The sequence below is a fragment of the Argopecten irradians genome, chromosome 5 (genome assembly GCF_041381155.1).
Source record: "Argopecten irradians isolate NY chromosome 5, Ai_NY, whole genome shotgun sequence".
In the NCBI taxonomy this organism is placed as follows: Eukaryota; Metazoa; Mollusca; class Bivalvia; order Pectinida; family Pectinidae; genus Argopecten; species Argopecten irradians.
Genome location: NC_091138.1, coordinates 36628254 through 36845879, shown reverse-complemented (window position 1 = coordinate 36845879; position 217626 = coordinate 36628254). Strand labels below are relative to the sequence as shown.

The 217626-nt window shown below is 34.3% G+C and overlaps 9 protein-coding genes and 1 long non-coding RNA gene across 18 annotated transcripts; 6 read left to right on the top strand and 4 right to left on the bottom strand.

The window, feature by feature from the left end:
• Nucleotides 1-16186: 16186 nt before the first annotated feature.
• LOC138323704 (trithorax group protein osa-like) lies at nucleotides 16187-44568 on the top strand. Of its 6 annotated transcripts, none has more exons than XM_069268503.1 (11): nucleotides 16187-16378; nucleotides 27072-27220; nucleotides 29239-30910; nucleotides 32938-33110; nucleotides 34536-34877; nucleotides 36248-36331; nucleotides 38317-38390; nucleotides 39894-40082; nucleotides 40409-40540; nucleotides 41610-41795; nucleotides 42354-44568. In XM_069268503.1, the coding sequence occupies exons 1-11, from the start codon at nucleotides 16280-16282 to the stop codon at nucleotides 42500-42502; spliced, it is 3249 nt and encodes a 1082-aa protein (XP_069124604.1). In that variant the 5' UTR covers nucleotides 16187-16279; the 3' UTR covers nucleotides 42503-44568. The 6 variants fall into 6 exon arrangements, with proteins under 6 accessions (XP_069124604.1, XP_069124602.1, XP_069124599.1 ...); XM_069268501.1 differs by lacking the exon at nucleotides 16187-16378 and adding an exon at nucleotides 17265-17667; XM_069268498.1 differs by lacking the exon at nucleotides 16187-16378 and adding an exon at nucleotides 17270-17667 and having other exon boundaries at nucleotides 38317-38597.
• On the bottom strand, nucleotides 20818-29361 carry LOC138323706 (uncharacterized). The gene is made up of 2 exons (XR_011208586.1): nucleotides 29220-29361; nucleotides 20818-21876 (listed from the first exon to the last, which is right to left on the bottom strand). It is a non-coding gene; the product is annotated as an uncharacterized lncRNA (long non-coding RNA).
• A 24572-nt stretch (nucleotides 44569-69140) lies between the features above and the next one.
• LOC138323703 (choline O-acetyltransferase-like) lies at nucleotides 69141-147827 on the top strand. Its single transcript, XM_069268497.1, has 14 exons — nucleotides 69141-69651; nucleotides 118923-119276; nucleotides 126669-126863; nucleotides 131173-131291; nucleotides 133542-133595; nucleotides 135732-135912; nucleotides 138507-138681; nucleotides 139606-139918; nucleotides 140397-140528; nucleotides 140831-140953; nucleotides 142337-142475; nucleotides 143321-143383; nucleotides 143681-143818; nucleotides 144917-147827. The coding sequence occupies exons 2-14, from the start codon at nucleotides 119196-119198 to the stop codon at nucleotides 145283-145285; spliced, it is 2082 nt and encodes a 693-aa protein (XP_069124598.1). The 5' UTR covers nucleotides 69141-69651; nucleotides 118923-119195; the 3' UTR covers nucleotides 145286-147827.
• Nucleotides 88984-90603, top strand: LOC138324401 (vesicular acetylcholine transporter-like). Its single transcript, XM_069269467.1, has one exon. It carries the CDS (start codon nucleotides 88984-88986, stop codon nucleotides 90601-90603), a length of 1620 nt encoding a protein of 539 aa, XP_069125568.1.
• Nucleotides 147828-149657: 1830 nt separating the features above from the next.
• Nucleotides 149658-156764, bottom strand: LOC138323702 (uncharacterized). 2 transcript variants are annotated; one of them, XM_069268496.1, is made up of 6 exons: nucleotides 156544-156764; nucleotides 153531-153641; nucleotides 151700-151781; nucleotides 151203-151367; nucleotides 150305-150440; nucleotides 149658-149715 (listed from the first exon to the last, which is right to left on the bottom strand). In XM_069268496.1, exons 1-5 carry the CDS (start codon nucleotides 156688-156690, stop codon nucleotides 150352-150354), a joined length of 594 nt encoding a protein of 197 aa, XP_069124597.1. In that variant the 5' UTR covers nucleotides 156691-156764; the 3' UTR covers nucleotides 149658-149715; nucleotides 150305-150351. The 2 variants fall into 2 exon arrangements, with proteins under 2 accessions (XP_069124597.1, XP_069124596.1); XM_069268495.1 differs by having other exon boundaries at nucleotides 149658-150440; nucleotides 156544-156763.
• Nucleotides 156765-160335: 3571 nt separating this feature from the next.
• LOC138323699 (uncharacterized) lies at nucleotides 160336-175664 on the bottom strand. Its single transcript, XM_069268490.1, has 6 exons — nucleotides 175464-175664; nucleotides 167321-167431; nucleotides 166622-166700; nucleotides 163917-164081; nucleotides 161092-161183; nucleotides 160336-160394 (listed from the first exon to the last, which is right to left on the bottom strand). Exons 1-5 carry the CDS (start codon nucleotides 175608-175610, stop codon nucleotides 161092-161094), a joined length of 594 nt encoding a protein of 197 aa, XP_069124591.1. The 5' UTR covers nucleotides 175611-175664; the 3' UTR covers nucleotides 160336-160394.
• Nucleotides 175665-176671: 1007 nt separating this feature from the next.
• LOC138323701 (uncharacterized) lies at nucleotides 176672-178277 on the top strand. Its single transcript, XM_069268494.1, has 3 exons — nucleotides 176672-177409; nucleotides 177732-177810; nucleotides 178053-178277. Exons 1-3 carry the CDS (start codon nucleotides 177347-177349, stop codon nucleotides 178232-178234), a joined length of 324 nt encoding a protein of 107 aa, XP_069124595.1. The 5' UTR covers nucleotides 176672-177346; the 3' UTR covers nucleotides 178235-178277.
• A 1760-nt stretch (nucleotides 178278-180037) lies between these two features.
• LOC138323700 (uncharacterized) lies at nucleotides 180038-183628 on the top strand. The gene is made up of 5 exons (XM_069268491.1): nucleotides 180038-180180; nucleotides 182039-182117; nucleotides 182646-182810; nucleotides 183152-183246; nucleotides 183532-183628. Exons 1-5 carry the CDS (start codon nucleotides 180118-180120, stop codon nucleotides 183556-183558), a joined length of 429 nt encoding a protein of 142 aa, XP_069124592.1. The 5' UTR covers nucleotides 180038-180117; the 3' UTR covers nucleotides 183559-183628.
• Nucleotides 183629-189433: 5805 nt separating this feature from the next.
• LOC138323697 (uncharacterized) lies at nucleotides 189434-201058 on the bottom strand. Of its 3 annotated transcripts, none has more exons than XM_069268489.1 (7): nucleotides 200996-201058; nucleotides 195238-195330; nucleotides 194784-194875; nucleotides 194349-194413; nucleotides 191872-191961; nucleotides 191447-191577; nucleotides 189434-190730 (listed from the first exon to the last, which is right to left on the bottom strand). In XM_069268489.1, exons 1-7 carry the CDS (start codon nucleotides 201029-201031, stop codon nucleotides 190386-190388), a joined length of 852 nt encoding a protein of 283 aa, XP_069124590.1. In that variant the 5' UTR covers nucleotides 201032-201058; the 3' UTR covers nucleotides 189434-190385. The 3 variants fall into 3 exon arrangements, with proteins under 3 accessions (XP_069124590.1, XP_069124589.1, XP_069124588.1); XM_069268488.1 differs by lacking the exon at nucleotides 200996-201058 and adding an exon at nucleotides 200546-200776; XM_069268487.1 differs by lacking the exon at nucleotides 200996-201058 and adding an exon at nucleotides 200546-200773 and having other exon boundaries at nucleotides 195238-195471.
• Nucleotides 201059-204915: 3857 nt separating this feature from the next.
• LOC138323696 (autophagy protein 12-like) lies at nucleotides 204916-217376 on the top strand. The gene is given in 5 exon segments (XM_069268486.1): nucleotides 204916-205307; nucleotides 214179-214306; nucleotides 214308-214315; nucleotides 214953-215015; nucleotides 215965-217376. Coding segments are annotated over 5 exon segments (474 nt in total). The 5' UTR covers nucleotides 204916-205153; the 3' UTR covers nucleotides 216086-217376.
• The last annotated feature ends 250 nt before the right edge of the window (nucleotides 217377-217626 follow it).

Here is a 217626-nt window from a genome sequence, read left to right as displayed (position 1 = left end):
TCACAAAATGATTTTAATTTAACAGATTTTGGGGACAAAAAAAAGGACACAAACCCGTGATGATTAATGTACATGTACATATATATTCCATTTTCTTTCTTTCTTCTTTCTTTCTTTCTTTCTTTCTTTCTTTCTTTCTTTCTTTCTTTCTTTCTCTTTCTTTCTTTCTTTCTTTTCTTTCTTCTTTTCTTTCTTTCTTTCTTTCTTTCTTTCTTTTTCTTTTCTTTCTTTCTTTTTTCAGTCATAAGTTACTTACGTGCTGTTGCCTTTGTTTATGTACATGCACATACAATATTCATCCTTCATGTACCAGATCAGAATCAAATAAATGATCGATATAAGTAGATAAATGTATTCCGCGTTTTTGTTTTTTAATTGGGATTTTTTTTCAATAATTATTTTTAACAGTTTCTTAATTCTATCTACTAAACCGTTGGACAAATATTTACTTTTACGATGAATGATATTATATAATATATAATTTAATATAATGATAAACTAATTGTTGAGATCAGTAAATTTACATTTTTACATCGTGAAGTCTCTGGGCTAGTTCATTTTTAATTTATTGTCCCGCTCTATTGTTTGTATGTAAATAGAACGTTCCAGATTCATGCTACTGGTTAAAATTGGTCACTCGACTGACTCGTCCCAGTATCATTCTATGCAAAAATGCGTTCGTATGTGAGCGTGTCCATTTGTTTCTCCTTGCCACTATTGATGTAACTGTGAAGGACGGCATAGAGTCTCTTAACTCCTCTTCGATCTTAACACACGGCTTTCAAGCCTTTCATCACCTCGCGTGTCCCTTATTGTCTCACTTTGTATGTTTTTCCTGAACAGTGAACAACCGACCGTCCTCACCTCAATTGCCCCTTGCTATTGGGATTATCATTGACATTGGTTGGACGTAATTCTCTAGTCTGTAAAATGGTGCCTGGGGTCTTTTGAATTGGGAATTTTTAGCGTCTTTAAAAGTGAAAGTTTGGATCATATTAGTATGCTGTAACTTCATATTCTTCAAAGGAAATCATATGGATATGCTTCTTTTACCAAGTTTTGTCTTTTAATATTTGCTCATAAACTGTTTGAAATATTAAATTTAAAATATCGGTTGAAAAATTTGGCTACCAATTCGAGAAAATATGTCTTTCGTTACCTATGTGACCATAGCTGCAATATTGTAGCTCAAAAGACTTTTAGACAGAAAATGGTGTCGTCTTTATAAAGGTATAGTGGGCTGGGTACGTATATATTCGTTCTAAAGTGACCCTTACTGCTAGTGTCTCCTTGACAGTCGTGTAACCATAACTGTAGGTGTCTCATTGACGGTCTTGTGACCATAACTGTTGGTGTCTCCTTTGCAGTCGTGTGACCCTAAATGTTCGCGTCTCCATGACAGTCATGTGACCATAACTGTTGGTGTCTCCTTGACAGTCGTGTGACCCTAAATGTTGGCGTCTCGTTGACAGTCGTGTGACTCTTTCTCAGAAATTCTGTTGGCGTCTCCTTGACAGTCGTGTGACCCTTAATGTTGGTGTCTCCTTATAGATTCTTCCTGTTGGTGTCTCATTGACACTCTATTATCGTCATCTCCATGTGCCCCTGTTGTTGGTGTCTCCTTAGATTCCAACTGTTGGTATCTCATTAACACTCGACTGTCGTCCCCACATCTGAGCCTTCCGACCATTGCTATTTTAGTATCCCATTGATAACTTACACATCTTGTCTGCCTTTATCTCAGTAGTATATCATTTAAAGGAAGCAGCACAAAACTAGCATCGTACATGTATGTACTAATCATTAGCGTTAAACACTAGTAATAGACCTCCGAAATTATGACAGCGTAGGACGGTTAACAGGTACTGACCGCAGATCGGTTTTCTGTGGTACTCTGCATGGCTTTCAATCTGACACTCCCGAAACTGATTCTGGTTTCATTTATGATAAAAAATAAATGTGGGATCGCATCTATCGCCGTTTTTATTATTAAAAACAATATGCAACAAGATTTCTGCACTTATCAAAATGGTTAAATCTGAGGATGCTATAGCCTTATCTGTTGTCGTTAAAACAAACACGTTTCGTGCGGATAGAAAGAGTTCCTCCCCTTCCTTTTAACAGGAAGTTATGTATCATTACCTACTCGGAGTAATAGGTGTAAGAAGATATAGCCGGGAGTTATTACAGCTCTATCATTGACTAGCGTTTATATAGCTAGGGGAAAACTTTGACGAGATGTATCGAGATATGAATAAATTATTCAGAAAATGTGTCCACTCAAGACATTACTGAATGTGTACAGAGAGTCGATTACTTGTCTAATCCCAATAAACTGGAAAGATCCGAGCGTCGGTCTTTCGTCCTTATCGATTTTTCCTATCAGTCGAACTTGCTACTGTACTTCGATTCGTCATTCGAAATTTCAGGTTCGGTTTCGTTTGATTAAAGTTCTTTTAAAATCGTTCATTTTTTTCTCGAATGCAGAAATTGCTAAATAATGACATAAACCACATTACCATTGTTAAATGGCCGATTGACTTTTCAAAATTTTGTGTTAAAACATGTTAAAATGACTAAGTAAAATATTACAGAATTATAATGTTACTTAGGTCTACATAGTATTGGGTAATGATTACCTGTCCGGAAGGTGTCGCTTTACACACCCCCAGGGAGCACAGGTACCTAAGTGTATAGTATATCACAGGTACTTACAGGTAAGCATTTCTATATGCTTCACTAAAGTTAGATAATGCTGATTTTGTTCAATTGTAAAAAATGAGAGTATGTGGGGCGCTACATTGAACTTTACCGGGTATATATTTTAAAGCGTTAGCAGAGACCATTATTGTGAAAGTTTGCCGATCAGGTACATATGTATATGGGATATTAACCAAAGCCTTTAAGAAGTTTCAAGGGCATTGAACCCTATTTGAAGATAGATAACCTTTTTTGCGAGTCAATGGTTAACTTGAATATGTAGAATTTCGGATCTGGGACACGATCAAAACTGCTAAGGTAAGTCAAAAGTTATCAATTTCTGTATTTGTTACTTTTTAAACATATTTATCTTCATGTAGTTTTCCTTCCTAATAATGTAATATATCCTTGACAGAAATTCTTTTTTAACAGAGCAGTTTTGTACAAAATATTAGCCATTTGATAAATCTCCTATTGTATTATAAAGACATGTTTGCGACATTATAAATCAGTGTTTGGTCGAAGATCGCCCCGATATAGGTTTAACTTTTTAGAATAGATGGCTTTCTATCTGAACTCGCTTAAAATGTGTCCGTATAATTATGTAGTTTAGTTCATAAATAACAAAATCACTTCTTGACCATCTATAGCACAACGTGTAATAATCTTACAATATAGCTATTGTACTGACTATTAAAACTTGAGACGATGGTATCAATATCACAAAGGCTGGAGTCAAACGGGTACACGTGTGTCAGATCTACACCTGGAATAAAATTATAGTAACTTTGTCGGAATTATACAGTATCCTTGCAACTTTGTCCGGAATAGTAAGTAAACCTTAGTTTATTTCTGTAATTTGTCCGGAATCGTGAGTAAGCCTTAGTCTGTCCGTGTAACTTTGTCCGGAATCGTAAGTAAGCCTTAGTCTGTCCGTGTAACTTTGTCCGGAATCGTAAGTAAGCCTTAGTCTGTCCGTGTAACTTTGTCCGGAATCGCGAGTAAGCCTTAGTCTGTCCGTGTAACTTTGTCCGGAATCGTAAGTAAGCCTTAGTCTGTCCGTGTAACTTTGTCCGGAATCGCGAGTAAGCCTTAGTCTGTCCGTGTAACTTTGTCCGGAATCGCGAGTAAGCCTTAGTCTGTCCGTGTAACTTTGTCCGGAATCGTAAGTAAGCCTTAGTCTGTCCGTGTAACTTTGTCCGGAATCGTAAGTAAGCCTTAGTCTGTCCGTGTAACTTTGTCCGGAATCGTAAGTAAGCCTTAGTCTGTCCGTGTAACTTTGTCCGGAATCGTAAGTAAGCCTTAGTCTGTCCGTGTAACTTTGTCCGGAATCGCGAGTAAGCCTTAGTCTGTCCGTGTAACTTTGTCCGGAATCGTAAGTAAGCCTTAGTCTGTCCGTGTAACTTTGTCCGGAATCGTAAGTAAGCCTTAGTCTGTCCGTGTAACTTTGTCCGGAATCGTAAGTAAGCCTTAGTCTGTCCATGTAACTTTGTCCGGATTCGTAAGTAAGCCTTAGTCTGTCCGTGTAACTTTGTCCGGAGTCGCGAGTAAGCCTTAGTCTGTCCGTGTAACTTTGTCCGGAATCGTAAGTAAGCCTTAGTCTGTCCGTGTAACTTTGTCCGGAATCGTAAGTAAGCCTTAGTCTGTCCGTGTAACTTTGTCCGGAATCGCGAGTACGCCTTAGTCTGTCCGTGTAACTTTGTCCGGAATCGTAAGTAAGCCTTAGTCTGTCCGTGTAACTTTGTCCGGAATCGTAAGTAAGCCTTAGTCTGTCCGTGTAACTTTGTCCGGAATCGCGAGTACGCCTTAGTCTGTCCGTGTAACTTTGTCCGGAATCGTAAGTAAGCCTTAGTCTGTCCGTGTAACTTTGTCCGGAATCGTAAGTAAGCCTTAGTCTGTCCGTGTAACTTTGTCCGGAATCGTAAGTAAGCCTTAGTCTGTCCGTGTAACTTTGTCCGGAATCGCGAGTAAGCCTTAGTCTGTCCGTGTAACTTTGTCCGGAATCGTAAGTAAGCCTTAGTCTGTCCGTGTAACTTTGTCCGGAATCGTAAGTAAGCCTTAGTCTGTCCGTGTAACTTTGTCCGGAATCGCGAGTAAGCCTTAGTCTGTCCGTGTAACTTTGTCCGGAATCGTAAGTAAGCCTTAGTCTGTCCGTGTAACTTTGTCCGGAATCGCGAGTAAGCCTTAGTCTGTCCGTGTAACTTTGTCCGGAATCGTAAGTAAGCCTTAGTCTGTCCGTGTAACTTTGTCCGGAATCGCGAGTAAGCCTTAGTCTGTCCGTGTAACTTTGTCCGGAATCGCGAGTAAGCCTTAGTCTGTCCGTGTAACTTTGTCCGGAATCGTAAGTAAGCCTTAGTCTGTCCGTGTAACTTTGTCCGGAATCGCGAGTACGCCTTAGTCTGTCCGTGTAACTTTGTCCGGAATCGTAAGTAAGCCTTAGTCTGTCCGTGTAACTTTGTCCGGAATCGCGAGTAAGCCTTAGTCTGTCCGTGTAACTTTATCAGGAATCGTAAGTAAGCCTTAGTCTGTCCGTGTAACTTTGTCCGGAATCGTTAGTATACCTAAGTATATCCGTGTAACTTTTTTCGGAGTTGTAAGTAAGCCTCAGTCTATCCCTTAACTTTGTCCGGAGTTGTAACTAAGCCCCAGTCTATCCCTGTAACTTTGTTCGGAGTTGTAACTAAGCCTCAGACTTTCCCTTACTTTGTCCGGAGTTGTAAGTAAGTCTCAGACTTTCCCTTAACTTTGTCCGGAGTTGTAAGTAAGCCTCAGACTTTCCCTTAACTTTGTCCGGAGTTGTAAGTAAGCCTCAGACTTTCCCTTAACTTTGTCCGGAGTTGTAAGTAAGCCTCAGACTTTCCCATAACTTTGTCTGGAGTTGTAACTAAGCCCCAGTCTATCCCTGTGACTTTGTCCGGAGTTGTAACTAAGCCCCAGTCTATCCCTGTAACTTTGTCCGGAGTTGTAACTAAGCCCCAGTCTATCCCTGTAACTTTGTCCGGAGTTGTAAGTAAGCCCCAGTCTATCCCTGTAACTTTGTCCGGAGTTGTAACTAAGCCCCAGTCTATCCCTGTAACTTTGTTCGGAGTTGTAACTAAGCCTCAGACTTTCCCTTAACTTTGTCCGGAGTTGTAAGTAAGCCTCAGACTTTCCCTTAACTTTGTCCGGAGTTGTAACTAAGCCCCAGTCTATCCTTGTAACTTTGTCCGGAGTTGTCACTAAGCACCAGTCTATCCCTGTAACTTTGTCTGGAGTTGTAACTAAGCCTCAGTCTATCCCTGTAACTTTGTCTGGAGTTGTAACTAAGCCCCAGTCTATCACTGTAACTTTGTCTGGAGTTGTAAGTAAGAGTCAGACTTTCCCTTTACTTTGTTCGGAGTTGTAACTAAGCCCCAGTCTATCCCTGTAACTTTGTCCGGAGTTGTAAGTAAGCCTCAGACTTTCCCTTAACTTTGTCCGGAGTTGTAACTAAGCCCCAGTCTATCACTGTAACTTTGTCCGGAGTTGTAAGTAAGCCTCAGACTTTCCCTTAACTTTGTCCGGAGTTGTAATTACATTAAGCCCCAGTCTATCCCTGTAACTGATGTCCGTATCAACTTTTGATACAGGTATGTATACACATGTGACAGCTGATAAGGCTGATATAGATATTATATCGGTGGTATTGTAAGTGCAGACACATGTCCTCTTGTCATATATGTACACAACTTGTACATCAGATAATTGGGATGACAATCGTCTGTCCACTAAAAGCATACATTTTGCACCATTCAACGACCGACTAAATTCTATAGGATTTACTATACTTTGGGACAATACTCTTTCATGACCATATATATGGTATGTATTGCAATTTGCATTATGTTTATTTTACCTCTGAAGAACTTGTTAACATTTGTGTAATATTTTTGATACAGTTTTTATGCATTCTTATTTTGTTTTCTTGAGATTTGACAGGTTTATCTAAATGTGGAAGTCTCTGTTTTATTATATGGTATAAAGTTAAACGCGTTTGATGTTCAGTCAATAATCAGTTGTCAGAATCTGGTTTCTATTGATCTTAGAATACACATTTGACCTAGATTTTGATGTCGGGTGTCCCTGTGACCTAAATTTGTATGCCGAGTGTCACTGTGACCCAGATTTCCATGTAAGGTGTCCTTTTGGACCTAGATTTGTATGAAAGGTGTCGCTGTGACCTAGATTTGTTTGTAAAGTGTCGCTGTGGCCTAGATTTGTATGTCGGATGTCGTCAATGATACAGGGAACGCTTAATATTGAGGACCACCTGGACCTATCACCCACGTACTTTATCATGTGAGTCTTCATCATTTGAGTTCATTATATCAAGATTGAGTTTGGGTTATGCATTTTTGTCGGCATGCTATGTTGTTTTGGATGAATTTTCCTACATCAAGTTTGAATGCGATGTGGTTTTGAGTTTTGTTTGTACGATTACAGCGAACCGTGTTTGTATTGCTTTTCAAAACGATTGTATGTAGTGTTTGGTGAAATACACATATGTCTTTGGGTAATATTTTATTCTATATACGTTCTATAGGATTTGTACAATAGCTTTCAAAAGTGGGATACTTTTCATATAGATAATGATCCAGCTGGAATTTTACTTAAAATGTTTTGTGAAGGCTTGCACTATTTTGATAAAGATTGTTTACTCTGATTTTCTGTTGGAAATTGAATGTTCTGATTTTAACCTTGCTTCTTCCTGCCCACGAGTACATATGTCTGTGTCTCTACCTATAGTGACCTTAGATGACCAGTAAAGTCCAGTAGATGTTGTCCATCTTACTTATAACGATTTCCGTAACTCCCCGTCCTTGCCACGTGTGGCTTCTATTGACAGATCGGCCCAGATTATAGAATCCCTCCGTCAGTGTGTCAAACATCATGATGTCCTCGTACTATAAACATCACCTCACCACCTTATCTGGACCTAATGTCACATTATTGTCAACAAATGGTGTGTAACACACATGTCAATTCCCCAGCAAAGTTTCTAGTCGATCAATCAATAGGTGGGTCGATCAATCAGGACACCTCACAATTCCAATACGGAAACCTTCGTTGCAGACCCACACATGCCTTACTCAAGTCATAGGCCTTTGGCTCTATTGATATACAGTCACCTCTATATGTGTAATAATGTGTCGACAAACATAGAGCCAAAAGCCTGTGCTCAAGCAATGCGATATGTTATGTTAGAAATTCTGTGGTCTTGATCCATAGAAGTTCGGTAACTGAAGACGCTTTAGAAGCCGTGAACAAATGGCAATATACTCTTGTTCTGTTGATATGGAAGTTCTATTACGGAATAAAGTCATTTTATTTTCTTTGTCAAGCAATGTGCGCTCTGACCGAAAATTTATTTAAAAAATAAGTATTTTGTAACTAAACAATACACTTCCACACCCATGAAGAGGTTTCAATGTATAGATATCGTTCAGTTGCTATTGAAACTTCATCATGAAATGGTACGATGGATTGGTTTGATTTTCGTGACTGTTAAACATTTTACCTTCCTCGTAGAAAATGCCAATAGATGTCATTATTTTGATTTTTTTTTTTAATTTTCGAATGTACAAAATAATTTACAACAAATGTTTTATGTCAGTCGGCCACCTTGAAGACGCGCGTCAATTAATCCATCGATGTGTCTATCCCACGTGCCAATTATAGGATTATATTTGGCAGTTTGAGGTCCAAAATTTACAAAGAGAGATGAGTAAAACAGCTGATAAGTGTATACATGTATAATGATCACTAATGCTACCTTTATCTTGTTGATGCCCTGGTTTAATTGAGATAGGTGTCCAAACAAAGACAAACCCGGGATGAGTTGCAAGTTTTTATATTATTTCGCGTGTAATACGTGAATTTTTATGTTCCTCCAAATGCCGCAAAATTGACACCCTTGTAGCCGATGTCATATAAATTGACACCCTTGTAGTTGATATTTCATAGATATGATCTGATTTTGCAACGAATGTGTGACAATGTTTACATATCAGCGTGAACAAACGATACTTATCAAAGACGTAATGTATAGGTGTAATGTAAAGTGTAACGTAATGACAAGTTAACAGGTCATAAACCTGAATGTTGCTCTCTTTAATTGGCGCATTACGTTCAATTTGTCGCTGTTGGGTATCACGGTCTAGTCGTTAACGAGCGCCGTATAACTGAAGCGATGTGCGTCTGGTTTGGTGTGCCGTAACATTGTATGTATATCGTCAGGACTCAATAACAGGTCATTTGGATGCCTATATATTGTATATAGGTCATTTGAACTCCTAACGAATACTGTATAATTATATACAGATATACTGTAAAGCAGATAATTTTCGTTGTGACATAATTTCCAGTTTTTATACCTAAGGACGTTTTCATATAGATTTCATTTCGCGATCTAGACTTCTGGGGTCCTTTTAATTTACATGTATTTTACACAGTTTCGCGGCAATTGATTTACCAAATTTCTTATGATATAGCCCGCGAAATCCACGAAACTTAATCGCGCACGAAACTAAATTATTTTACAATATACTGGTCGTTATGTCCCTCTGTGGAATGGGAATACGTTTACATTTAGCTGAGTTGGGACATCATCCACTTCCTCAAAGAACACACTGAACATCCTTTCGGTGCTGTTTTCATTCTTCTTATGCCAGAAAGTACCGACGGGTTGACTTCTGAAGATGTAAATCCTTTGTAAAACTGCTAGATGTGATTCCAAATACCAAAGGCAGGACGTTTGTTTGAAATAAAAGAGAGGGAAAAACTATCGTGGCCAGACATTTGCATTAATTGGTTCTCTGCTTTCAACAATGGCAGATAAAACCAGATAAAACGGACATTTAAAGAAAAAGTTATCAACTTGTTTAGATCAAGGATTGATAAGTGATACTTAGATATTATTAGACATTGATTTTCAAATAACCCTATGTAATATAACCATAATCTTCTTTAGATGTATAAAATGATTTATTTTCATCATCACTTCCGAGCATCGATATCATGCACAACCTTTAATATTTCTTTATAATTCAGGTGTCCAAAGCCATTAGTGAAACTGCTATTGATATTTTTATGTACATATACTGTTATTCTTGCCAAACATTTCAAGAGTCTTAAGCTTACTAGCCCAGTAGTCTATATGAGTATTCACGCTGTGACTGGTTACTCCAATGGCTCCTGGTAATGTAGATAAGACAAATTCCTGGGTTCCTTCTCGGTTTTGCTGCATCAACGATTAAAATCTATCATTGGCATGTCATGGATGTGTTATTAGCGCCTCCGACTGATACCAATGTAGTGGAAGCATGCATGTGTGTAAATGTAGAATCACTTAAAACATGCAGGTTTGTTTCGGCGGCGAGCCGTACGGTAAACATGTTTGGGGCTTCGATAAAATTTATACCTTGATATTTGTTTACGAAATCATCTTGTTTATCACATGTTACAATTTGTAATATCTTTTTAAATATTAGAATTTTTCGGTATAAGATAGGTTCTTTTTAACTGATAAAATAAGATTTAACATCAGTAGAAATGACATATTTGTCAGGTATTTGCCGTAAAATTGCACATGTTTGATATGTTATAGGTGTACGTCAATAGTTAAAGTGTAAGCTGACGGACAGACAGGCAACAGCTGGTGAAGGTGTGAAACACAGGTAGGTTGAATATGACAATGGACAGGTAAGTTAGATGATACTGCACACACGATAAACTAAATCAGAATGAATCCTTCATCATACCTTCTTGATAACTCTTATAAACGCGGACCATTTAACGCCTTTGTTGTCCCCCATCAAGGAATCTTGAGAATGACGCTAAAAGGGTGGATCAGAAGACTAATGACAGCCTATCTATACTGTACCATAATAACGGGTCATCACGCATTCACTGAAGGAGCCAAACGCCAATTTCAAAACCTAATGAATTGGTGACATTTTGAACTTGTGTACCTACATAGGTATAGTGACATTATTACTAAATGGATGATAGCCTATCATTATCTCCGCCAGGTGTGGGACTGTATTGTTATGTCCGCCACAACTTTCTCAAGTTTGATTTATACAGATTTTCATTTTAGATAGTAGTACAAGTGATATGACACCTTGACCTCAAGGCGATATCTGGCTCGTTAGAGAATTCCTCTGGTACCTCAGACATAGTACTGTTAGTTCTACTAATTGCACATACATGTACTCTGCATGAAATTGATGGAGGAGTTTTGTCCCCTCCGAGGACCGTCTTAGTAAAACAAACCCCCTTGTGTAAATTTACAGACGTATTTCACAATTGTAGGTATCTATCATCAACATAAAAAATAAACATTATAAGCTAATGATTACCATTTAAACTCAACACTACAAACCAAGGGTTACAATTGAAACGCTTCGTTATACGTTATGTGTATGACGTCACAATTTCCAGGATCACCATTAAAACTTTACATTATAAACTTAGGGTAACCATTAGAACGTTACATTATAAACTATTAAAACGTTACATTATAAACTTAGGGTTATAATTAAAACGTTACATTATTAACCTAGGGTTATCATTAAAACGTTACATTATAAACTTAGGGTTATCAATTAAAACTTTACATTATAAACTTAGGGTTACCAATTAAAACGTTACATTATAAACTTAGGGTTACCAATTAAAACGTTACATTATAAACTTAGGGTTACCATTAAAACGTTACATTATAAACTTAGGGTTACCATTAAAACGTTACATTATAAACTTAGGGTTATCATTAAAACGTTACATTATAAACTTAGGGTTACCATTAAAACGTTACATTATAAACTTAGGGTTACCATTAAAACGTTACATTATAAACTTAGGGTTACCATTAAAACGTTATATAATTAACATAATAAACTTAGAGTTACCATTAAAACTTAACATTATAAACTTAGGGTTACCATTAAAACTTAACATTATAAAGTTAGGGTTACCATTAAAACGTTATATATTATAAACCTTGGGTTACCATTAAACTTAACATTATAAAGTTAGGGTTACCATTAAAACGTTATATATTATAAACCTTGGGTTACCATTAAACTTAACATTATAAAGTTAGGGTTACCATTAAAACGTTATATATTATAAACCTTGGGTTACCATTAAACTTAACATAATAAACTTAGGGTTACCATTAAAACGTTATATATTATAAACCATCCATCACCGCCAAAACTGCATAAAGGAACACACCATTCAATTTAACACTACTAAAAAGTATCACATGTTTATAAAAGTAACCTAATTAAAATACATCTTTGTATTAAGTTCTTTTTTTACAATTAAAACCTAATGCCCTGATAAAATAAACTTCAAGAAATCATGTCTAGACATACAGTATCTACCACATATTTTTGGAACGGTGGTTTTTGAAATTCCGTAAAACTAATTTACATCAGTCAAAAAGGATTTTGTATGTTCCTCACACATTGAAGGTGTTTATTTCACCGTGTAGCATGTCTAAGTTTAGAACAGAGAGTAAAGAACTTTGCTTCAGAGGTTAAAAATAGAATACTGATAACATTGACTGTGTTTATATTGGAAACATGATCATTTTACACGTCTGTGTTGGTAAACACATTATTATCTTCCTGTGTAAGAGAAATAATATGTGCTTGTAAGTAAAACGGAAGATTTTGATTTAGTTTGCTAGAGGTCAATGTAGGTTTTTATAACTAATTCGGGTGTTTTTTTACTTTGTTTTAGTTTGTTAGTTTTGAAAATAGACAATGCTAAAATAAACATAGCTATGGGAGTTAATAACTGAAATTACAAGGAACAAAAATGTTATAAATAGGACATACAAGAACAAAGAAGGTTTATCAATAAAATGTTAAAGATACCGTTTACAGGGGCAAAAATTCATCACTTAAGTTTGCATTGGGCAAGGTATGTTATTTAAAAGTTGGTTGGGTGTTGGATTATACTTTATGTCTCATTAACAGCTACAGTTATGGAGTTCGGGTGTTTCGGGAGGCTGCGGTATGTTCATGTTAGTGGAAACTCCTGCCCAAATTTACCAGGGAACATATTGGTTATCACCTCAGTTTAGATGGGACAAAATGGATAACAGGAACAAGGTACATTATCATTCCAGTGTACAAAGCATCCTATCCCTTAATTTCTGGACAATTTAGGTTATAGAAAAGCTAAAAGACGAAGTAACAGAATGTTTCGAACAAAATAGGACACCTGTTTGTCAATTTGTCATTTTTTAAAATTTAATTTTGTATATATGTAATAGACTCTATCAATTTATAGAATATTTTATGTTCATGTTCATGACATGACTCTTACATTGTACAAGTAATCACAGTTATCAACAAGTTGTAAACGCCATACCACACTTTCCATTATGAGATGTTAAGTTTCCATGATAGAGCCTCGTCGGAGTGCGTTTAATAATATGATTCACCAGTTATAATATTCTGTTAACAGTTTATATAGAAAGATATATGCACGTTTCCGAAATCTACAGTGCAATATGAAATGGTAGTGAGTGGTGCTGGGGAAGGTTGGAACACAGACCGGCTTGTTTAGCCCCGTGCTCCTAATGGCAAAGATCCCCATCTTGAAATTTCATTAATCTCGCGCGATTACATTCGTCTACACACAGAAGTACAGAGCTGCGCGTGCCCAGCTCCAGGAGGGGAAGTGTCTCGCTGACAGACATGTAGACGTAAAAACCATTCGTAGGGGTGGGAGGGTAGAGGAACTCCAGTAACACTTCCTCAGTCCCTGTAAACTTGTCGTTTTATGTTTACAATATGTTTATAGCACAGAGCCATTCCCGATATCTGCAAAAGACGTTATTTTGTATATGTGCTTTGATTTTTAATTAAGAAATAAGCTGTGATATTTATAGATATAACGCGTGGAACATCAAAAACAGTTGTAACCGAATTCCAATTTGCAAATTAATCTTCTTCCGTAATTTTTCTCCGTTTAAAGATGTTAATTTTGTTTAAGAAGAACGTATAAACATATAGGGAACAGTTCAATCATTTTCATTATTAATATGACATGGACAAGCATAAGATAGCGGAGGACCAGATGAGACGTGGTGCTCAGTGTCTTAAGTAGTATATTTCTGCGAGATAGCACTATGAAATAGGAAAGCGATTCCACTTTCGCAAGAGGACACTCTTCAAAAATAGCGCAGTTTTGCAAAGTAATTGCAAGCAAAAAGGTAGCCCGAGATGCTCTGTCCTGACACCAGACTTAGACATTATGACGGATAGCTATATATAGATGTTTGGTTTAGGGCCAGAGCGCACTACTACATGAAAATCAGGAATTCGCCAAAACCGTTTGGTATCGTGCCAGATCCACTCCAATTCAGACTGCTAACAATATATTACCGCCGAAAATCGCTACGTACCTTCGTCTTTTCAACAAATAACAATTTATAGCCATCAATTTTATCAACCATGCAAGTTCTATTGTGTTAAAACAGTAGATTTTTTTCTTTTCTTCGCCATTTTTATCATAGTGTGCTAATCACCCCTAATCTCGACAAATTGCTATATTTGGGTAGATAAATTATTTGTTGAAAAGACAAAGGTAAGTGGCGCTTCTCTGTGGTTAGTCTGAATGGGAGATGGCCCGATACCAACAGATGTCGGCGAATTCCACCTTTTCATGAAAAAGTGCGCTCTGGCCCTAAACCAGACATCTATCTATCATAATTTTTAGGTCTGGTGTCAGGGCCAAAGTATATCCGGGTAGCAAAATTGATATCTTTAAAGATGCTCCACCTACGACAAAAGGTTTTTTTTATTCACTATCAAAAACAGACGATTTAGTATTTTTCTTTAGTTGCAACGATGACTTACTTTACACCATTAACACCATTGAAAAGATTGAGCTTCTAATTTTACTTCAAGTTAAAAACATGAAAAATAATTGATTGCATCCCGAAAAAATTCTCTGGCACTATATCCTATATGGAATGCAGTACTGATCGCGCATGCACCAAAGGCAAAATAATAAAAAAAAATATTTTCTGTGTTAATTAGACATACATATACACGATTGAACACCAATTATTGTTTAAATAATTAATGACATTAATGCTCTGTCGGCGGTGGAGCATCTTTAAAGAACATTGGACCTCATACAATATTTAAGAAAACCAAAGCGATTCTTTATGCAGGACATAATCGTTACACCTTGATACGGTAGTCTGACAAAGTTTTGTTTTCATAGCCCAGAATAAGTTATCATAGCTATGAATCATAGAAAGAAAAGCTTGCTTATCGATTTCTTTATATATGATAATTTTGTCCTTTATAAAATGAATGCATTGTTTTATTTAATATTTGACGAGTTTAACTGCAGAAAAAGTCTTGTACACACATCAGCGGAAAATCATTTTCAATAGCAATGTTAGTACAAGGCTGCTTATATGACATGTGAAGAAAAATATATGGCGACATTGAATCAACTGCTTCACAGGTGATTCCACACTGGGGACTGAATAGAAAACAGATTACTTATCAGGTCACAAATCTCATGTTTAATCTTTAACAATAGTCATTCTGTGTGTAATCGAACTCTTCACAATGAAACAATGGAAACGTTTTTTCTCCTAAATAACACCGAAGATGATATTATCTTGATTAATGACATTTAGGGACTGTGTTTGCCTTAGGTATTATTCGACAAATTAGCTGTATTTGTACCGGTAAATAATAACTTCCTGTCTATAAGAGTTGCTATTGACGGATTTGCTACACACCATGTGGTGACTTGACCGGCCGTCCTACTACGCTGACCTCCCTAACACCATTATGACATACAGATGGGGGATAGGCAAGCAACATGAGGAAGTCATTGGTGTATGGTCTGGTAGCACATACATACATACAAACAGTCATATTTTAAAATTCAATCAAATTTATGTATATCATAAGGATTTTTTCTGAATCTTGAAAACATTCAAAATGATACGAATGATAGACCCTTGAAGCAGCTTCTCTTTCAGCCATTGGCCAATGAACGCTGTCAATAGTTAAATCATACCAACTTTAAATGAGACCATTTCATTATTGAAAATTATTATTGTACATCAGATGCTTCATAGTAATAGAATATATATGTATACATTATCATCCATGTATTTCATTAAAAAACATGTCCAAATGTGACGTTTGGTATCAGATGAAGAGAGGACGTTTCTATCTATATATGTGGGGTTATGTTTGGGTTTTAAGAAGTTCTATCTTGGCCTTATCTTAAGCATTTTGCACCAGGTGTAAAACTGTATGGCTGTTTATATACTTAAAACAGGGAAATGATAGAGTTCGACTCTCTCGTGTGCCTACATCTGCACGGCGATGTAAAGTAAGCAGCCGATAGGCCAACACATACGTTACCATGGCAACAAACTTATCTAACTTTAGCAACTGCTATTCATCTCCAAAACTTTTGGCGTTGGTTTCTCGATCATTTACCGGTGTGTCTCTGGTTTTCTAGTGTCCGGAGTCTCACCCACGGGTTTGACCAGGTCAGGATGGAGATCATATGGCTACAGCGACCCCGCCCGGATGTAAACTGGGGCTTCAGGATCGCGGGGGGCCGGGAGTTTGGACAACCCCTTTCGGTGCAGAAGGTTCGTAAATACATTGTCTCGTATCTTCTTCAAAACTTTAATGGCGTAAAATTTGGGTCGGCTGAGCTGTAATGTGTGAAGACAAGGTATAGATGTATATGCCAGGCCGTGGAACTAACGGTTTTAAATAGTGTCTGGGATCTGTTTAACTGTTGTAGCATATATTTCTAAATCTAGCGTTTTGTTGTATTGTGTGCTTAATGTAATTAGCATATCTGTCAATTCTAGAGTGATTTTAAATAAGCTTGATTCAATCCATTTTCTTTTCAAATAGAAAGAAAGTTTTGATAATAGTTAATTCATTGCTTGGGAAACCTTCATAGAAAATCCGCAATGAAATTTTAAAATATTTTTAAAAAGTTCGATTGTTACGTTTCACATCCATTTTCATTTGCAGAAACTTTTTTTTAATTATCTGACTCTTTTATGGTATACTGAAAAATGTGAAACTGGGTGAATATGGTTAGATATTGTCTTTTAAAATGGTAAATATAATCATTAATGTTTTTTTTTTTTTTTTTTTTTTTTTGTTTTTTTTTTTTTTTGTTCTGGCCCGTCTAGAAAGTTGCTTGATTCTTTGTTCTAGTAATTGTTAACTATTATTTGTTAGTGTACTAAAAATCTTTATTTGATCGACATATTCATGTACATATCCCTTTTTGTAACACACATACTGATAGATGGAGCAGAACTCGGTTTATGCGTTTCACAATATCCCATAGAATATGTATATACTGTAAGAGTAATTAATATACTAATCAAAACCATGATGATTGGTTCATTCCTGGCACGCGCCATCACGTTTCCTGAACTCAGAGACAATACACACATCTCTGTAACTTATTGTACATACAGTATGATATCGTGAAGCCGACTGTGCGACCCCTATTAGAAGAGTTCTCTCAATGGACCGTTAGTACTGGGAATATTGTTAGCTGTTAGAAACCGTACTAAATTACCGTGTAATTAACTTATCTAATTATGTGATTAATTATAACCGGTGCCCCCCTGAGTGGGCCCCCTTTTTAGTTTACCTAGAGATAAACACTGACTGGCACGTTTCATTGAGGGAGGGGATAAAGATACAGCACATGTCCCCTGGGAGGGGGCATGGCGGGGGAGTCTCACCACTCCTCATTATGTATACCGACTCGTTACGTCACGAGAAGGAGCAGTATCTAGACCCATGGTGTCTGTTTGGAGTCGTATTGTGGCCAGATGCCACTGGAAACCATGGGTGGTATACCTTCATCCTAGTGAAGCTTCTCAGGGCAGAACTTCAATCTATGGTAAAAAAAAATCCCTCAAGATTTTGGTTTTTTATTTACTTTAAATTTAATGTATGAATGTTTAGATATACAAGTAGGGCTATGCTCAATGTATCTTATTTTGAAAATAGGGGAGACATTCACCACTTTGAAACTTATGCATTTTTGATAAGTTTGCATTCATTGGGTTTTTTAATATAACTCAAACAACAGTTTTACCGTCATTATTTCTGACTATTAAATGGGCAGATTGAGTTATTTTAATGTTTAACAGCAGATGTAAGATATTTGCTTTAAACTTAATGTATGAATGTTTAGATATACAAGTAGGGCTATGCTCAATGTATCTTATTTTGAAAATAGGGGGGACATTCACCACTTTGAAACTTATGCATTTTTGATAAGTTTGCATTCATTGGGTTTTTTAATATAACTCAAACAACAGTTTTACCGTCATTATTTCTGACTATTAAATGGGCAGATTGAGTTATTTTAATGTTTAACAGCAGATGTAAGATATTTGCTTAACGTTCAAAATAATATATAAAATCATTGGTTTTAAATAATATATCTGCTAAATACAAATTAGTATTTGTATACATAGACGCTAGTAATCGAGGTCATATTTCAGCATTTCATAAACAACATGTAGGTCACCATTACTATTTATAGGGAAAAAACATTATTGTCGCTCTTGCGATTTTGCCATTTAATTTAGTCCAAAACATTATTGTCGCTCTTGCGATTTTGCCATTTAATTTAGTCCATGTCATTATTATAAGTTATAGTTACAGATAATCTGTTCATATTTCTAACGGATTTATTTCCCATTTGTTTTTATCAATTTCACATATTGCTCAAGTAACTGCTTAAAATTGTTTAAAACATACCATAAATAGGACCAAGGTACAATTGCTATTCCTTGTTATGACTACTTCAAGCGATATTCATTGGTGTGAAAGGAAGATCGCTGCCGCTCCGTGTTTGAGTCTTTGGGAAGGGTCGGTTTTATGATATCCCGGGGAGGGGGGAAGTTATAGAAGGAGGGAGTTAATGCCCTTAACAAACTGTAAAAATCGTGGAAAACGATTCAAAACATTATCAATGATCATGACCTTTCGCTGTATCAGCGCTGTGATCACAGACTCGGGGAATCTTTCTCAAGGAACTGAGACGGCTGACTCATAGACGTACTCAGTGTCAATACCGTACACACATAAACACTGATTTCTTCTCAAGATTCCCCTACCTTTATCCCCACCATAACAAACATTCGTCTGATCATATGTCACTTGATGTAAAGGGGGCTGTTGAAGCAGATTATCTATCATTTTGATTTTTCTGCTCTGGTAGGAATAGGACTTGAAGTGTATGGCCCTGGCAGTAGCAATGGTCTTTTTTATCACTCACTGTTTATTTACATATGTGACCCCTCTTTATTGAAGCAGATGTCATTTCTTCATCGTCCTGACACATTTAGACTCTATCAAACAATAAACTAATTTCAAAATTAAGAAAAAGAGAGGGAGGTTCATTGGTCTTTGATACTTTTTGGTGTTTATATTAAGGATATTTTTGTCTGGAGTTGAATATTCTAACATCTATTCTGAATTTATTTCCGTCTGAATTTTAAGATAGAAAAAATATATCGACATCGTTGATTCCTGTTAACTTACAAACCTCTGACTATTCGCCCCTACTGCTGATTACCTTTATCGACTGTCAGTGATAACGTTAAACAGATATCAGAAGTTAATGTAAAATAAATGGAGTGAAAGATTAGTTTCAATTCACTGAAATCTGACAAGGTTTGAATGCTATAAGTGCATCCAATGGTATACACAAAATATACAAATAATGAATCTGATCCATGACTCTGCACTTGTTCTACGAAGAAGCATTTGTTTGTTTAATCATTAACTCTCTTCTCCCCAATCCTTCCCCAGACCTACTCCCCTACCCCAACCACCGTGGGTCATATGAGGACGCCGGGAGAGTGGTAGGGGGTATATGTACGATTGTTTGTGTATCCATGTGTTTACATTACGTGCCAGTATTTGTTGGGTAATACTGCAGCACAACCAGATCTACATCTCTCAGAGACACGTGTAAAGTAGCCCGGCGATAACGCTAATCCGAATGACAGATGTATTGACCTGTATCCGTACTACCGGAAACATCATAGATAGGTGTTCCCTATCGACCTATCTTTACATAATGGCTACAGATATCAGGCCAACTGAGCATATTTTATGACACTGAGTGTTTTTATTTAATACGAATAGATCGTGATACCTTGACCTTGGACAGCAACAGCAATGTTCTGTCTAATCCTTACATTCCCAGGGACGCCTCGTTTGTCCGTTGACAATATACCTTTTTGACCGGATGGGAAGTGCTTGTTATGTGTCCTTCAGTGACGTACAAAATTGATACGTATAGCCATTGAAAAAGATTAAGAGTTCCACTAATACAAAGAGCCGCAACACGAACGAACATACTGTAGTCTCCCTAAACATACATGCGTTTTACACACACAACTCACGAGAGGCCGCCCTCAAATGACCCTGACTGTTAATAGGACGATAACCAAAACCAATCCATTGCACAGTTACAGTTGTCAATATGACGTCATTAAATGATATTTACATATATTTACATACAATGAAAACGTAATTTGGGCGCCCTTGACCTTGATGCCATATGTAAAACGTTAGACCAATAGTGATGTAAATGGCCGTTATTTCGACATTGGTTAGGCTCAAATAAAACGTTAAATTGGATTGGTCTGATCTGTAGCATCTGAACATCTTTTATTTATTAGATTCCAGCAGATGTGAGTTTTGTGAATGTGTAACAGAGTGCAGACCCTACTTCCGCTAGGTCAGCGGTATCTTAGTAACCATGTAAAAGTCAGTGTTGATGTAAACACGGCCAAACCAGTGGGCCGTCTGGTCTCTGTACTATCTCATCCTATACATTAAATCATATTTGTATGGATGTCAGATCCAAATACACATACTTCAGCATAAGATAACTAATATAGCGTTTCCTCTTTTGATATTCGTGTGTTGGAAACAATAAATAAAGTTTTTGATCAAAATTTAACAAACTATACATAAGTAAATGTGTATAGTAATAACTGTAAAACATATAACGATAAAGAACAGATTTGGCTCTTAAAATAAACTTTACATGTCATTTGCCATACGCTTTTCTTTCAGTGATGCTTGTTACCGTTTCCTAAAATAACTTTAAACATCACCAGCTGATATTTTTTTCTTATTTTAGATCTAAACAGTTTTTGACAGATACAAGGGTTACTTCCATCACGTCCATTACATCTGCATTATCCATCCACGCACACAAAAAGAATCGAACGCTATCTTTCTAGTTCACAATATTCAAGTAGTTTGTATGTCCCGAACATTACCACACGCCATTCACCTCTGAGTAGCGAGTTCGAATCCCATGTGACGCAGTTGCCAGGTATTGACCTCTGGTCGGTGATTTTTCTCTAAGCTCTCCAGCTTGCCTCCACCATCTAAACCTAGCACGTCTGAACATGCTAATTAATGTGACGGTAAATTAATTACAGTACTACACAACACACATACAAAATATAACTTCACCTTCTTCAGCATTTACTTTGACGTATGATGCATTGATAGATGATATCACAGTCGATTGGTCTTTGAGGTGTAATTCATTGGAATGTTGTTAAGAACTGAAGTTGTAAGAAAAAGAAAAGATGTTAAATGGCAATGGAATCCCCCTGACCTCGTCCTGATACCTATTTCCTGCTGCAATTACGTATCAAAAACTATGTCGATGATTCTTCACGACAAATCCAGAAATGTTTGTTTATGACACGTAAACGAACTCTTCACCACAAATATCAGTACTCAGCTAGTCTCAAATGTATAAATGTATGTTTATGCAGAGTATACGAAGGTTATAGGCCATACGAATACGTCTGTAAACAGTTTAAGCACAACATGGCGGCATCTTTTATATCTCCTTTCGGGAATGTTGATGTCTGTTGATATACTGTAGTACAAGGTGATTACATTTCTAGAATATGCTGTTTTGTTCGGTACTCCAGAGCAATAAAGAGAACTAGTTACAAGTCTGGTTGGAGAAATATTGATAGTCCTTTTAATTAGGGGGATGATTCCAATGTTAATTGACTTCTTAGCAGTAACACTTGCTCCTTTGTAGTGTTGAAAGCTGAAACAAAAAAACATATGTTATAATTTTTTACATGTTTAAAACATCACCAAATTTTGTAAAAATAATTCTTACTCTGACAAAAATAAAGTTAGGCGCATAATAGGCCAGGCCATGCATGCTCTCGCGATGGCATAAGTACTTTAGAGAACGTAAACCTGGACAACACATATTCATTGTATGCTGATATTCCGGGAACAAGTCTCTAATGAGTGGTCGGGAACGACTGGTACTGATTACTTAGGGGATAGTTACTTGTTAGCTGAGAAATTTTCTCTGTGGTAAACATTTAATAGTTAATGTACAGTACTGTGTCAAAAGTATTTGTAATTGTTATATTTTCCCTATATATTCTATATAATGAAAAAATTCCTTAATTCATCTATTGATGGAGTTTGACCAAATTTGGCATTCATTTTATATACAATATAGCAAATGTAATAATGTTATCGGTAATATCGGATGGTCAATATATTATATTGATATATTCTTTATTATTTACAATTATTCTTAAAGGCTGGCGATAAATTATGTATTTTTGTAGTCAAGCACACAAATTAATTTTAAAGAAAAAAGATTGTCGGTTATGCAATGGATTTAGAACCATGCAATTTTCCCACGTAACACTTCAAAGGCAATATATATTATTGATGGAAATACCATATTATGTCAGCACCGCGCAGATCAAACGGAAACGGATTCGATCATCATTTAGATTAACATTTTACACGAATATTAATTTCAATAATATGTGTTTATGTAGGTATATAAACACCTACAGAATGTAGTACTTATTTAACCTTTCCTTTGTTGGTTGTTTTCAAAGAAACCTTACAGTGCCCACTACTTTGGTTCGGTCTTGTTGGTAGCGGTTTTGGAATTAATACATACTCCTGAGTCAAAAACTGAGCCTTGCCACAAACCATGAACAAGGATTTATCCCGAAGATGAACGTTAGATAGCCTGATACGGGAGGGACGTCTTAAGCTATATCTATGTATAAAAACCAAAGGGCTATGGTAAAGCTCATCCCCAGATAAGCTGAGAAATCTGATAGGGTATAATATCCTCCTTTATTATTCTGTGTCTCTCAATCAAGCTCAGGACAAGCTGCTGAAGTAGAAGCAGATACTTTTAATAGAACAAGCTTACCCACCGGCCTTTCATTTTTTGTTAGCAGATTTGGAACTTTTCCTATCTGTTGAATTATATGTGTGGTGGATCTGCCTGTCCTATATGAAGACATTTTAGAAGGTCGGCAACACGTGCGTCAGCGCGGTAGATAAGTCTGCATCACAGGGAAGTCTAAGTTCTCGTAAATAAACGAGATCGACAACCACATACAACAGTCAGCCAGTCTATTCATGAAAGGTTATTTGGAAGGCATATACGATAAAACCACATTAAAAAAGCCGCAGTAGTTAGAGATAGAATCGCACCAATAATTAGTTATCAAACTTTCTCCAAACTTTGGTCTTATCTTTAAACTATATGATGCAGTACAAGCCGTATAATCAGCAGGTTGGATATATCTCACGATCCCTCAGGTTCTTTGAAGAGGAGTCGTTTACTTAAGCTTTTTAAGTGGTTTATAGAACGCTAAATTTGTGTTTCAAGTTACACGAAGATGTACTAATAAAATTATGTAATGTCGTTGTATAACGGCGCTGTTAACTTTTTGAAAGTGTTTATGCGCTCTTACAAATTTTCTAGATGTTTCAAGAGCAATTGAAACAAGTTCAAAAACATCAAGAGTCTAACCACAATAAATCATATTTCGATAATAAAACTTGCAGTATCTGATGGTAACATAATACAGATAAATTACAAAATTATCAGTTAAACTGATTTCTAAAGTCGATGTTCAAAAGAGACAGTTAATTTGTGTAAATCTGTTTCTTATAACATGTCTAGTCTAGCGATAAACCAACACCTGTCCAAGAGGGCGCTTCGCCCCATCAGATAATTGGGGATATGATGATAATTCTACTTATGCCCAACCACATTAAAACATATTTCCAACTTTTCATTCAAACCTGACCAACGGAGCAGCATTTTAATCAAACATGCTCTTCATTCACTGAATATTATCACTAGCGTACACCATCTTTCCTGAATATCCTTCTATTGATAACAGAAATTCGATCACTGTATAGAAACATATATCGTTGAAGGAAGATATTTTAGTTACTTTTCTGGACTAAAATCACATTATTATCTTTATAGGTTTGTAGACAAAGAAAGTAAATACCATTAAACGGTTTTTGATGTATATAACGGCGATTATTTGTGTGTAGTAACTGTAAGAAGTAATTATCAGTAATCCATCAGAGCCAGTCGTCCTGTACATATAAAATAGAGTAATTGTTTGTTAAGATTTATGGGATATACACAGATATATCGGGACACACGTGCAGTCCGTGGAAACTGAGTTGACTTTAAACGCTCTGAGCACAAGATAGCATTTCTCCAGTTACCATATTTTTGCAAATCGCGCGGATCAAAGTTCAATGAGATTGGCCTTACCAAACACAACATGACGTTCATGGCCGCTGGTGGAGTGCATAGTGTAGATAGTAAGCTGTTTGCAATTACGTTAGAAACAGATTGTAGCTCAGAAGTGGAACACTTCTACTAAATAAATGTACAAGTGTATATAATAAGAAGCCGAAATGTCATATGCTATCTCTAATTGAAAAGAAAATGAATAAATTCCATCTATAATTATTTCAAAATCATTCTCCATTTTTCGTTTCTTATTATGGTTACCATCCATTCGTTCATCCGAGTTACTTTCCTGATTAGCAAATCGCCGAGCACAGATTATGGATAATTTAAGTTGTTTTTCTGTTGTTTTGTTTGTTTGTTTGTTTTTACTGTATGTGATCAGACTATGCCTGGACCAACAGTAACTGAGTTTTGTTGTAAAAGTTGAATGGTATGATACATTAAGTTAACAAAATAATAATATCATATATAATCCTGGATACCTTTTATTACAAATAAGCTCATCAAACAAAGCATGAGCGGAAAGTCTGAAGAATAGAAAATGTATTCTAAATATGTTCAAACGTCAGAGAAAGGCATTCAAAAGGTTCCTTAACTAAAAACGAGATTTATGGAGCTAATGTCCCGTGCTTTGTATTGTTACATCAGTGATTAGTCAATGATATGGCAATGCTCATACATTGTCCAAAACCTATGATTTATCTCCCGAGTACTTCCAGCTTTAAAACTCTAGCTCGTCCTGAAATGACCTTCACTACTAAGAAGATGTAAAACCAAACCGAACACAGCTATAAACAATAACATTGGTAAGAGTAGTTGGTACACGCCGTCATAACAATCATAGAACAAAAAAAATATTTTTTGTTAAGTTATTGATATCGAAGTATAGTTATAATACATCCAGGTTTTTTTTCCTTTTCACACATGTAGATAAACAGACATGTAATAGTATAACAAACACAAACAGCTACCGACAGATCAAGTGTTGAACGACCTTGCTGAAAACTAATGCACTGTTATTTGTATGAGTCTATATCGAAGGAATTTCCCTTCACGATTGTGACGTCACCAGTGCGTGTGGGAGGGAAGTCCTGCTTCAGCAGCCATGTTACATACCTGTGATTTGATTCACCACATACCTTAAATACCTCACGGATTGTACACTGCTAACAATTCGGGTAATTGGGACGGGGGCTGTGTGTTATACAATATCACCAAATAAAACTTACTGGCGCAACAACTTTTGTTGAATTTTTTATCTGACATGTATGAATCAGTGAATACGTTTGATAATTGATACTAGAAGAGTTTACCATTCACTCCAAGGTGGTTTTAAACGATATTTGAATATATGTTTAGGTTATATTTTGTACGTATTCGTTTACCAACTTGAAAGTTTTGATAAAAATGTAGTTGTGATTTAAACTTCGCTTTCATATCATTATTAAAATGGGTTAATGTTTGTTTTAGAAGTAGACTGACCGAAGTGATTATATAAGTGACTGGAACTATACCGACCGAAGTAGCAGTTTAGTTTAGACTATAACATTAATATGTCGTTTACGAAAGCACACGGTATTAGGTTCATATCATTCCTTAGGCTAGTCTGTCCCTAGATCCGTACAATGTAATATGATTTGGCGATTATTTGAATATTAGTAAAAGATTAGTCACTCAACAATTACTTGACATTCTTGCATTATGTCATAGTGCAGATCTTGGAGATAAGTTACAATGTCAGGAAACAAAGTTAATCGTTATTAGCATGCATTCAGACCATTGAAATCTCATTATACTTTAAATCATTTCGAAAAGCAATAATTGTTTGAGTACAGATTCACAAGTAAGATGATTTGGCCTGTTCCTCGATACTACGTAATTATTAAGGCACGCGACAGTTTATGAATCGACGAACTTCAATGGCTCTTTTGATGTGTTTTAATGAATGGAAACTATCCTACTCATTATCTAGTTTATCATTTTACATATTTGATGTGTATCAGTTTCCGAGGTTGACCGGTTTCACAGCCCTGTATTTAAAGTTTTGAAGTACCATGTAAAGAACTTCCTGTGTCGGCGTGTGGTGTTCGTTCGGGACCTTGCTATTGTTTACTTAAAGGTATTATATATGAAGTTGACATTGTACTTTTGTGTCATCAGTTACACTGACTCATTCTTCAGGACTCCCGATTTATGAATGAATGCTAAATATACTTGCGGGTGGTAGAAAGAAGAAACGTATTGTTCTCATAACAATCAGTACTTGTGATGTCATTTAATCCCTCGTTAAACAGCAATTTAATAATAAAATTTGAGAGTTTAACTTAGCTTTGAATCATTCAGTTATTGTTACCCAACGAGGCGACACCATAAAACCATCAGGTCCTTTTAAAAGGCTGATTAGGTAAGCTTATAATTACCTTACTTCACGCTTCATTTTAGTACCTTATATGTCACTAGGAATTTTGTCGCATTTATAAGAATATTAATTTTACTCTACATCAAGAATAGTTTGAATATTTCAAGTTTGTTTTATTGCATTCTTTGCTTGTTGCCGGATTCCTTTTAGGAATTTTCAAATGATTTCAGATACCGACCTACCCTTCATACATGTGTGTAATGTCGTTGTGTTTAGGGCGTTGTAGTTGGTTAGCATTTTAAACTTTTTTGTTTTTATTTTGGTTAAGGTTAATCCTGGAAGTGTCTCCTGTCATAGTTTGTGTATCGGCGACGTCATTCTCAAGATTAACAACCGTGACGTCACGAATGTAACACATTCGGAGGGACAAACGCTCCTTCTCAACGCTGGAAATCTTCTACAACTCACAATCAAAAAGTAAGTGTAACTACGTATCTGTAGCGCTCAGTATAATGTAACGTAATGTTGACAGAGATGATTTAGGACTTTAAAGTCGATATACATGCATAGCCAAGTTTCACCAGTATTCCTTTACTTATTTTTCCCACAGGAAAGCAACATATTTCATACATTAAATAAACAACCTAAGTTAAGGAACTTTCCTTAACGTTTGTAAAGCCTTCCTGTGGGAAAAGTATTGTAACATAAAAAAAAATCCTTTAATCAATTAATTTTCGTGCCCATATTTTTCACTTAAAATCTGCTATTAAATGGTAATATCTCTTGATAGGACGCATGTGATTCATTATCAACGCAAATCCACATTAATATCTGTATTATGATGAATGGAAATCGTAATAACACTAGGTTGTAACTGTATGGACATCTGATTATGACTGACCCCAAATTTTGTTCTTTTAAGTGAATCATAATAGTATTACCAAAAACGACATTTAAAACGCTTTTAGTCCATGTTTGTTTTGTGGAGTTTTTTGTTTTTGTGTATTTTTTTGCTGCTTCTATCTTTAATAGTTAACTTCACAAACTGTATAACCGGATATTTTCGCGATTTCGCGGAACATATGATAATATAGTGAAATGGTCGCGAAAAGTTGATCCACGAAATAGTGAGGAATGGTTGAATAATTATATTCCCTTAAAGCCAGATCGCGATTACTTAATCCTGCTAAAACTTATTGTTCTCACTACTAAGGTCTGACGTGCGAATAATGGGATATATACGGTATTTCAGTTGTTTGTACATTATGTAGGCCTGTTATGATTGTAATTGCTTTTTCTTTCAACTAATGTTATCCGTGTTCCTATTTAACATTATTCTAAGGTTGCAATCATTCACATCGATAAGCAGATACGTAACTAGATCAGATGTGGTTAGGCCAGATTATCATATATAGAGAGATAAGGCTAGCATATGGAAGTTATATCAGTATCTGATTTATAAATAATTATTATATACATTTAATCGTTGTTTGGGGATGCAATGCAAAGACAGTTTTACAGAGTTGTTCAATGCTTATGGAAATTGACAGGACATTTGAAAGAATAACACATAATTATTGCAACATATTGGTGTGACACCACTGATGACAGTCAATAGACCGAAGATAAGGTATAAAAAGAACGCTTTTGGAGCTATCTTTGATTATTCATATGAAAACAATTGTAAGAAGCTAACATATTTTGAAAAAAAACTCACTCGCAAATATACTGTAAACCAACTCTCTTTCGCGTTTTGTATACTTTTTCGAATATCGAAATCACAGTAAATTTGTGAAAGTTTATCTTAGTGCCATTGAAATTTATTTTCAATTTTTTTTTATTTTGGGACGTCGATCTCCACGATTTCATTTTAAAACATATCGCAAAATTTGAACTCGCTAAAATACGCTTGTGTACAGTATCTTCTCCGCGCATTCCTAAAGCATTAACAGCTGTTAGAGTAAGGGGAGAAGGACAGTCTGTTAGTATGGCATTACACATGGTTTGATCATTTACATTAGGAGCAGATAGGATAGTGACGAAATACAGAGGCAAAACATCTGTTTATGATTTAGATGTATTCCTACCACTACTTTCACATTCCTTTATTTATTCATTACATGTTTGTGGGAAACCCCTCTATACTCTACTCGGTTGTAAATCATCCTAAGATGAACCATACTATTGATAGTACACGATAATTTCAGAATGTATAATTCAAATTATTCCACAACGAAAAAAACCTCACCAACTAATTTTCCACAAACAGAAAATTCCACAAACCGTCTTTAGTATAATAATGAGAAGCAAGTATGATAGTAATTATATTAGTATATTAGATGTAACAGGTAGAGAGAGAAAAGAATGACCAAACCGTAGCTATGTTATACAACATATATTAAACGTTTAAAGACACCTTGTATTACTTTTATTGTACCCAATGATGTTACCTGCCTTTTGTCACCTTTAGACTTACCTGTCACTCTATTTTGCAGGTGTAGAACCGTTGCTGCCAGCGCGCCGGTAAGTCCAACACACATGGCTAAGACTGCAGTGAGTTTTACAGCCCCTACTAGTCCCACCTCCTTCCGAAGTTTCTCACCTGCCTCTGAAAGTTTTTCAAATTACCGAAATTTCCTCACGGATGATGAAAGCCTTGACAACGCTAGGTACTTTACCTCTCTACCCAGGCATGCAAGCATTTCAGGTGTCAGTGGCCATGGCATGCACAGCACCCCAAGGGACCAACAGTTTGATCCCCATCAGTATGGGCGCAAAAACAGCGCTCCGTACGGCGTTGGGAGCTACACTATGCCTAAGCCTACACCATACCGACCAAGTGGGGGTAACATACCTACGTCACATAATAGAAGTGGAAGTGACAGTAGCGGGTACCAGACATCGTCATACGGACCGAGCCCCAACACATTTGATTCCCCCCTCTCTTCTGGCACCCAGCCAGCTAGCTCATCATCGTCTTCTTACAAACCATCTCCGGCATCCTATAGTTACGGGCCTGGGCCGGGGATAGCACCTCCATCGTATGAAAGTAGTATTGAAGACAGAAGGGGAGTTTCGTCAAGTTCACCGGCCTACCAACGACAGTATTCATCAGGGTCGTCCAACAAGGAAAGTGCTTACAATCAAAACGGGAACATGTATTCCCCGGGATATGAATCATCACCTATGTATACCCAAACTAATGATACTCCCACTCCTCCAAATAGGTCATACAGCAATTCTACTTCCTATTCACCTTTTCAAAGACAACCATCAAGAGAAGCTGCCAGACATAATACTTACGAACAATCAGTCGGCCAGGATTACCCATCATACCAGCAACAGCCAGCGGAGGTAACACAAAGTGGTGGTTACCATAGGCAACCATCGTCTGAATATCAAAGACAACCATCTTACAGTTCAGCGCCTCAAAGCCCTCTCTTGGATAGATGTTCCACTGGACCCCCTCGTAGGCAGGTATCCCAGAGTACAGGAATAACTGCAGATAATTCGACCCCTAGGGGGTTTCAGAGACAGGGGTCGTTCGGTAGTGACCGAGAAGTCGTGAGCTCGCCGGTGTCATTTCAAAGACAAACATCATCTGGATCGTTTCCAAAATCCCAAGTATACGCTGCTACTTTGTCTTCTTCATCACCTCCAACAAATAACCATGTGACAAATGAACAAACCGGAACTTCCGGTTCGACATCTTATGGAGAACCTACGTCACCATCTTCTGTGAAGTCAAGCGGTACAGGGATTAACAGCATCGAGGATATTCTGTCACCTTTTGAGAAATTTCCAAACTACTATAACGATTTTATTAACAGTACTAAGCCTGCCACAAGGCATAATGTAGATAGTGGAGTATCTTCAGATATTTCGGATCCGACAAGGAGTTACAAATCTCCACCACTGAACAATTCATCAGAACCCCCAAAGCAAAGCAACTCGGATATGTACGGCGTGCGATCACCACAACCATGGGAGGGAAACCCATATCAACCGCGACAACTGTATGGGGACCAAATGGGTCCCTCGCCTCCAGGAATACCACCACCTCCTCCCCCTCCTACGGGCCCGATTCCTCCCCCACCCCCTCCACCACCACCGGCTCCACCTCTCCCTGGGGAAGGATATGTTCCAACCAAACGACCAGCTTACAAGGTGAGGGTGCTTGCACTTTATATATTGTATTTAATTGAAGAATTTTACATATAATTTTAGGAATATGTAGATAGAATATCTTTTTTGTTCTTATTTGATTTTCAAACTGTCGTTTTTTAGGTTTTTGACTGAAAATAAATACTATGTCTAGGTTACATCAATATTTCATTTTTGATGGATAGTTATTGCTGATTTCATGATTAGAGAAGGCATATTTGTTATTGATTCCAAGGTTACGGAAAGCAATGGTGTCACTTGATTCATTGATCAAATTATACCCATGCCGATTTGAGTGTTAGTGATTGTTGTACTCATAATGGTCTTAGTTAGGTGTAGCATATTGTAGAGGGCAAGCTATATGCTTATTTTATTGTAGCTATACTTAAGTAAAATTCCATAGATAAGGATAACGCTAGATAATGCTATAACTAATTTCGTTCGTGTTAAGGATTGACTCTGCCGACTTTATCATGGTATGGGGTAGCTAACCTTATGATTATTGTCATGCCTGGGATAGACATATCTGTGGATAACTGATATTATAGTAAGAGTAGCTATACTATTATGCATTTAACGATAAGAAATAGTTATACTAAACCGAGTTTTCCTTCAGCTGATATAACCCATAGTGGGTGTTTATGTATATCATAAGTGATTGCGTGTTAAGAGGTAACTTTACTCTTAATTGATTTAATAATTAGGGGTAGCTAAACTTTAACCATAAACTTGGGACAGGGTAGCTATCATTGTTATCCCAGTTAGTAGTTAAAATAAATAGAACTGCATAGAATATGTTGGAACAGGCACGTGTAAACTTTAGAAATAGGCCGAGATATTCTTGGAGTGTAGCAGGTAAGGTATGTACAATGCATCTGCCTAGTGCAGACAAGATAGACTGTTGCCATGACGACCGGAATAATATACAGTCGGTCTCACCAGAGCGAATAATTAGCCAAGAGATTGGTACAGAAGCTGCCCCGTTCGTTTCTTCTTTACTCTTATGCTGTAAACATAATCAGTTTTCCATAAGAATCACAATGGTTTACAAAATAGATGGTAATATGTTTATAAGTTATTCTTATATGACTCTTGAGCTTATCTAACGCCCTTCCAAGGCCCCAACTCGCTTTTCATTCCTATTGATATGAAGTTTATTTTTAGACACATTGTATTTTCTTTATGGCTTCATAAGACTTTTATAATGTGGTAATTGAAACATAACTGCGGTTTACAATTTTCAAGGCGGAACAAGTCGACCTGAATGTGTCATGTGTGAAAAGAACCTAACAAACACAGACCTTTCCGTAATTCACACTGTAATAGTGTACTATTACACTGTAATAGTACACTGTAATAGTACTCTTACTATGAAATATATTACAATGACGAACTGATAATAACTGTATTATAACATGTGTGCCAAAACACTGATTTAGAAACACCTCTTAATGTGGTATATCTGACTAAATGGTCAATCAAAGCGAACAATGAGTCGGCGTTTGTTAGACTATAAAGACCTTTTATTTATGCTAACTTGTGCTTTGTTTTCCCTTCGTGTTTGAACTCATTAGTCATATATACTGTGTTTTCCCCGTCTACGCCTTGGTCGACCTAGCTCAATATAATTGTTTGATAAATATAATTAGCCTACGTAAATAGAACAAAAATGTGAATTATCAGTGGGTATATATTTTGTATCATGGCTAAGGGGAACCCCACCTCTTCGTCCGTACACATCGTTTATATATATATAGAAAACACCATAATTTCGAAAACTTATTCACTTTGATAAAGTTAAGTAGAAAACATTCTGAAGTGATTCTCAGCAGGGAAAACTTACATTATTTGCGACGGAAATGATCCGCTATCCATCAACACGAACTGTTGGCATTGTTACAACATAGCTTCTTCCCACTTGTATATTATGCACATTTCAACCTGATTTTCGGTTTGGCGTCTTATATAATATGTGTTTGTAAGCTCATCTAAAGTATTATTGCATATATTGGGCGTTGTGGATGTTTCAGTCACGGGACGAGCGTACTCCCGGGGACGGTAGTCCCGTGCCCCCCGGGATGGGACAAGAGAGAGGTGTGCCAGATGCAGTGCTCAGTCAAATGATGAAAAAGGACGGAAATGCCAAGCCGTTCGCCTATATAACAGGTGGCATTGATCTGAAGGAATTCAAAAACAAGAGAAAGTAAGCCAACATCGTTGTTCCTGTTAATCATAATACTGATAATGGTACTCAATCCATTAATCACTTTTTATTCTAAAATTATTTTAATGAAGATGCTCAACCCATTTATTATCTTTCTGTTAATGGTGTTTCTGATAAAGGTACTCAAGCCATTAATTATTATTTCTTTTAATTATAATAATGATCATAATGCTAAATCTATTGATTTTTAATTTTAGTAATTATAATTATCATAACGGTGCTTAATCCATTAATTACTATTTCAGTTCATTTAGTTATAATAACAATAATCTAGTAAAGATACTCACTGATGCTAACTCCATTTCATCCCCGTAGATTGTGCTTTTAACGAGAAATAACGAAATAACGGAATTAATAGTGAATTTCTAAAGTTAGTGCAATAAAATTAATGAAAGCGCATCTAGATATCACATATGGATGCAGAGTTAATGGAATTAGTTCAACTAGGTTTACTCGGTCTTGACAAAGGTGTTTTATTACTTTCGTAAATGTCAGAAAGGTAGATTAATAAATATTATAGGAGATATATGGCTTGTTTCTCCCCGGGATGGGTGTTACCTATTATCATACATAGTATGTACACTCAGGACCATCACATCTCTCTCTCGTAACACCGAGTGTTCCCACTCTGTGATTACATAACACACAGGCACTATAACAGCTATGAAATTAGGAACATATTTCTACCATAACACAGACAAATGTCAAACATAGTGCAATCTGGTGGTTCATTTACCCGATCATTTACGAGACTTAAAAGATTTACTGACTGCATTTTGATTTCATTGATATATAGAGAAGTTATATTTAGAAATAAGATATGTTATCCATTGCATGATATTGGCAATAGTTTCAGAATTAAAGGGAAAATAAAAAAAAAGTAAAATGTGAAAGCTTAAGAAACAAGTTAGTATCAGGTTTATTCAAAATCCATGTTATTCATATTTTCTCCGTGTTGATGATTTCGTCTGACAGGTCTTGGTATGTGATAATTTCCGTATACAACAATATATGTTTGCCAATTCTGTTAAATACAGAAATTCACAATTTAGTAACCTATATTTTGATTAGATGAAGATTGATAATCATTATGTAGTTATACTGCCGCCACATCGGAATACTAGCATTCCCCTGTAGGATACACTATAGGGCGTGTCCGGTTTAATTTCCTCCTTTGTTTATAGTCATGTGACTCGCATTTGGTCTAAATATTAACTTCAATAAGGCGAAGGACGCTTCCTCTGCCGGAACGACTGGTTTTGTTATGATGTTTTGCTTTTGTAAGTCTCTGCTGGTTCTAATATGATGTTTTTCTTTAATTAACCCCTAACAATCTATGTTTATATTTGCCATGTTTAGTAAGTAATACGAGTATACTACTTAAGCATGTTATACTTTTTGTAGCCGTCCTCCTCCACCTGTGATGCCGAAATCTTACCGTGGACCTAATCTAAACGAGGAGGAACCTCCACAGAATTACACGCCGCCCCAACCAATTAGGCCACAGCCACCACACCAGGCGCCTCCACAACAGTACCAGCCTCCCCCACCGCCTCCTCCGCCGGCCCAATACCAGTTTCAGCCCAAACCGCCCCAGTTTTCACCGTCACAATACCAACTAGCGCAGCAGTATCAACAACAAGAACAACAATATCAACAACAACAACCGCAGTATCAACAACAGAACAAAAATGGTTTCTCACCTATCAGGACCCCGCCTTCCCCTCCGGTTAGGGGTAGTTCTGGGTTAGTATATAAATATAATGTTTGATTTGGTGGCCTCGTATTGGAGAATGTGTTAAAGATAATGGTATTAAAGAAAACAACAACTAGATGTTCTTGTCAATCATATACATCCCTTCAGTATCTCTCGATAGTGATATCCTTGTGGAACAATCTGACATTAGCCCATCAGACACAGCCTGGTATCAGTCCGTCCTTTACAGCATGCCTCAACATATGTTCCTGAGGTGCTATGCCAATGTTGTGTGTACTGATGGCGTATCCCAACACAAGGTAGATCGCTAACTATATTTTCATTTGGCCTTGCTGATTTTTTATAAAGTTTTAGTACATTTGTATAATTGTGGAATCCTTATCATATACAGTATCATATTTTGCACATTTTTCTTATGCAATATTTAATTGATAATTTACATCAAATGTCCTAAATCTATAGAAAATACAGCTCATCTATTGACATTTCCCTTGTTTGAAAATGACGAGTAAGGTTACATTTGTACTGCTTTAGCATTAATTTTTCACGCTTTAAATTACAACATAGTAACATGTAACGAAGGCAAAATAAGTAAAGCTAGCTTTTCAGCTTTCATTTAAGGTGATATTTAGACATATTAGTTTTAAATCTAGAGTAGTGTTACACCAATTGACAGTTGCCACCCTATAGCAACCCCACTCTACTACAATGGCTTAGTGCGGATTCGTATCACTTCTTTATCACGCTTTATAAACAAAACAAACTATAGAAACTACTAAAAGATAAATAGACAATATTAGTAGAAACGTCAATAAATAAGCTATCCTATCTTAAGTTCAAGACATAGTATCGTTTAAAGACATCAATGATTATGTAACTTGTAAAATGATTTGGATGATTTCTGAGCTAGATTTTAGCTATTCGGTATCCATACCAAAAATAATCTCTGTATGTGGTATTTTGTAATTAAATATTTTTAATCAAACCTAATGGTTTAAGCTACAACTATTACTAATAAACTAGGACTACCGGGATTTGTTTTTCATTACTAATTATTGATATGTTGTAACAGTAACGGATTTGCAGTTTATATACTAACTTGACTTGCAGTTGGTTATTTCTTGATACTTCAAATATTTCATGTCTTTCGTATCTTCATTAATACATTATTGCATTCAACTCTGGTTTCAAAATGTTTGTCTTTGCTAACCAGTTTATTTTTTATATTGGAGTTCAACAAGGATGAACTTTACATCCTTAACTTTTAGTATAATTGACACAAATTTCTAAAATCCTATTTCATTGATGGTTTATTTCTGTTTTCTTTTTAACATGAAGCAGGACGTATGTGGATTTGTATAATGCTTATCCTTGACCTGCTGAGATTGTTTATTTTCAGCAATTATTACCGACCAATACCAAGCCCTGACATACCCCATAGAAATCTTTCTAACTTCATAATCCCGCCCAGAAAGACCATCCGGTGAGAACACGTGTATGTCCGTCCATTAGTGCTACCTTAATAGTCTGCATAAAGATAACGTCACGGCGGTGTGTGTAACGGACGGCCAGACGTACATGCGCAATGCATATCATAGCTTATGTCCCCATAATAACCCAAAGATGGCGTGACGTCACACTCTTAGTGTTATATAAAGCTAACTTATTATTTTCAGAATAATTTACGTAAAGCTAACATATGTTTTGCAGAATGATTTACGTAAAGCTAACCGATTATTTACAGAATTATTTACGTAAAGCAAGTTTTATATTTGCAGAGAATGGTTAACGTGAAACTAACATTTCATTTGCTGTGCGATTCAAGTAAAATTAGCGTTTAATTTTGTGCTCGACGTGTTATATCATCCAGAAATATTAGTTTTCAGTTATTTTAGTTTGCTACTAACACAACCATGCCTCGTCTTTCGCATGGTGATTACATCGATTTCATATTTAAAGTTCATGCCATCTCTTTATTTCTTGTGAAGGAAATTAACTGTTCAATTCGCCATAAATGATTCATCATTTTGTTTTAATTATTTAAGTACCATATTTCCCTTGCGCGCTGATTTCATTTTATTTTTTTAAACTCATTTACTAAAAACCAAAATGAATTTATTTATAAGTTGCTATTTTTCATTAATTTTGTATGAGAATTTGGTGCTAATGGAATTGCATTAAATAATATTTGCTGTCACCGAAATGTGAATACAGAGATTGATAAATAGATTGTGCGATTGCAATTATTTATAATTTGGATTAATTTCAAAATTAATTGTGCATGCGTTTAATTATCATAATTATGTCCGTATATTTTAAATACTTTTTTTGTGTTTGAAAATATAAGAGAAAGCGATTTCAAGAAAGCTTCAATGATTTTCATTATTACCCAATTTCGACATACTAGATATGTAAAGGTTTTGGCAAGATAGTAATAATGAGTATCAAGGACTGCAGCATGCTTTAAACCTAATCAAAGTACACGTTATGCCTTCATTTTTACATTCATTACACCATAAACCAACTTTCCTTTGCAACCACATAATTTCGGGATTTTTATTCCAAACGATTTCACCAAAAGTTCTTTTATATAGCTGGTTTCAAACTGAGTTATAATACATATGAATAAAATAGAGATACATTCTATATAGTTAGCTTTGATTGAGTAAATCGCTGAAATAAGTTGCACGCGAGAGAAAGTTGATTTATAGTAGCATTTTTTGTCATTTTGATGACTGCTCAGTTATATACTTCCTACACATAGCCGAGCGAGTCTGCACTATAGCCCCTATACATTTGATGTATTGTACGTACCAATGCACGTGTTTGTAATCACCAAGTGCGCGTGCTAGCTAGTCCATCACTTACATATGAGAGTAGAACTGTATTATCTCGATTCCAATAACATGCACATGCGTTCATCACGATTTATATTAAAACAAGCAAGCTATGTTATTTATGCTGGATTAATTGAACAGAGTATAGAATAGCTGTAGTTTTGTACCGCGATATAGTAGTGTATGTTATGATATTTTTTTCATTTCTAGATTTTGCTATAAATGTATGTTATGACGATACTTATTTATTATTTATTTGTTTTATCACAATTTTAAAAAGAAAAAAACCGATGTCAGCGCCAGCATCTTAAAGGAAAAACACAAGAACGATGTTTTGGACATTTCACATGAAAATATTCAGGACAAAAATGCTTGCGATTTGGTAGAAAGTTTAGGAATAAGGCACAGTTATATACTACTTTTGGAATATTTTTGAGCTAAGTGCGGTTCATTTGCATGTTGTTTAATTAAATGTGTTTATAATTAAAGAATCATTCAATGATCAAGCTGTCACCATTTTTTCTCTTCATCATCCATTCATATACCATCCATTCTATTCATGGGTGTTTTAACTTAATTTTGTGTAAGTTACCCGCGTGTGTTTAACATTTGTTTTAATGTATTTTTCCAGCACCTCAGAAAAACCCTTGAAGGACATAGAGAAATCCGCTGTTTACCAAATGATTCAAGAAAGCGAAAACGAAGGTAAGAATGAAACTCCAACAACACCAATATCACCGGCTTTATATGACTTAATACAACAGACCGATAGCCAACGGTATTCCCCGGAAGTTCCCGATTCGCCAGTTTCGCCGTCGTCAATGTTCCTAAATCGTCGGGCGCATGGATTGTCATTCCAAGTGTTGCAATGGATGACGGAGACGGATGAGGATGCGGAGCAGGAACAAGAGAGTATGAAATGTTACACAGTATATTCTCTGCTTTTCTCGACCCTTACACCAACCAGCAGGCGTATTTTACCTCTTGCCTCGCGTAACATCACGACCTTCCGCCCACAAGCCTGGTTACCCATACATAACGCCTATCTCTCTCTCTCCTCTCTCTCTGCTGGCAGTCATGGTGTGTCCTCATATCCGAGTGGTGTGCGCCTCAACGCCTGTCTTATTGGGAGATATAACATGTCGTCCGTTTTGTTAAAAATCAGTCTGCCATATTCCCCAACGTTAACTTAACTCTTCATTTATTTTATCATGCGTTACATATCAGTCTTCGCATTTTGGTGATTGACCATTTTGTTTATTCCTCCCAAGTGTATCCAAAGATACAGTTTCATTAAATATGTTTCTATGATCCCATCACTTCCAAAGCGAATTCAAAGTTGTTAGACAAAATAGCATATTGCACACACTGCTAATAGCAACGGTAAACAACCATATCATTGGTGTACCATTGGGAATTTAATGAAGAATTCTGATGACGTAATTCCAATGTATTCATTATCTTTTCATAAGCATAGTTGTTATTTCAGATTCTCTCTGAACCAGTGAAACAAATTACGTGCTAGAATATATATATGCATATCATCGGTTTGGATGTGACTATCTCCCAGTAACATCCCAAATGATTCCTTTATTCTGTACCACGCTTTCTGTGTGTGTGTATGTCATAACCTATGTAATATAATTTTCTACATAACGTAATGCTATTTAACGTCACGATATCATATAAAGCTCACACTGTGTTAATTGTATATTGTATACATTATATAACTTTATATTGTATATAACATCTATATACCCCAAACATGTTGTACATTTATCGTGTAATAATGCATCATATTTCTGAACTATCTATACTCGTAATCAATTAATTCAAAACTCAATGGAGGCTGATCAGCGGTATCGATAAAATATTGAAGATAGGTAGGATGTTTGTTGAAGAACAAAAATGTAAAATCATTTTAAGTACCTTAATGTCTTACCTGTTTATGCAATGAGAAATTTTGAGTTAATATTGTATTTTAAGAGATGATTGTGCAAGCGTCATACTGACATACAAAATATAGGTTACTGAAATGATTACAATTTAAAAAGGAAAATTTAAACAAATATGTTACAAATATGTTTTACTAGTTATTACATGTAGTTTGATTATGTGACAATGATGTTATGCTGTTATATAGCAATCTTGATGTTAAGAAAACATGATTTACTTTTACCGAAACTTATTAGACTTTACCATACACAGGTAAGCAGGCCCCAAGGCGTAGCAGCGGTATGAAGGACCCATCGTTACGTCACAACGCCGAGGATGACGAGATGAGGTTCAGTGGTCTGAGAAACAGAAAGAAGGATATCCCATCTAAAGCATTCAAATGTTTAAACAAGATGACGAGTAATAGTGATGATCCAGTTCCAAGGCCTGCTGTCAGTCAAGGTGCAAAGCTTCATATTGCATATTGAATAATTTTCAAGAATATTCAGGAATTATTTGCGATAAGAATTATTAAATATACATTGTGCATAAAATATGAAAACGTTATAATCAAAAGAGCGTTGCTTTGTGTTATCAAAGGGAGATAACACATCAGCCTATATGATAATTCTAGAAAGTTATACAATGTATTTTCAGGTTTTTCGTTTGTAAGTATATTAAAAAGTTATTATTTTCTGTGAATGTCTTATGTTCCTAATAAATGCATGGACATCAACTATGGTTTTTTTAAATAATTATTAATTGTTATGTTTCTTATGGTGTTGTAGAAGAACAGCAGGAGGAGCCCGTCGGAAGGTACGACCAAACATCGATTCGGTACACGGGAAAGCACATTCCGTCCCCTTCATTTCGTGTGCTTCAGAACTGGGCAGAAATCGACCCACTACCACCACAGAAAGGTAATACTCATTGCTTCTGTCGAATTTATGTTCAAGATTTCGTCTTTAATTTTCTATACAAATATAATTCCATACTCAATTTGCATCATACTCTTGGCTTGTCTTTAATTATCTTTATCTGTGTTACATACTGGATATGGAACTTTTTTCTGACTAAGCTTACATACACTAGTATTTGCTTTAATTCTATTTTGGATTGCACTATTTCTTGGCTCCAATTATGACTCGTTAAATATTCAATATTTAAAATATGTAATTGTATCATAGCTGAGCTTAAACCTGTATTCTCTTTATCTAGCTTGAATATTGGCTTCGAAATAGATAATGTCTTTATAATATTAAACTTCAGTTCCCATCCTTTACTACCTGTAATGTTTATTGTAGAAATTATATGTCGTTTATTTTAAAAGTAATATAGTTCGAACTTCTATAAATCAAGGAATAGATCCGTTCATTTGTTTGTTACTTTTCCAAGTAAAAGTGGATGTTAGTTTAATCCATTTGGTTGAATTGTGTGCCATCTGAAACTGAGAATTTTGATGCATTTAATGAGTACCACCAAATGTCAAATTCTAATGGAATCGAAAGTACACATTAGGCTCACGAAGAGTGCAAGCGAATTCGGACTAATCAATAGGAAATAGTGTGTTTAAAACCAGCCATTATTTCAGAGAGATTTCCATTTAGCTCCTATAAAAGTGAATGCAGTTTATATTCGGAGATTTGTTTATCATTATGAAGCGAGATCCACTTACAAGAACAATGTTAGCAATCTCACTTAACGAGATTTAAGAACTTAATTTATTTCTGAACAACGTTTTGTGATGTCTTTCACTTTTAAAATTGATCCAATTTTGCCTTCTTTGTCGAATGAATAAAACCTGATAATTAGAAATTTCTTTAAAAGAATGAAGAAACGTAAAATTGAATGTGAATTACTTTAGTGTTGAGGCGAAGAGTTCAATTGGAATTGTCCTGCATGACTTATCTGTACTGCGACAGTCTTGTTGAATCTCCCTGTGTATGCACACTGGCTTATTAGCCTTCCCTTTCTCATACCTCGCCCTAGCATCTCAACCCACTACCCAGTCTGATGATGACCTTGATGAATATGACGATGGCCTACCCGACACTCTTAGCGGTGACGAGCTGACCGACCGACGGTATATGGGTGGACATATTCCATCCCGTGCTTTTAAAGCTCTTCAGATGTCCATTGGAAAAGACGTCGATCATGCTCCTGCATCAAAGACTGGTATGACCTTCAACTGTGTCCCCTCTCAGTCCCGTTCTACGTGATGTCCTGCTATGCTTTTATCGTATATATACGCTTTTTATATATGCCTTTTGCATTTTCATATTACTGTTTGACCAGTGTCAATATAATGATATTGAACTGTAAATAGGATAACATAAATCGAAATTAAAACTGTACTATAAACGTACTAATTTCAGTACAGAATTCATGTTGAATAGGTCAGCACAGTTGTGAAATGACGAATCTGTATTCATTGCTATACTGACATTATATAGAAATGCCATTAGCGCAACAATGTTTTAACGCGAAATGCCACGCGCCTAAATAGTGTTCGATATTTGGTGTATTCAAACATCAAAACGGTATTTTTTATAATTATCATGTATCATTATCATTAAAGTTAGCTTTATACATATCTAAAATGTTATTATTTTGCCATCGTCATTATATTTGCCATTGTGATACTAATTCTCCTACAACAGAAATACGAAGGTTATCGGAGATTTGTCACCAATGGTCTTGGCCAATTATTTCACTTACCCGTGTATGTTACAGAGGAACCGGAGCCTCCAGCGGCACCCGTCCAATCTGCTCCACAAGCACCACCACAAGCGCCTCAGCAAGCGCCACGAAAGCTCATGATCACCACACAGAGCAGAGCAGTTCCGCCACCACCTGAGGATACTCCAAGTACCGATTTCTGATCGACCGGGAAGAGGCCGTAGACAGAGCGAGGGAAATCCTAGACTATATTCAATTTGGTGACGTTCACCACCAGATTTGGTGACGTTTATATTACCAACTTATCTGATCACTTTCACCAACAGACGTGGTGACGTTTACCACCAATGGCTATAAAGTATTTATTCCAAGAAGTGGTACACAGCAGGAAAGCATATGTATAGAATGTAAAGGAACGAATGGCTATTAAACTTACGTTGTAAATAAACTTCTTTCCATAGTGATCTTGTCTAGTGCTTTTAAAAAATGAAGTTAAAGGATTTATCTTCAATTATAACTTTTATCAACTCATGTAAATATATAATATTAATTAATGCTGAGTTGTAATTTTAAGTTATAAATCGAACGTTTGTGTACTAATATTTTCGTTATTGACCTGATATTTATCATCACTATATGGGTAATCTGTAGTTTATGAAATACATACTATGAGCTTTAATGCCTTTACAATGATATTTATTGTAGAACAAGCGCATTACATATACATGCATGCAGTTTAAATACTAGTATTTACAAATGTAAATATCATGACGTAGAATATTATTGTTTACATGAAAGTTCGTATTTAAAATACTGCGTTACTTTTATCTTATACTTAATTTGTAACAACCTTACCAGAATATGAAATGTGCAATTAATATATCCTTATGATGCACTATGCAACTTATATGTACGCTATAATTTGCAATAGATTTCAAAGCTTCAAATGTGCTAATCATTATCTTAATGTATGCCAAAGAAGTAATTGAAAATAATATATCTTTTGATATTTACATTGCTATTAAATGGTTAGTATCATGTATTTTTATCATGCCCTTTCATGAAATGTGTTCACATTTTCGTTATAAATGTCTTCCATATATATATTGCATACTTATCAAGAATGGTACGAATTTGTCCCCATGTATTTATTTGCATTAGGATAATTGTGCAGTCCCATGTCTTCAAACAACATAGCTTTAATGTAAGTGCGCATGCTCTGTATACCTGCAGTAAGATAAGCATGTATATAAATATTTTTTATTTTATTTAATTCACGTTCATCTTTTTCCACGATATTATTTTTGTCTGGATCTGTGCAATATCTTGAAAAAATATTTATTGCTATGTTTTATATATTATTTTATTACATTGATATTAGGAAATTTAATAAGATATTATTGACTTTGTTCATATGTGTTTGATTAGTGTAAAATGTAAATACGCACCTGACGGATCGTAGGTGATAGTGATTTCATTGTTAAACGTTATTATCTAGTATTAATTACACCACGTGATAACCTTGTTGACGGCCGATAGAGTGTGATATATACCTGTGTGTAGGTTTGACGATAAATGTGTTTATGGACTAGTTTAGCCTTCGTGTGTTCTGTAACAACATCTGCGTATAATATGAAATATTTTGAATCTCGTGAACAGTTATGTGCCTTACTGTACATTGATTACTATCAATTAAAAATTATCAAATAATGTATAAAATTATATGCTAATTGCTAAATATGGTAATATTGAACGTCAATTTGTCGTTCAAATTATGAACCGTCCAAACAAAGATATTTTATTAATCCAGACATTTTTCGCCTTTAATGGATTTTTATCAAGCGAAATCCTGTTATCAGCTGATTGCTACAAATTTCGTCACAACATATTTTAAGCATTAACTGCTGATTGAAATGTTAAAACTCAAAATTACCTAAATTAACGGTATTTGATAGAAATGAAACGACGTTGATGAAACATCAGCATTGTAAAAATATCGGGATATCAAATACAAACACCATCAGCAATAGAAGATTTTCGATATGATAACAAAGCATCATGAGAGATATAAAGTGATGCCCATTACAGTTATACACTGAGCGTTTTGTAAGACTTGACGAAGCGTTTGTTACATATTTACCTGTAAGTGTCCTTTGTACGTTTTACTAGAGTAGGGTTACTCCATACCTACCTGGAGATTGATTAGGACTGTTTTGTAGTGAAGGACATACTGCAACGTGCTTTCTTTGTAATAAAATATTTTAAAGAGTTTTCTCTCTATAGTTCTTTCCTTTTTATTTTAACTGTCATTGGAGACATCTGTCGGGGATAAGTAGCGGCAGGGGAATAGCAAGCTTTCGTTAAGGGTGTAGACTATATATTTCGAGGAATTTCATTTAAAGTTTATATTTCATATCTTGAAGGTGGGCCACATTTTACTTAAAAATGTTGTATTTTTCATCATGCACAGATAAAGCATGGTATATACCTATCGCTTAAATGTATGAAACCATGTGTAGGCGTACAGGTTTCTTATTCTTTTCTCAGAAATTATGGTTGAATTTGCATAAAATCTGGGTGTCTATTATTTGACGCATTACATTGTTTCAATAACGGTAACCATGGAAACATAATGGATGAAAATTTGGTTGCCATGACCTGAAATAAAAGGTAACGGTGGTTGTATATGTAGTTTGTCATTGGCTTACAGATCTCATTTTCTATTTGGTTAGAGAGTCTCTGTTATCGATAGTCATCTTTTGTTTGTTTCTCTTTATCAGTATTTTATTTTATGTTTGCTTATATATTTACTTAATTGATATGAAATGTCGTTTGAGTAGTGTCAAGACAGTGCGTCGCACAGACGGTCTGCTATCGGGAGGTGACGGGGTCGCTTTTTACATCAATCCAACTTACTTATGTATCGCTTCGTAGCCAGACAAATGCTATTTTGGAACATTATCCATGGCTCATTGCTGTCAAAGTCATCAATATCAGTGATTTACATGTGAACGCCTAACGGGGCCTATTGTTAAAAGGCTAGACCGAAGTTCTTAAAACTATCAATATTTATATTGTGTTTGTTAGGGGAGATTTAGATTATTTTCCCCGAAGTGTGTTATTTTTTCGTGGGGTATTATGAACTGTAATCATGATGTTGTGTCTGCTTATAGGGTTCGTGTTAGCCCTGGACAGTCATCCGTCCTTAACAGCCATTCTTGATTGTTTTGGGTTGCAATTTAACGCTAGATTGGCGAAATTAGTTAATGCCGTGGGCAAATATGTCCACTTACACTATCTTAGAGAAATAGAGTGGAAAGTCTGTCGTTTAAGATTTGGCTCTAGTGTCACCCTGGGTTAGGGAAGGTTGTTCTTACACAATGTTACAATGTCACAATATTAGTTTTCCGGTATCTGCAAGAATGATTGATAATACCATTGTCCTCATGACATGTTTCGTTGTTATAATAATTCCTATATGTATATTTCGGTTTTCATTGACACGCGGAAGAAATATAGTATTTTAAAACCAAATGTTTATACCTGTATTCTATCATGTACGATCATATTCTCAATCTAATTTATAACCGTGTCGATTAGCACATTTTCTTTCTATACTAGAGCAATTGTTGACTGTAACTACCCTTAATTCCTATAAGCAAATCGATTCAATTTTATTCAATTCAAATAGTTCATTTAAGGTTTTTGTTTTTTTTTGTTTTTTGTTTTTGTTAATTATATCCAATATGGAGAGTTTGTTTAGTATCTTAAACGTAAAGATTGACATCACAGTATTCACGTATGATTAAAAACTCTATTGCTGCCAAACAAATTTTCTTGTGTAGCGTTGTTTAAATAGTGGTTATAAGGTATTCTTATTGTCATGGCAGGTGTTTAAGTATGGAGAAAAAAGTTTTGAAGGAGGGGAGACAACTATACTCTGACACTTATGAAAAAGAAAGAACTAACACCAACACAAATAATCGATCATTAACCTAATCACAACCACAAGCTAGAAAAAGTAAATAACAAAACGTTTTTCTGTAATATTTGTCATTTCTCTTTGGCAATTTGGTATGGTTGTTTAATATCAATAATGTTATAACATTTGATCTCATCAATGGTGTCTGGTTATATTAAATGGTACATGTATCTTCGTGATGTCTAATCCGTGTTGTGGACGTGTTTACACGTGTTCTATAAGTCAATCACCTCGATGCCCAGAAGACCTCCATATTTGACATCAAGCATTTTACAGGACTTCTTGGTAATGTGTATCAATTTTTCAAAGTTCCGTAAAATTAGAATTGTGAATTTAAAAGGTTTCCAAGTAATGGATTCCAAGAAATATTTCACAAGATGTAATCAACAAAACATGAGAAACGGATGAATGTTGCATAATAAGGGCAAGAACATTGAGGTCGTTGGTGGTGCTGGTGGGGAATGGTGGTGATGGAGGAGACATTGGATATGATGGATAGGTAGTGGTGGTGGGTTGGTATTAGTGGTGATATCTTAGTGTTGGTGACGGTGGTGGCATCATGTAGTTTTGGTGGTGGTGTTGGTGTGGAATGTGGTAATGGTGGAGACATTAAATATGGTGGGTTGGTGGTGGTGGGTTGGTGGTGGTGGTGGAGACATTAAATATGGTGGGTTGGTGGTGGTGGTGATAAGGGTTGATGATATATCGGTAGTGGTGATGGTGGCGGGATTATAGTTATTTGGTAACGTTGTGTAAATTTAAATGAACCTTAGCTTGACAAAATGATTGCGTCACTTGAATATGACGTAAAGTTTACATGAAATACGTAAAAGATTCATATGCGAATGATTTTCTCGAGTGCGCCAAGAACACCCCCCCCCCCAAACTTAACACTAAAAAACCACTACAGAAAAATTATTAGAAGCGATACATTTACAAAGTAACACTTAAAACATTCAGGAACTTTTACATCCGAATTAAAACACTAAGTTATCAGCTCTTACCAGTGCACTATTATAAACAACACGGATATAATGTTTCCATCAAATAAAGGGGCATTTTATATGGTGATTCTATCAGAAGAAAGGTCGTTAATGTCATATTCCTGTGGACATGCATCACAATCAGCGCTCCACACTGGACGTAAGTTCATCAGGTCCAAACTAATCTATCACTTCCATACATCCACTGGCATTGCCCAACAATAACTATTTAATTTAGTCCAATCAATGCTTATGGGTAGGTGCCATTTTTCTCTCCAGGCGTGAAACGACATTTTTAATTATCATTAACAAACAAACCGACATGTATGTCTTTGGTAATTAATATTTCCTTTAATGTTGAAGGAAATATGAGCTGGCTTACTCTGCAACCTTCAATCGATCATTGTTCCCAGGTACAGCTACCTGGAAATGTCTTGTATAAAATCGAGATTCTAAGAATATGGAGTGTTTATTGATGGCCGATAAACATTTTACAATAGTTAATTAAACAAATTTTGGAATATTGTACTGGAAGTATCTATTTTGTTAACAAGATATTCCTTCAGTTGACATTGCATTGGCATATGGAAGCTGTGTCATACGCCTATCTGATATACAAATCACAAATTTTCATTATCGAGTGCAATAATCATCCTTTCTTTCGTATCAATAATCTTTAGTATATTTTATTGACTGGTGAATTCATTTTACATACCATTACACCTATTTCATAGCTAATATTGCTCACAAAGAAATTATCCAGTAAAACGTTTGCTCTACCTCAAGAACAAACCTGTACATCTACATTTGGTAGGTGGAATTGTTAGGAAAACTACAGAATCATTTCTGTAAACTAAGGCTGTCACCGCCACTTGACAGACATGGACGTTCATATAGCCAGATCCACGACCATTTACAGGCAATCTAGGGAGCCATGACATCACAGAGATTTACTGGCACTTGTAATGATCGAACTCGTCTTCAATTCATTAACACTCTCTAGTGTCGACCGGATTTTCTCGCGCGTGATTCCTGCCTCCAAATGGCTGTTTCACGTGCAGAGTATCATAGCTTGGTTGCCATTACGATATACTCAGTGATAGCGCTTAAATGTTCGAAAGTTAAACAGTTGAGGAAAAATAACGTTTTGAAAATATTACTTGGTATTATGACGAAAGCATGGTAAACCTTAAATTGTCCAAACGAAAATGTTTGTGGGACTTTGTGCAATGCCTTGACGAATGGTATTATACTATTTAACTTTGTCTGAAAATCCAGAACTCTCAACTCTATAAATTTATTAATTCATTGCATAAAATGCATAAAATAGCAATTTCGATCTAGTTGATAATCTTAATCTAGCGGGTTCCAGAACCAAACTCATGACTATGATAATGTAAGCACACTGATCTTTTGCGTATTCCGTGGCGATACTAAAGCGCGAAAACTAACCACAGTGGAAATATTTAAAACACACATAAAATAGCTTAATATTAATATTAAAATAAAATAAAGATTAAATCGTTGATTTTGTGATAAAAATTCGAAAAGAAATTGGTTTAAACTCAACAATAGTTTTACAACAATGACAAATTCACCATTTAATTAACTAATCAATTAATCATTTAATAATTCATTTACATTAATCCATCAGTCTTCTAAACTTCAAAATCCATTTTGAAATCTTGGATAGATCAATTGTAATCGGAAGTCAACTAGTACCTTAATGAAGCGAGTCTAACTTGCATTTTCACTCAACATATATTCAGAAAGTTATTTTAGAATTTTAGTTCCCAGATAATTATACCAATACAAATGTCTAAACATTTTTTTGACACAGATATGTGAAAAATGTATTCATGACTAATTTTAGCAAAGGAAAGGATTACCAGAATCATTAAAGACTGAAACATTTTGTGGTAAAAACCATAATAGAGAACTAAATGACGTGTTGGAAATTCTGACGACAAAGCATTGTAATCCATCAAGAAACAACGAAAATGTCCTTCTTGCAATTGAAAATTTTCAATCATAAAAGACGTAGTGCTATGTTTTCCATCATTCGTGAACGATATGAAGGATGGACAATATTAGTCGAGATATCTCACAAAAGAACTGAGTGTGTTAGGAGTTTAAAATGATCAGTCATAAATAGTTATCCTAGGAGAGTTTGGAATATCAGTAATTTAAGGATGTCAAACTCCTAACTCATAACGACCAGCTTGATATATGGAAAACATTCATACGAACGTAATTCAACTATAATTGTTCTTTGAGATTAAAATACATCCGCATGGATGCGCTATTCGCCGGATATCATATCAGGTTCGGTAAATTGCAATCTTTCTTCGCCCTACAAAACATTGATGTATCACTCCGCAGGCAGGTGTCAAGACTTGGATGCTCTGTTATGTTCCAAGATTTTTTGGACAAGCCCTATTAATCAAATTTCATTTGAACAAAACACATCTCGTGATATATCGATTATCCCCCTGGGAATTAAAGCATTTGAATATTGCCAATTCCCGAGTGAAAAATCGTTAAAACAAAATTTGCTGTTTAAGATACGCGATAGATCCTATATAAACCCATTTTCTCCTAGTCTTGCATCACCGATAAAGCGTTAATATGAAATCAGTAATATGCCGACTGCGGGTGATTTCCACAAAACATGCCGATAGGTTTACTGTTACGCCAGATAATTCTTATAATACCGTTTTGCTGTTTTCTCACTTTTTCTTCTCGGTTTAATGTCCATGGCACATTGCCTCTGGGACGGATCTGTTCGCAATGATTGTAATAGGTTAGCGTCTTCTGTTCCAGTCGATCGACGAAAATTATCGACAACAATTTTATTTCGACAAGACGGTATCGCATCCATCACGTGAGCGAGCATCTACGGGGCTTTCCATTTTTATCTGTGGTGGCCATTCTCGTTGTTTCCGTTATTAACTGGGGTTTATTTTTAGCGTTTATTTTATGTGTACACCTTCGCGCTAGCGTGATATGGTTAATGGTCTTACAATATAATATTAATAATCACGACTCTAAGATATAAATCTCGGAATCTGCGTACGTCAGACAGCCCTGCCATAGTGGCTAGGACAAACAAGTCTGATCAAAGCGCGCTTATGTGGTAAATCGTTTCTCGGTACGACAAAATTACGGATACAAACACACATAAACTTTAAAAATGACAAGATGCATAATTTAGGACTCATTTAGCTCAGAGCTAGAACATATATTGATTATGCTTTCTTGTTTTATCTTTGATTTATTGAAGACTCGATATGTATTAGATCCTTACAAACAAGCTCAAACAAGATAAAGGGCCTTTAAATGGAGTAAACACGGCATCGGTCGACTTAGATCGCCAGTAGCAAATAGATGATATTGGATAATTATTATGGTTTGTTTAAACACTAATTAATACTGTAAATATGTTTCAACGGAAATCGACATACGGAAAGTTTAAGTTAGCGTATTTATACAGTACGGTAATATTTCTTTTAATTTAATTTTAAGACACATTTGTACGAATTATAATTTCCTACAAATTAGTGAAGGAGAATAAAAACTGTTTATAAAGCGTTTTATCAATTTTATTGCTCAAGTGTTCTCTCGGTTTGTCAGATTTTGGATAAAATCACAGCTAGATCATTCTTTTTTCAAACTTACCACTGTCGAATTTATCAGTTAGTGTATCTGTAAACAGGATAACAAATGCCTTTACCTATTGGCAGTAACCCATAGTTAATCAATCATAAGGCCAGATACGTCACGCTAATTACCGGCTTTCTCAAAACAAGTCCTGATTTGTTTTCCTGTTTAGACAATACGTAACGAGTTCCGGTTCTCTATGTGGGCGCCATAATTGATTTCATTGATTAACGATACAATGCATACTTTAAATATTCTAGCTGGCTTGAAAATATGTGTGTTTTGAGTAGAGGATTATAGTATTTTAAAGTTCACATTTTCTCTGGTTGTCGTCCTGCAGCCGCTTTTCTAGTATTAATGGGCCACTTTCAATCAATTATGCAAAATGGAACCTTCTGGCCTTGCAATAGTTGTCTTAAACAAAGTAGATTTCTTCGTCATAAATAAAGCGGATAGCACATTGCATTACCTCGGAACGACACATTATATAGTACAAATGTAATGTAATCAATAAACATATCAATAGACATTAATGCTTAATATTTGTTCGGAAATGAGTATGACGATTTGATATCACTTTAAAAGTATTGCGGAGATAACTTCATATTTGGGGCATTACGGATATCAACATGATAATGTAATATCACATATAAAACATTTCGGATATTTTCATGAAGATTAGATTATTAAACTGATGCATACGGATATTAGCATACAGAACGTGATTTAACACATTTGAGTTATTGTGAATTTGCTTTTTAACGGATACTAGCATGGAAATAATACATAATATTTTATTATTTCGGATACTATCATGATATGATATCTTACATCAATACAACTTCATTGATATCACATACGAATGTTCATGAAAAAAATACCACGAGATGAAATTTACATTACTAATTTTATGCAAATTCTCAGAACACGAATATGAAATTATGCCAACGAAAAAGAATTTATTCAGGTAAAATGCATCCACATTTGTGTAGTAATATGTCAAGTAAATGCGTTCTATACGGGTATAATACCATGTATGTGGATACGGGTAAAGAAATACAATTGCTAGTCCTGATATCGATCCCAAGTTTAGAATGCCAGCTGTGATTTATTCCTCTGTGTGTTCCAACCCCTCTCTCAGCGTCAGCCTTTCTTCGAGTATCGCTCCATCTTTCCTAGTTAGCGATTTTAGGGAGTGCGTGAACGCGGGTTCGTGTAAATCACGAGGACAATGGATGCGGTGTCGCGCGTGATCCATCCCCATTCTAAAATCGGAGCGGCAGACGCCGATAAAAGCCTGGTTAACTCGTCAGCTTCCGGATTTTAGACGGAGAAAAGTTTGCTAAATCTTTCTTAATGAAAACAAAATATGTTGACTTTTAGCCTTTTTAGCTTTTATCAAAAGATGTTTTATGGACTGAAATACCTTATTTTCAGCTAAATGACGTATAAAGTAGAGTGTACAGATTAACTGGGAGGGGTTCGGTGTAACCAGACATTGAAATTGAATTTCCAGACATTTGCTCCGGGTACGCAGGCCTAAGAACCCTCCCCTGAATCGATAGCGCTTGTGCACGTGATACGCAGAATGAGAAGTTTTAAAGATTACAAATTGTGTTGTCGTATGGTGATGTGAAATTCCTGTCACGCAAACCTTGTTAATTAAAGCGACATGCAATATTTATTCGCAATAAACGGGTGATAGTCGAGAATCATAAAAGTCTCATTACAACACATTAAACCATGGCCTAGTCAACACCTTATGCATGATGGCATCGCGTGAAGGAAAATTAATTCCTATTACTTTAATTTAAGAAAATTATTGTAAAATTGTGACAATAAAACTTGTTAATAAAATTGTATGTCTATATGTATGCGGTTTTGTTGATTAAAAGATCGAGTGTAAACACGAAAAAGATTGGTGGAGAGACAAATAAAGTGATAACTATTGAATTATTTCAACAACACTCGCATTTTTTGTCCGAATAATAATTATTCATTTTGAGCTAATTTTATTTTCTTTAAGGGTTTCCATTTTTTACCAGTCGCGAAAAACCAGAATTACATATCTGTAAACAGCACAATACACTATAGGTCGGTCGCCATTTTGCTTCATAGAACTTTTAACTTTAAATCAAGCACATCTTTGTCACAGAAATTATTATCTTAACCAAGATTTTACCTCAAAGTTACTTTTAACAAGGCTACGCAAATCTGAATTATAGAAACATGATTTTAACCAGTCGCCATTTTCTTGAAGATTTTTGGGTACCTCTTTCACAAAATAAATGGCGTCTGTTTCACTAAATGCGTTCACCACACTAAGCTAGACAGACAAGTATTACATCCCCACAGACAACCTTATACATACGTACATAACGTTTCTCTCAGAAGACGATAGTTTTACCGGTCGCCATTTTCGAGTGCCCCTTTCACGACGAAACTTTTCTATTCTCATTTTCATTTCAATTCATTTATCCCATAATTCACTATCCTGCACCAATTCTTCTATTCATCTGTCCCACATCGGAGCAAGACCTTCTATTTCCTAGGTCGCTACGCTGCAGCAAGACCTCTATTTCCAATCTAAGCAAGCAATAACTCTAACACAAAACCTCTAATTGAAACCTAGAATCCAGTCTGCTGTCATTAATGCCGTATTTTCGGGAAAGTGGTTGCTAATTTGAAATTATTTATTCGGTAACTATGTTTAATGTTCTTTAACGTGGAGCCTATTCACATGCTGATTACGTTCTCCAATGACGAATTCTACTAGATCATGATGAGGTCACGTGACTTACCACTTCAAGGTCACAAGGTATCAAAACTTTAATGAAACGCGATAAACTATAATTTGGATTCAAGACTGAACCACCATTCGATTTCTAGCTAATTTGGTTTTAAAAGAAAACATTAGTTGTTTTCTGTTCTTCCAGAATAGCTACAACCTAGACTGACGATTCGTTTCCTTTCTTATCAAATTATTCCTAATCTGAATTTAGCAAAACAATATTTTACTGTTGATTTTGTATCCCATTACGTGTTTTCATGCAATGGTACTACGTACTACTAAAGGACTATGTGATGAAATGAAGTCAGAGCTACGGGAGAACATGATCTGATAGATAATGTTCTTGTTCTGTATCCTGGCAGTACGCTTCAATGAGATAGCAATATAATAAAGTCAAGAGTTCTACAATTGAAAAGAGACACAACAAAAAACATACAGCAGTCTCTCAAAGCGCGCACGCATCCATACACATAACACACCGAAAACACTGGAGGCAGTCCTTAAATGACCATGGCTGGACGTTATAGGCCTACATGTATAACCAACAAACCAACGACACTTGAAATACGCGGTCACTATTACCCTGAAGAAAATGACTAGGTATGATGAGGTAATAGACTAATATTTTGTTTAAAACCTCTCTAATCGACCACCATTGTATCTCGACCAGTTGTCTAATACGACCTCTTCATTTGAGTCCCAAATAATCAATTTATTCAAAACTAGAGCTATGGGTATATGAAAAATGCTTAATTCCCAAACCGTTTTCTCCAAAGTGATCTTTACAAACAGTTTTGACAGCAAAGGCAGTAATCTGAACCAATCAAACATCGATCTGAACCAATCAGTAACCGATATGAACCAATCAGTCACCGATCTGAAACAATCAGTCACCGATCTGAACAATCAGTCACCCATCTGAACCAATCAGTCACCGATATGAACCAATTAGTCACCCATCTGAACAATCACCGATCTCAACTAATCAGTCACCGATCTGAACCAATTAGTCACCAATCTGAACCAATCAGTCACCGATCTGAACCAATCAGTCACCGATCTGAACCAATCAGTCACCAATCTGAAACAAGGAGTCACCGATCTGAACAATCAGTCACCCATCTGAACCAATCAGTCACCCATCTGAACCAATCAGTCACCGATTTGAACCAATCAGTCACCCATCTGAACCAATCAGTCACCGATCTCAACCAATCAGTCACCAATCTCAACCAATCAGTCACCGATCTCAACTAATCAGTCACCCATCTGAACCAATTAGTCACCCATCTGAAACAATCGGTCACCGATCTGAACCAATCAGTCACGCTCTGAACCAATCAGTCACCGATTTAAACCAATTAGTCACCCATCTGAACCAATCAGTCACCGATCTCAACCAATCAGTCACCAATCTCAACCAATCAGTCACCGATCTCAACTAATCAGTCACCCATCTGAACCAATTAGTCACCGATCTGAAACAATCAGTCACCGATCTGAACCAATCAGTCACCGATATGAAACATTCAGTCACCCATCTTAACCATTCAGTCACCCATCTTAACCAATCAGTCACCCATCTGAACCAATCAGTCAACCATCTTAACCAATCAGTCACCGATCTGAAACAATCAGCCACCAATCTCAACCAATTCAGTCATCCATCTGAACCAATCAGTCACCGATCTGAACCAATCAGTCACCGATCTGAACCAATCAGTCACCAATCTGAAACAAGGAGTCACCGATCTGAACAATCAGTCACCCATCTGAACCAATCAGTCACCCATCTGAACCAATCAGTCACCGATTTGAACCAATCAGTCAACCATCTGAACCAATCAGTCACCGATCTCAACCAATCAGTCACCAATCTCAACCAATCAGTCACCGATCTCAACTAATCAGTCACCCATCTGAACCAATTAGTCACCCATCTGAAACAATCAGTCACCGATCTGAACCAATCAGTCACGCTCTGAACCAATCAGTCACCGATTTAAACCAATTAGTCACCCATCTGAACCAATCAGTCACCGATCTCAACCAATCAGTCACCAATCTCAACCAATCAGTCACCGATCTCAACTAATCAGTCACCCATCTGAACCAATTAGTCACCGATCTGAAACAATCAGTCACCGATCTGAACCAATCAGTCACCGATATGAAACATTCAGTCACCCATCTTAACCAATCAGTCACCCATCTGAACCAATCAGTCAACCATCTTAACCAATCAGTCACCGATCTGAAACAATCAGCCACCAATCTCAACCAATTCAGTCATCCATCTGAACCAATCAGTCACCGATCTGAACCAATCAGTCACAAATCTGAACCAAACAGTCACCGATCTGAACCAATCAGTCACCCATCTTAACCAATCAGTCACCGATCTGAACCAATCAGTCACCGATCTCAACCAATCAGTCACCAATCTCAACCAATCAGTCACCGATCTCAACTAATCAGTCACCCATCTGAACCAATTAGTCACCGATCTGAAACAATCAGTCACCGATCTGAACCAATCAGTCACCGATATGAAACATTCAGTCACCCATCTTAACCAATCAGTCACCCATCTTAACCAATCAGTCACCGATCTGAACCAATCAGTCAACCATCTTAACCAATCAGTCACCGATCTGAACCAATCAGCCACCAATCTGAACCAATCAGTCACCGATCTGAAACAATCAGTCACCGATCTGAACCAATCAGTCACCCATCTTAACCAATCAGTCACCGATCTGAACCAATCAGTCACCGATCTGAACCAATCAGTCACCAATCTGAACCAATCAGTCACCAAAACCTAGAGGTGGGTGACGAAAGCCAGAATGAAAAATGATTTAAATATCGGTCATATTAGTCTTTATAAAAGTACCAATAATGGTATGTTGTTGACAAAATAAGGGAATAGAAGATAGATACATGTTAAGTCCGAAACGAAAGCAAAACGAAACGAATTAATGACGGAATGCTCAAGCTATCACGATGTTTTCTAGAGTTTAAAGCATCAAAGTACCCCTGTCAAAAGGGTGTTGTTCTTGCGTAACGCTGTATCTTTTAACATCAGACCCTAGTAATAAAATACATTTTTTCATTTCCTCACGGAAATACTGTGCCATAGTTAAAATGTCATCTCAGCAATTTTTTTTCTTCGGACAAAAAACTAAATTAATTTTGTAAAGATCACTTGTTACCCGCTAGGAAATCACGGCGCTTTAAATGACACAAAGAATGTTAAATATTTGATAATTTCCTTTTTACTCTAACATTATAAACTGGTATCCCATACATACTCAAACCAAATACGTTTCTCAACAATTGTCAAATTTCAATCCTTCTTAAAGACATTAAACTACATTTACATTGAATCAAAATCGACATAAACAACAAGCATTTGCACATTTCCTATAACATGCAACTTTGATGTTTTCAGCATCATACTTTTGTAAGATAACCCTGTTAAATTGGCAAATCTCTAACCATTTCAAGGAGATACTAAATGAACATGCCGCAGTCTCCCGAACCCAGACATTACACAATTAACATACCACGGTCCCCTTAACCAAGGAGATACAAAATTAACATACCACGGCCCCCTTAACCAAAGAGATACAAAATTAACATACCACAGTCTTCCAAACACAGGCGATACAAAATTTAAAACATAGCACGGTCTCCTTAAACAAGGAGATATGAAATTAATATATCGCAGTCTCCTTAATCTAGGCGATACAAAATGAACATACCACGGTCGCCAAAAACCAAGGAGATACAAAATTAACATACCGCAGTCTCCCAAACCCAGGCAATACAAAATGAACATACCACGGTCTCCTTAACCAAGGAGATTTAAAATGAACATACCGTAGTCTCCCAAACCCAGGCGATACAAAATTAACATACCACGGTCTCCCAAACCAAGGACATACAAAATGAACATACTGCAGTTTCCCATACCTAGGCCATACCACAATCTCCCGAACCCAGGTGATACAAAATTTACATACCGCAGTCTCCCAAACCCAGGCGATACAAAATTAACATACCACGGTCTCCCAAACCAAGGACATACAAAATGAACATACTGCAGTTTCCCATACCTAGGCCATACCACAATCTTCCGAACCCAGGCGATACAAAATGAACATACCGCAGTCTCCCAAACCAAGGACATACAAAATGAACATACTGCAGTTTCCCATACCTAGGCCATACCACAATCTCCCGAACCCAGGTGATACAAAATGAACATACCGCAATTTCCCAGACCAAGGCGATACATAATGAACATACCACAGTCTCTCACACCAAGGAGATACAAAGTGATGATACCACAAACTCTTAAACCAAGGAGATTCAAAATAAATTCACACCACAATCTCTTAAACCGAGGAGATATAAAATGAACATACCACAGGCACCCAAACCAAGGAGATATAAAATGAACATACAACGTGATCATACTACAATCTTCTCAACCAAGGATATACAAAATTAACACACCACAGCTCTCCAACAATAACTCATCACATACGATAATTTATACGAAGACCAGAGCGTTTTGTAGAATGCTTAAAGCTTATCAAGAACCTAATTAAACATATTGTTAACATCTTTACTTTCTTGCCAGTTAGAAAACCGACAAGACACCGGCATCAGTTCGCTGAAGTTAATCTCACTAACTCACTCTCTCGGACTAGACTAAAACCAAGATTGGCAGTAAGGGCTGTTGAGTTGCCCTCGTCGTAGATCTGCCTAACCATTGAAAGCCGCCAGTCGCGGTGTCAACCTGCGGTCTGGAAGTGGCCACCCAGGGGAACGACTGCTCCATTAGCCGTGCCATTCAGGCTGTCAGAACTTTGAGAACATCCTACCCTTCGCTCTCCGACACGTCTTGTTCCGTTGTCTTACAAGTATAACAGGAATTCTTTCAAACCGGTAATCAATTACTAGGAGAGCAACGTGATCTGGTGACATGCGTGGATGCCGAGGTTACATGCTTTTAATCACTGACATCTTTCCTGTAAATTACAATTTTCAATGACAATCTGTAGCAAAGCTAATAATTGAAAATGAAATCCAAGAGTTGAGCTCTTAGAAATGGTAGTACGGACGAGAGAAGGCTATTAAGGATGATACGCTTCGGTAATAAAGAAGATTTCAACATGATGTATTATATTATAAATCTTTATGACATTTCAGCATTTCCGCTTCAATATACAATCTAATCTCCTTTATCCTGTATCAAGAAGTCGGTCGGGATGACACACTAATTTACGTTTATATAGCCGATATAAAAATATAAAACTGAAATTACTTCCTTTTCTGACATGGAAACTGTGTCATGGAATGCAGTACACATATGTGAACAAACTCATACTTGAGAAACAGGTATTACACACTAAAACACTAAACATGTTTCCACACATTCATGTTCATAAGCTAGTATATTGATAATCCTAGATAAAAGGTCAAAATAAATTCAAAGTAGAATCAAAAATCATTTCTATGGAATATATATTCAGCCACAATAAGGCTTTCTTCAGTCCAAAAAATCCGAAGTCCGAAATCAGTGATTTCTAGAATATGTTTTGTAAAAGGGCAATTTTGATTACTTAGATATTATATTCTAGCAAGGCGTCTGATGACAAATCTAGCCTGAAACATACAACACTTTTGATAAACACATTAAGAAGTATTTTTATCATTATCAATCATTGAAACATCGTCATTAACGAATTGATCTTATTGATTTTAACGGAACGTTATGACTGGATAAAAAACTCAAATAGAACGTTCGTATGACCTTTGAGATAACAGAAAATTAATTTCTTACACGACTTTTCCAAGACATTTCGCTGTGAAAGTCTTACCGTGAAATTTAATCATTACATATTGAATTGTCAATATCTGTCATTGTTGCTTTTTTCTCGAAATGTTTCGTAAAGTAGAGGGTCCAACAGATGTGCGTACCTGGGTACAGCTATTCTGATCAATGGAGCTGGCTAGCCTGGTTTTCTCTCCAGCAGGTACCGATATCTCGTTATCACATTAATACATGTTTATTATATTTGATCTGCTATAAAACAAAGAAGCTTATAGCCTACCTGACCTGGCCGTCAGAGAATTCCCCACCATCTGTCACAGATTGATCAACCAAAATTATAGGAACACAGTGGTTGCAATATTTAGGAATGCGACTAATTACTGTCTTTTTCCTCAGGGGCCAATGTGGCTAGCGCTGATGGTATTCCGATATTCTGCTTTTTTTTTCTCTTCGTTGGTCTTCTATTTCTGAGTTGCGGTACCGAGGGTCCTATGCTTCATACCGACGGTTCATCGGCGGTTTTTCTTTTTATGCTCCGGTGTTTTCCTTTCATCTTTTTGTTGTTGGTAGGATGCTAAATACCATAATGGGTTTTAGTATTATGGCAATAAAACACAAAGATTCAAAGATAATGAAAAATATAAAGTTATGTAATCCCATAAGTAGACAATTTTCTGACATATTTAAGTAAATCATCCAATATATAGCTTAGATATTGGTTTTTAAACGCGATCTTTTATATACTTATATATAAATGAACATTAATGTTTGGTGATGTTTTCTGAAACTAGAAATAGACCCTTAAAAATTGTGCTTGGTGCTTCAAAGTCGTATTTGAGTTACATATTTGCTTCATTTTTGACGCGGATCAGTATTTGTACTATGTTTATATAATCCTTTACCAAACATTAGAAACTGAATTTAACCCATTTCTAATATAAGCACAGAGGAAATTTCCATACAAGATAACGGCTGATGGCACTTTAATCGCCTATATCAATTTGAAATTTACATAACAGAATATAGTTTATACAACTTTCTGTACTGTCGAAGACGGACGCTTTTATTGACAAAATATACATTACTTTATACATATGTCGTGTCTCAGACACTGAAACAATGATAAAAAAGACTTACATACCAAAGAAATTACAAAGATCGATCAAAAAATTGGAAACGTATTTTTGTGTGCATTTCACGGGAACCACAATTCTAATCCATGGAATGTTTTTTCATAAAATGCTGTATTACTTTTAGACGTATATTATTCCCTTTACACCCAGGTCTCGTCCCCACGAGACCACAATTTAAGAGCGGCATAATTTTTGACCTTTAATTGAAGCCGATCCAAAAACAGATCGGTACACCAGAATGAAATGGTAACCACTGACAACCTACTCCGCATATCATCTAAATCATATCGTTCCATTTCCTCTGTGATATGAGGCAACGTTTTTGGACACGCACATTTTCAAACGCTGCATGGTATTGGTAATAATTGTTTCCAAACATATATTCGTATTGCAGAGTAGATTGTAGATAAGAAAACCAATGATATATGACAATAAAGTTCATTTTTCATATCGTGTACTCGTTTTTGACATTAACATTGGCCATGACTCCCAACTGCCATAGCTCATTTTAGCAGTCATTTTCAGCGAATGTCATACAGTATTCATAGCGCGTATTTGTATATATGAATATAACTCAATAGCTACTAAGATGTACTTATATTGGGTGATTTTAGTTGATAAAGATATCTTGTTTAAAGATACAAAAAAGTGTTTTTGTAGTTCCATCTGAATGATTGATGGACTGGTGTTACAATGGAAATTAATAGGCCACGATGAACACTTGTTTGTTATACCTCTATGCAATTAATATCTTGATTATAATTACGACATCTATATATTATTGACAGTTCGTAATATGGTAACTAGGTGGTATCGACTGGTGGATTGGACAGGTGTATCTTTACCCATTTTATACCTGTAATCAGTGGGCATCTGTATTCTACACTTTATCAAACAAACGAACACGGAAACGGATTATCTGCATCGTCATGTTCCCAGAGACAGGTGTGTAGGCTTTTTAAATTTGAATATTCTATTATTAAGGTATTGTTGCACTGTTATTTTTGCAGCTGTCACTTATGTCTTTTTGTAATAATGATTTGGATACTATTACGGACCTTTCTTTAAGAATGCAATCAACGTAGGATTCGATATATAGATATATGTATAATTGCTGGTAAATTCTGACTATTTGCATATATATTTGAGAAACTCGTTTTAATGATAAGCGTTAGAGTTACATTACACTGTGACCTTATCACCTTACATAATACATCTGTTACATCATGTTACATCTAGTACATTGAAGGATGGGTGACTCGGGTTGATATTACGATTCCTATTTTCAAAAATATTTTTCCGTCAATGAAAAAAAAGAAAGAAAACAGGATGATTTGAAATTTGTACATCATAATGTTTCATTTCAGCCATAAATAACACCGAAAGACTCATTTTTCAATAAACCAATTCAACAATATGAGCGTTTTCATAATTTGAAAACTTACATATATTTTGATGTAAACATGACAAATAAATCATAGAACCAAATCTAAGCCGAAGGGCAAACGCAACACTTCGGTCGTAATGTCCAATAAACACACATAAAAAAATCTACAAATTGTATGTTAAGATCTGTTATATCATTGTTTGCTAAGAAACGAGCCGTTTTCCCCATCAGCGAAAATGCTTTAATAAACGCATTTTTTTTACCGAATAGAGTGGACCGACAACTGCTGATATAGTTTTTTTTCTTTTGTGAATATCTCGATGATTACAGAAGGTAAATTTGACTTATCAAAGTTTATTTCTCAAAAACATAATTTATTAGTATATCATTAATCTGTAATAGCAATCTAACGAAAGGGGAAAATGTCCTGATTCTGTTCATAAATCTTCCTTTATAAATTAAATACTATTCTTCATATATTAGAAATTGAGGAGTATCCTAAAAATGTTGATAGAACTAAGACTAGATTATCTGCGACCGATTTCTCTAGAAACATCTAACTTCATTGTAACAATATGTATATCCTTACACGAGTCTATTGTGCTCACAGCATCTTGCTAAACCTCACATATCACTTTTAATGAATCTATATGTATAAACACGATGTCAGATTATTGTCTCTCCTAGCCAGATGAGATATGATGTCAGTATCTTTCCTTGGCGTTACTTTTGCTATATTCTTGTTATCGATTCTATGATCCTGTAATAGCGTCGTTATTTACAGCTGTGTATATTTTCATTATGTATCTCTCATGATTTGTGATCTAAATCAGGTCGTTATACCCAAAAATGAAAACGTATGGTTTTTAGTGGAGCTTGTTCCGCGTCTCCCTGGTGATAACATCACGTTATATCACAGCTGTATATGTAATGTTAGTGTGGTCATAGGGATTACGTAATAATGCCTTTATCTTGCCAAGCAGAAGCATTGGACTTCATTAATGAATTTGTAAATATCAGACTGTAGAATATTTGCTTTACCAAAGACTTGGTACGTTATACCATCACCCATCAGTTTGATGATTGCTATATGAACAGTAAGCAAACATCTAAGTCATAAAATCATTGATGGACTTTACCAAAATAGTGTTTTGTTTGTATGTATAACTATACTAACATTTCCCGTTGATATCTCCCTCATGGAGGTAATAATTCTTGTTTTATTCGATAATTGAATTGTTTTTGACAACAAATCCTATGTTATCTCAAATCAGGGTCAACATACCCCTCCAGGTAAATGAAGTCTATGTGGAATTATCCCAGTCCAAAATCATAATTGATGATACAGGTTTTATCTATTCACCATCAGGCCACAAGCCGAACATGTTCTCACTGTTTTTCAATGGTGTTCTGTAGTTTTATTTTCACCCTCCCTACTCATCCCGATTATATGGGGAGGATGTGACATGTCTCGGATTTACCTTGAATTTATGGCGTGTGACATGTACTTAGCACATGTCGCTTACACTTCCTTGATGCCTGGTCCTATATAGTTTGTATTAATTTCAAAGGAATTGCCAATACAGTGGACTCGCGATAATCCGGACGCCGATTTTCCCGAAAACTCTATTCGAACGGAAATGTACTGGTGATTAGTACTATAGAGTAATCTTTAGCATTACTATTGGATAAAACAATTAGGATATGGTTTTATTTGTCAATTAAAAAAGTCGAAATACACGATTCGACCAAGGGGTTTACACGGTTGATCAATGTGGCTAGAAATAAGACTTCAGTTTATATATAGGAATCAGAGGCACGGCAGACTCATATGTTAACGATTTTATTGTTAAACTGGTTTTTAACCTCCATATATCATATACAAGAAACAAGTCCATTGTATTGCATTTAAATTTGATATCTAACATGCAATTCAATATTATTCAAAGATGTTCAAAGTGGCATGGAAAGATGTATAGATATTATGGTTTCTGTAAAACATCTAAGGTCTTACAATGTGTTCATTTATACAAGAGCCTTTTGAAATATCTTATGCTAAATGGATACACAGTTTGGTGGTATTGCCATGGTTCCGTTTGTTTGTTTAACTAGATTAACGTCCTATTAACAGCCAGGGTCATGTAAGGACGGCCTCCCATGTTTGCAGTGGGAAGCGTTTATACAGTGCGAGGTGCGTGTTTTGGGAGACTGCGGTATATTCGTATCGTGTATTCTTGCTTAGTGGAATTCTTGCCCTTTTTAGTGGAATATCACAGAAGCATGCCACCGAAGACACCAGGCAACACACCCCACCCGGTCACATTATACTGACAACGGGCGAACCAGTCGTATCTCGATGTCGACTAGTAGCCGTCGTTAGATCTAAAGCCACGCGAGTAGAAACTTTTGCTACCCCGGCTTTCCACTGTCCTAAGCCCTTGATTGGCCATTGTCTTTAATAGAATGTATTGATACGTAAACAAAATGGAAAACAATACCATTTAATTAAGGTATTTTAAACAATAAACCTCAGAATAAGGAAATAACATCCACCATATGGCGAGTCAAACGTTAGATTATTCAATAACAGGAAAATTATATTCAATGTATTTTCATTAATATTGTATATATTTCATTTATATTCAATTATTCTATACTTCTATTTATATAGGTTTTAATTATATTTAATAGTTTCGCATTTATATTCAATTTATATACAATTATATTCTTTTTACAATAAAAATTATTATTTTTAAGAAAATATATGTAACATATACAACACAAACGAAAAAAAAAATATTATATATAAATTTTTGAGTATAAATGAAATTTGTTCAGTGGAAAAAAATAGAAATGAAAATGTATCGAATATAAATATTCAGCTATTGCATAATGCAACGTTTGACGTGTCATACCTTTACACCAAGATGTTACAATGCTACTTAGTATTTCTATTGGAGGATATAATTGACGTGGTATCATTTCAACACAGATTGTACTATACTTACCTTCAGTAGACTGAGGCGTGTGTATCTCCTAGTCCTAGTTCTATCATATATACTTACTCACTTCAATAGAATGAAGACTGTGCAAGTATGAAGTGTGCAAGCAAGGCATTGTACAGAATCATTTTGAAGGATGAAATACAAGCACAGTTGTAGGTTTCCCTAATCCCCTTTCCCTATAAAATTACGGAGAAGAGGGCAAAGTCTACGGCCTTTCCATGTGAGCACACTTTGGTTAAAGTGTATGCAATGGTTGTTTCTGAAAATTTAGGTCATTATACTCAAACATACATGTTTGTGTTGTCTTTAGATGGTTTGAAATGTAATTTTTTTTTGTTACAATTTACTTTAGAATCAATACGTGCTGCTGTTTTTTGTTTTGTCTTGTAACGTTTATTCTTTGTCTTCTGCACAAGAGACAAATGCTTGACTTCCTTATTTGGACTTGAACCAATCAACTTGACTTTGTCTGTGTTACTTAATTCAACATTTGACGATGTTTGTGCTGTTACGGACTTAATGGCATAATATGACAGCTTCCTAGATACGAATCCCTACAACAACAGATCTGACATAAAAATATTGTCTGGCAGGACTAAAGGCGTCTGTCAGCTCCACAACGGAGAAACACACAAACTGCATTTTGTTACATCTATATCACAGCTTTGTATATATTCGACGGTAAAAAATTACACATACCCATCAAGTGATGGAGTTCTTTCAAGTAGGGTCGTTTGGTTTTGAAAATAAATGGCCTAACATATTCTTTGTGTGATCATTTCCGTCCGTCAAATTGCTGGCGGCTCCACAAATAACACTGATAGATAGCACGGGTGTCGCTAATGGCGGAGAATGTTTCTGATTTTTAAAAGCTGCACACATGTGTAAAATGACGACACGTCATAGTTGATGTGGATACACTGCCTCAGAGGGCGATGCCTTTTTATGGCGTCATTGTTTGAGTCGGGTTGAGACAGAGAGTAATGGCGTTTCTACTGTACTCTTAACAATAGAATAAAACGAGGACAAACAAGCAATCTTCCTGTGGCAAACTTTGTTAATACTATTTGATGGTAAGTTGGTTACTTCATTGTACCATTGACTTGTTAGTTTGGTTGGTTTATTGGATGAATGGTCAACTGGACTTGTGGTTAATATGATGGATGGATGGATGGATGGATGGATGGATGGATGGATGGATGGATGGATGGATGGATGGATGGACCAATTAAGAATGAGATAAAGTTTGGTTGGCTTGTTGGATGAATGGTCAACTGGACTTGTGGTAAATATGATGGATGGATGGATTGATGGATGGACCAATTAAGAATGAGATAAAGTTTGGTTGGCTTGTTGGATGAATGGTCAACTGGACTTGTGGTAAATATGATGGATGGATGGATGGATTGATGGATGGACCAATTAAGAATGAGATAAAGTTTGGTTGGCTTGTTGGATGAATGGTCAACTGGACTTGTGGTTAATATGATGGATGGATGGATGGATGGATGGATGGATGGATGGACCAATTAAGATGGAGTTAATAGTAGGTTGGTATGTTCTTTAGTTGGAGTGTTGTCAGGATAGTTTCATGGACGATCATTTTGTTTGTTGGTTGAACAGCTGGCTGGTTGGTTGATTGGTTGATTTGTTGGTTGGTTGATTTGTCGGTTGGTTGGTTGGTTGGTTGATTTGTCGGTTGATTGGTTGGTTGGTTGGTTGGTTGGTTGATTTGTCGGTTGATTGGTTGGTTGGTTGGTTGGTTGGTTGATTTGTCGGTTGATTGGTTAGTTGGTTGATTTGTCGGTTGATTGGTTGGTTGGTTGGTTGGTTGATTTGTCGGTTGGTTGGTTGGTTGGTCGGTCGGTTGGTTGATTTGTCGGTTGATTGGTTGGTTGGTTGATTTGTCGGTTGGTTGGTTGGTTGGTTGGTTGGTTGATTTGTCGGTTGGTTGGTTGGTTGGTTGGTTGGTTGGTTGGTTGGTTGGTTGGTTGGTTGGTTGGTTGGTTGGTTGGTTGGTTGGTTGGTTTATTGGTTGGTTGGTTGGTTGTTTTGTCGGTTGGTTGGTTGGTTGTTTTGTCGGTTGGTTGGTTGGTTGGTTGGTTGGTTGGTTGGTTGGTTGGTTGGTTGGTTGGTTGGTTGGTTGGTTGGTTGGTTGGTTGGTTGGTTGGTTGGTTGGTTGGTTGGTTGGTTGGTTGGTTGGTTGGTTGGTTGGTTGGTTGGTTGGTTGGTCGGTTGGTTGGTTGGTTGGTTGGTTGGTTGGTTGGTTGAAAGGCTGGTTGATTGGTTGGTTGGTGGGTTGGTTGGTTGGATTTGGTTGATTTGTCGGTTGTTTGGATGAAGAGCTGGTTGGTTAGTTGGTTGGTAGATCGATTGGCTGAACACCTTACTTGTTTGTTGGTTAGTCGTTTGATTGATCGGTTGATTGGTTGGTAGGTACGTGCGAATACAAAGACTGAAAGCTCCCTAGAACGGATATTGACACAATAAGATGGCTATTATGGGATGTTAAATGTCGAATTTTATTGGACCAAATGTGACACCTACAGAAAACAGAACCCCAGACATGAAGGAATAAATATTAGATAAAATATTTGAATGTTAAGTTGGTTAATTATGCTTAGGGTCATTTAATGACGGCTCCCTGTATGCAATGTGTTGCGTTTGTGAATGTCTTGGGAGGCTGCGGTATCTGTTCGTGTTGTGTCTATCTGAAAGAGTGGGACTCTTTACGTAGTGCTAAATCATTGAAACATACCGCCAAAGACATCAAGTAGGAATATACTTAAATAGTAGCAAAGGAATTTACCCATACATCTGTGGTAAAATCACAACAAATACAATATGAGACAATATGTATTATCTAGGTCAAGAGTCAAATTTTACGAAGATGATATACGGCTAGTTTTCCAAAATACGAAGATGTTGTCATGGTATTTGGAGATAAGCTATAAGTTAACAAAATATATTAGAAACATATTGTTTAAAACTATAGAGATGAATATCGGTACCACTGACCTTCAGTTGATATTGTAACATAACAGTTTGGATCTATCCTAAGCAAAGCAATCATTCTCATTCTGGGTACATTCGTAAAACTGCCAAGAAAACGAGATAATTTGCGGCTTGAATCAATAGTATAAACGTAAGCGGTAGTTACCTGGCAGACATTGACGCGTACAAGGTACCTGATACACAGGCACCTTGTCAGACGTCGTAAAACAATAGTGACACGTACTGACGCATACAGACTAACTAAAACCACCGTTAAGACACGTGGACACTTACATGTGTCATGTATAACCACATTTTACACGTGCATGCTTACGGGTGTGGTATAAACCCACGATTACACACCTGAACTCGTGCATATACATGCAAGCATGCGAAGTCGTCTTACAAATGCTGTTCAATAAATGGTCTGGTATTAGTTATAACATTATAACAATATATTTTGTTTTGTCTGATTACACATATACATAAATTGTGTACCAATAATATGGAAGTGTGTCTCTTGATATAATATGGTTTCCTGAGCCACCATGGGATTTCATCTTTGACATTAATATCTTTGGGCGTATGGCGGTGAACATGAGCTCTGGTTGTGTGTTAAGTACAACATGTATGCTCCTATATTGCGAACCCCAAGAAAATCCTCCAAAGTTTTTTTCCCTGTGACTTCTTGGTACTCTGAAATGTCAGATTACGTACAGATGCCGATACAAGCTCCAGAAACTAAGATATTTCATAATGGCGTGTCTGACAACCATAGACCGGTACCTAAAAGTCGACTGTTATTGATAATCGTACCATCATTGGCCGTTCGCCGATACAGTTGATATCATGATAATAGGAAAAACATATGTAGCCGTTCAATTCTACTTTTCATAGTGCAAAACAAACTTCTTTATCTTCTGTTTTAAGTCAAACGACAAGATTTTGTTGTACATTTTTATCCTGGGCTTTTTTATACGGGTTGTGTTTTTGTTGTTATTTTTTAACATGTGAGTGATCGTATGATTTTTGTTTTTCTGTTTGTTTGTTCATACTGATTTACATGTGGACATTGAGCACTTCAAAAACGGAATCCTCTTACTGACAAAATTTATTTTTTAAAATGTTCAGTATTGACATTCTCGTTTATCTGTCCTAAGAACACTCATATGCTATCAAGGAAACCAAAGAAAACTCGCCTGGAGAGTTTAACTCATGACTCCATCACCTCTAGTGATGTAAACTCGACTCCATCATTAAGAGTATTGGCATGAGATGTGGAAGCGGAGCGCGGCACGCTTCGTTGGCTGCCACATTTGACGGAGCCGCGTAGTAAGGGTAAAGCAGCGAGTCAGGACACCGGATCAACATTGATCTTAAGGGTTCGTGGACAAAACGGATATTGATTTCAGTAACGGACAACCGGCATAAACTTGTCACGTGACTGCAATTAACAGTCTTTTAAATAACAAGACGAAACATACATTTAAATGCCTTTAATCGCCTTGATCAGACTTGGAGATATATGAAGAGCAAGACCAAAAAAGCACAGGTGACATCTAAATTAAGGTAAGATATCCAATTTATTGTTAACCGTATCTTAAAATAGTTGCAATGCAAAACGGGACGAAAACGCCCGAAGAGATTCCTAGAAGTTTATTAAGAATTGGTTTTACTGATTATAATCACATGACTTAAGGTCATATATAAATATTTATGCATTTAGGACAACTTCTGATTTTAGTTTTAGCTCGACCAGTGTTTAGACTTGACAATTGATGAACATTGCGGCATGAGTCCGCCATTCGGCGACAGAGCGCTAAAGCCGTAATTATTTGATAATTACTCCGTAACTAGGCTGATATGATGTATTGAGATGAGTGCATTCGCAATCACATTGTATTTAATGTTAAATCCCTTTTGAGAACAGACATTTTAACCACGTCTTAAGATTTGTTGCTAATGACATAAGAGCACTTTTAATAACATTTGCTGATTGCGTTCATGTGATAAAAGTTGATAAGAGAATCGAGGTTATATATTAAAATAAGAAAATCACACATTTTCTTCAATCAATGAAAATGTAAAAGGAACGAAAGCACTGATTAGGTATTTCTGTCATGACAATTCGCTTGTCAATAATTAGTAAGAAATATTAAGTTGACAATCACATAGAAAATTATGTTATCTTTTTTAAAAAGTGAAATAGTTTCCTAAAACCGAATATTGAGTACATTTACTAACCTGGTAGTTCTGCGCGTTTTGGAATCTTTAACAGAAAACAACAGGAGGTTGATGTCAAATTAATTTAATTGGCAGCTCGAACGTGACTGTTATGGTTTGCGAAAAAAATGAACGTCTTCCGAAATGAGTTTGAAGTGCGTTGAAACATGTGGATAAAATGCCAAAATTGCGTTTTCGTTACAAATTTCTTAGCTGAAAATTAGATTATCAGTGTCTTGTATATAGTCCAAATAGCTGAATATGGCAGAGATATGTATGATAAACTCGTCCTGCTACCATGACAAATGGCTTGTCTATTTCGATTTTTCTCCTCTTTTCTATAATGTTATCGCTTGTTGTGATGTCGTTTTTGATAAGGTGGTAGAACAATTATAACCCAAGTTTCCTGTCCGGGTTTGGCGGTGACAAGTTAAATACAAATCGATTACTTATAAGCGTGTGTCTATTGATCGAGGAAAGATTTAATTTATAGTTTTATGGATGAATAAGATTACTCAACATTGTTTTTTTAGAGGAGAATAAAGTCTGACCGTATTTAATGTGTGTCAATTGAAGCAGTGCATGCGAAACAATCATGGAACTGTCTCTCACGCGCAGGAATTCCTGCTATACCAGTTACCGAGATATCTAACATTATTCATGTAACGTTAAGGAAATACAGAAGCACGCGCGTAATGTTAAGAGGAAAAAAAGCACGTGAGCTGTATCCTTATCTGCTACGTACATGTATCTGTCAGTACATAATCACGTGACTAAACTAATGTTCTTGGAAATCACGTTCTCAAAATAGTCAAACATATCGCATCGCTTCGTTGATGATGCGCGTATGAGAGATTGGAACGTCTAATTTCTGAAGAGGACAAGGAAATACGCAGCCTCCGGATTCAGACCTAAATAGTTTATTGTAGCGACGCCGGATTTGTGATACGGTGAATGAGTAAATTGGTCGCGGCTCATTTCTTACCGAGGTGAGGGCATTTTTTTCTTCATTTGTCTTAAAGATATTCAAATAAGATTTTCTATAATTATACAGCAATTCTAGTCAGTACGCCTGTGCGGTCAGACGAGAAAATTACATTTCATTTATTTATTTATTATATTCCAGTAAAACGCAGTGACAAATATGGCGAAAACATCACATTCAAAATAAGTTCGATGCACTAAAATCTTGATAATATAATTTTTTTATAAAAAATAAAGCTAGCGCGGTACTGTGAAAAAGCTTTAATTTTGTAATATTAAATGCCCTGATTCTTCACTGAAACTTACAAGAATAATGTAGACCTCTATGTATAGATATGGGCTACACTTACGATGCCTAGCTTATGACGATTTCATTTGTTATATGATTTTTGATACCGAATGGAAGAATTACAAAGCAAAAACTAAAATCATATCATAGTTGTAATTAACATGCACATTGTGTTGTAACAGTATGTACTACGACTTATCTTTATATACAAACACCAACGGAAAAATAGATTAAGACTGCATGGCATTTTATTAAAGCAGACTAAAAATGTTCATCTATTTTTCTCGTGTTATATGCTAAAACAACTGGGGTTGGGGGAGAAAATCCAAACCAATGAAATGTGTTTAAACATCAATATGCTGACAATTTTATCTTGTGCTAAATATATCAACACATGTTTGTAAACAATAGCCCCTGACTATTGTAGGACTCCCAAGGGTTTTCACTCGTCACATTATACGCTCTCCGGCGCACCAGACTAACGGTAGGCTAATTTGGATAATCTAGTTATCTCCCCGGAGCAGGTGTCAGGGGACGGGTCCAGTTAGGGCCGTATTCCGATTGTCAGGCGACAATATTGATAATTGTATCATTACAGCGAAGGCGGGGTTTAATCAGATCCTTCTAAATCTCTATTCTGTAAAATAGAATTAGCTGTAAAAAATGAAATAGGCAAACATCAACTTTATTCGTCAAATGATAAAATAAACTTGAAAATTATTTTTGACATTGAATTGATATAACTTTTCCGTATCTCAACATGATGTGTTTTGTATGAAATTGAAATTGCAGATAAAATTATATCTAAGTAGTACATTGTTGGGATGTAAAGATACACCGAGAAATGAAAATGAAATTATTTCCGTACTTTTTAATTATATTAAATATATGGATTGGTATTCATAGAACCATTGATGATACCTCTATAGTAACAATCAAATCTTAAGTCATAGCCACATGCAACTCAAGTATGATGCTAATATATATATCAGTATTTTTTCTGGATCTTTTAAAAACATTGACTCTATTTAAAAACATTGCATTCCATTTCGTCCAAAAGGAACTTTTCATTTTTACTTATAATTGATTCCTTTAGACAAAATAAAAACTTAATCTAGATCGGTATAAAATATCAAACCAAAACATCGGAAATCTTGACAATATACATATAATATCCGGAACTCTATTTTGATCTACACTTACATACGCCCTGTGATAGTATAACATTTAATTAAATATCAGTTCAGATAACATTATGCCTTTTCATTTGCCGGGGATGGTCAAACTCTTAATGTGTTCCCGGACGAGTTACACACACCATACTTATAACATCTGGTAGCACGTATATATCAATGTAAGTCCTATTTATTGACGTAGTTATCCGGAATATCGAGAACATCATATTTGGCTGATTTGGATGTTATCTTTGCCCTCTTGGGATGTTTGAGAAGAAACATGCCTTGCCGGGTACAGGCGTACATTGCCCTCCATATTTATTCGCTCTATTTAATATATCTATATAGGATACTCGTGTTTTATCTCATATTTTGCTTATGGTTCTCACATTTTGAGAAAAACAAATATTTTCTGTGTAGGTTAATTAAAAACATATTTCATATGACCCATCAATATTTGTAGAAAGCAAACATATCATGAAATATAATATTCTTTTCATTTTGAATAGACATATGTACATAATGACCATGTAATTGATTGTCTTTTCAAATGCATTAACCCAATTAGATTGTGTGACTCGCGGTAGCGATGATATCTATTAATTCATACACAGACGGAGCAAATACACATTTTTTTCATTCATTGTTTCTATATCGAACGCTTCTTTTAATTATAGCGAGATCATCGAGCATTTCCTTTGCACATAAAAAGTCTATGTATTCACGAGTGTGTAACAGCTGGCAAAATACCACAAGTTCCCAGAAAACCCACCGGGGATATTAGAGTGTTTGTTTGCTTTCTACTCCAAATGTTTTCAGTATTTGCAAATGAAATTAATGTTTAATATCTGTCAAAATACACAGAGTTGTTTTAAATAAATGTTTTCAAATCCAAAAATAGATGTTGGGTAACCAGACATTTTCTGAATGAATGATGTCATTGAAGTGTGTCAATATTAGAGTAATTAGGCGGGTTCGATTTGTCAAAACCAAGGACATTTTTGACACTGTTGGTTATAATATGGCACGTGAATACAAACACAATGGGAATTCGCTAGTTCTTAACATCCAAATGATTTAAATTATCTTGTTGGAATATTTTAGAACAAAATATTTTGAATACGATTCACTGGAGTTTTCAAAATATGGTGTTCTTACTCTGTTAAATACTATGTTTCAATGGCTCCAGATAACGATATCTATTCGTTAAGAATTTTGAAAATATTTAAGGATTAACTTGAATAGATTTTTTATGTTATGGAGATATAACACAAAAATCTGAGTGTACTCTAAATGAACCGCGAAGCGGTTTATGATGAGAGTACACTCAGATTTTTGTGTTATATCTCCATAACATAAAGAATCTATTCAAATTAATCCTTATAATTCAATTTACTAAAGATAATCTCTTCAACATTTAAAATTCATTTTGGGACTCTTTTGTCTATGAAATTATTACGCCGTCATCTCAGCCAATCAGAAGCGACGTTACAAACGGCGACGCCATTTTTTCCTTTATGGGCTGATAAAGTAAATTTTTAAGCCAATGAAAATGCTCGTAACAAGCAAAATTGAATTATTATTTAGTGAAAAATAAATATGAGAAAAATAAAGTAAAATAAAATAAAAAAAAAATAAAAAAAAAAAGAGAAAAAAAACACGCTCGTCTATTGTTTCAACAAATAATGCTGTTTAAATAAGTATGAATATTGAGTCTAGTCTGTAAATCAGTAAAGTATATCACTTGCAGCTGTATCGAAAGAGTTGAAATCCTATCCCCACTACGATGTCAGGTATTTTTACCAGATTTTAATTACGGCGGACATGTTAATTGTATTATGATATGTATCCACATGGCGACATGTCATAGATATGACCTAGATTTTGGTGGTGACACCTGGTGCTATGCTATTCTCCTCATATTCTTTCCTGACACAAATATATTATTTTTCCTATTACAATATTGCAATTCAATATGGCTTTGTTATTGAGTTGGAATTAATTATCTTTATTTTTTCTGCGTTTTAATGTTTTCATAGTTCATATTTCATTACACGGAGATACTTATGGAATAGATTTAGTTCAAGGACATTACTGTTTTACAGGGGTAATACAGATATATTTTTGACCACGAAAAACAGTATTTTACCAGGAGAGTAATTTACTGGAGATTGGATAAAATACAATATAAAATACAATAATATTATACAGCAATCTTCATAACGTAATATGCATCTAAACAATCATTTTTTTCTGTCTAAGTGTTTTTTTTAATATTTCCAATATATACATATTGATGAAACATAGATGTTACTGTTGGTTGTTTTTGTCAAGTATTGATATTACAATATGATATTTTTTTTCCTTTGGATGAGAATGGTATCTACGAATCCTACGACACTCCATCATTTCTGCGTGACTGACCGCTGATCGATGTTTTCCGTTCTGATCTCATATCAGCCATATTATTTACTTGTTACAGGACGGACCGAGACAAACCTATCTGCCCAATGGACTGATTTTTGATTAAATCCAAATATAGTTTGCCAAGAAAATGAAAAGGTGCATTCGCTTCAAATGTCTAGAATTTACGAATCGGATACATGTAAGGCTACGCTCTGAGACAGCGTGACTGAACGCATCGAAGTTATTTAGATACAAACCCCCTCCCTCTTCCTTCTGTATTTCTTGTCCTGAGAATTTTAATTAGTGGCGATATGTACACAAGAAGGAGATCGATCTGATCAATATAAACCATTGTTATACTTTCCATTGTAGTATTGTTACAATGATTGATAAGCTTTATAACGATCTGTATTCCCTTTTATCAATACAATTATACTTATAAGGACAAGACGTCATATGTCAGAATGGGATTAATCATGGAAAATTGGAAAGTGTTTTTAAAAGCAACACTTAATTTTCTTGAAGTATTGTCAGAAATATATATCCTTTTATTGATTTTTATGTCAATTTTTTTTTATCTTACCTTTCAATAGACCTGTCTACTCGACCAGAAGTAATATATCAAGTTCAAATTACTAATTACTGCGTATACTGCTTTATTCTGTATGTAATACATTTTTATTACTGGATTGATTTGTTTAATGTCCTGGTAACAGCTAAGGGTCATGAACTTGCCAGATTCAGATGATGGAGGAAAACCGGGATATCCGGAGAGAAACCGCAGTCATAGGTAGATGCCCCACATATGGATTGTATTGTGTATTTGAGAAAGAAAACATGTGGTCAGATATTCTCATTTTGTACCCTTTTGCTTTTGGGGTTCGACGCTCTTACGTGTGGTGATTTGTTAGGGACAGGTCTTAGGTCTGTGTTTTTTCTCATGGAACTCCTATATACAACTATATACTAAATTTTGGTTACATATTTAAGGCTCATATATGTCACAGACATGTGAAATACACCAATTTTAACTATAGTTGTGAAAATTCCAAATAGAATTTGCAATATAGAATCATATGTTAAGGATACACCGTGTAGTTTATTGGTGTCTTCTCTGTGTACAACAAGGAGTGTTTCTAGGGTAGATATGCTAGCGTTAGAGGATCTTAAAACGATTACAGATGATTAGAGCAAGTTACGAAAGGAGTATCTGTTGTTTCAACATTGCCTCTGCTAACTAAACCAAATTATCTAATCCTATAAAAAAAATTACTACAGTGGATAAGATGACTAAACGGAAAACGATCTTCATATTCGCTAATTAGTGGTGCTTTCTTGTCTTGTCATCCTAACCTGTATCTATATAATTATTATCCTTTATTCTCATAAACCCAATACTCACGCTCAACGATTCGGCCCGACATTCTGAAGGAAATGTCAGTTTTAATTGGAATTCATTGCTATAGATTTATAGCGCCAGGATATGAATCGATGAAGAATAAAAATTAAGTTTTAGTCTACAATTCTGCACTTTGAAGCTCACATGACATCAGTGCCTTTAGAATTTATGGGCTATTTTAGCCTATCTCTATGATTACCCAGCATGCACTGCTCTGACACGTTACTTCCGCTACACCTGATTGCTCTTCTCTGAAAGATTAATCTGGTATACGTAATGTATTACTGATTGAGTGACACGTTGTGTTATTAGCATTCGTCACATAATCTATAGGGATCCAATGTACTTCAATATTAATGATAAATCATTTACTGTATATTTAGCCGTATTGTAAATTGATCATGTTGTGTCTTTTGGTAATCATAATTATCCTAGTGTTATCATAAAAACAATCGTTTTGGGGTTATTTTTAACTTGTTTATTCCATTTATATAATTCATGATATATGTCACGTTTTTGTGCTGTCAATATTAAAATATGAAAAATGATTTGGGAATTATTCAATATCATTGTTCAGTGACATCGAATAATAATTAAAATACTGCACTAATGTTAAAGATATATTTCCAAGATTTGCATAGAAAATTGAGCAATTGGTTGACTTATTAGTCTTTACGTCCTATCAACAGCTAAGCTTATGTAAGGTCGGCCTTCCGTTAATACAGTGTGGTGCGTGTGTGTTTGTCTGTTTTGGGAGACTTTTATATTGTGTGTGTGTATGTTTCACTATAGAAAACCCATCTCATAAACTCCATTGTAGTTGACTATGGAGTTAATGTTTAGGGTTTGAAAACAAAACATGATAAACAACAGTCACTCTATTACCCATGAGTATGAACTAATGATTTATACTTGTATCCAATTATCGACACCATCAGAACTGTTGTCTATTGACTAACATTCCTACGCAGTAATTAATCAAACCATTGTCCAGGGCATCTAAAAATCAAGGTTCAAGGCATAGCTCAAACAAGTTCAATATACTGTCCCCATCGACATTAAGGGATAATCACGCAGAGAGAGAAACTCCATAACAAAATGTAGGATTGGCTCAAGAAACTGGCTCATTGGTAACCAGTAAGAATGAAAGAAATATAACCTTCGTTATAATGCACGCTGAAATATGAAAGTGCTTTGTTTAGATGTAATAACTTTGATCAACTATCGCTTACTTCCATCTGATACCCAGAACGTATTTGATTGGTTAACAAGTACACTACGAACCTATATCATGGTCAATCTATCTTAGGAGAGTTTGCTGGCTAGGATAAAGTTCAATCCGTAATATAACCAATGCTCTAGATTTATGTTCTGAACATATGGCCGATTCCCACGATCAGTTTCAAATATTCAGAATGTTCTAGTTAACCTGGACGGATGGCGTTTTATTAGTCTATAAGCATTGTTTATAGTTTTACTTCATTTTTACACATGTATTACGACATAAATCTATAGTCCTCATAACTCATAATTTTACCTCATTTATACGGAGTATTTTTTTATTCATAATAGCAGCCTTAAATGATCATTTATTTGAACATTCGCCCATCCAAGGCAGAATTTGGGTTATGTCAACTCACTGGGTTTACCGGTATGGTTCATCAAGGTAGCACTATATGGTCAGTATACACAAGTCGACAAACAAACAATTTTCAATCTTCTATAGAAAATGTGCAATAATGAAACAATTTTTTCGCAATGCGCAACTCGTATACTTTAGCATTAAACAAGTATACTGACAATACAAATAACAATAACATGTGTCGAATGCTGGGGAGGTCAGGATTTGCTGAGTTTTTTTTTAAAATAATTTTTCTTTTCAATCAATTTCCACAAAAAGTTCGTGATTTCTAATTTCACTAAAACACCAAACAAATTCTGTCCTCACCATCAGACGTCATTGTGTGCTTAGAGAAGCAGACTATGTGATACAATATTACGTCTGGTTTAAAATAAGAGATTATTATGCATCCTCACATTCAAATCTTCAATCGAACTGAAGTGATTCTGTCTTTTGGCATATACTGTCTACCAAGGAAAATTGCATGTGATGAATGTGTAACTAGTGGTCACTGAATGTCAGACCTGGTAAACGGAAATGATAAAGGAAACAATTGCATGTACAGCAAAGCTCCTATATCTCTCAATTTACTATTTATTGATAGATGAATCCCAGTAGATACTGTTTTGAGACCTTTATTTCACTAGTATACTGGCGATGGTAGGCTCAAACTGATTCACATTCTTCATGTATTAATGTGTATACACAGAATCACATCGTCAATATTGTCATGGCATAAAAACGCGAATAGAAAGCATCGTCCGAAAAAAACCTTACGCATTTTGACATGTCTTCAATAGCTATCTTATCTATAAGGGTTTCTGAATGTGAACTAGATTTGTATTTCAGAATAAAACATCATTTGTATTTTTGAATGTGACCTAGATTTGTATTTCTGAATGTGACCTGGTTTGTATTTTTGATTGTGACCTAGATTTGTATTTCTGAATGTGACCTAGATTTGCATTTCTGAATGTGACCTGGTTTGTATTTTTGAAAGTGACCTAGATTTGTATTTCTGAATGTGACCTAGATTTGTATTTTTAACATGGTCTAGATTTGAATTTCTGAATGTTATCTAAATTTGTATTTCGACTTAGATTTGTATTTCTGGATATGACTTAGATTTGCATTTCTGGATACGACCTAAATTTGTATTTCTGATGTCGATAAAGCAGCGACGCTCACTCTTTATGAACATCTGTGTCAATTCCTCTTATTCATTTTGGCGTGTCTCTGTAAAATGTTTTATTTACATTTGTCCTTAGTTTTGAGATTCCGTCGAAGTCGTGTTGTGATGTCAATATAACTAGTTTACATTTTCCTAAGTAACAACAGTAATATGAACTATGTTTGGTGACTTATAGTAATTTCCTGAATGGTTTGTGACAGCAAATATATACCAACATATGTAATTCACCATAATGCAAGTAATTATATTGCAAAACCTCCATAACTATTTCCTAAAAAGTCATTACAATTAATGGTATATCAGTTACGAGATTGGATAACTTTTGTTAGATTCACATATGCATCATCATATTAGCTTAGTAATTTGATATCATAACAAATGAAAGGTTAGTAATCTTTATAGTATAATGATCCCAATTTGTATTACAAAACTCTCGTGAAATGATAATTAATTATACAGATACGTACATGCACGTGCGCTCGAGCAGGTGGGCATGCTTAAGGCCAAGACTTGACCTTTAATGACGCGAAGTCTAGAGTAACGAGACATATATTGATCCCGAGGGGAATTTGATTGCTTCCAATATTTTCCTCTAAATTAGACAACTTTAGACCGATACATACCGCCTAATAGCCACGCGTGGTTACACCTACAAGTCGTCCTAAATATAATTGTGTCGTGCATAATGACCGGCATGAGCGCGAGCGGGGCGCAAATGGCCAATTTGAACCAAGTTGACGAAGCCTGCTCTGGCTCTCGAGCCGGAAATCGCGACACCGCACAGTGTTTGTGTGTGATAACTGTTCATTAAACGGATATATTGACAAGCAAGTACCTCTCACTAAGAGAGCCCATTGACTGTAACAAGACTAGAATATAGTCGCATGTACAGGCCCGCACTGCTGGACCCGTCCACTTGGTGTCACGCCTTATCAAATGCTTGTCAACCCGCAGCAATAGTCATACTTCAGCTGTAATGCTATTTTTTCATTTATAAAAATGATGATGTCCAGTAGTTGTTATCAACATGTCCAGCAGAAATTACTGACCGCTGTTATGGTGTTTTCTAAGATATAAATATCAATAATAAATTATAGAGACCAACAGCCATTATTACGTCTATTATTATATTGTATATGCCAAATGCTTTGAATACGGCGTAGCTACATAGGTAAGGTTCGTTGCGGTTTTTCGAACACTTGGAGTGTTTCTCTTAGACTTTTCTAACATAAAACAGTAATATATACAGAACCTTCTGGTGTACTTTTTGCTGTCGATAAACTGGATTATAGGGTAATCCGTGAACACTAAAACGGTCTTTACGGCTCTTGACATACTTGATTGACATAAAAACCGGATAAAGTTGCTAAGAGTTTGGTCCGAGATTTTAGGCAGTACCATTGAACGGATTGTGAAAAAGACTTACAGATAATGCCAGCGGCCAAAATGAACTCGAGAAGAAGGGTGATATTGGTAGAATATCAAACACACGGAACACCAGATCAAAGGGATTCGATAACAGTGGATATTGAAATATGGAAGAATCATGATAGCAAATAAAAGACATCTTTATTAATTTCAAGCTTTTCGGTGGAGATAAAAACTAACTGATTATCATTTGTTTAAGTTGTGGCGTCATAAGATGATAAAAAGTTCAGAAAAGGAAAGCTGCGCACGCTTTGTCCGAAGACATCATTTTGTCTGTCGCAATGTTGAATTTGTGGAATTGAATCGAACTAACTGCGACACGACACTATGCATTATATTTATAGATGCAAGCTTATGGTTTGATACATTGTACATTAAGCTAGTGTATTAGGCTCTCTACGTAACAATCTGTAAAACAACAATCAAATTATATTGTTCAACCATTCTAATATCTCTAAATTCTTATTATATAGGTAGATAACACGTATGCTGCAATGCTGTCAACCAAACAAAGTACACACCTGTAAGGGAGCATTCAGGATTTCTGTTTAAATGTTACAAGTACTTCGATCATTTACACTTTAAGGCTAATTTATAGATATTATTTTTCTTGAAATGGATTTCGTTTATCAGATCGAAGAATTATCGCTTAAGTGACAATAGCCTGCAGGAACCCGTAAAGAAATCTTCTTAATGCGCTAATCATGCTCCAAAATTCATTCTCTGAAAACCTATAGGCATGGACTTATATTATCTGCTAAATAATCAGCAAAAAACATCAGTTTTAATTGTAGTATTGATTCAAAACACCGGAGAAATTTATAAAATTTATGTCATAATGAGCACTTTATTGACAATAAAACTCAAGAGAATCCATGAAAAAGACCCAAAACACTACTAAGTATGGTTCCAGTTTATATGTGTGAAGAAAACAACTCATGCAATATAATATAATTGTATAATATAACTAACTGTTAGGATGCAGTTATTCTGTTAAGGTACGTGAATTGATTATGTAATAATGAAGTTAAGAAATATTAGCATTATGAATAGCCGAGTTTATATTGAGAATAGAAAAGAAATGGTCCGGATCTTTAAATGCTGTAAAATCGTTATAGCACACAGCGTGCAGAAGTTCCATATCTCCATTAGAATTGTCGGTCTTGCGACTTGCGGACAGCAGGAGGCAATTAAAACCTATTTGTCATTTATCGCTAACTCATGATCCATCAAAGTCAGAAAATATCTGCCCACTGCACTTGCAGCTATTACATGTCAAATAAACTATTACGAAATTCCACACTTGCTATCGGAATCTTTCTGGTTTTGTTATATATGTAAAAAGGTCACCCATGGGGTCTTGATTTCATCTGTTTCGTACTGCAGCATTTTTTATTTAATTCATATCTATCAATTGTGTATATTTCATTGACGTCCTGTTTTGACTGGGACTACATTGTCACGAATATGTAAATCGCCGGATATGATAACTCTTAACGCCTCTCAGTAGAGGATGTACATAGTTCTTGGGCTCGTTACCATGCCGGATGGCACATTGATACCAGGTACTCAATCAAAAGACGACAGATAAATAATAACGTTGAAGAGCGGTCCTTCCTGGCAGCGGGGAAACACTTCCTTACAGTCCGGTAGCTGCTAGTACCGTTAAACAATACATCATACGCCTTCAGTAACTGTCGCGTGTGGTAGACCAGTAGGCCTGGTAGTCAGGCACGTGCGTGCACGCGACGTAGACAAAACTGCACGAGAAGAACAGTATATAGCTTTTAAAAGGGGAAACATTAGAGGTACATAAATATGCGACAGGAATTGGTTGGAGGGGGTGATAAAAACGGGAAATAAAAACACATTTGCGGCGTTAGATTGTGGCTGGAGACGATAAAGAGAGTTTATCCCTCACCGTCTTGTCACTTGTAATGGTGAAACTCGCACATCTTACCCACATCCCAAGAGTCTGCCATGTTACGCCAATCAAACGCAGATTTCTAGATCCTCTTGCAATGTATAGGGGACATTAAAGATGTTATTATTTCTTCTTGGGATCTATTTTAAATGGATTTTGTATCGATCTCAGGGTTTGATAGGTGCGGGGCATACAATGTACATGTAATACTGTGTGGTACCATGTACAGGGTTATTAAAGAGAATTTGTAGTTTTATATATTAGCCTTACAACCAACCCAAAATAAATACAAAATTAAAACCTATGAGTTAAAGGTTTAAAAGTTACGAGTTGAGACTATTTGCGTCTTTTTGACATTTATTTATTTTTATTTATTTCTGTTTATAAAGAAGAACTCGTTCAACATAACTTCATTCGCTTTAAAGGCATTGGCGAAGAAATAATTATGTTCAAGTAATAAAATGTTTATGCAAGAACAGGCCATGCCGCTGTTTTTCGAACGCGTTTCGCTATTAATAGAATATGAAAAATACCGTTATAAAATTGTTAATTTGAAACTATGAAGACTTACAACTCTGCATTGTCATGTCTGAAATTTTATGGGAATTAAATTTAGAAACACTCATGCGACAAAAATTCGAGATGCATATATTTCTATTTTATTCGATGGGTATGTATTCTGGTATTTTCATTTGTGAGGTTGAAATCATACCTATTGCCTGACAAAACCTAGACAGACAGACGATACGACATTCAGGCAATTCTGCATTGTCCCAAGCAAATATTGGCATTGTGCCAATTTATATTGTATAAAGTTCGATACTTTCTGAAGCAACTATGATCAAATTTTCTTTATAATCAGTCTTTGTGAATTGTGTAGTCTATGACGTCATAGCCGACATTAATTACACGAATTCATACCCCTATATTTGCATTATACAAGACAGAGGCAATTTCCTCTCGATAGTTCTAGTACTGCCGCTTTTGGGATCCATCGATTTCGATTGGACGATTATCTTATTACGTCATCGGGTCAAATGATCTAGAATATGGACACGTGCCCAGAAAATCCGACTCTGCCATATTCTTGTCTGGTTAGGCAATACTGTAACTCTCAGAATTTCGCAATTTGATATCAGATAAAATGTCAGTATTTAAAAGAAATTCAGACGTTGTATTTGAAAACTGGTCTTTAACTTTTGTTGTTTAACGTGCTATAGGATCCAATACCATTCGAATAGGTCGAGAGGTTGGCTTGCCCTGTACTTGCGGGGGTCCTATTCCACCGATGCTTGCTTTTCCTTCGTAGACGGTTTTATAAGAATGCTAATTTCGATTCCTGGTCATTATCCAATTTTCTTGTCAAATTTCCGTTGTTGATTTGTCGTTTGGCATATCTAGAGCTGGGGAAATTACACTTGATGGTCGTACAAGTAGAACATCAATTCTGCTTGTGCCTGACAATTCCTCCTTGTGACTCCACATATTGAGTTTTTTCCAACTGACACTGATTTTTAGCGGTGATCAATGGTAGCCGGCCAGCTCTCTCTCACACAGCAGTTTAGGATGGCAGCTCATAACTACATCCCACTTAGAACAGACTAACTTAATGCACAGCCTCACACAGATTGTAAATCGCAGCATTAAAAAGATAATGGAATTAAAATTAAAGACAATGGATTTAAATTCAAGTGCCTATTCGCTTTCTTAAAGCATTTCAAAATGAAAGGATTTGCTGGTTTTGATAACATTGTGATTTTCACTATGTTTGTAACATTTGTTTAAGAATAACATTTAATATGGAGATATATATGGGCATCATTTTAAGAGAAAATATATTTAGACCAATCAAACCGCAACAAAATGGGTCTTTTATAATATCCGTATAATTTATTTCACATTATTGTGTTCTTCTTATTCAATTAAAATTAGTTCGTTTTGTAATGTGAATCTATATGGTCGTGTGGAGTTGTCGATTATACGCAGCTATGCTCCGATTGTCATAAGTACTGTATGTGAAGTACCTAATGCATTGTTACATCCAAAATAAAATAAAGAAATTATACGTGGAACTCAAACCTCTAAGCAAAATGTATTCGAATATTGTACTGCCAAACAGCTATCAGTAAAACTAGTAGTTATCTATTCAGAAGATAATATGACATTTCAACTTCAAGAGGAATGGTAACGATAAAACTCAAAACAAACAAAAATAGAAAACCAAATAATCCAAAAAACAATCCAAGTCAAATCAATGTAAATATTCCTTTGTGTATTTATACAAATAGACGAGATCTATCACCTGTAATATCTAGCTTACTGGGTATTAAGTATGGTGAATGAAATCTAATATGTAAAAGTTAACATAGGACTATAACACCGATTCCCACTCATTAACAGTATCCATAGACCAAGTGTTAATTTTCCCTGCATCATTCCTATAATCCAATAAAAAGAAAAATTCTCAACGGCCGCGCAATCTACATATTTTATTCAACAACAAAACATATTTATAGATTTAATTGCAATGCACAAAAAGCTATTGTAAAATCAAGATTGACTGAGAAATCTTTAAATGGAAAATTTTCGAGCACACTCACCATGAAATTACGTCTATGTAATCGACTAAATCATGTTTTATTTGTGTTAGAAGCTGCGTCTCTGTTACAGACGCATTCCTCTCTTTGAGCTCAATGGAAACCTTTTTAATTATTTATTTGCGTTTAATTGTTATGGATTATCGGTGTGTTAGGTGTTAGCGAGAGGATCATTTATTCATATGTATGTTTATAGAATCTTAGAATATCACTTCTCTATTTGGCTCGTGAAATAGATTTTATTTTCGTGCCAGTCGATCACGGTACTATTTACTAACGAGGAACGGTGAATATTTAAAGACTTAGAGACATAGTAACGCGTACGTCACCAATTCCTTTGAACTTCTTTGATAATGTCGCCAGTCAGCTGTATCGACCAAATATCCCGGTAACTTCTGGCAGATCCATTACTAGTTATGTGTGGACACTCTAGCAGTAATTTTAAAGCGCGTTGATTTCCCAGATATGATGGTGAACAGGAGGTGCCAAACGACAGCGAAATGTTTTCCATTCTTATCTTATCAGACAAAAAGATAAAATAATTTCACTTCGTCCTTAAAATGTGTTCACACCTTTTCAATATCGTCACTACATTTTGAAAGGGGTTCGTTTTGGCACTAACCGTTCTTTCGTTAAATCAGTTTACTTGCAACGAGTCGACAGTTATTTTATGAATGTTATTTTTGTCGGTGATAATTTGCAGCTTGTTTTAAACTCTGAAATTCATATTAGGTCTGAAAGTGATCTGGGTTTTGATAAATAATTCCGTATTGGGAATTTTTAATGTTTAAATTTAGAAAATAAATTATTAGAGGTGTGGTGTCAAAATCAGTATTGCAATTATCAAAGGAGTATTGCCAAAGAAAACTTGGATGAAATATAAATCGAATATATCTGAGATCCTTTTCTTCTTCTTCTTTTGCAATACAAATCTATTGCTTTTTATTTGCCATTATTTTTCTGTATTATTCTTAATTTCAACTTCATAATTTATTATCAAGCTTTGAAGGATAAACGAGTTTATTTTATTGTAAGATGTTGTTATTTCATATCATCATTGTCCATTCTAATCCAAAAATACGGTTAACATTGAGAGACATCATGACTACAAATTGCATTAAGAAAATGGACGTTTAAATCAATTTTCATCCGTAGTACTAATCTCAGGACTGCTTGGTTCGTTTCGCGGGGTTTTATGTTGTCCAAATTATGTGTAATTTCGTTCGTCTTCCATGTTGTAAAGCTAGCCGGCAATCTTAGCCCGCGTCCGATCGATGGGGCCAAAGCCACATGAATACAGTTGTTTATTCAACTGAATAAAATAGAGGCATCTTTATTGGTATTTTCCGGTTGGAAAAGACTTTTTCATGCAGAAAATATCATTACTGAGAAGCTAAATGAGCAAGTTTCCCCCAAGAAAATTGATCTCGTGATTCTTCAGAAATGGACACTGACTTTTGTTCTTTCTATAACAAGCTTAGATTGGATGGCGATGAATGGTTAGCTTAACCTGGTCACTAGAGATCAATAGAGATTTTCGAAGGATTTCAGATTCATTGTCAAGATCTAATTTATAACATCATAATTAAATAATAATGAATTTTGTGTTTGATGCATATAAAAAAACAAATCGAAACCTACATTCACAAAATAATATAACGGTCTCTTAAAATTGAATTTTCTTTTTTAAATTCATTCTGTTTGATATATTAATATCTTTTAATGGAACTCCACTTTTAACGTTTGCTACTTTAATTAGGTTGAAAATCTACAAACTGTATAGCCGACTATTTTCATGGGATTTATATTTTCGCGATGTCGCGAATCTTAAACAGTGTCGCGAAAATTTGATCCATGAATTATACGTAATGAATGAATAATTTAATTTTTATGGTAAAATCGCAGTTATTTTTTAAAAGTTGATTTTCTAGTTTTGCGTAAAATTCGTGAATTGTTTATCCGGCGAAAATAACTGGCTATATGATAGAGAATATATTTTGAAGGCAGGGATAATGATAGTTTTGGGTGTTTGAAAAGAATGAAAAAAATAATAATGTAAATGGCCTTAAATACAAAACCTGAAAGCTTAATCTTCAACTTGACAAAAAACACGTTTAGTGAAAGAAAACGACACAAATACAATTGTTGTCATCGCTTTGATGTAAAATTCATGATTGAAGTTCACAAAAGTAAAAGATAAAAATAAAATATATTTTTGGAAAACTATATTTTCGCGAATTTTCCCGATAGTAAACGTCTTTTTAGTGATATCTTTCCCTTCAAATATGGCTATAAATGAACGACCTTGAAGAGAAATTCAGCTGTGAGCTAATATATAATTACTCGTGACGAAGCAGACCATTATTTCTTGATGCTCCAGATCAGGAAGTCGTATGAATTTCTTGTTATAACCCGTAGCATGATTAAAATTAGCAATATCAGTGAAAGTTTATGTGTGTCTTCATCGTCACACTAGATGTTTAATTCTTCGGCAAAATATTTTTATCAGTATAATTAAACGTCCGTAGTTTTTTAACATATTATGATCCGCAGAATAATTTGATATTTATCTTCTGAATGCTGTAAACAAATGAATTTTAACGTTTTTCTCGCTAAATATGATTAGTTTAAACTTTTGTTTTTATTTATATTCTTCATACAACATATAAAATACACAGGAAAATAGAAACATGTGTCCATGACACTTATGTTTCCGCTAATCGTAATACTGTGCATAACGTTAGTAAAGCTAAATACGCTAATTCATCTCTGTGCTAACACGTTCAAAACAAAATGAGCTAGCATGAAAATTTTATTGCACAATAATAAATTAAGATAGCAATGTTAGTCAAAATTAAACAAATCTCCATATTTTTACTTGAAATTGTCTTGTCCAAACAAAAAGAACATTGGGAAAGGTTAAATAAAACAAAGAAGTGTCAATCGATTTGTGCTGTGGCACACGAGTGTGTCTGATACCGGGCCATATAAAGCATCATTTTACATTAGGTGCGTTATTGAGGGGACCGAAATTTGCTTATACTAGGAAGAGAGCACTCTTTAAACATAACAAAAACTCACATGGAAACAGTCCAATGACTATTTCTGTTATTGTTAAGTCATAAACTAATGTGTCTCTTAATGTTATCAACGATCGATAGCGTAAGATTTTATGTAATGAAAGAGTCGCTAGATTTCGTGGTTAAAGTTGTTGGTGTTGTCTATGGTTCATCTCTGTGTTAGAATCGCCTGATATTGCTATTTCCTTATCTATTTAAATATCGGATACTTTACAGCAGACTTCAACAAGCTTCTATTTCTTCTCCTCTTTAAGGCAATGGTGGCTTTGTGCTCAGACAGAACACACAGATATTGGCTCTATACATGAAGGACTTGGATGGGACAATTCCACTTTTGGAAAGACATTTAAGTACCATGTGAAAAAGCTTTCGTCGGACTCGCAGGTAATTTAATATTTCTAACTGAAAAGAGCAACTCTTGTTTTAAATCTGACTCATCTCGTTCAGAATGCTTTCTGTGGTGAATGTGTGATATTCGTTGCAAGGATTTTACGACAAATTTTGTACACTGAACAAAGAACAGAGGAATTATTTGGGATTTAAGTATTTTAAAGCAATATCTTCTTAAACACCAAGTGTCAAGATGGTGTCGCTACCTTCATCCATGAAAACAAAAGTAACTGACTTCATTCAGATGTTGAATGATAGAATAAATGACCCGATAGCACAGCGACGACTTGTCCTTCTGATAGTATGTATGGCGCTACTACTGGATAACATGTTGTACATGGTCATTGTACCTATTATACCAATGTACCTAGAGGATGTACTAGACTGGGGAAGTGACAACGAAGCCGTAGTTGAAGCGCCTTTCAATGCCACGTGGAATTCAACGTATAACTTGACTAAGCCTACAAAGTCGGATTCGTCATCCTACATGGACTATGCAGAAGGAGGCGGAGCAGTCGGTGTTCTTTTTGCATCCAAGGCCATCGTTCAGCTGATGGTAAACCCGTTTACCGGCGCTCTTATAGATAGGATTGGATACGATATTCCGCTCATGATAGGACTTATCATCATGTTCTTCTCAACGATAATATTTGCATTTGGGGAAACATATGCCGTTCTGTTCTTTGCAAGAAGTCTACAAGGACTTGGGTCTGCTTTTGCAGACACAGCGGGACTTGCTATGATTGCGGATAGGTATCGAGAGGATGGAGAGCGAACAAAAGCTCTTGGGATAGCCCAGTCTTTTATATCCTTTGGATGCTTAGTAGCCCCACCGTTTGGAGGTACTCTGTTTGAGTTTGCAGGAAAGGTAGTTCCGTTTATCTTTCTTGCTTCTATGTGTCTGATAGATGGAATTCTCCTTCTGTTTGTTATGAAGCCTGTGCGTCTTGAGAGATCTCTTATTCCTAAGGAAGAGCGACCTCAGGGAACTCCCATATATAGGCTCCTAATGGACCCCTACATCTTAGTAGCGGCTGGTGCTTTAGCTATGTCCAACATATCACTAGCTTTTCTGGAACCAACTATAGCAATGTGGATGAAAGGGACTATGAATGCGACCGAATGGCAGATAGGGTTCGTTTGGTTGCCACCATTTTTGCCATATATAGGAGGTGTGGTTTTAACAGTTTACCTGGCAAAGCGATACCCAAGCTACCAATGGCTCGTTGCGCTCACAGGACTTATCATTGAAGGTGTCTGTTGTTTTATTATTCCGTTTTCCAGTGCGTTCTTTGTGGTTTTGTTCCCATTAATGGGTCTCTGTCTAGGAGTGGCATTCGTAGATACTGCTATACTCCCCACTCTAGCCTATCTCGTGGATGTTCGACACTCCTCGGTATACGGAAGCGTTTATGCTATCGCCGACATATCATATTCCCTGGCTTATGCTCTAGGACCAATTATGGCCGGCCAGATCGTGCAGACCATCGGATTTATGTGGCTCAATGTTGCAATTATGCTCAGCAACCTGTTGTATGCACCGGTGCTACTCTTTCTGAGAAAGATCTATGAATATAAACCATTCACAGACGAGTGTGATATTCTTGTTGCAGATCCTCCTCCGAAAGACTACAGTACCTACATGCAAAACGGAGGACTTCCGAATGGTAAAATACAGGAAGTAAACAATCTTAACGGGGAAAATCATTTAAGGATAGGAAAACACACTGAGAACACCTATATAAGGAATGCTGAAATTGACTACTTTGAACCGAAGGATCCTGAAACCTACTCATTTTATGGTCCAAGGTGAAAATTCCAAGCACATTAGTATAGGTACTTGTATAGGATGACACTAAAACTTGACGTGCTACTTTGACAGTTGTGTATTCAACTTTTGTAGATATTAATGGATGTTTAGAAATAGGCCTAGGTTGTGGCGAAAAATAATTTTTCTTCTTGTATATTGGTAATAACTTCATACATTTCATGATGTGATCCAATTAGATTGCGTGTACACCGATCGAAAAGGTAAATTACATGGGTGGTATTGTTTCTGTGATTTTATACTCGGTACTGGAGTACTTCATTATGATTATTGTACAGTTGTTAAATGGAATTTGTGATGTAGCTGACTTTGGATCTGTTGATACAGCTACTACTGCTATCCAAGGGAATTACACATATACTAATAAGGTAGTGATGATTTATTAATAAGCGTTTACCTAGAAAGTATCCGGAATAAGCGTCTGCTTTGGATATTTGTCAAGCCGTTAGTTTTTTTCCATCAGTGTTTTGTAGTTTTCTTTTACAATTACACATACTTTTATAGCTTATTTTGCACTTGAAAAAAGCATAATCATTTACATTGTAACTAATTATTTATTTGCTTAATTTATATGTTGAATATGTTTTTAAAACAGAGAAAATATCATAGAGTTTAAAAATATAACATTTCTGTGTTTTGTATATTGTATATAATTCAATTAAATAACACAACATATAATTAGAAAGTTTTTGGTATATGGACCGGTAAAGTTCTTTAGTTTATCTTAATATTTATTTACTTGATTTTTACTATTCTCATTCTTTGCAAAATTATATTAATTAAGATCATCCGTTTATGACTCATATAATGATATATTACATTTCATAAACAAATATACAATATAATATATAGCAATCAGTTCAAGAATGCTGAGTAAACCGTTGGTGTGAGAAAAATCCCATGTGTACATATCATAATTCTAACAAAGATACACTTAAAACAAAATCGGTTTTACGCCAATTTACACTAAGTCGTAGTTTTCAATTCATAAATGATACGGGGATTCTATAATACTAATCTGTTAAGAAATTAAGTTGAATTGGGGCAATGTAAATATATGTCTACAAAAGAATGATTAAATAAAATATCAACGAATTAAAGATGAAATATATTTACAAAAAGGATAATTAATTTATGAAGTATTGACAAAAGATATCAGTCGATCAATGGATGAAGTTGTAGTAACATTTCTCAATTCTTAGTGTCCAACTTAAAAAGCTAAGCTAAATATTTGTTAAAAATCTAAGCTGTGAGTTTCTGGCATAATATGGATTTGGCGTATTTTGTAAATATTTTGCGACGACAGTTTTTCTTAGAATATTTATGCTAAACATTGCTTCAAAGTGCATTGAAATCAAACGGTTATGCTTGCTTTTATTAAGTTAATGGCTTTGTTAAATACGATTATGGACAAAGTGATATTACTGATGGAAGTTAACATCAATATGCACACAAACATTAACAATTTTCGGAGCATTAGCATTCTATAACTAGGAACAACATGGATACGTTTGCTGTAAGAATTATAATTTTCAAATACTTTTTATCTAGATTAATAATTAAATATTTAATAAAAAATAAACCAATATTGTCAAAAGACCGGAAAATACACAGAATGAGAGACATAATAACATTAAATATTTTTATAACTTTAAATAGCAATCTTTCGATATTTGTGTGTACTTAATAATACATTTTATAAGATTATTGGCTACCTTTTCGTATACTAGTACCCAACAAATTAATAATCCTTTATGATAATACCTATAAAAAAATTCTTAAATTGTAAAATCCTTTTCTTGACGTATTTCAAATTTTGTTGTTATCGAAGAAACAATAACATATATTTGGTTGATATTTTATTTTTTGATTGAAACGAGCTTGATCTCTTAAAAGTTTGACTAATCCTAAAAAATATATAACTAGAAATTTTCATTACAATACGAAACACGGAAATGAAATAACCCTTACCTTCAATATTGTAATATAATTTTTGGCTTATATCCCTATGCATAGAACAGTCATTCCTGTTTTGTGCAATAAAGTATGATTCAAAAATGGGACTATTTTATTCTCTGATTCTTCATTAATTTACGAATTTTTGTACGTGGTAACTATTTTGTTACTTGTTTATATATTTATATCATTTAATTGTTTTAAAGTATTTCATCACAAAATTATCGGATGGATTTACTAAAGCAATTTTTTTCGATATCAGTATATATACAAGCGTTGAGATATTTTAAAACAGCAAACGTGGAAATTTAAGCGAGGGGGATTTCCGCTAATTACGTGCGGATTGCTTGGTCACGAAAATTTCGGCGGCACATAATATTTGGGATTGTATGATGTATGTAGCTTAAAGCTCTATGTATATCTCGGAAAGAATAGCACTACGAAAGCTTTATGCTTGCAAATCGCGAAATTAAACAATCGCTAAACTTTAAGTTTTTACAATATGATAAATACTTCTTAACATGAATATATTGTAGTTGAGATCAAAGTACTGATCAAAAAGTTAAGATATGTTAACGAATACTCATAGCCGGAGGACAATTGTGTTACAATAATACCAAAATACTGAACATGTTGTTTATGTAAAAATGTAAATATTACGTTATTATGCTAAAAATATATTATGTACATATGTAATATTGTAAATATAGATAATTGTTAGTTAACTAGATATTAAAATATGCTGCAGAGAAATGTGTAAAAATGTTAATTGTTCTTTGTTTGCGAACAGACAGATTAAGGTTTAATATATTGTAAAGCTATTCACAGTTACTAATACAAATCTATCAAAAAAGATTTTCACTATGAAAGTCGTGACCGATTCACATGAATTGAATATTCCACATGTGAAAAAAATTGACAAGATTTTTTAAAAGTCGTAAAAAACATGGAATTAAAAGAATGTTACGAGTCTATATTTACTAGAGTCTCGCTTCAAGCTTATAACAGAATAATTGGGATAACCATGGTAATATTGGAACTTATTTGCATACTTACCATTAAAATTAATACTTCTTAATAAACATTAAAACAATGGGTTTTTTTAATTGCGGACATGAACATACTACGCTTACAAGTTTTCCTTTAAGAAATATCGAAGCTTGAAGTTTAGAAAATTTTGTAAATATAAAATCATTAAAGTACCTCCTCTAAATAAACAGGGTAATTTTACGTGACTGCGTTATAATCCCTGATCGCGATTCATCATGTTTACGCAAAGGTTATAATACATGCATTTTCCTAAAATAAAGTTTTGTTTCTTTGGGTTACAAATGCTGTTGGGAAATGAATGTGTGTTTCAGTGAATTTTGGACATAATTTTGTCCCTTGGGCGTGAATGGACGACGACTTGTTTTTGGAAAAATATTACTTTTAACTAGTTGGTTTGTTGATGAATGATGTTTTATTTTCTTTACGTGTTGTACCGTAAACCAACTTAATTTTACGTTTTCATACCCAGCGACATTTTACGTCTATTAATGATCGTGATTTACAAGTAAATATCTCTAATGAACTTCTGGTTGATTTTTTGGGTCGATTTATTTTTCGCGAATTCTAATCACCCGCAGAATACACGAAAACGCACGATAATACGCGAAAATACACGAAATTGCACGAGAATACGCGAAAATACACGAAATTGCATGAGAAAACGCGAAAATACACGAAAATAAGTTGGTTTATGGTAATTTACGTTTGAATATTTGACTATTTTATATATAAGAAAATTGTACAAGAAACAAATAGATTAGCAGACAACATAGACATTGACTGTATTATCATGTATGTACAAACTTTTTACAGTGTATTTGTGACCTAGACGAGTAAGGTAATACATGAATTTACTGTGATAGATTATTCCTTTATGTAGATAGGCATCTCAGATATTGAATCGATCAAACACTTGTATGTTAACCAAATGTAGTTACATCTTGTTTTGTTTATTCAGTTATTTAAACCGTCCTTCCCCCTGTTTTAGAATGAAGATTTTCGTTAAAGTTTATAAATGCTTGTACGTTAATTGAATAAATCTCCTTGCTTGAACCTTTTTGTAAATAGTTTTATTTTCCATTATTATAATGTATTAAACACTAGATGGATTTTTCTCATTCTTTTTCATGTTCAAGCTTAACTCATGCGTGTTTATGCAATAATGATTTTGAATAGCATATTCCATCGGATGATAGCATTTCATCTGATAATATGAATTTCTGGTGCTATGGATAAAGAAAATTTCTAAAAGTGAATTTACTTTGAAAATGAGGACCGGATAATAATGATAATTTCAGTAAATTTAAATAAAGTAAAAAAGAAAATAACACGCATTGAAAACAAGTCTAAAGACGTCCATTTTTGCAAATGGGCATGAAAATAAAAGATAATTTCACTATTAGGATGTAAATGAAATAAATAAAGGGTTATTGAAGGCATCTGGATATTGAAAATGGATATCAAAATGATCTCAATTACATGGCTTAGTGTGTGTAAATATTTCTCCGGGATTATCATCTAAAGTGCGTTCGTTTACGACGATTAGCACAGAGAAGTTATGTTTGATCCGCTGAAACATAGCCCAGTAATTGGTCTGAGATACGAGTCTAGAAAGACAAAGGAAAACACATCTCTACCGCTGACACACATCAAAGTGAATTCAGAGACTCAGTATGTGTATGCGACATCTTACATCTCATTGTACAATGTTTTTAACTCAATCATAGTTCTATCTTTACGTTTCCTCAAAACACACGCCATGAATGGCCTTTATCTTGCCGCAAGATAGCCGCCATGTTAAAGCAAAACAAACGCACTGGCAATCACAATAATGCTATTTAAACCGATGATGTATTCCCAGGAGTTTTCAGCCGTTATTTGTGTTTGCCTAGACTGATGTTTTTGTGTGATTTCCATCAATGATACAATGTCGGTACTAAACTAAAGTGCTCTCACAAGTAAACTAAATGGCCACATCCCATATTTCCCTACTGATAATGAAATGTTATTTTTTTCTATTGTGTAATGCCCGGGATAAGCGTAGCGAGTTTATTAATAAATGACAAACATGTACAAATCTGTCAGATAACACACAGATGTTTAATCGACGTCATATTTCGGTAGGAATCAGTTTTGTACGGACAAGATCACGTGACGTTAAGTGATAGTTATGCCCGGATCTATTGCAACATTTCCTGAGATTATGCGCTAAGCTGATGTTATACGCTAAAAGCATAGCGATAGTAAATAACGATTCTCATTGGATGTACATAACCCAAGAATTTACAAAAAACAACACGGAAGGTGTGATTCATTTAATTCCTTTATCATAAAAGTACTTCGCAATTTTACTGTAATCTTTAAAAAAATATCAAAACAAAATTATTTAATCAAACAACTTTGCATACTGTTCTCAAATTGAATTGAAATAATGCTGTCGTGTTACTTTATTCATATTCTTTTAATACCATGACCGAATGCTAGTAAAGTTTCTGTAAAACATTTAAGGTGTCATTTAGTAAGATATTTAATTTTCAAAACTTGAAATCATGTTGTATGATCTTATTTGTTTGGGAGTAATCAGTTTTCAGTTTTTCGAGATTGTAATGACAATTATGGTCCTGAAATAGCAATTTATATACGTTGTAGGTTGTTTTATAGAAAGGTTTACCGGACAACAGAATTAACGTATAACTAATAATTAAACCAACTGAGGAGTGGTTAGAAGATTAAGATAAAAAAATTTAAAAAAAAATTAATTTCTCAGGAATCTAGATATTAAAAGACTAAAGATACTGAATATTCATAATTTAACCTATGACACGTTCCAGTCCAAATATAGCTACAATTACATAACAGTCACTATTTAGATTGCAGTATAGCATACTAATATATAATAATCTCAAATACTTATCATTAACCTTTCGTTGTTTGAATGTCACGAGCGTTTACAGTAGTATTTCAGTTTATTTTTCATTTTTCTAGAAATACAAAATAATTTCTGAGTTCTGCAATATGCAATCAAAAAGGTAATGAAAAAGATGACAATATAGACTAGATAAATAAATATGTTAGTAAAGGGAAATTCCGTGCGCTTCATAATAACGATCGCCTTAATATAAATCATTATTTCAATCACAAAACAAATATCCAATATCCGCTGTTCTAGTTCCAAATATGGAATCTGCGTATAGCTGCTGTTCTGCTCTCACATGATACACATATAGTTAGTAGGTTAGGATAGCCGGCCTGGCAGAGCAGACAGGATTAGACCGAACACAGTAGCTCTTCATTCCAATCGACTATAGGCGCCTTAATGACAGACCGCAAGATCTGCAAAAGACATGTGAACAATATAAAATCTGAACGAAGATATGGGAATGACATAACTCCATTTCCAACTGTTATATCATCAGCTATGTGACCTGACAAGGTCATTCCTTCTAACAAGACTGTAAATTGGTTATACGGATTTGTTCTATATATTTGAATATAACGGAAACGTCGTCAGTGTCTTCCTAAAACCGAAACGTTGATCTATTCTAATGCAACGGTTGCTTTCGAAAGAATTAAAATGGTTACTCAGCATTTTATTCAAATAAATCCACAGATTGAAACAAACGTTTACGTGTCTGCACCTTAGAATCAGGAGTACAATACAAAGAACTATTGGGAACTTGGGAAACGTGAATTTCATAATTAATATTTCAATGGTTTTACAAACATTTCGGTAAATAATGGACATCAAAAGACATTTTTAAATACGAAAATGAATTTTGATATTGTGAACATAAGATGTGAATATGAAGATAAAATTTTCTCTTTTTTAAAATAACCAAAAGAATTAATAAGAAATTCTTGAATCCTACAGGTATCTCAAAAAAATTGATTGAAATAATATTTAATTTACAATATGCTAGGATACCGTATTATGGGACACTCACCCTGGGGTTACACATATACCTGATATTTAAAAGAAAAATTAAATACGCAGAAAAACAGAACGTTATAAAGGGTTACTGATTGAATACTGAGTATTTTCGTAATGTTTGTCCTTGAATACATTTTGTTTCCTCCGAATTTAATTTATGACATTTTGTTCCTACAGACTTTGTTCATGGGACGTTTACCGAGGTCAAACTTTCCAACATATAGGTAAATTTGTCAAAGTGTTGCATTTACTCTTCTAAAAAACGCATATGATAGGTTATTTAATATCCTACACTTAAGCTTAATTTTTATCATTATTTTTCTTAAGTTGGTCTATTTTTGAATAAGAAACATCAATAATACATGTTTCCCGTAGCATTCTTAATCGTAAATGTCATTAAGTACGCAATGTACATATATCAAACTTAAAATTACTCCCACGAACGGACAGTGATGGGTATCCAAGTCATTGGTCAGACACGGTTGACCGTCAGGGCTGTTTGAGGTCGACCATTTACTGTTGTCAGAAGTGTCCACAATTAGGCTAGTTGGTGACCGGATGTACGAACTATGGGTGACCTCGACTGATGAAGAATTGTATCAGTACCAAGACAAACATAAATTGCTGTACATTGATACATGTCCATCAAACATCGAAGGGTTAATCAAGTAGGCTCAGCCCCATAGACAATCTACAGTTCACTTCATTGGGTGTCATTGAGTTCATCTAGGATCTAGGGGGATGGCACATTGGTAGTCGTTTTACCGATTTTTGGAACATCGAATGCACCTTTCTATATTCGTATTGGTTTTATCAATGCATATAGTAAATCTAACTTTCATTGAATGATATTTCAACGTCTTCCTCAATATATCTATATTCGTAGAACTGACTCAAAATTACCGAAATTCTCAACTTAAATATCCTCACAGGAAAAAATAACAGAAAAATATTTAAGTTAAGGAACTTTACTTTTGTAATGCTTTCCTGTGGGAATTTTTTATAAGAAGAATTTTCAAATGTTCGCGAGCCTTGGGGATAATCTGTATCGGATTTGATTATAAGTGTGATATATTAATATTTTATGTGGTGTTATGTTTGTATTGACAAAAACATAAACATCCAATAAATATTCTGCTCTTCAGATTGAAATACAAATTAGAATAAGTCTATTATTCATAAAACCCAGGTGAAAAAGTTCATTTGATAATTGCAAAAATCAAACAAATAATGTTGATTTTTTAAATGCGAAAACCGATATTGAATGACACATAAGAAGAATTAGTTAAGGTGAAGTTATTTGATAATGGTAAGGTTATTCAATAACAATGCATACTACACATGGCAGTCAGAACGTTAGGTTGTAAAGCATTGTTCTAATTATGTCTTACAATGTAAGTAAAACATTGGGTAGTACAACAATCTGAACGTTAGGTTATAAAGCATTATTCTAATTATGCCTTACAATGTAAGTAAAACATTGGGTAGTACAAAAATCAGAACGTTAGATTGTATAGCATTATTCTAGGAACATTATGTCTTACAATGTAAGTAAAACATTGGGTGTTACGAGATAACATTATTCGGTGAGATTTTAGCAAGATCCTTTTCATAACACAATGCATAAATGAATAAAAAAACTACTGCAGAACATGTACAAAATTCTCTTATCGACATACAAGTAAAATTCCCTTGAATCGCTGATTCTGATAAAAAAATAGGTACTGGAATTATTTATAAATGTCACTGGATGGAATGGAGTGTTTCTATATTTGTCATTCAATAAATTCATAAATACACCGACTGAAGACTCTGTACCATATTTGTATAAGAAATCAGGGAACACCAAAATAATCTGAAATATTACAGTTGTTTGTAAACTTTAATCGGCAACTGTAAATTGAACAAAACTATGAAATTACATATTAAAATAAATGGGTGATAGAGATATCTTTATATTTGTGACCGATCCAAATACAACACGGCTGACATACTGTATCTGAAATTTGTTTAGTGTTCAAGGCTATTTTACTTGTAAAGGCATACGTACGATTCAAATGAAGAGGGAAGGAAGCAACAACCAGAAACATGCAATGGCTGGTGTGATAGATTATCATTAAGGTATAACAGTTATGATATGATGGGTGATTAAAGCAGATAATGTAAGTCATAAAGTATGCATTTGAAAAATAATGAAGATTATTTTTATTCAAAATACCCCCTGCTGATCACAGTGCCGTATCCAAGGATGGTTAGAGCCATTTTGATTTAACTCTTCTTGGATAACAGTAATCTGGTAGACCCTATATAAAGCAATGTCTCATAAACGATTCTTGAAATAGTATTTTTGTTAATATCATTGAATAATTTGCATTGTCAGCTTTAAATAGGTCGTTATTCAATGTTTTTAAAAGTTATATAAGTAAATTTAGCTTTGTTATATGCTAACCATGTTGCTAGGTGCAGCACATCATCAATTCTGTTAGCATCAAGCCACATAAGCATCACGCATCGGTGAATTCTGTCCTGAAATACTCGTCTTCAATTTGAGCCTAACAAGTCACTCGTAACCTTCGCGTTTTACACTAGGATGGCTTTGATTATTTCGCAAAAGGCAGCAATCATGGAAACGATGAAATTAAAAGGTTAGCCTTAGTTCCAAAACGATGATGATATTCAACGGATTTTTTTCTTAAATCACCATGACAGAGATGATATAACTTCATTTGTAGATTGGAGCGTCCATATCATCTAATAATAGTCAAGACAAAATTCAAATTTAAATTCTTTCAGTTTAAAGCAAAATCTTTTCATTGTTTTATCAAATGTTTTAAATGCCAAAAAAAATTTTTTTAAAGATTAATGCACAAATAATTTGATTTTATACAAAAAGACAACATTTGCAATGTAATTGTTTTATCTCTCAATTAGTCAATCAGTAGATGCTTCCAATAAAACCTTTAATTATAGACTTAAGATTGGAAATCTTCATGCACAATGTAAGATTGATGTGCACACCGAAATACTAAAATAAAATTGATAAAACTGGTTTAATGCCACCAGAAAATAAAGACAATTAGTTAAAAACCTGTATGAGAATTTTCTGATAGTTTTGTTAACGTAGAGCTGATATTGTACATTTTATTTCACATCTAGATTAAAAGTTAAAGACAAACCATTTGTTTTATGAAGAAGCATGATATTATTGTTGTAATATGATACTCTGGATATCCAAAAAGAACGTTTTAAATGGTAGCCACACCATTTACAGCTTTCCGTCACTATTAAACCATATTGATTAGAAAACATTTTTTTTAACACATACAACAACAACAAAATAGAATTAAAGCAATTCTACATGGATAACTGATGTACCTATTTACGATATTTTGATAAAAACAAAAACGATAAGCTGCCAAAAAGGAAGCAATATGTTTTGATTAAAATACGTTGTAATTTTGCATCCGACCAGAAAGTCCTGTAGGTAGTCATTATACGCTATCAATCAAAGGGAATCGTGAGAAATACCAATAGATGTTGAGAAATCTTTCTCGCCGAAACTGTCGGACGCATCAATGTAAAGTACATAATATAATTACCATAGCCATCCCATGGGACCCGGCTCATAAATACACGGCAAACTTATCATAGAAACTGGCCGTGTTGTCAATGTATGAAAGTCAAATATTAATCCGCTACAATGATGCAGCGCCAAGCGAAGAGCCAGTAGGCATTTAAATCTGATGAATGGAAGGGGAAAGTAAAAATTAGCTATCGACCCGAGTTATCGCACTTGGTTAGAGCTCTCCTGTTATTGACTTCCTCTAGGAAATTGTACATCGTGTCGTAAAATAATCATATTTCATATTTGACATTTGTGACCTTGCAACTTCTCTCCAGTGAGATGTTTCTCTGTCAGTTGTAACACTGATGAAATGTTTTCCATGTAATCTGGCAAGGGAGATAATTCTAGATCATGTCAATCATCCAAAACTTACCCTAGATAATTGTATATTAGAAAGAAAAACGTCGAAAGTTGATCATGGTAATTAACAGCTACTGCTATGAGATTCAGATACAGGCTTCAAAGTTCACCTTAAGTATAGGTAAATTTTATGTTCTAATATTGGTATTTGAATAACTGCTTTATCGAACCTACGGCTTACAAGAACGACGTCATATTTTTTTCGTTCAAATTATACCAATAAACATGAATGTATAATTATGTAAACTGGAAAATGACGTTCACTACTGTTGAATTCCTTCTGAGTGTTAATGTCAATACTTTTTAGCTTAAATCAGTGACAATATTTTTAGAATGTTTATAGATAACTTATATTATATTATCCGAAATTTGCTCGATGTAAGAGAATCTATCAACGTGCGCAAATTACATGGGTTTTTAAGAAGTAGGTTTGTCCTCGCCGAGACAATTACTAAAATTAGTACTGTGTATTTTCTATTACATAAATGCTGTTGTTTCATACCTGATACAATATGATAGACTAAGAAAAGCTATTTCTAATTTGCATATATTCATAGCTATACATCATTAACATATTTTTGCGTTTCCCGCGCGTGAATATTCTCTAAATCATAATTACGCTAAACGCAGTTTCCGTTTTACAGATCTACAATAGATATATTGGTCGTGTGTTATTTTAGCATTCAAAGTCAGTTTTTTTAAAGATGCTCCACCGCCGACAGTGCACAAATGACATTCATCATTTGAACAATAATTGGTGTTTAATCGCGTATATATATGTCTAATTAACACAAAAAATAATATAAAATAATTTGTCTTGCCTTTGGCGCATGCGCAATCAGTACTTCATTCTATATAGGATATAGCGCCACGGAATTTTTTCGGGATGCAATTAATTATTTTTCATATTTTTAACTTGAAGCAAAATTAGAAGCTCAAACTTTTCAATGGCGGTAATGGTGTAAAGTAAGTAACTTTTGTAACTGAAGAAAAATACTAAATCGTCTGCTCCTGTTTTGATAGTGAAAAAAATACCATTTGTCAGCGGTGGAGCATCTTTAAGAAATAGTAAACAAAGTGGGATAATTGCACATCACATAATATCAAAGCATCGAATTACAGTTTTAAAGATTTTACATCGGTTGTCTTTATGTCATGTTAATATTAAATAAAAGGAAGAACCTCGCATGTTTTTTTTTTTTAAAGAAAATCGACTAGAAATGTTCAGAAATATATTTAATGTCGCAATTTATATTTAACCCGCATCCTAAAATTTGAGAGGAGTGTGGCGTTCGGCTGGCTTTGTGCCCAGAATCTGCTGTAACACAGCAGGGTTCTGACTGGTAGAGTTATGTAATCATTCCTCGCAAAATCCAGCAAAAGTAACGCCCTTTGCTACCAAGAATCCCTCTCTTTCCGTCCGCCCGGAAGGCTACCATTTACCTCATAGAGTGGCTCATCGATATTGATAATATTAATGTTAGTTTTGCATGTACAAATACCACAAAGCGCAGGCCAACGGTGAAATATAATAAAGTATAATTCACTTATTTTGAATTCTTTGCAAATCAAGTGCAAATACTGAGGGCTAAATGGAGCTGCGTTAGCAGAGATTTGCCGTGACACGCCATCGAAGAAGGATGACGACTCCGCCAGATCGGCTGGTTACTGGTATCGATCGTCTCGCTTAACTTGTAATAGGCAAGGGAGAGGGTTCATTGATGTCAAAATAGGTGTTAATTAATCACGTTATCCTTCCAATCAGCGTACCAAAAACGCTTTAACATGGTTTGCCTGTTTGTACATAACGCCGTGCCATTGAAACAGAGAAATAACCTGGAACGAGGATTTCAACCAGTCATTGCTTACATTCTTACTCGAAAAAGGAATTTATAGTTTCCCCTTTGTATTATATTACACAGGCCGATGGTTATCCGCAGGTAATTACCTAGACCTATGTATTACTTTTTCCTAATAAAAGGCGATATCACTCCCTACTGATGGAGTTCAATGAGTTGAAGAACGAGAAACATGGCTGTATTGAAGTAATTAAAATATGCCGTTATAAACTTCCGGTAAAATAAGGATATTGTGACAATATTCGCATATGACTTCGAAAGAAAAACCAATACATGCTCGAATAACTGAAACTGAAGCCATGTTTGAAGAAAATAAAAAATAATGTGTAAAACATCAGTACAAGATAACTATTCATATTCATAATTATTTCGCTCATAGATACACGTGTGTACATGTGTGTGTGACATTAGAGTACACAGAGGTCAAACATTGAACAGAAATTCCAATTTGAATTTTGCTCAATAACATAAAGAAGAAATATTGCAAGTAGATTGGTGAACCGACCCTCTCGCTATATAAATATTGTGGTTTCTGATTTTTTACCATTGAAAACAAACACGAACAAAGACACCAGTAGTACCAGACATCCAGGTCACGTAACATAAAGAAAATAATGTTTCAAGTAGAAATATATAATTCTTCTTTATAACTATTTTAATTTCTGATTTTTACCATTTAAAACAAATACACACACACACACACACACACACACTTACACAAAGACATACAAAGACACCAGTTAAGATGGCATTCACGCTGGAATGGGAATCGGGACAACAATTCAATACCATGTATTCTCGGTTGATGTAGACAATAAATTTCGTTTTAAGTTTCTTGGGATAGCATGTTATCTTTATTCGCATTTAGTATTAGTAATTTGTAATGTAACAGTCCTTTTTAAAGATTTTGAACATTGGTTCCGAGTACTTCTATTTCTAGTAATATGACAAACATACATTAGGTTTACTCTAACTGGTTGGTTTAAACCACTATGAGTAGTTCGGACCTTTCGAATATTAACCTAAGATGAATGAAATATATTCAATAGCAAATTGTTGTTGATGACTTAAGCTTAAAAGACCCAGAAATGTACTAATAGCACCATGGCTGACGTAGCAGATTCACGAGAGTCGCTAACACACGAATGGCTAATTGAAGGCGTCTGGGTCAGCGATCCGTGACGGCAGTCAGCCGACTTGTCCATAAAGGTCTTACAATGCCCTGAGTCTGGCGTCCCCTGGAGAAACTTCGTGATGTCGTCCGACGCTTCGTTACACTTGTTACCATATGAAGCCTTCATTAGACTTTTCTACTTGCCGTGATTTTAAGCAGCTTTCCGACATTTATGACAAATCACATACTCACTGATTAGAGGCAAGCGTATTTTGCTATATTTTATTGTTTGTTTCAAATTTGGGAAAATTGCTGGGTTTGCACTTTGATGTCGTGGTCTTGTATTATGAAACCGTATCGAAATACGTGTATCTGTATCATATACACCATTTGATAGTGATATCAGCACCTCAGATACTATTCAAGATAACGTAATATTAAAACCATACAATTAAGACTGACCAAGCATATGACCAATAAACTTAAGTTCAATTGACCAAATTACCTTTACTAGTAGCAATATCGTAGGTAGAAACCCTTCTAGACAGAAAGTGGCGTTGTCTTTAAAATAATTAATTTGTATCCGTTTTCATAATAAATCCAACTCTCTGATTAGCAGATTCGTTTTCTTCATTTACTATGAAGAAAAAATCCGAGAATGGCGCGAAAATCCGACGTAATCATGACGCCTCACAATAGAGATGTCGACGTTGCGTATTGATTTAGAAAAAATTATATAGTGGAAAATCAACAGGGTAAGAATCCGATACGTGTTCATACCACTATGAAGTTAAAAAATAGTATTATTAATGCTTATATGATATGGCCGTAATGTATAATGCATTTACATGTATTTCACCTACCTATGGTTATGTTATGGATATCTGTTTGGTTTCTATAAATTACTCCATATTTCTTTCTGGAGACATATGTTCACCAATTCCTTACTCTCACACATTCAACAATAATTGATTTTTATTTGTTTTCATACTAAATCCAACTCTCTGATTGGCAGATTCTTTTTCTTCATACTACTATGAAGAAAAATCCGAGAATGGCGCGAAAACCAAACATTATCATGACGTCACAATAGACACGTCGACGTTGCGTATTTATTTGGAAAAAAAATAATCCGTCGGAAAATTAATGGACTCGTTCGTTTAAAAGTATTTTATAAAAGTATTTTATTTGATCAAGTAGTCAGAAAAATTAATGATAAGCATTGATGCAACTATTTTAACCGTTATGAAATAAATTTTGTTTGCAAACTTTTGTGAGAATAAGCCTAAAAATGGGAAAAGGAGAAACAATGAAATCTATGACACATAAGGATCAATTGGGTTAATACAATATACCTGGAGTTAGATAACGAGGAGATGTAGCCAAAGGTTTGGAAAAATCGGGGTATAAAAAACATGCAGAAGCTGGATCGTGTTTAGATCATTTTGAAAGTTTTTACAAACAAATAAGTATGTTTCTTTCGTTATGACGCTACACTGATTAAGGACACACAATTAAATATTTATCTTATGATAACTAGATACTATCTCATCTTAACGCGATAAAAATATCTATTTGTGTGTCCTCAATAGACAACCGTATTAACATTATCTATCTCCTTGATTTAAACATACTCTGTTAAATTTCAAAATATAATCAAATATATGCCATGGGATCGGACACAGATTTTGTCAACCTTATTTAAGCGCTCTCCCAATACAATTTAATAAATACAATAACATTCACAAACAAGATGACAATATATTTACATATGTACACTTTGAAGAGGAGGAGATAGATGGAGATGGAAGGAGGAGGTAAAAACAGGCACAGTAAGGTATACAGATAGGTGGAGGAGAGAGAAGGGGAAGGAAGTTTAGTTTACATTTTTTTTAAGATTTGATTTACTAATGACAATATTTGACAACAAAAGAACAATTCTCTTTTCGATGCTTTCTGCTGTTACAAAGGGCGATCACATCCCATGTCATGGTTTCGTTTTTTTCATTATTTACCTTTTGTTGTTAAAAAGAGCGATCCCGATAACACTGAAAATCTTTTCAGCAATCGACACAACCTTTGATGGATTCCAGTCTGAAGAACAATTGGACGCTTCCCATGGGAAGCCCCAGTATTTCCCCTGTTCAGGACCCTGATAGAGAAGTCTGCTTTAGCCTATTGAATTTCACCCTTAAGTGGTACTCTCGAACGGAGTAAAGCGTTTATGATGTAAATTCATTGATCAATTGCATGTTGACTGAAGAAATGAAATCCAAAGTGATCTGGGAGTGTTTTGTGAGTGGGTTTATCGGCGGGTAATGAGGACACTCGACCAACCACACATCAGGGATACACACAAAACAACACCACTGTCTAGCTAGCTGTAGGTTTCAATGCTAATAATTTACTACAACATGTTATCGAAAATAGTTGCTGCGAATAAATTAAAGAAAAATGCCCGAACAAACAAAAACAATTCTAGCTCATGAAATATGCGTTAATGGTAAAATATGAAGAAAAAAAATGTTTGATTCATGGACAAAATATTTTTAAAGGTTCCTTTTTAAATCCATAAACATGTTCAGGTTTAGCAATACCATTTTGATGTTATACCTTCAAGTTTTACACACCAAGTCGAGCTGTAATATCTAATTATATTCCAGCTTGTTATTGAACAGTACTGGACAATGGTTAATGTTTGAACTACCGCTGAATCCGGTTTCTTACCATATCTCAGATCTATCGAAAAAACTTATGATGAAAACACAATACATTTTCTTACATGTTTTCTTTATTCTCTCCTTGTTTCAATATGTATAGATATGGATGATGTATTTTATTCACGAATATGAGGCAAAGTGCGTTGTCTTCCTGTCGTCATAATTAAAGACACGTCTATACCTTAAAATAAAGGTAGTTCATACATTGATAGAAACTGGCTCAGTCAATGAATAATTATTATATCAAAGTGAAATGACAGGTAGAAATTGACATGTGACAGATGACCACTCAGAGTTCTCTTTTTTCATGTTTAAGATGACCACTAAGAGTTCTCTGTTTTCATGTTTAAGATGACCACTAGAAGATCTCTGTTTTCATGTTTAAGATGACCACTAGAAGATCTCTGTTTTCATGTTTAAGATGACCACTAAGAGTTCTTTGTTTTCATGTTTAAGATGACCACTAAGAGTTCTCTGTTTTCATGTTTAACATGACCACGAAGGGTTCTTTGTTGTCATGTTAAAGATGACCACTAAGAGTTCTCTGTTTTCATGTTTAAGATGACCACTAAGAATTCTCTGTTTTCATGTTTAACATGACCACGAAGGGTTCTTTGTTGTCATGTTAAAGATGACCACTAAGAGTTCTCTGTTTTCATGTTTAAGATGACCACTAAGAGTTCTATATTGTCATGTTTAAGATGACCACTAAGAATTCTCTGTTTTCATGTTTAACATGACCACTAAGAGTTCTCTATTGTCATGTTTAAGATGACCACTAGAAGATCTCTGTTGTCATGTTTAAGATGACCACTAAGAGTTCTCTGTTTTCATGTTTAAAATGACCACTAAGAGTTCTCTATTGTCATGTTTAAGATGACCACTAGAAGATCTCTGTTGTCATGTTTAAGATGACCACTAAGAATTCTCTGTTTTCATGTTTAACATGACCACTAAGAGTTCTCTATTGTCATGTTTAAGATGACCACTAGAAGATCTCTGTTGTCATGTTTAAGATGACCACTAAGAGTTCTCTGTTTTCATGTTTAAAATGACCACTAAGAATTCCCTGTTTTCATGTTTACGATGACCATTAAGAATTCTCTGTTTTCATGTTTAAGATGACCACTAAGAGTTCTCTGTTTTCATGTTTAAAATGACCACTAAGAATTCTCTGTTTTCATGTTTACGATGACCATTAAGAATTCTCTTTTTTCATGTTTAAGATGACCACTAGAAGATCTCTGTTTTCATGTTTAAGATGACCACTAAAAGTTATCTATTTTCAAGTTTCAGATAACCACTAAGAGTTCTCTGTTTTCATGTTTAAGATGACCACTTAAGAGGTCTCTGTTTTCATGTTTAAGATGACCATTAAGAGTTCTCTTTTTTCATGTTTAAGATGACCACTAAGAGTTCTCTGTTTTCATGTTTAAGATGACCACTAAGAGTTCTCTGTTTTCATGTTTAAAATGACCACTAAGAATTCTCTGTTTTCATGTTTACGATGACCATTAAGAATTCTCTGTTTTCATGTTTAAGATGACCACTAAGAGTTCTCTGTTTTCATGTTTAAAATGACCACTAAGAATTCTCTGTTTTCATGTTTACCATTAAGATGACCATTAAGAGTTCTATTTTTTCATGTTTAAGATGACCACTAGAAGATCTCTGTTTTCATGTTTAAGATGACCACTAAGAGTTCTCTGTTTTCATGTTTAAGATGACCACTAAGAATTCTCTGTTGTCATGTTTAAGTTGACCACTAAGAATTCTCTGTTTTCATATTTAAGTTGACCACTAAGAATTCTCTGTTTTCATGTTTAAGTTGACCACTAGGAGTTCTCTGTTGTCATGTTTAAGATGAACATTAAGAGTTCTTTGTTTTTATATTTATGATGACCACTAAGAGTTCTGTTTTTAGCTCACCTGGCCCGAAGGGCCGGTGAGCTTATGTCATGGCGCGGCGTCCGTCGTCCGTCGTCCGTCCGTCCATCAACATTTCCTTTAAATCGCTACTAGTCATAGAGTTCTGCATGGATTGTAACCAAATTTGGCCACAAACATCCTTGGGGGAGGGGGAACAGAACTTGTATAAATTTTGGCTCTGATCCCCCAGGGGCAGGAGGGGCGGGGCCCAATAGGGGAAATAGAGGTAAATCCTTTAAATCGCTACTAGTCATAGAGTTCTACATGGATTGTAACCAAATTTGGGCACAAACATCCTTGGGGGAAGGGGAACAGAACTTGTATAAATTTTGGCTCTGGGCCCCCGGGGGCAGGAGGGGCGGGGCCCAATAGGGGAAATAGAGGTAAATCCTATAAATCGCTACTAGTCATAGAGTTCTGAATGGAATGTAACCAAATTCGGCCACAAACATCCTTGGGGGAGGGGGAACAGAACTTGTATAAATTTTGGCTCTGACCCCCCGGGGGCAGGAGGGGTGGGACCCAATAGGGGAAATAGAGGTAAATCCTATAAATCGCTACTAGTCATAAAGTTCTGAATGGAATGTAACCAAATTCAGCCACAAACATCCATGGGGGAAGGGGAACAGAACTTGTATAAATTTTGGCTCTGGTCCCCCGGGGTAGGAGGGGTGGGGCCCAATAGAGGAAATAGAGGTAAATTCTTTAAATCGCTACTAGTCATAGAGTTCTACATGGATTGTAACCAAATTTGGCCACAAACATCCTTGGGGGAAGGGGAACAAAACTTGTATAAATTTTGGCTCTGGTCCCCCGGGGGCAGGACGGGTGGGGCCCTATAGGGGAAATAGAGGTAAATCCTATAAATCGCTACTTGTCCTAGAGTTTTGCTTGGATTGTGACCAAATTTGGCCATAAACATCCTTGGGGTAAGGGGAACAGAACTTGTATAAATTTTGGCTCTAACCCCCTGGGGGCAGGAGGGATGGGGCCCAATAGCGGATTTAGAGGTTAATATTAAAATTCCTTCAGAAAAGAAACATTGATCCTGTATTCAGAACATTACTTGGCATTACAAACCAGGTGAGCGATACAGGCCCTCTGGGCCTCTTGTTATGTTTAAGATGACCACTAAGAGTTCTCTGTTTTCATGTTTAAGATGACCACTAAGTGTTCTTTGTTTTCTTGTTTTAGATGACCACTAGAAGATCTCTGTTTTGTCGTCACCATTTTCCATACAAGTTAGTGTAAACGTAAATTTTTTAGCTATGTTCTAACTGATCACATGATCATGGTGTGATCTTTTTCCGTGCTATTAATCTCTAGGCAAATTATTCAATTGTCGCGAAATTCATGTTGAAAATCAGATGTCAACACCGAGACCAACATGTGTAAAATGTTAAATAGATATATCTTAAATATCTATTTATAGAGTGCTGGGAATATATCATGAGATATTTCTTTGGGAAGATATACCACTGTACAAACAGTACTACATACCTTCATGGTGTTTCTATTTTACAATTATGTTTTATTTATAACACAAAAACATCTCGACTAAAGGTTGACGAAATTTCATGCTTAATAGTTCATTAGAACATATATCAACCTTCCAATACCTAGGGCATTACTTGTTACATTTTTTGGACCGTCGTCCACAATACGGATGTTCGAACATCCCAAAACGATGTGGGAAAGTAAAATTAGTTTCGCCTCCCGGTGACTAGGACGTCACACAGTTCACGTCAAAAGATGACGTCCCAATCACCAAAAGGTTGCGAATAATCGGCGGTAAATCGTATTTTACTCACGTTTTGGGATCTGGAAACCGTCGTATTAATGAGACAAATTGCGACATATGGCATCATAAATCATAAAAATGGAATATTGTTAATCATAATACACCAGAAATCAATAATCATTAGTTTATTGATAACCAATCGATATGTGATTAGGACCTTTATGAAGTTAACGACGCCGCCATTATTTGTGATTGCAACTAAGAAACCTGTATTGATAATTCTTCAGAGAAATCGGGTCCAACCTAAGTTTGGTTAATCAACAAGGGTAATTGGACAAAACGACACACGGAGAACGCAGTCGCAATTGTATAATAACCACCGCCGCCCAAATCAATGTTCGATTTGGGCTGAGACATGTCCAGGTGCTGTCATTTACTCAGTGGTTTTGATAACTGATATCGGCGTCTATTGATGTCCTGGTGCTGTAATGGCGGACTATACATATTTACTAATCATCCCATTTAGGCAACATTCATACACGTCCACTCTAATTGCCACAGATATGCGCTCATTAGGTCTTTCTAAACTCCGGTTTATATCGATTCGGCGTTCCGGAAATTCACCAGACTACCCAACAATAATTTCTGCGCTAAGACATTCAAGCGATGATGTAAACTGTATTGTCTGACTTACTGTCAGATAAATCATTATTTATATTTTAGAAGAAAAAAAAAGATTTTCCAACAGCTTATGGTCACCGACCAGACTTTTATCATATACAAGACAAAGTTTCCTTTTTAGTTTTAACGAGATTTTCTCTATCACATATCAAAATAAAAAATAAAACATACATGGTAGGTTGATAAAAATATTTCAATTAATTGTTTCTAGAAATCGCCCCATCATAAAGACACATTTAATTTTAAAAAGTTAAATTACTTGTATTATTTAAAGTGAACAGTCGGGCAAGGATGGCTAAAGTCGGTATGTATCCAGTATAATTTCTTTTGGAATAGAAAAATAAACTTTCTCGTCAAAATCTGTCTGCGTACGTAGAAATTAATTTAAAGTATAGGAAACCTAAAACGTCCTCCCGGCTGACTATGTCTTTGGTTACATTTCCACGCAGCCTCGCTTTCAATGCTTTCAACTTTTCTTTATTTCAATGGTCAGAACTTGACCGTCGTATTAATATGTGGGAACTTTTGGAAGGCCAATGAACGTATTTAGACTGGTGTTCTTTGCCCGACTATTCACTTTAAAAAAATCGAAATTCTATAAACATGTGTTGCCGTTGGGTTTGGTCTTTTTGTTTTTCTCAGTTCACATATCCTGATTTTCAGGGTACATGGTACATAAAAGAATCACAACAATTTATTTTGTCCGAAATGATAACAATACTTTATGTTGCAGGCTGTCGTCAATTTCAAAGGAAATAACATCAAATATAACCACATTCTATATGTCCTTCGTATACAGTAAATCTTAGGACACACAAATCTGTACTGTTTTGCCAACTAGAAGCAATATCTAGACTATAGAATAGCCTTGTGTGTAATAAATTTCACAAAAAAAAACTCAGTTTGGATACAGACTAAACAGTAGTATTGCTTCCATAAGCAAAATATTACGTTGTATACTACCTTTTCATATACATGTATAAGGATTTGTCACACAATGGTATGGGGAAAAGTTGTAATGAAGACAAAATAGCATTAATAAACGAGAAAAAAAACACGTTAGAAACTAGACAATTTTTTAAAGAAGTTACTTTATAAATTCATAAATATGTTACAATCAACAGTATATAATAATACCTAACGAGAAAATATTGACTTGGGATCTCATTTATTGCAAATCATTTGTGAATGAATAAACCAGATAAAAAGGAGCCATTGGGGGTTTTAAAACAGAAAAAAATGTAAAACGCTATTTATAATTATAACCTGTCTAATGTCGCTTTGATTAAAGAAGATTTCGTTCAAACATAAAGCAAACCTATTGTTTAATAAATGGGAAGGTTCTCGTTTATAATACTCATTAGTGAGATGTTTTTAGATTAATTGTCATTAAACAAGATATTATTTTTTACTTTCAAGACAAAAGCATGAATCTTAATTAACATTCTCACAATATATGCATTATCCCTTTGATTCAAATGTTTAAGGTATTTCGGTATAATCCATGCGAGCTTAACATATGAACCAATTACCCAGAAGGTGACAATCATTCTTATTCTATATAAAAACATAACTAGCAAATAAGGAGTGAAAAATCAAATTTGAGGAAAGTGATTTTGTTAACGTGTATTTTTTGTCTGAATACGAAATTTACATCAGAACCATTAAAATCGATTTGTTCAGAGCGAAAGAATATTTTTAAAAAGAAGAAAGATATTCTTCACTCAAAAGGCCCTCTTTAAATTATTAACTATGTATCTTAGTAAATTATTTAATATTCCAGAATACAATTTAAAACCTAGATATGCTTTTTATATACTGACTTCTGTGCTGAATACTTACAGTTCCAAATCTCATATCAGATGAGAAAATAGAATATGTTTCTGTGGTAAAGGTATTAGATTTTATGTTGGGAATATTAATTGAATTAAATAGATCTACTCAAGGTCTATATTGATGGCATGAATACATTTCTTCCATATGCTCATTTCGACCTGTATATGGTTGTCAATACCTAATATCAAAATTAAACTTGTGGATAGAAAAATTGTATATTTTTAAGCAGAATGAAGTAAGTTATAGAGAGTATGAAACAAAAAGAAAAATGGGTTCAAGTTTAAAACTTGCAGATTATTTCACCATTAACTCGCGACAATTAAGAAGCTCATTACTTCGTTAATGAAGCCATTAATACTGCTATAAATAGGTTGGACATATATGTCGATGTTTGCATCATGTGGACGACAAGAATGATATAAATATATTTTTCTATATTATAAACTCTCAATTGTTAAAAATGGCATCAGAGTGCATAACAATTTCAGATTAATATATTAATAGCGAGCATCAGCAAAACCCGACTTGCTATGAACCATTGAGTAGCCACGAACACCACAGATAGTAATAAGAAATACTCATATATATGTGTGTGTATGTGCATATCCATCAGCCGTAGTGAAGCATGTCCAGCTAAACAGAATATGCTCTTTTGAAGTTAATCAGCACACCAAAATGCGTTTCTTATAAAATATGTAGTTATAAGCACAGTATGACATACGAAAGTTATATCAGAATCATAAAGCTATTTGATATGTATGTATCTATATTTCTTTTTAGAGAATTCCACAGTAGAATGTCATGCGCATCCGCCACATGCAATTTTAATTAGAATACCATCACATGGTTATTATATGTAGATGTAGATATGTTGATATCATGGATACATTTCACATTCAGTGTGTACATTTTAGATTATGTCTATAGGAAATGTGTTGCGATACATGATCTATAAAGATAACAACATACAATATTAATATAACTACGTACTGCCAGAGCCAATCATAACTGACAGACTGTTCTCGGTTTTGTTGTCGTTAGAGACATCTTCAATGATATTTCGAGTCAAGGTGGCACTGGTATGTTTAGGTATTAGACGCCACATCATTATCTGAGTTTTAGGTAAGTACTTAATATATATCTGTGTAAGATAGTATTGTCATATTTACTTACTACTTTAGTTTTACACCACCTATTAATTATCATATCGAATAAATTATTTTATCGTATCATGATTTTAAGAAGTTTCTTGAAAAAGGGGGCTATTCATATTCCAAACGAATACAAACCCCATTAGGTGTACATTGATTACTTTGCCATTTTAATCCTCGCGATGTCATACACATGTTATGGAATCGATTAGTACTCGATGATCAGTGTAGCATTCTCTGTGAATTAGCGGTAATAATACTGTACCAGGTGTGAAAGGTTAGTTTGGGCGTCTGTTCACAGGCCAGTGCTAGACCGACAGTAACACGAGCTGCCCTTAGAGAATTCAACAAGGTACAGACAGATGGTGGAATTTTCAATTAACCCCACACAATCTTCACATATTCCACTACAATGGTACAATGTCTTAGTCGACAGAACCAACACATACAGTGTCATGTTGCATTTATTGTTGCTGCAGTTATCTATCGAATACACGTAATGACGTTTATTGAACAATATAAAAAATTCTTAACATGCAAAAGGTGAATCTGGTGTCACTATTGTCGATGTTACATAGTGCGTCTTGTTCGGTTTTTTTCTGTTCTGCCCATTTGGGACTTTTGCACTATAGGTTACATTACCTATTCAGGCGTTGTATTGTTTTCTATATATAGTTATGTGTGGTCTACTTCTGAGGCTCAGGTAACTAATAAAAAATGTAAAATATATGACGCTTATTACAACCTACAGATCTAATCAATTTGGCATACACAAACCAACAGCAATGAAACAAAGGGTAGTGTATCGTGTATGCCATAAAATATAACAATACGATATATTATCATTTGATAATATTTATTTTTTTAAAAGATGACGTCAGAAAATGAAATGGGATGCTTTTCTCTGTTAGAATTTTTAAGATTATGTCGAAATATAGATTTTAAAGCTAAGCACTACACTTCTTTAGCTTGTGTATAAATGTATTATAACAATAATGTACATATAATGGTGTAAATATTTCATACTTTAAGTAAGGAAACGAATTAGGCGATTTCTGAAAAATTAGAACAAGATGTACCAGCAGTATCTACTACATTGACAGAACCACCCGCCATACACATTCTTGTCAAAGTCAGGTTAAATCGTCATTATATTTTCTTGTCAATTAAAAAAAACATCGCCAGGTTTTTTTTAACAAAATATTAGATAAGTTTATGTTTTAAACATCCTGAACATTCATTAATAAGATTCCAAAAAAAAAATCCAGCTTATACTTGTTGGTTGAATAAACGAGGATTTATTTAAATATTAAATATTCCTTATTTAGTAAGTTTAATGTCAATTTAGATGCTTGTTTGAAAGTGGACAAGCATTGTAAGGTAGATGATAGTCGGAGTAGTCGTTAAAACCTACACATTTTTGACATTTGTTCACGTTTTCGTTACAATGAATCTAACTGATGTGTTAATATAATTACAGTTATATAGGTAAAAGAACGAAAACTCGACGACACTTTCTTTTAACGTTTTTGCCGTGTCTAGACGCCTCTTCAGAATTTAGGGATATAATGCCATCGTTTATGAATCTACTAGAGAATAGATAATAAACTTTATTTTGATCAGGAGATGAAGTATATTGTAGATTCATGAAAAATGGCATTATATCCCCATTCTAAAATTATTATTTAGGAGGCAATGATGCATAATATATTGTATTTTCTCTTCGAATTTATCAAAAATCGTCATCTAAAAAAGAAACTTGAGAGCGCCACTTCCTTCCTTTTAGCCAATCAGATCTTCAGAATATTAGAAACGGATGATGACGTCAATGTTTATGAGGTCATGTTACTAACAGTAATTATATAGATAGTATATTTCTAGAAGTGATGGATCAGCAACCTAGATATGTTTTTTTATAAAGTTGATACCAGTTGTATATGTTTTTATCTTGAACCACATTCGTTAAGAGGTAAGGTTTTCGTGTTGTCAAGGCGAATTACATTAAATCGTACATATGTACAGTTTAATGTAATGTGTAATGTTTATCAACAGTGTATAGCAGTATTTTTCTATAAACAGAATATTGATGAATTCAACATCAATGTTTTAGAGCAAATAAAGAACAATGAAAAATTCTTGGAACAAATCCCATTTACATTAACGATCAATATATTCCCTTATGAAATAGTGTTGTATGTAGGTCTCCACGGTTGATATACTATATGACTTTAATAGGTTTGTTAACAAAGTCTATACAGGGATTGAATGTATTTTTCTTATTTTTCATAGCTACTATGAATAGCAGAAGCTATCTACATAGCCCGTGGAGTCTCGGAAGATATGAAGATAGCTTCTGCTATTCATAGCCGCTATGAAAATTAGAAAAATAAATTCAATCCATATATTTACATTAGAATAATATATTAAAATAAAAATTATTGAAAGGCTGTTATATTATATTTAAAATCATGACGCCCATATACGACGCGAAACGAGTTTAATGGAACAGCTGGATGACCAAATCGTTCCCCAGCGTCACATTTTAAAGCTTCCGCCTTCCGGTCAACCTATTTTTGCAAATGAGAAACGATAAACAAGAAATACAGATAAAATAAGTTTTGTTTGACTTATTACAGTTTACAGTAAACTTTAGTTGATTCTATATCAAGAAACAACACATTAGAGATTCTACATTAAAATATTGTGGGGGACTATTTTTATTGATATGAAACTGGCGTATTGTTTGAAATTAGCCGATCGATGCATGAGAATCGTTGTATTCATAGTGTATTCATAGTGTTATGTTGTATTTGTTTTATGTGTAAAGTGAGATGACATGGAATTGCGTTGTTTTAAAATGATGCTTAGCTTCGGGATTGAAAAAAGGAAGAAAAAATATAAGTATTTTAGTGAGTTTTTTTGGGTTTTTTGGCTGAAAGCTCAAATGAGACTGTAAGCTAGCATTATAACAATTATTCAAGCATTGAACGTCTTTAAGTTGGCATTCATAGCCAATATGAATGCAAACTGGACAGAGGCAAATTCCATGAAGCGCGCTAGCGTTTCATGTTGAATTTGCCTCTGTCCAGTTTGCATTCATATTGGTTATGAATGCCAACTTAAAGACGTTCAATGCTTATATTTACATTTGGTTACAATTTTATGATGAAATCCCAAGGAATTTTGCATATATAATGAATTAATCATTCGTTATCGTTATGGATGGAACAGCCATTTGAACAGCCGTCTGCCGTGATCGCTGGCACGACAATTGTGACGTCACAATGATAATGACGTCATAATAAGCGCTTGAAGTTCATTGTCTATATGACTGCCAACTGCGCTTGGTAAGGTTACATAGTGGGACTGCAGTGAAAATGTAAATATTTAGACATGAAAGACGATATTACTGATCAAGAATGACATATTAACCATTTTATATGTGTATAGATCAGTAAGATCAAACCAATAGTGAATAACTCATGCGTCTCTTGTAAATGCGAATATAACCTGTTGAAATATATTCAAATCATCTCTAGATTCGTCCTCGTACTCATCAAATTAAATTCAATTTCTGCTCTACCTTATACTTGCGTAATGTCTATATGAGTAGTATCCATAGCATTGTGATTTTTATTTTTTTTATTTATTTCACTAAAACAAGTACAGAAAATCGATTATTTTAGCATAAAATCGAAAATAACACTCTAGAATCTTTTCCCTATCAGGACGCCAATAGCTACTGCAGATCTCCGGCGATACGGTATATTAATTATATGCCTACATTGCTCTCTAACACTTGTTTACACTATATTATTTCTTACATATGTCCGCTGTTTCAACATTTTAACCAACCCCATTGCAGATTTAGAAGATACTCCTCTAACACATTGTAGCTACAGAGCTTAAGCTAGAGAGGTGATTTACGTTTGCAAGCGTGTTACTTATCAGTTTTTGGAACAGTTGGATTTCGACGATAGCTGGGATTTCAAAATGAAGAAAAACGTTTCTGTCTACAAGCCGAGTGGGTTCGGTAACTGTATTGAGAATACAGAGATTGGATCGATGATGCCGTAACTGGTATAGATATTGACAAAGCATGTCTTTTGTTCATGTTTCTCGAATGTTTGAACAAACATTTCTCAATACATCGTTTTCCTTCCCATTCGTTGTTGTTACATGTTATCTGTTGTATTTCTGTACTCGTTCCCCGTGTCGTAGACGCCTTCTGATAATTAAATGGATTTTTAGATTACTTTCGCCCTGCCTTTAGTTCCTAGGCGATATCTTGTGTGTATTTATGACATTTCCAAACTATTTCCTGTTACAAGGCGTTTTCTTTATATTTTAGATTCGACGCATCAGCCAGTGACCAATTGACCAAGAAGGGGATTTGTCTGTATGGATCCAGTGGGTTTTGATCAATACCTGATTATCTGGTCCATTTAATCTATCGTAATGGGCCTGATTGACCAAAATCGTGCGATCGTCTTATATTGGAACTGACATTACAAACATACAATACTCTTCGTCTTCCTGGAATGGCATTTAGCCGAATCCTACGACAGCTAGACCGGAACTGAGCTCACTAACTTCTTCGACTAAGCAGTTTCCGCTTCCGGTGATGGCGACGGGTCATGTCAGAGAGTACATTAAGAGGGTTGCATCCATTGATCAAGAAATATATCCAAAATGGGATCTAACGGTAGGTCGCCACACTTTGATATACAGTATATATATATATATATATTTAGGTTGGAAACTTTATATGGAATATTGATAATCAAATAATAGTAGAAGTGTATTATCAAGATGTCATCTTTTCTAAAAAGTTACACCCGAGAAAATGTTCATCCCATCCTTTCATCACAAGATATATACGTACATGTACATCATTTACGCATCCGATTGGTCTACATCCGCCCTTACGCAAGCGCCCTTATATTTACTATGTATACACATATACATGTTTTGTTTTAACAAACATAGGCTGCAAATCCTCCCACCTCTTTCAGACTTGTCTGCTCTGTATATTATTCATTACAATACTATTTTCATCCACTAAGTACCTAGTATTGTATGTCTTCATTCTTATCTGGTTACAACTTTACATCTCCTGTGTTTGTCCCTCTATTGGGTTTTATTTTTCTTGTCAAAGGATTTAAAGTCATGAAGTTCCAGACTGTTTAGAATCGCAAAATAACAAGTAACTGCATAATTCATTACTACAACCGAATCCGAATCTCTGATTAAGTACAAAACCCAATAGGACAGACTTCCTACTATTTTTCGTTACCGTTTCTGCATGTGTTCCGAGTAGTATAGTACCTTCTCTGTAATAAAAGACATCAGTTTTTTTTTATAAATTATGTACAAGAAAGATGTTGTTTTTTTTTTAAATCCGGTTGAAAATTTTAATTAAAGTTGTTTAATTTATAACATTTATGATAACATTAAAATACTCATGTATTACATAATAAGATGTAAATAGCGGGTATGATATTGTATTGTCTGTCAATTACTTCAATTTACGCGATTCTAGATTCATTCATGCTTCATTGCATATTTCAATTAAGCATTGATGTCACTATTTTTTAATTTTATCGGGGTATGAAAAAAAAATTGTTTGCAAACTGTGTGAATCCGCGTAGCGGATTCTCAACAAAAGTTTGCAAACAATTTTTTTTCATAACCAGATAAAATTAAAAAATAGTGACATCAATACTTATAATTAATTTTATACTCTATTTGATAAAATGAAGTATGTTTAAATGTACCATTAGAGTGGTTTTTCAAGGGATTCTTTTTTCTGAATCAATACGCAACGTCAATGTCTCTATTATCGGAATAATTGATTTTTCTTTGTTTTCATACCAAATCCGGCTTTCTGATTGGCCAATATTTTTTTTTTGCATACCACTATGAAAAAAAAATCCGAGAATGGCGCGAAACCCCGACGTTATCATGACGTCACAATAGAGACATTGACGTTGCATATTGATTCAGAAAAAAGAATCCCCTGAAAAACCACTCTAATGGTACATTTAAACATACTTCATTTTATCAAATAGAGTATAAAATTAATTATAAGTATTGATGTCACTATTTTTTAATTTTATCTGGTTATGAAAAAAAAATTGTTTGCAAACTTTTGTGAGAATCCGCTACGCGGATTCACACAGTTTGCAAACAATTTTTTTTTCATACCCCGATAAAATTAAAAAATAGTGACATCAATGCTTAAATAATTAATTTTTTTTGTTTTCATACCAAATCCGGCTTTCTGATTGGCCAATATTTTTTTTGCATACCACTATGAAAAAAATCGAGAAAAATCGAAAAAATCAGCGCAAAACCCCGACGTTATCATGACGTCACAATAGAGACATTGACGTTGCGTATCGATTCAGAAAAAAGAATCCCTTGAAAAACCATTATAATGTTACATTTAAACATACATCATTTTATCAAATTGAGTATAAAATTACAGATGTTTATGTTGCCGGGAGTAGGATGAAATATGTGGGACTTAACCGTATGAGTAGTTACTGGAAATTCACCTATTGTAACGCAGTTGAATTTAAACGCAACAGATTCTTCAAATCTACTTGACACAAAAGTTCTATAAATAGATTATCCAAGGGATTTCCCCAACAAGAGAACTGACGTATGTCACTTCCTATATCACATTTCTATGGCCGAGACCAGAAGAAATGGAGACAACCGGAGGGTGGGGAATCAATTCGGCTAGAAAAAAAAGTTTTATTAGAAAAAAACTAAATATACTTTCAGAAAATAATCTACCTGATCGCGTTAAGATATGGACGTTTTATTATCCAGTTTCATGAAATACTATCTTAGTGACATTGATAAACCGGATGAATTAATTTAATTTTGTTTCCAGAAGAAACGATAATGTCTATAATCATCAACAACTATGTTGATAAAATAGGAAAATCATTTATAGTCTTTAATTAATTTCTTGAGAAAAAACCCCGTAAAAAGCTGGAATGAGATAAAAAAAACCTACTTTGTACTCAAAACATGTTTAGACTTGTAGGAACGAAGAAGTTTTGTTTTTTTGTAGACTATGTAGATGTTTTACATCTTCGTCAACGTATAATACCACTGCAATCATGTAATAAAATGCATCGATCTATGTATTAAAAGCATTCAAAGCATTCGCACATAATTCCAAGGTCAGGAATGGTGATTAGCAATATGGTGTCGAATTGAAGGCAATTCTGATTACTTCTTAATGTCCCAACATAATTGGTACCCTGTGTGTTGTCTGGTGGACAGCGTTATAAGTTATTTACACACCCTGCACAGGAATAGCCGTATAGGTATACAACTACCTCATAAATAGTACTATTCCTGTCACATGATACATTTACAATCTATCAAAGTGGTGGTCCCCGTGGAGTTGGTAGCCTTTACGTCCGTGTCAGATATCCATAGTGCCCAATTCTCGACCTTTTGTACAAGGCCAATAGAGAATGTCATCACCTTCGGTATTGCCTTGTGTGGGATTGTTAGTTTGTTGCCATGACGACAGCTGTCTACTGTCCCACCATCGTGTCGGAAGGCACCGAAACACCCCCAACAACTTGTTACGTTGTTCTTGTTTCATCAAGTGCAGTTACCTGTGTTAAACACATACGATTAGGTGTTTTAGCTTTCCGCATTGTTAAACAGGTATCGAAGCTAATGCAGGCTTGGTTTGTCATGCAAGACCATTGACTACCAAAATGATTCTTAACTCTGGTGAAATGAATTAATAGCAAGTGGCACATTAACAGGTCTTTTATCGTACATCATTCCGCTGTAACCCAGAATCATAATTTCACATACAGTATTATTCTCCATGGCTTCGAAAGTTTATGCAAACGCTCGCGAACGTATCACCTGATGCACATTTTGACAGGTGAATAACTCCATGGTGGATCCACTGTGCAAAAATCACATCGCTAACAGCTTGAAGGCCGATTAGGCGAAAATAAGCGTAAAATCTTACGTGTACAGAATACAAAATCGTCTTGTTAAACATGTATCGCTGTTTTTTTTGTTTTTTTTTCTAAAAACGAAATTGTCCGAAAAAATACAATTAAGTAAATGTCGTTACTCCACATTTGATAACAGTTCACCACGCCTCAAGATCGTGGCACAGTTTAAAGTCTAAAAAATATCAGGTTTAGACTCAGCCAATCACACGTTATGTTACATAAAGTTGCATCGTTGTGTATTTTGCAGAGCTAATGGTTTAAGTTTCAGATTGTTTAATGATCATCGAAGCAATTACAATTTATGTTACCCAAAGTTTTGTATTTGGTAGAATTAAAGCTAATACCAGAGACTTTTTATTATCCTAGGACCAGCTAAAAAGATAGAAAGTGAAGATATGATAATTTTCAATTTCCTGTAGTCGAAAGAGGAAGTTTTTATGTATTTTGTTAAAGAATGAAAACAGCAAGTCAAGATTAATTAACCTTTTTGTCACATAACTCATCATGAAATATTGCAAGCTGATACCTAATTATAGGGTAAAAAAGATTTCCAAATTTTGATTAATTTTGAAAAGAACACATTAAGTCGCGCACGATGAAGCTGAAGAGGGAGATATAATTTGATGTCATTAAAACCAAGTTAACCACACATTCCCTTTAGTAATAGCAACTTATGTATGAAAAACACAAGGAAGGTAATCGATGAAAACATGTTATAGTTACTAATATTTTGTGTATAGGATTCCTGGTACAAGGTTACATATCCTCAACGTCAGAGTAAGAACTGTGCATATGTTTCAGGAATTACAGATAACACAATTAAAGTGATCAAGTGTTCTTGAAATAATATTTTACTTTTATCATTTCATAAAAAATATATTCGCTAAGTTAACATAAACCGTAAATAAGTAATAAGCAATAATGATAAAGTTAATCTATGAAAAATAATAATTGTTATGATATTAATCAATACAGTATAATAATGAATGGAATCAAAATACTTCTACATATCGTCCATGTGAACTATGGGACAATTTGAAATTCAGATACTTGTAATTCCATTCTCTTTATGATTGGAAATTAAATTTCCACTGTTGTTTCAAGATGCTACACCGTCGACGAATGCTATTTTTTTTATCTATAAAAAAGTTCCAAATGAATTAATACTTTTCTTCAGTTACAGAAGTTACTTTATTTACTTTATTACCATCGTTAGAAAGGATAAGCTTATTATTTTATTTTAATATACAAGTATTTAAAATAATAAATTGCATACCAAAATACATCCATGACACTATGCCCTATATGAAAGGAGGTACTGATTGCGCTGACAACAAAAGCAAATTATTTTCTATGTATTTTTGTGTTAGTTACACATATATATTCACGATTAAACATTAATCATTGCCCAAATGATACATATTATTTATGCTCTGTAGGCGGTGGAGCGTCTTTAAACTGACACATATAACTCGCTCATAGTGTGGACTGGTCAATCGGTTTTTAGTTGGTGTATGTTGATATTTACTTATTGAAATATTGACCCTTGTAATATATTTACTTTTCGGACACTAAATTAATCCAGATTGAAAACAACCAACTGCCTTGTTTTTAATAGGATTGGTTTAACAATAGAAGTCTTTTTATAAAAAGATATACTGACGGATAAGTTTTGATATGAAATATTTGGTAAACACGTGCGTGCAAAAAGGGTTTCACCTGTACCACATAAGTAAGCAGTTAATAAACCAATAGAACGGGCCACAGGAAGGAGTCATAAGATCAAACCAATTAGTGCATATTAAATTGATCCCAAATGTTAAATTCACAGGATTTTATTAGGGGTATTACCCCCAAGGTACATGAAATGAAAGCAGTTAAATTTAGATTATCATTTAAGCTATTCGTGCGTTTTAATATAAGGAACTCAAATACCCAACGGCAAATTAGATGATTCTTCAATTTAATTTTACTTCTAAATAATTCATATTGAATGGAAGACGCCAACTATCTAGTGATATTTATCTATTATGGCCTGGTTGGGAGGGCACCATTGCCTCATAGTATTGTCGAGGGATGGAATAGTGCCCGAGCCGAAGGCGAGGGCACTATCCCATCATGAGACAATACTATGAGGCAATAGTGCCCTCTCAACCAGGCCATAATGGGTTTAGTACATCACCCTGACATGAGACCGTTTTTCATGTCATCGTAATAGAAGCACGTCAAGCGATACCTCGCAATGCTATCTTCATATCCACACCACGTTGTTACATTAAAAGTACAACATATGAATTGTCGCAGAAATATGGGATTCTATAAAAACGGGATTCGGCTTCATGAAAAGTAAAAGTAGATCAATATAGAGCATTAGTGAACAGTCTTCTGTAGAAAAGCATGATTTGCTTCCATCTCCGCACACAACAGCCTGTCCGCCATCTTGACGTCTTGGTCGAAGCGCAACGTTATAATGACGTGATGTAATGGTGACGTCACAATACATTCACGTTCAATTTCGCGCCACTTCAATAGTGCCCGCTTGCCCGGGCATTATTGCAAATAGTAGCATGTGTGTAGCCAATCAGAATTATGTCACGTGATGTACTAATCACTTATATTAACCCGTATTTTCCGCCGAGTTCATATACAAGCTATTAGTTATCTCAAATACCTTTTCTTATTATTTTTAATTGACGATTTCAGATGTTATTGCTCGGAAAAATGCCGTTTTAATTATTGAGATAACTTAGAAATTCGGACATAACAAAACTCTGAATTTCATTGATTGAGTTAATTAATGGAATCTATTCGATAACGATTGAATGCACCATTTTCAGCAATTTATGCCAGATTTAACCCTTTATAGAAAAAGTTCTGGCATTAATCTTTTGAACATATTTTGCATATCAAAAGGGAAAATGTTGATCTTTTTAAATCAGACAGAAAAAAATGGGGTCCATGTGCTTACTTCTTAGCCGCAATTAAATATTTGTTATTTTTCAATATTTTAGAGTAAAAAATAAAAGTGCTCAAATTACTATAAAATGTAAAACACATGGTGATAAAAGTGTATTATTTCACACATTAATGCTTAAAACTTTAATTACAATGAACCTAGTAAAGAAAAACAGCTTGATACAACTGAAAATGCGGATTTAAGTAAAAACGATTTAAGCTAAAAGTGGTAAAACTTCGGCTCTACTCAAAGCGAAAAAGACGAATTTTCAAAATGGCTACCAGATGGGTCATTAAAATCTCCAGATAAAAAAATCAACTAAGGATATAATTATATTTTTTTCACAACTCACAACTTGCTACTAAAATTGATCAATTTTATTTGAAAAAAAAATCTCAGAGCTTCTTTGATCTATGTCGAAACGAGATTTTAATATGACTGAAACCTCAGAAGTGTAGATCCTAAAGAAGACCGTTGGTTAAAACATACATCAAATTTAGATAAAATAATCGAAAGCGTTTAAAAGAAATTATTTTCAAAGCCCTTTAATCATGGGTTAATTCATCTTTACATATTATGAACCTTTTTTTTTGTATTTTTTGTTTTGTTTTATTTTTTGTTACATATAAAATTGCGATTCATTTTGATTTAAAGATTTTCATTTCGGAGTCTTAAATGAAAGAAATTATATTGATAACTTGTATTAAACTTTTATACGGACGGATAATTCCCCAGGCATCATATTTCCTTCAGACAATGCGCTGCTTGACACAAACAGATGGATCAAGGTTCACTGAATAGTCTTTGTATGAATTGTTCAGTAATAGTCAAATGGGGGTCATTAGAAGGAAAAAAACCTCTTGATCGACGATTGAAAATTGTCCTTTAAGATCATCAATAACTTTCCATAGATGAAATAAATAGGAATATTAAAAGCATATAATTCGGTAGTCTAACTTGTTTAAACCGGAAGTCAGTGGAGCCAGCATATCAAAACGATAGGTTTCAAGATTAAACAAGTTTTGATTACTATGTTCATGAGATTATTTATGATTGATGAATAAAACACTTGTTCCAATGTTGAATATGCCAACAATGTAAAAAATTATTATAAACATCTTTGTTTCATTTTCAGAAACCGCTTCCAAAGTTACCTGTGCCCGAGCTCCACAGTACTCTCCAGAAATATTTGACAATCATTCGACCGATCGTGTCACCCCAACAGTTCCTCAAAACAAAAGCACTCATCAAGGAATTCTGTGACCCTGGAGGGGAAGGCGAAGCCTTGCAAGAACAACTCAAATTATTTGCTGAGACCAAGGAAAATTGGGTACGTATAAATGGTAAAGAATGATTTAGTTTTACTTAAAAATTCTAAGCATAGTCAGAAAGAACCCTTATCTGGTAGTGACATTCGTGTGTATATTTAATCAGGGTATAGGCCTACTCTGGTATGGTTTTAGTCTATAAAGTGTTCGAAGAAATTTACCAAACCTGGTGGTTTTGTTTCTCAAACAGTCCCTTCGTATCACATGTCAAGTTGCCACAAAGGCATACTTTCTATTTTCAAATATGGAGATGTGCAATATGCGTTTCTTGAGATGTCGATACATGCAATTTCTGTACTTGCACATCACAGAAATAAAGTACACATTGTTCCAGTGAATGTTCAACAAAAATGCTAAAAGTCGATAAGCTTCTTGGAAGCAAACATCTTGAATTACACGTTTTGTACATTTATGTATCTCGTTAATGGAAAATCGCATTGTCAAGCCACAAGAGTGGGGCCAATAAAGCGAGCCGACCGAGCCATTCTGGCCTTTATCGAGCAGCCGTGATTAAAGAATACTTTTATTTGGACAAGATTTTGTATAATCAAAAACAGCGGCAGACAAGCCGGGTAATTCGCCGCTATGCGATCGGCCTCTTTCAGAGCACAAAGCCTTTCAAGCAAGCAATTAAGGAAAGGCAACTTTGTTTTGTGTTGGGCTTGTGTAACTGGAGATAGCCTCATTGGATGTAAATTCTCTGTAACTTGTACCAGTCGATGTAACGTATATGTAATTAACTGTTGAGGGATGGAAGGGAAACTTGGAAGAGACACCCAAAGCAGTCATACATCACGCCATCTAGGCCAGCCCCACCGCTCCACGTCCATCCATCAGGACGCACCGCCACTCAACGTGGGATACATCCAATAGTCCAAAATCTATTTTTATAGTTAGAGATAAAATATAGCGAGGTGGTGCTGATGGCTCTAAGTGGTATTTACGGCTCCTAGCACGATCTCAGTAAACGTAGTCTGTGATACTGTCACGACCATTAAAAATTCTAAAAAAGACAGCCATTTATGTCGAATTACTTAAAATTTTAATATTCCACTTTATCTAACATTCGAAAATAATTATTTCTATTCTGCATTTAATTTTGATACTTTTCTATTTATTCATTTGTTCATTTTTTTATTTTATTTTATTTATATGGGGGAGGGGATGTTGTCAATATTTTATGTTTTGATGTATGTTTGAAAAGAAGAAAACTATTTTTTTTTTTAATTTATTTTTATATTTTGATTTGTGATTTATGTTTGAAAATAAGTAAACAAATATCATACTTTTTGTTTTTCTCAAAATCGTCCGTTTGCTTTACTTGATTAAACGTTACTTCTGGTAATAATATGTAGTAAGATATAATTATATGTTTTTAAATTACCTTTTGGTTACATTTTATGCAACCGAGCTTGGAGATGCGTTAAACTCAAATTTAGACCTAGATTTCCATAAGTGGTTTTGTCTGTGAATATTAAAACGCTTTCTTCTGCGGGATGTTAATGTAGAAACTTGAAAAACATAATCACGAAAGTGTTTACTAACACATTATCACGAAAAAATAAGGACAAAACATGAACACCAAAACACACATTCACAAAATACAAGTCAACGATAAGACACTCAACAAAACAAAACCCAAATACAATTAAGATTTATCTTTAGATATTTCAAAATTAGGAACTTATAGATCTGTTTGACCACATGTATGCTTACACATCGCTCTAATTTGTGATCAAACTATTTTGTGCGCATTTTGTCTACTAATTTGAATCATTACAGCTATGTCCTGGTAACATCAAGTGCTACATCACCCTGCGGTATGCACATTTATACAAACAACCTATTTTAGTATCCAAGATAATTTCTATCTTGTTACTTAGTAAGTTGGTCTATTTGCCGATGTCAGTTAATCATTTATGAGCAAGACCGCAGTGTTAGAATTGACGTATTCCAAGAATTAGAAACTACAAAAGTGCGATGTGTCATTGCAGAAAACTAATCATGTTGACCGGTTTCTTTTCGATAGTAAACTGCGTAAATCTCAAGAGTCACAATTGGATTTTTCTGACAGAATTAAAGACATTTTGCTAATCGATCATTATCGATGGCTATATGACAAATAATGAAACGAACACGCACGCGCAGTCGTCAGCGCGTGAAATAAATATCAGAGATATAGTCTTCAAAGATAGTCATCCAAGTCAAATGTCAATCAATACCGGTATAGGTGCTTGTTCCATCATCTTCAAAGGAATGCTTCGATGATAATTGGTTTCTCACTCCAGTTCATCCAATTATCATTCATAGGCATGGCATTTTTTCTAAGGTGATTGATAATATAGATTTAAATGGTATTTTTATGGGTACGTTTAAGCGTTTTATTCTGAACATAGAGCTTTAGTAACAAAGATTTCTCAGTGGTTATGGTAATTTTGCCTACTGTCAGCTTTCAAAATATTTAAGTGAATTTACTCAGAATATCTCAACTATCTCATTCCAATAAAAGTGGAATTTAGAATATTTTTCGCATTATACAGAAGATTTTTCATTACAAGTTTGAAGATATTGTCATAATTAAAATTCCAAAGTTTTGGTTTGGTATATATCTTAGGCTTAGTTTTACATTTATTTTATTTCTGCCATTTTAATTAAAATTGCTATCCGGGGAATTCTAGCATATCACTTAAAATGTCAATTTCATAAAAGGATCCATGACATATTCAGCGCCATCTAGCGGCGGGGGTTAGCCTGGTCAGACACATAATGCCAAGAAGCAATACATATAGTGTAATTTATTGACAGCAATTCGTTATATTTGACAGCATCTTTCTAATGACGTATACACTCCGACATGAATGCTGTGAGATCCCCGAAGGACGAATGTGGCTCAGAGCTTTCAATCAATATCCCCATGGGGAGAGAAACAAAGTCCATTGAATTTGAAGAAGATGAGTTAGTGTGTTGGTCTTTGCTATGTTTGATGAGCAAACATCATCAGAGGAAGCCGACTTGCTCCATGTAAACGGACAGATGTACATTACATTGTACGTGAAATTACAAACAAGCCTGCAGTAAATTGGCCAGAATGTTACTCCCCTGTCTTACGCCTGCAGAGACAAACACGTTTATTTTATTTTGGTTTTTTGAAAACATCGCTTTTACTGTTATCTGAGCAAGATCTCCATGATGAAGTAAAGTTCTCCACTCACCGCCCAAAGCAAGATGACACAAGTATAGGCGATTAGATATCAACCGTCCATAATCCTAGATAATGTTCTCAAGCCACGTCGTTTATGTCAAACCAGCTAACTCGGAAATCACATCATTATGTTATTCTGTGGTTTGAGAACAGTCGGATGAAATATTTTCTCTGTGGGTCCTGTCAATAAACTTGGTATACGGAGGTATAAAGGTGTTACTTGTTTGTCGTTAATTGTGGTAATCATCACAAAAGTGAGGACAAAACGTTGTAGCAGAAGCCGTAATATATATGTATATTGACGAAATGTAAAATTTAATTTTGTTAGCGAGATTCAGACGAAGTGTTCATGGCAAGACAAGAAATTGAGGCAAACTTTATTTTATTTTATAATAACGTCAATCATTAAGGATAACTTCATACCTATTTGGTGGTCTTTTTTAGTCTCTAAACAGGCTTTAGCATAGTTCATCTCCATCCTTTTGGTAGATCTCAGTGTGTCTTGATCTTTGTATTTCTTTTAAACATTTTACTCTTCCAATATTCTATAGTGGCAAAGCAACACACGACTCAAAAAACTGGAGAGGCAATATCGTTAGACAAATTGATTGTCTGGAATCGTTTCTCTAAATTATAATAAGATCGGAATTAAAAAATGTATATAATAAATATAAAATGTTTAAAATGTTGTAATAGGTAAGGCGGGTGTTGAAAGTTATCTTGTTGTATAAGGATGTAAATTATTTTGTGATGTTATCTCATCGGTGTATCAGTTTATTCCAGTTTTCCAGTCTGTAGTTATATAAGCCCATTTATTATTTCTCTGGATCGCCTTCCCTGTCATGACGATTTCTTGGTTTGTGTAACCACTCTTCTTCGCCATTAATTGATCTTATTTATTTTATATTTTCCCTACCCACCTTGTGCTTTGTTTCCCATACCCGGTCTCCTACATCTCCTACTCTTTAAGTTTATGGGTTTAACGTACCTTCACCATAAATATAAATTCGTTTACAAGTACGAACAGCCCCTACTCTGAACGTCTCCCTAATCTATACTCACGTTTTCATATATTATTCCTCCTTTAATCTTTTCCGTCTTTGTTACAGGCTTACAGTTGGTGGCTAGATGATATGTACATGAAGAACCGACTCCCTCTACCGATCAACTCCAATCCCGGCATGATTTTTCCCAAACAACATTTTACAACCCGCAGGGATCAGCTACGGTAACTCTTCATATATATTTATTGTTTCATTGACTCCACTGACATGTGGCTAAAAAGCTTGTTATCAGCAATTACACATAATATGTGTTTTTTGTTCTTTCGGTAGGTCTCATTTCGCTATCGAAATTGCAGAATAATTTCGTAGAAGAAATGGTATCGTTAAAGTCAAATTGAATTTCTATATATATATATATTTTTTTTTTTCAAAAACAATTTCAATGCTGATTTATGCGGAAAGTAATAGTACCTGTATTGGTCAGATGGTATATGTAGGCCGAACATTAACAAACAGGTATGGTATTTTATGATGTTTTTAAATTTCCCTTCAATAAGGTTAAAATCTACTTCGTTGTACATTTGTCATTATCCATTTGATCTGCGATAAATTCGATTGCTGTCATATTGACAGAAGAAAGACAACTCGCCAATGTAGGATATAGACTGCCACTTTATTTTTTTTCTCACTTTGATGGATTTATTATGCATATCCGTACTACACCTTCGGTTAAACATATCAATACCCCAGCCAACTAGTCCACACATGACAGTGAATATACATGTATGTTTTCACATTACAAAAAAACTTTTTTGGTAGTTTCGTCCCTTCGCCCTGGAAAACTTTTTTATTTAGAAACATTTTCAGCACAAACAGTCCACATGCTCGATCTTGATATTTTTTTTATAAAATGATTACCCACAAGCATTATGCAGAAAGACACATGTAATATACCGAATGTAATCCTGGTTGTGGAATAATTACTTTTCACCCACGGGGGCGTCCGTCCTTGAACATTCTAATAGGTTGCTAATTTTAAATGGAAACTAAGTAAGAGGATTATATGAAAATCACATTTGAATTTAAAATGGGTTATTAAGTTGTTTTTTTTAAAAAGAAGCATGGTGTTTTAAGCAAATATAGAAGAATGCTGATGACAGAAAATCTCCGTGAAATATAAGGTTACAATGCCGTTATCCCATGGGAGAGCATAAACCAGTAGGTGGAAGTAAAAACACTGCTAACTGTCCCCAATCTGAGCCATTACCGATTAATGGTGTGGTATTCATTTAGCTGTCTCATCAGAAGCGAGGAGAGTGACCCGTTTATTCCCCATCTGGGAGTAGCCCTAACGTTCTGAGGCACGATAATATAGAGCCCTGATCACAGCCCATTGACGACGCCACTAGGATCACTACGTACTTGTGAAACTAAAACACGTTTCACCAATAACGTCGTTAGAGCGGGCTGACAACTGTCGCGTGTCCCACTCGTCACTTTGACGGGCTGTCAGGGACTCTCTGGTCCCCCTATGTGGCAGAATGTGTCCTGATGGATGATATTCTCTAACGGTAGTAATCTGGTTTATAGGACACTGTTAATTGTTTATGGTAATTAATTTCTGGCTGGTAACGTCATCTTTGGTTTTCTGTATCAGTAATTATATTGTTCAAAACAGGATAATTACTTTACGTAGAGTAAATGTCTATTTAGCTTTGCAGAAATGGAGCTTATATATAGAAAGTACCAAGTTAACACGGTGACCAACACAAATATAATGTTCTCTATTTATGATCAGCAATTACGAATTTTCTGGAACGGCGCCACTAAATAACGTTCACCATATGTTAAATCCGGAATTTTTCATTAAGATTATAACCAAAACACTAAACATATTTAAATACAGACGCCCGTATGAAGACCATTTGCTTAATATTTACATTTACTTGTCACTTCTACTATATAAACTAACCATTGGAAAGTGAAGTATATGAGGGTATAACTGACACCCAAAACGTGTCCATTATGACGTCACTAATGTTGACGTGGTGACGTCAACTGATCACCGTCAAAATGGCTGTTCCACCTCGTGGATTAAATCGTATTTGATAAACGGTTCTCCTGGTCTAGCTTAAACAAAGTTAATGCAGAGACCCCAAAATGAGTCAATAATGTAAATATAAGTAGTAAACATCTTCCTATGACATATATGCTCTATGTAGATGCCAGTGCTTTGCAAACAATCATCTCGATAGCGCGCATTATGAAGATTGTCTGCAAAGCCCTGACATCTACATGTATATAGACCATATATGTCATAGGGAGAATGTGTAATACTTAAATAAGACCGCTTTCTTTTTGTTTCTTTGGACAGACTTGATTGTGGTTACGTTGTCTTACATGTATTTCTATTAACCGCTTTTTGACATGGAGTTTACATTAGCTGATGCATTCGTTTTTACGTTTTATTTCAGTTATGCAACGAGACTTATTTCCGGAATTCTCGACTACAAGACAATAATTGACTCGTAAGTATAAACGTCACTACCAGTGTCAGTTCCATGTTGCTAGGTTACAGTACGTTCCCGTCCTGAGAATGTCATAATTTCCAAAATCTTAATAAAACATAATTATGAGTTTGGATTAGGCTTGGTAATTACAACGGTATGTTGTTTTTATATCTAGTACACACGCCATGCATATAGCAGAAGTTGTACGTGACAGGCTGACAGGCTGTGTTTCTGCTGACATTTTCGTTACTCTTTAGGTGTTCTCTTTATTTAAAACTAATTTCCTCTTCATCCGAACCACAGACAAGAGATTTCCAAAACGGGTAACATCTTCACAACTTGTCAATGATGCAAAATTAAAATGATTTTACGGTTTCAGTTTCACAATTATATTTTTAATTTATGACAATCCTTATGAATTACGAGCTACAGACATCATGTCCTGCTTTATTGTAAAAGTTTAATTAAATGCCATTCAAATAATTGGATTTATTAGGTCAACAAGGATTCTTCTTTCTGTAAGAAAATAACTTTTGAATAAATGTCTTCTAAACTTTCAGTATAAATACACAGTCATATCCTTAGTAACTTCCTTTATACATTTCCTGTTATCTACACTTTGGATGTAGAATTTTCATGCCTCGAATGAACTACTCTCCTAGTCACTAGTATTCTTGACGGAACCTAGAAGGACAATACATCTGTATGATACAGATTAGATATTCAATCTTGCTTGTAACGAGTATTTTCATTGGCTTAGTGAATTGTATTATCATCTTATAGTTTACAAATAACGTCACAGTTTTTAACATTGATTCAACGACGTAATATTTTCTTAGAAAAGTAGTCTCCCACTAAATTGGATAGAGATTTTAGCATTGACATTAAAGTTTTATAAATCCAATGTTTTCATCATGTGTAAATTTTTCTCCAACAAATAATGATTTTACAAAAAAAAAAAAAAAAATAATGTTTATTTTGTGGAAATATAAAATAAATATTTTGTCACCGAAGAGGCAACGTGACGTCAGTGCAAATGAAAACTAGATGATCCCTGATGGTATTTTCATACATATTGATTTTCTCTTAAATAAAGATAAAAATAAATGAAACATAAATGAATGAGAATATAAACGTAAAGAATAATTATCGGAATCCTAACTCGTGTTTAAATCTGGAGATTTATAAACTATACTTGGTATAACATATAATTACACTTCAATCTCCGTCTTATAATGATCGAAGCAGTTCAAACCTTAATTTTTTGGTATAGTTTTTTACATGTTATATTACGCTGGATTTAAACTGTTTCTATCTTTATACGTCCTTGACCTTCTATTTTTTAAGTACAGTCTCGGTATTTTCTATAAGGTCATGTAATCATGAACGTTTTCCTTCCCATAATCACGCTGGTGATGTTTAAAACCAGGATTTATGTCAAAATAAAAAATACTTTATCAGGAAGGAATACTACTGTAAGATTCTGCTTCAGATACAACTTCTGTATAATGACACTTAATCATGCATTTTTTTGATGCCTTGAGTCCTTAATTGACAGGTTTGACCGTAATTGAATCTTAAATAGAAAGAAATATAACGGTGTTACAGTGTTAGATGTAGCTTATGTAGGAATGCATCTGTAACTAATGCCTGTGCACTGAACACCAAGAAGCCTATAATGTAGCAAAACTTATTTCAAACTCAGAAAAAGTGAATAAAACAAAATGTGAACCAAAACAGAGTATTTAGAAGACATAAAATGATAATTCTTGAAAAAAAAAGATCCGGTTTTTTCACTCAAGCATCACATACCTGTCAACCAGGACATAAAATTGTGTTAGAAATATACTGTTCAGCAGATATCATAACACTCCGATTTACCCTAGGTTTGTGCTGTTGCTTTGTTTATGATAGAAAATTTAAGGTACACCATTTTCAGTTGCTTTCTAAATCTTAAACCAAACCATCAGGGTATTATAATCGTTTTAGATTCTACTCGAATAAATGTTTGAATAGCTTTGTCATTTTGGGGTTTTTTTTGGTCAATGGTCTCAAACATATATTCTGTAATAGTTTACTTCATATCGCAAATTGTTTGACACATCTATAAAGGAATGTGATTATATCTATTTTTCTCATATCTACCTTTTATAGGCGTGGTTTGCCAATAGATCGAGCCCGCCACAAGGTTAAAGGTCAACCGTTATGTATGGAGCAGTACTACCGTCTATTTACGTCATACCGAGTTCCGGGTGTCAACAAAGACTGTCTAATCTCCAACACAAGTAAACTGATGCCGGAACCGGAACATATCATCGTAATATGCAAAAACCAGGTATTTAATATCCGGAATAAAATAGTTTGTGCTGGTCATATACAGTATGCACCACGACATGGCTTTTCCGTATTTCCTATATTGGAAGTGACGCGTCATAATACACATTAAACAAAATATGGTTTTTTTATTGTTTCTTAAAATACATCACTAGTTACTGCGTTTCTTTGAAAGTTACAACCAATTCCCCCAGATTGTATCTTAGATTGCTTTAACCAAATTCTACAAAGTGAAAGATGCTCCACCGCCGACAGAGCATAAATGATATTCATCATTTGAACAATAATTCGTGTTTAATCGTGTATATATATGTCTAATTAACACAAAATACTATGAATTATCCTGCAACTGTCCCACATACTGACCGATAACTACTGCCAGATAAACTTGTGCTTTATCCGTCAATACGATATGCTTTATCCGTCAATACGATCACGTGAATTTGTTCCATATCTGACGGAACTTTTTCTAACTTGACCCAGAACTTGAACCTTCCGGTGAATGAAACGTCAGTCAGTCCCGCTAAAACGTGACGTCACATTCACCGAAATGACGTCATTTTTACGATATCGAAAATCTCGTATGGCGGTGTCGTCTTTTTCTTGGCTTATGACAAAGGTATGTATTGTTAAGTAATTCTTTAATGGGTATTTATTGTTATTTGAGTATTTTCATTTCCTTTCAGTGATATATCACACTGAATAGAATTACGGTTACTGATTGTGAATGCGCTTATTTATTTCCCACGGCAGTAAAAAGGAGTACACTCTCATTCGCTTAAGTGAATGAATCTTTACCTCCGCATCAAAGAAGCGTCTCGCTTCGAGCGAAACAAAGTAAGGAACTGTCAATTTGCTTTCGTTTTGAATGCCATAATGGTTGCAGGATAAACAGAATACACGGTTAGTATCTTACAATACAAGTTTTATTTTGGTGCTCGACACGGAAAGCCGAGATGACTCGGCAAAGCCTCGTCATCTCGGCTTTCCTAAGTCTCGCACCAAAATAAACCTTGTATTGTAAGATACTAACCATGTATTCTCTATATAATTCATTTTGCCTTTGGTGTATGCCCAATTAGTACTTCATTTCATATAGGATATAGTGCCACGTATTTTTTTCGGGATGCAATTTTTTTTAAAGATTTTTAACTTAAAGTAAAATTAGAAGCTCAAACTTTTCGATGTTGGTAATGTTGTAAAGTAAGTAACTTTTGTATCAAAGATGACTACAAATACCATCTGTTTGTTATTTCTTTTTTACCTATTTTTGCATAATATTTATTTAAATACTAACGATAAAAAAATGTTTACTTTATGATAATGTTCTGTTATTTTCTTATACAGATATCTAATTTATAAAAACAATGAAGCTTTCTAACAGATATATCTTAATGTAGACCAGGCATAAAATCGTTTCTATTAGTACACCGGGACATTTATTAATGTGTATATGTACTTTGCCTTCAAAGATCTTGGGAAGTTGTGTAACTATCGGTCCCATACTGTAAGCGTCCATATAACCTTTACTTTGCACGTGCTATTCACGCTCGACATGTGCCGTATTCCGACGTTCTAATAAGCATGTATGTACATCAGAGTTGATCTAGATAGTCCGAGCAACTTCCGCTGCTAATTTCTAGATCACGCAGTTATCAGGTGTCAGGCCATTGAAGCTCGCTTCATGAGTTCTTTTTTCAATAGCAAGAGAATGGAAACCCCTTGTTATAAATTACCTAAATAGCGACGGGTATTTTCTAATTGTTTCCTAGTTTGCATATACTAGCTCAATCACGCTGATTGGCCAACACGTGTTCTACATAGGGATAAGGCCATTACGTGCTCGCGCGCTGGACCTTTATCATATTACCGGGCACACCGACATCTCACATCGATCGATATAGCGGATTTGCGTTGTCGATTAGAGAGATTACTGCGCCTTATGAATGACTTTTTTTCTTTTTGACGCTTGATTAAAGATTTATTCTGATAATTACAAATTCGCAGCCTTTTCCCGAAGGCTAGGACTTGCAATCACCGGCTAATGAGAAGGGTTAAGGTTTTTCTCAGCCGGAATGTAACTGTCTGATCCGCAATGATAGGGAGCTGTATGTGTCCCAATCCACTGTTTTCACCATTAAAATCGCATGCTTGGTTTAACACATGAATATATCTAAAGGTTCTGGGGTTTTGAAAATAAATCCAACATGAATAAAAAACCAATGATTTAAAAAAAAATTAAGAACATTAATGAGAGCTTGTTAATGAATGCTGAAATATGATCTGTTAAAATAAGAAGTGCAAGGGTAAATTCCTACATTGGCATGTTGAATTGCTTCACTTGTATAATTTCAGTTTAGACAATTTTCTCCACTAATCTTGTACAATTTCTATTAAAAACAATGTTAACTCCCCTTGTACAATTTCGTTTAATAAGTTAGTAGCATAATATTATTTATAAATCATTACTTTGCTATGAAAGCGTGAAATGATTGTAATATTGATTCTATTGCCCAATATTCATTGAAGGTAAGATAGGTAGGAAGCTAAAATATTCTGAAATGATAAAAAGATACATTACTTTACGTTTTTCAGTTTTTCGTCTTGGATGTCGTCATCAACTTCACTCGTCTGAGCGAGGATGACCTACTTACACAATTAGACCGTATATACAAGATGGCGGAGGAAGTAACCGACGCAGAGCCTGTCGGGATACTAACGGCAGCCTACAGGGATAAATGGGGAGACGCAAGAATAAAGCTCATGCAAGGTATCCATACTTAAAGGGACAATTCAGAGAGGCTAATTCTGATACAAAACCACGAAGCAAAATAAATGTATTGTTTTACATTCCTTAAGGAACATATAACAAGATTTATTGACAAATTCACGAAATTGTTAAGTATTTTGATTGAAACCGTTGAAATTCCAAATCGTTGATCAATACGTTAAGCACGTACAACAGGTACGCTGTACCCATACCCAAGCCATAGTTTCGCATGTTAAACAAATGCAATACATAACCACTGTAGAGTTGATGAAACTATTTTCAGAAAAGAACATGCACCTATTAAGGTTAACACGATACTGTAAGAGCGATTTGAGTAGTTCTAGACTAAAATGTCACTACTACACTGGCAACAGTCAGGGCTCGACATACAAGACATCCAACTACAATGTGTAAAGGCGGATAGTAAGCGAGTTTGAACATTTCAAATACAGTTCACTACATTTGGCTTTTCTGGCATATCACAGTGAAATCAATTAATCTAATTTCCATCAGAACTGGTTTGTTTCCGACATATGTGCATATTTTAATGTACTCTTAAAGTGAGTTGTCCCTTCAATGGTTTTGATCTGATCTAGACCTTGATCAGTTTTCTTATTTGTATTGGATAGATTATGATAGATTTATTTTATTACACGTACGAATGCAATGCAAATAAGATAACTAATCAAAGTCTAGATCAGATAAGATGTGGATTGGTTGTAAAGGTTTTGTTTGAAGACTTCGTTGTTTTGAGGACGTCGTGTAATTAAATGTTTGTCCTGCTAAACAGTCATTAATTAATGGAGAACCAGTGTGGTTTGGTCGTAACCTTTTTTGCAAAATCCTTGAAATATAATGATAAATTTTGTGTCTTATTACATACTCTTAAGTGCATGTTAACCGATGGTTGATCTTTCTCTTCAGACTCTACAAATCGGGATTCCCTGGACGCCATAGAGAGGAGCATATTTATATTGTGTTTGGACAGCTCTATTCCCATATCTTTCAATCATCAGAATAGTATAGACGAAACGAACCTAAACATCCGGGACGAAGTGTCCCTGCTGTACCAGATGCTCCATGGCTTTGGTACACAACAGAATGGGGCCAATCGCTGGTACGATAAAACTATGCAATTCATCATTTCTCAAGATGGCGCCTGTGGACTATGTTACGAGCATTCCCCATCAGAGGGTATCGCTGTTGTTCAGTTAATAGAACACCTATTACGATATATGTAAGTAGTTACACTGCCATTTATTCTGATTCTAATTTCGATAGTCAAGGTAAACGTCGTTTAAAGTGATTCTTTTATTGTTATTAACAATAAAGATGTCTAACAAAAGAACGAATATTTGATATAGGTACTGGTAGAAAACGAAAGTACATACTGACTCAACTGAACAACGAACTTGTTTGATGACTAACTCATTACATCGTCACGTGATAGAAGTACAATTTATACATTGGAACTCTCCTTGAAATCAGTTTCTTGTTATCAAACGTTACATGTAGACTGTTGATTTTAAATATTCTAATTTCTTTAAATGTTAACTTTAAGGAATAATGTAACTTTATAATCTCCAAAGGAAAACATTAAAAAAGGTATGATGACAATCTTAAGGTAAAGAACTTTCTCTAACTCTGTAAGGTTTCTTATGTAAAATTTTAAGTTAAGAAATCCCTAAAATTTAGTTTTTAATATTGTGAAATAGGGAGGAGGTCCGTGTACAAAAGCTGACACGGATGCAGTCTATATGTGAGATCCCTTACCCTCGTAAACTGAACTGGAAAGTATCCGATGAAGTCCATACGCGGATGGAGGAAGCATCGGTCCATATCAACAGGTATGCAAGAGACCGTAACGGTCACGGATCACTAAACTAGTTCTACTCATTTATTTATTGTTGTGTTTTTGGACGAAAAGTATATTGATATAGCATTTTTAACTCTCTTCTTATGGAATATACATGTATTGTTATCATGTAAATTATTGCATATAGATGCCAGTGCTCTGCATAATATCTTCATAATGCGCACTAGCGCAATATTGATTTATTGAAGTTAATTTAAATATTGTTTTATATATTTGATAATTATCTTAAATATTTAAATAGTTCCTTTGTTTAATGTTTATTTACTGTTGCAGACTCATCGATGATTTGGATCTTTTTGTCCTCCGATTTGAGAAGTTTGGAAGGGAATTTCCCAAATCACAGAATATGAGTCCTGATTCCTTCATACAATTGGCACTTCAACTAACCTACTATAAGTATGTTTTTTTCAAGGGCATGATTTTACTATGATTTTAAGATTATTTTCTTAACAGTTTTATCGCAAATAAATCATTAACAGTTTGGTATCCGACTCATCAGACAATGCAATCAGCAATCACTTCTCAAATTAAAGAATTTAATCCGTAAGTTCCATAATTTCGATTCCTCATGGTAGATACGTACGCTTATACGTTAATTTGTTGATTTTGCCATTCGCTGGGCGGAAAAAGAGAGGTATTTCGAAATGTATGGGGTTACCTGCTACATGTAGGATACCCAATCAATCAACCCACAAATCTAACCTACTAATTATTGTTTTTAGTACATAACGCATAGACTATATAATATGTTAGACGACTTGTCAATCCTTACGCCAATTGAATGACATATTATACCGATGAAATATTCAGACACTTGAAGAAAAATCATAATAGACCTAGAGATAATGCTATTATGGTATGATTTTCTATCTCCGTCGAAGGAAATTGGAAATGCATCAACATAGATTCCTGTCTGAAAGTTTCAAGAAATACATCCTCACCATTACTTTGTTCTCCTTTCCAGCAGGCGATAGCATAACTCATGCTAAAAACAATACAGAGAAATGATATATATACCATAAATGAAACTTGATGAAAACATCCTATAGAAGGTATCGAATAGCTCAAAAAATTACACAAACATCTTCTGTTGCACATTTTGTTTGAAGGGGGGATTATTTTTCGAAGATTCGGTGTCCATGTTCATTACTTTCGTCGATTAGATTCAGTGCATCTTTTAATAAAACACTGAATACACATTGACACACAATTTAGCGATTAAGGATATATAGGCATCTCCTCAACATTAGCCATGTGGTGTTATTTCATGATGAGTCCAGGACATTAGGAACATACAGATTACACTTCTGAAATAGCACTTACTTTGACAGTTTATTTAATACCAAGTTTCATAAAGATTTCCATAGACGTTTCATGACCCTTTCGATCCTAATGCCTGCTTGTTGCTAGGCTTTACATACTGTTCCGCCCTTCGTCTGCAGAGACACATAAGCACTGCAAGATTTCCCGACTTCTAAACAACGCGGATTATATTTTGATTCCCCTGATATCAATGATTGTACATAAAATTTCCTGGCATTTGTCATAAGAACCTAGCACATGACTTTAAGTCTTTGTAGTTTCATATTTTGGCCACCAGATTTTGAAAATAATAAAAATAAACATCGTAAAGAGGGGCGTACAGACTTTTTTCTTATTTATTTTAAAGATGTGTAATATATCTCTCTACATGATGATGGAGTTACACTTCCAATTGTGAATTAAGTAGGTGTTTAACATTGATAAATAGTTCATTCGTGTTTGTTCCTTCATCTACAGAGTCCACCATCGTCTAGTGTCTACCTACGAGAGTGCCTCCACGCGGAGGTTTAGACTGGGGAGGGTCGATAACATTCGCGCTAATTCACCTCAGGCGTTGGACTGGGTGAAAGCTATGGTTGGGGAAATAGAAGTTCCGGTAAGTTGTTATATTATATATACTCTGATTGGCTAATTCATGGTCACGTGGGGTTCGATATATCAACTCGGTGTATTCCTTTTGTGATGTCATTACCCAACAATGTGTTCTTCATGGTGACGTCACATTGACGTCGTTCTTCTTATAATGAACATATACATTAGATTATTCTTTGTAGAATCTAAAATAATGCCCTAGGTTGTATTTAATTCTACAAAGCCGGTATAACACAATATGGATCTCCAAAAAAGGTTCATTATTCACAAATATCGTTCTTTGATATTCTGTCCACATTTTTGACATACACAGTCAAACATGTCTATAACGACCACCCAAGAAACCAAGAGAAATTATTTTTAAGGTCGCAAGTGGTATTCATACACAGGTCAAATTGTGTTGAATGACAATTTAGGACGCTGAAAAGTGGTCTTATTAAGCAGGTTGTTTTCATATTAAAACAAAACACCAGTATGTCTTCTTATATTTAGTTTCTTTGTATTATTTCTATAGAACAAATTATGAAAATAAGTATACTGCTTTCTATATTTATTCAAAGTCAACTGAACAGATCAAGAAATAGAATAACAAATTAATTATAAGTAATCAAAAATAATAATCCTTTATGATATTTGAAAAGCATTGTAATTATGAGACGCAATATGTAAAACGGGAAACACAAAACATGCAGAAATAAAATTGTATAAACAAAGCTCAATAAAAGTTTAAAGGTATAAATATATGTTTTTGTCACGACATCCATCAACTCCACCAATTCCTACAGTATGACTAAACATTTCCCCACGTATGTATTTCTTATATAAGAAAACAATACTCCATTGTTATAGGATTCCGAGATAATAAGATTGTTGAGAAAGGCTATGGAATGGCAAACAGATATCATGACACAGGTAAGCGCTTTGTATATAATATTATATAATACATGTAAATGTTCCATTTGAAAACCAACAGTTGAACTTAATTTAAACTTAAACCACAAAGAACTTTTAAAAGAAAAAAATATGATACCAGGAAAAAATAATCTATGAAAAATCGGTTTACCAATTGAATCTTCGTCATCCTTTTGTGAAATTTGGGCTATTCTTGTACATTTGTCACCCAACTAAAATACTTTTATCCTTCGATAAAGGTTATTCTTGGATTTCTGTCTGGCTCGTATTTAATGGTTTTCTTTTCTCGTCATTTAGACGATTCTCGGCCATGGGGTAGACATCCATCTGCTCGGCCTAAAGGAGATAGCACAAGAGACTGGTAGGATCGTTCCTACGGTCCTTAAGGATGAGACATTCCAAATATCAAACCACTTCTCACTGTCTACCAGTCAGGTAAGTTTCAGGAAAAAAGAGAGGTCGTCGTTTATTTTCTGTAAAACTCCCCTTGAACGTGACATTGTTATCTTTACATGTTAAGTAGTATCTTGATTTTGTATCTCTTTTTCTATATATATATTTTTATTTTTTTTATTTTTTTTTTTTTTTTTTTTTTGTTGAACGACGCCGTTTAAGTGAAACTTCAAGTTATCAAAATGGATTTTTTACTATTTTTAGTATCCTATGAAGCTAGATGTTAACATTGCGGTGGACATCAATTTCCCTAATGTATTTTCGCTGTTCTACTACTATAACGTTTTAACGTGGTTTTGTCCAAATAAACGGGTCTGCTTTTTAAGCCACCTCTCCAACACTAAAACATTCCCTTCGATATCGATCGTCACCAAAATGAGGCTAAATAATCTATTTCAATGACATTTGAGTGCCTTCGTAATTATCAAACAATATTTCCAATCTCAAGTTAAACATCTTTTTGCGTAATAGCGGTAAAAGATTTGTGGAGATATTATCAAGCGAAATTCCCATCGTTTAAAACTCCGACAACAAATGCATTTCCTTCCCGTTTCTATAATTGTACATAAATTATTATGAAAGTGTTTTAATTCCTCACATCGGAAACGCCGATGATCTGAGACAAGTGCAAGCCACTCTGTCGAGCTCGGTGGTACATTGCGTGAATTATCGCTATCAATTTAACAACTGAATGAATGGAACACTTTAGTTGGAGTTGGTTTAAGTGCAAATAATAAAAGAATATTGTGATTATAATCATTAAGCATGGTTTTTGAGGGCTATGTTTTCGTTCAAATTCATAAATTTTGTTAAGCATTAAGCAATTGTAACGAAAAAAAGGCAGCAGGATGACATTATTTTTAGGAGCATAATTGGTTAAGGGCGTCTGATGAACGAGTTTGTCAGATATTTGTGTAATAAGTAAATTAAATCACAGTAAAATTACACTAACTACATACCTATATCCTTGTTGTAAGACTTTAATTCAAATGTTTTAAATATAATGCAGTCAATTGGTTGATTTTGCGTGCATGGAGTGAATCAGATTTGGCAAAACACTATGTTTTTTCATGGTTTAAGGTTCCGACGACAATGGACGCCATGATGTGCTACGGTCCAGTGGTTCCAGACGGTTACGGTGTGTGTTACAATCCACATCCGGGTAACATTGTAGTGTGTGTGACGTCATTTAAAAGTAGCAGTGAAACGAGTTCAGACTATTTTGCCTACACATTGGAAAGTAGTTTTCTTCAAATGCACGAACTACTGGTGAAGGTTACGGAGGAAACGGCCTTGACCTGTACAAGGAGCAACAGTATTGAACGGCGTAACGGAGAACTGAAACGGTCAGACAGCAAAAACGGAAGTCCAAGAAGATCGAAACTTGTCCGACAAAAACATGCGCAAAACACCCAACAAGACACCCCACAGAACGGCTCTAGCAATTAACATATTTGTATTATGAACGTTTTTTTTTAGAAATTTGATTTTACCGCACAACTATAATTTTGTTTGGGAATTAGAGGGTATTCTAGTTTTAAACTTGTAGCTAACTGGGACATTTGGGTAAAGATTTATAGATTTTAAAAAAGTTTTTTGACAATTAAGAATATATTGTTTATAGAGGAAGACAGCAATTGGCGTAATTAAAAAAGTGCATTGGAAATGTATCTTATAATCAAACACCAAACAGACCTTATAACTGACCAGGATTTCAAAATATTATCATTAATGATATACAAAATACTTGTTGATCACCAACTGAAATAATGTAAAGATTAGTGGTATTGGACTCTTAACTTATATCAGAAACATATATACATAGAAATTGGAAACTCCTTCTTTGTCTTTGTTGATAGGCAGAGGGACCTCCGGTTTATAGGCATTTTCCCTTGGCTAACTACTTTTGAGTGTAATCGACTAAACATGATATGTTTACATCGATATAAAGTTTAAACATAATATCATAATTTGATATTATCAGTTTTTCCGATTAACATGTTTTAATATGTTTTTGAAAGCAAGGAAATCAGAAATTTTACTCTTTTTTTTTCTTTTTCAAAATCAAACATTCAAAACCGGCATTTCATTTTGTTTCATTAGTATATAAAATAAACTAATATTCTTTCTTTTCAAAATCGTACGCAAACTAACTGAAAATTACTAAACTTTTATTACATATTAAATTTTACTTCCTGCATTTAACTTTTAAGGAGTATATCTAAAACAAACAAAAACAAAAACTAGGCACATAAAGAAGTACATCTGTCGATTGTCAAAATGGCGGCGTTGTCAATCTCTCCAATATATGTTTTAGCTTATATCTACACAAACCTTGAGAACAACGAACGCAACGATATTCATTCAAACCTCCTAATTTTACTAGCTTGATGCTAACATGTCAGCAAATCGATGTTGTAATTTATCTAATACAATTAATAAATGTTTCATCATTGACAGGGGATATTACATTATGATTGTGTCCTAAATAAAGTTTTGGTGCTATGAAGACATTACCACACTTTAGATAAAACAACAAAGGTAACACTGAGTCGAGATCACGTTTTAACAAATTCCTCTTTGCATAGCATATGCTTCCAAACTTATATGTGTTATTTCGACAAAGACAACAGCCCAAGTAATGCGGATGAATAACCTGCTTATATCGCAAAGAACAAAGAACATTAGGTCATACATAAAGGGCTTATAAGCGTGAGTTACGACTTTCATCGATGGTTGCATAAATATTCAATAATTTTAATTGCTTTGACATTGTTCTATTTTTATGTCTACAAAGGTAGAAATTCGTGTGGGGGAAAAGAGATGGGATATTCGGGTGTATGAGGAAGGCTAGAAAGATATCCCATGTAGCATGTGATCCTCAAATTCCAGAAGTGTAGCAGATTGGCAGACGTATTTGATCGTGACTCTAATTCCTATCTAGACGTTCATGATACACCACATAATATTTATATCTATACTTAAAGAGTCATCAAATATCAAAACCAATCAATTTTTTTTACCAAAGAATGCATAGAGAAGTTGTCACGTAAAAGTTACCATAAGTAGTTTTAGTAGGATGTGTAGACTATTTACTTGTTGATTCTGCAAAGATACCGGCCTTTACATAAAATATTGTATTGATTCGTAGCTGACTGTTTTTTTTCTTCTTTTTTTATACGATTTCATTTGTTGTTATTCTTACTGCGTTGATGTTTTACAGATATCCATAGACTAGCGTGTGGTTATCATCTATGACAGTATATGTCTTCAATGTACTTCATAAATGGTGATTCGTTTTGTAGCAATGATCGCAATGTAATTGTGAACTGATGTTTAATTAGAATTGAATCGTTAAAATAGTTAATACACTGTAGTATGTACGAGTGTCTATGATCTTCAAATCTAGATACCATAGCGTGGTCTATGACATTATTTTTCAAACTTAGCAATCAAAGTGCACACATGTTTGAAAAGCATCATTATAGCAATATTTATATTAAGCTAAAATAGCTTTACTACATTAATATATATATATATATATAGAAGACATGTCGACCTGGTTTTATACATTTGTGTATGCCCTCCAAAGTAGAAATAATTGTGTTCAGTAATTACGTACTTATGGTATGGTGTGTGTAGGGATTTTAATAACATGATGCTTTAAATACGTTGAATGCTAGTTTGTGTTAGTCAAGAGGAATCGTTTAGTTTGAGACTGCATTTGTGCAGCTGGATACGGTGAATGTGAATTAGGCAGGTGTTATGGACAATACAGGAACATGGACAGGTTTCCAGAGACAAGGACACACCGGAGACTGGGGGGAAAAATGTGTGTTTAATTTCATACTCGCAAATGTGATATTAATGGAGCAAACAACCCTCGTATCTGTTGTCAACTGAATTTTATATGTAGTTATATTTGTGTTGAAAACGTTAGATTTATATTGGGTTATTTGTTGAAATAATAAACTTAGCAATATACATTGTACTTGTTGTTTTTTTTTTTTATTTTTTCTCCTTTTTTCCATTTTAACTTATCAAGTGCAAACTATCTTCATTTATTTCCTTTTAAAAACAAACAATATCTGTCTCTTAACAGGAGGGCTGATATCGTATTAAAAACTATGAAAAATACTAAATGATGAGAAAACCCTTAACATGCAAAATCGAAAGGTTGAGATAGATGAAACTACTTCCTTGTGTGTCTTGAGTTAGTCTCAATGCGTTTTCTTATAAACACGCTATATCTTGACGTACACATTGACATGGAAGCTAAACATTCTCCAAACTCCGACTCAGTTAATTTTAATGTAAACGCATGGCTATATTTGCAAAGATAGACAAATAGGCAGAATATTTGTCTGTCACAATATTTAAATGATATTCAGCTACTGGCGACAGCCTGCTTCCAAAACCACATGAAACATATCTGATGTCACTATATCATTGTATGAAATTGTGAAATCGGTAATAGACTGTCTTAAAGCCCTTAACAGCTAGGTATTTCTTGAGAATTTTGTATTATTTTGTTTTACGACCAAAACAGCCAGGACAATTTAAAATGAATGAAGGCTGGAGTACTCCTAAGAAAACCTTCGACCAACAGTTCTTCTGATAAGCACTCAACATTGGGTTGAAACTAGCTGTGGGTGAGAGTATTATGTCGGGACACTGTAATCATTCATAAAACGCTGCTCATGGAAAGCTATATAGCCAAATTAAATTTGAAATCTAATAAGTCTAACTTCTTAGAATAAAAACATAGAATGCAGTTAGACTCGATTGGTGTAGTGGTTAAGCCATTCGCCTTTCACTGAGTCGACATGGGTTCGATCCCCGGTATGAACGTGACAAATGCAAGAAAAAAAGTACTCCAGTTTCCTCCCAGACCCGCGCGTCATCGAAAGTTATATAGCTTGTTCCGTTATTGATGTCAAATTAAGTATATATGCAGTTGTGCAATAAATCCCAGAAGTATATTGTTAGCAGATGGGTATACTTCAAAACAAGTATATTGTAACTGTTTTATTATATAATATAATATTTCAAAATTACAACTAGAGCTCATTTAGGACCCAAAGGGAAGTAACTGTGATAAACACACGATAAATGATCCTATTAAAAAGTTCATAACTTCTGTATAACATCGAATAGCAGGTGCATAAAACCATGATAAAATATAGAATTCAGCAAAACCAATTTCTAAAACTTTTGGTTGATTTTTCAACATTATCGATTACAAGAAACAGTAAAATTATCCAAACTGGAATGTATCACACAGAATTGTTAAAAATAAAACCGAAATCTAAGACATGATAGTCGAACCTAAAACAGGTCGCATCTAAGTAAATACATGTACAGTACTATATTTTAGATAGCGAGTTATTTTTTTAATGACATATATATTCTATATTTCAATATGTTTTTTGGCTAATCTAATTTTGCTGAACCTGAAAAAAATGTGAGGACTGGCGGTCAACTATTCATGCATTAAACTAAAATATTGGCACAATTTTTACATTAATGTTTGTTATGTTTATCTTATTTTACCATTTTTGAGCTAACGATTTACCCTATATACCATATTATTAAGATGTATCGTTAGGAGTACCTATGCGTATTGATTTATATCCATTTAACTTAATCTATTGTTTTTAAAGTCTGTTTGATTTATTTGATATACGCATTAAGTCGCTTGAAATCATACATCATAACATATGATCGGTTCGTCTAAGCATTTCAGTGTCTTGTTTCAATCCTAAAGCATTAGTTCAGTGAAAAATGAAAAAAATATATAAAAATTAAAAATAATACAAAATTATTGACTTTGTATTCAATTTTATTTCAATAATTGCATACCATACTCTTGTAATTACCTGAAAAGAAAGAACATATTAAATTAATGTCCCATATTTAAATGCCACACTAACCTTATTAAAATGTTCAATCGTATTTCATTGAACATTTAACAACACTTCCATTACTTTCAAGGTAGTTTAATTTGTGTGTGATCTAAAACCTATCCCTTGTATAAATAGGTATATTGAAGTGAATAGGTGTGCAAATGTTAGGTAAACAGGCTAAAACAAAACTCTATTGACACATATAGTGGGGGGTTCACACCCACAAGTAAACACAAAAAACTAATTGTGTGGGTTTTTTTTCTTATTATTTTTCTTATCTTTTTTTTTTTTTTTTTTTTTTTTTTTTTTTTTTTTTTTTTGTGGGGTCTTATTATACAAAGAGGAAGAAGGCACACAGACACATACACCCACTCATGTAAATACACTTATGCCAAACAGACATGCAAAATAAAGTTACGACTAGGTGAAAACCACAAGAATATTATATGAAGGTACGATAAACCTATACAATTTTCAAACACAGCATAACGCGAACATCCATTTATTTCGGACAAATTAGCGAAAACTTGATTTTGAGAATATTTGAGAAACATGAACTTACTCTCAAAAATGGAGATAAATTACAGTAGTGGGGATAATATTGCTATTCTATGGGTGGCAATTGGCAGGTAATGTAAGAAGTTCCGGCTTGACACCGTGTTGGAATTTTGTGTAGGTCCAAATAGATTGTGAAGGATCTACAACAGAAAACAAATCATATGGATGATGCTCCACCGGCGAAAGAGAATAAACAATACTCATCATCTGAACAGTTATTGGTGTTTAATCGTGTCTATATGTGTCTAATTAATTAATTTTGATTCTGGTCCATGTGCATGTGCAATCAGTACTTCATTCTATATTGGACATACAGTGTAGTGCCATAGATTTTTTTTTCGAGATCCAAGTATTTTTATCTTGAAGTAAAATTAAAAGCTCAAACTTTTCAATGATGGTAATGGTATAAAGTAAGTAACTTTTGTAACTGAAGAAAATATTATTTGTCCGCTCCTGCTTTTGATACAGAAAACAAAATAGATAAAAACTACCATTTGTCAGCGGTGGAGCATCTTTAATATGATACCTTTGAACGTCCCAATAAGAATATGTACTGTCCCGAATTATTGATAACACAGTGCTAATAATGGATGCATATGCTAAAAACAAATTATTTTTCAAAGCAAATTATATTGTCAAAGTAAAATTGCTGTGTGATTTTGCGACACGAATTTTGGTCCTATTCTTATTGCAAATTGTACTGAACATATTATCATTATGTATAATAAAATAGTTAGTATAAGCTGCAGCGAGAATAGAACCAGATCGGGTCGCAAATTCATTTAACAATTTTACTTTTACAACATGATTTGCTTTGAACAAACAATGTGTTTGAATTAAAAATTATTTTTTGATTATGTCCCTTTAAACATAAACAAAATTTATTTTTGTTTGATACGTACATTCATTTTCCAAAGCTATGATAATCTGTGTTACTGGTGTACAATCTTCGGTTACATAAAAGGTCATATTAATGTTTCCATTAAGCGTTGTCGACCACGCATCGCTGATGATATTGTGATCTTTGGATCCAAAGTGGTGACGGCCTTCAAAATGGTAACTACTATCTGAAGTAGAGAAAATACACCATTCGTTTGACTTCAGACTGCATTTTAATAAATATCAAAGTTCTGAAAAATCACAGAAAATTATACCTGAATAAAGTATAAACGACAAGATCAGTCTTAGACAATATGGTAGAATCCTCGGTTTTATAACCATACCTTCAACGGATGACAATTTGTGAAATATTTCGACCCTGTTTGACCTTGAGCTTTTGGCTTTAAACCCAGTCACCTCCAATACGTTAATCTAGAAGTGCTTACACATGAGAGTTAACGTTTCGTTATTTAAAAACCTACTCTCTCCATGAAAACAGGAGGGAAGTTAATCTCATTACCAGAAAAACACAACACCGGAGGAACTGTGGCCACATGCATCGGTGAACAGAACCGATCCTTGTTATAAAAGTATGTACGATTCTGAAACATAGAGCAATGAATTGAAAATATAGTTTGTACGTGTATCTACTGTAAAGCTTTTAATTTATGTGAACATTTAAACAGATAATGAGACGATTAATTTTAGCAGTTTATAATTTTCGTGAACAGGCTACAAAAATGTATATGAAGATTCAATATTCTCGTCCTCGGTCGATATATTTTTTTTGTCAATAACTTTTACAGCATACATCGTCATCATCAAAATGCTTTAATTTTGCAATATGACTGCAACTGATATTAAATTTCGATACCAATAATAATTGATATCAGTATAAAATTGTCCGATGACTATGTTACATCGGTACCATTACTATCTACTTAAAAGTATCAACAAGACATAGTTTTTTAAGTGCAAATATTTGAAGAGTATTTATTTCGCTGTACTCGTCGAAACTGGTTACGTCTACACAACGAATAACTTCTAATCTCGCTTATACTCTATTTGCATATTATAGTAAAGTTGTTTAATGGCTTTTTAGTCAATAGTCAAAACTTTCCCCGAGGTGTTTGGACCAACCGGATGAACTTTTTTCCACGAGGCCAGAAACCATGAAATAACTGTTTTGTTGCTTGAACCGCAATCGCAAACTAATGACTTCTTCTTGCGAGAAAGACTTTTGCCAAAAGAAAACCGGTAGTTGGGTCGATCCGCCTGTGTTTATGACGTCAACAATTCAAAATTATCTCGTCAACAATAAAGCGCATGCAAACGTTCCGCACCGGTCAATAGTCAAACTATTGACCGGTTAATAGTATACAGTTGTTTCTTGCCTTTTCAGTCAACAGTAAACATTTTTTCCAGAGGTGTTGGGACTGTTCTATTGCCTGAACTGCAATCTTAAACTTATCAATGAGCTTATCTCATTATCTATTTCGCTGAAAGAATACCGGTATTTAGGTCGATCCGGTGCGCCGTTGTTTATGACGTTAATATACAGTTGTTTCAGTCCTTTTCCGTCAAGAGTCAAACTCTTTCCCGAGATGTTGGTCCCAACACCGAGGGAAAGAATTTTGACTGTTGACTAAAAAACATGACACAACTGTTTTGTTACCTGAACCGCGATCTTAAACTGATCACAGCTTCTGGCGAGAAAGACTTTCGCTGAAAGAATCCAGCGGGCCGGTGTTTATGACGTCAACAATTAATTATGACGTCAACAAAATAAAGCGCATACAAACATTCCGCGCCGGTCAACAGTCAAACTATTGACCAGTCAATAGTGTACAGTTGTTTCATGCCTTTTCAGTCAACTGTCAAAACTCTTTCCCGAGTTGTTGGGACCAACCCGATGAACTGTTTCCCGAGGCCGGAGGCCGAAGGAAACAGTTTATAGGGTACCACCCAACACCGAGGGAAAGAATTTTGACTGTTGACTGAAAAGGCATGAAACAACTGTTTTGTTACCTGAACCGCAATCTTAAACTTATCACTGAGCTTCTTGTAGGAAAAACTTTCGCAGAACGAATACCGGTTATTTGGGTCGATACGGCGCGCCGGTGTTTATGACGTCATCATTTAACTATGACGTCAACAAAATTAAATAGGCGAAATTACTTCATTTACATTTATGTAGAGAGTCAGGTAATAACATTATCAATCCTTGAGTGTAGGTATTGATTGTGAGTCGTATGTTTGCTAGCGTAACGTCATGCTTTTCATAGAAAAGGTAAATTTCTCTCACAAAATAATGATGTCACAACAAAGACGGAAAAGTGTATCAGAATTACCGCTTTGTAGTCATTGAACATAGTCTGCGAGTCCGGCTTGTTATGTACGTATCCATCCCGGTCCATCCTCATCATCATCTTGTCTATGTCAAATGTTATGTGGGAAAAGTACTGAGACATATAGAGAAGACATGGGTATTATATTATAATACAACGTCTACATGTGGGAAACATACTGAAATATATAGAGAATACATGATATTATATTATAATACAACGTTAACATGCGGGAAAGATACTGAAATACATAGAGAATACAAATGTTTCATATAGGGATTGGATTTCGTTTTTATGTTAACCATGCTTGTATGGAGCAATTCCTCTAAGAATATATTCTATGGGGCGCGTTAGCGCCCCATATTGAATATATTCTTAGAGGAATTGCTCCATACAAGCATGGTTAACATAAAAACGAAATCCAATCCCTATATTTACACTCACACGACTTTTTATTTATATTTTATGCAATAAAATCGTCATTTGAAAGTGACGTAATTATTCAATAAAAGTCGGTCAAAAGTGGGAGGAGCTTACTCAATTGAACAGCGAATGATGACGCTGCACGTAAGGTAGAATTATTCATCCGCGACGACAAAAAAGTTCAATATTTTAGTGTAAAATAAACATGACAAACAAAGTAAATTTCAGAGATAATTTTATTTAATCAGATCAGAACTTTAAGTAGGTATTAAATTTTGCAAAAAGTTCATATATAGCGTAATAACATAAAGTATTTGTTCTCGGCCACATGTGTGAACTCGGTGACCGTTATTGTGCAGCGAGGCGAGGCTGACGCACGCTTACACAGTGGAGTTTTCCGAAGTTGTCAAAACACCAGTGTTCAAGTAGCTAAATTTGTTTGAGATTGTCGTCTGACTTGACGATATTACATCCTTCGGAGCCATGTGATTATATAATCTACGCTTATATCCATCGCCATCTAGGCTATAGATGGAACAACTTCACTTGTGTTCGATGGATACAATGTATTTGTGGTGACGCGTAACTGTCAACACGTGGATTACTAGCGGTGCATGTTTTATAATACACATGATTAAATTCTCAAAGAACAAAGACAAGAGGATATGTTTATAACTGACCTCTATCAGGAGGTCTCACGCCCGTCCACCCAAAAGACTAGATCGTATGACGAACACAGACACAGAGGTAATGTTTACATTTGACACCCATCATTTTTAACAAAAATGAAAGCACGTCGCCCCGGTCGGGATATTTTTCCGTTTCTTTATACAATTGTTAATTTAAAAATTGTTTGAATCATATATAAATATAAAACATGTATTTATTGTTTACATTTTTCCAAAATTCTATGAAAAACAACAATATACACGTAATGTTGCATCAAAATGTAAACAAAGCCATGTGTTTGTTTAAAAAAAGTAGTCCTTTTACGTTGCATAGAACATTTTCTTACGCAAGTTCAAAGTTTAATGTTACCATGCAGTTATGGTAAACAAAATCGGCTAGTATTAGCGTATAGTGACCAAGCATAGCAAGTGGGAAACGTACTGAAAACACATAGGGAATACATGGGTTTTATATTAGAATACAACGTTAACATGTGGGATAGGTACTGAAATACTCAGAGAATACATAGGTTTTATATTAGAATACAACGTTAACATGTGGTAAAGGTACTGAAATACATAGAGAATACATAGGTTTTATATTAGAATACAACGTTAACATGTTGGAAAGGTACTGAAATACATAGAGAATACATAGGTTTTATATTAGAATACAACGTTAACATGTGGGATAGGTACTGAAATACATAGATAATACATAGGTTTTATATTAGAATACAACGTTAACATGTGGGAAAGGTACTGAAATACATAGATAATACATAGGTTTTATATTAGAATACAACGTTAACATGTGGGATAGGTACTGAAATACTTAGAGAATACATAGGTTTTATATTAGAATACAACGTTAACATGTGGGATAGGTACTGAAATACTCAGAGAATACATGATATTATATTAGAATACAACGTTAACATGTGGGAAAGGTACTGAAATACAAAGAGAATACATAGGTTTTATATTAGAATACAACGTTAACATGTGGTAAAGGTACTGAAATACAAAGAGAATACATAGGTTTTATATTAGAATACAACGTTAACATGTACTGATATATATGTACATAAAGAAAACATAGGTATTATCTTACAATACAAGGTTTATTTTGGTGCAAAATTTAGAAAAGCAGAGATGACGAGGCTTTGCTGAGTCAGCTTTATCGAGTCATCTTGGCTTTCTGTGTAGAACACCAAAATAAACCTTGTATTCTAATATACTAACCATGTATTATGTTTATCCTGCAACCATTGACTTATAAACGACATCCAAATAGCCGGTTATTTACTTGTATTGGCTTCTAGCAAGACACTTCTATTTTGAGTAAGAAAAAATCACCCACTAAATCAGAATGAACGTGTACTCCTTTTTATAAGGCATACCATGGGAAATGTATTCTAACATTCTAAAACTACAACTTGCGAAATGAGATTGAAAATGATAACGTCGTTAGCATTGGATACGATTGTTTACAATAGGCATTGGGCAAATATATCAACAAAACTTGTGATACTCCTAAAAGGTTTACTGAAATTAAAATCATGCAAAGAAAAAAGTTGGTATTTTTCTCTATTTCCTCGATTACGCAAAACGTCTTTAAAAATAAAATTAAAGAGCGATTACAGGTCGGTAGCATATGGGCTCAGTTTCATGAACATTCCTTAAATTTCCTTTAACTTAAAATTTTCAAAAAAAAGAAAGTGCTCCTAAACTTAAGATTTTCTCTTAACTTCTGTAGTGCTTTCCTATGGAGAATTTTAAGTTAAGGAATTCCTTAAAGTTAAGAAATGTTCATGAAACTGAGCCCTGGGTCACCATACATCTAAAGAAGGCCTAACCACATGGAACCATAATGATCAGATCATTACTAGCCAGATACGGACATAATTATAACCTTTACTTACATCAATTGCTGTAGGACCAGTGGGTAGCTGGACTACACCATTTTCCATCACTGTGGCCGTAAACTGTCTAGGGAGACAACAGTGTTCCGTTACAGGCCCAGATAGGGCCACTTGTACAAAGCATAGTAATAGTCCCACTACTACCATTCTTAGTGCCTTTGTACCGCCAATATGAAAGGCCGTTTAAATGATGTTACACATATGAACAACCAGCCGTGTGTTGAGTTCACATTAGTGATAAGATAGGTTTTGTGCCAACCCAATTTTATAACTTTGGGACCATTTGTCTTTTAACGTATTGCCAAATTATTCCTTATTCCCTTTCACGCTATTTTTAAAGGGACAATTCAGTCTAAGAGAACATTAAAATTTGTACATATATCGGAAAATAACCAGTTCTAATGGGAATTAGACCAGTCGGGTTTTCTGTGATATGCCAGAAAAGCCCATGGTATTGAAATGCGTGTGAAATGTTGAAACTCGCTCGCTGTCCGCCATTACACATTGTGGTCGAACATCTTGTATGCCGAACCTGTCCCTTGCTCGTAGAGAAATGCTACTTTTGTCTAAAACTGCTCAAATCGCTCTGACAGTAGTGTTTTTACCTTATTAGGTGAATTTTCTTGCCTAGAAAATCATTTTTATCACCTCCACAGTGGTTATGTAGTTCATTTGTTTAACGTGCGTGACTTTGGCTCGGATATCGGTACAGCGTACATGTTGTACCTGCTTAATCGTATTGATCAACGATTTGTATTTACAACGGTATCAATTAAAATACTAAATAATGACATGGAATTTGTCAATATTTTATCTTATATGTTTCATAAGGAATGTAGAACGATACATTTATGCCATATTTTGCTTCTTGATTATGTAAAAGAATTACCCTGAGTGAATTGTCCCTTTAAGACAGAGAGAATTTTTTTTTTTTTTTTTTTTTTTTTTATGGAATTTTCCATTCAATCTTATCGCTTGCAATTCCATTCGTTCGTCATGATCAAACTACATAAACATGTTATGTAACAAATGTAGAAAAATAACGATTTACGTCCCTGGCTTTTTTTTTTCAAAATGTATTCAACGAAACATGTCGTTGTTTATTGGCACACTGTTTAGATATTGAGATAACAATTTTAGACATGACGAACCTTTAGACTTTCAATATGATTTGTTGTTAAAAAATTGTAAGATTGAGTATAGTCATTCAATTATGATTTAATATAAATGCTACACTCAATCCCATTGGTTAGAAGTTTTGAGGTTATTTTTGCATGGCCTGAAATAATTGTACATAGAGCATTATGGCGTTGCACACAAAAAAAAAAAATTCGCCTGATATTGTAAACTAAAATCGGAGAGTAATTGGCGAAACTATAGTTCTGGTTAAGATATTAAAACTTCCTTTTTTTTAATTAAAAATAAGTAAAAACACTAGTATCAATGCCTAATTAGTACCTCACAATATATATCGTCAATAAAAGTCTTCTGCCAGTCCAGACAACTAGTGTTTTACCTTTGCTTTTATGTACTCAAGTCAGAGATTTATTTTTTTTTTTTTTTTTTTTTTTTTTTTTTTGCAAAGTTTTATTAAGCTACTTAACAGATTCCTTCAAAGATATTGTTTTACCATATATGATATTGAATGTATCATCAGATATTAGGAGAGAACTATTGGAGTATTGTTTATATGTATAGCCTTTAAGGTCTTGTTATTTCAAGGTTTGCGATACATAACACGATAAAACCGGAACCATAGGGTCACCTTAACGACAGCCTCTTTTGGCTTCAAAGATTTCCACTTTGATCTATCTTTAAAAAATGTATTAGACTGTATTTATTTTTATCTGGGCTAAAATTAACGTGAGAGAGAGCGGGGGGATGGGGACAGAGAGGGGGAAGAGGGAGGGGGGGAAGAGAGAGAGACTTTTAATGAATTTCTAATTTTCTTTTCAAAATAAATATTTTCAAAGCCATGCCAGATATGTTAATTCCACAATGTCATAAACCAACCTAGTATTTCCTAACTATATACCCAACTATCATAAAACCTGTTTGATTCCTATATATATATATATATCGATTTGTCTAGAAAATAATTCAACCTACAAGCAATGGAGCCAGTTGCAATTTTACACTAAATATTTTTCAAACTCTAGATGTATCCCTTTTGGTATACATGCTATGCTTTTATGTATTTGAGTTATAGATAGTTCTCCATTTATAAACCATAATGAATAGACCTAACAAAAAAACTTCCCTTACAAAAAAATTTCAGAAAATATGCAGTGAATTTATCGGAGGTTAATCATCAATGGAAAATAGAAAATCTTATATTATGTATCAAAATGTATGCTGATTTCCAATCACATTATTCTTAAATGGAGTAAACCTTGTCATAAAATAATCTTACTTCATCCAGAAGGTCTTCTTGTTTTGAAATTATTTCTCCGTTCTCTTTCTGTATGGAATTATTTTAAAGTATAATTCCGATTTTCAAAATGAAAAAAAAAAGTTATCTCGCTACTCAATCTATTTAGATTTAGAACGCATGCTACTACCATTCAGTCAATGCTGTCAAATTCTTTCATATCTTGTCCTTGAATATCTGATAGTTTCTATAAGAGTGGTTTTTAAAATTTGTCTTTCTCCTTTGAACCTCAATGTCAAAGCGGAAACAAAGTTTTCTTCTTTATACTAATATGGATAAACACAGAGTGATTATATTCCTCTCAGTATGTGTAATGAATAGATTGTCATCTTTTTATTTGTGTGCACCACCTAGCCCTTAACTGCTACTGTTACACGATTACAACATTGAACAATTCCATATAAGTCATTAATATTTTCTCTTTTATTTTATATAAGGCATGTGAAACGATAGAATTTTTCAATACTATGAAGAAAGTTTAGCTGTGCTGGATTGTTCTTTAATAAAGAAAGTGCTTAAACTGACACATTTGAGTATCAACAGAGAAAACCCTTGTGGATCAATTCTTTGATTATGAAATTGGGCCATCCGCGATACCCCATGGGTTACAATCATTTCAATCGTTTTACCCACCCCTGCGCTATTCCATAGATAAACTGAAGACCCTGTTTGCGACCGCAGACGAGGCAGGAAATTTGAACCTTTGATGTACATAAAAAGAATCAAATGACGGTACACTGTAGTTCACTGTATGATGTTGAAGTTAGGCATCGCTTTATACATAATCTTCGAAGAAGACTGTGAAGGCATGTGATTTGTCTTTTTTTCTTTGTTTTAGATTTTAAAATAGTATGAAATATTCAAGGGGTGGATATTACAATGGTAATAGTAACCCTTGGTGTAACGAGGATGTGGTAGACATATATAACAGTATTGATATCAAATTTAACTTTTTCGGGTAGAGCGAGACTACGCTTTAGCTCACACGTAGGCTGTATATACAAACGAACTGGAAATACATTCTTACAACCTCAAGTATCATGATATGTAAACATTTTTCTGTAGTTATAAAAGGGAATGGGTTTTAACTTTTACCTTTCTACTGTGCGCATCGTTTGAAGTTGTTCAGCAGATATTACCTTATAAATACGTCAATTTTGGTGTCTATCCTTGGTTTTACATTTTGTCATAATTATATAGGCTTGTTTATTTGCTGGTAGCAATGATGAGGAACGAACCAGCCATGATTCTCAGCAGGCAATGTTGCATCGATAAAAGACCATTCGCAATAACATAAGTATTCATATATTTACGAACTCTTCACTCCTTTCCTCAATTCATTGAAAATCAAAGATCCAAGATTTTATTAATTTTGTAAACATTTTATTTCGAAAATTACAAAACAATCATTTGTAGAAACCTGAAATATGAAGGACAGTGGTGTAAAATGATAATGTTAATAACCTCGAAATCTGATGTTATCATTCAAAGATATTAACAAAGTATAAATCAAATAAGTTTACTTAAATCAATTTTTAGAACATTTCACTAAATCTGAATTATCATTTTGCTAAACATACATATTTTTCATTCACCATATTAAAGATCACAATTACTGATTTATTCCATCTTTACATATTATCTTCCCTGAGGGTAGGTATCGATTGTGACGTCATGACGTTCTGACCAATCAATGCCTTCCCACAAAAGGAGATATTGTTCAAATAAAGAAAAGCTTGTATTATCAAGTTTATCCACGTTACCCCAAACTCATACGGCTATAGGTAATTTTTTTCATTCAAAGTATCGTGTTGATCCCGAACAAAATAACACTTTAAAGTTGTGTACACTTAAATTTAACGATGTTTTACAACTTAATACCGAGATATCGAAGAATGTACTGTAAACCAACTTATTTATTCAAGTATAATTATCAAAGAAATAAAAATTATAAATAATTAAGATGTAAAGTAAACACAGACTTTTCAATAATGATATAAGAGTAAATATGTTTGTTTTGTGATTAAGGGAAATACGATTTTTTTCTGTGTTTGTTTTAATACAAGATATCAAAATACAAAATATCTGTGGTGTATTTCGATGGTCGGTTGGCATACCTATGAAGGACAATTGGCAGGTACTGTTAGAAGGTCAGCGGATGCAACACCAGCAGTAAATTTACTGTATGTCAAAATAGTCTGTGTAGGATCTGTAGAGAAAACAGGATTAGTTTAAACCTATTTTTATTGTCAAACAAGGATTAGGTTAAAGTTTTCATAACTTAGCCGTTTCCTCAGAATAATTATTTACATAAATATACATGTACAATATAATATAGAATTATAAATAGTTTCCTATATAAACGTTGAGACAGATGGGGAGACAAAGTGGATAATGTATTGCCGATTTATAATAAAAAGACAGAGAACGACAGAGAGGATGAATGAGTCATGAGAGAGGGAGTCGATCATATTTCGTCGTGAGAGAGGGAGGTGATCATATTTCGTCGTGAGAGAGGGAGGTGATCATATTTCGTCGAATTGTGATATTTCACTCTCGATTTATATCATATTAATTAAGACAGAAATCACTTCCGATGCCAACGACAATGGGTACAGTTTACACTTTCTTTATCCTTCTACTTTATCGGATGGTGTATTTTATTCAGTTGTTTTCTTCTTGTCACTCCTTGCTTTCTTAATTACATTTCTCCGCCGTCGTCAGCATCGGATGGATATATTTTTTTCATAACTTATTTAAGTTATGTTGTAGTGAAATAGGAAGTATCAGGTATAATACTTAGACTGAGAGAGAGAGATGGATGGAGAAGATATTATAAAGGATACAACAGAAAATTATATTGACCATGACAATAAATATTGACCTGCATTTAATGAATGTCCTTACATGTTGAAAGATAAAGCTGTTTTGTTCGTCAGATAACCATGGAGAACCAAAGAGGATTACATTAACATTGCAATAGCGGGATATATTATTAAATAAAATTCCACGCTCTTCTGTATATAAAGCACAATTAAAAAATAATGAAACACATCTTCACAATCATTGCCACATGTACAGGATGGATCAGTAATAATATTCATTTTTAAACAAATCATATTTCAAGCTACTGCAAGAATGTCGTAATCTTGTATGCAAAACATTTAACTTTCTATCTCCCGCTAAATCGTGAATAGGTCCTGAATCGTGCTTGTTAATAACTTAAGATTGACAACTGTTGAGTGGTGGCTGTTCTCTGATGGAGCGAAGGACTCATAAGAAGTAGAAAATCGAAAATGCGCTACTGTATCATTTTAAGTTTTCCTCCCCTTGGAAGAAGAAAATTAGTGCATTGTGGAGTTACTTGGAAATAATGGCATGTCGGTAATAATTCGTACTGCCACGAGTTGTACCTGTTTCAGTTTATTTACCTCTGCCAGAGAACACCCATCCCATACCATACGAGATATTTAAATTTTCTTAACCTTGCTACTTTTTGTCATCCAGGTTTTAATCGTTTCTTTTATTTTTTAGAAACCATTTATCAATTGAACTAAAAAGAACGCCTAAATGCTTTTGATTATCTACTAAATTTAATTTTTCATTTCTAAATAAAGGTCTAAAGGATTTATGTGTTTTCAATTAATTATCAGTAATACATCCGTTTTTTTATGGATTTAATCTAGTTAGCCAGTCTTGGGACCATTCATGAAGTTTTGCAAATCAACATTAAAGCTATTTGAATTTCCAAACAAGATTAATAGGAACACACTAATGATGTGTTATCAACAAATAAGCGAGATATACTATTCAAATTATCAACAATATCACGTATATAAATCAAAAACAAGAGGGGTTCCAAGACACTCCCTTGTGGTACTCCCGCATTTGTGTAACCTGTGTCAGAAAGCACATTATTTGATAAAACTTGTTGTTTGCGCTAGGAAATATAATCGTTAAGCCATTTTTAAAGATTGCCTGTAATACCGTCGGCTTCTAGTTTTAGTATTAGCCACCTATACCAAACTCGATCAAATGCCTAAGAAATGTCGCAAAAAATAACACAGGCTTGGGGTTTTTTTTCTTCTAAAGAGCAGCATATGATATGATGCATTTCTATAAGTTGATGTAGTGTTGAGTGAAAAGAGAGAATTATCATAAAAATTATTGTATCTATATTTAAAAACATCTCTTTCAAAAACTTGCCTAACGTAAGACAGCAGCGTGATTGGTCGATAATGGGACACTAGATGTTTATCGCCCTTTTCTGAATAGAGGAAGTACAATGCCTTTTTCCATATTTCAGGAAAGATATTTTGATTTAAAGACATATTGAAGAGAAATTATAATGGCTTGCTTAAGGAATGTGCTGTAAGTTTTAACATGTGGTGACAAATGGTGTCGTGACCAGCTGCTTTACCTAGTTTTAGAGAAAAACATGTCATTATAATATAGTTTAAAGTTGTTTATAACTATTCAAATGAGCGACGCAGAACACATTGGAACATTCACTTCCATTTCTGATTGCATTCATTAAAAAGGAAACAATTAATTTAGAACGCCTTAATTTAATACCTATAATAATCCGTAATGTGGATAAGCCAACAAACATCTTAATTTATTTATTTGTTTATTTGCTGTTGTTTTTGGTTTTTATTTACGTTCTATGAAACGAAGTGGAAAAAGATATCTACATTTGGAACAGATTGAAGCAGAAGAAAGAGGAAGGTAAAAAATAAAGTCGATTTTGTCCATGTGACTAATTAGACTTTTGGATTTTTAATATTAAGAATTATTAAGATAACAATAAATATTATGTACATATCTGCAGGCAAGTGTTTAAAGTGAGACTACAAAGTGCGAGCGAAACGGTATGCCTTTTTTCCATGAAACAAATTAAAACGACAAACAAAGAAGGATATCCTTAGTAATTAATACTTACATTGAGATGATAAATCGGTGTACACCTGTACAATGGGTACGCAATCCTCGGATATGTAAAGTGTCATTGTTATGTTTGCATTAGTGGAAGTCGACCATTCATCGCTGATAATTGTATTACTTACTGATCCAATGTGGTGTCGACCTTCAAATTTATAGCTATTATCTGCAATAGAGAAAATTCACAACCATATAACAAGAAACTAAATTTAACTAAATATCGCTACAATGTATCAAACATCGTTGACAAATAATAATTTTATGGAAAATTCTTAAATGGTCTTTTGGGCATCTTGATTTCCAGATTTAGTAATCTATCACTAGCTTCTCAATGAGTAATTTGAAATATTGTTTCTATTGAATTTATTGGAATAGAATATGAGTAATTCTCAGAAAAGTTCCAAATAACTGCCTTCTGTATATATTGTCCTTTTGGAAACATTTGAACAGGAAAGGGTTGTTTGAGATTTAAAACTGACTATATGGAGCAAAGAAAGTAAATTTTAATGCACTTTGTTCTTAAAATAAGATTTTAGAATTATGTTGATTTTTTTTTTATTCAAAATAAGGCAACTGCCGGAAATAGACTTGTCACAAGAGAAATTACCCAAATTCATAAATAAAATGTTGTTTCAGTGTGATAAAATGTTAAGTTGGTATTTGTTTTGTAGGTAATCATCAAATATTTAAAAGTTTTCATAGGTTTTGAAAAAAAAAGATATTTTAATAAATTTTTAATAAAAAGTTAGCCTGTCCTTTGAAGAAATGTCTGTGGTGTTACCACAATCATTTTGGTTCAAATGATGCATCACTAGGAATGATAAGTAATATTATCTATAATGTATTCACTAAGCATCTACTCCCTAGCTATATGACACTTGATGACTTAAGTCCAAGGGAGGGAAGTTTTTTTACTTAAATCAAATCAATGACAAATTTAGCTATCAATGAACATTTCAATATCTATTGTGTTACAAGTTATTTTGAGCTATGACATGTATTTTCAATAAAACTCTCTGTTGTATTTCAAAGGAACCACTAGTTAGTTCAAATTAAGATGTGACAGTTTGACCTATGATTGAGAGCAGAAATGAAAATCTTTAAAAAATGAAGAAAACGTCTGTGGTGTAACTGTCCTTGGTGTTACCTAATAGTGATAAAATAGTAACACCACAGACAATTTTTGATAACACCACCACAGACATAAAAGAGTCATACAAGAAAAATTTTAAGACACCTTGTCATCAATTGTTATAATATTTGATGTATACATCCCCATAGATGAAATAAATTTCAAAATAATGAATTACAAATATAATCGTCAACAGTACCACCACATTTAGTCTTAGTATCACTATGAACAAACGTGGTAACACCATAGACAAGGACAAAGAAATACTGTTTTTTTACTCCTTTTGTAACATAGATATATTTAAAACTCTTTGATATCATAGTATTATGTCTACCTAGTCCATTTTTGATCTCTAATGAATTTCATTATGATGATCAAGAACTATACAAAACATTTCTCACCGGTAACACCATGGACAAATGTCTGTTGTATTCAATCAATGTCCATAGTGTTACCGGGACAAACATATTGCAAATTGATAAGTTTAAGATGAACTTTAAAGCATGTTAACAAACAAAAAATAAATGAAAGATCAAAATAAAATCTTTGTCAAAAAAGTAATAATCTTTTTGAGTCATTTTATATAATAAAATGAAAAGTATATGTGTGCAATAAAAGCACAAGAATGTTGACTGGTGAGATATAGTGTTTGCCATCTGATTACGGAGCATTAAAGTAAAATAATTTGAAATGAACTATAACTTTCACACAATATCAAATGAAATGAACAGTTATTAATTACTTCAAAATATTTTAAAACAGGATTTAATAGTATTTAAGTATGGTAACACCATGGACATTTGACCTTGACATCTTTTGGTCGTCATAGTAACTTATCGGGAGCTTATCAGGAAATAACAATATTATTTTGATATCTACAATGATCATTCTTTAAGTTTCTGAACCAAAGTTATCTATTTATTGAGATAAATTTTTCCGTTTTCTTTTTGTGATATTTGGAACATTTCTGAGAATGACTCGTATACTTATTGATAGCCCAGGGGTTACTATCTCTAGTTTTATCCACTCATGTACTGTGTCATCGTAAAACTGAAGGCATGTCAAGAGAAAAACTAATAAATCACATGCCTACAGATATTAGTACTTTCTTTGAATATTACAGAAAGTATCACCCAGATTCAAATACATAAAATGAACCGTTGTTTGGGTCTTTTGATGCACAACAAAGCACCAAACTACCTCTCTCATCTGTTATCGCACACAAAACCTTCATTTTTTTATATGACATAGTCCAAGTGTGGATATTGCGACAGTGATAGTAACTCCGTGAATATCGGGGATGTTCTTTACACTACATGTTATAATCATCTACAGTACATCGGTTTATTTTGCAATTTTACGGCACATTGCTGTGAGCACAAAATTGATCTGTGAAATGTTTAAACATGAATTAATCATATATTATACGCTTATAGCGAAATCGATAAAACTCAAATTAACGTTTCTCAATTTATTCAAAATCGCAAACATTTTAACGCGTGTAAATAACCGGATATATGGACTATGTAATATAAAGAAATGGGACTTTTTAATATTATAAAATTCATTCGTACGTGCAAGGCATTCCTCGGGAGGAGATGCTGCCAGCGATGTATTAACGCAAAACCCATCCTTTATAAAGAACAAGCGATGCTGAAACATAAATACATACTTTATTAAGTAAAAACATGAAAAAGTTTTCGGTAACAGATTATAAATCCTGAGTTAACCTGACAGTGTTACAACATTATAATTATAATATTTATATATAAATTTACAAGTCATGATTTAACATATAGTATCATACTTCACGACAAAATTAAGGTTTTCATGAAAATTTAAGCTTTATTGTTAATTTTACCTTTCATGCTATCTATCGATTTCGTACTGATTTCGATCAAGCAAAACCTTAAAATATTATTATAGAATATCCACCATTATGTTCTATAACATGAGACAAAAATTTAAATGCGATACATATACTTGTGACTCGTATAATTGTGGGGTGAAATGTTTGTTTCATCTTTGGAAATCCTATTTCCTGCACTGTTATTGTTTCAGAAGTAATATAATGCTAATAGAGCATGTGCCGTATTTGGGTGCTAAATAATTGTCTGCTCTTAAAGTCAGGCAATGTTTGTTACGTCATTAGTTCTTGAAACAAAAACATTCTTAAAAAATGACGTTAAGCACACAAACTCATGACGAACTATGGTTGATAACCTGCAAACAGGGGCAGATAACCCTGAAATACACAAATAAAGAGTACTGACCGCTCCGTAGTCTACAAGCATTGTCTGTTGCTCTGGTTTGTTATGTAAGAAGCCGTTCCTGTCCATCCTCAGCCTATTCTTGTCCAAATCCAACGTCATTTTTGTAACGTACTAAGATAAAAACATAAAATATAATATGGTATCGTGTTCGTTTAGCATTGTATTTTATATATTGAGTATAATATTATTTCTTTCTCGAAAAAGTGTGTTGAATTTGTATTTAACAAATGCTCAATTTATAATATTTGAGAATCTATATCAGAAGTGTTATGTATGACACTAAATACATGTAGTTATGAGATAAGGGAGATAACTCCTATAGCTTTTTTTATCAATACATGCTATGAAGGTCATATCATTGATTTAGGTTATAGAACTTTCTAGAATATAATCATGTATAAACAAATATGTTTGTAAACATGTTGATTTTAAGTAGAGATCTAGAATGATCTATTTCCAGAAAGTTATGTGTGTTTACTTGTTTACTGTTTTTAGTTAGATATTTCTAGAAGTAGAAGGTTCTCCAATATTCTTGAATTACGGTTTAGCTATATATACTCCAGCTGTCCAAGGCTAATCAGAACTGTAATGAGACCTGTAATAAGACATATCAAGAATTGTACAGCGCCATATAAGATTCTATTGGGAGAGCTATTGTGACTTTATCTGTGGATTATTACAACACTTTGTTTGGATTTATTCATATTGCCTGGAACTTTACAAATCATCGGGGGACATTCAATTTCCTTGTGGATTTGTGATTATTGTTAATTTGAAACCTGGAAGGATCAAGGATTATACCAGGACATTCACATACAGATAAGTAACACTTTAAATCATCGTACTACTCTTGTACCACCACCAATTACTTTAGACATTGTAAACCATCTCTGTATAACATTGTATATATAATTAAATTGTGTTTTGAATTTAGCTGCTGGTTTCTCCTTTCTGTTATTCGTTAATGTAACAGAAATTGGGGGCTCGTGTCCGGGATCGATATTCAATTTGTGAAATCTAACTTTGAAAAATTAATTAAGAAATTTTCAAAATTTGTGTACAAACTTTGAGTTTACATTTGAAACCAACAGCTAGATAAATATGACTACTATGCAGGTAGAACAGTTTGTTAAAGCGCCATCCCTGGAAGTTCTTTTGCAAGTTAGTAAGAAGGATTTACTGTTATTGGGTAAACATTTAGGCCTTACTATCAAAACTAATTTGAGGAAAGCTGAAATTAGGAATGTAATTATAAGATATTTTGTTGACAATGGCAAATTTGACTCTAGTGCATTAGATAGTATAGAGGAAACAGTCAGTTCAGAAATTCAAATTAGACAAATGGAACTTGAACATGAAATGAAACTAAGACAAATGGAAATAGATAAAGAGAAAGAAATGAGAGAAAGAGAAATAGAAAAGGAGTTAAGAGAAAAAGAAATTGAGAAAGAATTAAAAGAAAAAGAGAGAGATCAGATGTTAGAGCTAGAGAAGCAAAAAATTCAAGCTGAAACAGAACTTAGAATTAAAGAATTAGAACTAGCTTCTCAAGACAGTTCAAGTAATCCAACTTTTAGGGGTTTACAAGGAAACAGAGGTTTTGATGTCAGTAGAAACATTAGGTTAGTTCCTCCTTTTCAAGAGAAAGAAGTTGACAAGTATTTTCTGCATTTTGAGAAAATAGCTGATAGTATGAAATGGCCTGAAGATAAGCTTACAATGCTTCTTCAAAGTGTCTTGATTGGTAAAGCTAGAGACATTTATTCTTCTTTATCTGTAGATGAGATTTCAAATTACCAAGTAGTCAAGAAAGCTATTTTGAAAGTTTATGAGTTAGTTCCTGAGGCTTACCGCCAGAAATTTCGAAACTCGAGAAAGAGAGATGAACAAACTCATGTAGAATTTGCCAGAGAAAAGGAACAATTATTTAATAGGTGGTGTGATTCTAAAGAAATTGATGAGGATTTCGGTAAATTGAGGCAATTATTGTTGATAGAGGAGTTTAAACGTTGTGTCCACACAAACATAAAAACTCATTTAGATGAGAGAAAAGTTGAAACACTTAGTGAAGCAGCTACAATGGGTGATGATTACGCTCTCACCCACAAAGGCTCATTTGTTAAAAACAGTTCTCAAGACAAAAACAGTACCACAGGTACTAGTAAATTTGGTCAGCCTAGGAACCCAACCTTTAGTGGCCCTTCCAACGACAAACCTAAATTAGGTGATAAAACTAAGTCTGCTTCTAAAACAGATGATAGGGTAGGTGTGGGGTCTCCTTCTGGTCCTGTTTGTAATTACTGCAAGAAAGTAGGGCATGTTATGTCTGAATGTTATTCTCTCCAGCGTAAGGAGCAAAGGCGTAAACAGTCAGTTCCTTCTGTGTTAGCTATGTCAAAGCCTAGTCAGAAACTTAGTGATATTGTGGAAGATTCTAAAGTGTCTGTTGAGATTAAGAGCTCAGAGTCTGATAGTGTCTTGGAGAAGTACTCTCCCTTCATTTCTGAAGGTTTTGTTTCACTTACTAGTGATATTACCAACTTGAAACCTGTGAAGATTTTGCGAGATACTGGGGCTTCTCATTCTTTGATATTAGATGGCGTAGTGCCTTTGTCTGAGGAGACCTCATCTGGTAGTAGTGTTTTACTTCAAGGTGTAGTGTTAGGTTTTGTTAATGTGCCTCTCCATTGTGTTTATTTAAAGTCAGATTTGGTTACTGGGCCTGTCACCATTGGTGTTAGACCGGAACTTCCCATAGAGGGCGTGTCGCTCATTTTAGGCAATGACTTGGCTGGAGAGAAAGTTAGGGTAGATCCCTTAGTGTCCAGTATTCCAGATAAAACAGATGATGCTGAGACTATTCAACAGGAATTTCCTGGTATTTTCCCTTCTTGTGCTGTAACTCGTTCAATGAGTAAGAAGGTTTCTGATGTTGCAGTAGTTGAGGATCATTATAGTCCAGGGTTAGGTGACACTTTCTTGGCTCATGATATAGAGGATGTCGGGAGCAAGTGTGATCTTTTGAGCAATCCTGTAGACTTTGATAGTGATAGAGTTGTTCCTAACAAGGGTACTTCTTTGTCTGACATGATGAGTAAATCATCTTTGTCTAGAGAGGAGCTTATAGTAGAACAGGAGAAAGATCCTGAAATCTCCTTATTGTGTAATCGGGCTTTGAGTGAGGAAGAGGCTGAGAAAGTCCCGGTTTGTTACTTCCGTCAGTCAGGTGTGTTGATGCGCAAGTGGCGCCCCCCTGATGTGTCTCCCGAGGAAGACTGGAAGGTTGTCAATCAAATAGTTGTCCCACCGAGGTATAGGCAAGATATTCTGAGTTTGTCTCATGACGTACCTATGGCAGGGCATTTAGGTGTGACCAAGACTTATAACAGGATCTTAGATCACTTCTTTTGGCCCAAGTTGAAACGGGATGTGGCTGATTTTTGTAGGTCTTGTCATACTTGTCAGGTGGTAGGGAAACCTAATCAGAAAATCCCTGTTGCACCTTTGCACCCCATTCCAGCATTTGAGGAACCATTTAGTAGAGTCATTATAGACTGTGTAGGTCCTCTACCCAAAACTAAGTCTGGGAATGAGTATCTTTTAACTATTATGTGTGCTTCCACACGCTTTCCTGAAGCCATTCCACTCAGGAATATTAAAGCCCCTAACATAGTCAAGGCTTTGGTTAAATTCTTTACACTGGTTGGTCTTCCAAAAGCTGTCCAATCGGACCAAGGTTCGAATTTCATGTCTGGTATTTTTCAACAAGTCATGTACCAGCTCCAGATCAAGCAGTATAAGTCTAGTGCTTATCATCCAGAGTCTCAGGGTGCTTTAGAACGTTTTCATCAGACATTGAAGAATATGATGAGATCTTATTGTTTTGAAAACAAAAGAGATTGGGACGAAGGTATACACATGTTGTTGTTTGGCGTTAGAGAATCTGTACAAGAATCTCTTGGCTTCAGTCCCTTTGAACTTGTGTTTGGACATACTGTACGTGGTCCTTTGAAAATTTTGAAAGACAAAATTTTGGACGAAGATTCTAAAGTGAATCTCTTAGATTATGTGTGTAACTTTAAGCAAAGGTTGACAAGGGCATGTGAATTGGCAAAAGAAAATTTGGCCCTTACTCAAACCAAAATGAAAACATGGTATGATAAAGATGCCCGTGCAAGAAGTTTTGATCCAGGTGACAAAATTTTGGCTCTATTACCAATACCGGGTCAGCCTTTGCAAGCTAGATATTTTGGACCTTATATTGTTGAGAAAAAGGTCGATGATGTTAACTACATTGTACAAACTCCAGGGAGGCGCAAGAAAACTCAATTATGTCATGTTAATATGCTTAAGGAATATGTAGATAGAGAAGAGAGCAAGACCTCTCAACCTATTGCTACTTTGGCCTCTGTACCATCACAAAGTGAAAGTACAGCTGATATTTGTAAATTAGACTTAGATGGTGGTGTACAAGATGTAGGTTTAGACTGTGGTGTTAAGTTAAGGAATTCAGATGTGCTCGCGAACTTGGACAAGAAACTATGTCATCTATCGGAAAAGGAACGCAATGAACTTAAAGATTTGATACTTGAGTATAAACATTTGTTTCCGGATACACCAGGCAAAACAGATGCTATCTATCACGACGTGGATGTAGGCGATGCGCCACCTGTCAAGAAACATCCTTACCGTGTCAATCCTTTGAAAGAAGAACACTTAAAGAAAGAAATTCAATACATGTTGGACAATGATATTATTGAACCAAGCAAAAGTGAATGGAGCTCTCCATGTGTTCTGGTACCAAAGCCAGACAAGACATACCGGTTCTGTACTGACTTCAGAAAAGTAAACTCTGTCAGTAAAACAGACTCTTATCCAATTCCAAGGATTGACTCGTGTATTGACAAAGTTGGCAAAGCCAAGTACGTAAGCAAGTTTGACCTGTTGAAAGGATATTGGCAGGTGCCATTAACAGAAAGAGCTAAAGAAGTGTCGGCATTTGTAACCTCGCAAGGTTTGTACCAGTACAAAGTTATGCCATTTGGTATGAAGAATGCCCCGGCAACATTTCAACGTCTTCTTAATAGCGTGATATCAGACCTGGAAGGCTGTGATGGATACATCGATGACGTCATCAACTACCACGACACGTGGGAAGACCATCTACGCGGGATTCGTGAATTCTTCGAAAGACTCACTACCATGAAATTGACTGTAAACTTATTGAAATGTGAATTTTGTCATGCAACTGTTGAATTTTTAGGCCATGTTGTAGGACAGGGGCAGGTTAAACCTGTTCAGGCCAAAGTAGAATCAATTATAGATTTTCCAACTCCTGGAGGCAAGAGAGAGCTGATGAGATTTCTTGGTATGGCTGGATACTACAGAAAATTTTGTCAAAATTTCTCTGTTATAGCAGCTCCACTTACTGCTTTGTTAAAGAAAAATGTCAAATTTGTTTGGTCAGACGAATGTAAGTCTGCATTTGAGAAATTGAAAGCCATACTATCAAACTCACCAGTTCTGACTGCTCCAGATTTTAATAAACAGTTTAAACTGTTTGTTGACGCCAGCGATGTAGGTGTTGGTGCTGTTTTGATGCAAGAAGGTACTGAACAAATTGACCATCCAATTTGTTATTTCTCGAAAAAGTTTGACAAACACCAGAGAAATTATTCCACCATTGAGAAAGAATGTTTAGCGTTGATTTTGGCCTTGAACCAATTTGATGTGTATCTCTGCACTACAGTTGTGCCTGTGTTGGTCTTCACCGACCACAACCCTTTGACATTCATTGGGAAAATGAAAAACAAAAACCAAAGAATTCTCAGGTGGAGTTTGACTTTGCAAGAATACAATCTTGACATCAAACATATCAAAGGGAAAGACAATATTCTAGCAGATGCTTTATCAAGGATTTAAATATTACTTGATATGTCAAGAAAGTTTCCTTTTCAAGAAAACTTTCTTTTCTTTAAGGAGGGGTGTGTTATGTATGACACTAAATACATGTAGTTATGAGATAAGGGAGATAACTCCTATAGCTTTTTTTATCAATACATGCTATGAAGGTCATATCATTGATTTAGGTTATAGAACTTTCTAGAATATAATCATGTATAAACAAATATGTTTGTAAACATGTTGATTTTAAGTAGAGATCTAGAATGATCTATTTCCAGAAAGTTATGTGTGTTTACTTGTTTACTGTTTTTAGTTAGATATTTCTAGAAGTAGAAGGTTCTCCAATATTCTTGAATTACGGTTTAGCTATATATACTCCAGCTGTCCAAGGCTAATCAGAACTGTAATGAGACCTGTAATAAGACATATCAAGAATTGTACAGCGCCATATAAGATTCTATTGGGAGAGCTATTGTGACTTTATCTGTGGATTATTACAACACTTTGTTTGGATTTATTCATATTGCCTGGAACTTTACAAATCATCGGGGGACATTCAATTTCCTTGTGGATTTGTGATTATTGTTAATTTGAAACCTGGAAGGATCAAGGATTATACCAGGACATTCACATACAGATAAGTAACACTTTAAATCATCGTATTACTCTTGTACCACCACGAATTACTCTAGATATTGTAAACCATCTATGTATAATATTGTATATATAATTAAATTGTGTTTTGAATTTAGCTGCTGGTTTCTCATTTCTGTTATTCGTTAATGTAACAGAAGACATATTTCTTTTCATGTATTACTACTGAAGGTTCTTAACGGAGAATAATAACAAGTTATATTCTTTGAAGTCGTTTGATGGTTAGTTTTGTTTATTGTTGTTGTGTGTTGATATTAATGATACATTCACTGTTTGATTTTGTCTTTTTGTGATAATGTATTGTATCATCATTGTTTCAATTTCAGCCTATTGTATCGTTGTTTTTTGTACTTATTTGTGTATAAAAACTGGTACATATATTTTGGCATTTTGTGTAACTGTTTTGTTTTGTGTTCTACTTTATGGAATAACGTTTCCGTTGGGATTTTTGTGTTTTATTTGGGTGCTTTCATTTATTTATTTATTATTTCATATAATTGTTTTCTTCACAAATTAATGCCATATCTTCCAGAATAAAGCATGTGACTAGTGAATTAAAGGTTTCTACTCTAAAACAATAACAATACATCAAATTACGCTTAACGCAAAATTGAAAATTATTTTTTAGATCAATTAGTTAACGGGCTAATTATCAGGATAACATTTTGAGTGTAAATGTAAGTTTAACATTAAGATATCAATATAGCAAAATAAATGGAGTGAAACCTAGCCTAAAGATGTTTAAGCAAATAATAATTACCAATATTACACTTGGTTTTGGAAATGTAAATAATAAGGCGCTTCGGGGGAGTAAGCGGTTCTATTTCATTACCAAAGCCACTATACAAATTCGTGCAAAGTCATTATTAAATAATAATTCTTAAGAGAGCCTTTGGAGGGAGAATAACAGAACCACTTTTTTCTGTTTTGTGAAACAAACGTAGTATCATGCGCCTATAGAAATTTTGCCCTCGTTTCACGAAACTTTTGTAAAAAAGGACTAATTTTTTTACTTGAGTTGCGTAAGGAAAACGATTAAGTTTTGTCTGAAGTCGGTATTTTTGTTTCCTTTCGAGTCAGATCGCTATTAAAAGTTATCTGTGCCGCATTCTTCATACTCTTGATTCAAGAAAACTATGCTATTCACACCAAAAGTACCAACATTTTGAGAATTACAATACTTTCAATGGTTTTATGTTTACAAGTACAAATAAGAGCTGAAAATGATTTTTGTAAGTACTGCCAAAATTATTACATTAACATCTACTATTCATACGGTTAGACCATAAAGACAAGTTGTTGTCTATAATTTCATTTCACATTGTTACAGTGTTATTAAACTGTAAAGTGTTTTCTGCAATTATATTTCTATTTTAACGTACACAAGGCATAAAAGATAATCGTACAGTACATAACGTCTATGTTGTAACTAAGATATATATTAGGCATCATATATATTCTTGTCCATTTCAAACCTCATAGTTTTTAATTTTGACTACCGAAGAGAAAATAACGTGTCAAAATGTTCGCCCAGTTAATTATGTATCTTTGAAATATAAATAATTAACTTGTATAATTTACTTACATCTATAGCAGCAGGGCCGTCGGGTAATTTGGTTATGCCGTTCTCCATCACGGTAGCCGTCCACTGTCTAGGGAGGCAACAATGTTCCGTAACAGGCCCGGACAGTGCCAGAGGCACCACACTCAGTAATAGAAGTACAAACATCATTGTTGGTGTATCGGCTGTATGGCTAGGCAGATTAGTATACAGGGGTTTAAATGAGAGACATACGTCTGACCGTGTGCGGGGTTCACATCGATAAGATAGGTTTTGTGTCAAAGTTGAACAGAATCTAAATGCATTTCAGTACATTATCTAGGACAATTCAAATTATAGCTGTTCACGTGATCAGTGAAAATGTTATCTATATATAGCTGTTTCCATACCTGTTAAAATCATCAGACGAACTTCCCATGAATATTTTTTTTAACAAATATTCTTGCTTAAAACATTTCAAACCTTTACAATTTGTATTTAAATGCTCAATAATTAATTTCCAATACATATATATATGATTTACTTATAAAGATATTCAAACTTTTGATATTATTTTGTAAGAAATGAACATACATCAATAGCAATAATTTAGGGTGAAGGCCAAAACTTAACACCAAAGAGAATGACCAGAATATAGTAATCCCTATCATATGACGTCCCTAGTGTTTCGCTTAATATATTAATGGATAGTTAACCGTTTTCAATGCTTTGATTTGCATGGTTTTTTGGGGGTTTTTTTCCTGATAATTATTATTTTAATTACTTACTAACATATTTGATGTACGGTTTTGAACATGGACTTTTCTATTCACACGGTTTTCTCTCGAATCTTGCCTGATCTTGCCAATGATATCAAAGTGTCATCAATCCTTTAATTTTCAATTAAAGTTTTAACAATTTTACAGATAATATGAATCTTTTTATTTGAATAATTTAAACCTACACCCCCGTCATTCAAATAGGCAGTGCATTAAACACTTTTTTTTAATATCAATAATACAAAGTGCACGGTGTTTTATTTTTTTATTTCGACCACATGCGATTTCGCAATATTACAATGGCAAATGGATAACAAACATATGGGAAAAGTCTCATGTATGTCCTTGTGACGCCTGCGCCACAAAGAAAAAAAGCCTGGGTTATTTAACTCCTGTAAGCGATAGTCCCGCGTCAGTGACGGAACACTCTTCAGCTCCACCATGTTTGTCTTTCTCGCCAATTTGTGTAATGTGATTAATGACGATTTATATTATATCTCACAGCGTAATGTCAAATGTTCATTTTTTGTGGGTTGAAGTATTACACTTGCTTTATCCATTGCATTGACATACCTTGTCGACACAAATGGGAGCATATTCCTTTTCTCATTCCTATTCTTCTTTCCCTTAACGTTCACCATGACGCCGCTCAACCTTAGCCTAGTTTAGCATTTTTATCAACATGAATGCGTGCGAGGATAGAGGACGATGGAATGAACTGGTTCCCGTGCCATGAAAATGTTAGATCATGCCTCACTGAATCCACTATTCACCATAGTTTTTTTTTTTTTTTTTTTTGCCCTAAAACAGCCAAAACTGAGCCGCGATTTGTGATTTCTAATTTCTTTTAATATGAATGTATGATACTTACCTATCGTAACGATTTTGTAGTTGTGAAAATGTATTTCCATATTCATTCTGTGAAAAAAAAAAGTGATACATCAAATTCACAAACATCGTGTAAATGCAGATCAATTCGAGGAATACTAGTCGAGAAAATTACAACTGGCAAATCCAATTGGGCCTTACCATATGCTATGTCATTGTGCAGCCGAAAGACGTGGATATTATTGATATATTTATTAAAACAATTGTTTTTGTTTTCTATTTCAGTTCGATATACAATTGTATTATGACTACAATACGAAAATGGCTAGAACAGAACAAACAATTGACGGTAAGCCGGAGATTGCAATAATTGACTACAACCAGGTAAGTAAATCATATATATAGGATCATAATGTTTTTCATATAATTAGCAACCTTTGACGAAACGAGTTTCATGAAATCTGGTTTTAAAAGGGATTCCGGATAAGTCTTAATGATTTTAAAAAATATTAGCGTTAATGTTTCAGAAGGGATACATGTTTTTTCTTATAAGAGGCAGTGTACTTTCTTGCATTACAAAGATATTGCAAATATATCACATGTATCTATGTAAGCAGTTAGCATGATTAACTATAACTCGTGTGTCTTTAAACGCTTCATTTTTGCAATAAATAAATCGTAATTCAACTATTTCTACTTTCTGTAGAATATTACCTATACCATACACGACGGTTCCTGTTACAAGGCTGCCTCATACACACCAGCACAGAGTCCTTGTGTACCAGGTAAGCAAACATCGTTGAATAGATGTCGAACAAGGTAAAAAACGTAACTATACGACGGCGACGACGATGAAGAGGATGTAATCTAATTGAAATCAGACAAGCAACGTATTCAGGGAGCGACTTAGAAGATCAAAATTTAATCAGATTAATGATGATGATGATGACGATGATGTGATGGTGTGATGATGATGATGATGATGATGACGACAATGATGATGATGATGATATTTTCTTTCTTCTAGATGATGCTGTGCTTGTTGGAGCACAGGTGCTGGGTAGCTCAAATAACAGTCTTGCCGTGAACACCTGGAGAGTGACAACACCACAACTTGAAACCAAAATCACAGTAACTAACGACACATGTTTGATCGTACAGGAAACAATTTACGGATTGCTGTCCCCTGGTGGTATGTTTACTGTCTAAAAAACGAAATTAATAATACTTACAATATTAACGAAGTGTAAAATATTTAAGTTTTGGTAATGACATTTAATAAATTTTTGAATTTTTTTCAAATAAATCCATCTTGTACATATTTTTGTCACCAAACATCCATGCCAATATATTTACAGTCGGTGGTGAATTGATAGTATAAACCCCGTTGATGTCAACCAAAGGCTACTCAACTTCATTTCTCGATAGATAGAGCATGTTGCGCGCAATTAGGAGCCGCGCGGATGAATTGATGATAGTCCGCATCAGAAACTATATTGGTGTTTTCATTACCGATCATACGTTCGAGGATCATGATTCAAAAGAGGTTTGAATACATATACATGTACGTGTTTAATATAAATGTAGAAAAGTTACATTGTTTATGTTACTACCGTACCTCTTTGAGCAATGCTTCCGTGCGTATGATAAATACACAATGTTGTACAATGTAAAGTTTTGCACATTCTAATGACGTCGCAATCTTTACATTATGTAGTGTGTCGGCGACGCTGTGTTGCTCGCTACAACATGAACTATCATATTTGTATTTGTAACCAGTTTAACTAAAACGACATGTTACTAGTAGTGCGACAATGCATTTTATTCACCCCAGAGGACTGACCAGTCATGTTCGTTATCTACTGTGAATGCGCGAGAGTAGAATGTGCGCGAGAGTAGAATGTACGTTTGTGATTTTCGACATGTCAAAACTAAATCCTACAGTTGTAGCTTTACGATACTTGCAATAGATATCTCTAATAAAGTGTTTAAAACAACAATATAAATATATGCTAACATTCTGAGAGCGGTAAACGTTTACCGTAGTGGGCCTACCTGTGTTTGTACATGTTCCTCGAAACGGCGTCCGATTCATTTGAAAACCTCCAAAATCCTGAAATGGTTTAGTTTCATATCGGAAAAAAACCCAGATATATATATGCTTCATCAAACTGAACTCTTTTTATTTGTGCGTTCAATGATAAATTGGCGGGAATTTCCGCCACTTTGAGTGGCTGTTTTCCAAATATCGATACCCTACTCAACTTTATCCTTCAATAGAGCCACCAGAAAAAGACTTTAATCATCATATTTACAGTCTTAACTTTTGTTAAGACCATTATTATTTACCAATATATATCTGCACATTAACCTTACGGATATAGCAAGAAATGAGTCGCGAATGTGATTAAAGGCCCACTACTTTTACGAATCAAATAGGAAAGTTTCTTTAAAACAATAATTACATAAGAAAATTTATATCGATGGCCTAAAATAAGTTTTCCTGCGTAATTACAGTGATGATTGAGCTCGCTGTTTTGCCATCTGGCGCAATGATTGTCAAGTAACTCACGGTAAATGGGACGCCGCCGGATAACATAAGACGACCCGCGTTATGGAAATTAAAGTCCGATTTGTTTTAATTGTTAAGGAAGTGATGATTTTAGTGTAGTATTAACATAACTAAATTAATAACCTTTTCAACTCAATTCTATAAAAATTAAACAAAAATATCAATCTTGTTTTACATTCCAATTTGAAAAATTAAAAGCGGTTTCGGAAAGGTGTATCGACCTTTTCATAAACATGTATGATGCTTATCAATGCCTTCTTATAAATATTATATGAAAAAAAAATGATAAATTCCACTAAATTTATATACATTTGGTGAATGCAGATCCATTCGAAGGAACTCCGTTTATAAAGAGACGTAATTCTGAAGTTTTTAAACTGACGATAAAACGTTAGAAGAATACTAGAAAACTCTAACAAGCAAGTCCAATAACTCGTGTCTTTGGTAAATAAATTATATAAAGAATTGTTTTTATCTATTTCAGTACGATATACAATTCCATTATGACTACAACCTAAAAATGGCTAGAACAGAACAAACAATCGACGGTAAGCCCGAGATTGCACTCGTTGACTACAACCAGGTAAGTAAATCATATAGTATTCAATCCATATGAAATTTAACGAAACAAGTCTGAAAAGCATTGGCGAGACGAGTTTCATATATTCTTATCACATAAATACTATAACCTAGATTTCAGAACGTTTTCAGCGTCAAAATGCGTTGTAAAACTCCAGCGGAGACCGTCCTTTGGTCACGTCTTCAAAACATGACCAAACGTCTTTGTTCCCAGCTGTTAAGTCATGATGTCAAGATAAAGGCTCTGGGTTATATCACACCTGTGACCTATTCAAAACAATTACATGGGCGCAGTCACTGGATATCAGGGGTATTATGGGATACATTATACGAAGTTAATACTAATACGTGTCATTAAAATTTTAATCATACAATATAGTGAATTCGACCTAGAACTATACTTTTTAAAGTGTAAGATAAGTTTATTCTGGTTTAGGACTATAGTGTATCCCCTATACAAGACTCGTATAGGTACATATTACATAAGTAAAATACAAAATTACGGTTTTCTATGATATTGTTGCTACGTAATTGAAGAAAGTTCCTGGTTTTTCCAATGATAATCAAACTTATTCTTAAACGAGTTGACACTCATTGCCGATACTACATGTTCTGGCAGTTCATTCCAAATAGTTACAGTTCTGATCGAGAAATAGTTGTTGACCGTATAGGGAATTGTTTTTCGTATGTCCTCTACCGCTATGGCGATCTGACGCGTCTTTCCAAAGTAATATGGCATTAAAGCATTCTTTGTCATAAATATGACTCGTTATTTTATATAGTTCAATCATATCGCCTCTGATTCTCCTGGAGGCCAGCGTTGGTAGGTTTAGCTTCTTAGAAGTTTAATTCATAAAAATAGTTTTTAAAAGGGATTTTCGTCAATGATTTTAGAATGAATAGCGCAAATGGTTTACAGAGGGTTTAGCGTTAATGGTTATAAGACAGATTAAGATTTAAGATTAATGGTTTTAATGGAAATTAGCTTTAATGGTTTTAAGGAAAATTAAGCGTTAATGGTTTTAAGGGAAATTAGCTTTAATGGTTTTAAGGAAAATTAAGCGTTAATGGTTTTAAGGGAAATTAGCTTTAATGGTTTTAAGGAAAATTAAGCGTTAATGGTTTTAAGGGAAATTAGCTTTAATGGTTTTAAGGAAAATTAAGCGTTAATGGTTTTAATAAAAATTACCTTTAATGGTTTTGATGGAAATTAGCGTTAATGGTTTTAAGGGAAATTAGCGTTAATGGTTTTAAGTAAAATTAGCGTTAATGGTTTTAAGGAAAATTAAGCGTTAATGGTTTTAAGGGAAATAAGCTTTAATGGTTTTAAGGAAAATTAAGCGTTAATGGTTTTAAGGGAAGTTAGCTTTAATGGTTTTAAGGAAAATTAGCGTTAATGGTTTTAAGGAAAATTAGCGTTAATGGTTTTTAAGGAAAATTAAGCGTTAATGGTTTTAAGGGAAATTAGCGTTAATGGTTTTAAGGGAAATTAGCTTTAATGGTTTTAAGGAAAATTAAGCGTTAATGGTTTTAAGGGAAATTAGCATTAATAGTTTTAAGGAAAATTAGCGTTAATGGTTTTAAGAGGGATATGGATTAATGGTTTACAAGGTGTTCATCGCTCATGGTCTTTTAAGACGGAATAAGGCTAATCGTTTTAAGAGAAATTGGTGTTAATGGTTTTAAAAAGGTTTAGTCTAAATGTTTTAAGAGGGATTAAAAAGGGATGTGTGTTATTGATAAAAGTCTATGTACTTTCAAGCATTAAAAAACAATGCGAAACATACCACATGTATATAATTAAGCATATATCATGTTTAACTATGAATTAATCGTAATTCAACTATTTCTACTTTCTGTAGAATATTACCTATACCATACACGATGGTTCCTGTTCAAAAAGTGCCTCCTACCAACCAGCCCAGAGTCCATGTATACCAGGTAAACAAAATATTATACAAGGTAAACAAAATATTATACAAGGTAAACAAAATATTATACCAGGTAAACAAAATATTATACCAGGTAAACAAAATATTATACAAGGTAAACAAAATATTATACAAGGTAAACAAAATATTATACAAAGTAAACAAAATATCATACCAGGTAAACAAAATATTATACCAGGTAAACAAAATATTATACAAGGTAAACAAAATATTATACCAAGTAAACAAAATATTATACAAGGTAAACAAAATATACAAGGTAAACAAAATATTATACCAGGTAAACAAAATATTATACCAGGTAAACAAAATATTATACCAGGTAAACAAAATATTATACCAGGTAAACAAAATATTATACCAGGTAAACAAAAGTGGTGAATAGTTGTATAGCTAATGATACTAAGTGATCATGGTTATGATGATGATGATGATGATGATGTGATGATGATGAAGATGATGATGATATGATGATGATGATGATGATGATGATGATGATGATGTTTCTTCCCTCTAGATGATGCTGTGCTTATTGGAACACAGGTGCTGGGTAGCTCTAATAACAGTCTCGCTATAAATACCTGGAGAGTGACAACACCACTCCTTGAATACAAAATCACAGTGACTAACGACACATGTTCTTTCGTACAGGAAACATTTTACGGAGTACTGAGCCCTGGTGGTATGTATACTCATTGTGTAACTGACTTTATTTAAATGACTTTATTTAGATTTCCTGTGCCTTATTTTCATAAATTGTCCAAATCTACTGTACACTGCCATTTGAAGGGCCCAGTTTCATGAATATTCATTAATTTAGGGAATCCCTTAACTTAAAATTTTCCATAGGAAAGCATTACAGATTTTAAGGAAGACTCCTTGACTTAAGATTTTTAACCTCTGTAATGCTTTTCTTATGGAAATTTAAGTTAAGGAATCCCTTAAAGTTGTCCTTATATGCCCTGATTATGAATAGTCAAGCAAAGATCAGCCACTACAGAGGTATTGTTTTCTCTCTTGTAGTTAGTGGTTCGACTACCTTCCTTTTGTCCGATATAACCGAAGGAGCACTGCCTAACGGGATATTTCAAGTTCCACCTGAATGCAGGCACGCCATGGTATGTTTTTTTTTAATATGTGATTTTTAACGATTCGTAGCGTACGTTAATCGTAACATTATTTTACTGGAGTCAAATTAACTCCAATCAAATTTATTTTTATTTATTCGGTTTATTTTATTTCTATGATTTGTGTGTAAGCTGAATCGATTTTTACTGCAGCTTTGGTCACGCACTTTTAAACCAAGAAAATAAATATATATGTGTATAGTACTTATAATAACTCGATGCGATCGCTTTTGATAAGATAGTCTATATAACAAAGTGTTGTATTTTGTCTTACAGACAGGACCTGCAGTCGGGCGGCGATGAGCGCCTTTCTCTTGCAGTATAGAATATGAAACCTTTTATTACATATTTTTAGAATAAAAGATTTACAAAATGTATGCATCCATTGCTATTATTGAACTTTTAACATTTTTATTGTTCCTGCACGAGTTACAGAGACAACATCCAGTAGCATTGGCCACATTTGGACCAATATACCAGGACGATTCTCTGTGTGACACAAAAGGTAGTGTTAGTGATCACTATCCGGTGTATGTCATAAAACAAAATGACTACAACCAGTCAACCGGAACACCATTCGATACCGATGCACTAAAACTTTGATGAAACTAAGGTCAGAAGTGACCTAGATTCTATTGGGATGCCTGGTATACTAAGGATATAAATGAGGCAAGCAATCAATAGAGTAAAACATTTCTTAATATCCTGCATAAAATGCACCCTTTAAAGAAAAAGGGTAAAACAATGTATTATCCCTGAATGTTGGAATGGAGACCTGTCTACAGCAATCAGGATTAGAGACAATTATAAACAAGAACCTAATAATGCCATGTACAAAAAAATTGATAAATCGCGAAACAGCGTTTTACACGAATGTTTTTGATTACTGCAAAAATGAACCTAATGAGTATCGGAAATACTTCAAGCAACTTGCTCCAAAACAGTGTGATAGTGAACCAAACCAGCTGATAAACAAATAGATGATCCAATAGAAATAGCAAATACATTCACTAACTTTTTTACTGATATAGTCAAAAATGTAACTCTGAAACAGTGGAAATTACCCATTCATATTGTTTTATTCAAATGCAATTTTTGTTCCTGAGAAAAGCGTCCTATAGATACTGTCTATAATATATATAAATGTTGTGCACATTTGTGAATAGAGAACAACCAACTAAATAATTTTACATAGACTACAGTGTTAAAGTTTGTTAAAGTTTTGTAATGTATTATTAAGACAAAGGAATATTGGTTAGCTATTATGTTCTATAATTAAAGTCTATGTTTTCATATAACACTAGATAGAAAAAAAAAGTTTGGGTCCTTCAGCTCAAAAATCCAACCAGGGTAGCTATATTGAACCCAGGTGCATTTTGCACTTAAAAACCCTGAAATTCTAAAGTTTTTAAATTCATTATCAAAATTGATATTTTGCACCTGAATCTCAATCTGAATTTCCAAATTCATATCATGGTTATCTAGGTATAATTACCTGTCAGAAAACATTTTTACTTTAAAATTCATAATTAGCCAGCCAATCAGCGGCCAGGTTAAAATTCTATCCTGAAAAAAATCTATCCTGGGCTCAATCTGAAAATGAAACCATATGGCTGTTCTGAAAACTTCTTCTACTCCAACTTACACATTGATGTCAAAGGTATATTTTTGTAATGTTCTTAGTTATCCTCTAGAATAGAAATCAAATCTGGAGTTCCCCAAGGATCCATTCTAGGGCCCTTAATATTTTAGTATATGTTAATGACCTCCCCTCTGCTCCTAACAGCAAAATGTCAATCAGCCATTTAAGTCAGTCTAACTTTGTCATCTTTCGGAGATCACAGTGAACAAAGGGAAACTCTATAGATTTGACATGGTATTAGAATCAAGGGTACATAGCTATGTTGACTTTCTAATAATTCGCAGTAATGCAAGGAACACCATATAGAATACGTTGCCTTTCTGGGATTTTTTTTTTTTAATATATGTATTTTTATTATATTGCTACCTCAATGAGTTATAATTTCAACACAGGAACCACACACTGACAGCTCACATTATACGGGCATTATAACAGCAACGCACCTTCCCCCCATTCTTTAAACTCATCACCGGTTGATGGAAGCATGCAGGATTTGGCATGGGACTTGACCCAGAGTTTCGACATAGGGATGTCAAAGGAATTATCCGAGAAAACATTCACGAAAACAACAATCAAAAGTCAATATCTGAATCTCGTCCGAGATGACTATCATGCAATTAAAGAAGCATGTTCAATTTTCCTCCCCCAGCTCGCATAAAATAAGATATCATTGTTTTGTATCAGAAAAAAAGCAATAGATGTAGCATTATATTTCCATTTCTTTCTAGCAGGCAAGCAGATATGAACGAGAAATAGAGTGGTGGTCCATCCCATAATATACATAGTTCCAGGGCATATAGATGGATCACTGTATTTTGACGTAAACTACTGCATGCACAAACAGAATGGACAGAAAAACGAACATGATGTAGCTGGGGTCGTATGACGTCACTGACGAGGGAAATGAAAAATTAAGACGTTACATTTACATGTGTGTACTTATGTGTACATAAGCCGATTATCCATGCATCATTGCTCTATTTTACATGTAATCAAAATTTAGAACATGAATGGATTGTATATTGGTATTAGCGCATATATTGATTCTATAATATTTTTTTAATTATAAAAAAAATCTTCTCTTCCGAACATCGTCGCGACAATCTCGAAGTAAAACGAGAGTTGTGAAACCAAGAGAATATGTCAACAATTTTTCATAAACAAAAGATGTGGTTGACCTCAGCAGACTCTATCTACAGAGAAAAAAATGCTCGCACATTACAATATTTTGATACACACAATATTTTACTGCAATGTGTAAATTGGATGTTTCAAATACTCAATATGTGGACATATACCAGCATAATTTACTCATATTGGCCAGAAGGAAAACGTAAACAAACACATGTGCGCTTACGCTAGTTACCTGGCTCACCACGTGCAGGTCGTGTCGAACGTCAGCCACGTGATACGATTCGGAATCGGACAAAACCCGAAGTCACTGAACATGGCGGTGATTGAAGGCGCTTTATTCAAAACCAGGAATATATGCTACCTAGATTTCGACTCTCTTACAGTCCGACATAGCTTCTGGGGAGCTAAATCATTAAGTTACATGTCAATGTTTAAATATAAAATGTGTAATTCTAATTTAAAAGTATGTGTTAATGATACCTTTTCAAGGTTGGGAAATATTGATCCTGGGGTTCCACAAGGTTCCATCCTAGGCCCTCTATTATTTTTGATATACATAAATGATATTGCAGATGTTTTTGACTCCGCGTCGCGTCTTTTTGCAGATGATACCTCTCTTCAATGTTCTTCCTCTTCTTGTCTCGAAATTCAAACAACTTTAAAAGAGACCTTGAATCATTAAACACCTGGGCAAAAACATGGCTAGTGTCTTTTAATCCAGATAAAACCGATGTTCTTTTTATTTCTAACAGCAATGAAATAAATGAATTATTAGAATTAGAATTTAATGGTAATATTTTAGACTTTACCGACCGTCATAGGCATTTGGGTGTGGTATTCAATTCTAGTGCCAAATGGGGAGATCACGTGGAAGAAATATATTCTTCAGTAATGAAAAAGTTAAATGTGCTGAGAAAATTGAAATTTTTAATAAAACGTGACGCTTTGCTCAGAATTTATCGCGCTTTTATTTTACCTGTATTAGAATACGCATGTGAATTATGGGATGGTTTTTCAAACTCAGACTCGGAAAAATTAGAAAAAGTTCAAAAGGAAGCTGCTAGAATAATAACCGGTCTTCCCTCCTATGCAAGTATCGATTCTCTATATTTTGAAACTGGTTTAGAATCTCTATCTTCTAGAAGGAAAAGGAAAAAAACTTCATCTTCTCTACAAAATGCGCACAAATCAAACTCCTGATTTTCTTACTTCTCTACTTCCTTCTACCGTTCAAAATCAATCTGCCTATCCATTAAGAAATAGAGATGACTATAGAATTCCGTATTTCAGACTTTCATCTACAAACACTTCTTTTCTACCTTCTACTCTTCGCTCTTGGAATAACTTAGACAACTCTGTTAAGTCAGCAACATCATTGAGCCTTTTTAGAAATTCACTAAAACCGGTTTTTGAATCTTCTCCTTCTTACTTTGGCATTGGTGACCGGAAGTTAAATATATTGCATACAAAACTTAGACATCAATGTAGTTCCCTAAATTACGATTTGTTCAGGATAAACCTTGTGGAAACTCCATGCTGTAACTGTGGACATATTTGTGAGAGTGTTCATCACTTTTTTTTCGAATGTAAAAATTATAATGTTGAAAGGAATATACTATTGGAAAGCCTAAATAATATGAATTTAAATGTTCCTATTGATTTAAATTTAATCTTGTTTGGAAATGAGGATCTGTCTCTGGAAACGAACACAGGAATATTTTTATATGTTCAAAACTTTATCAAATTTAGCAAAAGATTTTAATATTAGACAGAATACCTTTATTGTTATACACCTATCAGTTCTTTTCGATATCTCTTTTGTGTATTTTTGTGTTATCTAGAAATCGACTTAAATCACGTTATTTTAGATATTATGGCTAGTTGGTACTAAGGCGACGATTGCTTATGGATTTGATGGAAGACCTGAACAGCTAGGAGAAAGATTTTAGGAGTGTGATGGACATTCTTTTAGAGGGAAGGCAAAGAACGAGATAATTAGTCCAACTGTTGACGCTAATTATTATTTATTAATTAAGTCAATTTAGTATTACAATTTTAAGACATTGTATTTTCTCCTTCTCCTTACCCCCCCCCCCCCCCCTCTCTCTCTCTCTCTCTCTCTCTCTCTCTCTCTCTCTCTCTCTCTCTCTCTCTCTCTCTCTCTCTCTCTCTCTCTCCAAAGTGTTCTTATTTACTATTTAATCATATTTATATATTTCATTACTTTGCATATCATGTTTGTATTCGTTCTGTATTTTGGAAAGGGTGGCAATATAAGTTGCATAAAACTTGTACCCAATCCTTTTGTATATATTTGTAATAAAATATGTTAAATCGAATAGTGAAATTAGCAGCAATATAATTTTAAGCTAAGATAACTGACGTATCTGTATCTGGACCAAGAGACAAACTCTAGCCAAAAAACTATGCCAATAAATTCTTATAAGAGATAGGAATTATTTTAAAGAAATTAATAAAAATATATAACCTAAACTTAAATCGAAATCCTACATCTGAGTTTTGAAATGGTGTGACGGTTAGGTGTTATAGAAGTGGATGCGATGTGGTGAAGTTGTTCCAGTGCGAGTCTTTTACATGTTGCATTCACCACAGTTTTCGGTGTTTTGTTTGTACTATATGTTCAGTTTCAGCACAGCATCCTGAACATCACGGAGTCCTGACGACGTAGCTGTAACCATGTACGGTATAGCTACACAGCGATGTAAAACTCCTCAATTTAGATACGAGCTCACATTCCTTCTAATACGATGTTCAAGTTGTGTTGTGTCCCTAACATTTTCTGACTACTCTGACAAATTGGCTGTATGCGATCTTTTAATCAATGATGACCCATGAAAGAAGATACGCTACACAAACATTGTTCCTGGTAACATACAACTTTGTTTTACAAAATTTCACGGGCAATAAAACGACGATATTTAGTCGCCGTGAAAAAGTCGATATTGATAAAAACGCGAGAAAGTATATGAGCTGACAGTCTTTGGTAAAATGCTTTAAGAATAATTTTAATAGATATTCCAATTTCAGTACGAGGCGCAAGCTTTCTTTAAGTACAATCTGAGGTGTCAAGCACACAGAGGACCGTAGCCGGTACGGCGGAGATCTCTTTATATGACTATAACAACGGTAGTTAACCGTAATATAAAATCCAATGAACACTTTTTAAAAGAATTCACTTACTTGAAACCTCTATAACTCGAACAGCTCGGGACTAGATCAATAGTTGGAGGATATTCGACTCATCCGAGGATCGATTATTGACAGCCAAATTGTCGACCTGGTATGAAACTATGACAAACAATGCATATCAATGCCGTTTTAATTAACACGATTTTTATCTTTTTGTTTTTAAAGTGTTTTTGATAGCAATATCAAATTGAATAAAAAAACATAAAACATTTTATTTCGCTTTATTTCTTTGCTCAAACCTTGATATACATATTTCAGTACTTAGAATAATGGCTATAATTACCATACATGGTAGGTTATTTTATTGAGTAAATATCACGTGACTTCTTCAGAGCCCTGTTCTTCATAAAAGAAACACATCTAAATCCACATCTATACAAATCATACTGAAATATATCATATTTCTTGTCAAACCAAACATAACTTACCAGTGTATGATTCATTTTAGTGACGTTATAATTTGCATTTAAAAAGTTGGACTCAATTCAACATTTATACAAAAGCACGTGTGAACAATGTGGCACAAGAGTTAGAGGAGAAAAATGGAAGTAATGAAACATAATTTTGTATTTACATCTTGCCATGATTCATTTTTGTGACGTTATAATTTGCATTTAAAAAGTTGGACTCAATTCAACATTTATACAAAAGCACGTGTGAACAATGTGGCACAAGAGTTAGAGGAGAAAAATGGAAGTAATGAAACATAATTTTGTATTTACATCTTGCCACAAAGACTCCCATTACTCTAGTGATAATCATGATCTGCATTGTGAGTCATTAAATGACTACTTTGTGTAGTAATATATATATATACATCAAAAGGAAACCTGTTTACTGACCCCAAGTTAGTGCGCGCGAGAATAATATTTATAGGGACTATTTCTATAACATTGAGTGATGACTGATGGAGCGTAACATCCTTGTTCCGGTTATAACCAAGCATAGGATACCTTTATCACATTGACCTTAGATGTTCAGGTTAAATGGTTGAAGCGGGGTTGTTGAATGTTTACTTGTATCTAAAATATATTTTATTGTAAAATAGAAAAAAAAATAATGTGAATATTACGATTGAAGAATTGTTAGGTTGCAATTATTGGAGATATAAATGCAATTCTACTGATATGTCATCCAGATTTATTTATTTCTCCAGTAATTGTAATCTAGCAATCATGTAATTGTCAAACATATATATTGCACGCCCATGTCTAAAAAGTACGTCAATGGTCATCATCCATTCTATCGGCTGGTAAAGTCGCCGAATGTAACAGAAATGGATTACTAGTATCTGTAGTATCCGTCCTAGAATGTCTCTGGGGCAGTCTTTACTCCGGAATTCCGGGCGAAATAATAGAGTGCCAGGAAAAACTCCAGCAGCATAGATTAATTTTGCAGACAATTGAGTGATCATAAAAATCACGACAAACTTGCTCACAAGTATGAATCGCTGATGAGACATTTTCCGGATATAAGTACTAGAATCCACCTGTAAAAGCAGTGGGATTTAATTAAAAATGTGTAGAAATAGCGTACGTAAACTCTGTAAAATAATCAGAACATTCAAAATACACGTCATTTTACATTTGCTGATATGCCTACATATTCGTCTATGACATCACATTCATAATTTTATTATGCAAATTTACCTCGGATGTGATAACAGAAAACTAATTCGAAATCCTTTTACTGGCCTCTTGGCTAAAGGCATAATGTAAACTTTACTACTGGGCCTAGATGTTCGAATGATGATTAGACTAGTCAGTGTAACAGTATTAAAATCAGTATAGAATCATTTCTTTTCAAGCTAATTTGACAAAATTTCTAAAGTTTGATGAATACTACATTCTATACCTACTTTCAAGCTTTCGAGAAGATTTAATCTACGAAGGTTACAGCAAACAAGAAATGAAAATTTCAATAACCTTGTGATTAAGCTATTGAACAATCCTGCCCAGATAATTACGTTGACATGCCTTGAACATTAACCTAGCTCGAGTTACAAAACGGAATCCGATAACCGAATATTAAAAGTATTCCAATTTTACAACATTAGTATATTCTATTTATTCATTACATTTTTTCCGCGTATTTAAAAATGTTCGTGATCATAACAATGTCCCGGGAAATCGCAAAAACATCGTCCCCTGAAACTTATCAGCTTATGGCATATGTGATAAGTTAATGCCAGTTTTAATAGAGTACCTGGTCAAAGAGATTCTCCCCGGTAACTTTCTTCGTGATGAAAAATATAACGTAGTATCTAATGAGTAACGTGACCCAAAAGAAAGGTCCCCGCAACCTCTTCAGAAATTCCTGAGCATGTTCATCTATGTCTGTGAAGAAAGTGGTAGAAGATAAGTGCAAAGCTACAAATGAAATTCGAATTTCAAACATTAAGCTAACAATGCAAGTTAAAAAAAAAGTTTTCATTAAAAATAAAGTATTTCAAAAATCTTATATGCGATCTACAACCATCATCGACCTCTATATAATACGATATATACTTACATCTAGATATTTATTATTTTTTTATCGCCAATGCATGCTTTTAAACTGTCTTGGTCAGCTTTCTTTAAAATATAAAATTAACTGCAGAATCAACAATGAAATAAAAAATACTGAATTACTTTGTGGTGGTGTAATCATCGTTTCGTTCATCATGGCATACAATGCTGCCATAGAGCACAAACAAGAGAAAGCTGCATCACACAGGATACCTGAAAGGGAAAAGCATACATCAGATGTGAATACAAAACTACTGGACACTTAGTTACAGGAACAAATAATTCAGATACGGATACAAAATTACTGGACTCTTAGTTACAGGAAAAATACTTCAGATATTGATACAAAACTACTGGACACTTAGTTACAGGAACAAATGCTTTAGATATGGATACAAAATTACTGGACACTTAGTAACAGGAACAAATACTTCGGATATGGATACAAAACTACTGGACACTTAGTTACAGGAACAAATGCTTTAGATATTGATACAAAACTACTGGACACTTAGTTACAGGAACAAATGCTTTAGATATGGATACAAAATTACTGGACACTTAGTAACAGGAACAAATACTTCAGATATGGATACAACACTACTGGACACTTAGTTACAGGAACAAATGCTTTAGATATGGATACAAAACAACTAGACACTTAGTTACAGGAACAAATACTTCAGATATGGATACAAAACTACTGTACACTTAGTTACAGGAATAAATGCTTTAGATATGGATACAAAACAACTTGACACTTAGTTACAGGAACAAATACTTCAGATATGGATACAAAACTACTGTACACTTAGTTACAGGAACAAATGCTTTAGATATGGATACAAAACAACTAGACACTTAGTTACATGAAAAATACTTCAGATATTGATACAAAACTACTGGACACTTAGTTACAGGAACAAATTATTCAGATACGGATACAAAATTACTGGACTCTTAGTTACAGGAAAAATACTTCAGATATAGATACAAAACTACTGGACACTTAGTTACAGGAACAAATGCTTTAGATATGGATACAAAATTACTGGACACTTAGTAACAGGAACAAATACTTCAGATATGGATACAAAACTACTGTACACTTAGTTACAGGAAAAATGCTTTAGATATGGATAAATATTACTTGAACACTTAGATACTTAGATATGGATACAAAATACTGACACTTAGTACGAACAGCTTAGATATGACAAAACTGGTAAACAAATACTTCAGATTGGATACAAAACTATGACACTATGGGAAAATGCTTTAGAATGGATACAAAACAACTAGACACTAGTTACAGGAACAAATACTTCAGATATGGATACAAAACTACTGTACACTTAGTTACAGGAACAAATGCTTTAGATAAAACAACTAGACACTTAGTTACAAAAAATACTTCAATATATGATAAGACTTAGAAGACAAAAACTGACCTTAGTTACAGAAAATACTTCAGATATGATACAAAACTACTGACACTTAGTTACAGGAACAAATGCTTTAGATATGGATACAAAATTACTGGACACTTAGTTACAGGAACAAATACTTCAGATATGATTACAAAACTACTGGACACTTAGTTACAGGAACAAATGCTTTAGATATGGATAAAAAATTACTGGACACTTAGTTACAGGAACAAATACTTCAGATATGGATACAAAACTACTGTACACTTAGTTACAGGAACAAATGCTTTAGATATGTATAAAAAATTACTATGACATAAAAAACAACTAGACACTTAGTTACAGGAACAAATACTTCAGATATATATACAAAACTACTGTACACTTAGTTACAGGAATAAATGCTTTAGATATGGATAAAATATTACTGGACACTTAGTTACAGGAACAAATGCTTTAGATATGGATACAAAATTACTGGAGATAGATATGCATGTGTAGTTATTTGATTAAATAATACTTTACAAAAAACTCCAGATATTTATCCATACATGTAGTTAAAGGGACAATGCAGTCTAAGAGAACATTAAGATTTGTACATATTTTGGACAAACCCGGTTTTAATGGAAATTAGATCAGTCAGTTTTACTGTGATAGGCCAGAAAAGCCCATGGTGGTAAAATGTTTGTGAAATGTTCAAACTCGCTCGCTGTCCGCCATTACACATTGTGGTCGAACACTTGTATGCCGAACCCTGTCCTTTGCTCGTAGAGTAAAGCACCTTTTGTCTAGAACTGCTCAAATCGCTCTGACAGTATTCTGTTTACCTTTTTAGGTGAATTGTATTGCCTAAAAATCATTTTTTTCACCTCCTCGGTATTTATGTAGCACATTCGTTTAAGGTGCGTAACTTAGGCTCGGGTATGAGTACAGCATACATATTGTACCTGCTGAATCGTATTGATCAACGATTTGTAATTACAACGGTATCAATTAAAATACTAAACAATGAGGTGGTTTGTCAATATTTTGTGTTATATGTTTCATAAGAAATATAGAACTATACATTTATGCCACATTTTGCTTCTTGGTTATGTAAAAGAATTAGTCTGAGTGAATTGTCCCTTTAATGTGTTAAAACTAGTAGTCTTCAGAAAGAAGTATCCTTACCTTCCTGCGACGTCATCATCATTACATGTACAGCCACGGACAATATCAGTACTAGGAACAACAGCCTTTAATAAGGGTGATAAGGATTCATATAGTATATGAACAGCATGGATAATCCAGGGGTTACTATCACTGTCGTAATATCCACCCCTAGACTATATCATAGTAAAACTGGAGATATCCCAGGAGAAAAAAAAACCAATTACATGCCTACTAAGTCTTCCTTTGAAGATTATGTAGAAAGCGACAACTAACTTCAGAGCCATAAAGTCAACCCAGTGAACCGTTATTCGATTCTTTTGATGTAATGATAAAAAGTTCATATGCAGCTTTTACCAGTACTTCTGCATTTGAAAGATTTTATCAATTTACTGTATTGGATAATAGGAAATAACTGTTTATTTCGGTATAACTTCATAAAACTTTTTTACCAACCATTGATGGAGAGGGGAGCCCTCGACGTAAATAGACACTCCAAATAACGCTGTCACGGCATAACACAGAGTCATGAAACAGTTTAATGCGAGCTGTAACAGATGCAATGGATATGAAGTAAAAGAAATATTTTGTTTATCAATTTGTTACCTACAACTTTGATGGTGATGCATGTGCATTTATAAACTTTAAATCACATGGATCAAGAAATACATATGAAAATGGTGTACCAGAAACAATTGGTGGGTTTATTGGTCGATTAGACTTTATTGTCATTTTAACATTTAACATATAGGGACGGATGTGTGTTTGTTCAGGGAGGCTGCGGTAGTGTCGTTCAAGAGTTTATATTCTTATCACTACTTAGAAAAAGACATGAATTTATCCACGGGTTATAATTATATCCCATATTTTACCATATATGTTTGATACTAGTACGAGTGGAGTGTCATACCTTCGAAATCACAGATTCTCCTTCTCTGACTGTTTCATTCGTTCTCTTGTTGGTGTGTAATACATAGTTGAGGATTAGAAACATTTCAGCAGCCTGGAATCCAAAATCAGATATCAACAGCAATTGTTCGTACAGTAAAGCCAGCGGATATAAAGTTAGATAGACAAATCCAGTAAGTAGGCACAAGCAAAACAGTCCCAGGATCCAGGCGTCGGCGTAGCTCATCACCCAGCTCTGAATTATTGAAGCGAAGCCATTGTATTCACAATAAAATAATTTATTGAAGCGAAGCCATTGTATTTGTTTCATACTGCGTGTGTTTTTACACTGTGTGTGCATATACTTTGATGGTATAAGTTTGATCAGGATAAAGCTTCCTAATTTAAAAAATATTAAATAATTGCAGGCGTCTTTATAATGACATTTACAAGCTTCTTTACCATGACATTTTCAAACTTCTTTACCATGACATTTACAAGCTTCTTTACCATGACATTTTCAAGATTCTTTATCATTACATTTATAAGCTTCTTAACAATGACATTTTCAAGCTTAATTACCATGTCATTTTCAATCTTATTTACCATGACATTTTCAATCTTCTTTACCATGACATTTCAACTTACCATGACATTTTCAATCTTATTTACCATGACATTTTCAGCAATCAAGCTTATTTACCATGACATTTTCAAACTTATTTACCATGACATCATTTTCAAGCTTATTTACCATGATTTCATTATTACAAGCTTATTTTTACCATGACATTTTCAATCTTATTTACCATGACATTTTCAATCTTATTTACCATGACATTTTCAAACTTTATTTTACCATGACATTTTCAAACTTCTTTAACATGACATTTACAAGCTCCTTTATCATTACATTTATAAGCTTCTTCACCATGACATTTTCAAGCTTAATTACCATGACATTTTCAATCTTCTTTACCATGACATTTACAAGCTTCTTTACCATGACATTTACAAGCTTATTTACCATGACATTTACAAGCTTATTTACAATGACATTTACAAGCTTCTTTACCATGACATTTTCAAACTTATTTACCATGACATTTACAAACTTATTAACCATGACATTTTCAAGCTTATTTACCATGACATTTACAAAGTTATTTACCATGACATTTACAAAGTTATTTACCATGACATTTTCAAACTTCTTTACCATGACATTTACAAGTTTATTTACCATGACATTTACAAGCTTATTTACCATGACATTTACAAGCTTCTTTACCATGACATTTACAAGCTTCTTTACCATGACATTTACAAGCTTCTTTACCATGACATTTACAAGCTTCTTTACCATGACATTTACAAGCTTCTTTACCATGACATTTACAAGCTTCTTTACCATGACATTTACAAGCTTATTTACCATGACATTTACAAGCTTCTTTACCATGACATTTACAAGCTTATTTACCATGACATTTACAAGCTTATTTACCATGACATTTACAAGCTTCTTTACCATGACATTTACAAGCTTATTTACCATGACATTTACAAGCTTATTTACCATGACATTTACAAGCTTATTTACCATGACATTTACAAGCTTCTTTACCATGACATTTTCAAGCTTATTTACCATGACATTTACAAACTTATTTACCATGACATTTTCAAACTTCTTTACCATGACATTTACAAGCTCATTTACCATGACATTTTCAAACTTCTTCACAATGACATTTTCAAACTTCTTAAACATGACGTTTTCAAACTTCTTTACCATGACATTTACAAGCTTATTTACCATGACATTTATAAGACTATTTACCATGACATTTACAAGCTTATTTACCATGAAATTTATTAAACCTATTTACAATGACATTTACAAAGTTCTTTTCCATGATATTTACAAGTGTATTTACCATGACATTTTCAAACTTCTTCACAATTACATTTTCAAACTTCTTAAACATGACGTTTTCAAACTTCTTTACCATGACATTTACAAGCTTATTAACCATGACATTAACAAGTTTATTTACAATGACATTTACGAGCTTATTTAGCATGACATTTTCAAACTTCTTTAAACATTACAGAATTTTCAAGCTAACTTCTTTAACAATGACATTTACAAGCTTATTTACAATGACATGACACATTTACAAACTTATTTACCATGACATTTTCAAACTTCTTTACCATGACATTTACAAGCTTATTTACCATGACATGTACAAGCTTATTTAGCATGACATTTACTAGCTTCTTTACCATGACATTTAAAAGCTTATTTACCATGACATTTACAAGCTCATTTACCATGACATTTTCAAACTTCTTCACAATGACGTTTACAAACTTATTTACCATGACCATTTTACAAGCTTCTTCACCATGACATTTACAAGCTTATTTACAACGACATTTACAAGCTTCTTCACCATGACATTTATAAGCTTCTTAACAATGACATTTTCAAGCTTAATTACCATGACATTTTCAATCTTATTAACCATGACATTTTCAAACTTCTTTACCATGACATTTACAAGCTTATTTACCATGACATTTATAAGCCTATTTACAATGACATTTACAAGCTTCTTTACCATGACATTTACAAACTTATTTACCATGACATTTACAAGCTTCTTTACCATGACATTTACAAGCTTATTTACCATGACATTTATAAGCCTATTTACAATGACATTTACAAAGTTCTTTTCCATGACATTTACAAGTGTATTTACCATGACATTTTCAAACTTCTTCACAATTACATTTTCAAACTTCTTAAACATGACGTTTTCAAACTTCTTTACCATGACATTTACAAACTTATTTAGCATGACATTTACTAGCTTATTTACCCTGACATTTAAAAGCTTATTTACCTTGACATTTACTAGCTTATTTACCATGACATTTACAAGCTTCTTTACTATGACATTTATAAGCTTATTTACAATGATATTTTCAAACTTCTTTAACATGATATTTACAAGCTTCTTTACCATGACATTTACAAGCTGATTTACCATGACATTTACAAGCTTAATTACCACGACATTTACAAGCTTCTTCACCAAAACATTTTAAGCTTATTTACCATGACATTTACAAACTTATTTACCATTACATTTTCAAATTTCTTTACCATGACGTTTTCAAACTTCTTTACCATGACATTTACGAGCTTATTTAACATGACATTTACAAACATCTTTACCAAGACATTTTCAAGCTTCTTTACAATGCGAGCTTCTTTACCATGACATTTACAAGCTTATTAACCATGACATTTTCAAGATTCTTTACAATGACATTTTCAAATTTCTTTACCATGACATTTACAAGCTTCTTCACAATGACATTTTCAAGCTTATTTACCATGACATTTACAAACTTATTTACCATGACATTTACAAGATTCTTTACCATGACATTTTCAAGTTTATTTACCATGACATTTACAAGCTTATTTACCATGACATTTACAAGATATTTACATGACATTTACAAACTTATTTACCATGACATTTTCAAACTTCTTACCATGACATTTACAAGCTCATTTACCATGACATTTTCAAACTTCTTCACAATGACATTTTCAAACTTCTTAAACATGACGTATTCAAACTTCTTTACCATGACATTTACAAGCTAATTTACCATGACATTTATAAGCCTATTTACCATGACATTTACAAGCTTAATTACCATGAAATTTATAAACCTATTTACAATGACATTTACAAAGTTCTTTTCCATGATATTTACAAGTGTATTTACCATGACATTTTCAAACTTCTTCACAATTACATTTTCAAACTTCTTAAACATGACGTTTTCAAACTTCTTTACCATGACATTTACAAGCTTATTTAGCATGACATTTACTAGCTTATTTACCCTGACATTTAAAAGCTTATTTACCATGACATTTACAAGATTCTTTACCATGACATTTACAAGCTTCTTTACCATGACATTTATAAGCTTATTTACAATGATATTTTCAAACTTCTTTAACATGATATTTACAAGCTTCTTTACCATGACATTTACAAGCTGATTTACCATGACATTTACAAGCTTAATTACCACGACATTTACAAGCTTCTTCACCAAAACATTTTAAGCTTATTTACCATGACATTTACAAACTTATTTACCATTACATTTTCAAATTTCTTTACCATGACGTTTTCAAACTTCTTTACCATGACATTTACGAGCTTATTTAACATGACATTTACAAACATCTTTACCAAGACATTTTCAAGCTTCTTTACAATGCAAGCTTCTTAACCATGACATTTACAAGCTTATTAACCATGACATTTATAAGCCTATTTACAATGACATTTACAAACTTCTTTACCATGACATTTATAAGCTAATTTACCATGACATTTTCAAGTTTATTTACCATGACATGTACAAGCTTATTTTAGCATGATATTTACAAGCTTCTTCACCAAGACATTTTTAGCTTATTTACCATGACATTTACAATTATTTACCATGACATTTTCAAAACTTCTTTACCATGACATTTTCAATTTTTACCATGACTTTTCAAACTTCTTTACCATGACATTTACAAGCTTATTTACCATGACATTTATAAGCCTATACATTAGCCACATGCATTACAAGTGTATTTACCATGACATTAACAAGTTTATTTACAATGACATTTACGAGCTTATTTAGCATGACATTTACAAACTTCTTTACCAAGACATTTTCAAGGTTCTTTACAATGCAAGCTTCTTTACCATGACATTTACAAGCTTATTAACCATGACATTTTCAAGATTCTTTACAATGACATTTACAAGCTTATTTACCATGACATTTATAAGCCTATTTACAATGACATTTACAAAGTTCTTTTCCATGACATTTACAAGTGTATTTACCATGACATTTTGAAGATTCTTTACAATGACATTTTCAAACTTCTTTACCATGACATTTTCAAACTTCTTTACCATGACATTTACAAGCTTATTTACAATGACATTTACAAGTTTATTTTCATGACATTTTCAAACTTATATACCATGACATTGACAAGCTTATTTACCATGACATTTTCAAACTTATTTATACCATGACATTTACAAGCTAATTTACCATGACATTTTCAAGTTTATTTACCATGACATTTACAAGCTTCTTTACCATGACATTTACAAACTTCTTTAACATGACATTTGCAAGCTTCTTTACAATAACAATAATATGCCAATAACGTTTGACTCCAATCAACTCTGATCTTGCATGGCTCTTACCAATTTACTTGGCAGTTGTATAAACTCGCTGCATATCACATACGCGTACAGTAATAACGACATGTATATTGTGAAATCAATGCCGCAAAATAATCCATAGATCGGCATAGTGACTACACACAGAGGCGGTAAAAGGCCCACAAAAAACTTCTCTGTACTCGTCATTTTGCAAATGTCAAAATAAACAGCAGAGATATTTCAAGTTAGAACTTGCTTACTTGGACCTCATATTGCAAAGCTGCAAGCGTTTGAATGATCATGCATTTTTCTTACGTCATCAAGACCAATTTAAAAATCAACCAACCAGAACGGAACACCTATAGTTATACAGGTATGAAATAGATGCATTAATTGGACAGACACAAGGTATTAGACAGCTGCAGGTAATATTGAATACAAGCGATTGTGCTAATAACCTTTGTTATTGTACTGTATCTCTTTATCGCCTACCTTTTGTGTAAAAAAAACACCATTTTTAAAAGCCATTCCTTCAGACTAATTGATTTACCAGTGTAAAAGCTTGTTTTCAATGTTTCGTGAACTTTCGGTTTCGATATCCAATACATTAGATATCGAAACCGAAAGTTGACCAAGTGCATTCCTTGATTTCAAGCTATCATTATATCTAGGCTGTCATTATATTTCAATTGTGGCTATATGATCAAAACGTTTTGAATATCCTTGATTTTGTATGGGATCCATGCGCATCTTAAATATATCCTTGATTTTTGTGGGTTCCATGCGCGTTTTGAATATCCTTGATTATGAATGGGCTCAATACGCGTCTTCAATATCCTTGATTTTGTATGGGCTCCATGCGCATTTTGAATATCAATGATTTTATATGGGCTCCTTACGCGTATGGGCTCCGTGCGCTTGCTGTATATTCCAGATAGGGTGTCTCCATTTCATTGAATAGCTGTTTTTATAATTTCATCTAAATGTATAAAGGATCTTCTTATGACTTCTTTCATTAATAATATTGTCAAGTACGACTTCTCCAGTTTGGCCTATGATACTGTATCCCTTTACTTGCAGTACCTTACGTTGGATGGAATTTCAAAAACAAATCAACTTGGTATCGACAATCATCGGCAAATAGAAAGCATACAGATGCAGTTGTCTTGGTATAGTAAAGATGCTCCACCACCGACAGAACATAACGCTACCCATTATTTGAACAATAGTTGGTGTTTAATCGTGTATATATGTACTTAATGAACACAAAAATACATATAAAATAATTTCTTTTGCTTTTTGTACATTGGCAATCAGTACTTCATTCCATATAGGGTACAGTGCCATGGATTTTTTTCGGGATGCAATTAATGGTTTTTGATATTTTTATCTTGAAGTAAAATGAAAAGCTCAAACTTTTCAATGGTGGTAATGATGTTAAGTAAGTAACTTTTGCAGCTGAAGAAAAATACAAAAGTGTCTGCTACTTTTTTGATAGTGAAAAAAATACAATTCGTGAGCGATGGAACATCTTTAAGCACAAAAAAAAGCATCACGATACCATAAAGTCCTTCTAAAATGACTTTCACGTAATAATTTTACTCATATATCACACATTACTAAATACATATATAGGCTTATCATGTTCTTTTGGGGCGAGACTTATGTGATATTGCGTCTTTGTTAAGTGGATATATGTATACATGCATGTGGTACATTACATAAATGTTGAGGTTTTTTATTTGAAAGCTTGCTTAATTTTTTTATTTATTACCTTTCTTGGTCATTTCTTCTTTGTGTATTACAAACATATCTGCTGTTGTGACTCATTACTGATTATGACATGTATTTGTAATCAACGTCACATTGTTCGAAGACATGATATCACAAGACATACTCTTATGAGCAGATAACTCTGACATTCTCAAAGACAGAATCAATTCTCAAAGACTGATAAATTATCAGAGATAGAATAAATTCTTGGAGACAGAAAAAAATCTCAGAAACAGAATCAATTCTCAAAGACAGAATAAATTCTCAGAGACAGAATAAATTCCCAGACACAGAATAAATTCTCAAACACAGAATACGTATTTTTATACTGATTTATAGATTTCCATACCCGTGTTTGCTAATAATCAGTTTCTTTATTGAAATAACTTAGGTTGCAACATCGATCGAGCGAGAGGTCGGAGCATGTAGATAATATGGGCGGAAGACTACTAGAATCTTTCATCCTCTTTGGGGTGAGACAGTAGAATCTCAACCCGAGGAGTAAGGTTCTTAAGCTGTCCATCAAGAGGCTCAGCCGAGTGTTTGTCAGCTTAAGAATCTTATCCCGAGGGCTGAGATCTCCTATATCACCCCAAAGAGGCTGAATGATTCTTTTTCTTTTACCCCGTGTACGCCTTTGTGTCTCTAATAAACGTGTCACTTAGGCAAGCGAGGGTGAATCGTCGTCTTCGCCGTCTACTGTTGTCGTGACGTCATACAATTGTTGAGCACGTGCAAAGATCTCGTGTAGCTTTCTTTACCCTAGGGTGAGATAGAAAAATCTCACACCGGTAAAACTGTGGAGAAAGGAGATTCTCCCATGCTTCACAGGGATATCCCGCGGTTGCTAGGGAAAAGATTTTCTCCGTCAACCCTCGGCAAGCCTCGGGTTGATCGGCCAAAATCTTTCACTCGGGTTGAGATATTCCTGTCCACTTCACAGACCCATGTAAGATTCTATTAATCTCAACCCGAGGAATAAGGTTCTTTAGCTGTCCACCAAGAGGCTCTGCCGAGTGTTTGATAGCTTAAGAATCTTATCCCGAGGCTTGAGATTTCCTGTCTCATCCCAAAGAGGGTGAATGATTCTTTTTCTCTTTTCCTATGTGGATATACCTGTCCGGAATAAGAGAAAGAGTTAGCTTTCCCTATTAACCGCGCAGTATAGAAGAAAGTACACATGTGTATCCATTTTTACAATTTATCAGGAATTACTAAGATTTCCCGATATAGGGAATAGAATTCCCATGTCGGAAATAGAAATCCTGATATCGGAAATAGAATTTTCCATATAGGAATTAGAATTTCTGATATGGAAAATTGTTTTCTTATTCCTGATATCAAAAATAGAATTTCCAATAACGGAATTAGAATTTCTGATAACGAAAATTAAGATTTCCGATATCAGAATTAGAAGTCCCGATATCGGAATTAGAATTCCCGATATCGGAAATTAATTTCTGGTATTAGAAATTTCGTTATCGGAATTAATCGAATAAAACTTAACTTGGCTTGTCATATTTTCTACCTGATTTAGGAAGAACAACTATGCAAAATATTCCCAAAAAACTTTTTTTTATAAACATGGCCGAAAATAGTGTATTTTGTAGCTTAGAATGGTTATGTATAGCATATATTGTTGTTCTGTGAACAAATATGAGTCTTATTAATTATAACCGCTATATTGTTTAAAGAAGACCACTGGAAAATAAATTCTACAAACACCTATACATATTAAACATTTCATAAGGAAATAATGTACATGAATATGGTCAAAACGGCATTAAATCCAATATTTTGTCAAATAGGTATCTTTGATTTACAATAGCTCAAAAACGAGCCCACGGACATATGTTTTTTTCTTTCATTTTCTTCTATGGTATGTACTCTTACTTCCAAAAATACATATATGAAGGGAAAAGTTTAATACAAGAACATTTTGACTTCTCAGTGGTATACATTATTAATGAACATGATGGTATGTACAAAATGTGTTCCGTCTCTGTTAAACTCAATATATTACTCGTATTACAGATTGTGTGTATACTATTCTTCTTTCCTGTCAAATTTTATTTTTAAATGTGTGGGTTTGGGATGAATGAGGAAAATATAAAAAATGAAAAAAAAAGATATCAAAAATATGTAATTGTATGCTTATTAACATAGTTGCTAAAAAGTACATTAAAAATACTACTGAATTAGCAAATGAGAAGCATATGAGTTAAAAAAGAGCACCCTGTGGAATATTCCGCATGCTGTGGAATATCTCGTGTAATCCATGTTTTAAACCATCTCAAATAGGCGTCAGATATTTAAAACACCCTGATGAAATGGCTAGCTGGAATTATATTACAGTATATGAATTAGTTTTGAATATTATGAATTTCCAATTAGTCTACATGTATTGGATATATTTATAACGTTAGTTGTATGTATATTTTGTTGGTGTTGTATTTTTCGTTGATTTTCTATCTGTTATATATAAATTCTAGTACAAAGTATGATAAGTTGTTCCTCGTTATTAATTTTCCTGAAAATGAGATTAAATGAACGATCTGTTAGGATACTGTAATGTCCGTATTATGTGTGCATTTTAGGCAAGTGCTTTGGTTTATACAAAGCCAGATTTGAATTAAATGAATTTATTCCCAATAGTGAAATATTTTTACAATAAACAAGTACGTGTAAATTATAATTAAATCATTATTTAATTCATGATGATGGAAATGATTTTAGGTAACATTTTTGAATGTTAGTGTATAAAGAGGGATAACTCTTGTGTTGCGTTACGATGAAAGGGTCCCATAAGTGCTTACTTGGGTTGAAGCCTACACGAATACAATTAAGCATCAAATATACGTTGACTACGAAAGGAAAATGTCAACCGATATCACGGAACAGAAGGAAGTTGATAATTCCGAGGACGTTTCACCAGATAAGAGGTCCACGGATAATGACGAACCGCCCGAAAATAAAGAACAACAGCCACAAAGTAGCTTGTCGAATACCGTAATTGAAACAAAATCCAAAAGTAAGTAAGCAAAGAGGCTAATCATTATCATACTGCTAGACTCATATGAGAAATCAAAGTACTGAAAGTACATTCGACTACAATCTGGGCCAAAACTCCGCACTGTTTCCCTGTAGATTCTGATGAGGGTACCCATTCCAGCTCGTACCCACCAACCCGTACCCAAAATTAACGAAGTCGTACCCAAAATATTTGGCGAGCTCGTACCCATGATTGGCTAACCAGCACCCATCAAGTTTCGTTGGGTTTTTTTTTAATTTAATTACAGGTATTAATCTTAATTTCTTCTTTGTGTCTGATTCAATATATCACTGGCCTAAATAATGCACCAAAATAATGCATAATTGAGTCAACGTTGATATATTCCAATACCTGGTAAAATCAGAAAATATCTGGTAACATGCTGTATACTTTTCAAGATTACATATACACTACATTTACATTAATCACAGGGCTGGGGAAAAGTACTCGTCCGCTCGTCTAGACGAGTGGATTTGGCCATCGGACGAGTGAATGTTGACATCACGCTTGTCCGTCGGACGAGTGAAAAATTCTGACAATGACTATATGACCTACACCTTATTAATTATATCGTTTCTCGGTAAATTTATACAGGGTCTGATATTCGTAACGGTTTCTTAAAAATACGACGAAGCAATGATAACATTTCGTTTTCTGCATCATTCTAGGAATTCCCGACTTTCGTTTTCAATGCGCATGCGCATGTACAGCATTGTAACATGAATAAATCCGAGGTCTATTGATATCGTAATCAAGAGTCTAGAGGTGTGTCGAAAAACAAGATGTCACAGCGAAATTTGCTTCAGTTTTTAGCGACATTCGCCTCAAAAAAAATCTTACCAGTAAGCTAATGGAGTTAAAAATAATATATACCTACTACATTGGAAAGTAAGTTAAAATATCGACCCTTTAAAAAGATATCTTTTTTATAACACTTGCATACAAAATTGTTTGGGAATTAAATGTTTTGTCGGTCTTCTTGTAAAACTGTTTGTTAGTCATGTTATCCCAAATCGGCATCAATACAGTTCTAACAATCAAATGAATATATCTAAAACCGCTGTAGGCTAATATATACAGTCACATCTACTTATTTATCTGACAAATATTGCGGACAAGTAAAAATGTCATTCGGACGAGTAGATTGTGATGAAGCACTTGTCCGACGGACGAGTACATTTCAAAATTTTTCCGCAGCCCTGAATCAGTAATGTTATACACATGTATTTACATTCACATGTACTTTGAAATATTTTACAAGATATAGCATCTGTAATAATTTTGTGTAAAAGTTAAGTATAATTCAAAATCATCTTCTGTGCCCGTTGTGACTTCACACGGCAAATGTTCAATTATTTTAAAAGCTGATTTCCTTTTTGTTTAACTGTCTTGTAAAAAAAATCTAATGAAGCAAAATAGATCGTCGTTTTTAATCAAAGGAGGAAGTCAAATAAAAACCAATGCCTTATAAATCCTTGAATAAACGAAAACAGAAATTCAATAGAGAAACGATAAAGATTGAGAAAAAACGGGTTGCGTCAAATTGTTGCTGCCGTATAAATAATGTATGTTGTTGTCAAGAAAACACTGTACGTTAATTTTTTGTTATATCACAAGTAAACCATATTTATAATCAAATATGACTAATGTATAGAATAAATCTTGGTTTAACAGCCCTGTTTATACATCGTTATTTTCTCTCTTTCCCTTCAAGGTTGCATTCACATGTATAAATTAAACACATATTTGAGATTTACTGGCGCATATTTTAACTTGCGAGGTACTGTGGAAATGTCACCCTGAGCGGATGATATATTAATTGAAATTCTTTATTTCCGTAAGTATACAACTTATTGGAATAATAACATAAAATATACATATATACAATCAGCAAGGGTAAACATTAAATTATCATAGACAAATTGAAATGCACATATGTGATTAAGTGATTCTGCTGTTGTTTGCCTCAATTATGTAGCTTGCCTAATAAATTAAGATCTTTTATGTTATGTGTATTCAGCAATTCAATAACTTTGTAAACAGATGGCTTTACCCAAAAATAGTTTTTAATGTATTTTCTCTGAATATCTGAAAATTTTGGACAAATAAATAAAAAATGATATTCATCTTCTATTTCGAAGAGTTCACAGTTTCTACATAATCTATTATTCCTTTCAACCTTTCTATATCTACCTGTCTCGATTGCAAGATTATGAGCTGAAAGACGGAGTTTGGATACAGAAATTCTACGTTGTTTTGAAAGAGACTTCGTTAAATAAAATTGTAATGTTACGTCATCTACTAGATATCTAAAGAGATCACATTTACTGGAAGTGCTTATTGATGCCAACAACAGTTGTTTTGTCTGATCATCAATTCGTTGTTTAATTAACGCAAGTAAAGTGATATCAGCAGGAGACTGCCTTAACCATATATAACCTAACCCAAGTTCAGATAGTTTCTGTTTAATAAACACTAAAAATTATGTTTTGGATGTACATTTTCAGTTTCCTTAAAAACAAACTGATATATTTCCTTCAAAATATAGTTATTACTATTCAATAGTTTAAACCAATACTTGAAGGCTTTGAAGTTTTGTTGATTTACCAAGGGAAAACGACCAAGTTCATAATAAATCATTGCATTACAAGTTGATTTTAACATACACAAATTCAGAGATAGCATCTCTAATAAGTAATTCAACATATATATCTCGTTTTTTTTGTGCAACGATACAAAAACATTTTTAGTACAACACATTTGAGTTGACGTCTACTGGCGTGCTCCTGTGGCTGTCCCTTTGATCAATCAGTCAGTCAGGTATAATTGATAGGCACGCGAAGCGTATGGCTCCTCCCCCGTTAAATATCATTGGCTGACGAGCTCTCACCACACGTGTCAGTCAATATAATTATACAGGTGATTGACAAGGCGGCGTTCCTCATTGGTTTCTGAACCGACCTGTGACCAAGTTATTTGGAATTTCTTTGACATGTTTCTTAAATAAATGCATTTTGAATGATTTTTTAAATCATGGTTCACCCGAAAATCAACGACTAGAATTTGTGTTAGACCAAAGATAGATACGGCATACAATATATGCTACTACCAAGTACTGACGGCCGCGATGTCTGAAAAGCTAAATACTGTACGAAAAAGAAATTTTCCGTTGTAATTCATAGAATAATTGGAGAAAGTTATTTATTAAATGTTCTTAGAAGTTTATTCCTTATGCCATCTGCATCCAATTATTGCGATGTTGTGTGTCATTATTTGGTTTTGTATTGATGTACAGTAGCAGAATACACTTTATGCCATCTTGTAACATCGGAATGAATAGTTAAAAACACAATTTAGGCTATACTGAGCTATATATTACGATGTTTTTCATGCATTGACAAATTTTCTATTTTAATATTGTAATTTTCTCTGAATGTGCCATTCTCTCAATAGGAATACAATTTGTTCAAAGAAAATTTCAGTTTATTTCTGGTGCCGCCGCCGCCGCACCTACAGGCGGAGATTAATTCAACTCCCAACCATATTTGTTTTATGTACATTTTTCATATATCAGTAAATTTAATCCTTGTACACATTTATAGACAGTGGGGTCGCTATAAAAGGATATTAACGAATACGCAAATTGGCCAGATTAGCGTGTGAGCGCCGAAGGCGTGAGATTTTAGTGTTTTAGGTGTCTGAGGGTGACCCCCGGAAAAAATATAGTAATTTAGAATGGCTGAGATGAGTTTTACAATGTATTTTGATAATTTTGCAAGCGCCCGAAAGCACGGGATTTTGGTGTTTGGGGGGTCCGGGGCCTCCTCTAGGAAAAATATTACGATTTAGAATAGCTTAAATGAGTTTTGATGAATTTGTGAGCGCCCGAAAGCGCAAGATTTTGGTGTTTGGGGGGTCCAGGTGTCTACCCCGGAAAAAAAATTACGGTTTAGAATGGCTGAGATGAGTTTTACGATGTATTTTAATGATTATAAAGCGTTCTTAACATGGTAATTTTTCTATTTAAAGCTGCTTGCATTTAGAAATGATAATTGTGTCGTCAAAACATTATGCAACCCTACTCAATCTGAATACACCGGCTTCACACCATCGGCACATGGTTGTGTAACATAAAAAATGAATTAATATTGTCTCGCTAAGACATAAACAAATTGATCTTTTAAGAGAATTTTTTTAGGTATTACATACAATCCTTTGATGGACATTTTTAGTCTAGTTCTGTGTATTGAATTATGACTAGGACTATTTAAGGTTTGACATTATGTGCTTGAACGTTTTAGGAAATATGCTGCGCAGCGGAAAATTTTCTAGAATGAAGTACGAAAAATAAACATTTTTAGAAAATTTCAGTCGGCGAAAATGGGGGGGGCCCCTGTTACTGTTACAATCTTCCTCAAGAAATGCCACCACACCTTTCTTAGGTTTGATACCAAGCAATTCCTCTTTCGTGCACGTTCATATGAAATCGATTGTGTTCTCTTTTTGTTTGACTGTAGACGCGTCCTCGAAATCCCAAGAGTGGGTGTAGAATATTTCAATAATCTGTATTTTTAGGTCACCTGAGATGAAGTCTCAAGTGACCTATTCTAATCGCCTTTTGTCCGTCGTCCGTCGTCCGTTGTATGTCCGTAAACAATTTACATTTTCGTCTTCTTCTCCAAAACTGCTGAAGCAATTTCAATGAAATTTTGCACAAATCTTCTTAGGCATAAGGCCAATAAAAATAGTGAATTATATGGTCCACACCCCCCAGGGGGCTGTGGGAGGGGCCAAAAGGTGTAAAATTGAGTAAAATTTCAAAAATCTTCTTCTCTACTCACAGATATGGTAGAATCAAATACTCTTCATAGATAGAAAGGTCTTAAGGTCCTTTACAAATATTGTGAATTATATGACCCTGGGGTCTCTAGTTTCCCCCTGGGGAGGGGGTTAAGTTTACTATAGTTTATATTGGGAAAACACATTTTTGCTTATTATTTGGTCATTTGTAATAGGAAATAATTCAAATGTTGTCAGAATTATCAGTATGAGATTGGCCATTTAATCCTATTAACAAATTTTCTATGATTGACCCCCAGCTGGGGCTTTAGGGGCGGGGTCAAAAGGGGTCAAATAGGCTAAAATTTCAAAAATCTTCTTCTGAAATTCTGGAAATGATAGAATCAAATACTTTTCATAAATAGAAAGGTCTTAAGGTCCTTTACAAAAATTGTGAATTATATGACCCTGGGGTCTCACGTTTCCCCCTGGGGAAGGGGTCAAGTTTACTATAGCTTATATTGGGAAAACACATTTATGAGAATGTTTTGCTCAATTTTCATTGGAAACGAGTCAAACTTGGTTAGAATTATTTGTCTGAGATAGCATTTTAATATCATATCCACATTGGTCCTGGCCGACCCCCTGGGGGCAGAGGGGTGGGGCTAAAAAAGGGTCAAATAGGCTAAAACTTCAAAAATCTTCTTCTGAAATTCTGGAAATGGTAGAAACAAATACTTTTCATAAATGGAAAGGTCTTAAGGTCCTTTACAAAAATTGTGAATTATATGACCCTGGGGTCTCACGTTTCCCCCTGGGGAGGGGGTCAAGTTTACTATAGTTTATATAGGGAAAACACATTTATGAGCATTTTTTGCTCAATTTTCATTGGAAACGAGTCAAACTTGGTTAGAATTATTAGCCTGAGATAGCATTTTAATATCATATCCATATTGGTCCAGGCCGACCCCCTGGGGGCAGAGGGGCGGGGCCAAAAAAGGTCAAATAGGCTAAAACTTCAAAAATATTCTTTTAAAATTCTGGAAATGGTATAATCAAATACACTTTATAGATGAAAAGGTCTTAAAGTTTGTTTATAAAAGTTTGTTTATAAAAGTTGTAAATTACATGACCCTGGGGTCTCCTGTTTCCCTTTGGGGAGGGGGTCAAGTTTACTATAGTTTATATAGGAAAAACACATTAATGAGCATTTTTTGCTCAATTTTCATAGGAAATGAGTCAAACTTGGTTAGAATTATTAGCCTGAGATAGCATTTTGATATCATATCCACATTGGTCCTGGCCGACCCCCTGGGGGCAGAGGGCGGGGCAAAAAAAGGGTCAAATAGGCTAAAACTTCAAAAATCTTCTAAAATTCCGGATATAGTAGAATCAAATAATTATAGATGGAAAGGTCTTAAGGTGTTTTATAAAAATTATGAATTATATGACCTTGGGGTCTCACATTACCCCCTGGGGAGGGGTCAAGTTTACTTTAGTTTATATAGGAAAAACATATTTGTGAACATTATTTGCCCAATCTTTGTAGGAAATTAGTCAAATTTGATAAGAATTATTAGCCTAAGATATAGCATTTTAACATTCATATCTGTCCTCGATGACCCCTTGGGGGACCAGAGGGGCAGGACCAAAAAGGGTCAAAATGATTAAAATTTCAAAAAATACCTCTAAGTTCACAGGTTTGATGGAAGCAAATACTCTTCATAGTCTAAAGAGTCAAATTTATAAATCACTGACCAACTTCAAGGCCCAGCATATAGTGTTTATATGTCTTTAATTTGTTTCATTATTTGTTTCATTATATATTCTAACTCAGGTGACCGTTAAGGCCCATGGGCCTCTTGTTCAGTATTTAACCGGAAATCATTCTAGAAATCACTTGTTTTGACTTTTTTTTCGGTATGGAACAAAAACCATGAGAACGACATATTTAGATATTTTATGGGAATATGAGCATACATTTTCTAACGTAACTTACTTGTAGATTATATACAGTAGAACGAATACCCGGCAGGACGACGACCATGCATCTGTCAGAAATCTTCCGTCCCTCGTTCAGAGCTACGTCATTTTTTTTTATTCAACATTTAAGTAAAATGTTATTAACAGAATTTGAGAACACATCTTACTGGGACATTATACCATCATACGTCATTTACAATGGAATTGTTTACGGTCACGCAATCAATTTTGCACATTATATGAAATATATATATATATTTGTGTGTCTATATTGCATTTATTTATTTTAAACGTGCCTCTATACGAACTGTGATAGCTAAAATATCCTAGTATTTTAGAAAAACCATATGCAGAGAAGGCTGGGGCAAAATGCGGGAAGGAAATCTTTGATATAGATCTATTGAGAGAATGGTCCAAATAATCTTCAAATATGTTTGTGAAATATTGCTCTTTTATTTATTTTTTTATATGCATTGTAACAAAATTTGACATCAATTGGTTTTTACTTCATAATTATTTTAAATAATAATAAGCTACGGGAAAATACACAAGAGGGGGGAAATGTAAAACTACTAATTAAAAATGAATAAATCTTGGCTGGAATCTCTTGCGTACCGTTTTACGACCACTGACTAGAAACATCTGATCGAACACAATATATTAAGTTTTATATAAATCACAAATAAATACATGAAGTTTAACTTTTATAATGGGTACGAGTTCGCCAAATTCCATGGGTACGGGTTCGCCATGCTTGGGTACGAGTTCGCCAAATGTGGGTACGAGTTTGTTTGGGTACGAGTTTGAATGGGTACGGGATCGCCATAATTCATTTGATGTATTTTTACTTTTTTTATGAATTTTCCTGATCTCATCTAAAGATTGACTTTAACCAAATTTGGCCTAGTTTTATCAAATTGTCTTGTCTCATAATATTTGCATAATTTTCAGATGTTTCACTTTCATTAAAGTTTTAAGATAATATGACTTGAATGCATTGTAATTAAGGCCTTAAAACGCAGCCAGATGTTTTATATTCTCGATTCTCCAGGGGTACCGATCACTTACGATCTCTACACCCATGGACTACGAGATAGTCCAGGGGTGTAGAGGTCGGAAGTGATCAGAACCCCTGGAGTATCAAGGATGGATTTTTTTTTCAAGGCAAACTGACAGAATTTATGCAATATGACAAAAAGTGCAGGCTGGAATGTTGAAGAACATATGTAAACAATATGTATGTGTAAATGTTAGGCCTACCCTAGCTCATAGAAGTACTTTGTACTTTGTTGTACTTTGCGATAATTAATTACCCGTATTTAAAAACTTAAAATTTTGTGATATCATTTTTTTTCTTTGTTATTCTAAATATGGTAAATAAGTCACGATTTTCTAAGAAAAAATACAAAAAAACAACAGAAAATGATGCAAAAAATATAAATTATTATTATTTAGACAATTTTTCTATAACTATCCGAAACCCTTTGTTTAAATCCACCTGTAACAAGATCAGGAAAGGAAGGTTACATAGAATATATACATGTACATGTAGGAAAAAAATAACTGCGGAAACTGACTAAGACCAGGAACTGTAGATAAGTATTGAAGTATAGCTTTAGCCCTTAGAGGAGTATTCATAAATGCGTAATCCAAGTGTTTGGTTCTAGCTGGCATGATTGTCAGATTCCCGATGAAAAAAATGTCTTAAATTCATGGTCAGTCTACTCAGGCAGAAACCTATACAGTTTCTGTTCTCAAAATGATCATATGTTACCGTATTCGACCTAATAAGGCCCCAGGGTACTTAAAAAATTGAAGCAAATAAGGGGCGCTTAATACCGACAAATTTGGACTAGCCTTTCATAAAATTATTCTACGAAGTAAGCCATAAATCAATTTGCAAAAGATATCAGTAATAAGGAAATCAACACAGCTCTAATATTTTCAGTCTGTATTATTTGAAATAAATGAAATTGAAGCCTTAAAAAGGGAGAGGGGCGGGTAGAATACAGTACTGTAAATTGGCTTAAATATTAGATGACCATTTAGCTTTTTTCAAATCTAGATGTTTGGTTGTGACCATTTCAGTTGATGTGTTATTAAAACCAGCTGGTGATGCTCCAATTATGAAAAAGAAGAGATGGGCTGTTGAAAGAAACAAGAGAGTGAGCTGGATCAGTGAATTCATCAAGAAATACTTAAAATTGGACCCAAAGGAATCTATGGTATGACTGATTGTAATTTGTAAACTACGGAAGTTCAAAAGGATAAGTTAGGATATGTTATTGTTTGCCTTCATCAGTTATGCTAAAATTTTAATAGGCCAAAATCATGGTATTAAAATATTTTTTTTAGATATTACAAAGCTTACAGTTTAAATACCTCAAATTCTTAATTAATAACCTTGATGCAAGTTCAAAAAATGCATGCAGTCTCACCTTATATACTTGTATTCATGTAAATGTAACCTGAAATCCATGTTTCATTCAAAATATTGTTTGTACTACCAACATTAGCTTTTAGTATTCATTAATACTTGGGAATTACTAAAATCCTCAATGGTGCCACCAACTTTGAGTCAACAAGACTTGCCAGTAATTGTTTTCTAGGTGAAATTTTCCTGAAAATATTTAAATACAGTAAAATACAGTTATAATGAATCTCTGGGGAATAACAAAATTTCTTCGGTAAAAATCATACAATTTGTTTCGTACATAGGACCCTTTACAGGGAATGAAAACTACTTTGTTATGATAAATGTGTTTATTATATTTATTTTGCATTGTTAATATTTCAATTGTGTACAAAGTGGTATACCTAAGCTTATATTTGCAACAATGTTTTTTGGTGGTTTTTTTTCAGTTTTTATATGTTCATCAGTCCTTTGCCCCTTCACCTGATACAGAAATTGGCACAGTGTTTGATGTAAGTATCTATTAAAATAAAAGAATGCTGTTATTTACTTGATTTACCTAATCTTTGGTCAGTTCAACACATTGTGTTTCTAGCTAGACCACCTTTATCTTGTTACATAGTTGTTCGGTTGATATAATTTGAAAGGTTCTCTGTTCGATACTACCTATAAATCTGATGAATGTTGTCTCCAGTCAAACCTATCTTCAAACACCACCCAACAGACAAATTCAAATGCTCTTTATACCAAAGAAGCCATGCTAATTCGGGGGTTTCGAGATCCCTAAATAATTGATTAGTCCCACCATCCGATGATTATGTTGTCATCATTTGGGGTGATTTTTATGATATCATAAAGGTGGGAGTAATCAATGGTAAATTGTACTATACCCACGTCGTTTTGGGATCTCGAAAACCGCCGTATTGGTATACAGGTGATGTCAAATTGCATTTAAATTGGACATTTGGCCAACCTCAAGAAAGTGGTATACAGTTCAGGGTTTGTGCTGACATCTGTAGTGCATTTTGGGGTCTGACATTTATTAAAATTGGTCACATTTTGCCCAATGGATATCTACCAAAAACCAAAACAAATTCCTCATGAATACCAGTAACCTCATACATGTATTTATGAAATTATTGATTTCCTTTGAGAAATAATGAAATATTTGTTTACAAGACGCCTAAACTAATTTCACAATTTACAGCTTAAAATTCCCAAATCAAAAGGTCACCAGGGCCTGTTTTCAAAGTAGAGAATATGCCCTACAGATGGTTGTTAGACAGAGGTAGTTATAACGACAGGTTGGAGGGTACATAAATTAGCTCCATCTGCAATATAAAAAAACCCAAATAATTAAAACAAAAATGTTACACGTACAACACAAAAAAATTCACAACAAAACTTTTTGAGAAAGTTGACAATAAACTTGTGTATGGAATTGTATTGATTTTTTTTCAGTGTTTTGGAAGTGATGGCAAACTTGTGGTGCACTACTGTCGGACCCAAGCCTGGGGATGATGATACATTAAGACAAGAATTTCCAAGTCAAATTTCATACTGTCTCTACAGAAGGCTGTGAAATAAGTATAAAGCATGCTCAAGAAATGTCAGCATCTTACCGGGTAGATATAAACTGTGCATTATGCTTAGCATCAAACTGTTGAGATACCATTTCATGGGAAAGGTATCCCCATGTAGGAAAATTATGGACTCCATGTTGGAAATTAATGGGGAGACAAAATTGTTACAACATGATGTACTGCTATCAGGTATGATATGAAATATACATGCCAAATAAAGGAAATATCACTTTGTAATGAAACATGACATTGTGAAAATAGAGAAAATCAATTTCATTTTTAGGTACATGAATTTGATTGTTATCCATGATGTGTTTGTCTGGTGAGAATGTTCATCTGTATGACGAGTTACACATTAGTATGACTGTGTCTTATGACCTTGTCTTATTCATATGTATAACTGTGTCTTACGTATGTATGACTGTGTCTTACTCATAAGTATGACTGTGTCTTACTCATAAGTATGACTGTGTCTAACTCATAAGTATGACTGTGTCTTACTCATAAGTATGACTGTGTCTTACTCATAAGTATGACTGTGTATTACTCATCTGTATGACTGTGTATTACTCATCTGTATGACTGTGTCTTATGACCTTGTCTTATTCATATGTATAACTGTGTCTTACGTATGTATGACTGTGTCTTACTCATAAGTATGACTGTGTATTACTCATCTGTATGACTGTGTCTTACTCATCTGTATGACTGTGTCTAACTCATAAGTATGACTGTGTCTTACTCATAAGTATGACTGTGTCTTACTCATAAGTATGACTGTGTATTACTCATAAGTATGACTGTGTATTACTCATCTGTATGACTGTGTCTTACTCATAAGTATGACTGTGTATTACTCATATGTATGACTGTGTATTACTCATATGTATGACTGTGTCTTACTCATATGTATGACTGTGTCTTACTCATAAGTATGACTGTGTATTACTCATAAGTATGACTGTGTCTTACTCATCTGTATGACTGTGTCTTACTCATAAGTATGACTGTGTCTTACTCATATGTATGACTGTGTATTACTCATATGTATGACTGTGTCTTACTCATATGTATGACTGTGTCTTAATCATACTCATATGTATGACCTTTTCTTAATTATCTGTATGACTGTGTCTTACTCATCAGTATGACTGTCTATCTCGTCTGTATGACTGTGTCTAACTCATCTGTATGACTGTGTCTAACTCATCTGTATGACTCTGTCTTACTCATCTGTATGACTGTGTCTAACTCATAAGTATGACTGTGTCTTACTCATAAGTATGACTGTGTTTACTCATGTATGACTGTGTCTTACTCATCTGTATGACTGTGTCTAACTCATCTGTATGACTCTGTCTTACTCATCTGTATGACTGTGTCTAACTCATAAGTATGACTGTGTATTACTCATAAGTATGACTGTGTCTAACTCATCTGTATGACTGTGTCTAACTCATAAGTATGACTGTGTCTTACTCATAAGTATGACTGTGTCTTACTCATAAGTATGACTGTGTCTTACTCATAAGTATGACTG

Coding starts and splice junctions, on each gene's coding strand:
- LOC138323699 (XM_069268490.1), bottom strand. CDS start 175,610: ATGATGTTTGTACTTCTATTACTGAGTGTGGTGCCTCTGGCACTGTCC. Junction 166,701..167,320: donor TGCTTGTAGACTACGGAGCG/GTCAGTACTCTT, acceptor TTTATGTTTCAG/CATCGCTTGTTCTTTATAAA. Junction 164,082..166,621: donor TCCCGAGGAATGCCTTGCAC/GTACGAATGAAT, acceptor TCTCTATTGCAG/ATAATAGCTATAAATTTGAA.
- LOC138323703 (XM_069268497.1), top strand. CDS start 119,196: ATGGCGACGGGTCATGTCAGAGAGTACATTAAGAGGGTTGCATCCATT. Junction 131,292..133,541: donor ACCCGCAGGGATCAGCTACG/GTAACTCTTCAT, acceptor GTTTTATTTCAG/TTATGCAACGAGACTTATTT. Junction 138,682..139,605: donor AAGAATAAAGCTCATGCAAG/GTATCCATACTT, acceptor CTTTCTCTTCAG/ACTCTACAAATCGGGATTCC.
- LOC138324401 (XM_069269467.1), top strand. CDS start 88,984: ATGGTGTCGCTACCTTCATCCATGAAAACAAAAGTAACTGACTTCATT.
- LOC138323697 (XM_069268487.1), bottom strand. CDS start 200,710: ATGACGAGTACAGAGAAGTTTTTTGTGGGCCTTTTACCGCCTCTGTGT. Junction 195,472..200,545: donor TACAACTGCCAAGTAAATTG/GTAAGAGCCATG, acceptor TCAATAATTCAG/AGCTGGGTGATGAGCTACGC. Junction 191,578..191,871: donor GATGATTACACCACCACAAA/GTAATTCAGTAT, acceptor CTTTCTTCACAG/ACATAGATGAACATGCTCAG.
- LOC138323702 (XM_069268496.1), bottom strand. CDS start 156,690: ATGGTAGTAGTGGGACTATTACTATGCTTTGTACAAGTGGCCCTATCT. Junction 151,782..153,530: donor TGTTCAATGACTACAAAGCG/GTAATTCTGATA, acceptor TCTATGTTTCAG/AATCGTACATACTTTTATAA. Junction 151,368..151,699: donor TCCGGTGTTGTGTTTTTCTG/GTAATGAGATTA, acceptor TCTCTACTTCAG/ATAGTAGTTACCATTTTGAA.
- LOC138323704 (XM_069268498.1), top strand. CDS start 17,470: ATGTCCCCTGGGAGGGGGCATGGCGGGGGAGTCTCACCACTCCTCATT. Junction 33,111..34,535: donor GAATTCAAAAACAAGAGAAA/GTAAGCCAACAT, acceptor TACTTTTTGTAG/CCGTCCTCCTCCACCTGTGA. Junction 36,332..38,316: donor CCGCCCAGAAAGACCATCCG/GTGAGAACACGT, acceptor GTATTTTTCCAG/CACCTCAGAAAAACCCTTGA.
- LOC138323700 (XM_069268491.1), top strand. CDS start 180,118: ATGGCTAGAACAGAACAAACAATCGACGGTAAGCCCGAGATTGCACTC. Junction 180,181..182,038: donor CACTCGTTGACTACAACCAG/GTAAGTAAATCA, acceptor TACTTTCTGTAG/AATATTACCTATACCATACA. Junction 182,811..183,151: donor CGGAGTACTGAGCCCTGGTG/GTATGTATACTC, acceptor TCTCTCTTGTAG/TTAGTGGTTCGACTACCTTC.
- LOC138323701 (XM_069268494.1), top strand. CDS start 177,347: ATGGCTAGAACAGAACAAACAATTGACGGTAAGCCGGAGATTGCAATA. Junction 177,410..177,731: donor CAATAATTGACTACAACCAG/GTAAGTAAATCA, acceptor TACTTTCTGTAG/AATATTACCTATACCATACA. Junction 177,811..178,052: donor ACAGAGTCCTTGTGTACCAG/GTAAGCAAACAT, acceptor TCTTTCTTCTAG/ATGATGCTGTGCTTGTTGGA.